This window comes from Tachypleus tridentatus, chromosome 10 (assembly GCF_004210375.1).
Source record: "Tachypleus tridentatus isolate NWPU-2018 chromosome 10, ASM421037v1, whole genome shotgun sequence".
Lineage (NCBI taxonomy): Eukaryota > Metazoa > Arthropoda > Merostomata > Xiphosura > Limulidae > Tachypleus > Tachypleus tridentatus.
This window is the reverse complement of record NC_134834.1, coordinates 69391977-69635420: the sequence shown is the minus strand read 5'-3', so window position 1 is coordinate 69635420 and position 243444 is coordinate 69391977. Positions and strand designations below refer to the sequence as shown.

General features: G+C 33.6%; 2 protein-coding genes across 3 annotated transcripts in view; one reads left to right on the top strand and one right to left on the bottom strand.

Annotated features, from left to right (window-relative positions):
• LOC143229507 (uncharacterized) overlaps window positions 1-9308 on the top strand; it is a 9781-nt gene extending 473 nt beyond the window's left edge. The window contains exon 2 of the mRNA XM_076461945.1: window positions 4317-9308. Coding sequence (XP_076318060.1) covers window positions 5435-8116 — 2682 coding nt within the window. The 5' untranslated portion in view covers window positions 4317-5434 and the 3' untranslated portion in view covers window positions 8117-9308. The remainder of the gene's footprint in view (window positions 1-4316) is intronic.
• Window positions 9309-11596: 2288 nt separating this feature from the next.
• On the bottom strand, window positions 11597-161856 carry LOC143229506 (uncharacterized). Of its 2 annotated transcripts, none has more exons than XM_076461943.1 (10): window positions 161682-161856; window positions 161541-161586; window positions 42499-42729; window positions 40234-40443; window positions 35315-35431; window positions 34616-35000; window positions 33586-34333; window positions 25950-26045; window positions 18916-20737; window positions 11597-15402 (listed from the first exon to the last, which is right to left on the bottom strand). In XM_076461943.1, exons 1-10 carry the CDS (start codon window positions 161736-161738, stop codon window positions 14777-14779), a joined length of 4338 nt encoding a protein of 1445 aa, XP_076318058.1. In that variant the 5' UTR covers window positions 161739-161856; the 3' UTR covers window positions 11597-14776. The 2 variants fall into 2 exon arrangements, with proteins under 2 accessions (XP_076318058.1, XP_076318059.1); XM_076461944.1 differs by having other exon boundaries at window positions 33955-34333.
• Window positions 161857-243444: the final 81588 nt, after the last annotated feature.

Here is a 243444-nt window from a genome sequence, read left to right as displayed (position 1 = left end):
AATTGTGTTAAAATAAAAATCCGGGTTAATTTTCGTTAGAAAATAAATGAGTATTTGTTGACAGACGGATCTTCTCTTCATTAATGATAATGAAAGACAGGAACCTAAAAGAATGATAAAGGTACATAGATTGTCCTGTGTGTGGGTGTACACAAGGACAAAGGTGATGGTCGAAGTTCCCAAAACGTTCGACACAATCGTAACCCAGGGTTTTCACTGTTGTTGCACGTGATGAAAAGCAGAAATAACATTAAATCATAATGCTATGGTTTAGATGTATGTAATACAAACTTAAAAAAAAAAAAAATGGGTCACAGGGTTCTTATTGTTCTAATCGTCATAGCGACGAAATAAAAGCAATGAACAGCTATTTAATATTAATAATATTGTTTCATTAAACGATAAGATAGCTTAGATATATGAAATCAGAAGAGTTTTAAGGACCGCTTGCGGGAATCTCACAGACTTAACGAGTTATTGTGATGAAAACAACGTTATACGATTGAAATGGATACTAAATCAGTGAGTAGAACCAGACTTTATAAAACACTTCTAAGAGTTTAATACGAAATAGTTAAGACTTAAAAATAATGTAAATGCTCGATTTCTTGAAGTTTTCAGTGACCACGAATCTTTGGTTTGAAAAGTACACGATACTTAGTCGTCAAAGTACCGACTTACTTCATACTTCTAACTACCGGCGGTGACTACACGTTTTGATGTTTTTGCTGTTACTAAATTAAGTGTAAAGAACATACCGTAACTAACTGTGTGAAGTCAGTCGTATTTCGTATAAGACCGAAGTGTTCTAATTATGATAGCTGAAGACGTTGTGCAGACATCTAAAGCTGTTAATATTACTACTATAAGAATAACTGGGGGGAAAATTGTTATTACCACTATTTCAATATAGTTTCAAACAGATTTCAGAGAAATGTGAATATAGATATAAATAGTCAGAAAGTACACAGTTATTAACATTTAATTATATGATAGAAAGACCTGCACCGACAGACAGTTGAAATTCATTTTACAAAAAAAAAAATAAAAAAAATGGTTATGACACTTGTCATGTTACACAACTTACATTGATAGTTGATACATCATTTCTGTTGTTTTTTGCTGTTAATTTAAAGGGTTTAGTTTCCAAGCGATAACGTTTACTTGAATATTTGTTTGTTTTTTAATTTCACGCAAAGCTACACGGGGATTATCTGTGCTAGCAGTCCCTAATTTAGCAATGTAAGACTAGAAGAAAGGCAGCTAGTCATCACTACCCATCGCCAACTCTTGGACTACTCTTTTACCAATGAATAGTGGGATTGACCGTCACTTTATAACGCTCCCACGGCTTAAAGGGCGAGCATGTTTGGTGCGACGGGGATTTGAAGCCGCGACCCTCGGATTACTAGTCGAGTGCCTTAATCATCTGGCCATGGCGGGCCCTGAATATTTGTTATATCAAGTTTCGTTATATCTTTTACATAAGCATTTGTGGTAATAAACCATGAGCGACAACTGACAAACTATAACGTTTGTATAAGCATTACTTTGAGTGCATTTTATTACTGAAAGCTGTAATTTATATAAAGTTTTGTTACTTGGAGCTGTAAAAGTAATACGTTTACAGATATATTTGTAACAACAAAATGTTACTGATGGTTATTGAGTTAAGTCGTTACTGTATGATAAGCTATCAAGTCGAGACATTTATATGAGTATTTGATAGCATTAGTGCATATGCTTTGAATATATTAATTAAACCTTTTCTACCCGAATTTAATCTGTTTTTTACATTATTTTGCCTTCGGACTTTTTTCATAGCTTAGTTTCGAAGCAACATAAGTCTTTGTTTTGTTATGTGTGGAATTAAATAGTTTAGTAGTTTCTGAGGTAAAAACGTCTTCCAGATAAGATACAAGAGTGTCATCAACTTCATAATTGTATCTCAAGTTTATTACAGTTAAGTTTGCTACAGTTTCTTCACGTATTAAGCGTTTCGCTATGCATAAATATGATGCATTTTCCTAGGAACATTTTGACTGAATAATTTTTTTGACCATCTAGTACCTTTGTTCTATTAGAGATGTCCATATGACCAGAACTGTCGAAGTTTTTGTCGACGTAGTTCATATAAAAGTGTGATCTCAAGACCGTGTATGTGTTTGTGGTACAAGAAACATTATTGCTGTTTGCATTAAATTCTATAAACACCTATCGGAAAAGAGAGCTCACTTTAACCACTGTATTTAGAATGAATACCATAAAATCTGTGTGTTTATCAAGAGAGATGTGTATTGGTGTTAAAATACTGTTAATCATGTTTAGTTTCTTATAAACGTTTTACACCTCTTTTAAGTTATTATAATATTTTGTTTGTTGCTAAGTGTGAAGCTGCATTATAGGAATCTCGTGAGAATCGAAAGTAATTATAATAGTAGCACTTAAAACTTGTTCATTAAAATTCCGGACGAGCTTTGAGATTAATTCAAGTAATTGTTGCAATGACTTTGTATGATACGACAGGAACATAGCGAACGTGTTTTATAGTTATTTTAACATTCCTTTTAGAGTTATACCCCAGTAAAATATGGGACAGTATCTGTCCTTAGGGAGAGAAGCTCCCAGATTTAGCGTTATAAGCCCTCAGACGTATTATAATGTGACTGTCAATCCCACTATTCGTTGGTAAAAGAGTAGTCCAAGAGTTGGCGGTGGGTGGTGATGACTAGCTGCCTTCCCTCTAGTCTTACACTACTAAATTAGGGACGGCTAGCGCAGATAGCTCACGTGTAGTTTTGCGCGAAATTCAAAAACAAAACAAACAAACATAATAAGGAAACAGACAAACGAAGAGTTTTAATGAAATTTTATGAAACTGTTCTGTGTCAAATAATCAAAACTTACCAAAACATCAGGCAAAAAAATTATTATTTTTAGCCAGGCTTAAAATAAAGAACATTTCACAATTAATAAGATAAGATATTTTTTGTTATTTATTTATTTGGTATCAAGCTTTTTTGTCTTCATGGAAGACATCCCACCCGAAATAAATATATTGTTATAATACGTAAATACATAGTGTTTGTTTGCTTGTTTTGAATTTCGCACAAAGCTACTCGAGGGCTATCTGTGCTAGCCGTCCATAATTTAGCAGTGTAAGACTAGAGGGAAGGCAGCTAGTCATCACTACCCACCGCCAACTCTTGGGCTACTCTTTTACCAACGAATAGTGGGATTGATCGTTACATTATAACGCCCCCACGGCTAAAAAGGGCGAGCATGTTTGGCGCGACCGGGATGCGAACCCCAGATTACGAGTCGCACGCCTTAACACGCTTGGCCATGCCGGGCCGGAATACATAGTAAAACTAAATATATTTTTACTGCTATAAATTTTTCATAATACATTTTTTTTTTCATTTTATGCCACAGATAGTTTTTCGTGTTAAATCTTTTTCTATGTTCACAAAATTTTTAAGCACCTTATTTGTTCATTGGTAAGTTTGAGTACTTACGACTCGAAAAATCGGGTTTAGATATCTAAATCTAATTTCACGATAATACGAAAACATATTTTCTCCGAATGAAAACTAGAAGCATGTCAATGCTGAGCTTAGACAACTCATATTTTGGCTAAAATTTCTTTGTAAGTTAACTTTACAGGTTAAATAAAAGTAGCTATTTGTAGACAATTCAGTTAAAAATGGTCGATATTTAGTGAAAGTTAAGAACAAGCATACAACGGTCCAGTTACTTCATATTAAGGCATGGCCAGGTGGTTAAAGCTCTCGACTCGTAATCTGAGGGTCACGGGTTCGAATCCCTGTCACACTAAAACATGTTTGCTCTTTCAGCCGTGGGGGCATTATAATGTGACAGTCAATCCCACATTTCGTTGGTAAAAGAATAGCCCAAGAGTTGGTGGTGGGTAGTGATGACTAGCTGCCTTCCCTCTAGTCTTACATGCTAAACTAGGGAAGGCTAGCGCATATAGCCCCCGTGTAGCTTTGCGCGAAATTCAAAACAAACCAAAAACAAATCACTACTTCATACTCACATAGTCCTTAGAGAGTACACCTTATAACACTTTTAGGGGATGTATTTTCGAGTAAATAAATAATGGTCTTGAAATCTGTAGGAAAGTTTCTTTCCTTCCGATATTCAATGAGATATATAATTTTAATTATTGTATAAAAGAACATAGCGAGGAGGTAGAATCTGTCAAAGTGATGGTCGTACGTAAAAATTTTATGTTTTTTTAGTTTTATGAGAATTTATTCGGGAAAATGTTGTATCTCCATTTTTCATTTCAGGTGTATGTTCCTGGCTGTTGGTTGGTTGTGGTAGCGTTCTTGTGCCCATTAGCTAGTTCCGCCATTATATATCCGATTAAGGTCAAGTGTAACAACGGAGAACGTTGCCATGGTGATATTTCTTATTTCAAAATAGCCCTTGTGCCAAAATATTACATCGGTAATGCAGCGCAAGAGACATCAGAGTTGAACTTAGCTGATGAAACAGAAAGGAAAATTCCAATGGAAAAACGTTTGACATCATTTTTACGGATGTTGAATTTTAAAAAACCAGAAAAAAGAATTAGAAACGACAAGAAAAATAAATTATTCCTAGATGACTTTTTTCTCACGTCTAAACCACCCCTCACATTTGACAATTTAAATATTAAAAACACGAGAGAAATACTGGACACGTCTGAAAGTAAGGGACGGGAAGCATCAGTAAACACTGCAGGAAACGACTACCACCTACCGGGCCGTGGCTATGAACGTGGAAATATTAGAGAAAACTATAGTTGGTATTACCGTTCTCACTACCATCCTCACCATGAGAACAAAAAACATGACGAGGAAAACAAAACTGAAGCTCAGGAGTCATTTCAGACGACAACTCTGGAAGAAGCCGCCCCCACACTCTCGTACAAAGAGAAAGTAATGAGTCGCTATAGTGCCAACAATAAACCGTATGAGGTGATATACGGAAAAGGTTTTACTACATTTGTTTTTAAAGAAAACACGAACGGATCTGAACTTATAAGACCGAGCCTAGAAACAGAAAATAGCTCTGAAAATAATTCACAAAATAACAACAGCTTACTGAGCAAACAAATTACTAATGAACATAACATTGACTATTTTGATGGATTTCTAAACGAAACAAACGTTCCGAAATCATCCACAAGGGAACTGAAGAATAAGGCTTTAGGGGTAAATACCAACAACATACAGAATATAGAATTAAAACAACATAAAATAAAAAAGAACAATCTTCCAGTGCAAGAGGGGAACTGGAACTTAAAAACCACGATTTTTATGCTGTCAATGGTTCTACTGAGAAGTTTCTACCGAAGTTTCCTGATCTAGTTAATTCTCATTCTTTGAAATTCAATGACCATCGACATAACTTTCCAAAATCCATGAATTATAACGGCCGTCTTATGACCGCAAATGAAAATTTACAATTTGGTAGTCAAAAAGAACATCTCAATGAACAAGGCTCAGGTAACAGACAAAACAGCAAGCTACACATTTTTACGAATCAAAACCAGAAACATAGAGAATTTAGTCCACCACTTCCCAGTTCTTGTGTTTCTTGTCTTTCACGAGAATTTGGTATTTTAAGGCCGATATTTCTCAATGAAAGGTCCAAAGAATTTAATAGAACTCATGTTACTAGACCAGGTAGTTTTCTTAACAATAGGAAAAGCACGACGTCAAATCTAAACAAAGAAAATAAAAGAACAGGCAATTCTTTTTTTATAGATAAACCTTTCCAACATGGCTCTGTAAGTTTTCCAGAAGACCATCAAGTTTCTCAGATATTCCATTCCAATTCTGCTTCGAAAGAGTTTCCCAGCTCATATTTTCAAAATAACTCATCAGATGAGATATTGAAAAGCCCTCAGAAATTTCGCTCTAACTCTTCTCACCGTAATATAGTAGAACAGGAAAGGGTATCTCAGGCTTACCAAGGACAGTTCCAAAGTTTTCACACAGTTTTGTTCACCCCATCTTCTCATAGTATACCACCAGAAGATAGAATATCACAAGGTCGTTCCGTACAGTATACAGGTACTCAAACAATTCCTTCTAACCAACCTTTTAAAAACGCATTGTCAGGGGAGAAAATAACTCAAGATCTTTCAAGAAAGCATCAAAGTCCTCAAACATTTCGGGATAATCCATTTCATCGTACTATACCAACGAGGAAAAGTTTACCCCAAGATAACTCAGAACAGTATGAAGATTCTATGGTAGTTCAGCCCAATCTATCAGAGAACGTAGCTTTACGAGATCCTTCGAAACAGTATCAATATTCGCGGACTGTTCCATCTAACCCATCTTTTCAAAATACACCATCAAAGAAGAGTATATCTCAAGGTTATCCAGGACACAATCAAGGTCCTCAAACAGGCCAGCCCAACCTCTCCTTACAGAATATAGGTTCACAAGGCCGTATAAGACAGCATCAAGGCCCTCAGTCTAGTCAGTTCAATCCATCTTCACAAAACACTCTAACACAAGTTAATCCATTAAAAAATCGCCCAGAATACCATCATGAGAGATTCAGTTCCTTCAACAAAAACAATCAATTTCAACTTTTCAATCAAGGTCTCAAAACAGGCTTGAAAGAGTCTAAAAACTCACTTAAATTCCGTACAAACAAGTTCACCAATATTGCAAAACCTAACCAACAAAATACTATTTTACTAAGGCAACCAGACATTCTATCAACTGATAGTTTTGAAAATTCCAATTTAAATGAGAATAGTCCTCATAATAATGAAGAATTATCAGAGCAACCAAACACACCAACTTTTCCAAGTAGTTTTCAAGAAAAAAAACTAGAAACTGGCTTTGGTGAAGCACAAGGAATGCGAAATCTAGATAGAATTCGTGTTTTTCAAAGCAATGGTCGTTTAAGTAGTGTATTTAATCCTGCAAGTGAACAACAAATTCTTCTTCAAACGGAAGAAAATGTTAGAGGTAGTAGTAAAAACAAACTGGAAATCAATGAAGGAAATAAACAAACGGTTAAGGAAAACTTTGACGAAAATAGTAAATTATTTGATACATCAGTTCATAGCACTCTGAATAATGAAAACGTTCGAGGTTCGAAATCAGATCTCAAACAAGAAATGATTGTTAGACTAAACTCAATTGTTAAACAAAATGATAATAAGAATTTGGCTTCACCAGAGACTTTTGGAATATCAAAAATGGTTTTAAATGGGGAGGAAAGATTAAAAAATAACTCGAATAGCTTTTCGAATACAAATATATTAGATCAGAAAGCTGTAAGCATAAGTGATTTCCAACAAAATTCCAACCATTTTCAAAAGGGGATAAGAAATAACAACAGTATTAATAGTGGGAAAGAAGAAGTATTGCTAACTGATTTTGAAAGGGAAAACGAAAAACATTCTGAGCAGGCTGGTCAATCTCTATTTCCAAACCAAGGTATGAGTGTACCGATAAACAATCATGAATTTCGCCAGAATTTTGCAAGAATACCTGATGATAATTCTCATCAGGACAAAGGTGATGAGGAACTAGAGGAGTTTGTAAATGGTCGTCATTCTGTTCCTAGTCGACACTGGGAGGACCCTGGACCGACAGATGAAACCTGGGAACGAAGCCGTCCAATGGATAACCGTGACCCATGGTGGGAAGAAGATCCATGGAACAACGAGCCTGAGCCTTGGCGGTATGAAAACCCACGAGATAACAATCTTGAATCAAGGTGGCACGATGAAATGTGGGATAACGATCCTAACCCATGGGGCGACACTCGTGATCCATGGTGGCAAGAAAATCCACGGCACATCAATCGTAACCCTTGGTGGCAAGATGATCCATGGAAAAATGAACCTTATCAACCATGGAAAATTAATGACAATTCACAAGGTAAAAGAGGAATGTGTTGGAAGAATCATAATAAGAAAAATTATCATAAAGGATTTATGCAAAATAGGAGACATTTTTCTGGTAAAAATAAATGGTATCAGCAATACAATCAAAAGATGAATGGATGGAATAGAATTATGTGGCAACGAAAACCGTTCTCTATTTGGCAAATGTTTAAGTTAATGGGATAAAATGGTCACGTGAGCAACCATGAACTTTTGTTTAAACTTGTTTAATGATAAAGTTGTTATTATATGATTAATTGATATAAATATTTATACAAGAAGGAATTATAGAGTATAATGCGTGCATGCTCATACTAGATCTATGTTGTAATGATGTGCAGTTAGGTTTGGTTAAAATCGAGGAACATTAATATTAACGAGTGTGAAAACTAAAAAAAAGAAAAAAGAAATCTTATTTCATAAACAGTAAACGCTTTTGGAATTGTTAGTGAACTTGCAAGTAAACTAAAAACGTAATAAGTTAAATTTCAAATGAATTAAAAGTCATTAATGTTAAATATGTCAATCTGAGATATATATTTGTTAATATCACATTTTACGTTTCCGTAATGATTATCATGCCCAGATATAAATATGAAAATTTAAAATCACGACTTTCTAAATGTTCCAAAAGTCTAACAAAACGACATTAGTGGTTTAAACAAATTTTAGATGTAGTATTATTTACCTCTATATTAATGGATTCGAAATATGTCTAACACAGTGATTGTTTATCTAAACCTAGGAAGAAATAGCTTATGATAGATAGTGCTCCTTTGTGATAACATTAGTAGAAAATCTTATTTTATGTGTCTTTTTAAAGTATTAATAAGAAATTTCAGTCCTCATAAAATCGTTCGTACTTGATGTTGCTTTTTATACGAATTTTTTATGAATGCTTTAAATTATTTGTTTATTTCCAGTCACAACTTAGTATATTTCAAATGTATAAGGCCAAATCTCTTTCGTTTACTGACTTATAGCAAACGTGTGATTTCTCTCTATATTGTACTAAGACGTAAGTAAAAGCTTAGCAATTGAGTAGAGGCTGTAAATATCACGTAGAAAAGGTTGCTACTGAATTACCTTGTAAATTAATTTTATTGAATCCTGATGTTAGTAGCTTTGTAATTAATATTTATGTACAGAAAATGATAATATACTTAAACTAAAAGAGGTTGTTTCAATATTTAAGTAATTGATTGTTTAATAACGTTCTTAACAGACATGAACAAAAGTTACAAGTTAAATAATTATTTGCACACTTGCTCATAAGAATCATTTAGCTGTTTTCCTTGCTTTCTACTTTCTCTTTGATTCTTAGCTAGAGGTCAGATGTTAGGTTAAAATAATTTGTTTTCGCTATTGTGTACTTAATGTTTTGCATTTTAAATCGTGTGTGAAAACGGAACAGGTTATTTTTATCACATCGTACTTTGTTTGGTATTATTTTTTTCGTGTTCAACTCGTTTATCGCGTTTCTTACACTGAACTTGTTTTTATAGTATCGTTTCTTTTTAGCATTTAGAAACGTATTTGATTATTCAGATTCTCCGAAAACAACCAATTTACTAAGATAAAACTTCAGGCATTTAAAGTAACATTACTAAATTTCTACAATTTGGCAAGTTCTCGATCCAAATACCATCTATTTCAAAAACAAACAAAAACATCAGAAACTGTCTGTTCAAGCGGACTTCTTCATAACACATGGATAACAGTTAAACACTTTATGGTCATAAAATGTAAGTATTATGTAGAAAATATTTTACAAACGTTAAAAAGAAATTATAATAAAAAATCACAATTTGAATGCTTTTTATCTATAGCCCAGACAGATTCGATACTATGTAAATTCAGGGAACTTTTTGTAAAAGTAACAGAACCGTTAAAGCTGAAAGAATAACCTTCATCAAAAGGAAACAAAGGTTTGATAATTTTACTTTACATTAAAAGACATCACGAAATACTTAGATATAATTTAAAGAAGATTGAACGAAGAAATTGAAGTATGTTTTAGAAGTTAAACACGAGTTTACACTTTTAATTTTTATCTTCATTCCATGTGTTATCTGTCTTCTATTGCACGTGTTATCTACTGCACTTGCGACTTTTCTTTTACTGGAAGGAAAAATTCGTGCTTCACGTGCCAAATATTTTTGGGGGTAATATTTTGTATTCAAATTTTACAAAGTTTAGAAACTGTAAAGGCAGTATTTAAAGTAATTAAAACAGTTAAGTATATCGACTATTTACGTATGAGGTTAGGTGCATCGGCTTTTACGGGCATCTCAATGGCTGAGAGGTTAAATGTAAGTGGGTTAAGCTTATTACACCTCCATTAAAAAAGACAGTTTGACATGAAAGGTCTGAAACAAAAAATACAAACCGATCGACTTATCTAGTAAACCACACTAGATCTAGCAACGCTTTCAAAACTTGGATATCGGAGATAAGTATTAAAACTCAACAAGGTGACGGTACTGGTACTCTAAATGTAAGAAATTCACACATAAAACCTTAATGCATAAAGACGACTGTATGATATGAGGTTCTAAGGTATGAAGAACACATTCCTTAAATATATTTCACTTGCAATACATATTAGTATTTACACTTTAAAACGTCGTACACAAGGATCCGCAAACGTTACTCTTTTAATTCTGTTATATCTTATATATATTTTTTTTTTTATCTATTATTTATTTTATATTCCTCTTGTTATATATTTCAATTCCATGTATCTTTCTTATATTTCACGTGTTATATTTAGTGTTTAATAGACCCTTTAATAAATACGGGCATAAAGCAATACAACAACAGCAACAAAAAATATAATAAAGGCAGTGCTTAGGGTTAGCTTAGAACATTATAGATATGGAGCACACGTTCGTCAAAGCTAAGGAAGAAACAAAATGAAAAAGTGAAATTTTCAGTGAAAAGAAAAGAGAACGAAATTCACAAGATTAAATAAACACGTTTGTTTATTTAGGACATTATAGATATGTAGCACATATTCTTCAAAGCTAAGGAAGAAACGTGTCAGTGAAAAGAAAAAAGAGAAAAAAGAACGAATTCGCAAGATTAAATAAATACGTTTGTAGGGTAGGTATTTAGCAATGTGTATAAGTAAATAGTCGTGTACGTAAGGAATAGCAACCAGATATTTTACGTCACGTTAATTAAATTTCCTTATACGTAAGAAGTATTTTATGTTTAGTAACTTGAGTACATGCTATTTATGGTCTGGAAATATAAGAATAACAGCTGTAAAGATATAACCCCACGTAATTTAGATAAAATATTAAAATCTGTCAGTCCATATAATCGCTGTGTTAAGATTGTGTATGTGATCGTTACGAGATATTTCTTATGGTCTTAAATACCTTATCTTTATTTTGGTACACTATGTCTTGAACTAGTGGATATATACGTATTTAGTAGACAGAAATAGAACCTGTTAAGGAAAGAAGTTATTATAGCTTTTATAGAATTTAATAATCGAATCTCCAAACACATGGAAACAATAAAAAACGTGATTGGATAACTGCTACTAAATACACTTTAGAACAATATATTCAATACTGCTTAAAGCATTCTTATGTATATTTTCAATTCTAATTACATAACAAGGAAAAATCAAACTGAATACCAAGTTTTATTTATCGCAGTCTTTACTTCTGACGTAACAACAATACATCGACAACGACTTTCATTTATTATTTTTTACACAGTTTAACTTAATTATCTAGTGGGTTTGGAAAACAGTCCAATCCCATACCTGATTACATAACTATACAGTAATAATGATAAATAAGTTAGATTTTATTAACACACACTGACGGTATTTTCGTATCTGACCAGTTCAACTGAATAAGTTAAAAAGATTTGTACATAAAAATATATTCCCAAGACACCACGTAAGAAAACCTACAATAGTTTTACTGGTAAAAAAATACGGTGATAATACGTTAATTTAGCCACAAATTAGTACGAAATTGGGAACGTTACGCAAGCAGTATCTATTGTAGAAAATTATATATGTGAAAACGGCTGGTATGGGTTGAGATTTTTTTTTTATGAAGAAGAGTGAATAACGTTTCGACCTTCTTCTGACGATGACCGATGAAGGTCGAAACGTTGTTCGCTCAAAATTTTTTTTCTTAACCCATACCATCCGTTTTTACATATGTATTTTTCTCTACAAGTGGGTTTTATCGTCATCACGGATTATTGCAGAAAATATTTTAAACAATACTGATTCTACTCCGTTAGGTTAGCAAGCACTGCAATGAAATAAAAGTAAATATAATATTACTGACAAACATTTTAATTCAAACATGTTATTTCTGATGCACTAAACCTATTCCAGTTTGAAGGGTTGAAGAGGAATTGGCACTCAGTTTACGGCTTGAAATTTAACATAAAGTGTGAAAAGATTAAAGTTATTTTTTTAAGATAGTGGTTCACTGTTTATGTTTAAAATTCTACAATTCAGAGAACAAATAGTTCCTAAAAACACATTTCGATAAAGATGTGCATACCTTTTGATATCTTAAGATGTCTTAGCCCTTTATATTTTACTATTTACATCATTCGTTTTTCTTTGCATATCGTTTTTGTTTCCACTTCAGTAAAATCCTTCAAGGAAAAATAAACTATTCATCCAATCTGTGATATGAGCTCCGAACAGCAAGAATTGCCACATTTTTCAGGGCAATCTAGATAGGCACGTCATCAACAGTCATGTTTTCGCAAGAGAAGTCACAATTTACACTGTTTGTTTTATAACTTTTTACATCATTTATCGAGCATCACTTTTTTTTTACTTACACAAGAAAATACACTGCAAATATCGCAATGCATATGACGAAGCACTTACTAGTTATTCCACTTTCTAAATCAAAGAAAATGTTACATAATTTTGAAGATAAGTATTTTTGTTGTAAGGATTTCCATTGTTGAAGATCATACCTAAGCTATTCGTTTTAGGTATTCTACGATTCGTACTTTTTATAATGCAGTTTTGGATTATATATGTATAATAATTCTCTGAATCGAAACAGAAAAAAATATTAGCTATTTATTATGCGGCAGATATCAATATCTGTTGAGATAAACATTACATTTTTATTAATTTTCGTCGGAACAACTAAACTTTACCTGCTGATATAAACTTTTTTTTTTCTTTTCTAAGTGATAAATATACTTTATCGGCTAATACCAACATTATTTTCATTATTTATTTTAAAGAAGTCGTCTCCACTTTATCCTTATCCTATAATATAAACATTATTTTTTATTACTTTTGTGTGCGACACCTACATTTTATCTGTATCACCTGATATAATCACAATTTTTCATGAACTTTTTTGAGTGGCACCTACACTTTATTCAGTGATATAAATATTATTTTTGTAGGTTTTTTTTCTTGAAAGACACATTTTTGTCCGAAATTTAAACATTAGTTTAATTATTTTTCTGATTGATTTTTGCCACTTAATTGGCTAATAACTACATTATTTTCACCATTTCTTTCTCGGTAATCCAAACACTCTATAGGCTGTCACCGAACTTATTTAGCGTTTTCCTGAGCAACTCTTTCTTAAATCCTGTTCACAGCAGTCAGTTTATGAACTTACAACACTTAATTACAGGGTTTGATTCTTTGCGGTGGAAATATTACAAATAGCCTATTGCGTGGCTTTTCTTATAAATAAAGAGAAATAAGCAACCGTTTTACCTGCTCATATTATCTTTGCTATTTTTATTACTTTCTTACCCGTTACTACCAATACTATCATTCTCTTCCTCTGTTTCATCGGCTGATATTAACAATTCTTATTATTTTACTGAGCGAATTAGTCTATACTCTCATATCACCATTATTATTTTAAAAATAATTTTTGAGAATGGCGCCTCCTTTATCTGCTTCAAACTAGTGTATGACGTCAATTATCAATAATGTTTAACGTGTCATGTTGAAACGTTCTAAGTCAGCCGTTTAATAGGACTACGATATTAGCTGGGCTTAAGACACTTCACTTTGTTATTCATTAACGTTTTGAACTGATATGTAATAAATGCTGTTGCAACGCTTTTGTTGAAAAAGAGAAAGCTTCCAAGTAAAATAGGAAGCTACCAGCAGGTACTTGGACGTTAACAGTTGACTTCAATAGACAGCAACATGTTGCTTTTCAGACTTAGTTTTGTCATATTTCCTCAATATATCAATAGACAGTTACCCGACTTAACGCTGCTTCAGTCAGGTAGATTGATTTCATTGTTTAAAGCCGTTGTATAGATCTTAAAATGTATGATTATTGGTCATACAAATTAAAAACAAACCTTGCTACAAGGCGCATAATCCGAAATGTTTAAAGTAATAGTTCGAATTTTGACATTTCTCGTGAAAGAACATTAAAAAAAATCAAAACTTTCATGGATTAAAAATATTACGAATGCGTTATTTCAAGAATTAAAACGACATTACAATCGTTTTTAATGATATTCAAGTTGTTGCTCTTTACGCAACAACATAGCCCAAATAACAAAAATAATGAAAGATACATGTCAGTCAAAAGAATAAGAGAAGTAGCTGCAACTTCTTCTACACGTTACTAACCTTGCAGAACTTTAAACGTTGTGCATATTTGTTTCAACAGATAAACTTCTAAACACTTTGAAAACACAACAATAAGACATGTAGTTAATAATCTGCCGAAAGAGGGCGTCTTTGTTCTCGATTAGATATGATACAGACGATGAAAATTATGGTACTTTTAACTGACAAGAACACTTGAGCATATTTACCACGTACAGTTCTTAATAAACGTGTCAACATAACTAAGACTGTGAGTTGTCTCCACCGGAAAGAGAGTTTTTCCGTTCTTGAGCGCGTTCTATACCGAGTTTTTTGGCTGCCGAAGTAGCTAAAAGATCAATCTCTGCATATTGTACAACTTCTGACTTCAAAGCAGGACTTGCCGGTTCAGAGTTTCCCATTTCAACTTCAAGGTAATTTAGCTCTTTTTCATCCTTTGGGAATACAAAATGGAAATTCTGTCGAGTTGACATCGGAGAACTGTAGGAGCCTTCAAAATACCACGAGGGGGAGCCTGGTGAAGAAGTAGTGGTTGTTTTTGGAACTTGAAATTGTCGGGAAGGAGGCTTCTGGCGGTGCTGAGAGCATTCTTTAGTGTTACGAGTTGGGAATGTGTTTACTATGTGTTCTAAGGCAGCACTAGGTTGTTGGATGTTCACTCCCATCGAGGCTGCCCGATGAGCAAGGGCGTATACGTCTTCAGTCCTTAGGTATTCGCAGCTGCTAGTACTACTACTGCTGCTCCTAGAGCACAACGACAACGTCTCTATGTAATCACTCATATCCGAAGAGGAACTGCTGGATGCAGCTGATAGGTCCAGCACATCTAACTGGTCTGGAGGTAACGTGCGACTATAGAAGCTGCAATCTGTGAACAAGTAATGGAATGTTGATAAACATCATATATATATTTTTTTAATAGTTTATACGTATACCTGTTTGATTGAGAGCTTTCACTAAAATAAATGAAAGAAACACTTCATTCTGATTTTTACAATTAAGGAGAGTTTATCACGAAATTAGTTCCATTAAGATGTAAATGGTTCAAATAAGTGTGTCTCCATGATAATTTAAACTAGCAGAAAAATTAACAAGCAGAACCACATGACCACATGAACTGGCGGACTAACATTTTTCCTCAGACACGTTATACGTTCTGATGATTCTTAGACCACGAATTTTCAGTGAGTTATAGTTCTGTAAAAGGTCCACATTTGCAAAAATAAAAATGACTAGATGTCTTTCTCTTCAGACAAAGTGTCAATTCGATACATGGACATCACAAATTACGTTACAGATGTTTGTTTGTTTGTTTTGAATTTCGCGCAAATCTACTCGAGGGCTATTTGGTTATGACACTTGTCATGTTACACAATTTACATTGATAGTTGATACATCATTTATGTCGTTTTTTGCTGTTAATTTAAAGGGTTTAGTTTCCAAGCGATATGTTTACTTGAATATTTGTTTTGTTTTGTTTTTAATTTCGCGCAAAGCTACACGGGGGTTATCTGCGCTAGCCGTCCCTAAGTTAGCGGTGTAAGACTAGAGGGAAGGCAGCTAGTCATCACCACCCACCGCCAACTCTTGGGCTACTCTTTTACCAACGAATAGTGGGATTGACCGTCACATTATAACGCCCCCACGGCCAAAAGGGCGAGCATGTTTAGTGCGACCGGGATTCGAACCCGCGACCCTCGGATTAGGAGTCGAGCGCATTAACACACTTGGCCATGCCGGGCCCGTTACAGATGTTTGTTCTTGCATGACACGCGACAGTAACTACTGAGTTAATTGTATGTAAATATAAAGTTTAGCTTTAAGCTTAACTTTTTATTCCACTTCAGAAAACATGATCTTAAAGATTTCCTTGGAGTAAAATGTAATAATTTAATTAGGAAAAGTACGACACCAGAACAACTACTTTAACTAGTCATATTTAACTACAATTACACATAAAACTTGAAACTAAAACGTAATACAGTAAAATAATAGCTCTGAAACAACTCAATGTTGTAGTTTTTTCCGTACCTTTACTTTTCTTTGGGTGAGTAAAATTGTTTGATTGACTAATATCTCAGTTTAGGTCTGTCTAATTGCCTCCAGTAAAACCGCCCCAAACGCACATTAGGAGAATATCACAAACGATAAATTTCGATAAATACAATATTTATGTCATTTAATAATCCATGTTAGTGTTTTCCAAATTTTCAGCATCCGTGTATCACTTTTGAGACTACAGTCTTATCGGTGTATCACCAGGGATAGGGAGGAGTATCAGTGATGTTCGATTGCTGTTTGAGGGCGGAGGATAGTCGTGTAATAATACACATAATGTACAAGAAGAAATGGATGCACAGAAGCTTTTGAAATTTATTAATATAGTCCATTAATTATGGTTGTAAAGTAATAAGCATTACATTCAAATTTGCATACCTACCTGGAAATAAACAAGTTGATGAGTGTTCAGTGTGAGGGGTGGAATTGTTTGTGACCAGACAGTATGTCGGAGATATCTGGCTTGATGTTGGTGAGTTTAAGACGAAGATATTTGTTTATTTTTGAATTTCGCGCAAAGCTACACGAGGACTATATGCGCTAGCCGTTTCTAATTTAGTAGTGTAAGAGTAGAGGGAAGGCAACTAGTCATCACCACCCACCGCCAACTCTTGGACAACTCTTTTACCAACGAATAGTGGGATTGATCGTTACATTGTAACGCCCCCATGGCTGAAATGGCGAGCACGTTTGGTGTGACGGGCTTTGGACCCGCGACCCTCAGATTACGAGTCGAGCGCTCTAACCACCTGGCCATTTTGGCCTAATACGAAGATGAGACTGCATGATAATGAGATGAATTTCGGACTCAAGGGTAAAACTTTTGAAGCGAGGATCTGCGTTTATATTGTTATATTCTATATGTTAAAGGGAAGGAAATAGCTTCAAAGATGTTCATATAAAATACCTTAAAAATTTGGCAAAACTAAAAGATAAAAGCAAAACGTTTATAATTTCTAACGAAATATAAAATAAACATTAACACAATTGTCTTAGTACTAGAAAATGAAAACAAAAACAAATGGTGTGTACCAAAATTATTGTCCGTAAGAAACTAATAAAACTGGTAGAAATTAAAAAGGAAAATCGTAAAAGGTACTTGAAACTGTTAAACAAAGTTTTATAGAAATTACACAGGATAATAGGTTTTTAGTATAATTTTACCCCATTTCATCACCCTCTTGTTATTAAAAACAGTATTATTTTCGCTTTTTTCTTTTAAAACAATTCTTGTAAAGCTACATGAGGATTATCTGCGCCAGCCATGTCTAATTTAGCAGAGTAAGATTAGAGGGAAGCCAGCTAGTCATCACCACCCACGACCTACTCTTTTACCATGGATAGTAGGATTAACCGTCATATAATTATGTTTCCCACGACTGAAAGGGCGAACATGTTTGGTGTGACAGGGATTCGAACACGAGTCCCTCATATCACGAGTCAACGCTCTAACCACCTGGCCATGGATGGTCTATTGTCGCTTTAATAACATTTGTAACACGACACAAAAGGAAAGGAAAACTGTTAGAGAAGTTATTATACATATTCTTGTGAAACTATATTTCAAAATTGTTTAATTATTACGATTCATCTTGTTATAAGGTAAACCACGTTTTCATATAAAACATTTCAGACAGTGTACCACTTTCATTCTACCCTATTTAGACAACAATGTATCTGCTTGAATCCGTAGGAACATCATAAACAGAATGAAATAAGTGTTCGCCCGGGCCCGAGATGGCCAGATGGGTAAGGGACCGCATAAAGAATTTCATGTTTTAAAACACAATAGTCCCAATATTACTGTCTTGTGATAAACATATATTAGTAGAGAGTTAGACTTAAAGAAACGCAGAAGCCTAAATGTATGTATTTCTTCCTCATTTTTTGGACGTAATTTTTTAAATTTCAAATTTCCAGTCAGTATTTAAAAATCTAGAGTTTAAAAACCAATAGTTCCATTTTGAGCCAAATCCGTTCATTAGTTTTTTTTTCTGTTAGTTACTTTTTCTTACAGAAAACAAAAATTAAAGTTCTAGGAATTACGCTTTTACTAAAAATGGCTTGTTGGTTGTTGCGTCATTCACTCTAAATGTTCTTAAAGTATATATTTTGCCGAATGCTAGTTTGTGTGTGCTTGAGTATGTTTGCAGGTTTGACAAGTTCAACAATGTTACGTGAATATAACATTTCAATTTATACACCATTTTATTATTACGAAACAGTTCTAGTGGTTATCTAGCCCCATTGGTCATCGCTCTGTGCTATAGATATAAAAATTATAGTATACCATAAACAACTATTACTACGTCTTAGCTCTTACCTTCTGTATTTTTACATCGACAGCTTTTCGACAGTTTACGTGAACCAGAAGTTCTATGTTTTCTAGAATGTTCTACACTGTTTTGAGTGGAAAAGGTCTTCGTGTAGTTTTCCGGATTTTGTTTTCTAGGAAGTGACCCATGTATACACGTAGTACCTGTATCGTTAGTGGGTGGCGATCTTTCTTCCAGAAATCGATTTGGCAATCCATTAAGCCCTGGTATTTTCGTTCCAATTTCATTTCTTCTGGACTTGCAAGGTACACTACACGATCTTTTAATCATGCTTAGTTGGTACTGACCACTGTCGATACACTTTGCTTGATTAGGAAGAGGATCATTGCTTTGGTCCTCATCTTCAGACAACTTTGAATCTTCGTCCGTCTTCAGACAGTCTGCTGATCTACACTGCGAAAGCCTGTGAAGATTTTCAAAAGAATGCTTACTAGGAGAATTAGGAACTGAAGATGAAGGAGACATTTCATCAGTGCTGTAGGACTTCTCCTTTGTTCTTAACGTCAGTTTAGCCAAGATTGAACACTTTCTTCCCGGGAGAGTTTTAGATACTTCTACTTGGTGATAAGAAGAGCTTTGTCTACTTTCAGAAGCGTTCTCTCGACTCTCAACAGAATTAGAACGTTCCCTCTTTAATACTTTCTTTTTTAAACTACCTAAGGAGATTGATCGAGTTGCTCCAGAAAGGATTTCTTCAGGAATTAAACCCTTTTTCTTTATGAGTAGATTTCTTGGAGTAGAAAATTCACTCTCATCTTTAGATTTTCCAATATTTTCCTGTTCTAAGTCTGGAATCTTATTTGGTAAAAAATAGGGCATAAAAGGTCTAAGGGGTAAACTTTCTTGCGTGCTCTGTGATTTGCTGGGAGTTTCAGTAGGATTTAATCCAGTGCTAACAAGGTCTAAAGCTGATATCGAAGTAACCGAAATTAGAGATTTACAAGGATCAACAGGTTCCATTGGTAAGTAATTATCAACACGTGACTCAGGTGGATGAGACGTTATGTGTTGGCATGACATCATTTCATAAATATTTTCACTATCGTGTATTAAAGACAGGACATCCTGAGTTGACTTGTTACCTGAAAACACCTGACAATTTCCATCGCATTCTGTACTGAAGTATGTTTTATCATTTTTATTCAAGAAGGCTACAGAAGCCTTGTTTACAAGAGACTCATCGTCAGAAGGCTGGCCGACTAAAACGGACGCCGAATTTTCGTATAACTGTAAAGACTGTATAAAATCCAAGTTAGCATAGTCTCGATTTTCATTAATGAGTTTACATTTCTCACCACTTTTCGAGGTTCGCGGTTTCTGAAAATTTACATAATTAATGGAAGCATCTGGGATATGTGATATCTTCTCAGTTGAGGTCACAGTATTTTTTGTCTCTGCTAAGCTCTCACTAGATTTCACTGTATTAGTTTCAGGGGGCAGTGATGAGTCGAGTTGATATGTTTGTAACTCTGAGTTCAAGATGATATGCTGTGGTTCTTTTCCATCCACAAGAACTACTTCAACAGGTCTCTTTGTAGGTTCAGTACACACAGGGATTTCTACGACATTTCTGAGTTCGTGCTTCTGTTGACCAGAACTTGAAGGTTGATTTTTGTCATCTAGAACATCATTTCCCCAGCAAGGCATGATATTTCCCGCCCATGACATCATCTTGTGACAAACACAGCTTTTAACAAAGCTCTGCTGAAATGGTCTGGTCTGATTATATGTTCTTGGATGACTACAGGTGCAACAGGTTGGAACTTGCATGTCAAATGACGACTTGTTTTTCTCTGTAATTAAGTTTTCCTGTAATGATATGAAGTAGTATCAAGCAAACAGCAAGAGGAATACTGAAATAAAACATACTTACACACACACACATATAGAAATAAATAAATGACTGCTATCTTGTAAAGTGTGATAACTTACGATTCATAAGGTACAAATGTAAACTGAACCATGATGTTCGTATGGTACTTTGTTAGGAACTATTTATAAGAAAACTGTTGGTTCTTTCCTTCAACTTTAGCTCTCCTACGGCTGAATCATCCGTTTTGAATATAAAAATGTTCCTTTTAAAACTTTAAAACATACATCTTTAAGTGAGATCATAAAGAAATGTCCAATAAAATATATATGTTCTGTTGTGCATGAGAAGGGCTACCAGTTAATATTATCTCATTATGTTTTATTATAAAGGGAATGTGCTATAAAACACTAAACCATGACTGCCTCACATTCTGCTATATAATAATTAATTAGCAAATAACATAGCTTAACTACAAAAATATTCATAAAACTGTTTATAAACTTGTACATAATTCAACCACAAATTAGTCACATTTCACATACTGTGTGTTCTTAGTGCTCACATTTTTCCGACTCATTGAAAGTGTTATTAATGACTGTTGCAGCTTTTGGAACATTTACAGGTAGGGTAGTTTGCCTTGTGAGACAATGTTCACTGTGGCATTTGAGACCCAGGAAATACATGATGAACCAATTTTCAATGTGCCCTTTGAAGAGCAGGTATACTTAATAACCGTTTGATTGGCTTCCACATGCCATATGGTGTATCAGGGTGAAATATAAGAACGAGATATGTATTGTATTCTCTGGCGCACTACAAGCAGTACTAGGCTAGTAGAGGTGTGCCACTCTAACTATCATGGCGAGTCCAAAGAGAGCATACCCTACATCAAGTATGACGGTACTAGTTCTTAGCACGAAGACCATATTTTTCGTTAATGATCCACACGCCATACAGTCCACCCTCAGGTTGATGGGGTGTGATACTACCTTCTTCAGGTAGTTTAAACCCAGTACCAATTACTTCAGACATTTTTCAGACAACCATGGAAACTCCAAACCTGAACATTTATTTTATTCTGGCGAGAGGTGAGGATTATCAGGTGCAACGTGTTTTCATTTGATAATATTTAATACAAATGAAATTGCAACGACAGATGTTCCTCTCTTTGTGTGTGTGTGTGTGTGTGTGTTTTTTTCTTATAGCAAAGCCACATCGGGCTATCTGCTGAGCCCACCGAGAGGAATCGAACCCCTGAATTTAGCGTTGTAAGTCCGTCGACTTACCGCTGAACTAGCGGGACGCACCTCCCTTTGAATGTATATTCTTAGTTCACGTTATATGGTCATAATGCGAGTCTTCTCCCATTAAGTCCACACTTCACGTGACTTGTAATATATCTGAATTTCTTCGGCAAGACTGAATGATGTCTCGTTGTCATTACGTCAGTGTGAACGTTATAAAGCGCCCACCGAATAAATGATGTAGCAAACATTAGTATTATATCAATATAATATAACTTTAACTACACAACGGACTTAAACACAAGATGTTCATAATGTTAATGCATATTTATTCAGCGGTTATCTTTCCATATGGCTTATTTGCATCACAAAATGAAGCAAGTTTAGTCACTTATAAAAGTGAAAAAGGGCCGATTTTGCTACTGCTGCACAGGCAGTAGTTTCTATAACAAAACAGCCCAATTTTTAAACAATGTTATATTTTAAAAACTTATTATGCCTTATAATGACGAAGAATATAGAAAAGACTAAAGGTATTAAAAATGGTGCTATTGTTAAAAACAGGCTGAAAATGACCTTAAACCGATTAAAGTTACATAAGTGGGAGTGCATTGGTTTCGATTTTTTATTATTTTCGAAGTTGTTTATGGCTGTTGGGACACATTATATGCTGATGCATCATTAGTGATATTTAATTGGTAGCCCTAATCTTCTTTACAGTTATCCGTCCAGAATTTAGCAATGAAATATTAAAAGGGAGGGTGCTAGTCATGAAAACTCACTTGAACTACTTTTTTCACCAAAGATTAGTGGGATTAATCGTAACGTAATAACGACCCCACGGTTGAAATGGCGATCATGTTCGGCAAAGGGGCATTGAACCCACGCCCTAACGGACAGGCCATGCTGGGCCTTATAGGTTTTGCTAAATAGAGATGTGGCAACAAGAAAGTTTATTTCTGCAACTATGTCACATAGTAGTTTAAACTAAGAGTCACATTGCTTCTTCATATGTACTTATATTTTCGGGTCTTAATCCATGTACGATTCCTCAATTATAAACTCTGATGTTTACATGCCCTTCAATAATGGATAAGTGATAGTGTATTCTTATACACCAAATCTATAAATTTTGCTTTGTTTAGGTTGAGAACAGCACATTGAATTAAAAATATTTAATTTATCATCTACTTATGGCAGGTGAGATACGAAAATGAAATATCTACAGTACACCCAGCTGCGCTATACTTTCGTTACGGTTTAAATTTTGCTACGCCTACATAGGTTGAGTACATTATATTAAAACGAACTAGAGCTTTACTACGTCAATACAGTCCATTGTGTTACGTGCAATCACGTCCTGTTTGACGATCATGCACCTTGATAACAAACAGTCCTACCGAGTAGTTTACATAGCAAAAGGCTCCTTATGAGGTTTTCATGTTCAAAGCACACCCTTCTTCCTTAATTGCATTCAATAGGCCAAATAATGCACCAGAATGATGGTTTACAAGTGTTTAACAATTTGATCGCATTGAAATCCACAGTCGATATATCCAGCAACTTGTCTGATGTGTTGTTTGTGAAATAGCGTGGATATTTAAGATTCGTTTCATTCTACAGTTTCTTGAGGTACTCGACAGTTAAGAGAGTCTGTGTAGTAGTAACATTTGTATTAATGGATTCTCACCAACTACAAGACGCTGCACTGTGCTTACTATGTTTGGGTGCGACTTGATGCGGGTCTCTTGCTGAACGGTTCTTGCGCACTAAATTTATCCAGATTCACATATTTTCAAATGCCATGAAGAATAAAGGATGTAACAATATTTTTCGTCGGAAAGGACTGTTGCATAATATTCCATAAATCGAATAAGCTTCGGTAGTATTACACTACCTACGAAACGCCAAACAATGTTAAAATGTAGTTCTGGTACATGCCGTTCCATTCAAAATATCGAAGTATCAGCACTTTATTAAAACTTGCTAGAGTCGGTAATGCTTTAGTTTAATATGTGACCATTCTTGTAAGGAGTGATACAAATTCTAATTTTATAAAACAGAAGCTATTAATTTGCCATTATTAATGTGCATTAAATTGCAATCATACGAGGTCTGTTCAAAAAATACGCGGACTGTTTGAATTGCGCGGCTCCAGTTGGTTCCAGGGGAATCCGCTTGGTGTCGCTAGGTTCGTACAGATCAGCTGATTACGACGCCGTTTCCCGATTGCAGATATCTTCATTTGTATATTAGCTACGCGGTTTTAAGTGAAGTGCGATTTTTTCGTTTGGCGGATTTCAGAATGAATGACCTGAAGGAGCAACGACTTGCTGTGAAATTTTGTGTTAAACTTGGAAAATCTGCGACTGAAACTTTTGCTATGCTTAACACGGCTTACGGTGATGTTGCTATGAAGCGTACGGCATATTTCAAGTGGCATGAACGTTTTAAGGATGGTCGACAGTCCGTTGAAGATGATCAGCGTCCTGGACGTCCTTCCACGTCAACTGACGACCCACACGTCGACAAAATCAACACCCTGGTGCGGGCAAATCGACGTCTGACTGTCAGGGAGCTTGCTGAAGAGTGTGGGATATCAGTTGGATCTTGTTACTAGATTTTGACCGAAAAATTGAAGATGCACCGCGTTGCTGCGAAATTTGTGCCTCAGAACTCGTGAGTTTTTGGCCAAACACTCGATCACTGTTCTTCCCCCCCCCTACTCACCTGACCTTGCTCCTTGCGATTTTTTCTTGTTCCCCAAACTCAAAAGACTCTTGAAAGGAAGAAGATTTGAGGCGATTCCCGAGATTAAGACAAATGCGACGAAGGAGCTGGAGGACATTACAAAAGAAGCGTACCAGGACTGTTTCAACAAGTGGAAACACCGTTGGGGAGGAGAGTACTTTGAAGGGGTCCCAGACCTGTAACTTCTAAATAAAGTACATTTTGTTTTATGACGTCAGTCCGCGAATTTTTTGAACAGCCCTCGTATATATGGTAAACAGGAAATCTACAATAATTTATATTAGCATTTTCAGACGGAGTTTTTCTTTGCTAATAGCGCAACAGTTATTTAGTATTGTTATGAAGTTAATAAGTATTAAATCTAATAAAATATACATTTAACATAAGGCAATATAACGTAATATAATTAATCAATAATAATTTTCATATTAGATCTTTTAATGTGCGTGTTGCTTAAACAAACATTAAGTTATTTTTTTGGGAAATGTGGTTGAAATAAGTGAAAATATAATTGGAAAAAAAGTAAATTTAGTTAATTTTGCATTTTAATTCATTCATCAAATAAAAAAACAGTTGCATAAATTAACTTATGAGAATAAGTTGAAGTCACTACAATGATTTAATTTATCATTAAATTATTCTATAGCCTATTTCGTTCTGGAACAAATCTACACCGTAAGCTAATTGCGCTCTGTCTACCACGGAGAATTGTACTCCGAGATTTAACGTTGTAAGTCCGTCAACGTGCCGCTGCCTCAGCAGGGGATTTGTAGACTTTAAATACAACGTTAAATAGCTTTTCTCTTTCCGATATTTTTCACACCTTTTACAATTGTAGGATAATCAATTGATTAAGTTAATTAATGACAGCTTACGTTCTGCAAGAAATAAGATAATAAAGAACCAATATGACTTTCAGCTTCAACGTTTAACCAACGTAATCCGTTTCCATGACAAAGTTGGCGTGACGTTCCATTAGCATAGTGCGGACAAAGAGGTAAACTAGCCTTGTAAACTACACCATTTCATTTTTAGTGAAGTATATTAACATAGTGTACCTTGACAGTCAAGTAATTCTGCAGAACGCATATATAAGCTGGCCTGATAGAAAGTAATTTGTCTTCTGCGTTTATTACACATATAAACTTACATGGGCTCATGATCGGAATGTTTATACCTTACCGATTTCTGTTTCAAATAACGTTGGACTTACTTTGAGTTTGCGCGGAATATCATAATTTTCCGTGGTCAGTAGAGGCACCTGTGGATTCCACGTCTCGTCTTTTGAGCACTCAAAGGAATATTTCTCCTGAAAAATTACACGAATAACTCACGTAACACAGCAGATTTATTACTGTACGTTATGAATTACATCATATCTAAGTCTTTAAGCTCTTGTAGACAAAAAGATAATCTTCGAATTCATTTGGATTCAGCTATAATGTATTAACGCTATATTGTAACTCTTTAATTAATACAAATTACAAGACAGCGAAGATGACGATAACAGATTTAATCAAGTGAATAACGATCCATTGGAAGAGATTAAAGCAGTTGAGATCAGTTTAACTTTACAAAGATAATTGTTTCGCTTGTTTATTGTTAACCATAAGCACACGATAGGCTATTTGATGTGCCCACCACGGGTATCGAAACATAATTTTTAGAGTTATAAGCTTTCATATTTACTGGTGAGCTACTATGTGAGGGAAAGGGTTGTAGATATATAGTAGTTTACTAAGATAATTAAAATAAGGAAACCCAACGAACATAGATATATAGTAGTTTACTAAGATAATTAAAATAAGAAAACCCAACGAACAAAGATATATAGTAGTTTACTAAGATAATTAAAATAATGAAACCCAACGAAGATATATAGTAGTTTACTAAGATAATTAAAATAAGGAAACCCAACGAACATAGATATATAGTAGTTTACTAAGATAATTAAAATAAGGAAACCCAACGAACATAGATATATAGTAGTTTACTAAGATAATTAAAATAAGGAAACCCAACGAACATAGTTTCTTATTACAAGAACGTTTTTACTTATAAAATTTAAGGTTGGCTAAAATGTAAATTGGGTAAAAAGGATATAGAACAGTGTAGAGTTTCTGTGGTGTGAGTATTATTAAGGAGTTTTGTTTATTAATATCAGAAGAAGTATTAACCTCTCTATCTTTAAACATATTCAGAGTTGGGTATATATATATGTGTTGTTTTTCTTTATAAAATTTACTACTTTTTTCAAGAACGTATATTATGGAGATACATTTTATGTAATAATGTTATTAGAGTACAGTCTGTTAATACACTGTGCTTCTACGTCATTCGCGGTACTGAAGCACGTGGCTTACAGTATTCTTACATATTTTACATTGTAGTTACAAGTTATCTTTAGCATATAGATACTCGAATGCTAAATAAACAGAGAAATCAGATGTTCTCATGAAGGTATAAACAGCTGAAAAACATTAATGTTTGTTTATTCACGTAAACTTCACCTTTTGTTTTCAACAGACTAAACAGGCAGGCCAGAGAACACTTTGGCTCAGCCATTTCCATCCCTAATTTGGAACTGTGGCCCAGCGGGAAGCATCGAGTTGGTAGCACCCGTCGTTTAAAGTGGTTATTCTTAGCCAATAAGCAAGATTTTCATTACCACTTTTATAAAGCACCCACAACTGAAAGCGTGAAGCGTCCTTCGGTTAACAGTATTCTAAATAGTAGGTCACGCCTAGGCTATGAACGTGAAGAATCAGTACAAGTTTAGGGCTGTAACTTAGCCAGCGGAGTCGGTTATCTACGAACAGCTGATGATACTATCACTGCTCAATGGACACAACTCGATGGACAAGGATTCATTATCCAGCAAGATGATGAGTCCAAGCATGCAACAAATGTGATGAAACTACGACTTGATGGTAAAGAAACCAATAAAACAGTCGCAACGATGGCTTAGCCTGCACAAAATCCAGGCATCAATATTATTAAGGTTGTATGGATGTATATGGAAAGTGAGATGGTGAAATGGCAATCATACAACTATATTGAATTGTAGGGAGGAAACTGGATACTTGAAACAATATTTCACATTCTGACATTGATGAACTTATGATATATCAAAACAAGCCATCCCCAATTTCGAACACAACCCATACACAACCATTAAATAATTCTTACCATGCCATTCTTATAGAAACGTGCTCACAGCCATAAAGTGCGGGACGAGAACCATGAATCACTTAATTCATAGTCCAGTCATTGTAACTACTAGAAAACACCAGGAATAAATACAAGTTATGTTTTTTTTTTAAAGATTTATAAGGGTTTTGAATTCAAAGACAATATGAAAACCATTAGTAATTTAATATGTAAATAAAAGGTTTGACTCGTTGCCTGAATTTGAGCCATAATTAGGATAATTTGAATGAAACAGGAAGAATTAACGAAAGCTGTAAATCAATGTTGGATTTTACTTTCCAAAATATTATGTGTTATTATTTCGAAAAGAATCCAAAGAAACACATTGCTGTTTATTCATAAAGCATTGTGAAAAGTAATTTCGGAGTGGACGGTGATATATATTTTGAAACTTATTTCAGTGAAGTTTAGCATAAGAATGAATTTGAAAGAATCTAGTATAAAACTGTCAAAACGAGTACAGACAACTATACGTTTCTTTTGATAGAGTAATGTTGTAAAGTGGTTGTTCAGACGGTTAAGATAAACATGTGGAGAAAATCATTTATCTTCACGTTCATTTTCGTATGTAAATTTAACACACAGCTGTTTAGAGTTTAAATAATCTTGAAGACGTATTATATCGTTGTTACTACGAGAAAGTAAAGTAATGTTATTACCGTCTGTAAAGATATGGTTTATTTTGAATTTCGCGCAAGGCTTCCCTAATTTAGCAGTGTAAAACTAGAGGGAAGGAAGCTAGTCATCACCACCCATCGCCAACCCTTGGGCTACTCTTTTACCAACGAATAATGGGATTGACCGTCACATTATAACGCCCCCACAGCTAAAAGGACGAGCATGTCTGGTGTGACGGAGATTCGAACTCCGCGGCCCTCGGATTACGAGTCGAGTGCCTTAATCACCTGACCATGCTGCGCTCCGTCTGTAAAGAATTTCTCCTCTGTTTAGCCACATATTTTAATAGCGAAAAAATAGCTAGTTTGAAAGAGTCCTTTTAACGGTGACTCTATTTATTTACTGATAAAGTTAGAAACCTCTAGCGTGTGGTTTGAGTAATTGTCCATGTAGTTGTTGATTGAACGTAATGCATATTGTCATTACGAAACAAGTATTTCAGGTGAATTTGAACTGCTATTTCTAGTGGAAAGTGTCGTAAAATTACTTCGTTTTCTAAACTGGTTAGTCAATCGTGATTAGCATAAATAAACTATGAAGTTTATTAAGTGTTGTATTTTCTTAGTGCAAAGTTACACGACAATAGCCTGTACGCACTCTGTCCATCGTAGGGAATTGAATACCCTAGTTTAGCGCTTAAGTTCGTAAGTATACCACTAAATTTTTGGAGAACGCTTACCGAGAGAAAAAAAAGTTTCTCATTATTTTCACGTTTAGTTCACATATTTTTTGCATTCGTTATACTGTAAAGTCTATTAGATTCAATATAATTTTATGTAATGTTTATTACATTTAATATGATTTTCTGTAATGTTTTCTTACATTCAATATTTTTTTGTAATTATAGTAAACTACTTAAACAAACGAGTTAAAGCACGTTACATTAGGTGACATAGCTTCGGTTAAAAATTAACCAGAAAAAGTTGGATATATAACAAAAAAAAATTTAAATATTTTCAAAATGTTCCTTGTAACTCAGTTAAAACCTGAGAGCTTATAATACTAAACTTTTTATTTCGATACCCACACTTGGCAGAAAGTACTGAGAGCCCATTGTGTATTTTTTGATGTTTGAAAATTAATAAATTAAATATTCCGAAAATGTTCAACTCATGTAAAAAGTATCAAATAAACATTTTCAAATATACGTGTTTAGATCAGGAAGTATGTTTGGTGCCAGTAATGAGTTTTGTTACGGTCATAAGTTTAGTTTTGGTTACAAGTTTAATTAATGAACACCATGATTGTGGTTCAGCTAATTAGTTTCTTTCTAAGAATCCAGTGACAGGACATACGTATGATTCTCCACATTGGCGAGTAATGTGCTTTTGTTTACGTCATTCAATATGTTTTTTAATAAAATCTATTTGTTTCTTCTAATGGACGTGACTACCTCTAATACACGAATGTTTATGAGCATATATTTATCTTTCAAGTAATGATAACTTGTTTTACAAACAAGAATACTGTTGTCATGAATCTCTTAGTTTTCTTCATAGATTCATTAATATTGCTGTCTATAATGCTAAACTAATCTTCACTATATTTTAATACTTAATATCATTATTTTACATTGCTAGCTTACTATATGGATCTAAGACTATCCAGAATCTCCCAAACTGGTACGGAAATATTATAGGAATTACGATTGAAAACATTGTTAAAGCGACATCACCAAATGGATGAATCAATGTATTCTAATCATTATAGGTTGTAACTCTGTTGTGTATTGATTTACGATATTATGTGCCTTCAGTTAGTTTGTTATAAAGATTGGCTTCATTAATCCATATGCGTTTTAGTTCTGACCTAAATAGTTTACTTTCGGTCACAAGGTCTTAATAATTTATTCATTTATATATATTTTTTCTACGGCTGTTACAGGTTGACAGTTATTATTAAAATTAAACAAAAACAAAAACTATATATTCCAAAGACGGGCTAAGTTTTAGTTTTTGCTTATATGAAGCTAACATCTAAATACCTTGCATATATAGGTTGAATGATGGCATGAGAACAAGTTATAATTTTATATTTTTTTAGATAAATTTAGTGAAAAACAGAAGTTCAAAACTTGACACGTAGTAAATATGAAAACTATAAAACCACACAAATTTTGTAATAAATACAGGTTAGAAAAACAACTAAAGTAAGACATAAAAGATACAGATATTAGAAGAGCGATGGCTAACTATGAAGTATGATAAACTACATCAGTTGATGACTTCTTACCACTGTTCTTAATCCACAGACTTTTGTGCCCAGAAAAGTAATATCTTCTTTAAATAATGCCAATAAATTGGTGTGAATTGTAAATATTTTAGTTTTTAAACTCAAATTATATGTGTTCATAATAATCACACAAAAAACTGAATAATGTTAACTATGTATGTACACACAAAAACTGAATAATGTTAACTATGTACGTACACAAAAGTTGAATAATGCTAACTATGTATGTATACACAAAAACTGAATAATGTTAACTATGTACGTACACAAAAGTTGAATAATGCTAACTATGTATGTATACACAAAAACTGAATAATGTTAACTATGTACGTACACAAAGTTGAATAATGCTAACTATGTATGTATACACAAAAACTGAATAATGTTAACTATGTACGTACACAAAAGTTGAATAATGCTAACTATGTATGTATACATAAAAACTGAATAATGTTAACTATGCATGTACTTTAACCATTCTGTAGATAAAAAGCACCAAATCACTGATTTAAAAAATAAGTCAATACACTGGTAATAAATACAGTTAGGAGTATTTCCCATATATGATTATAAACATAAGTTTCCAGAACAGGCGTACAAGGCAATCAAACTGTGTGTTTTGCGAAGGTTAAACAACTTGTGGGACACATTCAGAAACTATTCTAATAAAACTTTAGACTAAGAAAAGGTTGATGCTCACGTTACACGGAAGGCTTTCCCGTGATTATGGTAACACACGAGTTATTTTCTTGATAAGTTGTACAAGATACACCTAAACTCAAGCAGCCATAAACAGAGTTTTAAATAAAGTCTGGATATTAAAATAATTTCTAATCAGATGTTTTTCAAATCAACCAATAAATGACCTGACTGAACCTACTTAAGCAGTTAGTTTAGATATTACACTAGTAGAACCACGTTGTTGCTTTCCTTACTACAAAGCTACACAATTGTGGATTTTTACTCTATTTGCCATGGGGAATTGAGTTTTGGACTTTAAGCTTGCAAGTCGGTAAACTTACCTTTGCCCAACGGTGGCGGCGAGGGTGGAGTGTTTATAAAATGAGAACAATAAAATTTACAACTAAATCCGTTATTTGGTGTTCATCAAAAATGTTGAACATTTTAATCTCGCATCTTGCACGAATCTTTTTGCAGTTTACAAGAACAATGATGCAAGTCCTCTCGGAATTACTTTCAACCGTCGTTGATCGTACATTTATTGATAACCATAACTATGTAGTACTATCCGAAATCATTATGACAAACTTTCACAAATCCTAGATCAGACATCTTGACAAACATTCTACGAATTCTTCACTATATAGAATGTTGGTTTGGAAGACTATGTTTAAGCAAATCAACGGTACCAAAGTCCATTAGAGCTGCATCCGGGTATCTAAGAGGTATGTTGTTGAATGACACTTTCGTGATTTCAGTTTATTTGTATCTTTCTCATGAAACATCTATTGACTTTGAGGTATTTCTGGAATCTTGTGAGCTTTTTTCAAACTTAAATCCTTTTTTGTTAACTTTTTCCTTTTTTTGGGTCGAAGGGTTAATCTTTGTTGCAATTTTTTTCAGGTGAGAACATTCGTAGTTTTGGAGTTTAATGTACGATTTTTTATATCTTAGGAAAACACTTAAACTCCTCTTCTTCAAAATGTCAGGTCATTAGAATTTACATGGTCTGCAGTGTTGTAATGATATATTTACCCATTCACAAGTTTATTTATGGTGAATTTGTACGACGGAGTGGTTGAGAATCGTGTTAAACTTGTCGACTATAGCGTCTCTGCGACAACATGCCACTGAATTAACATATACAAATCATCCGTATCAAATGCACTTAACTTTATATATATATTTCTTCAGTAGCGTAATATAAAATATAGATTTTAAAAACAACTGTAGGTAATTGAAAACCTGGCGAAGCATAATTTACATTTTACCTTTTAAGTGTTCAGATTCTGTTCTGGTACACCTGAAGAAGTCTATTTCACATATGTACTTAAGCATGACCGAAAACGTTCTAAAAATCATGTAAGCCAAACGGCTAGAGCGTATACTAGTCTGGGTATGCATTTTACCTTAATAATCATAATTCTGTCGTGAATTGTGTTACGCTCCTTTTGAGTTTAGATTTTTGGAACATCAAAGTAGTCTGGAAACCTGGTTCATAAACGCAAGTTAGAAAATTGTTAAAATTCCTATTGTAATAAGAATATGACGAGAAAGGCAAAATATCCATCAGATAATTTAGTCTTGTTCAATCTTTATTATCTGAAAAATAAATAAAAGTCAAGCTAAGTGCATTGGAAGGGGTGGCAACTGCCTGTTGTAGAAAAAAAATACAAGTGTATAGGACGACATTTTGAAACGCCATCCTTTACACTTATATTTTTCTATACCAGGCAGTTGCTGTCCCTTCCAGTGCACTCGTCATGAAATATTCTGCCTAAACAATCTATCCAATGAAAGTAAAGCTATACTAATTTTATGAGCCGTGTACTCACTGTCCACCGATGTTTCTATGATCCTGATGTGTTAATGTTTATTAGCACTCCTTGTGTTGATGAGATTTGGGCATGTTTTTGATATTCATGTCTAACAAATCAGAATACCAAGAGTCTTGTTTTTATTATTAGTGCTCGCATCTTTGCATCTGTGGAAGGTTGGGTTACTAACATGCTTACACTTTTACAATTCACAAACCCAGTACGGCTTACCTTTAGACTTTCAACAAGAAGAATATTTCTTGGGACAGCATAGTGTGCATACGGATACACTGTATTTTTTTTAGGGTCAAATAGCCCCATTCCATGACCCTGTTGTTTTCGAGCCCTGTCTGTAGGTTCACGTGATATGGTTAATTTTTGGGATGAACTAAATACATCAAGCGCAGTTACATTTCCAGTGTCATGTTTAGGCGAGCCTTTAGCTTTGCCTGAATCGTCTAACTGACGAGCGGTGCACATGCAAAAGGCACTTCTTTTGTGCACGTGAGGATTAACTTGACTGGACCAAACCTTTTCTGAGTTTCCATTGAAAGAACCTGTAGGAAAATCAACTGGCCACTCATCTTCTTCTTGACCTACCGAATTAGACAAACCAGGTGATTCCTCCTGAATAGGAGCACTCCTAGGAATGAGGAATTTCGGGAGACCCGTAGTAACGTGGGCACTTCGAGGTCTGTCGTAGAGGTTGTCGAGACAGTTTCTGGGAATCGAGTATTCCGAGCCACTGCTACTGGCACTGCTACTGTGACTACTTTGAGAAGATAACGATGTCCTGTCGGAAGGCCGTCTCTTCACACCGCTCACGGTTTTTTCATCTGTAGTCGGAGACGCTGGTTTAATGTTTGGGAGCCATTGTGGGGTGGAAGTACCACTCTCTCGACGTGTCTCTGGAGATGAGGATACTTGTTTAACCGACGTACAGAACTGTCGACCGCACTTGTCACACTGATTGGCATTCCTGTGTAATAAAACGCTTTTGTTACAAAGGAATGTAAAAAATTTAATCTAGAGCTTACGATTTCAGCAAATAATGAATTTCTCCTTTCCTGCCCTTCTGTGAATCAATTATTCTTGTACGAATGTATGATTTAAAAAAAATACTCCCTGCGATTAGAAGAATGTCTCTATGCTTGCTTTAAGTATATTAATTAAAGGCAGATTTCAAGTTATTCATACTATGTTTGTCTCTGGATAAAAACTAAATGAAATACCATACTTTTAATATTTTCATGAAACTTACCAGTCTTTTTCTTCATCTAAGATATTAACATTCATGTTTGTCTCCAGTCGTCGATTTAATTGTGGTGTTGACTCGCGAGAATCGCTCAAAGTTACTGAAATCGTTTCCACACTTTCCACGTCACTAGAAGTGGTTATCAAGGGTGTTGTAAACTGTGACGTACCCGATGGCCATCGATGGTGGACCTTACATGTTGGTCCAGCTGGGTAGTTTTCATTACGCACTCGAATTTCTGGACCATAACGCAGATTTTCGGAGCAGGCATCAGAGGTACTGCCATCTGAACCTGAGCTGAGAAGGGGTCGACTGGATTCGTTACTGTATTTTTCAGAATAGCGGTTTGTCGATTTGGGTTGAAGAGATCTTCGACACGATGCATCCAAAGCTGAAATATTCAACTAATAATTAAGATGTTATGAACATTTCCGATTATTATATTTTTAATCACATTCTACAGGATTCTACCAAGGCTTTGGTGGAATATGCATAAGAGCATAAATAAGAAAGTCTCTTATCATTAACTTTACAGAATTGTAACGTAATAAGCTTGCGTTTTTTTTTCTAATCATAATGTCAAGTTGCACCTATGAAACCGTTTAAATAGAAATTGGAAATATCTGCTACTAAAGTATTAAACGTGAAATCAGAAACTTATTAAAATATGTGAGAATCACCTTGAAACATTTAAAAATGTGATACCTGAATTTGCACGAGCTGCAGATCTCCAACGGCTCAACAGCTTTCCTCTCGACGCTAGATCAAAGGCTTCGGAAAGGTCTGTTGCTTGATTGGTCAGTAAGATATGAAGACCTTCTCCTATCAGAAATATTGCCATAGGGATTAGGTTTTTTATTAAGTCCATGAAGATTGTGAGGATATAATATTTGAAGATATCTTTATTTCTCGTTTTTTTAATTTTCGCCATGCCTAAACTTTTATCCCGTAACAAACATACAAAGTAAGTTATATTTTTATGACAACCAAGTAGCTTAGGAGGTATAATAATATTATGGATTGCAGTTCTGGCAAGATAACAAGACGATATCGGAGCAGAAACTCCAGGTGCAGTTATTCCTTGCCTCCGATGGTTCAGGGTAATCTGAGGGCTTAGAACACCTATAATAGGGTTTTGATACATGTAACTTATTGTGTATCTAACAGTAAGTCATGCCCTGGGTCAGTGTTAAGTTTAAGGATGATTTACAATCCAAAAATCTGGTGTTCGATTTCCTATGGTGAACTAAACATAGATAGTATATTGTGAAAATCTGAGCTGAAAACAAAAATTAACAATGAACCAACAATTATTGATCTTTATAGTGAGGTCCCTCCAGTACCAAAGTGATATATGTGCGGACTTATACAGTTAGAAAGAGAGTTTTAATACCCCTGGTGGGCAGAGCACAGATTGTTCTTTGTGTAGCTTTGTGCTTAATAACGTAAAACAGGAACTTTACAATGAATTACTAATTTTCAATCTGATGAATGCTGAACAAGTAATCATAAAATAAATTTTTAAATTTAGTAACTAGGATATTGAGGAAATATTTAATAGATATATTACAACTGTGTTTCCATTCTATCAGTTCATTATTACATTTAAAGCTTTGTTATTTTGATCAATCAAGACATCAGTATGATTTAGAAATGACAGTATAAAATACAAGAACAGTTTTATATGTTACATTTCCTGTGTGGAGGTAAATACACATGAACAAATGTTACAATATTTATTCCTGTTTACTTTTTCTCAAGTTCGAACATTATTAAAACATTAATGTTTTATTAAACTCTCATGATTAACAGGACCAAATATTAAATTAAATACTTCCATAACTTAAAGTTTTCCAAAGGGCGCGCTGCGGCATCGCAAATAATATAGTAGTATACTGCGAGAAATTTAACTGTTCACTGCAGTTTAAAAAGCAAATAATAACATACTTTAGAATAAAAATGCCGATGTGATTATCAAGTGACCTCACACAGGTGGTTACAGCACTTTACTCGTAATCCGAAGGTTGTAGGTTCGAATCCTCGTCACACCAAAATGCTCGCCATTTCTGAATTCCAGCGTTAGAAATTCTCAAGCATACCGCGAAGCCACCGGAGATACTAAATCAACGAAAATGACTTACTTCAGAGAAATAAATACAGGCGTCACTTTCTGAGAGGCCCGGCATGGGCAAGTGTGTTAAGGCGTGCGACTCGTAATATGAGGGTCGCGGGTTCGCATCCCCGTCGTGCCAAACATGCTCGCCCTCCCAGCCGTGGGGGCGTTATAATGTGACGGTCAATCCCACTATTCGTTAGTAAAAGAGTACCCCAAGAATTGGCGGTGGGTGATGATGACTAGCTGTCTTTCCTTTAGGCTTACATTCCTAAATTAGGGACGGCTAGCGCAGAGAGCCCTAGTGTAGCTTTGCGCGAAATTCAAAACAAGTACAGAGGGAAGCCATTTTATTTCATTTACCCGTGTTTCAGGCGTGCGTATGTGTGAGGTTTTGTTCTAACTCGTAGAAATTAGTGGCGTCTTTCTCTTTTTTTTTTCTTTCAGGCGTTCTTAATGTGCTTTGTGGGTAAAAAAACTTTAGGAATCGCAGCCTTAACGGCATTCTTTCTTCAGATTTTTCAATAATTCAATCACGTTCGTTGTGTTACAACGATTGAAGAAAAAGCGCCAAAAAAACTCCAATTAAATTTTATGATAGATTAAAATTGCTTTCCAGAGTGAAAATACTACTAATTAACATATTTTGTTATTATTGCGAAAACATAAACATTTTACTATGGGAATTCGCAAGTGTTTGCGTATGGATTTTCTGTGCTAATTTAGAACTATTTTTGTTATAACAAATGGATATATTTGTTCAAGTCTATATATGGTTCATAGAGTCAAAGTAAAATAATACCTTTTTTGGTTATGTTAACTAATGAAGACATAAATATCTTATTAAGTACCAGAGGGTGTTAGCATATGAAACTCTACGCCAATTTCCAGGTATTAAAATAATTCTCTTTTTGTTATACGTAATAATACATTGCATGATGGGTGCAACAAAATATTTTACCAGTTTTTTTTGTACTAAACACTGTAATAGATGTTAACACAATTAGATAAAAGTTTCTGGCTAAAATGGATAATTTTCGAGGTTATTTCACCATAAAACATGATAGCCATTAAATTCACCAGTAGCTGTTTATTTATTTTTTTGGGATAGAAAAGGTTTGTTTATGTGATATTTTTATCGATTATTTAGAAGTATTTTATGACAGTTAAAGCCAGAGACAAAGATCTAGGAATACACACAAATACATTCCGTATACTGAAAACATCTTTTTATGGCATGGTATTTATCTCAATGTTGGAATTTTGGCAAATAAACGAGCTGAGACAGGATAAGAACAAGTCTATTGCACCCTTTATACTTACATATATGTTCGTGTGTACTCCCCACCTACTGAAAAAACATGCTATTTGTGATACGAGACCTTTTACAGAGGGAAATATGAGCAATGACGTCACGTTTTAAGGATTTATATTCCTAAATTTAGATTTTTTAACCCTTATGGTCCTGTACGCCATCTCCTCACCAGCTTAAAGGTGAGCTTGAAGGGTTGTACACTGAAATTTGGGGTTCGATACCTATGATGGGCACAGCGTAGATATCTCACTATGCTGCTTTTAGCTTAAACACAAACAAATAATCTCTGTTATACACATGGAATATTGAAGAAATAAACATTTCAGTAGTTTAAAAAAAATATGTTGAAAACCTAAATTAATGTATACATTTTAAAAACTGGAAGCCCATCTTAAAATTAAAACATTTTTACTGTGTTTATCACTGTAAAAATAAAATAAATAAATCCTTTTCATGTTCGTTTAATCTTTGGAAAGTGATCTTTGCACAGTTGAAGTGCTATTTGTTGCAGTGAAGTAGAACGACTTCACTGATCAGTATTTTGTTTTTATTCCTGTAGAGTTTGGTTTGTTTTGAATTTTGCGCAAGGCCACATGAGGACTATCTGCGCTAGCCTACCCTAATTCAGCAGTGTAAGACTAGAGGGAAGGCAGCTAGTCATCACCACTCATTGTCAACTCTTGGGATACTCTTTCCAACGAATAGCGGCATTGACAGTAATATTATAACGCCCCTCCGGCTCAAAGATCGAGCATGTTTGATGTGATAGGGATTCGAACCAGCAACCCCCAGAACCGAGCGCTCTGACCAGGTGGCCATACGAGAATAATTTCAAACGATTTATAAAAATTGCGGTTGAATAAAATTATCGATTATTTAATTTTGACGTTTATCGATATTTTCAATAAAAAAATGTAAAGATCGCGCTCCGTGCTTTGGGCTCGTGAATGTGTTATAAGAGTAATGGGCAAATCTCCTTACTTGATTAGAATAACCCACGAATTGGCTGTGAGCGATATTGATCAGGTGTACTCCATCTGGTCTATCGGTCTAAAAGTAAGGTTTGGTTTGTTTTGAACTTCGCGCAAAGCTACACTAGGGCTATCTGCGCTAGCCGTCCCTACTTTAGCAGTGTAAGACTAGAGGGAAGGCAGCTAGTCATCACCACCCACCACCAACTGTTGGGCTACTACTTTTTACCAATGAATAGTGGGATTGACTGTAACATTATAACGCCCACACGGCTGAAAGGGCGAGCATGTTTGTTATGACGGGGATTCGAACCCGCGACTCTCGGATTACGAGTCGAATACCCTAACCACCTGGCCATGCCGGGCGTTAAAAGTAAGGACGACTAACCTTGGAGTAGCTTTCGAACAAATAAGAACAATCTCATGTTCCATCATTTTCAACTTGCGATAGTCATTTATCATACTTCTTGGACCATATAAATATGACCAGTTTTAATGTATGTAGCGTGTTTCGCTTAAGTAGGCAGTTTTGTAGCAGGCGTGAAAACATAACACGTGTCAATGATAACAAAAAGAAGGTAAGATTTTTTATTATTTTAATTATGAAACGTAAGGTGTGTGTGTTATCATCAAGTCACTGACGTAGATGTCATAGAACAGAAATAGACATCGTTTCAAGTTGTCCAAAAGACGATGCACAAGCAAAAACTATTTTGAGAAAATATCCACAAGTTTTGAGTTTTGTTCCAATTTTAAATCTAAAATTATGTTTGGGATCCATCTTTTTCCTTTTCCTGTTGTTACTTCAAAAAATGTTACGCCTTATGTTTTCTTTTCCTTATATCAAAAGTATTTTAATATACTTACAAGATAAGACTGTAGACAAAACTAACTTTTAAAGGGTTAAAATAAAAAAAACTGTTAATATGATGCGTTTATCATTCAGCTGTATACATTTTCTTCCAATGAAGTTGAAATTAATAGTGACAGATGATGACGAGAAACTCTCTTAAAGTAAAAATGTATACAGCTGATTATGACCTAAGAAAGTCGAAACGCTGTTCTCTACTTTATTTTAATAAAAGTTTTAATACCCATACCAGTCGTCTTAAGAATAGATTAATACAGAGATTGGGTCACAAAACTCGAAACCTTCGTCCCATATTTTAATATTTTTCACAAAGTTTGTTTGAATGACTTGTAACAAGTCCTATCATACTTATACCTTTCCCGCAGCAAGACCCTCCTTCAAAGCAGAATTTCCCTTGCACCACCCCGAATCTTCGAAGTTCCTTCAGAGGCCACGTTCCCAACAGTTTTGGCGGTACTCCCGATGTTAGGCAGAACGTGTAGTCCTGGAGATGTAGCCTTGCTGGACCACAAGGAAGCTTACTGCGTGCTGGAACGTGGGAAACCTGAACCAGGTAGTTGTGTTCTGTAAAGACACACACGAACATTTTGACTAAACTCGTAAAATTATTGAATCTCTCCAAGAATTAGTTCAATCGGCATTTCTAAAAGATTTCTTATTTATTTATCTTCAGGCAATTATCTGTCTTGTAATCTATATTTGTCTTATCCTCCGTTTACTGAAATTTGTTTCAATTTGACTGCTCGCTCATAGTGTTTATCTCTTTCAGTCTTTCCATTTTCTTTCAGTTTGCAAACACATTCAGCCACTTTTGCGTAGTTACCCAGGTATCGATCTAACATCACAGTAGTTGTTTCGTGATACAGTAAAGGTATTCTTGTTTATATTGCCTGTAGGTTATTTTCTAAAGTTACTTATTCTTACTTAGGGACATTTTGTTAGATACGTCAGTCTAATTCGATATCAAAACATCATTTTCTTAACCTGAAGATGACGTAGGAAGGTCGAAACGTTGTTCTCTCCTTATCAATAAAATTGTTAATATCCATACCAGTCGTTCTGAGATACAAAACATCACTGAAGTTAATCTTCAATTTAAAATGAAACTTTAACAATATCAAAATTGAGATTTTCAAAGCTATTGGTAAATCTTCGAAACTACGTACACGTGAACGTTTTTGCTGTTCGCCTGTCGGGGGGCGTTAACTTCGGAGGATTTATGGAATTCCAGTGACGTCATTTCTACTAGCTCCTCTAAAACTCTGAATTACAAAATCGATAGAATTCGGCAGGTAAAATTGAGAATTGTACTTCTTGGATAACGATTCAAGACACGTAAGCGTAGCTTTCAAACGACTGGTTTGTAGCTTTGCCATGGCCTTAAGAGTAATGTGCATATTGAGAATATTAAAGTATAAATCTCAAAAAGAAACATCAAGCGAATTATCGAACTATACCAGAGGATAAAAAGTTTTTCCAGACTTGATTATTCGTGGTAAAAAGAGACGCAACTATTAAAATTATTAGAAATCCTAGGAAATAGTCTTTTGCACACGAGAAACTAAGCCTAACACACGCCATATTGTTTTATGGTATCCTTATCCTTATTGTGCCGCTAACGATTTTAAATGCAATTACAAATGTTAATATTTGAATCATACAAGCGTAAGATAATAACGACATGATATTGAAATTTTAATGTTTACTTCTCCTAGTTTCGTTTAAAACATGTAACGTTTACAGTATCTAGAGAAGACTTACGTTTTGTCAATAAAGTTAGTTAAATCTCATTTTGTTCTAATTATCTATGGTGAGACGTTTCTGATTCCTAGTGTGTGTTATGCAGATAGTTATAAGAAAATCAATCGTATAGGTTTCGTAGATGTAGTATAAGATTAAAGCTTTTTAAAACTACGGTGGGGTTTTTATCTTTTAAAATATAATTGAAACAAAGTTTTTGTGTATTTTTCAGAGCTAAATTTCAATTTTATCAATGTATCTTGGATTCAGAGAGATTCGTTAAGCATCAGCTGAATTATTTTAACATTTATGATTATTATTATTACAAGAATTTATAAGAACTTTAAAGGACTCGTTTATTTTTTACGTAGAACTAATGATCAAAGTTGTAAATAAAGGACTTTTCCCTTTTTTTAATCAATTCTGAATCAAACTGCTGGTTTAATAAAAGTGCATTTTATAAAAAAAAATTTATTTTAGGCTGTGAACTATTAAACATTATCAACCCAGAATAGTAAATCGTGAAGTTTAAATAAAACGATGATTTCAGTGCTTTTCTAATAACATTTCAGAAACTTTATAATTTATGAACAACATAGTAACTTTGCCATTTCTTGAACAACAATTTATTAATATATTACTTTTGTCTCTCATCTTGGAAACAACGTTCTACTGTATAGTAACTTTGTGACTTATATTGTCGATTGTTTAGTAACGTGAAGATATTCATATAGGAAATATATATTAACAGTATAGGAACGTTATAAATCATACTGGTGAGACTGTTTAATACAAAAATAACAGTGTAACAACATTGTACATCTCAATTATAAAAGTGATTATCATTGCAAACAAACATTTCGCTATATCATTACTCACCTTCGATCAAATTTGATCTGATTTTCACCTGCCATTGTATCAAAAGCTCCCTGGAGTCAAAAGCTAGGACCACAACCATATCTGAACATATGACAGCCATGGTGTTGCTTTCTTTGTCCAGAGTAAAACTAGTCTCTAAACCTAAAAACTTCTCCAGGGACAAGGAGGCCTTCGTCGGCGCATTCTTACATCGTTCTTTGCTGTCTCTGTATAGCTGAAGGTGGAGACAGTCTAAACGACACAATATTTTGATAGTTCTTTTAAAATATTCATAAAAATTTATGTATTTACACACTTAAATATTGAACTAACAGGAACAGGTTTTCACAATGGACGAAAACTGGTTAGTTGAACAAAATAACTGTTTTACTTCACAGAATGGTGACATTTATTTGTTTTCAAATTATCGCGTGCTTAGCTACGCGAAGCTTCTTTGCTTAATTACACTAGTCTTATCTGTCCACAGTCGTCCCTGATACACTGAAGGGAAGGCTGCTAGACAACAGCACCCTCAGCTACTGTTTAAATGATGTACATCATAGGTTACAATAAGAATACACTTAAGATGAAAGCTAATTTTCACGATTGAGCTATGAGTTTAATTAAGCTTTTTAATTACACCTATCTGAAGAAGTATCTTTATTTTCAAATTAAACTGAATTATTTGGTTTATCGTAATGAGTAATGGACTCAAACAATTTTAATAGACTTTTCTTTGACAGTGTTTAAGGTTCATTCGTGCATTTGGAAACATTAAGAGGCATATTTAACTTACATAATAATTGTGTAGACAACTAGTTGAAAATAACATACGAAGTATGAGCAATCTAACTGGCAACTGGTTAACCCACAGCGATTATCATGTATCAAACTGTTCGATTGTGACTAATATTTACTAAGAAATCACCACAAAGCTTAGCAAATATTATATTTTTCATCCTTTTGGGATGAACCATACCTTTACTCTTACGTGAGTTTCACTATAAAGTCTAAAGTTCAGGTCACGATGAAACGGAAAACAAACACAACAACGTGTTAACATTCTAGTTCCTCTACAGCTTCAGTTGTACAGAAATGTGCGATTTCTTATTTATAGTTTCTATAAAACTTATGGCAACACACTAAGATTTTAGACTTACATATGAATAAACAGAGAAAGACCGGAAAATTTTGTTTTTGTTACATCTTTCCCTGTAATTGTTTTTCAGCTTTTACAAAAAAACAACAACAACAGTTCCAGCGCGTTAGACTTACGAAACGGTTATTTTGTATATTTGGCCACCATTTCATAAGAAAGACCCGTGTTGTTACATCTTATTTGTCTTAATGAATTCTGTAGGATTACAGAAGAATGTTCTTTAAGTGAATAACAGTAAATATGGTATCTTATATATTCAATAGTTATATTAAAAATTAGGAGCTATAAAATTATTACGCAACGATAATTAATTTCGTTTTCTCTCAAGTCATTCGAACAAGAGTTAATTGAATGCGCAGAAGAAAAGAGTCAGAAAAGCGCCATTCTTTTGTTTAAAAACAATCTAAGTATTTCTTGATTAGAACTCTCGGTGCTTTTCTGTGGTACCCTGGTGGACAATGTCTGTTAACTCTTGCACGAGATTCCTGAAGAAAAATGATCTCTGTTGGTTTGAAAGTACCACGACAAGCCAATACTACAGAACTTTTTTTACTGCTATTACAAATCAAGGGAAAAATCGAGAAAAGGAGTAGAAAATGGAATGAAATCAAGTAAGGACAAGAAATACAGAAAAGGAACGAAAAAGTTGGGATCAGCATAAAGTCTAAGTCTCCTTACCTTTCGTAAAAAAAAAAAGAAAAATGAAATAACGAGATGGTTAAGTCATACAATAATAAAAGAAAAGAAACATAGAAACAGAAACTGAGAGAGAGAAAAAACATATATACAGCACTAAGAAGAAGCCACTAAACTAAATACTGGAAAGTTTTTGCTTATCTATAGCGATGTTAGGGTAGAAGACTGAAATACTGAACATTTCTTTTTTACAAATATAAATAAAAGTAAACATTAGGCTAGAAGAACAAAAGCTGGACATTTTCAATTTTGCAGCCATTATTAGGTCAAATATCAATTTAGAAGTAAAAACAAAAACAACATAAAACGGATCATTGTATATTCCTACAACTACGCAGTTAAGTCAGAGCTTAAGAGTAGAAGAACTAACTACTGAATATTTTGTTCTTCCAATTATTTTGAAATCAAAGATTAGAATAGAAGAAATATATATTAAACATTTTTAAAGATATAGTGAGTGTTAGGCCAGAAGTTTTGATAAAAAACTATATAATGAACGTTTTAATTCTTACAGCTAGTGCTCAACCAAAAGTTAGGATATAAAAACTATAATAAGACACTTTTAATGTTAAAATTAATGTTGAATCAAAAGTTCGGATAGAAGAGCTGCTTGTTTTTGAATTTCGCGCAAAACTACACGATGGCTATATGCGCTAGCCATCTCTAATTTAGCAGTGTAAGACTAGAGGGAAGACAGCTAGTCATCACTCTTGGGCTTCTCTTTTACCAACGAACAGTGGGAGTCACCATCACATAATAACGCCCTCACAGCTGAAAGGGCGAGCGTGTTTGGTGCAACGGGGATCCAAACCCGCCACTCTCGGATTAGGAGTCGAGTGCCTTAACCATCTGGCCATGTTGGGCCTAGAAAAGCTTATACTGAACATTTTTAATTGTACAGCAAGTGGAGAGTCAAATGTTGGGGAGGCAGACCTATTTATTGGACATTTCTATCATATAAAGTTAGGAAAAAAACAACAACATTCTTAATCTTACAGTTCGTATCATTTCAAAATGTAAGTAAAAACATCTAAATATTGGACGTTTCTATAATTACAATTAGTATTATATCAAAAACAACCAAATATTAAACTCTTCTATAATTACTGTTCGTATGTTACCAAATGTTGGGTTAAAAGAACTAAATATTGGACATTTTTATAATTATTCTTAGCATTATATCAAAAGTGTTAAAAGAACCAAATATTGGATATTTCTATAATAGTAGTTCATATTAGGTGTAACGTATTTACTGGTGTACACTTATTTTAGTAGATACGCTTGTTTCTGAGACTTGTCCGAAATAAATTATAATACGTAACATATACCAAAACCTAGGACAAAAGAACCAAACACTGGACATTTCTATGATTACAGTTAGATTTAAATAATTAAATATAAATGTTTCTACTCTTACAGTATAGTGTTGGATTTAGTTTAACTTGTACCTTTATGCGCTCGCTTCTCATTACAAGAACAATATGAAAGAATGTTCTTTCAGGAAAACCTTGGAGATTAATACTAATAATTTTATTTGCATTAAAACTGTTTGGAAGAAATCTTCCTTTCATGAGTCAAAACATTTTAATCTTGATTCACTAATGAAAATAGAACGACAGTAAAGCTACAGTTCGAACCTGTAAACTTTGTGGTGCATGTAAGGGTAAAAGGAAATGTCAAAATATGATTACGTTGAACACGTAGGAACAAACAAAAGAAGTATTAATCCAATAAATAGTGGAAAATCTCCAGTTTCTAGCAATGGAAATTTTTATTTCCTTTGAGATCTGAGGCTTCTGACAAATGTGTCGAATGTCTAAGATCAAGTAAACTTTCCTGCATAAATTGTCCCAGATATAAAAAAAAAAATAAAAAGTGAGAATGAAGTCTGTTTAATCAAATTTTTTCATGGACCCTTGAGTCAAGCAAATTGAGGTTGTCTAACGTTTCTTGCCACGCTTTAATTATTAAGTGTTCTTTAGAAAAAAACACATTAAACTTTAAAGGAAAGTATTATGTAGAAGGTTCAGCTGTACTTTTAGTAGCAGGTATCTAGCAAAGAGAGGGCAAAAATATAATACTAAAATACTGTAAGAACTTTCAAGATGATTGACTTCGATTTTGCTGAATTGATTGGATTGCCTCGTATTTCATTAAAATAAATTCCAGTGGGAGCACATATCTCCATGAATATTATGTTGGTTTGATTGATAGGTTTAGCAATCCGTTTAATATTGTCGCTAGCACCAGTGGTTGGAATGTCATTGCCAGTGTTTGGAACATTTTTGAAATAACTTTATGTGTGTTTACAAAAACTACTAAAATCTGAAGTATGAGGTAACGTGCCCTGAAGTGATGTTTAACGTGTAACCTTCCTATTTTTAAGCACTAAAATATCAAGAAAAATGACCATTACTAGCGTTTTCTGTATTGATATTTCAAGCACGTATTGATGAATCAGTGTCCAGACAATGAAACTAACTTAAACCATGATTTTCACTTTAAAAACAACTACCAGAGTATGTCATGTAGCTTCAAATTTATAACAGGTAATAATGAATGAATTTGTGACGCAGATTGGCCCTCTGGTAGAGCTCTGGATTTCGGACCTAGTAAGCTGGCTTCGAACCCTGCGATGTTAAAAATATTTTACTCACTTAAAGTGAGTGCGTTATAAGGGAGACAGTTATTCTTAGCGTGGATGGTGATGACAGGGTGATTCTGAGTGATCGCCTTCCATCTGGGCAGTACTTCAAAATTATGACCATTTGCAGATACTCTTGGTAGCTTTGAAATGAAATAATGTTTGTTGAATAGTGTTGTAAATATTTCAAACGCTAGAAATGAAAACAAACTGTAATTGTTTATTAAAAGTTATTGACTGATATACTAACTGTTAAGTGAATAAAACCACATAAATTTATTCTCTGCAAATGGTATATTAAGTAGTATTGTTCAGTTTTGGTCGCGGTTACTTCATGCAAACCAAAATCGCTATACTCATCATAAACTGTATCAAAATCCATTCGGAATCTCAAAATGGGAAATTTCGGCTTATAAATTCCTGGCGAATATCCTCCTAATGTTGAAAATTGAAGCTTAGAAGAAAAAAAACCAACGAAAGTAAATCCTAGAAGCAACATATAGGTGGTGCGAAATGCAAATTTATATAGTTAAGGAAAAAATATAAAGCAACGGGGTAAAAAAGTAGTTATGGTGAAAACGCCTGAACTAACAAAGCGTGAAAGCTTTTTATATCAACAAAACATAACAAAATATCATGTTATTTTTTTCATAATAAACTGCAGGTGTTTCTTCTCACAATTCCTTTAGTCACGTTTTAAGGATTTTGAAACGGAATTGTGTAAAAATAGCATTACAAGCCTACCCTTTTTTCTCACTGATGCATTTTATATTAGTGTCAAGATAAACTATATCAATGTTATCCACTATTATTGTTTAAATTGTGGACAATATAATTTAGCATCTCATCTGAACTCTTTATTGTATCTTGCTGTTCATATCCCGCCTACCTGTACAAAGCCAATAAGAACATACACACCTTAAGTGAGCTATGAAATGAGAGGAATGTGTGAAAAAATAAAACGTGAAAGATAAAAGTATGTTTTTAAACTTAGATATTACACAATGGTGTTCAGTTGTGCTAAGGACAGTAAAATACCTTTGAGAGATATTATATATGCACTGAACACCAAAAAAACTGATGATACAGAATAAAGGCACGTCTGGTGAAGCGATAAAGCTCTTTTTTCGACAGTAAATGTGTAAAGTTCGTTTTTGATAGCTACGTAGAAGTACTTCAATCAGTAGCAATGAAATGAAAATAAGACTTCTCCTACGCACATTAACTTTATATTGATGTGACTTAATGTTCATTGGGTTCTTCCAGACACGCTTTTCTACATGCTCTTTTTTATTCTATCAGAGAACATACAAAGTCAAGGAGATCACGCAACCGTAAACAAGTGTGTGTTGTTATTTTATCTCTTCAACCCATACCCACAGATTTCGACTCCTTTTTTTCTAGTCTCTCCTCTGTTTTTTGTACCCATTTCCCTCCTACGACCCGACCTGAGATTTGAAAACGAGAAAAAAAACACCACAGCTCTTAGAAAACCTTAAGTGTGAAGAAGATCACTTCCCTGTCGATAAGTGAAGCGTTGATGTATAATATGGACTTAAGAAAAAACAGAAAATAACGGTTATCGAGTCAAAATAATGCGAGTAACTCCAAGTTGTCGTACTGAAATAAAAAAAATATTTTCTTCCATAACACAGTTAGCATTTGTAGTGACGTTAAGCCTTCATACTTCTGTTCCTTCTAATATTGTTTCTAGTTTTTTAAAAATTTGTAGATTTGAACATCAAAAGTTTTCTTTACATCTATTTGTGGCCACACATTGATTCTTAACGAATATTCAGTACAAGATCTTGCAAAGAAACACATTCTATGAACTCCAGGATAGATCAATATATAAAAAACAAACAAACGAAAACGGATGCACGTGAAATAACATGAAACCTGACATTAAAACATATGCAGAAATGAAATTTACAAAAAGAAAATTTGTTAATTCAAACCATCGACAGCGATGCCTTACGGCACTCTAGACAAATGATATTTTCCTATGTCGACCTAATTGGCTGAGAAACACCTTTGTTAATTAAGAAAAGTTTTTCATTACAGTAAAATGTTTTATTTCAGTTCCTCCTGGCAACCTACTTAAAATGAAACCTGGTAAATATGTAGTTGAAAATGATAATTGACAATGAAAAAATATGTATTTGGAAAGATATTTGCTTCACGAAAATTTCACGTTTAGCTGATTACTACTCATAATCTGAGGGTCGCGAGTTGGAATCCCCGTCACACCAAACAAGCTCGCTCTTTCAGCTGTGGCGGCGTTATAATATAATGGTCAATCCCACTATTCGTTGATAAAAGAGTAGCTCAAGAATTGGCGGTGGGTGGTGATGACTAGCTGCCTTCCTTCTAGTCTTACACTGCTAAATTAGGAATGGCTAGCGCAGATAGCTCTCGTGTAGCTTTGTGCAAAACTTAAAACAAATGTGTTTCTTAGGAAAAGTATGTAACTTAATAATTCTATCAAAAATTAACTACCCTATGAAAGAAAGAAAAAAAGATATAAAAGGAAATCGCATAGGACCTTTTCACCAGGTACATGCACCAAAACTGGTAAGGGTGGATTTAGATCTATTCCACATTCCACCTTCTGAGGAATAGTAAATATAGAACAGCACTTTAGATTTTTTCATTGGATACATGAAAGGAAAGTGTTAGGGTAGGTTAATTTTTAGGTCTTTTTACACATGGTACTTCCACGTAAGTTTCTTTCTCACGAGGTACATCGGAGGGAGAGATCAAGATCGGACGATATTTATATCTGTCTCACCAAGTGCAAGCGGAGAAATTGTAGAGAAAGATAGAACATATCAAATCATTTCAGTAAATGTTATCATATAAACAATATACGACTCATAAACTTCTGTTTTACTTTGTGTGATACCAGTATGTCTGCATTAAAAGAATGAAGAAATTCGCTTTACAGCTTAGAACTCTAAATGTATGAAGAAAGTTAAATTTTTTTGTGTTCTCTCAGAAGGTTCAGAAATGAAAGATGTATGCTAAAGAACAAGTTTCTATCAGTGTAATGCTGAGTGTGATATGGATAATAAATAATTACGCTTGAAAAAGATGTAAAACAGTTGGCATATAAACTTTTAACACAAATAAAAACAAACAAGTGAGGCAACTGACAATGGTAAAAATCTAGTTAGCTAAAAACTAGGTAGATATGCCGATTCACGTCTGGTTTCCTTATTGTGCAAAATAAAGCCAGCAGGTGTTTAGGACTTAATATTTTTTTCTTTGTTGAACAACAGAGTGTTATTTGTAATAAAAATGACGCAAGAACTGATACACAACAAAAAGTGGAACAGGTTCTGATGAGAGCCATCTAGCCAGATATTCAGGAACTAATAATTATCCTATATAACGCGACTCAGGAACTACAGCTTGATACAGTATTCTAGAATTCTTGTTTTCCTGGGTGGAGGGAGAGGGGGGAAATGACAAAATAAAGTCTTCTTAAACGGACACACTTCTTGTAATGTTTATATAGAGATTGTGTCTTTTGAGAGCGAAATAGAGTTGGGAGTTATCTATCTTTGCTTATAAATTTGCCCTTTGGGTTCTGTTCAGTTTGCAAAGGTTGAAACTAAGACTTGAAACATATTTGCTTATATTGGATATCAAATCCCGTACAATGATCCGCTGAGTACTGCAGTTTCGAGATAAATCGATAAGCAGGAACGTTATCTAGATCAGCTGCTTACATCTTTGGCAATAGGTTACAACTTGGCATAAATATTTGTTTACATGCATATCTTTAGACTTCAGATCATTTAAATATGTTTGTTTAAGAACCTGATGAACAGATTTTCCTGTATATATATATATAGACATATTTGAATGATATTAACATATATAACCGAAAAACAATATATTTATATATATAATTGAGCAACAAGTAAAGCTACACAATGGACTCTCCCTGAATTTTTGCGTTGGCATAAGAATTTATATATAACTGAATGAGAGTTACGATACATACAATGAAATAATGATTTTATAATACATATAACTCCTGGAAGCCTATTTGGCGTTATTTTATTGATTAACTTAACAGTTTTGTTTCATGATTTTAAATATTTTTGCGTTGCTAAGTTCTGCTAATAAAACAACTTTTGAACAAAAAATTTTGTTTATTCTAAAGCTTTTGCTCAGGAAACCAAAACTAGGTATACATTTAAGCAATGAAATTTTTACCTAGAATTTTTAAATAGTTCAAACATTATCCTAGTGGTATTTTGTGTTTTTAGGAAAGTACGAGTTACTTCATGAATTAGGAATTAATATTTTTAAGACAGTGAAAGAAATAGGGGAAAAGAATTAATTTAATCAAATGATGTTTAAAGAAAATTTGGAGCTGATAAAATTTGCAAGAAACCTGCAAATTTATTATAGTGCATTTTCATTTACGCTCATAATTAAAGAACATAAAGCATATTTCAGAATCGTCAATACTTACGAAGGAACTATTGGAACTCGCTATTCTTGTTTGTAAAATAAAATCTGAACAAATTCTTAGAAAAGATACGCTCAAATTATTCAATCTCTAAAACATATATCAGCCCAGGGAGAAATTTCTCAGTTACGGAAGAACTGTTAGTTATCTGTAAATACAGACAAAACGACCAGAACATTGGCATCAAATCGTACGGTATTACGAACTAGTTTTGACAAATGAAAAACCTTCCGTAAGCGATACTATATAAGCCGACCGTCACTTATTTTAAGCTAGAATCATTATGGCAGGTTTATGTGTAATGGAGAAGATTATGATTCACCAACTACTGGGAGAACCGTCTCGTTCATGATAAACTGTTGTCGGCACGTCAGACGTGGCTGCTTCGAGCTGCCAGTGAATAAGGATTGAACACCTTGTCACTTGCAATCTTTGTGCTGCTAGATAGGAATTCGCTTCCATGCCACGATGGCCCATCAAGAGATAACAGCGAGGAAGCTTTGAATGCAGGAAATTATATTTACTGGTAATCAATTTATCGATACGCCTGTGATGGAAAAATTATTGTATTCGTGACGATAAAAGTACAAATGCACAAAATGCACTACACTTGTTTAGTTAACTCGTATCCGGAATTATTGTAGGAAGCCTAAACCGTTCAGACAGACACTAGGATTAGGACAGATTCTTCACACAAATCATAATATTTTGAAACCAATATTTATGAAGTAAATATAAGGCATTATTATTTATTATACATGTTTTTAACTTGATAAACTTCGAACAGACACATTATCACAACTAATTAATTGCAAAAAATCGATATAAAGGAAATTTTTCAATGCTTCGTAGATGTGGCTCGTATTATCTTCGAAATATATATGTTTTTTGTTTTGTTTGTTTCAGAATTTTGCGCAAAGCTACGCAATGTTTATCTACGCATACATAACCATAATTTTGAACTGACAGACTAGAGGAAGGTAGCTTATCAACAACATTCAGTGCTATGATAACCACGAGTATCGAAATCCGGTTTATAGCGGTATAAGTATTCAGAATTACTACTGAGCCACCGAGGAACAAGTGGCTGTTTAGTTTTTTGTGAGTTTGACCTATCACTTTGTATAAGTCGTGTAAAATATAATATTTTAAATTTAAAAATAAAACTTTACTTTTCGTTGATATTCTTACAACGGTTTCTATTTTAGGATGGTATTTGGCAAAAATAAAACAAAGTTCGTCTTTTTAACGCTTTACTTCTTTCGAGGACTGAAAAGTAGCCTAACATAGAAACTGTTATAATAATACTAACAAGTTTAGTATTTGTTATAAAATTCACTTAAATAATAAATGTTTTTTTTTTTCAGATTTATCTTAATTTGGCCACCTTGAATTTTAAACTAAAGGTGTATATGATATAACGCGTCAGATTTATACTTTCCTAGCTTGGCTGAACATTATATATATATATATAATGTAAGATTTAAAAATTATGGGAAGTGTATTGAAAATGTATTTTTTACATTCATCCTAATTTTTCAATCTCGAAATCTAATTGTGAAACATGTAAAGATTGCATTTCAGATTTTGTCATGTTATACTTCATATGTAGAGCAAGCGTTTGGGAATTTTTTTTGTCGCTTGTCACCCAATCCTTACTGAAGAGTTCTGGTATCAAACGAAAAGCTTTTGGGCAGTGACTTTGTTGGAAACAAAAAACAGGTTTGAGATGATATTTTTACACACCTGTGGTTTAGAATTCGAAACGTAAAGATTAAGGGGTGTAAAAACAATAACTATAGCTTAAGTGTTTTTAATAGCAAATGTTGGGAGCATTGGATTCTAATGCTTCGCAAGGTTTTTGTGTTTAAATAGTAAAGTGTTAACAGGAATAATTTCTTCTTATATTTTAAAATCATGTAAAATACCATGATTCGATAGTCAGGCGATTAATGAATGCACTTTGATTCTTAGTCTTTCATTTGTAATGTCCACCTGTTTTTGTTGTTGGACATGTATAGTACAAAAAATATTATACAATTATTAATATAAAATTATTTAATGATATTAACTGCGATTATAATATTATTTTCAAATTTTGTTAAAGACGAAATAAGTATACTCCAAAACTTCCTAATCTTTTGTAAAAAATAGAAGGTTTTCGTCTTATCGGCAGTTTTCATCTTTATTATTAGCTAACTGAGCATCGTAAGATATTATTGGGTTGGGTTTGAGGCTGAAAATATCACTGCGAAGGAGAGTTCCCAACAGATGGCACATCAGTCAGAATAGGCATTAGTGTTGAGTTATAATAATCAGTCTTCTATTCAGTTTATTATTTTTTAGAACTGGCTTTGTTGATTTATGTACAAGTTACTTCCACGAGTTTTGTCTATGAAGTTAACTTATTTTTAATCACTAGTTCGTATTAGTAAAAGCTAAAGAAAGAGTAAACGTATAATCAAGTTTGTACGTAAGTAAGCATTTTGTGGTAACGAATGAATATCAAAATCTATAGATACAAGTATGTCTTTTATAACACTAGCAAGTATCAGTTTTGAAAATAGAAAATACGATTTGCTGACTTTATATGTCTATCCAAGAATAACTGAATTACTAAGTAGATGCAAAATACATCAAATTTTTTTTTATGCTTACCCTAGTTACAGCTATACAGCGATGTAAAGTCAGTGTTGCTTTGCGATGAATTATACGTGTGTCCAATTAAAATCACCTTAAAATTCGGTTGTAGAATTACGTTCTGAAAGATAATCGAACACACATAATTGACGTTGCAAAATCGAATAATAGGACTTATAACCTTTAGTTAAGTTAGTCAAGCTGTTAGTACTCGTGAGTTTTTGTCTTCCCATGTACAAACCAATACTTAAAGCGGTGAAGTTATTAAGCCGTGTCTTACGTATGCAGTCTAAATAAACCGATGATTAATAGGCTTCACAAGACGTCTTTCTAAGTCTTCGTCAGCGTCTAGCGACGTGAGGGCCGAATAAATGAGGCTAATGAGACAGTGAATAATTGACCAACCGTAAACCTGTGAAGGGGATTGTTCTTTCAATCTGATACCGCCTTATTGAAGAAATCGCTTCAAGTTCTTCTAGTTGTTTTTTCTTTTTTTTTTCATAACAACGAGGTTATTTTATGGGCATGAAAAGACATATTCTCAGAAATAGATCAAACAGATGATTAGGAACTCTGCAAAAAAGTCTATTAGTTTAGTCTTCTTTCTGAAGAATTTTCTGGAACTCTTTTTCATTATATTTTAAATGCTCACAAATGGTAATGATGGCTAAGACGAGAGAAAATAAATGAATATAGGCAGCTTCGTCGAGAAAGAAAGTTAACAAACCAGTTTTCACATAATTAAAACTGCTCATTAACTCAATTAAAAATGTGCCGTTAATTTAAGACGTCACTCAGTAATTAGCGTTCTAAGTTAGCCGAACATTCTCTCATGATAACTCTAACAATACATGTTTAAAACATTAGAAACTTCTTACAAACGTTTACTAAAATGATTCGAAAAAAATGTTTCACTCTAAAAAGAAACTTACTAATATTTTATTCATTTCTCAAATCTTTATTATGTAATAATATTATAGTATCATTGTAGTAGTAGTTGAAAAATTTGTCGTGTTTTAAGGATAGATATTTTACTTTGATGTTTCGATTTCTACCAGTTACTCTGAAGTGCTGCCACGTTACTCTGACATTAAATTGGCCAGCAACGAGTTACAAACATAATGAAAACCATTTCATGTAAAAAACATGCTGCATATTTCAATAAAATATTGGAATGTCTTCTTCACGTTAGTTATTGGTCATGAAGATAAGACGAAAAGATACTGACATTTGAGATGTTTGGTTGGAAAAGCACAATGATGTTCTTTTATTTCCATGAATAAGTTTTTGTTTTTTTTAGAATAAAGATATACAATGGGTTATATGAGTTCTTTTCGAACATTGGATTTTTAGCGTTGAAAATCTGTAAGCATACCTCTGACATCTTAGAGAAATACTGTTAAACTGAGGAGAGTGGTAAAAAAGCAAAACCAAACAACAACACAGTCCGGCATGGCCAGGTGGTGAGGGCGCTTGAATCGCAATCTGAGGATTTCGGGCTAGAATCCCCGTCACATCGTGGGGGCGCTATAATGTTGCGGTTAATCCCACTATTTGTTGGTAACAGAAAATCATAAGAATTGGCGTAGGAGGTGACAACTAGTTGCCCTTCCTCTACTTTTACACTGCTCAATTAGGGACGGCTAGCGCAGATAGCCCTTGTTTATCTTTGCGCGAAATTAAAAAACACAAATAAAAACCATGTCGAACTCAGTCTTGATGACAAAACCAAAGTCTGTGAATATATCCTCAAACCAACGATATATGCAGGCATTGAATATTTAAATACATATGCCTTTATGTATGACATTATGAACAAAATTTGTTTTTACATTAATTCGTTTAGTAATGAATTTTGGTTCAATGGATAGCTAAGAAAAAACAGCCAAACCATCCGTTAACGTTTACAAAATTTAATATATATATTTTTTATTTTAGTGATAAACACACGTATGAAAGATTAAAGAGCAAAGAGTGCGTGTAAATATGTTAAACTTACACCTTTAACAAAAACTAGGTTTGTGCACTTTTCAGAAGAAACAATGGTATCTTGTTAATCAAACTGACTGTATTCATAAGCAAGAGTTGAACAAACTACTTAGTGGCATCACATTAGACATTACTTCCTTTAATCACACCCACTTTCAAAACATCCTTATCTTCACTATTTCACTTTACATTTCTTTCAAGAATTCTCTTCATAACTAGCATCTTAAAATCACACAAAACAAACTTGACGGCATTAGTTACCGGATTTCTTTGTTTAAGGATAATAAGAGGCTGAAACGCCCACCAAGCTTATTCCTAATCCTCTCATCAATAAATCCATAAGAAAGAAACCATTCATCAGGAGCTTCAATGCCCTCGAATAGAAAGTTATTTCAGCCAGATGCAGTTTTTGTTTTAGCAGCAAATAAGTGCTAAATAAAGTAACACTTAGAAACAATGCTGGTACTAAACTTGCTGAATATCCTGGAAACGTTTGTAGAATAGGATTAATGATTTCGTAATATAACTTTTGTTTCATTTGATTTATCGCTTTAGAATAAAATAAAGTACTAAACAGACATACAAACTCTTAATAATAACTGATGTGTACCTATTGTATGTAGAAATAATTTGTGTCGAAACATACAAATAAGCATGAAAATAAATATATAACCTGATATGTATATGTATTTGTATGTACCAGTAATAAGTGCGTGTGTGTCTATATATACATAAAATGTATTTATTCCAGAAGTTATAAAAGAAAGAAAACACTGTTAGTACTGAACGAGATTGATATCATACCATGAAATACTCAATGACCAAACGACGAGAGCGCTACCAATGATTAACTTTATATTGAAATTAAAAATATGTGTTTTACTAGCGTTAAACTGATTTAAAACCTAAAAAATAAAATCATACCATAAAAATCATAAGAACTTACGAAAATATCTTATTTTTCATTTCTTTGTGTATTAATAGTTATGATTCACACTAAATACATTTATGTGTTTGTGTGTTTCTTTTCTTTATATCAAAGCCACATTAGGCTATCTGCTGAGCCCACGGAGGGAATCGAACCCCTGATTTTAGCGTTATAAACCCGTAGACTAATTCAAATTACTTTAATTGTAAAGTACTTTACTGTACTAACGGGGGACTATATACATTTATATACCATTTCAACTCACATTTTATCTTACTCTTTGTGCGTTGGTAATAGCACGGATAGAAAGAACCTCACTTACAGCTCCCACACTTCTACGTTCACTGCGATAGGTTTGCGATATCAACTTAAAAAATTGGTTGAATCCAATTCGTAGAGTGTATTCTTTGTACCTCCAAATGTAAAAAACAACAACAACATAGGAAATATATGTAATAAATTCGATATTGGCATGTAATTATGTATCATAATATATTTTATATTGAAGGTTATGAGTTTTGTTGAAAAACAAAACATTTTGTAATGTTTTTAGTTCGGTATGCTTGAAATTTTAATATTACCTAAAGTGTTACATCTCAACAGTAACGAGTTTATTCGCATGCAAGTTTGACTTTATATCTGATCAGATGTTTTTGTTCTCTTGTTTGTACATTTCGTATGTAAGTGACGTGGTCTTAGTATTGGATTACTCGTCATGGTAAACAAAATTTGGTTTAACCAAAATCTCAGTTAGAAGAAAACCTATGGTTTTCTGAAATCAAATTTAACTGTAAACGATCATTATTTATCGATTTCAAAATAATTTCATGAGTGGATGAATATATACTTATTTTTGCCCAAGTAAAATAAACTTGACATGAAATTTTGCCAGAAATTTTCTAAAGATACATATTTTGACAAAATAAACGAAATGAAGGGGCTTTGTAAGTTCACTGATGAAGGAATAGTGTAATTTTGTATTAGGTTGATTATAAATTAACGAACACCTTTAATTTTCAAGGCATAAACTGTTGAACTTTAGCTTTCCACTAACTAAACGAGGTGTTTGATTTGCACTTATGAAACATGGTTGAAATAGACGAAGTGAATGCGCAAAAAAAGCATGTTCTGACAACCAACGGGTCGTTAGAGTCAGAGGTAGGGTTGGTTCATGCAGTGGTGAAGACGAACCATTAATAACCTATATTACTTGGACTGATTATATATGTGTGTGCACGTGAGCACTTAAACAGACTGCTCGAGGATAGCACAGCTCTTTGTCAACGTCTCATGACTTATGGATACACGTTTAAGTAGACAACTTAATGTAATGATGATCAGGAAATATGTTATCGATTCTCTTCCTTCTGGCTGTTTATAGATAATGTCCTTGGCCTTTCTAGAAGTTTGATAGAACACATTAATTTATTGTATTCGTATGTATGTAGTAAACCACGAATTCAAATCCAATTATTTCATTCCTGTGACGTCATAAAAACCGTATGTGCTTTATTTGTTTCGTACTTGTCTTTAAATCTTCATACAATATTTAATAACATTTGAGAAATAGTAACGATTAAACAATATATATATATACACAAACTTCTCATGCTAAAACTTCATTTAATATTGTTTATTAAAAATTTATTGGACTTTTGGATGTTTTTTTACGTATACAGTAGTTTTTGTTTAGTAAAACTGATACAAATAAATTACTTTAATAAGGTATATGATGCCAAAAAGAGAACTGTGTGACAAATAGCAATTGCGTAAATTGTTGGAAAAGGTCTTCCATTAGAGAGAATAACGTCAGAAGAAGGATTTGGTAGCCAAAGGAAATTACGTAAAATCTGCGTACTTTCATTATGATATTTTGAAAACCGTCTCCTTGATATCTGTATTAAAGTACTGTTTAGAATAACTGATACTGTAGCATATATATCGTGTTTTTGGCTAAGTCACATTTAAACCTTTTACAACCAGTTGGGTACGTATGAGATTCTACCTTCTAGTCGTCAGATCTATTTGCTTGCTCAAGGATGAGTCTCTGGTGGGGAAATTTGTTTTTAAAATTCTGCATTTTTTCATAAATAATGCGTTAAATTCTACTTAGTATAGATATATATCTCCACCCTTTTCTATATCTCCTTTTTTTTTTCTGCACAACACGTTCCAAAAGTCCATTTAATGTTTAATACAAAACGTTAAATTGATTCATTATTGATTTACACAACGAAAGTACTTTTACTATATTCATGAAGTACAGCGAAGAAGATAATTAATTTGAAGCTTACAATTGAAAGACGTTTTATAAAAAAAATATATACAAATATTTGCATCAAACAGAAGGTTAAAAGACAAGCGTTTGATGTTCATGACTCTAAGAATAGACGTAGAAAAGAAATTATGCTTTGTTACCTCCTTTAAATATCATTGTCTGAAAGTGTTGTGTATTTCATCTTTACTTTTTGTTTTTAATCTCGGATATTCACATCATAAAAATGCTATTACATATGAGTAACGTATTTATGTTGTTATTTACACAGGAATGAATGTATTGAAATTATTTTGAATATATAAATCAGCAAGTCTTGTCCGACACTCATATTTTGATTGTTTTATGTTACGAAAGTAGCATGATGTTTCCAACAATTGATCGTTTCTGGGAAGGGCGTGTAACATTTTTTTTTTTCCAGCGCAAAATACTCTTCCACTAGAATCATAAATAAATTTTGAGATCAGGATCGTAAAATATCCACGATGGTTATATCCCTTGTGCTTAATGGCATTATAAAACGAAGGACTATGAATCAGCTTGACGAACCACGACTATCCATTAAGAGACCTATAACAAGTAGTACCCCAATTGTGGTAGAAAAAATACAGTGTCCTGTAAGGTAAAAATCTACGAATACAAAAGTCAGTGGAAGAGCCCCAGGCAGCACTAAATACTATAATCAAGAAGGAGCTATATCTCGGATTGACGCCAATAGAATGTATATTTACTAAGATAAGACTTCCAATTATACTTCCCGCTTAACCATCACATTCCTCAAGCAGCTGGAGTACAAACAGGTATTCGTGGATTAACATGCGACCAGACTGTTGATAAAGTTTCTGGAAAACCGTCGTGCTGCTACACTAGATAAAAACGGAAAGCTAACAGGGAAGAGTGATGTGCTTTGGCAATGACAACCTTGCGATAGAGAACCATTCACAATAAAAATTATCATGCAGAGCTATTGTTAAGATGTACTGTCGTCAGATAGAGCAAGATTAGAAGCAACGACACGGACTGTAATGAAGTAATAAAGATACAAAATTATTCAGATATAACACATTCAACCCTCTGGAAGTTCAAGCAAGAAAACATTCACCTGTTTAGAAGTTCGTAATTTGATTTTGTTTATGCGCAAAGCTGCACAACAGAAAAATCTGTATGTTGTCCATCGCAAGGATTTCACTCTGAAGTTCAATTTCATAAACCATCATCCTCATTGACAAGCCTCTCGGCGACAGAAACGTGGTGTAATGCATATTTACAATAAGGAGAACTACATTTGGTTTTTACGTGTTGCTTCTTCCATTGGGTCAACGGTAAATTTATGGATTTACAATGCTAAAATCCGAGATGAACAGAGTATACCCATGGTGTAGATTTGCGCTAAAACAAACTTATGTAACATATATATACGTAACTTGGGCTACTCTTTCACTAACGAATAGTGGGATTGACCATGAAGTTATAACGTCCCCACTGCTGAAAGAGCGAGCATGTTTGGTGTGAACCCTCATATTACGAGTCGAGCGCCCTAACCACCTGTCCATGCCGAACCCCAAGAGACGTTTAGTTTTATGTGTTATATTTTTAATTTGTTTTAGTAATAATTTTAGAGAAAAACGAAGGCTGAGATTCATATTTAAGACATTATAATTTCAAAGTAGGATAACAACAGGCTGAGATTAAAATTTACTAGATCAAAAACTTTCACATCAAGTCAAATGAACAGGCGTGAAAAAGGGGGAAAATATCAGTTTTGTAGATCAAAAACTCGATCAGAAACTACATCATTAATAAATTCTCTCTATATATAGCTAAGGGTCTTTTATATCTTGTGAACGAATGTTACTTTTGTTAAAGTAGCTTATCTTGGCGTCGAACGACTTTTAAACCTTTTGTTGTTTTCATTGTTCAACACAATTCTTTCATGTTCGATTTAGTACTAATGTTACTTTGACATAATAAATGGTCTTACATCCTCAATGAAAATATATTAGTGACAGGCAACAAAAGCTACAAATTGAGTTCTGCTTCATTGTCATTCCGTATCTCATCTCTAGTGTTTTACAAACGTCAATATCTTGTATAGACTTGCTGAACAAGCAATATTATTTATAAAAACACACAAGTAGTCCGCCAACAAACCTTACTTTATATTCTTCTCACTGATCATGTCATTATAACTTTGGAGATAGTTTATCTCCAGACCACCGTAAATAGATAGAAGAATAGCCATACTTCAGATTTTTGTCCAATAATAACTTTTTTGTTTGAATTAGAGATTTGTTTTCAATAACTGAGATGGAGCCCTCCCCACGATTTCTACCGATTTTTCTATTTTCACATAAAACAGTTGGATGAATTTGCTTGTTTGAGAGCTTGTTTTAGGCTATCTATTATGACCACCGAGAGAAATCAAACCCCGGATTTTGAAGTTGTGAGTCAATAGACTTACCGTTGTCTCAAATAATAGAAATTTGTAATATGGTCCTCAGCTATTTGTGTAAAGTAGAATTTGTTCACGACACTCAATTATCATTGTACGAAACCATTAAAGAATAATCAGAATTTTTAAGATGGTACTTTGTTACTTGTATGAACGAAAGTTGGACTGTTTTACGGTACTCATGTCGCAATACACTAGACAGTTAAAGAATAATGGAAACTCGTAAGCTTATAGTTATGGTAACTCTACCTAATATGCAAATTTCCTCTTCATTTTATTTTTATACAAGTGTCTGATAATTGGTCATTTGGTCTGAAATTCAAGTGACTGGTCATTCAGCATACGATTATAAATAAAACTTTAGTAGAATTGAAATATTTGCCCATAAAGGGGAATATTATTGCAATGAAGAGAAGATAAACACAATACTGATAATGCATGCTTAAAATCAGAGTTTTTGATAGGTTCCAGTCCTTTGAAATATGTTTGTTAAAGAGATCTTTAGTGTCTGGAGTCGCTTGACAGGAAATGGTGGGTCTCCTAGGAACATTCCTTAAATTACTAACAGGATTGGAGTCCGGAGAGGCGCAGACTACTAAATTAGACTAAGGAATGTATCGATCAATTTAGGGCTGGATTGGGCGTTACTGTCTTTCAGGTTGAAATCGATGCCACTCAAAAGATGAGGTTCATATTATGTGTGACGTTGATGGTATCATTTTGCAGAGGTTGGTACGTACAAGAGTATTTCCTCCTGCCCACACCATTTTGCTACCAACACCACATGCATTCACGTTCTTGGTTCCAGACCCTCTAGATATGAATGAAGTTCATTTGTTACAGAAGAATGTCGCTTCATATGTTATTCGACCACTGTCCTTGTTCTTGGTATCATTTGAAAACTAACATGGCGTCGAATTACAGCTGGCAGTTTGTGATTTAGTTTTGGAGTAGGTAACTTACTATTGTTTGGGGCCAGAACCAATAGACAGTGGTTGTTTGTTTCTGTTGTGGCTGATAGCCGGCCTTATCGATGTATGTGGACAATATATTATAGATTAAAAAGCGGTTTAAGACACTAGTAGCTAATTCACGACAATTTGCTGGGACTAGCCAATTTTCATACATCTAGTGGCTCTACACATGAATAATAGATCTGTGTCTCTAGAGGCTTAGACATTGTTCAAGAAGGGACGTCTAATTCATATAACAACAATGAAAGGACTGATTGACGTTATTTTATAACATTGATTTTACCTTGTCTTAGATATGATATTAAAATTTGATACTTTTTTTTTAAATGTTTCGAATAGTGCACTTCTTTTTCCATGTCTGTTTTCTAGTCATCAACTGAACTGAGAGCTAGCGCAAAATGTTTCAAACTATATAGTTCTTGCTCATTGTCTAGTTACAATCTCATATAAATAACGCTTTGCTCAGATAATCCTATGCTCAGTTTTTACCTGCCTTTAGTTATAAACGCAAGTGACAGATGATACAGTGTATTATGATGTACACTTGAAGAAAACTTAAATACACATCATTTTCACATGACTTCAAGCTATAAAGTTTTAGGCATCGAATGACCAGTAACAAACCGTAGATAAAATATAACTTTCGCCTCATATACCAACTTGTTCTTATGTATTTTTATATAGAAGGTTCGTTCAACCCATTGTCACAGCTTCGGTGTTCGTTGACGAGAATCGGCAAGACATGGTTAGGATTACTAATCTTCTACGAATATTTAGGAGTGGGCCTTAGGGCTGGAACGCTGAGTCCCATGGCTCTCATTAAATTTCGTTTTCGTATCAGAGATAATTTGAATATCTAACCACGTTATTAAGCAGCCATCTGTTCCGGTGAAGCTAAGCTCTCACTGTTTTGTTAGTGCGTCTACTTCATTCATCCTTTCTACTGTAAAACGACAGTGATATGGAGACCTAAAACGTACATTGCACAAAACAATGTTGGATTTTTTTTATTGAAAACATAAAAAAGCGAAGTAAGTGGTATGTTAGATATATAAGGTAAAAAAAATAATTGAAGCATAAATTCTCAAATGGAAGGCGTTCAAAGAAGCGTACGAATTCCTGCGTCCATTTTAGTGACTTGATAAAAAGTAAGTTAGTTTTGTCGGAGTGGAATCATTTAAAAGACATATAAAAATTACGCATTCATGCAGAGGACTTGTTTTGAGAAAAACTCACGGAACTCATTAATTTTATATCTAGCAATTCGGAATAAAAAATAAAAAGTGGAACATAAAAGCTTTCATTAGGCAAAAAATAGAATAAAAAATAATAAAAAATCGCTTACCATGGGCTTTTCTTTGCCCAGATAGGTCAATCATCAATAAGTACTGCTCAAGTAATTGCTCCTCAGAGTTTTCTACGATTTCAGGTGTAGAATAGGGCTTGATGTTGATTTAGACCAAAAGAGGTGAAGGGAAAGTGAGTGGTACATATAACTTGAAAATTGAACAACATTAAACTCTCTTTTGAAATGAAAGAGTATAAAGATATTTGCACACCCAAAAGTTGCAGCAAAAAATCTTTGTTTGAATTGCAACTGATATGTGGTATCATCTCCTGGGTTATCTTTAATAGGTTTAGCACGTGCCATTCCCTCCACATTCTGGACCAAATGGTTAGAGTACTTGACTGGCAATCTGAGGGTCGCGAGTTTGAGTTCTAGTCCCAACAAACATGCTTGCTTTTTCAACGTTGGGTTCGCTACAACGTGACGGTCAATCTTACTGTTGGTTGATAAAAAAGTAGCCCAAGAACTGGTGACAGGTGGTGATGACTAGCTACCTTCCCTTTCATTGTTAAATTAGGGACTGCTAGAGCAGATAGTTTTCTTGAAACGAAATTCAAAACAAACAACACGCCACATAGGGCAGAACACGTTGAATGTTGGCCTGTGGATTGAGGTTCCATTTTATAGTCGTGTATGTGTTATTAAAGTAACAGTCAAATCCTTTAAACCTACTATTGGGTATAATATGAAAAGTGAAGGGCTGGTGGTGAGTCATTTTGACTAGTGCCTTTTAGTTGCCTTTTCTATATGTTATTACTTCAAAGTTAGGTATGACTGGCGAAGATAGCTCTTATGAAGTTTGCACGAATTTCAACAAACAAACCGCTCTTGATGATTCAAAGTATTCTGGAAATGTAGTGAACTGATGAATTAAAATATTAGACTTTTTTTCCCAACAAATAATTGTTTGAACAATTCCTGAACTATATAACGTTGTTAATGAAGACAAGTTAAAAAATGAACTTTACAAAAAAAAACGTGCTTTTTATTGTTCTAAAACAAGCTAAGCCTCTACCATTTCCAAACACAAACATGTTTATAACAGAAAAGGTGAATTGAGTTCAGTACTTGTTTGATACCATTGTTCCGCTTAATGAAAGAGGATAAATGTGAATAGTGGGTGAACTTTCAAATGTATAATCTATACTTTAAACAAAGTGAATAGAAAGCTTAAAGGAAATCCGTGCAGAAAGACACAACAAGAGAAATCTAATTACTAACTAGTATAAGTTCATTAAGAACCTAGAAAGGTTACTGAAAATCGATATTTGTTTTTAACAATACACTCCGGTTCTTAGACTTATCATCAGCCATTTCTGTCACCATATTGTTGTCAAGATTTATCTAACTGTGCATATTTATGTTCGTTGGTAACCTACCCGCTGACTCAGAGGAAAGTCTGAATGTTTATAACGCTAGACACTGAACCTCAACAGTCGAGGATGGTAAGAACTGATAGATACTTGTGTTACTTTGTGCTAACCAACAAATAATCACTCTTTAATAATTTAATTTTTAGCAGTTTAACTATTCTAATTAACAGCATCTTCATTCATGATACTTTATTAGCACATCTGATAAAATCTCACGAATATATCACCAATAAACGAAACCTGAACAGCCAAGCAGATATGGAATATCGTTAGATCCCCCTTGCTCATCTTGTGTTATAGAAATTCACTAATTACGATTATGCATATAATTTGTGTTATACAGTATAGATATATTATTAAGTATTTCTATGGTAAATAAGTTATTAATTAATCAGTTTATTGTCAAAGTTTGGAAAGTAGTTACTTTTCATCTTCTTCTGCTTTTATTTTAACAACAATTTTGGTCTCAAAACTTCCCGTGGGCAAATAAACCCCTATGCACGTGAGTATTGTGTGTAAAAGGTGCAACTCCGATCTTCGATACTAAACTGAATATATGTGTGAAAATTTAAACTGCTCCTTATCAAAAGCATTCTTTGTTTAGGCTTATTAAGTACTTTATGATGGGATTGAAGCATATCAGTATTTACTTTCTCTGACTCATGAGAATTATAGAATGGGCAATTATCAAATATAATTTGATATATAAAAATAAAAAACGAAAAAGAATTACATTAAAAGAGAAAATAATCTAGAATTGCGTGCTATATCGTAGTTTTTAAATAAAAAGTTCAAATAGTGAAACGATCATTTGTGCACATGTCAGACTATAATTTTATACTACTGGAATTGATTTATGGCACTGATTATATCATTTATTCAACAACAGTCAATTATGTATTTTTTTAGAGAGAGAGAATAATTTTTTGTTAATCTTTTATTAACTGATCTCTCGCTGATGGTCTAAAGTCCCATTTGTCTGTTCGAAATTAAAAACTTCTTTGATTGGTCAACGCTCTGTATCTGTAGAATTCCATGATGGTCTGCTTTTCCCCCAGGTGGCACAGCGATATATCCATGGACTATAAACTGGCTTTCGAGACCCGTGGGGGACAAAGCAGATAGGCGATTATGTAGGTTTTTGCTTAATGCCCAACAAATCAACTTTTCCTGAGGTATCATATCCTATCATAAAGAAATCCACTGTAGAGAGACAATATGTGAAAAAATTTTCATTTATGTTTTCTGTTTTCTCTTTTTATTTTATACTCTTAGGCATGTTAATATAATATATATGTTAGAAAAGCTTAGTACAACCAGTGGATGATCCATAGGTGATTTAATAATAATATAAATACAATTTAAGCAACGCAATCACACATGTGAAATCAAGAATAATTATACAACACTGATAGATGGCGGAAAATTATAAGAATGTGGAATGAAAAAGGATAACACGAATAATCGAGAAAGGCAAGAAAAGTCGAATTGACGAGCTTTTCTGAGAGAGAGGAGATAAAGACATGATAAATGATTCAGTTATTTGAACGAAGAATATCACAGAATCAACAAATAAGAGGGAAATGATGACCATTACAGAAAGATGTAATAAAGAGATAACAATTCAGGGATCCTGTTGTAAGAAGGAAGTTGTTTGACCTGAAATGGTAGTCCTGTTTTGTACGAACAAATGATTTGTCAGTAACGAATTTAGTTATCTATGGTAAAACATAAGGTTATATAAGCTTTATTAGGTAATAAAAATTAAGGTTGGCTATTTCTAAGAAGCTGGTTGTTGCAAGACTTTATATACTGCTAAAATGAATGTATGTGAGGAATTGTTCTAAATTTGCTATTGTAAAAGAAGGGAAAAATGTTTGAGCTGCTGCGGTTGTTAACGTAACAGGTCACGTGTTTGCAAAATTCTGGTCTTCAGACAGCTTGTCTCTGTTTGTTTTTGTGCTTTATGAGTTGGTAGAAAAATTATGTTTCCTAATGATTAAACACATATCAAATCCAGGCAAGAAATAGATGGTTTAACTGAAACGTTGATCGATTGCTTTTCTCATTCTAGTATCTGGAATCTACGGTATTTTAAATTTCACTTGCGTAACCACAAGGATTGAAATTTTCCAGAATTTACAGATTGTGTCTTAAGCCATTAACTTAAAAAAACACAACAAGCTTTTGAGCTAGAATTTGTTTGTTTGTGAACTTTGCACAAAGCTACTCGAGGGCTATCTGTGCTAGCCGTCCCTAATTTAGCAGTGTAAGACTAGAGGGAAGACAACTAGTCATCACCACTCACCGCCAACTTGAGCTAGAATTGTTTGCTTGTTTTGAATTTCGCGCAAAGCTACACGTGGGTTCCTTGCGTTAGCCGCCTTATTCAACAGTGTAAGATTAGAATGAAGACAGCTAGTCATTTTACCCGCCGCCAGTTGTTTATGCTGCTCTTTTACCAATGAATAGTGGGATTGACCGTCGCATTATAACGCCCCCACAGCAGAAAGAGCGAGCACGATTGGTGTGACGAAGAGTCGAAACCACAACCCTCAGCTTACGAGTGGAAAGCCCTAACCACCTGGCCAGGCCGGGCCCAGGTGGTAAACAAATTTTTCATAATGCTGTTAATTTTATTATCACCCATTTTTGTATTAGATTATCTATTATTCAACAAAAGACAGTTTATTTTTATTACCGTATGGAAAGGTGTATTACAAAAAAAAAAAAGACGAGGCAAAGTTTGTTTTAAATTATATTTCTAGTTTTATAAGTAAAAGCAAAAAACGTAACATTATTAACAAAAGATAATTTATATGACTAAAGAAAAAACATTTGGCATTTTCAACGTAGACGACGCCTTTTGAGATGCATGGGCTAAACAGCCAATTCAGAGGCATCAGGATAGCCGTAACTGTCCCTAATTCAGAACTGATGACCAGAAAGGACAACCGGTCAGCCATACCCACTTCTACACAGCAGTTATACCTAACGAAATAACTGGACAGACAATGACTTTTTTGATGCGCCAACAATTAGAAGTACTAGACATGTTCCGCAGAACATCGCATGCTTGATATTTGAACTCTCCCATCCATAATTAATTATAATTAGTTAATCATAAGTTCCATCCCCTAAAAAAAGTACTATTACAGGAATCAACTGCTTTTATAAGTAAAAAAATTGATTTGATAATGTTTGTAAAAGAAAATGATTTCATAATGTTCGAAGTAGGCCATTTATTTTTACGATTAAAGGAATTGTTAAAATAGTATAATTTAATCACCATATAAGAAGGAGAGGAGTCGTCCTTAATGTAAGTCATAAACCATGCAGAATTAAAAAAGGGTCATTTTAATTAGCAATTTAGGCACTTTATGGAAATTATTTTATACTTTAAAGAATATACCATCGATAATGGATTAATAATGGTGTCTTATTTCACTCGGATTTTTCCAGAGGTAAAGAGAAAAGGCCATTAAACTTTGGTAAAAAACAACGTTTGAGAAATAAATTGTAAGAAATAAAATGAATTAGTAAAACAACAGTAAAATTATGTCCTCAGTAATAAGATCGATTATTATTTTGTTGTCAGAAGGTGTTTTATGTTCTCAGTAATAAGATCGATTATTATTTTGCTGTCAGAAGGTGTTTTATGTCCTCATTCATAAGACCGATTATTATTTTGTTGTAAGAAGGTGTTTTCTTTTTTTTTTATTACTTACGATTCGTAAAAGATTTAGTAAACTCTTAACTTTATAGAATCATAGCTCGTATTACTTATGACACACTCATTAGCTTCAGAGCTTACGTTTTAGAATTAGTATTGAATCCGTTATTGGGTTTGTTTGAAATTTCGCGCAAAGCTACACGAGGACTATCTGCGCTAACCGTCCCTAATTTATTAGTGTAAGACTAAAGGGAAGGCAGCTAGTCTTCACCACCCACCGTCAACTCTTGGGCTACTCTTTTACCAACGAATAGTGGATCGATCGTTACATTAAAACGTCCCCACGGCTGAAAGGGCGAGGATGTTTGGTGCGACCGGGATTCGAACCCGCGATCCTCGGATTATGAGTCGAACGCTTTAACGGGCTTGGCCGTTATTGGGTTAAAAGGATTTTGAGTTTTGGAAGATAATAATGTAAAATATTTTGAAAATGTTATTGGGCATAAAATTTTGTTTGTGTGAAGGTACGCGCAAAGCTATACAGTAAAATATCTTTGTTCTGCTCACTCTGAGTGTCGGAGTCTGGTTTCTAGTGTTATAAGTCCAGAGACATACAGCTGTGCCACCGGGGAGCGACAGGTGTTGGAGTCGAGTTATTCAATTGAACGCATCAGGGAAATATTAATTCGTGATATAAATGAGACAAAATAAAATTTGTTATAGTATTTCCACCTTAAAACAAAACCAAAACTGGTTCTGAGAGATCAGACAGAAATTAGGCATTCTTCAACGACATCTCAAGAAAATATAATACAATAAAAGATGTACTAATTGAAAAAAGGACAAATCAAAAAGCAACAGGCCCAATGAAAGTCTACGCAAAAATATCTCTGAAAGAAAATAAAAACCATATTTTAGTTAAACTATCAGGGCAGTGCCTAATAGGTGGCTAAATATAGGAAAACCTAAGAAAGTCAGAAGTGGTTTTGTTTACAGAAATGTAAGCAGTTGGCGAGAATCTCATTCCAATTTCTAGTGACGTTACTTTCGCTGGCAAGATAAATTTAAGACTTTATTTTAAGTACGTTTTCATTTTTCTTTTTTTAGCTAATTAAATAATTATATAGGAAGGACTGAAAGGATAAGAAAGTTAAAAGTGTGCTTATAGTTTATATTTTCAAGTTGTGCTTTTTGAGTATGCTATGTTGCATATTTTTTTAGTGCGTGGGATTTTCTTCATGATGTATTATATTTTTGACATTGGCGTTTTAATGTCATTGTTGTGTAATGTATTAGAAGCGCTTGGCGCTTTTTGGTACGTCACAAATGAGTAGTAAATTTTTAGCGTTTTGCCCTTTCGGTATACTTCTGACGTACTGTAACGTGCTCGTGGCGTACAGTGCTTTATGATATACTATTAATGTGTTGTGTAGCTGTAGCGCATGGAGGTTTATTACCTGTTTTAGGTTACTGACGTAGAATGTAAATGTGATATATTCTAACATGTACAACGTATTTATTGCGTAACAAAACAAAATGTTTAGGGACAACAAGGGACCTATTGGTCCTTCTTGGTTGTCCCATCCTCTTACCCAAACTAAAACTATCTAAAAATTAAAGACAGTCCTTATCATTCATATATCTTTAAAGTTTTCGTTTAAATTCACTAAAATTTACTGCCTCCACAATATCAGAAGACATTCCATTCGTAGGTCAACCATCCTACTACCTTGACTAAATTTAAATTTATGTCACATAGTTGTATAATTCTCGCTGTTAAGTATGAAAAATGTTGATTCATCAACATTAGAAATCCTTTTACAATCTTAAAAACGTCAATCAGATCCTCTCTAACTCTTCTTTTTAAAGATAAAACAATTTTAAGAATCGTAAACTCTCCTCATATGACAACCCCTCTTTCCTAGGTATCATTTTATTAACCTTCCTCTGAATTCTTACCAACAATTCAATGTCTGTCCTGAGGTAAAGGCTGAACACAATATTCCAAATGTGGCCTAACTAGTGACCTATACAATGAAATTATAACCTCTTTAGACTCTTATTCAAAATTTCTGTAGATGCAATTTAAAATATTTGCCCTACCACAATCAACAGCACACTACTTGGATAGAGTTGTTTAAGAGATTGATCAACCTTTACACCAAGATCCTTTTTATTTCATCACACTTTTATGACTATTCCAATCAAAATTATACTTACAATTTAAATTATGATAACCCACATGCTATATTTTGCATTTATCATAATTAAAATCCATCTGCCATTTATTTGCCCAACTCACTAAATGATCTAGATCCTTTCGTAAAGCAGCAGGATCCTTTTCACATCTGGCAACACCCATGACCTAAACATAATCTGCAAATTTGAGTAATTTATTGATCATTCCTTCATCTATGTTGTTAATGTAAATAAAAAAGAACAACGGTCTTAAGACTGAGCTGGTACACCACTTACAACATTAATCCAATTTGATTGTACTCCATTTATAACAACTCTGCTTTCTTCCATCAAGCCACCCTTCTATCCAATTGGTTAACTTAATTTCCATACTTAACAAGCCTTTTATGTGGCACTTTGTCTAATGCTTTTGCAAAATCCAGATACACCAAATCTACACTCTTACCATCATCTACATAAACAGTAGCCTTTTCAAAGGATGCCAAAAGATTTCTGAAACAAGATTTTCCCTTAGTTAAACCATGTTGACTATCTGAGAAATTTCTAAACTTTGTTAAATTAACTTGCAACGTATCTTTTATCAGACTTTCCAAAACTTTTCCCAAAAATTATATAAGGTTAATAGGCCTATACTTACTGGGACAGCTTTTATTACCTCCCTTGAAGATAGGAGTAGCCTTAGCTAATTTCCAATCTGTTAATACTTGTCCACAATTCAAGGACCCACAAAAAAAATGTGACAAGTGGCTGACATATCCATTGCTTCACCTCCTTTTAAACACTCGGGGAAATATTATCTAACCCAGGAGACTTATCTTTATTTAAACTTACCAATTTTATTTTCACAAGTTCAGAATAGATGCATAGCGCTTTTTGATAAGCTAGTTATGTGTAGTGTCTTTATAGTGTGCGACTTTTCAGATTTGCTAGTGAAGTGTATCACTTTTTGATATATCATTTTCGTACATCGTGTAATCATACAGCTGTGAGTACCTCCCCCATAACTATGGTCTACGTGGAACTCACAGGGAATACTTTCCTCTTTGTTCCATGATTAACTGCAGGTATTTACGTCGCCGCTCTTTAGCTGCACATCATGAAGTTGTAATATCATTATTAGTCTCTAAAACATGTTCGCATGTCAAAAACTCGGTTCACTTTGTAAAGATGATGAAAACAACCATGATAATATCCCAAGACATAACAATAAACTTTGGTGTATTTAACTTGATGTGCTGATTAGTACGTTAGTAACCAGGATCATTTCGGGAATTCTTGTGTTGATATCTTCGTAATATCGTTATTTACACTAAACACAAGATCCAAGAATTTATGAACCACCTGAAAATACATCATTCCGTGATACAATTCACAATGGAAATAAAGTAAGATAACAATACCCCGTTCCTGGTTACTGAGGCTAACGAATTTACTACAATAGTAAGATACGAGTAAATAGTTCGATTATATAGCAAACTACCACAACAATGTAAAGACGAACTTTCAAGGATGAACAACATTTGTACAACTGACGAGGCTAAGAAGATGGAAGAATAGCAAATCACTACAATCATTGCTAACATTGGAATTACTTTATCACGAAGAAAGTAAATTTGTTTGTTTGTTTTTGAATATCGCGCAAAGCTACACGAAGGCTATCTAAGCTAGCCGCCCCTAAAATAGCAGTGTAAGACTAGAGGGAAGGTAGCTAGTCATCACCAACCACCGCCAACTCTTGAGTTAATCCTTTACTAAAGAATAGTGGAATTGACCGACCGTCACATGATAACGCCCCCACTGCTGAAAGGCCGAACATGTTTGGTGTGACGGGGATTCGAAACCGCGAACCTCAGGTTAACGCCCTAACCACCTGACCTACATCAAAGGTTTCTCTGAAAAGTCATAAGATATGTAAACAACATGAAGTTAGAACAATGTTCAGACATCACAATTTACCTCATGAATGTGATTCCAATACATAAGGTTGTTGTTTATAATTAAGCAAAAAAAAACTACACAATGGGCTAACTGGGCACTGCCCACCACGAGTATCAAAACCCTGATTTTGGAGTTGTAAGTCCGAAGACATACCGCTGTGCCACTGGGGAGAAATACATAAGGGAAATAAAAATACCAAGGATATCAGAGCATTATAATTGTATATGATTCTGTAATAGCGATCTATCTGTAGTAGTATACATGTTTTATGAAGACCATGCAATAAATAAGAATATACAGTGAGATATGTGTCATACGTGAGGGGAAAAGAAGCCTTCTACATCCACCTAGTGATAACACACTCCGCCAACCTAGCACAGCAGTTAACAAAATTTAGATGCCCCAGTTGGCACAATTCTTTAAATTAGTTGATATAAGTTCCTCCATGGTAGAATTGTGGTGAATTGATAGCGCACTAATCAATGAACGAATACTACTCATCATAGAAATAACCCTTCTCAGAACCATTGTCAAAGCGACAACAGATCAGCAACCGAAACGTTCAATAAAAACAAGTTAATAATTAGTACTTGGTGCTCAAAAACATTAAGAATTTGACTTAGGTGATCCCAAGACAACCACAATACACAAACTTTGATGTTTAAACTATTTATAAAACAATAAATATTTTTAGTTGACTTAAAATTTCCTTTAGTTTTCTGCACGTTTAAAACTATAGTAAAGAAAGAAGGCCTAGTATTTGGAATGTAAAAATTATAAAACATGAAAGAGCTTAAAATTCTTGTAATAAAATACAATCTACAGTAGTAGATTAATAATACTAATGTTAGTTTAAAATGTACAAATGAATATTTTTAGTTTATATAATCCTTTTAACTTTCTTTGAAATGCCGCGTTTTCCTGGTAACAACCCACACAATTCTAATCCGGTTGCCTGGATACGGTTCCAAGAGTCGTGGTGCAGTTCTGGGTGTACCATACTTACATTAAAGGGAAATACCTCTCAGAACCACCCATGTGCATTAATGGAAGGCTTGCGTGTGCTGTGATATGTACAGGTATTCCTCTAGCGGCAAGTGTTGATACTGTTTCAAATGTGTACATAATTACAATATAAACCACTATGCAACTTAAGCTTCAACTTCTTTAACGTGTAATTAGTGTCTACTGCGATCAATATATTCTATATTTTATCTATACTGTAATGGTTAATTTACTTAATAGAAAATTCTTGTTTTTGTTAAATGGGTCTCAACTCGTTTATTTCTTAAGCTTCTGGGTGAAATAACGTTTAAGAATCCTGTTTTAACAGTCTAACTCTAAGTTGTAAGAGGTAAAAATTATGGCAATTAAAACTAAAATAGTCAGGGTTTAAATGTTTGTGAAGAGATTTACAAATGCCAATACAATGCTGATAATTTTTCAACTCTTTTTTTTTTCTTAATTCTAAAAATACGTCAGATATTGAATAAATATTGATCTTCAAAATTTTGATTTTCTTCATTTAAATATGGTAAAATGTTTGCTTTGGCCCTTAATATGGATCAAATAGTCACTTGTAGCTAAGCCTTCCAGATTATCACGATGAAGGACCTGTAACTAATAATTTCAACGCATATAATTTATAATATTTTTAAACATACGGACAAGTTAAATAATTATAAATATTTAGACCAATAACGAAATTAGTTAACATGATTGGAAAAATAATTTCAAAATTTACGTTTCATTAGGGCTACGAATTAATGAGCATAACATTCAGGAGTTTAGTAATATGACTGATATAAGCTTTTATTACCATGAGAAAAATAATAAGGTAACTGGTGCGATTCTTATTTCCCTCTTTAACAATTATACATCTGAAACACGCCCTCTAAATCTCTAATGGCCTCTAAATCCAATCTTATATCACACCTAACATGGATTATTTCAATTTAATAGCAACAAGAAACTTATAACAAATTATTTATTCTGGTTTCGAAACGTTTACTAAGATTATAGCAGCGGAATGTATTGGTGGTGTAATGAAAGTAGGGTCTTATAGTTTGCAATGATCTGTCTCTGCAGCACGTAAGTATATATATTTTTTAAAGTCTGATGTTAAAACATTATTTTTAAAATAGACTAAATTGTTTTTGAGACTTTCTTTAATGCTTTCACATTGCAGGAAATCGAAACGGGTGATTGACATGAGTACAAAACTTTCCACGTTTTAAACTTTTTTTAACGGGTAATATTATTTATCAAACCGCTGTTTATGAAACTGATTTTAGAATGAGCCCCCAAGGACCGAGACAGTTAGGTCATCGAATGCATCTAAAATGACATAAATCCAAAATGGCCGTCAGACGCAAAGGGAATATTCGACGTAGTGCATATTTTTAGGCAAATTTAATGTTATTGCCTAATAGAACTAAAAAAGTAAATTATAATTTGAACGACTTTTAATAGAATAGAATAACACACAAAAATTTTTTTTCATGCCCTTTTTAAAATGGTGATTTGGTGTGTTTTGAATTTTGCGCAAAGCTACACGAGGGCTATCTGCGCTAGCCGTCCCTAATTTAACAGTGTAGGACTAGAGAGAAGGCAGCTAGTCATCACCACCCATCGCCAACTCTTGGACTACTTTTTTACCAACGAATAGAGAGATTGCCTGTCACATTACAACGCTCCCACAGCTGAAGGGCGAGCATGTTTGGTGCGACGGGGATTCGAAACCGCGACCCTTGGATCACGAGTCGAGTGTCTTAACCACCTGATCATGCCGGTCCCAAGATAGTGGTTATAAGTCTATTATATCAAGCATACACATATTAAGACACTATTGTTACAAAAGACTCAAGTTTCTCTATTTTGCCAGTATGACTGCAACACTTAAACTTCAAGTAGAACACAAAACACACAATTCTCTGTCTGAATTTTATACCTTGGTGAATTCTGAAGACACGAATTAAATTCGCAAATATTTAACAGCAATATGCACACAGTGACATAATACTTACTATTTGAAGGGAAGTATGTTTTGATGTTATATTGGAAACAAACATTTTGGAAATGTGTACTTATATTTACTTAAAGTTGGAGAAAAATGGTATTAAAGTATGTGTGATATCATATTGAGAATGCAAACATTGAACAGAACTAACATATATCTTACATATATTATCATTTGAAGATAAATAATAATTAAAATTAGATTGTAAATTTATATTGGAACCATAAGAGTTCCAGGATATCATTTACATTATTAGCAGTTAGGGTTAAATGGCGAATGTATGCTATTAGTATGAAATTGAGAAAACACATTTTTATCAAATAAGTCCACATGTACTAACAATGACAGACATCATATAGCGTGTTTACTATGTATAAGAGAATGTAAATTCTATGTATTGCTATGACGTATTATCTAAATTGTCCTCTTGCATAGGTAGCAATTTTGTCCTTACACAAACAAGGCAGTTCACAGCTGTGAAGTCTTTTATGTATTATCAGTTGCGAATGATCAGTTTGTACATTTGCAAAATGCACCCCGAGCTAGATTGACGAGTAACATTTCCACCCTCATACAAACGAGGCAGTTCACAGCTGTGAAGTCTTTTATGTATTATCAGTTGCGAATGATCAGTTTGTACATTTGCAAAATGCACCCCGAGCTATATTGACGAGGAACATTTCCACCCTCACACAAACGAGGCAGTTCATTGCTGTGACACAGTCAATAGCAGATGTACTTTTTTTTTTATTTTACATTTGCAGAATGCATCCTCGAGTTAGATTCACAAAGATATTGCTCTTGAACATGAAAACTAGTTTGTACCACTGAAATCCAATTTTCATGCAATTGAAAGAAATAAAAAAACAACAACATCTGGACATAGTTGTTTGTCTGAACCGAGGTACGGGTTTGGAATATGGCACTATCCATCAGATAGAGTATATATATAGTTATATATTTTTTAATCTGTGGAGATGGTTATTAATAGAGTTCGAGGTATGAAATCACCTTCTTGTGCACTGCCAGACAAATACCACAGTTGTGACACGGACAGTTCTAGTAATGGTGTCTTCGGTCACCTTGAAACCTGTTTCATGACTTGTGCATGACTCTGCTAGTTATTTTTCACCATTCGTATCTTTGACTGCAATTAGAAACACGTTTACCTTCCCTGAAGATGTATCAGTTTGTACCATTCCACTTAAAGCATTTCAAAGTGATAAGACATGTGTTTCTATGGAACTAAACGATGAGCGCATAATACATCAGTTTCTCAGTCAAGAAGACTAAAGATCGAATCCCAGCCATCAGGCTTTCCTAGAATATCTATCGTTGTTGTGTTTGTTATGAGTGAAAGAAAGAAAAGAGATAAAAACAGAGACATACAAAAAACACTATTTAATTTTTATAAGCGTTTTCTTTCCACTGATATATAAATCAACTGTGGCAATGCATAGAATGCGTAGTTTAGCCAGTTTGGCATCCATATTGGATTTCGCTATTTTGAGCACTTTTGTTAGCCTACAAATTTTTATTGAAGTCTTGATTTGTAAGTGAGAAGTACATTCAACTCGAAATACCACCAATAATACGAGAGAGAGTCTTATAGATTATCTTCATGTTTTAAACACTTCAAAATCTAGGGATCAGAGTATTTGGTTTGTTCAAAGTAAAACCAAAACTGAGAAACAAAACATGGTTCTATCTGTCTAAAAGAAGTATCTGTCTATTTAAATTATTATTACATTTACTGGGTCACAGATATTATTCTGCAGCATGTATACGTGTTTATCTTTCTTACAAGGGGCCTGGCATGGCCAAGCGCGTAAGGCGTGCGACTTGTAATCCGAGGGTCACGGGTTCGCGCCCGCGTCGCGCTAAACATGGTCGCCCTCCCAGCCGTGGGGGCGTTATAATGTGACGATCAATCCCACTATTCGTTGGTGAAAGAGTACCCCAAGAGTTGGCGGTGGGTGGTGATGACTAGCTGCCTTCCCTCTAGTCTTACACTGCTAAATTAGAGACGGCTAGCACAGATAGCCCTCGAGTAGCTTTGTGCGAAATTCCAAAAACAAACTTTCTCACAAGAATCAGGTGAAACTGAAACTCGTAATATACATGTTCGGAAAAGGAATATGTAAGCCACTCAGTCAAATGCAGTGAGGGTCTAGATTTCATTTGAAGTATTTTTTTGGGGTTTACATCAGACTGTAACATTTATTAATTAATACAAAAAGCAAAATAAGTTTATTTTGTAAGACGTTTTATATATATAGTATCATTATATAAAAATAATGTAATACAAAGGGTAGCTAGACATGTAATACAAAAGGTAGCTAAATATGTAATTATCTCAGTATTTTAGTTTGTCTTCAAGTATTTGCTGAATACAATCATTTTTCGAAATTCTATACTATGTACAAATATCAGTGAAGGAATATTAACATTTCTCTAACTGTTCTGAAAATTAAACAGAAGTGTCTTATTTTTTTAAAACCTCGAATGACATAAATACACATTTTTGATATCTAAAAAACAAAAACGAGACAATATCTCACATTACAACTAAAACATATCGACCTATGCAAAGACTGCAGGGTAACGTTCTGTGTAATAAGTGATGTATTAAACATTCATACTACACAGATAATTATATATAGTTGTTTTTCTTTTATAAAACTTTCAAATTATCACTAACGTCTCGGTTATACAAACTCCTACTGTATACATGTATATGTATATGACAGGTGTCTTGTTTATGTGATAAACATTGCATATTCATGGCATGTTACCGCCACAGATGAAAGTATCATGTCATTTGATTTACTAACGCTGAAATGCATTCCTAGAGCAACATATATATCTTAGAGGTAAATTACATTCCAGTGTTTGTGATAGAAATGTACTAACATTATTTTGCCTTCATCTAGCCAAGACGTCAAGCACAATGAATATATCTAATGTTTTTCTGACATTCCAACCAACCACTGCCGAGGCTCGTAATAAAATACATGAAATGTCACAAACATTTCTTTGAAATAAAGCCACAAACACAAACACACAATTTTTATTGTGGCTGAACAAGTAACCGAAATATTAAAATTTAGCTCACAGGTTTAATTAAGTCAACTACCATTACATAGTTTGTTTTCCTACATCGATATGTGTATATGGGTAGTTATAGTTACTATGGAAATTATTTAAATATTACAATGCCCTTTTACTATGTCAATGTTAAAACTTTCCTTAGTGATGTATGTTATCCGGCATGAAGTGGATGCCGCAACATTGTGATTAACCTCTACTCTATTTGACAAGATGAATGGTGCGTTTCGAACTGGATTACCAAGTTCGTTCTCCGTCTTCATCAACTTCATACCAGACACCGAGCTATTCACAAGGTGAAAAAAAACAACAACAACACATAAAACCTTCAGCCCAGAAGTCTGTTTTCACGTGAGGTCGAATAATCCAACTGTGTTTATCATGTTTAAACAAAATGTTGTTCTGTTGTATGTGTGAAATGACGAACAATAACAGCACTATGTTGAAAGTGAAATACATTCTTAAAAACCAACAGGAAATAAAATAAACCGCATACATGTAATTGGAAGAAGTCGACTTGATTTGAATAGAGATTAGATGTGATCTCATGGATAATTTAGATTAAGTTGAACGTACAGTGTAAATGTTGTCGGTTTTGTTTTATCGTTAACAATCAGATATAATCTGCTCCGATTGGGCAAATAAGTTCTTTATATCATGTGCAGTAGGAATTATGTATATGACTACTTCGTTAAAAATAATACCAATTAAATTAACTATTCGTGTATGATAAACTTGAGATAAATACCAGTCTTACAGATGTGGAATTTTAATTAATCTATTGTTCGTATAATGCAGCTCCACCTGTGACTTATCGGTAGACTAAAGGGTTTAAAATATTAAAATTAAAAGTTCGATATTTGCGGTTGGCACAGCAGCTGGTCTACTGTGCGGCTTTATACGTAACAACAAACAACATAACCGAAACTTTCAACGCGTTGCAGTTTAAATACATTTTTTTAAAAACAAAAATAGAACATTCCGCTGCTTTATACAATAACCATAACATTAACAATACAATAAATACTTCTAATGAACATTATTTTTCAAGGAGTTTTGTGAGTAAAAAATGAGATAAAAACAGTATTGTTTGTAGAAGTACCATAAAAATAATGAATTGCTTTAACTTTAATTATTTCTTTGTTTATTTATAGGTAAGCGCAGAGCTACATGAGGAACTATGTGTTGTGCTCGTCATAGGTATCAAAATCCGTTTCTTAGCATTATGAGACTTATCGTTGAACCACTGATGAACTCACTAGCTTTCGTGAGATTATTGTTGTATAAGATTTTTACTCGGATCATAATATTACCATAATCTATTGCAAATACCATAATCAATAGGATTTTTGGCATTTTTATTAAATAAGATATTGAAATAATCAGTGCAGTATGAAAAACCACTTTAATTAAAAGATTCGTGAACTTTAGTCTGTCTAATAATTTGTATAGATTTTTTACTTAAAATACAGTTTAATTTGTATTTTTAAGAAATGCTTCTTAGTTGTTTAAGAAACGAAACAGAAACTGAAAAATAATAGCCGAACGTTATGAACGAATGTATGTAAATTATGAGTTGCAGACAACAGGCAGTAGTGGTATTACATAAATCGTGTATGACTGGAAATACATTTCATCATTTGTATTCATGGAAACATTCTAAGAGCCAAAACGCAAATATTCGCCGTGTCTAGAGCGTTTCCGATAAATAACATTTCTCTGAGTGATTAGTGTATTCTGATGTTTCTATTGATCTTTATGTGAAAATTTTCAGAAGTACCTTTACTCGCTACAAGGGACACAACTACTATAGTCTAAAGTTCTGATAAGAACAGTTGAAGTTTTAGTCCAATCCAGCAAAAGTGTCTAGTTTGTCGAATGTGTTGATAGGCAAGTTATATGATTAAATAATTCTTTATTTGAGTGCACTCGGGCGTCATGTCAGTTTGTTTGGTTTTGAATTTCGCGCAAAGCTACACAAGGGCTGTCTGCGCTAGCCGTCCCTAATTTAGCAGTGTAAGACTAGAGGGAAGGCAGCTGGTCATCACCACCAACCACCAACTCTTGGGCTACTATTTTACCAACGAATAGTGCGATTGACCGTCACATTATAACGCCCCCACGGCTGAAAGGGCATGCATGTTTGGTGTGACGGGGATTCGAACCCGAGACCCTCAGATTACGAGTTGAACGCCTTAACACACCTGGCCATGCCGGTCCCGTCGTGTCAGTAGTGCAAACTTGATTTTTCACTTAAACTGCAAATACATGTAACACTTTTATTAATGTGAAATTATTTAATAATGACGTTTGTTTTGAAAATAAGCTAGTGAAGGCATCTACTGATTATTTCTGGAAGATAAGCTCATTTAAAATATCTGATAATCATTTCTGGAGAATAAACGAATAAAAATATTTAATAATGACTTCTGGAAGATAAGTTATCGAAGATATATATACATATATAACAATGATTTTCTCGAAGATAAGCTCGTGAAGATACGTAATAATGATTCTTGGATGACACAAAAGTGAAGATAACTGATAGAGATTCATAACAGTTCAGTGAGTAAAGATATCTATTTAATAATGATTTAAAAGTAGAAGGGAGAGAATATATCTAATAATAGCACTCCTTAGAAGATAAAGGAGTGAAGATAGCTCATAAAGATTCTCTGAAAATCAAAGAGTGAAAATATCTGATAATAGTTTGTGAAAGATAAGTGAGTAAAGATATCTTGTGATGATTACTGGAAGATAGCCATACATTTCGATTTTTCCTTTTTTACCACTTTTAGATTAAAATACCGTTGGAACATCCAGTAAGATAAAGCAATAAGTAAAAAATAATAAAGAAGAAATATTGAAGATTGTTTTACAGCTTCATTTACTATAATGTCTTCAAGAGAGAAACTCGTAAAGAGATTTCTAAAACAATTCAATTAGCTAATACATTATGGAACTATATGCGCTTCCGCAAAGTCCCCGAAAGTGTTCTGTTTCAAGAATAAATAAAATCAAACTTAAGAGTAACAAATATTTTTTTTTGTCTATTGGAAGCTCATTTGCCGTGTTGTGTTGTAATCTACAGAGCGCATCTGTTGACATAACGACAGTACAAATTAGAAAGTTAAACGTCCTTTATGTGACGTCATTTTAGTGTTTACTGACTGAATGACACTGTATAGTGTTTTGAGTGGTTAAAACAAGTGACCCTTCCAGAAGCCCTTTGACCCTCTGTCTGGTGAATGACAAATATTAACGACTCCAAACGAGTAAACCATCAAAAATGTGAACATAAATGTAACTTCTGATTTTATTGTGATATTTCAGATAAAGATGCAACGTTAAAAAGTAAAAAAAAAAGAACTTTCAGTCATGAGCAGAAAATTGCCGTTAACTCAAAGAACAAAATGTGTGTACTTATAAGTTGGAGAGAGTGAGATGCAAAATGAACTATCTATCTATTTTCTTCTTGTGCTAAAAACACGTGGCTTATTGGAGGTTTACATGTTTGTTAGGCGTGACCAGGGTTACCAATGCTAAGCTTTTTTCGTAGCTGAACCTTAAAACGTACTTGTTAGCGTAGAAATTACCTTATTTCACCTCTTCAAGAGGAAACGGATGTGTTTTACATATTTCCTGTCGCATTAGCAGGTAACTAACATGTTTCCTGTCGCATTACCAAATAATGCTTAAAGTTCTATAACACGCTTGTTGCCGGATGCTTACAAGGAAAATATGCTTACAAATATTACTAGTCATTGTATTCTATATTAGCATAACGCATCGCTTTGTTCGAGTGCTTTTTCGTAAACCATTAAAGAAACAACAACAAAAAAGTCAAAGTTTTCAGAAAGTAAATGCAACGGCTAGGATAATGTGTTGTAAATGTTTCAAGTGTAAGATGAACAATCAATCAAATCGAGTCAATTGCTCAGTGAAGCAAACATTGACACTCTTGGATTTCGTTAAGCGGTCAAACACACACCCACACACATATATATATATAATGCACACGTATGTACTATAAGTGGACACTATATCAGACTTGACCCTTGTTAAGGCTGCAGTGACATTTGTACTGATTATAACATATTTTCTTTCTCTCATTCAATATGATATAGATTAATTTCTCAATAATTGTCAGGACCAAATGATTAGATCACTTTTCCAATACATTCGTGTGAAAGGTGAAATCAAAAGATTTTTTATTATCTCCAATTTCAGTATTTATTAATTAAGAAAATAAGACGCAGTTACTAATATTAACCCGTAAAAGTTTCTTGCTATTTATTTGTGAAAACTTTCGTTACTTTATTAAAACTGATGTACTTCTTTACTCCTTCATCAACATTTGCCATATTTTACTTCCGTTTGTGATCCACGCGAAAACAAACCAAAAAGCTACATTGTATTTTACACATTCGTTTGTAAGGTGCCAAATAGAATAGGACTCGTTATCTATCATTCGGTATTCTATTGTATCAGTTACAAAACATTTGGAAAATATTGGTATCTCACAAAACCACAGGTAGCGTGTGCTGCTACTTGAAGAGCACAAGTTTCGTTCTATAAGCGGTTTCACGCTCAATGTATCATCGCTAAACACTGGAAACTGAGGTAAAGATAACAGCGATATTTCAACTGTTTTCAATACAGGACAAAGGTAGTAAAAACACTACTGCTCATTGACATGCAAAGCACAAATATCATAGAAGTAATGGCTGTTCTTCATATGTGTATAGCGAGGTATACTAATGAAATAAACCGTGCTCCAGTCTGGATGGTTTTTCTGCACGACACTCAATATTCTGAATAACAAAGCAGCGTAGCATAAAGAGCCTCTTATACAGTGACTCTTCCTCACGTTCAGTTTTGTAACCCACGTTTACGGATTTGTGGACATTCAATGATAATGTTTGAACGAGTAAAACAATAGAAAGATATGATTCAGACTCCACTGTGGGCGACCTAGGCCAGACTTGGCGGGGCCACTGGTATTGATCCGAGGTAAGCTGCGCATAAACACGTGCTGCGTGTAGAATTTATTTTGGCACCAGAGCTCAAGTTTACATCATCAGCAAGAAATAAGGAAGAGGATGCGTGGGATAAACTCAGATATCTACGAATTACTTGAGAAATTTTATTACGACCAAATATTCAAAAAACACTATGCACACTTCATGTATGTCCCATCTCCCTATGTCACGATCTTGTTTTGATTTCACTATAAATGTTATAAGTGTATCTCAAGACTGCTGGAATGAATATCAAAACTATTATTAAAATAAAGTGAAGAACAACGTTTCGACTTTCTTAGGTCATCTTAAGGTTAACATCTTTGTTGAGAACCTAAAGATGAACTACCAGCTTTTTGAGATACATTTTTACTTTCAAGTGTGTTTCACGTTATCAAGAAATGTGACAAGTGTTACTTACGACCTATGTGTTATTCCCTAGAGGTATATGAACAAACAAATTAACATCATGCTAAAAATCTCTTAGTGCAAAACTTAAATGCTTGTTTCTTACATTTTTTTCAGAATCTTCAAATGTTTGAACTATACTTAAGTATGCAAAGAATATTTTACTCTACCATGGTTAAAAGGTAAGCCCTTAATCTGAGGTATGGTGCAGCAAAATATATATTTAAGCTTCTTATGTGTAATTATACTGTTAACGTAAATGTTATTTTTGGACAGAGGAAGAAAGAAATAGGTCAAACCAAAAAAATAATAAAAGCAATACACATACACGATTTTGCCGATTTTAGCAATGAAAAATATTAAATATTAGATACTGAGGGGGTCCAGCATGACTAGGTGGTTAGGGTGCTCGATTCGTAATCCTAGGATCGCGGGTTCGAACCCGCGTTACACTAAACATGCTTGCCATTTCAGCCGTGGGGCGTTGTAATGTGACGGTCCAATCCCACTATTCGTTGATAAAAGAATAACACAAGAGTTGGCGGTAGGTGGTGATAATTAGCTGCCTTAAATTGGACGGTTAGCGCAGGTAGCCTATGTGTAGCTTTGTGCAAAATTAAATGAAAAAAATCCATTTATACAGATATCACGTGACTCGTGACTGTGTAAAAAGTTCGTGTAGCTAGAACAGTGATTGAAAAGCTTTAAACTATTTAAATAGCATGCGAATTTTAATTACTTTCGAAATGTACATAAATTTTCAATTAAAATTCATAATACATCTGAACGGTTTGTCAAAATGTTAATGTATCTTTTTTCACATATGGCTAATTTTAATTTTGTATTAAATCACGTAAAGGACGAGTCTTTTCTAATCATTTCTGTGTCTAAGCCATCAAGAACACTTTTTGTCATTGTCTAAAGTTGTTTTTTTTTCTGCTATCTTAACGATAAATATTCACCTAATTTCAGCTTATAACTAGGTTTTAAAATCCATTTGTTAAATGCAAGAACATTGTTTTATACTTTTTACATTACTGACAACAAGATTTCTACGAAGCCAGGAAAGCATCTTTGTTATTATGATGTGATAATTCCGTTTCAATACCTTGCTATTTCTTCTGTCGTTAAAACTTGTCTTTACAATCAAATCTGGCTGATTATACAGTACCTTTATTTGGTAAATGGTTAACTCGATGCTCTGATTATCAGCAGTTATCTATTTACTCTGTGGACCTATTTTCAAGCTCTCTTAAATTACAAAACTAAAATTTGCATATTCAAAACCATCTTATTTAAGTTCAAGAGGAAAATCTGTTCAAAACTTAAAAAGTATTAACGTTTACTCCGTATTCTTATGAACCTCCACATTTCTAATCCAGTAAACCGCACACAAAACGTAATCTCTAAATATTATATGTACCAGACCTAAATATTACATATCAAAATACCCCCTTACGAAGAATAAACGCATACATTTTCCATTAATTCCGTAGCAATGAAAAATGTGATGTAATCTCTGAGAAGTGGAAATGGTGTAGAAGAAACAAGAGGAAAGAGGCAATCGGAATTGCATTTCACTTCCATTAGGCAACAGTCCACTAGTAGCAAGGCGATATACATCAAGAGAACGTATAAATGGATCTCGAATTTAGAAAACACAGACTCCCTCTGTCGTTAAACCCCTATACGCTTTAACTCCTTGTAGAACCACGTGTCGCTGTTTCTTCAGGCAGAACTCTTTACCATTATCCATTTGGATGGGTTCATCATATTTCAGAGAGAAATGGCATACAGAAAAAGGTTTAGCCCTCCCAACCTATTCTATCCCTTGCTTTTACTTTCCAGTGTTTCTCAATCCATTCCGTTTTCTGCACACCCCACTTCACCGGCTGACTGGTCGTCATCACTTTCCCAAGGCGATTTCAAATGTTCACAGTGGTATCTTTCACTTCCAGAATCAGACAACAGCAGGAAACTTCTCACATACACCAAGAGAAAGAATATAATTTCGCTAGATAACAGTAAAGTTAACAGCTACTCTGGCCGACATCCAATTTTTTTTAGCAACAACGTTAAAACTGTCATTCAAGCATTCATCTTCTTAATGTTATCACATACCTTTGATCCCATCGCTTGAACTACTGAGTTAAATAAATAAGGGATTGGCACAACATGATTAAGTTTTTTAAGGCTAAACAACCATAAAAAAACGATGGATTCAACCAGAGTAAAACTTTAGGAGCTTTTCAAAAATCCATTTCCTTAGTTGTTGCTCACTAAACAAGATGTAAGCAAAACGTTTTCGTTTTCTATCTTGGAACATATTGAAATTATTGTACTATGAAGTTTTGTTGACACTATGCTCAAAAGAATAAAATAAAATATAGGATAATGAATAGCTGACATATCATGTTGAAGAAACAACGGGTTAAACAGGCACATTTGGAGACATGGATCTTTTAGCATATTTGTTTCATATTTTCGGCTGAACTGACTTAAAATACGGTTCAAGTTGAAGTGAATCCTGTATAGTACAGTCCCCAGAAAAATAATTTGTTCATTTTAAGTACGTTCTACTCATTAACTGTGTTGGGACATAACTTTAATGAAGAAAATATAACTCACAGAGTATAGATGACAGCATAGAAGACGTAAGATTCACCACATCTATATAATTATATGATGCGAGTGTTCCCAAGAAATGTGAACACCTCATTATTTTCCAATCATTTTTCATCCCTTGAATTATAAAGGAGCAATAGCGTTAAAACAACTATTGTATATCCAATATGTAGCATTAGCGTCAAAATCAACTTTCGTATATTCTATACGTGGACTTATAACGCTAGAAAGCGAGTTCTTGATACCCGTGTTGGGCAGAGTACAGATAGACCATTGTGTAGCATTGTGCTTAATAACAAACAGATGAACAATTTCTTAACGTTTTAGGTGTTCAGTTGTAATGCTTAATAGAATAATCCTGATCGAAAAAGAAGTGTGTTAACAAAAACGTTACTTATATATCATGGAAGAGCAAAATGTGAGTAAATAGGATTCGAAAAATCTGTAAAAGTTTGAATTGGATAATTGTTTAACTTTCACAGACAACACTCTAATCCACAGTGTAACATACGACAACCAAATCTATCTTTGTTACTTAATACATGTACAAGTACTTCAGTTCTTTAGTTAGATGCTTTCGCTTTCAGGTAACAGTAAAAATAAACCAGGGAATTATTTCTGTTGGGTCCTCAACTGAACAATGCCACTTCTTGGTAAGCACCCATTTACCACTTACCAAAATATATTTCACATTAACACTTTTTTGTGTGTAAATACAGACCTGTTCAAGTAAGAAATACAAAGCAAATATCTTTTTATTGTATTTTGAACCTGCGACCATAGGATTACGAGTCGAATCTTCGTCACACCAATCTTGCTTGCCCTTTCAGTCGTGGGGTTGTTATAATTTTACGGTCAATCTCACTATTCGTTGGTAAAAGAGTAGCCCATAAGTTGGCGGTGGGTGTTGGTGACTAGCTATCTTCCCCCTAGTCTTACACTGCTAAATTAGGGACGGCTAACGCATATAGACCTCGTGTAGCTTTGAGCGAAATACAAAATTGGAGAACCAAACCATTATATTTTCATAATGTTTGTAATAGAGGGTCTATAAGCAGAAACATTTTTATGGCTTTTAAGTGATACGAGACTGAAATGATGCAATCATCAACAGGAAGCGATGCAAACCTGAAAAAATATATATAAAAGTACACATGCCACAAAGTTGACAAGATCAAAGCAGGAATCATCCTTCGTGTGTTTATCGGAAGGAAACGTATGGTTATAAAGAAATGTGAAAGAATCAGCTGAAAAGAAATTAAAATTTTATTTCTAACAGGAAGCAACATTGTAGCTTTCCGATATTAGAACGTTCTCTGTCAACTCACATAAGTTTGGGTGATTTTCTTACCAAGTGTTTGGCTTTGGTTTTGAGTAATAAAATATAGTCCACAACAATGAAGTAGACTGGATTGGTGAGAAAATATGAAAGGTTTTTGGTAATATGGATGTTTCAATGAAAATGATATCCCTCCTCCCACAATCTATAGGTATGTATCACATTTATTAACTGTATTTTTTCGCTATTTCAAATACTTAGCCTTTGTCAGGTCTACGTTAAAGTTTTGGTTTCGTAACGTTTATCAACCTACGCTTAATATTTTAATAACTATATGTGTATATACATTCAGGAGTAAGAACCAAACAAGAAATACCGTTCTAAATAAGTATGTAGTCATAACTGCTTCCACGTGTTTAGTAGGGAAATTAACTTTAATGGCAACATAACTAGATAGAATCTGTTAGCACTGTAATTCATGTTTAGAAATGTTTGATCTGTTAACACTCTGTAATTGGCAAGTAAACAAATAGCGTCTGTAAAAACACACGTTATAATGACTATATAAATGTCTAGGTGTTGTAATTACTTTAATTAATATACAAATAGCTAAGGCCAGTGTTGCCGTGTAATGAATATTTAAGCAGCTGGAATCTACTAATATATTTTAATGGTTATATGAACAGTGAGAACTATAAAACATGTATTGGATATTTTAACGAGCTACTGTTATTTTTTTTACGAACTACAGATACCGACACTGATAATATTTCTTTTGTACGTAATATTTTCATTTTTACAATAAAGACGGCAAACTAATCAATTTACGTCAGATTTCATGTGCAGTTCATTTTAATTTTTCAGGGGTGTTTATTCTTATACTGCTTGATTTAATATAATATTTTTTTTTATATGTACCCACATTTTTTCAGCCGGCTATTCGCTCGTAGTATTTTTTTTCCGTCAGACTTTACCTTCCACCTAATTATTTTACTTTTTTGAAAGAGAATACCTACTACAAAAGGACTGTAATCTTATTTTTAGACAATATTCTACACTTATTTGATTTCAAATAACAAATTTTCAAACAGCAAGAGTATTGTTTGTTCCCGAATTTCGTACAAAGCTACACGAGGGCTATCTGCGCTAGCCATCCCTAATTTAGCAGTGTAAGACTAGAGGAAGGCAGCTAGTCATCGGTATCAACTGCCAACTCTTCGAATATTCTTTTACTAACGAATAGTGGAATTGACCGAGACATTTTAACGTCCCCACGGCTAAAAGAGCGAGAATGTTTCTTATGACAGGATTCGAACAGATGACCCTCAGATTATGAGTCGAATGCCTTAACCATCTGGTTATTCTGGGCCTGATAGTAAGAGAGTCATGCTCGAAAGCAGGGGTTCTTAGACGTTTTTAGCCCGGATTCTCCCCTCCCTTTTTAACTTTAACTCAAGAACCCGGCTTGTCGGGAACCTAAAAATTAACAAAAGATAAGCAATTTTTTTTTAAAGTATAAAAATATAACTTTAAATATAATTTATTTTCAACTGTATCATAATTTAAAAATCAACTACAAAACCTATAGAACGGTAAAAAGAAAGATTTTGTCGTTGCACAGTTCAGCAAATAGGTTGAGAAGAAGAGGCAATTATTTTTGAATATATTAGTATTAAAAAAAACACCTCAAAGAGATTTGTTGGATGCTCTGATCTACTTCGGACTTTCACTCATCAACTGTGATTAGTCATCTTGGAAACGTTAATGTCTTTCAATTCGTTTACATTTTACAAACAGATTTGAGCACACACGTTAAAACCAAGAGTATGCAAATGTTTACATATAACAACGCTGACTCTTTTTAATCAATCACGATTGAAAAATCATTCTGTATATTGTTCACAGAGCAAAGAAAAATTATTATCTTCTTGCAAACACACTTGTTAGAAACGAGGATGAATACACAGCTCACAGTTAACCAAATATGCTAATAATATATAATGAAGAAAAAAAACGAGTGAAGCGAGGGATGTCTTGACAGTTAGTGCGCTCAGAATATGAATTCTGAGATTTATGGTTCATAATCTATTGCCGTATAAAGTTGCTCCTTACTTCGTCGGTACGTTTCTCAAAAAATGGTCAAACCTCACTATATGACCGAGCAATAACAGCCCAAGATTTGCAGTGAATGTTGTCAATTTTTGCCCGATCTGTATTATATTAGTTCAGTATCTGGAACGGCTATACGACTCTTTTTCAGTACTCTTTGAGTAGTAGTATATAGTAAGTTAAATATATTAATGCGTTAGGTTAAAGATTCTTCGACAGTAGATGTCTGTGACTTGTTGGCGATAAATGAACAGCACGTTTTCAGCTTGTTTTAAAATAATACATTTAAAAAAGTTTAACGTATATTAAAAAATTATTTACGTTGTATATGTATCATAGTTGTACCTTAAATACTATACGATTCTCTTCTTCTTGTCAAAAGTCTACCTGAACCTGTTTAGTTGCTTTATAATTTAGTTGACAGGCCGAACTATTTGTATCTTAAACTCTATCAGTATATAATTCACTTATTCCATTTCTTCTCTTTCTCTTTTCTTTTTTATCACAACAGAATCGATGTTACCGCAGTTGTATCCTGAACTTCCGATACTCGTCTGCTTTTTCGTATTTAGGTCTACTTCCAAATAATCGTCTGTTTTTTTTTATTAGAGACCACACAGTACAGGTTCAGTCGCTATAGAACACCCTTTGATGAGACAAATTATTTTCATAAAATGTAGGAAACTGTTAATTTCACTTTAAAATGTCAGTTGTTAGGCTATTCACTTCTACGACTGCTAACTTTACATTTTCTAACTTTTCTCTGACCGCAACTTTCTTTTACTCGGCTTTACTTTTGGCTCTCTTTCCGTCTGCAACTATTTAGTTGCCAATTCCTAAGTACCCATCAAACAGCTGTATAGGTTGAAACAAATGGGGTAAATTATTTTTCTTGCTCAAGGACTTAACAACACGACATAAAGCAGCTTTGAACACCCAGCCATCCGACTATGAGGTCAAAGTGCAAAACCATTGAACTACTATGCTCCTTTATATGCACGTAGTAGAGTGTAATTTTATATCAACCTCAAGCTATTGTAATTAGTTTTATATGACATTCCGCGTTTCAAAAGAACAGTATGTAGCGCAAATGTGATTTATTTAGTGTTTCCATATTTTTTTTTTCATTGTACGTAATTATGAACTAGAGCGGTAATGTAAAATGAACACACTTTAACCATTTAAGACAAAACAAGAGATTTATCAAACTAATGGATTGTCTAACAGGAAGAAAGTGAAGAAGTACTACTGACTTATTTCTAAATAAGCGGCAACTAAGTCTATTTATTCTCCAGATTGCACTCTACTTCACGTCTTATACTATCATGAAACACCTGTAGTTTCAGAGGTTTTAACATAAACACAAAAGTACCAGTTAACTGGCATTATTAGATTTATCTTTTACCGTTCTCGTGTCCGAGCGCGATAGTTGTTAACAACAAAGAAACACAGTGAGATAATACAGAAAGCATATCTTCTCCGGCGGCTGTAGCGCACGTGATTAGCGTCACGTTCTTTAAAATTCTGATATTATGAAAGACTACCAAGACGTGTGTTTTATCTGCAAGTTTCACATGTAGGAAAGAACAAGATTGAATAATATGAATGACACATAAATTCGTGCTAATATTTTCTAGAAGTATTTAGACAGCTAAAGTTTAGATATAATGTTTTTATATGTAATTTTAATGTTAATGGTGTATTTTCTTAAGAAATTCCCTTACAACACAAATATTTGAGCATATTATTTGAATAGTGTTATAAGGCGCACACTCGAAGCGTTATGTAAGTGATGTTTGGAGAGCATTATATTATACCTGTTTGAAACACGCTATTATGCGGTTATTTTACATGCATTTTACTGCATGTATTTGAAATATGTTATAATGCCGGTAGTTATAATGCCGTGTTATAATGTGAATTATTTGGAGCATATTATCATGCGGCGATCTGAAGCACGTTAGTTGGAACACACTATAATGTGGACATTCGGAATACGTTATAATATAGCCATTTGTAAAACGCAATAATGCGGCTATTTGGAGTAAGTTATAATGTAGTTATTTGTAGCACTTTATAACGTGGTTATTTGGAGCACTCTGTAATAGATATATGTGAAGCACAATATCATATTAGCATATCTATGACATTACAATGTGGGTACATTGTCTTGCAAAAATATCCACCCTGCAAAGTTTTCATATTTTGTTCCCGTCTGAGCTTGCAATCATGAAATTTTCAAAGGGGACTTTATATATTTTGAATCTACACAATATGCTCCCAGTTGAGGAAGCTAAAATAACTAATGTTATGTAAGTAAGTTCGATAAAAAAATAGAATATTTTCATTTGAATAAGTATTCAACCTTTCTGCTACGACTACCCTAAGTCCGTTCAGATGTAAAATGTTGGTTTGAAAGCCACAAAATTATTCTAATGGCTTCTGTTTATGTGTAATAAAAGTGGTTTAAGCGTCATTTATGATTGTGGCAACATCATGTTACGGGGATGCTTCTCATCAGCAGGAAGAAGGGAAGGTGAATGGTGTAAGGTACAGGTTAATCATAGTTTGAGTGAGCCAAGAATCTAAAACTGGGTAGAAGATTTACGTCTCAGCAGGACAATAACCCGAAGCAAAAAGCTAAAATCACACTGAAATAGTTTCAAAAAGTAAATGTCCTGCAATAGCTCAGTCAAAGTAATGACTTAAAACCAATGGAGAAGCTACGGCAAGGCTTAAAGATTGCAACCATCAACGACCCCCAACAAACTTGTCAAAATTGGAGCAATTTTATCAAGAAGAGTGGGCAGTAATTACACCATCCCATTGTACAAAGCTGGTAGAGGCCTTTCCAAAAATATTCACAGCAGTAATTGCTTGCAAAGGTGCTTGCACCAAATACTGACTTAAGGAGTTGAACACTTATGCAATAAGCAAATTCCAGTTTATATATTTTCTTTGTAAGTTTTGTTAATATTTGGAGCATGTCATAATGTACTTATTTGGAATATTTTACAATGCAAATATTCAAACACGCCACGGTGGGTTATTTGTGGCATGTTATTTGAAACATGCTGTAATGAGAAATTCGGAGCAATTATTATATGAAAATCTCGAAAAGGAAGAACCTCATTGCTACTGGAAAAATATTTGACATAACTAAATATCTTTGAAATATCGACAAATAACGCTGTTATAAGTTTGTTTGTTTTGAATTTCGCGCAAAGCTACACGAGGGCTATCTGCGCTAGCCATCTCAAATTTAGCAGTGTAAGACTATAGGGAAGGCAGTTAGTCATCACCACCGACCGCCAACTCTTAGGCTACTTTTTCACCAACGAATAGTGGGACTGACCGTCACTTTATAATGCCCCACGGCTGAAAGGGCGAGCATGTTTGGTGTGACGGGGATTCGAACCCGCGACCCACATATTAAGAGTCGAGTACTTTAATCACCTGGCCATGTAGGGCCAACGCTCTTATAAGACCCCAAGTACTGACATAATAATAATAACAAAGATACAACTGTGTTTATCACAAACATTCTTCACACTTTGTAAACGAGCAAGTCTAACCGCTTTTTTTTTCTGTTTTCTCTTACATATAGCTCTTTTCCAGGGCAATTTAAGAAACGGGAGGTTCCTGTTAATATCGCTTGTTTGTTTTGTCCACGTGTGCAGTGAAGATAGTTACAGCCAGTAATATCAATACAAAAATTTGTTTTTTATTTTATTGATTTACGAGGAAAGTTGACTATGGTGAGGGTGCTTAAACCCTCTGTTCTGTAATAGCTTACCCGGGGGTTGTAAAGCGATGAGAAAACAATTAATAAAAAAGCTCTTTTCCTTTATTTTGAGACAAATTACACCAATAGGATTAGAGCAACGTCTAACAGAACAGGCCTTAATCCTCTCACTTAACACTCTTTCCTTTAGACCACCTACTATCAAGCTGGCGCAAAGGAATAAGTAACCAATCATAATCATTTTTCTGCCACGAATGTGCAGAAGAAGAAGAAAAAAAGGCACGTGACCGAGAGGTAGATTAATGGTGTTAATACAACAGTAAATGTTTGCTTATAACTGAGTACCGGGGTTTAGTTCTTTCACACACACATTCCTTGTGTCGTGAAACCTGGCTTATCTAACAGCTCTTTAGTTGATGACTCATTTTGAAGGAGACTATTTTTTTACAGCTTTTTATCCTATTGAGCTTGATTTTGAAGGATAATCGAATTTGAGACAGAACAACCAGCGTTGAAATGAAAGTTCCTATCATTAGTAAGAGCTGTTACCCAAATTAAATATTTTTCCTCCAAATATTTAACAAGTTGATAACGTGCCATTTACTTGATGAAAGATAGAATCTAAGATCGACATTCATTCAGATAAAGTTAAGTTGATAGAATGTGTTAACTAGGTTATTGAAGAAACAAGTCACATCTGCTTTCAGGTGTACATTACAGAAAGCAACAAACAAATAAGGAACAAAGATACGCAGAATATGAACTTGGGAGCTGTATTCATTCATTGGTGTTAGTATCTTAGCAATGTCCATCAGGGTTATAGTTTTTTGTTGTAAAGCACAAAGGTACACAATGGACTATCTGTGCTGTGCACACCACGTGTATTATAAAGCACGTTCAGTATTGAATTATTCATCAAATAGTAGGGTAATCTAATTTGTTGTTGAAGAGGTGAATTAGGAACTTTCAATCTAGTGCCAGGAACAACATATCATTGCGATGTTTATTTGATTTATTTAAACATGAAAATGTTTTAAAAAATTAAAAAACTGACAAAATGTTAAACAAAAATCTATCCTCTTTACCTTTCTTAAACCATGTTAATCATAATAAAAATATATATTGAATATTATTACAAATCTAGTAAAAATAAGATTTAAATATTCTGTGGAAAATAAAGGTATTTATCTGCTTTCAGAAGAAAGCATATCAATCTCCATTCTGACCGCTTTATCAGAATTTGTCAACATTCCCAGTGGGTAAAAAAATATTAACATATTCAAGTTTAGAACTCAGACAGTGTAAAACTGAAACATCTTCCAGTTCCTAATTTAGGGAATTGTGAAAACTAAAATACAGTAACATATTTTCTTCTGAAGTCGTTCTTAAAACAGGAATTTACGATAAATAAAATCTCCAATAAAGGCACGACACACATAATTATCAAGACGATGTACAAACTGTAAAAAAAAATTATTCGAAACCTTATATCTTAATGTAATTTTAACTTTATACCTCAACCGATGATAAACGAAGAATCTATTCGATTGTCAGACAAATGTAACTTAATCCTGACAGCTACGCTATTCTGAAAATGTCGATATCAGCATACATGTTTGCTTGTATAACTGATGGACTATTAAATGCAATGTCAGTATGTGACATTTTGTTCAGTACCTAATCAATTATCAGTATATAACAAACATACTGCTGCAAATAATACATTTATAACTACAGACATTCTCCAAATCGAGAATAAATAGAATTTTTTGTTCAACATAGTTGATCAGTACTTCAGAAATAAACTAAGTTTTAGTATTCCAGTCTCGCTGGAGTTCTTGATAACGGATATGCAGAAGTTTTCAGTTTTAATAACCAATAACAAGACGTTATATACAGGTTTTTCCATATTGATTAATTCAATGACTTCTCCACAAAATCTACGAGGTTTTCAGTCTTGTAAACGTATTCCAGAAAATACAGGAACTCTGTATTTGAGACTGTAACATCGAACGTGATAACGGTGTTATGTAGACGAGACGTCTGTCTCCTTTTATATATATCTATACAGGATAAAACATGATGTGGCATCACACCACAACACGTGTTTCTGACAGACAGATAATTATAACCTAAGCCAAAATATAGTATTGTGATCAATACATCTATATAATCCAGATTTAATATTTCTGCCGATATTATATGTATTTCAAACAGCTTACCAAAATGAAACATGAACGAAACAAATACAAAAGATGATTTGTATATTCATGTGAATATAAACTATACACCCACTTACAATTATATGCACATTCATATACAAACACATTTACGCTATTCATGAAAGACAGACACTAAAAATTACAGACTTTCACCGTTTGTCTACGTTATATAAACTTGATGAATCTTACGTTTTGTTTTTAAATTTTATTTGAAACAGACAGGAATACCCGATTATTCCCCTTTGCTCTACGAATTGTTTGACAGTTATAACTACCTTACAATTACGAATTTCTGAGTGTAATATATCAGTGACTGAGTTTGTAAGATAATAATAACAGTAATAAAGTATTTGAAGGATCTGGCATGGCCAGGTGGTTAGGGAGTTTGACTCGCAATTTGTTAGTCCTTTAAGCAGTGGGGGGCGTTATCATGTGGCGACCACTCCCACTATTCATTAAGGAAAGAGTAGTCCAAGAGTTGGGGATGGATGATGATGACTAATTGTCTTCCTGTAGTGTTTCACTGTTAAATTATGGATAACTAGCACAGTTAGTCCTAGTATAGCTTTACGGAAATTTCAAAAAACAAATAGCAAAATGCGATAAATCTTTGCGTTAGGAATTGTGTGACAGTTATAGTCACTTTACACTTACAGAATTCGGACCTAGTGGTAAATTAATCAAAGTGTTTGTAGGATAGTAACGACAGCAATAAAATACTTGAAACATTTGGTATGATTATAGTGGTGGCCCGGCATGGCCAGGTGGTTAGGGCGCTCAACTCGTAATCTGAGGGTAGCGGGTTTGAATCCCCGTCACACCAAACATGCTTGTCCGTTCAGCTGTGGGCATTATAATGTGACGGTCAATGACATTATTCATTGGTAAAAGAATAGCCCAAGAGTTGGCGATGGGTGGTGAAGACTAGCTAGTTGCCTCCCTCTAGTCTTACACTGCTGATTAGGGACGTCTAGTGCAGATAACCCTCGTGTAGCTCTGCGCGAAACTTTGAAACAAAGGAAGAAACGATTGCAGTGACGTAATTCAACGGTTAACTGTGAAACGTTATCGATGGTACACTTCTAAATTGGATATTAACCTTGTAGAATGGTCTGATTGATTTTATAAATATTCTCTCGTTAATATGTTCATTATTAATAATTCTATGTATATAGATTTATCATAGTCGGTTTTCTTATCTGAACAACAATTTTCTTTTGTACAATCACATTTAAGTTTTAACGGTCACGATGGCGTGCGCAATATTCTATTTCAGCTTATTTTTAGTTGCGGCATAGCGGCTGACAGAATGGCTCTGAGCTTTTCAAGTACAAACTCTTAGCTCATAGCTTCGTCATCTCTTGACCTATTTGAGACCTAATTACTGATTTGGACTCATAAGCTCAAACCCTTTCGATTAATGTATTCGACCACACCCAAGGTCTCATAGATTAAGTTACTTTAATCCTGTTTAAACGAATTTCAATCTGAGAATAAGTTGGCAGAAATCCTGATAAGTAATAAAATCAAATTGGGTATTGCTGACGCACAAAAATATAGCTAATAAAATTCTGTACTTCTGCCTAAAAGAATTTTGAAAGTCGATACTATTGAAGATTCCCTCTTGTTTATTTTTATTTGTTAAAAATGAGACTTTTCTAATAGCAATAAAGGATAAATTTTTGTAATAATATAATTTTATCCTATTTTTCCATAAAATAGGAAATGTTATAATGTTTTTACTAAATGAAAACATGAATTGGAACTTGCACTCTACCATTGGTTAGCTAAGATTACGATTAAATAAAGAGTAGCAGTGTTTGTGTTATTGTCAAAATGGATATCAAATTGTGGGCCTTTTCTAGATCGTTACTTCACTTATAACTGCGAAGAAAATGTTCTCTTAGAATGACCATACAACTGACAATGTTGGTGGTACTATAGAATGCAACAGTAATTTGTAACCCTATGAATTTTGATTCCACATGAGGATGCATCTGCCTTTGGACTTAAGGAAGATTAAAGGTCATCTCCTTTCGTCAAAGAAATATTACTTAAGGAGATAGCCTAGGATGGTCTTTCCGGCCATTTCACCAATTTATCATGATGAGGTATAGGCAACTTCAGAAGGGAGTTGACAACGGAAACAGAGTTGTACTACATGACTTTAGGAACATTACTTTTGTGTCTCGGGTAGACTTAATGGTGATATAGTTCAAAGTGATCATTCTCTTAGAGAAGTCCATAAAGGGGTTGTCACGTGAACCCAGGTGGTACCAACTGGTTTTAGGGAAATTTTTTCTGTTTTTTGTAGTAATAAAATTGTACCAGATACTGAGCAGAAAAAAAGGCTGTTAGTATTTTCTGATTCATCACTAAAACTATTTCAATGATTTGTGAGGTACCTGACAGCTTCAATGCAACAAGCATTTCAAAGTATAATATATGCAGGTACTGTGGTTTTCTCTGACGTAATAGAATTTCCAGACCCATCTGTCAAAGATGCACTACTTATTAAGAAGTGACAATTAAGAATATTTTAAATGGCATTGATTTGTGATTATGGACATTTCATTATAAAAATTTCCACAGGGATGGTCATTGACATTATAGTAGAAGCAGAAATGATGCAGCTCAACCAAATAACTGATCTACAGATTCTAATGTTTAGATTATATAAACAGTCCGAGAGTAACATAGTTATAGGACTCAATGGCATATTCATGGAGTTTACTGAAGAGCTTCAAATGCAACACGTCCATATTGTTAGCACAACCATAACACATCATAATATAATTTCAGACGATGCTCTTTCAATGAAACAACTCATATGTAAGCTTTATTTTAACCTAAGGGATATTATGGGAATTGAATTTGAGAAGATGTTTAGGTATAAGTTAATAAATTTAAGATTTGCAATTGAAGAACCCAGAGATATCTTGGATGCTATATACCATGATTCAAGATAATTACAGCTACAGAGATAGGCAAACATAGTATTGATGCACATAATATTTGGCATTTGTAAACTCAGATATCAATGTATAATGGTATGTCGTGCTGTTATTTATGAGCCATCAGTAGATGGTACCATAACTATGATGCAGTGAGTGATCCACAGAGGCAGGAAATGGTTCATATTTTCACAATGAAAGTGCGGAAGGCATTAAGGAATGTTCTATACAGTTACTAATGACCTATTTGCACTTTTCCGGCTGCATTCACACAGAGACATTTATAAGTGTCGTACACATTACACAACCTATGCAGCTAACAGAAAAAAAATTGCTATACTAAGAAAAACTCTGGCAGAAAGTTGAAGTTCTCCTTTACAGAAAACTGCTTGACAACACACAGTTGAATATATTATATTAAAATTATTTTGATATGTACTTTATCATGTCACATGTGTAAGACTAGAGGGAAGGCAGCTAGTCACCACCACCCACCACAACTCTCGGACTACTCTTTTACGAATGAATAGTGGAATTGACCGTCACTTTATAACGCTCCCACGGCTGAAAGGGCGAACATGTTTGGTGCGACAGGGATTCGGACCTGCTACCCTCAGATTACGAGTCGAACGCCTTAACCCATCTAGCCATGCCGGGCCTTGTATGAATAGCTCAGAATGTTAATCGAAATATTTATGTAATAATTGAGTTAAAAGTTCAGGGATTTTTGTAAGTATCATAGTCAAAGTTTTTAATTTTGTGTTCTTCTTTCTTCTGATTGGTATTACATAGTGGCTCAAAACCAAAACAGTTGTGTCAGTCAATTTCACTATGTGATGTAGTTTCAAACGAAGAATCTGCTTTTGTAAGTATTATTAATAATTTGTAGTAATTTTAGAAAAATCTTAATCCTAGTGTAAACGATGTTATCATTACGCCTTGTAGTTAGCTTTCTTACAAACAAAGGGTATTCATTTAACAGACTTTAAGACAGGGTGAAACGGGATTTACCAGCCAATAACTGTTGTTGGTTATTAATCATGTTTTCTTTGGTCTTCACACAACAGGTATCGAAACACGGTTTCTAGTAGTAGAAGTCCGCAGAGATGCTATTGTGCCATTGGAAAGCTCAGTCAGTAATAGTTAAACAATTATTTTACATCTGGAATCTTATTGTATTTAGAATTGTGTTACAAACACAACCTTCCAATGCCTATTGGAACACTGTAGTAATAAAAACAAACAAATAAGCAAAGGAAAATCTTTTCATAAAAGGAAGCAAATTTTGGGATGGTTAGTATCAGTCCTTCAAAAACAATGCAAATAAGATGATAGGGATAGTATTTGCATCATCCATACATAATATCATAGAGATCTCGTTTGCATCGTTTTTGAAAGATTGGTATTGTCCATCCCTTCAGTTACTTTCTTTTTAGAAAAGTTTTTCTTCACTTTTAAAACAAGTATTCGTGTTTTGTTTTGTTTTTATAGAAAGCTCTACTATTCAGTTCAGCATATGCAACAACTATGTATTTCATCGAGTCGGGCTATTGAAATGTATGCTGAAAATCCACCATTTTCGCCCACTAAATAAACTGCTGAAAGTATGCAGGAAAAAGTAATGAGCTTCGTACATGTCAGCCTTAAAAGAAACCTTTTGCAATTGAAAACTAAATTTAGGGCTATTGTCAAGTTGAACAGTCATCATGTAAAGCTCAAACGCACGTGGTAACATGGACTGTAAGGATAAGGTGAGGCTCAAAAATCACACACACTCAACACTTTATAGATGGTACTTTGCCCAAAACTGACAAAGGAAACACTATGTTTTGGTGATTGTAAATTATATCACCAAGTGGACTACTTCTTTTCTGTGACTGAACATTGTTGATTGGCTGATTAAGAAGGGATAACATGATTAAAATATCTGTAGAAATACAAATGGACCAAAGAGACCTGTTCAGGAGCCAGACATTTGCTGAGCTGTGTTCAGTTCAAAGAGGTGAGGTGCAAATGTGCATTTCACCATATAATCCTTAGTCTGATGATTTGACTGGTAGGTAATATAGATGCTTGTTACGTTTATGAACCTTAAACAAATTGATTGGGATGACCACCCACTATGACGATGATGTTTCATGCATCTGAGCAACAATCAACTGATTGTTCTCCGAACCTCTCAATTCTTGAGTGGTAATCACGTCTATCAATGTACATGATGAATAACTCTCTGCTTAGTAAACTTGTCTTAGAAAGCTTATAGAAACATATGGAATAGAGTTGGTGGATATGTATTTAAAAATTAGTAGTAAGGCAAAGCGACTGGACCTCAAAAGGACTATGAAAAATCAGTAACGGAACAAGTGTTCAATTATGGCGACTGCATACAGCTATTATATGTCTGGAAAGCTTATGAGCAATTTGGTTCTGAGTAGATTAGTTCACATTTTGTTTGTTAACAACTCAATGAGTTGTATTATGAGCTCCAGCCAATGTTTAATTCTTTAAAAATGCATTAAAAAGTTTGTCAAACTAAAGGTATATAAATCTCTTGGAACCTGAATGTTGGAGACGTAAAAGGCAGATAAGCATTTTGACTCTAAGTGTAAGAACATTTGTGACTTAGCAAAAATAAAGATGCTGGCATAAGATATCTTATAGTCCATTAGAAAGTATGAAAAGAGTAGTAGTCTAACTCATCTGATGACTGGCCTCTGTTGCTATGGCTGGGGATAAATGACTGACCAACAGCTGGAATAATCATTTGAGTTGACCAAATCAGTCAATGAAAAGGCATTGTAACTTTTACCTTTTGAGCCACTGAGTGATGTTGGTTAGTGACATATTGGTATAGAGTTTTGAAATAAATGCTTGATCTGCCTAGTGTGATGTCACAGAAGAGGTGAAGCCATTGCACCTTGGATACTGGTAGCTTATTACAACTGCTAATGATTGCTGGAAGACCTTGAATTTATTGATGACTGAAAGAGCTTTGAAATTCTGGCCTTTCAAGCATTCAAGCCAAGTTTTATGTTAGTGTTAGTGGCTGTTTTCCTTGCTGATGTTCTTGTCCTGTTATGATATCTTAGTTGTGGGTCTTCCAGTCCCATACCAATATCCATAAAGAGAAGTAAGGGAACTGTGCTCTAACACATTAAATTGATTTAAACTTATAAGTCTCTGCAAGATATGTATTATTCTGCCTGATTTGGTCAGAGTTATATTATGTAGTGGGTTTTCTTACACCTAGATGGCAGCGCTATAATCAGTAACAGTGACTCAAGCGTTTTACGGTTGTTTTTATTTTATTTTTTCTGGTTTCTTTAATTTTTATTATATCATTAAGGTTGGAGTATTTCTAGGTTGATAAGTTTCGCTTGAAAGCTAGCTGTACATATGGGATGATTCACTACTGTTGGTGTTGGTTACTATGGATAACACGGATGATGTTGAATGACGATATGGCTTACACGTTAATTGATGTATTTTTTTGACATAGACACGTGCTTATATTAGTATATTAATGTTTTTCGTTACGTAGGAACAACTTGATGTACATTTAAGTATATATACAGACCTTAAATACAGAAAATTCTATTTTTTTCAAACAAATAGAAACTATGCCTCGTGTTAAGAAAATTGTATATTTTTAGTAAATGTTTCACTTATTAGCTGAGAACACTGAGAGTGAAACATGAAGTTGCTGTGTGGTTACTTAATGTTGACGAAGATATATTCAGTGTAGTTCTAATCTGAAATACAAGTCCGTTTTTTTCACTCATACACACATCTATTTAGATAAATGATTGTCAGTCTAATATACATCATACAAAGTAGGATACTGGTCTTTATAAAGTGAAATCAAGATTACAGATTCATTTAAAATGAGAGAAAACAATGCATTTATTATGTTCTTCTAGTTCTGATTTAGAAATAAGTTTAATTTGTATAATTGAAGTAGTTCGTAACTTTGTGCTTGCTACTGAATATTATTTCTCAGTACTAGTTTCAGATAAGTTAAATGTTAACGAAACATTTCGTGCTAACTCCATTTACTTATTCTAGCGTGAGATAATTATGTGTGTTGGTTGCATAAATCTAATTTCGGATTTATTTATGAAAACAGGCATTGTGTTACATATTTATTCGTAATATTTCTAACTTGTCTGAGAAAATTATATGGTGTTGTGAACAAAAAATTCAACGATAGAAGCAGTGGTCACTACTAGTAAAGCAACATATTTATTTCCAGTAATTGTTGTAAAGCGTAATCTTACAGATTTTACAAAATTTAACACTGAAACTGTGGTTCTACCTTAGTTGGTATACAATGGTATAAAAGCGTTACATGTGTAGAAGAAGGTTTTTTCCACTGACTAATAGAACAATTGCCAACAGGGGCCAACATGGAAAGGGGTGCGGCTGACCTAGTTGTATGTAAAGTGTCCCATAGAAGCTTGATTGAATGTTGACAGGTGCTTCGGACAGCGCACCATTCATTTGAGGAACAGTGTATAAACTGTATTTGAATTATTTACTTTTTAACAAAGTTCAAGTACTGGGGTTGGTTCTGATGGTTAATCCTGCTTTGATAATTAACCTACTCACTTATTAGAAGATGAACTGAATTATGTGTTTTCAACCTTAGCGCCCTGCATGGGCAGGTGGGTTAAGGCGTTCGACTCGTAATCTGAAGGTCGCGGGTTCGAATCCCCGTCGCACCAAACATGCTCGTCCTTTCAGCCGTGGGGGCGTTATAATGTCACGATCAATCCCACTATTTGTTGGTAAACGAGTTGGTGTTGAGTGGTGATGACTAGCTGCCTTCTCTATAGTTTTACACAACTAAATTAGAAACCGTTAGAACAGATAGCCCTCGTGTAGCTTTTCGCGAAACTCAAAACCACACAAATAATTATTGAGCGCTGTTCAAAGAGGCATTCAGTGGAAACTGACTACGCTGCTTTGTTACATAATTTAGCCATTCGTTTACGAATGTCTGAGATAAGAAGGATCTATACGCAGGAGTTGAAAACTACTCTATTTTAATCTTTTGTAATTAAGCAATAGTATGTTCTTGTTCAGATATAGTGAAGTACATCGTTCACGATTTTTGTGCAACTGCTTTATAGTTAGTTAACGCTATTTTAAACAAATGCGAATTGCCGTAAACGTAGATGAATTTGTTTAGGCTAGCGTTAGATACGACAGTGATTATTTCCTAGAGCTTATTCTTGCTGGGCCGTAGTTCTCTGTGTGGGTCGTACTAAAGAAGAGGGGTGGAACAAAAATTTGTACAAGCTAATGTGACCTGAGAGTTATGTTTCCAATTCTAATACCTAAAATTGTACATAACAGTTGTGGAATTTTGACTAGGAGTTTGGTTTGACTTAACAGTGTACTGTAAAGACAGTTCATTTGATTTTGGTTCGTTGCAAATATCTAATGCTTTCTCACAATTTAAATGGCCAGACTTTATCAGTGATAAATTGAAGCCAACTAAATTCATGTTCATAAAATGAAAACAATTTTTTTGGTAAAAATAGAATAAATTTGTATTTTTCTGTTGTTTCAGTATTTCCTCTGCTATCCGACTTCATTCAGTCTGAAAACAAGTCTTCGTGATTCCACGTCGTCTATTACAATACTTTCGCGTTGTACTTTGACGAGCTTCAATGCTACAACACTACACTATAAAACAGCACAATGCATCCTTGAAAGTAACTTTGTTTCGTAACAAATTTACAACATGGGTTTATGAGATGACTGATAAATAACTGTCATTATATTTTCTTCTTGGCAAAAATCCCAAGTCAGAATAGAAACAGCTATAATTTACAACCAGGTGTATTTCACTATTGTCTTGCACGCAAAGTTTGTGCACCTGTCTGTTTGTTTGTCACTCTCTAACTAACTGTGAATTCGTTTATAATAATCGATCTATTTCTATGCTTCAATGCCGTTAAACAATTTTGGACTCGAACAAAACGTTTATTTAAACGATGTTCACCTTAGTCTATCTGCTTAAATGTTATGTAACGTATACTGTTTTATAATAAATATTTAGTTGATCATATTAAAATACCAATTTGAAGAAACCGTCATTTTTACCGTCTGCAAAATCCATATAAGAGCAAATAAGTAACTAAATATCGCTGACTTGGAAAAGACAAATAAAAGAAGAGATTGTGTCAGGCGCTTACCTCTTCTATGTATCTCTCGTCAGCCTGGGGAGACTTGGTGTCACTTAGATCACTAGACGATGCTTATTTCTACAGGAAACGTACGTTTCGACACCTACCAAGTAGATGTGAAACTTCTCGGAGAGATCAATGTGTAATGTGACGTCGATCTCTGTAGGCACTTAGTGGTAACGACATATCATGGTGTTCGTTTCAACGCTATCGTCAATTTCATTCAACTGAAGCTAGAAAATTATGGTAAGTAAAAGAAAATCTAATATGTCAAACGTCAGTTTCTTCAAGCACCGAAGCATAAATAAAGCGCTTTTGTTCTTCTTTCTTCAAGAGAAAACAAAGGAACAACAACTGAACAATGAAATAAAGTTATTATTATTCTTTTATTAACTTTTGCGATTTTTATGTTTTTACCATTTTTCTGGATTGATAGAAAATAAAGCCGTTTGTATAAAGTTTACAAATACTTTACTCATGGTGTAGTGTAGTGAATCTTGGTGAATTCACTACCAATTTTATTCCACTTGGGATAAAATAGAGTGAACTAATAAACTTGTCTTATTTTGCTTAAAGAAGACAAATTGAAGACTAGTTCATAAGGTTGTGAACCAGGTGTTTTGTTTATAACATAATTAATTAAACGCAATTAATAATCGGTATTAATTACTTCTTTATTATTAATAATGTCGTGTTGTGAGTACCATCAATGATTTTCATAAAAATATAGAAATAACTTGAAAACTCTTATTATAGTGAAAGTACATGTACGCACCTCCATGTGTATAACGGAGTACTTTACAACTCAAAAGATATGAGGCTTGTGGAATGAAAAGTCGTACAATAACTACAAATAACTATCTCTAGAGAATGAATTTAGATCAAGTTTCAGTAAAAACAAAGAAACTGAGAGACAAGCACAGCAGCATCAATAACAGATGCCAGTACTTAGATTAATGCAGTTGGCCACCCAGCCAATCTAAACGAAAGTTGAGATACTGCAGTAAAGGTCTCAACGTATGGATAAATTGCTTTTAAAAACAAGAAGAAAACCATTTCGTTTCACTTGGTGAGCCAACAGTGCAAGAACTTTATACTTTGTTCAAAACAGACACAATGCTACTTTGCATCTTTGATTTCTTTAGATAACCGATGGATGTAATATTACGTTTTGTTTGTATAATCTACAATCTTAGTTTCTTACTAATATAGTTAACATTTGAGACTCTAAAAACTCTAATTCGTGTTTGGACTAATATTCTAAACTATTGTAACTCAAAATTCATCGTAAAACTGTTCCCAAAAGTATTGTATTTCTATTATTTTTTTAGAGTTATTAGCAGTGGAGAATGCGCGTTCTGTGCTACTCTTCTTTTTGAATTTCGCGTAAAGCTACACGAGGGCTATCTGCGCTCTGTGTTATTCCTTGAATTAGTTACAATAAAATATAAAACTTCACGTTTCTTGAAATATAACACAAATAATTTTAAACTGTTTAGTTTTCAGTTCTTATTATCAGTATGGATGGTATTTTTATTTTAAAAATTATTTCACATATAATTATTTAGTGTTTAACGTTATGTAGCCAAAACATTTTTGGAGTTCGTTGAAACTGTTGCTAATCACATGAAATTGAACTTTGCTCATCCATTGTTGAATTATATCTGTATTTATCATTTTAAAGAAATGAACATCAATACACATGTTTGATTTAAATCATATTCTATATGTTTTACAAACCTGTGTTAGAAAATGAGTACAGAAAATAATAACAAATCAGAACACGTTTAATTCACTCAATACTAAATTCCAAATACGACTTCATTCAAGCTCAATATCTGTTGAATCGAAAATTTCATGCTAAAAGTCCAGTATTGTTTGATATTAACCAGTTATATGTTGGTAAGAGTGAAAATTCCGAACGACAAGGGTTTGCTCAGGTATCATAAAAGGTGAACGTGATGTCCGAAAACAAATGCTGAATCTTGTTCATAACCTTTCCCGTTAAATGTACGATAAGCTACAAAACTCAGACATGCTCTTAGATAACAAGGATGAAGTCTTATTTCTTTGGCTGCTTAGCAACGTGACATTCCATAAAAAAATAATCTCTGGGAGCAATACTGAATATTTGGTAACTAAGGAAATATATTATTACGTAATTATATTCAGAAATTAAAAAGGCCTTCCACGTGTTTGGCTTTTGCCCACAGTAATTTGTGATGTAATACAAAGCTAATGGTATCACTAAAGAAGAGGGAAAGGAAACCAACATCAATAAATATATAGTGGCAAGCTTAACTGCAATCTACATTAAGTTTACCTGAGGCAATTTTATGCTTTCCTAATCTTGTAGTGCAGTGGAAACCATGGCTGATTAAGCTCGTGATCTCTCGATAAATTAAACATTAGGTAGTGGAGAATGTTATTCGATAAGACCATTTCCAATGTGTTTATTATGAAGAATCGATAAACACGTTTCACAACGTAAGACATTAGCCTCTGTTTCTTAGATTCGAGTAAAAGAAATCAATGCCAGGAATTTGAATAATTTATGGATTGTGACTAAATGACGCACAAGCGGAAAGTTAGTTTGATGTGGGACTTAAGTACTGCCCACGAAACATTTCTTCACTCGGTACGTGCTGGCAAGTCACGTGAACAACGGTTCGACTCAGGTATTTTTTTAAGGAATCACAAGATTATAAAAAAGAGTTAAGCCAAAAATATGTTATTTCCGGTTTTTAATTAACGTTTTTAATTCTATGAAGTACAGCTTTATGTGCTATTTATTCTTTAGAGTAAAAAGAAAACGAATATTAAACAAATAATGATTCTAAAAACATGTTACAGACCTTAGGAATTAAGTTTAAGGACGTTTCAGAGGCCCTTAAGGAAATGATAAATAGAGCATTTTATTACCATAATTTGTATATTATATGGCCACATTTTAGTTTGTTTCCTGACATAAATGTACTATTTTATTATTATAAATCCTTTATACTTTTTCATAACAATTATAACCCAATTATCCATTCTTAAAGCTGGGTACAAAAAGTGCTTTGCCACTCGTTTATCATATAGGTTGGATTTTTTATTAGTAAATCATTACCCAAATACTTTTCCCATTAAGTTCATTTCTTTAGTGTAAGATGTTAGGCATATTGACGAATGAAGAGTATGTAGAGATGTCTAGTAACAGCATATATTATGAACTTAGTAACTTAAGGTGTTTTATTACAGTTTCAATTGTACACGAGCGCAGAATTCACTGGCAAGTAAATGTTAGAGTTTTATCCCAGCGGAGGTCGGTAGCAACGTTTGCATCATCTTGTTAATATAGATAAATAAAATTATTCCACATTTGTTGTTAAAATGCATATACAACTGAATTATTTCTTCACTAATTTCACTAATAATAACAGAAGTTGAACCTTGACTTATTTGCTTATGACTATTCTGCATATCCTCTAGTCACATTACTCTCTCTCTCTCTCTCTATATATATATATATATATATATATATCAGGTAATTCCATAAGTAACGTCTGAAAATTTAATACAGAAAATTCATCATCATTTCTGTCTTTGTGGAAGGCTTTAATGACTAAAATATATAGTAGAACGTGTACAAAAATGTTCAGACAAATAAAAGAAATTAACCTAACTTCAATTTTTCAGATCATTAATCAAATAAACTATTATGAAAATGGATGTGTCTGAGGATCACATTAGGCATATAATGCTTTATGAGTTTAAAAAAAAAGCAATAACGCAGCAGAAACTACACGAAACATTCAAGGTGTTTATGGTGCGGAGTCTCTCAATGAAAGAAAATGTCGAAGGTGGTTTCAGAAGTTCAGATCAGGTGACGACAGCTTAGGTGATGCGTCATGTTCAGGCCGTACTGTTGAGTTTAATGACTTGCTGTTGGTTGCACTTGATGAAGATTGTGCTGTAACAGTTGAAGAACTAGCACAGTAGCTTAATACGACATATTTAACAATTCACCATCATCTGCAACAGCTTGGAAAGGTGTCAAAACTTGGAAAATGGGTCCCCCATGATTTAACAGAAGCTAAACTTAGAGCAAGAGTAGATGTTTGCACTTCTTTGCACTCTCGTGAACGTAACTTATCTTTTTTGGACAGATTAGTGACTGGAGATGAAATATGGATATTTTAAAAATGGTAAGCGCCGCAGACAATGGCTCAGTGCAGGTAAATTGACTAAAGCACAGCCCAAAATGGCCCTCCACACTAGGAAGGTCTTATTAAGCGTTTGGTGGGATATTGTTGGTGTGATACACTTTGAGTTGCTGCCACTCAATATAATGATTACATCAGATTTCTATTGTCAACAGTTAGAGCGCTTGAATGTTTTACTGACAGATAAGAGGCCTGCTTTGGTCAATCATAAAGGTGTTGTGTTACACCAGGATAATGCACGGCCATATACAAAATTGAAGAGCTAGACTGGGAAAAACTACCACATCCTCCTTATTCTCCAAATTTTGTCCCATCTGGTTATAATTTATTCCAAAGTTTGCAGAACTATCTTGATGGAAAAGAGCTTGGAACACATGAAGCTGTCAAAACCACCCTCTCTTCATTCTTTTCCTCCAAACCCCAAGAATTCTATAGAAGTGGCATTCAGAAGTTTGTGAGTCGTTGTCAGGAAGTAATTAATAATAATGGAACATACATTATTGATTAAATTACATTAAAAGCGTTTGAAATCCTTTCTCTTTTTCTGAGCTGGGCCCAGCATGGCCAGGTAGGTGAAGGCGTGCAACTCGCAATCTGAGGGTCGCAGGTTCGCATCTCCGTCGCGCCAAACATGCTCGCCCTTTCAGCCGTGGGGGCGTTACAATGTGACGGTCAATTTCACTATTCGTTGGTAAAAGAGTAGCTCAAGAGTTGGCGGTGGGTGGTGATTACTAGCTGCCTTCCCTCTAGTCTTACACTGCTAAATTAGGGACGGCTAGTGCAGATAGCCCTCGAGTAGCTTTGCGCAAAATTCAAAAAACAAACAAACTTTTTTTAATTTAAAATCGAACATTACTAAAGAGATGACCTGATATATTTATATTTTTATTGCTCTGTTTATCTGATAAAGTTTATACATATAATTTAATATGCAGCTATTTATCCGTTTTACGTATCGGTATAGTAGTATTAATATAAAAGTTCAGTTAGCTTTCTTTCTCCTTCCTCAAATCGTAACTCTCTAAAGTTTTTAATTATCTCTCTCTGTATATGTCCTAGAACATGCTTAAACTTATGTTAAACTTTAATTAAACTGGGGTCATCCTTTTTCATGGTGAATTAACGGACAATAAAATAACAGTTGGTTAAAATCCAGAAAATGTATTAACTCAAGATAAAACAGCACATTGCTCAACTCCAAAAAATTCATTAATAGACGACGAGACATTAAGTTATTAAACACTAAAAAAAAGCATTAACACACGATGAAACAGTACATTGTTTAACTGTAGAAAATGCTTTAAAAGACAGTGAAACATTATTCTGTTTATCTAAAAAACAGCATTAATCAACATGCCACAAGATAATAAATTATGTAAATTTAGAAAATGCATTATCAGGCGTTTAGATATTAATTTATTTAATCTAGAAAATGGATAAATATTAAGGAAAAACAAAGGACACGTTATATAAAACTTATTGTGCACAAACCAGGACGTTTACAATACGAAAAGTAAATTCATCGTTTAGAAACAGTATGTCTCGTTTCCTTAGGGATAGCGTTTTATTCTATTCCTGTAGTCAAACTGACAAACAGGAACGCTTAGATCATACAGTGCTCGTTTGGGAAGTGTGAAATAAGAAACAAGTATTTTGAAAAGCCCAAGGAAAAAGTGAAACAACAAAGTATCTATGTCGCAAACTGACTTGAAATTATTTAGAAATGGTGAAACAATTAGCTTTTGGATTCCAAAAACCGGCTTATATTTTGTTTATGGCGTATTAACGTAATTAGCTAAAATTTTGGTACAGTGTTATATTTCCAACACTACCTGAATTAAACCTGATTGATTAAAATAAGCGGCAAGTTCCAATTGATGAAGAATTAATAAAATAGTTGAAGATAGGTCTTCATACACATCAATACGTTATTTGTTTGTTGTTAAGTAGAAAGCTTCATAACTTACTTTCTGTGCTCTGTTACCGTGGTATCAAAAACCTAATTTTTAGCGTTATAAACTGTCAGATTTTCTGCTAATTCACGTAGGGGGTGAAATTTGTGAATTGCTAATTTAGACTTTTAATTAATTCTTTCAGCCATTGGGGCGTTATAATGTTACGATCAATCCCACTATTCGTTGGTAAAAGAGCAACCCAAGAATTGGCGATGGGTGGTGATGACTAGCTGCCTTCTCTCTAGTCTTACACTACTAAATTAGGGACGGCTAGCGCAGATAGTCCTCGTGTAGCTTTGCGTGAAATTAAAAAATAAACAAACAATTAATTCTGTTAAAACCAAACGTCATATTTCAACTAGAAATACTTTACAAAAGGTTGGTGATTGTAATGTCCCTTTAGAGTAACGGACTAAACTTTCACACATTCATCCACTATTCCCTTAGGCTGACGAAATAAGCTTTCACAATTGATTGGTGAACTTAACTTTCATACATTCACCCACTCGAATACACGCATAACAACTCTAAGAGTTTTCGCCTAGTATGGGTAAATGTCAAACGTTTCTAAGTGGTAATAAACGTCTGCTTTTGATAAGATATTTAAGGGCGAAATCAGCTTTTAGAGTAAAATAGAAAAACTAAGCGTGATGACGCTGACAAAGATTTAATAGCATAAAATAAAAATATAACAGTGGTTCTACTGGCCTTTTCGTGCTCGTTAATATGCCAAGACTTTGTGATTGTATAATTTATATTTCGCTTTGAATGCTGTTTTAAAACTAATAGGTCGGCTTTCTCCGAATCCGTCCTTGGAATTGTGTTCCAGTCTTCTATTACAACATCTCACAAATATCATAAACATCTCATTAGCAACTGGTTACTACCCCGACACATGGAAAAAAGCCATTATCACCATGATACCAAAGAAACAAACAAACAGGACAAATCCTGATAACTTCCGACCCACCAGCCTGTTAAGTTGTCTTGGCAAACTGATGGAGAAAATCTTTTCAAATCGACTCCTTCATTTCTGTGAAATAAATAACATCCTTCCCGAATCTCAAAATGCTTCCAGGAAAAACAGACAAACAATAGATCACCTCACTCGACTCACTGAATCAATTTACAAAGCATTTAACAACAACCAGGTAACCATAGGTGTATTTTTAGACGTTAGAGTTATTAAATGGATATCAAGTCTCTTCACTGATAGAACAGCCCAAGTAAAAGTCAATAAAACTTTATCAAAATCTTATAACTGCAAGAGTGCCCGAAGGATCCGTTCTGTCGACACTCCTATACATTACTTTTGTCAGTGATATAACTTTTCCCAGTTTAACGAACACTTACAATTCACAATACGCAGATGACATTGCTATCTGGAGTATCTCTAGAAACCCAACAATGGCCATGTCTCGCGTTCAATAAACACTTAATAATGTCACGAGCTGGAGCAACAAGTGGAGAGTAGTTTTAAACCCAGCTAAAACGTAAGCAATCACTTTTTATAGAAAATTAAAAAGACACAGAAAACCTCTGACAAAAGTAAACATCACACTAGGCAATACGCCTATCATTATGAGCAGGCGCATCACATTTGACTCAAGATTAACATGGAAAAAAACATGTCAACAACATTCACTCATCCATCAAGAAACGCATTTCACATTTAATGACCATATCTAGCAAACATTCAAACTGTACACCAGAGACTATCATTCAGATATACAAGGCTGACATTCGTCCGTTAATAGAATACGGATATCAAGTCGCATATAATATGTCTAACAACACACTCCATCAAATCCAAGTACAACAAAATAAAATACTAAGAGCAGCAAACAGACTACCATCATACACTTCTGTAAATTATGTACACCAAATCAGTAACTTACCAACTCTTAGAAACAGGCTCACAGAAATATCATATAAATATTATTTAAAAGCAGAACACAGAAATCAACTAACTGCATCACTATGTAAACTAGTCAGTGTACCTACAAAATACATTTCACCATATAACATATTTCAACAATCACAAATCACTGAACAAGAAACGTAATCACAGACAAGGGCGATTAATGTTAATATTTACTTCTTTATCAGATTCGGTTACAGGACAGGTACGTAAAACTTTCGGCGTCTGTCCTGTGAAGTGGGTTTTCTCGGGGCACTCCCGTTTCTTCCCACAACCAAATCTCAGGCATTGAATCTTTAGATCCCAGCCAAGGCAACAATATTGCCCAGCACAGAATCGGGCCGTTTTGCGTTGAGACTTTTACATTGACGTCTGTTTGGTGGGCTTTGGCCTGGCAAACGTATTCGGTGCCGCCTTTGTTTCGCTCTTTCTCTCACGATAATTTTATAATGCCCCATCTTCGCTTCATATCTCAAACAAATAAAAATTAAATACAGGCAAGGTCTCAAGTTCAGCTAAACAACATCCCACGTAAGGGGACGAAGAGGAACCACAACGTTCCTGACCACCCCAGTTGGGGAGGGAATTATTCAGACTTCTCTCTCTCTAAACTAAATCCCTGCCGCGTTCGTTTGCGTTTTAAAACTTATTAAACTGAAAACTTATCGAAAGTTGGAAAATAATAATTTCACTTGGCGATAATATTTTTTCACCATACAGCTAAAACAATGTTTATAAGTACTGTAAGAAAAGACTAGATCTAGGCCTATGATAACTAGTATTTGAACATTATTTACGATTAACACCTTTCAAAAAATTGAACGTCTTGTGACAGTGTTCTAATGAATATTTATAGCTGTTTTTATTGTGGGTTGAAAACTAAGAGAGCTTGAGGCTCGTAGTTTGTTTACATCATACACAAAAACCTTTATTCATTTAAATGTTGAACATAAAGAGATGGATTCCCATCCTCAATCATCTACAGAACTTCAGATCACCCAAATATGAACGTTTCATGTAAGATGTGAATCGAATAATAGGTATGACTGAAATTCAGATTGATTTTTAGAAAAATCAAAGAGGAGTAAGCGACCGGATCCATTGTTTTCTAATTCACTAAAAACGCAAAGAAAGTGTTTTACGTTTTTGTTTCAACAGCTGAAATTCACTTTTACAACAAAAAATGTTATGCTTGGTTGTTTGTTTTGGAATTTCGCACAAAGCTCCTCAAGGGCTATCTGTCCCTAATTTAGCAGTGTAAGACCAGAGGGAAGGCAGCTAGTCATCACCACCCACCGCCAACTCTTGAACTACTCTTTTACCAACGAATAGTGGGATTGACCGAACATTATAACGCCCCCACGGCTGAAAGGCCGAGCATGTTTGGCGCGACCGGGGTGCGAACCCGCGATCCTCAGATTAGGAGTTACACGCCTTAACACGCTTGGCCATGTCGGGCCAAATGTTATGCTAACAAATATGCTTATTTAGATAGACACCCTTATAGCAGTAATAGTTTAAACTTATTTCTCTTAGCCTAGTTCTAGAAAAAGATAGCGTTCAAAGAGTGGCATCTAACCTTATGTTTCATATATTCATAGAGTTACATCAGACCTTAGATTTCATATATTCGGAGAGTAACATTTCACATAATGTTTCATATATTCTAATGCATTTCCGTTTGTGATAACTTTTAAGGTAAAGAAAAAATATAATTCAGCAAAAAAGGATTTGGATTTGTGAATTCACGAGAATGAAACTATATTTGTTTTTATGCGAATGCCACTCAAAACGTAATAAAAATTTAACTAATCGCATCTTCGATATTTAGGAGTCTTGTTCACGTATCCACAGTGCAACCTTTTTTTTTCTTTGCAGCTCGAAATTAAATTTTGTGATTGTATTAAAATGAAACTGGAACGTAGATTTTCATGTGCGTTCTGAATATACGTAATTTATTATACTGCGTCTGAATACATTTTATATGACAGTATGAAGACATAAATAGATTAGGCTGTTTGTTTATACTGTTAATTTTGCGGTATTGTAAACTACAACTGATCAGACGTACGTTGCATGTCAAAACCAATTAAAGCAATAATAGAAACAAAGCTTTATATTCGCTTCTAATAACCAATAACGTCGTTTTCTTTATTCAAGATTAAGTCTTCTCTAAAATCACCACTTTCAATTTAATTATTTTTATTGAAAGCGTAGATATTAATATTTTCTAATTTGCTTATTTAACATGCAATGGTGCTGTCAGTATATTTGATGTCTCTTTTCTACGTATACCGTTAGAACCGTTCATCACGTGTCTTTAAGACTAAACATTACAGTAATTATCAAAACATGTTTTAACGATGAATGACAATTGTATTTGATGATGTGCGTTTTGTTTAGGCTGCATATTATTTCGAAATTAATAAACTATTCATAATTTAGAGCTGTCTTCAAATACGTAAATGAAGTTTTACGTTGTATTACATTGTTTATTGTTTAATTTCGCGCAAAGCTAGCCGCCCCTAAGTTAGCAGTGTAAGACTAGAGAGAAGGCAGCTAGTCATCACCATCCACCGCCAATTCTTGGCCTACTCCTTTAGCAACGAATAGTGAGAGTGATGACCACATTAAAACACCCCCAAGGATGAAAAGGCGAGCATGTTTGGTGCGACGGGGATTCGAACCCGCGACCCTCAAATTACGAATCGAGCGTCTTAATCACCTGGCCATGCCGGGGCCTGTATTATGTTCAATCAGTGTTTAACAAATGAACTAACATGTTGCAAATTTATTTCGTAATAAAAGTTGATGTTGTTCGTAATCGAGCACAAAGCTACACAATGGGCTGTCTGTGTTCTTCCCATCACGGATATCGAAACCCGAATTGTAGCGTTTTAAGTCTGCAGACATACCGCTGTGACACTGAGAGACCGTATTGAAAGTATTCAAGAGCTAATATTTAATCACCAAATGTAATTTGTTGTTAATTCCTGACATAAGGTGACTCGAATGGTTCGTAACCAACCTAGTTTGTACAGTAGTGGATAGAAAGATAATGACTGAATTGCGTGATTTTCTTACAAATCTTGCATATTACTCGTGCAGCAATCATTTGTATTTTCCACGCTGCGTTGTCATTACATGCAAATATATACCATAGAAACGACAATAAATGACCGTCTTTGTACACGTAATCAAGCTACAACACTCAAGACATTGATACTCTGGCCATTTCAGCTAGTCTTCAAAACATTGAACCAAACATGGCTGCTATAGACTTTAGCAACGAGGCGATTTTCTAAACCCACTACGAATTATCTTGAAATAGTAGCATGTTAAATCGTTTGCATGTATGCACAACTAAGTAGGTTTTAGTTTCTTTATGACTTTTATAACACTGAAGAAACACGGAATGCTAAGTCATCAAAGTCGTTTCATGATGAATGATAACATCTGATTCTTAACGTAACGATATCTTTGGCCCCATGTCGGATTGAAGTAAAATATTCTTTTTTATAAATTGAACAAAATTTAAACGTTACATGCTCAAAACATTTAAACAATTTTATTTCGTCTATTTAATTAATATTATTTTCCCGACAAGTAATCATAATGATAGAATTTAAATTACGAATGAAGTACATAGATTATTTACATGAACATTTAATTAAACTTAACTATGTGCAGAGCTAATCAAAATACCTTTAGCCTAAAATTATTAACCAATTAGCATTTTAATAAAACAATGCTTTTAGGTTCTGTAAGAAAAGACTAGATCTAGGCCTATGATTACTAGTAGTAAATATTGAGATATAGAAATTTTTGTTTGTATAAGCTACAGAAACTGCCTTTAAAGTTGAGATTATAACAAAACGTTTCGAGCTTTAACGTGAAACTTTCAAGCAATACAACAGTTTTAGTAAACATATTGCATTAATTGTCCAAGAACTCAGTTCTTCTCACCCGATCTACGATTTAAAAAATTAAGCTGCACTTGTAATTCTATATTTGGGTTGCATTGCTCCGTACGAATTAATTTTCCTGCGCGAGCAAACACTACGGAAATGCCGGAAGATTGTAGGGTTACTTCAAGTCTAATAAAACATCAAACAGGTTTACAATGGAAATATCATAAGGCTGTAGGGTGACTTCATGAAACACCAGGCAGGTTTACAATGGAAGTGTTGCAAGTTTGTAGGGTTACTTTATGTCTAGTAAAACACCAAGCAGTGTTACAATGGAAGTGTTGTAAGATTGTAGGGTTACTTCAGGTTTAATTAAATATCAGATACTAACACAGTTTTGTGCTCAAGAATAAGGTAGAAATGACGTCAAATTCCTGCCTCTCTGTGATATTATAGAGACATAAGATTTTATTACTATTTTAAATAGAGATAAGATAACGTAATATGTGGAAGAGACCTGGTTTTATGTTCAGAAAAAGAATAAAAAGGACCAAATCGATATAAGAATGAAAGAAGTCAGTGACATCAGAATTAATATTTGACTATTGGGTTTAGTATTTAAAGATTAAGATATAAACAACGACGAAAAGAGAAATACTTTCGTAATATCGAAAAATAGATATTTTGGTCTCAACTTTGAAAAAACAATTTTAAGCCTTAATATGATAAGCTCTCTAGTTCCAAGAAACGATCCATTTCCTTCTGTAACAGAGGCTTCCGCTGAGTAGAAGAAAATTCATCAATATTGTTAGCGCAAAAAGGAAATAGCTAATTCCATGTCAAAGGAAACCATCGGCTTTAGCAAGACCTCCGGCCATAATCTTGGACTGTTGGTAGCGACTGTCTCTTAAAAAAATGAAAAAAACAACAATTCTAATTTATCCTTCACTCTGCCAGAACACGTTATTTTGTAAAAGGGATAATTATTTAAACACCTTTTAGAGTAAGTTCGTGGAAATTGTAGCTCATTTTTCCATCTATAAACTTTATTTAGTAAGTGAGGACACATGCTCGATATAGTTTCTGAGACATAAATAATGGATATGTGTAGAGTTATTACGCCATGATCGTGGATGAAAGCTTCACCGAAGTTACTCATGGTTTCTAATTATTCTCGTTTTTATCTAAAATATAAACACAATTTCAATGCGATATGTAGAATGCATAAATTACTGGTTGTTCAATTAAATTAGCAAAAGCAATTTCTATACTTTTAGACAATGAATGTGTATCATGGATAACATAAGTGAGATAACCATGTAGGATTATCCAGAGATTTTCTTTATAAATTTGTATATTTAAAATTTGTACAATATTTCACAAACACTAATATTAGGATGTATATTCTATAGCCAGTTTAATTTTGATCACATCTAACCATCCATTTTTAGAGTGTGTATGTTTTCTTATAACAAATCCACATGGAGCTATCTGCTGAGTCCACCGAGGGGAATCGAACCCCTAATTTTAACGTTGTAAATCCATAGGCCTACCACTGTACCAGCGGGGGACTTTTCGTCGTGTGTAAAAATAAAAAAAAGCTTATGAAGCCTGCATAACTATTTTTGACTTCTTTTCTTGCGAAAAAATATAGTTTCCCTAAGCCTTGTGAAACCTATCTATATATATATATATGACTTTTTTATTTACTAACTGTTTATCGAACTACTTTAACAACTTTCACATTTCAACAAAAATCATAATTCATTCATTTCCTGTTGGGTCGATAGAGACCTACTTGAATCAATCGATGAACTTCGTGTACATTTACGAACAACACAAAAATCGATCGCCAGAGTCGTGCCACTTACAGATATGTGTGGCAAGGTCGACCAGGAGTATGAATATGTAAAGTGGTCACAGAAAAAAATGTTTCAATCAGAGGAAAAAAGTTGTAGATGTGGAATAGTACATGATTTCACGTGAAGTAGGATCGAAAGTGACAAATGTTCACATACCGAACAGAAACTACCGCTGTTTTTGTATCAGTTTCTTGAAATAGTGACGAAGAACTAGGATTTGGGATTGACATCTGACAACTATTATAAACACATGAAATTTTCTTCAACTTCCACTGTAATAGTTACTGCAGGATAACAACTCAAGATGTGGTTCGTGCAAAAGCAACATTAAATCCTTAAAATGCAAGTTCTTTTTTTGATGTTTGTTTGTTTTTAAATTTCGCACAAAGCTTCACGAGGGCTATCTACACTAGCCGTTCCTAATTTAGCAGTGTAAGGCTAGAGGGAAAGCAGCTAATCATCACCACCCACCGCCAACTCTTGGGCTACTCTTTTACCAACGAATAGTGGGATTGACCGTCACATTATAACGCCACCACGGCTGAAAGGGAGAGCATGTTTGGTGCAACAGGGATTCGAACCTGTGACAATCAGATTATGAGTCGAACGCCTGAACCCACCTGGCCATACTGGACCTTTTTGATGTTTGTTTGTAAAGTTTAGCTCAAACATTCAGTGGTGAGAAATATCTAAGTACTTTGCCCGAAGTTCGAAATGTTCAACAAACATAACAAGATGATGAGGTTTGAAGTAGGTTTTTAGTGTGCGTTGTACATCTTCCAAACTGAATTATATGTTTAAATACGTTGTAGAGAAATACATTTATAAAATAACATATGTTAGAAAAGTGTAAATATATTTTAAAAAACATATACTTTATAGATTTGTATAAAGTTTTAAGACATAAAAATTATTTTTTTTACATTTTTACATTCCTTTTTCATAACTTTTCTAAATTATAGTCGGCGGATTAAAGTCCTATCTCGAAACCAACTTATCATGTCGTTGTTAAAGCGAACGATGACTAAAATTACTTTGAAAAAACACAGGCTTTATTTTAACTTCATTGCAATGTTTCATTTTTATTTAAATTTATACAGTTTTTAATGAGTTTTTGCTTACAGCGCCCTCAAATTAGTTATATTCGGATGTCGTATACATCTGCATTAAAAACAAAGCTACCAACTGTGAAAATTTCTAATGAAATATATTTGCATAAAACTTTTTTGTAAAATAAGGTTTGAGTTGTGCTGAGATAAATAAAGTGATTTGATATAAGAAAGCAAAAATAAATAAATAAATAAATCGGCTGGTTTTCTCTTTAGTTCCTTGTGGACTTACAAAGATGTTTTATAGAAGTAAAACACGTATAGGTCGGAAAATTCACATTGTACTGTTTGCAAGATAATTACACTAGTATAATGTTTATGTTCGAAACATGCCCAAGAAGAAATGTTTCAAAAAGTAGATTAATATAGTTAAAAATAGTGTACTTTTAGTTTATGAAGTAACAAGAATTTTAAAAGTTAAAGGTCTGTCTCTAGACAGGATAAAGATGTTTCTACTTAGTTCGCCCAAGAGTTGGCGGTGGATGGTGTTACCTATCTACCTCTCTTCTAGTTTATCACCGCTAAACTATAGACACAGATAGCTTTGAGGTAGCTTTGCGCGAAATTAAAAAAAATCGAATTATACATATTTACGTCATTTTGATTTCAGGTTTCCGTAGTTATATCTACATATGTTAGACACTGAATGAAATCATAACTTGATTATTTACGGTAGAAGTAGTTGTGGTATCTCAGTATATAAATCCCAGATTTCTCAGTTTTGATTAAGTGATGTTTCATTTGTTTTTCTACGTATATTATACTTACTCAAAGTTCTTGTTACCAAACACGTGGTTAACAATACACCCCAGTAGAATTCCGTGGATTCTTTTCGAGATTGTGTCCTAGTCAACTGCCAGTTTCAGTATATTCCAATATAAAATGTCCTTACAAAATGTTGTTACCATGTTAATTGCTTAGAAAGATTTAATTTGCGAGGAATTGACCGTCATCAGATACGTGCGTGTTCATCTATTTGTTCAAGATTGCTGCAATATGTTATTTACTAAAAGTTTACAATTTCAATCTGTTAATCTTAAGTATCTTTTGGTATTACAACTGCAGTAACCTTTTTTGATTAAATAAGAATTTAATTAAAATGTTATCACAAACTTCAACTTGTTAATTATTTACACTGCAAATGTTCTTACAGCATGTGATATTACTAACTAATTCTTATATATTTTTTAAAGATTAACCTTATTCATTCTTTAACTAATGAAATAATTTGTGACACTGGATGCTTTACGAGATGACCTAATGTTTTTCGCCTTCGGTAATTACCATCCAAATGTATTTCGCACAGTGATGTCACCAAACCACGTTTTTGGTTAGTTTCTTACTGAACGTAATCTTAAGCTGTGATCTTAATTAATTGTTTATGCAACGCCACCTTCAATTACATTATGGAAGAGGGTTCAAGATATAAATATTAAGAACTTTATTATGAAAACTAATTACTGACTCTGCTAATTATCACCTTGATGCCTTACTCACGGTATAACTCAGTGTTGACTGACTTTCCAATTTAAATCTCTTGACAACTCATAATATAAACTAGCGCTGGCTGATTTTGCTAATTACCATCTAGGTGCATTATTCATGACGTAATTTAATATTGACTGGCTTTGCTGGATTTTTTTTTTGTACCGTTTAAATGCAGCAAATGAGGGGTCAGTTGAGCGAGGAAGTCAGTAGCAAAATCCGTGAAGGCGACGCCAAAAGGAAGTTATGTTTAATGTTTCGCGCAAAACAACGATTACTTTTGAATCGGATAAACGTTTCATGTAATACAGCTCCGAATAATGGAAGGGACGGCCCACGCCTTTATTTACAGAACTTACGTGTAAGTTTAGCATTGTTAGCATATTTTATAATTTCTATACAATTCAGGTGAATTTTTGGTAAATTAAGAAAAAAAAGCCACTCAGGAAGGAACAGACATCTCTCTCGTGTAATTTTAACCAGTTTAGGTAATAGGAAATACACATTTTAAAAAAATACAACTTAAGAATTGATTGTATGTACTTAAGTTTGAACTATGTTAGTCGTAGGCCCGGCATGGTCAGCTGATTAAGGAGCTTGACTGGTAATCAGAGGGTCGCCTTTTCAGCCGAGGGGGTGTTATATAGTGACGGTCCATCCCACTATTCGTTGGTAAAGGAGCAGCCTTAACGTTGGCGGTGGCTGATGATGACTAGCTGCCTTCTCTCTAATCCTACACTGCTATATTAGGAACGACTGCGCAGATAGCCCTCGTGTAGCTTTGAGCAAAATTTCAAGCAACGTCCGTTCAAAGATTTTTGGAAAATGTATTGTTCATACAAATGTGACAACAAAAACATTTCAACAATTATTTTTTCCATTATTTTCTAGGCAGGATCATACTGCTAGCATTTTGAATAAGTGTAACTTCTTTTTAATTACTCTAGACATATCTTGTCTGCCAAGCGTGATATATTAAAAAAATTTTTCATGCTGGAATGAATGTTTATAATTATTTCATTTTCTTTTAATCATAAATAACATCTGATAAAAGTAAGCTAACTTTGTAGGTGAACAGTAAAAAAAGTAACTTATATCTTACTGAAACTAATTCTTCATGATAAACTAACTAGAAGTACTTAATGTCATGAGCCAATAACAAAAACTGAAACCTGTGATGGTTTATTGACTTGTAATGATATTTCCAACATAATATTTTACGAGGCTAAACCAACTTAGAGGATTCAGGCAAGTTCTAAATCCTTACGATAAACTAATAGTGCAAAATAAGTAACGACAACACTTAGAACTGTCTCAAACGTAACATCAATATAATATTAATAAAAGTAACTCGAAAAAAAAATCGAATTACGTCACTACTTACAAACACACATAAGAACAAAAGTTGTTGGCTCCTATGTTGCCCTTTTGATTCTATATATTGAGCAAAGTGTATTAAGTTGTGTTTCTACACTTGTTGAAGCACATTTTTAATAATATCTTGGATATTAAACAGATTCAAAATAATTCTCAAAAAGGTAATTTACAATAATTCGATTCATTTAGAAACATGGCACGAGACACACTGTTTTCCTGTGTATAACAGAAAAATAATACAAATAAACGAAGTAAATACTGTCGCGACCTTTTCAGCTGAATATCCAAGTATAAGGAAATAAGCTGACCACATTCAACATCTGCAAGGAGACACTTACCAAAGATCTTGCGTGCAAGTGGTTACTGATATATAAATAAAATAATATAGAGTAATTCGTTCGTGTCACAACAACAAAATAGGATTTCACCAAGTTCCATGCACGAAATCCCTCTTTTAATAATTATGATGTCCTCACCAAATTTATTACACCTAAACATAAATATACTATTTACATTCTTTTTAACTGTGTGAAAATTACAAGTTTGGTTTCTTTTTAATTTCGCACAAAGCTACTCGAAGGCTATCTGCGCTAGCCGTTTCTAATTTAGCAGTGTAAGACTAGAGGGAAAGCAACTAGTCATCACCACCCACCGCCAACTCTTGGGCTACTCTTTTTACCAACGAATAGTTGGAGTAACAGTCATATTATAACACCTCCATGGCTGAAAGGGCGAGCATGTTTGGTGTGACGGGGATTCAAACCCGCGACCTTCGGATTACGAGTCGAGTGCCTTAACCACCTGACCATGCCGTGGCCTAACTCATTAATAATTTATGTATACAAGTAAACATCGTTCACCTTCATTCGTCTTACTAATCGACTGAAGGTTTTTAAGGCTAATGTGGTATTTTGATATTTTACTATTATAACATAATTTAATTCGTTCCAAACATAAAGCTTAAAGAGACAACAAGTACTGTAAGTATTACTTTATCACGTTGTTAAATTCAGGTTAACGACATGAAAATGGAACTATATTTAAAATTTAACAAATTCTTTCCTCAGATCTCGTCGAGCTACCTTTTTTTTATAATCACCGAAAATTACATCAAAAATATTTACGAATTTAGATCATAACTAAGGGAACCTAAGTAATTCACCACAATAACTATAATCACAAGTAACTCAAGACCATTGATTGTAAATAAGGAAACCTAAGTAAGTGACGAATGTAGAGTATAACTAAGTAAACCTAGTAACTGAAGAATATCGAATGTATTTAACAAAACCTAAGTAAATAACGAATGAATGCTGTAGCTAATAAACTTAAGGAACTACTGTATATAAACTGTAATAAGGAAACCCGGGTAATTAATGAATATAGATTGTAACTAAATGAACTTAAGAGATTGATGATTACAGGCTGTAACTAAGTAAACCTTAGTAACTGATGACTGTAGATCGTAACTAAATTAACCTAAGTGACTGATGAATGTAGATTGTAACTAAGAAACTCTAAACAACTGATGAATATAGAGTGTAATTAAAAAGCATAAATATATGATTAATATAAACTGTACCTAACTACTTTATAAATATAGGCTATAAGTACAGAAGCCTCAACATTGTTATGTTGGTAGGATACTGTAATATATATTCTCTTTTCCTTAATATTATTTTTTATCTCTCAGGAATCTCTGACTGTTCTGTAACAAAAAAATTGAATTAGAAAGTTGAGCTCTAAAGTTTTTTTCTTTTGCCAAATAAGTTATTCTCTCAAATCGAAATACTCTACTCAATAAAAGGGTTTCCTTCACTCTAAAATCTCTTATTTTTTATACCACGAAACTGAAAGTGGAGTACATTTGTGAACCGCACAATTTTTCTTTTAAAATGACGGATCCACAAATTTAGAAATAAAAGCCTTTCACAATAAGAAGCTGTAATGGTAGAGGTGGTAGAAACAACAACAGCAAAAAAGGTAACAAATTCATCGGTATGAAAAAGTTAGAAAAATTTCTTCCAAGAACAAAAAACAAGCTAACCTTACGATGAGATGAAATAACATTCTGGAAGAACGAAAGATGACCACAAGCTAAATAGAAGTCTCTGTGGAATTTTGTAGCTGACCTACTCCTCCAACATATACAGGCTCAAAGGAATTGGATCTAACTGGATTCGGAGTTGTTTTTTGCACATACATACTTACGCATTCACTCTCACACACACAAATACCAGTGCCGCTGTGATAAGTTAATAGACCAGAGGAATCTGAAACACACTAGCATTTTGGCCTTGCTATTATATTCCTAAGGATTTATATAAATAAAATAAATAACTGAATGTACAGATATCATCCGATGATGGCGAAGATGACGAGTTTAAGTACAAAAGAATAGCACAACTTATATCTAATGTTATTATTACCCGTGTACATCCACTATCATCTTCACTCCCTTAACATACTGCACATAATAGTGTCCTTTATTTTACATACAGAAACCAAAAACTTATGGGTTATTTTAGCGAATGTTTAACGTAAAGATACGTTACTTTTATCAGCGAAACATCCAATACGGTCTGAATATTATTCTTCCTAATATACAAGCTAAACAATTACGACACAATATATAACATGTAGAGGGAAGATTTGTAAATTCCAAACTGCAAACCAAAACGTTTTGTCATGCTAGTAATAAAAAAGCGTAAATCTAACTGAAATTATTTAAATAACTGATTTATTCATTTTCATAACCTTACATTTGAATTTCGATAAAAAGCGTATTAGTTGAGTAAACATAGAGTGAAGTAACTTATTACACATATTTCTAATCTTGCATTCCTCTGATGTAAGGTGAAGCTAAGGCTAAGAATTAATAATAAAATACGTTTCGACAGTGGCAAATAAAGACGAAGAATAAAAAAACGTTAAATGTCAGTAAATCTTATACCTTTTGTGGCCCAAAGGAAGCAATATATGTATATATTAGTGATGCCTTACCCCTTGTAGCGTTTGTTTGTCTGTCACCTTTCCATACTTTAGGTAGATAAGAACGGGTTTCTTTAGTTGTTTCCTAACGTCAGCAAACTGCTTTTATTCATACTTGTCCCCCAGTGGCTCAGCAGTATGTCTGTGGACTTACAACGCTAAAAACCAGGTTTCAATACCCGTGGTGGGCAGAGCACAGATAGCCCATTGTGTAGCTTTGTGCTTAATTCAAAACAACAACAACATATTCATACTTAGTTATTAAGACTGTCAACTAGGATAAATCACACTTTTGCCATATTTGTAATAAATAGGTTAATTTGTCGTTACTATTAATATTCTCATAATTTTTAGTTTTATTAAATTATAGCGATTGTTTTAAATGTTTAGTAAATGTAATTTTTTTGTTTCGTGAAAGTAATGTGTGCAGGGGTTTTATGAGTGAAAAGAAGCCCACTTCTTTAATTCTGTGGTGTTCGATTCAACATCTCATGAATTACATGATGATCAATAGTTGGCAGGACGCCTCCAGAAAACATATATGTTCTTTTGTCCTATCTTATCTGATATGAACTAAATTGTGACGTTTCTGAATCCTTGATGATTGCATCATTATCAGTTTACAAATCACGTATTTGTAACTTTATCGAAAACCAAATCATCCATTGTAACAAGCATCAGCCACAGGATGTGCAACTTAAACAATTCAAACTATAGGCGATTAACGTGTGAACAGACACCCAGAGGGTGCATCAAGTGCTTTACTCAGCATTCTTGGTAAAATATTATGTCACATGATAATAGCGTTTTGGTGCACATGCGCAGAAAAACTTCAAAGTTAACCAATGCGGTTGAAAAATCGTGTAATCCGCCACTTACTGCATTCAGTTTAAGAATTACATTCCCAAACTCAACAACTGAGAAAGCTGTTAAATACTACTAAATATTTTGTAATAATACTTAATGAAAAACCTTTGATTTTTTCACACATACAATATTATACCTGATCCTCTTTACTCAAGTATTTTGTCAAATAGAAACAAACCTTTCTACACCGTTGAGTACATTTAAGTGCCACTTTACTAAAATTTAAGGTCACTTATATTTCTTAAGAGAAAACAAAATATAGACGATAACCTGTCACTTCAAACCACCCAAGTTTTAAGGATAGATACAAGAAGGATTATGTTTGTCAGGCTTATCAAATACAGAAACATCAGGGAAATGTAGGGCTCGTGCAATTCGTTAAAACCTACACAAATAGTACTTATTTCTTCATAATACGCTTTGAATTTACATTTTGTCTATTCACGTGAAAAGTCATGTGATCAACACTACAAGTAAAATATAATAAATTTCATATTAAAATCCTCCTGCTACGTTAATTCATTGTATTAACACCAAATCACGACATAAACGTCTACAGAGATTGAGATCAGTGCACCTTCTCATTAGCAAGGACAGACGTTTGAATGGTATATTAATCATAAAATTATTCCCGTAATTATGAGAAAGTTGCGGTAAAAGTAGGGATAACTAACTGCTTGCTTAAAGGATTATTTTCAAGAGATCTCATTTTATTTCAAAACATAAAGAAGACATTTACAGTTCTTGACATTTATGTCACTATTTAGCACATTGGTAAATAAAGATAATCCCTGCTTTCTCCTAGCGAAGACGTAAGATTCTTCTGCTCACCACCGTAGCAGTCGTAACTCTGACTTGCTTAGATTTTATTTATAATAAAGCCAAAAAAGAATGGTTCCTCCTAAACCAGGGAAATAAAAATTAATCCCTTATTTTGTCTAGTAACACGTCTATCTTTAAACATGCGTATACGTATATATATACGCGCGCGCATGGGTATGCATGTCAATGTGTGTTTCAAGGGTCAGATGCATATATATATATACATGAATCGATGTGTAAGTACGGATATATATGTATATGCATGTATGGATTTATATCTTTGAGCGTGTTTAAAAGTGCAACGTATGCATCGGCATCACGGCTCAAACCTCGGACCCTTTGATTCGTACCCTAATACACTAAACACTAGGTCAGGAGCCACAGTAAGTATTAAAATAAATTTTAATAAATCATGAACTTCTCAGCTTGACGTAATGATCAAAGAATGAGACACTAAAGAAAATCATTTTCATTATGAACAAGTAGGAGAGTTTTACTGTCGAGTAATTTGAGAGTTTTGTAGACATTAATAGGAAGAGAGAAATTTTAGGCTAAGCAGTGATTTTTATGGACGGTAATTCAAACAATGTCATTTTCAAGTAATAAGAGATTCTTATGGATTGCAAATTGACAAGTAATGTTTCGTTAATAGTAATTTTTATGTAAAGTAAGCTGAGGAGGAAAAGTGAAAATGGTGATTTATAAACAACAACTTGAAGAGCATTAAGTTTCGGTTAAATAACAGTTGTTGTGGGTAATGAATGAAGATTCGATGTTATACAAGTCATCGATTGGGTCTAGCGTTCTTTACTCTTTGCTTAGAATAATAAAGCAACAAAAGCAGCAGGAGATTTCATCTTCGGGGGTTTTAAGTAGGAAGTTTTTAATATAATCCAGTAGTTCTCATATTGTAAATAAGGGATAGTTACCTAAGTCTCATTACTTGTCTAATATAATCCAGTAGTTTTCATATTGTAAATAAGGGAAAGTTACCTAAGTCTCATTACTTGTTTAATATAATCCAGTAGTTTTCATATTGTAAATAAGGGATAGCTACCTGAGTCTCATTACTTGTTTAATATAATCCAGTAGTTCTCATATTGTAAATAAGGGATAGCTACCTGAGTCTCATTACTTGTTTAATATAATCCAGTAGTTCTCATATTGTAAATAAGGGATAGCTACCTAAGTATCATTACTTGTTTAATATAATCCAGTAGTTCTCATATTGTAAATAAGGGATAGCTACCTGAGTCTCATTACTTGTTTAATATAATCCAGTAGTTCTCATATTGTAAATAAGGGATAGCTACCTGAGTCTCATTACTTGTATCGTTTGCAGTGAATGTAACCTGTTACTAAAGATCCTAGAAACCCTCCTTGTCAAGATTCTTTGAAGCTCTATGAGCTTAGAAGTGTCATCCGGACCAGATCGACTCGCCTGACTACACAGAGCTACTCACTTGCGAATTGAAACACCTTACTATCACGTGTCGAGTTGCTTCAGCGCGGTACATATTGTTTGAACTGATAAACGAGCACAGCTGGTAAAACTAGCGACTCCCAACTTTACTCAGAGTTATAGCCCCAACTAATAGCTACAATGTACGTCAGGCGGGAAAAGGACGTCTCTTTCACCCCTCAGAGTGTAATACGTGCATGGGGACTGCTTTGTTAGATAGGGCCCAGACTATATGAGCTCCGTTTCATACGTGCTTAGAAGTGGTGATTTGCTTGAAGTCGTATAAATGTGTAAATAAACAGGATAAGCTGGGAGAAAACATCTGTGTGATAAACATTCCTGTGAACTATACAAAACTACTTTTTAGCAACTATGTTTTTTGAGTAAGCATTGAATTACTTTTGTGGATAACGTATATTTATTGTTAAAACAACAAACTGAAGAATACAATTTATATTTCACTATGTTTTGAATTTCGCACAAAGCTACTCGAGGGCTATCTGTGCTAGCCGTCCCTAATTTAGCAGTGTAAGATTAGAGGGAAGGCAGCTAATCATCACCACCCACCGCCAACTCTTGGGCTACTCTTTTACCAACGAATAGTTGGATTGACCGTAAAATTATAACGCCCCCACGGCTGAAAGGGCGAGCATGTTTAGCGCGACGGGGATGCGAACCCGCGACCCTCAGATTACGAGTTACACGCTTGGCCATGCCGGGCCTCCTAGGATATGAAAGAAATGAGTATGTATAGTTATACTGGAGTTATTTTTTATTATTCTCCTGATGAGAATAAATTATTTACTTTAATATTAATGATACTAAGAAATTTCTCTCTAAACATTTTATTTCTTTGATCACTTTACGATTGTATAATTTCTATCAAGACAATATCTTAGCTTATTGTTTAATTTCTGTGGTGCATATTGACGTACAGAAGACATAGTGAAACTGAAAATAAACGACCTTATAACACCACGTTTTTAATTAAGCAGACACCCAACGTTTCGCTTTATATCTTCTTCAGGAGCGTTCACTGAAATCAAAGCCTAAACCAATAATACTGAAGCAGCTGTAATGTGAAACTTTGTGTGTCTAATTAAATAAAAATATTTTGTTGTTATAAGATAGGTTATTTCTAGAATTAAAATATCTTAACCTCTTGACTAACTTATCTTGAAATCACTCTTCCTGTTCACACTGAAGTACTAATGTATATTTTTAAAGTACTGAAGTTTATTTTTAATTAAGTTAATAAGAATAATATATATAAACGTACATGCTAAATCAGACTTTTGGGCATTATTAATTAATCTTTCAGTCGTTGTTTAAAAAGTTAATAACTTAAATAATGATAACAACTAAAATGAACATTTTTTATTTAGTTATAATATTACATTTCATGTTTGTTTCTTGTCATTACTGTATTTCCCTGATCAATGTTTTAATTGTTTCTATTATAGACTTCATAATTATCAGGAGCTCGGCATGGTCAAGCGTGTTAAAGCGTTCGACTCGTAATCCGAGGGTCGCGGGTTGTAATCCCGGTCGTACCAAACATGTTCGCCCTCCCAGCCGTGGGGGCGTTATAAAGTGACGGTCAATCCCACTATTCGTTGGTAAAAAGAGTAGCCCAAGAGTTGGCGGTGGGTGATGATGATTAGCTGCCTTCCCTCTAGTCTTACACTGCTAAATTAGGGACGGCTAGCGCAGATTAGCCCTCTTGTAGCTTTGCGCGAAATTCGAAAAACAAAACAAACAAACAAACATAATTATCAAGATATTCTTATATAGCGTGAGGCTGAGTTTTAGTGAAAATTATATGCTATTTTGGCCAAGTACTCATGTGTTGAATGAAATAATGTGAAAGAATTCCATATATTCAATCATATATATGATGCAAATGAATTACTGCAATTATATATGGTTTGTTTGTTTCTAGTTAAGCACAAAGCTGCACAATGGACTATCTGTGCTCTGCTCACCTCTGGTATCGAAATCAGGTTTCTGGTGTTGTACGTCCGCAAAAATACAGTTGTGCCACTAGGGAGCGCCATATACGGTGAAATAAACTCATAAGATGATAATAAATTAACTGACGACATCATATAAAGCGAAATATAATCTTATTTGTAAAAACATTAGGCCTAACATTAGGCCAAAAACCTAACATTAAAAGTATTAGTTTAGCTGAAAACGCTCGTACCTGCATTATCAGATGAAAAAAAAAGCACTTATTTATCTGATAAAATGTAACGGAAAATAAACTTCATGGCTAAAATCTCTACAGTTTTAACAATGGCAGTAGTAATGAATAAGAATATCTAAGAAAAAGAAAGAAAAATTTATAGCAATATTTCAATTACACCATATTTGCTATATCAAGTGCCGATGAGGTCTTTCGGCCGATACTCATACACTTCAGATCGGCTTGGATATAACAGATATGGTTGATACGCTATATACATTAACAAATTATCTTAGAATAGTTGCATTTAGAAATGAAGGAAAATAATTTCGCGATTTTCTTTACCAAGTTTGTTTTTTTCATAGCAAAACCACATTGGGTTATCCGCCATGTCCACTGTGGGAAATTGAAGCTCTGTTTATTTCAGACGTAGTACAATGTGACAAAACTCGTTTAATTTAGGGTTAAAATAATTGTTGAGTTCGAAAAATAATTCAATATTACTGTCGAACAACAAATAATATGAAATATGGTTTACTCTAGTTATAAACGTTTGCTAGAAGAAACTGTTTTAATGGCAAATCCTTTAACTGCAGCATATCATAGCATTTATCTACAAGATCTGGTACCATTACTTCATGCTATGGAAAATATTATGATGAATAATTTAGATACAACACAAACACGTGTCAAATAAAGCGCATTACGCGTTATTAATTATTTATTATCAGTTGATATATATACAGAGTGGGGCATGACTTTGTTGTCAGCGTACTTGGACTATGAATCCGGGATTTCATGGTTTGCAGTCCGTTGACGCGAAAACGTATTACGCACTTTAGGGCTGTTGGTGCACTAAATTAATGACTATAAAATGTTTATATTCAACCAGAAAAAAATGTTTATGTGTATATATATAAACAAAAAACAATGGAACACGATTTTTCAATGCGGGTATGGAAAAAATGTTCACCAGTGACCACAGATCAAATTTACTAATAAAAACCTTTCATCGCAAAAGAAGAAAATTATTCGTTAGTTTCTTAACGGTTTTCTCAGTGGTTTACTGTATCATTTTTATTCAGTATTACTTTTTTCATCTCTTTAAACAAGGGACTTTACTATTAACACAAACACCTTGTATTCCATAATACTTATATCTTACAAATTAAACAAATAGTAAGTTGAGAGATAATTCATGTCAAGTTTGCCAAAGACTACAAAATTCAGTATCTATCCAAATATACACGTTTATAGCAACAAAAACCTAACCAAGTCGTAGAAAAATAATCAGGTTAGTCACGAAACCCTCAACCTAATGTCAGCCAGGCGAAAACAAAAATGTGTACTTGAGGAGGTGCACTGGGGTTTTAACAAGCTGGTCATAAGCTAGGAAAGGTCCCTGATGACACATCTGGTGTCTAGAGTAACTAATGAGCCATGACCCTGCGATCGAGGACTGCTTGCTTCACAACCCACCTGACAGCACTGTATAGTTGCATTATGGTTACAAAGTCTGGGAGCAAGCAGTGTTTGGCTTGGTCAATCTCGTGATATTTAATAGTAAACATTGTGGTTACTTGATGTTTAATAGTGAATGTTGTGGTTACTTGATGTTTAATAGTAAACATTGTGGTTATTTGATGTTTAATAGTGAATGTTGTGGTTACTTGATGTTTAATAGTAAACATTGTGGTTATTTGATGTTTAATAGTGAATATTGTGGTTACGTGATGTTTAATAGTGAATATTGTGTTTACTTGATGTTTAATAGTAAACATTGTTGTTACTTGATGTTTAATAGTAAACATTGTGGTTACGTGATGTTTAATAGTAAACATTGTGGTTACGTGATGTTTAATAGTAAATATTGTTGTTACTTGATGTTTAATAGTAAACATTGTGTTTACTTGATGTTTAATAGTAAACATTGTTTTTACTTGATGTTTAATAGTAAACATTGTGGTTATTTGATGTTTAATAGTAAACATTGTGTTTACTTGATGTTTAATAGTAAACATTGTGGTTACGTGATGTTTAATAGTGAATATTGTGTTTACTTGATGTTTAATGGTAAACATTGTGGTTGCGTGATGTTTTTAAGAGTAAAACTTTTGGTTACTTGATGATTTTAATAATAAAATATCTGATTACTTTATGTTTTAATGAGGTCTTCAAGTAATGAGAAAAGCCGATACACATTCGTTTTTTGTTTTTTTCACATATTGTACAATAGCAATGAAATGTGGATATTTGGTGCATATGCTTACAGAAAAAAGTGTGTTTATTTAATGCATTAAGAATTTGGCAGCTAATAAAAAACTAGTCCGCTTATTTCAAAAAATAATTTCTGATACTGCATTTTAATATTTTCAAAACAGTTACTTATGTTGCTAACTTATTAGCAGAGGATGTTAGCCCCTGTAGCATGACCTGATGGTTTGAGCACTTGGATGTTAATCTGCGGTTTACAGGTTCGACTCCTCTTAAAATATGTTTATCCTTTCAATCGTGGTTGCGTTACAATGTTACGGTTAATTCCATCTTTCACTGGTAAATAGTATCCTAAGAATTGTTGGTGGTGGGTGGTGTTGACTATGTGCTATTCCTCTAGTCTACCATTTCCAAGTTAGAGACATCAGCGTAGCTTGTCAGTCCCCAACAAAACAAACAGCCCCTGTACAAACAGTTTGTCCGTGTTATAGTAATGTTATTCTCTTGCAATCCACCACAAAGAAGTTATCGTTTCTTTGTTTCGAATGTTGACGGCGAGCTCAATACAAGTATTATCTACCCTAGCCATTCATAGTTTTGAACTGACAGACTAGAGAGAAGATAGTTAGTCAATAGCATCCATCATCAGTCTTGTTATATATTAATTGAATAGTGGTAACTGACCATCACTCTTTTCATGCACTCTGCGCAGAACATGCGATCAATGGAGCTCCAAATTCTCTAAGTGGCATGCTAACTATAAGGCCACGCTTGGCTTAAAAAATCTATGGAAAACTAATTTTTTATCAATAAATACACTGCTACAATTTACATTTTCTTTCTAAACTTTTATTTTCTAAAACGAAAACGCAACATTTGAAAAAAAAAATGAAACTGAAAATATCATTGATTACCTAACACAAATTCTAAAGTACTTCCATATAAGCACACAGACACAGGTAGGTAGCTAAACAAAGTGAACAATTTACAACGGAATCACTTAGCTCGGTATAAAAAAATAATTGGTTATAACTAAAAGTTACAACGCTAAAATCAGGAGTTCGATTTCCCTTGGTGGACTCAGCAGATAGTCCAATGTGGCTTTGCCATAAGAAAACACAATGTAACTAAAAGAAAAACTTATGTACGCTATTATTAGTGAACTATACATATTATACCAAATCCATGCGGTTACTATAAAACAATGATCGGCTTGGCCAGTTTGTTAAGGTACTCGACTCGTAATCCGAGGGTCGCGGGTTCGAATCTCCGTTACACCAAATATGCTCGCCCTTTCAACTTTGAGGGCGTTATAAAGTTACGGTCAATCCCACTATTTGTTAGTAAAAGAGCAGCTCAAGTGTTGGCGGTGGGTGGTGTTAACTAGCTGCCTTCTCTCTAGTCTTACACTGCTAACTTAGGGACAGCTAGCGCAGGTAGCCCTCGAATGGCTTTGCGCGAAATTCAAAATATACAAACCAAAACCTACTGAAAAGTTTTGCTACCCAAAAAAGTTCTTTATATAAAGAAAATTATTTTATTTTCTCATTTTGCGTCCGGGAAAAGTTTTAAAACCGATTCAAACTGAAACCTATTTACGCGGCTTTATTTTTTAATTGTTTAACTTTTATAAAACTTCACACAGCTGTTAGGATCACATTAACATTGATATTATATTCACACAGTTTATAATTTTTCAATACCATTATTTGTTTGTGATCATTTTGTAAATCAGTATTAATTCCATTAAAGCACTGAAATCATCAGCAACAGAGCTGCAACCCTATTTTTAGTGACGTGTAATATACAAAATATATTACTGATATTATGTGATGTTATTATAACGCTACAGAGCAGGGTCTCCACTAGTAATTATAACTGTTACACTCACTTCTTGAGTAGGACATTAATCAACGATTTTATGTCAGGTTGCTTTCCATTAGATATTGTGTGTTCTACCCCGTGATTACCAATCTCGTACTTTCAACTGCATCTACACCGTAAGCTTGACTACTTCATGTCTTACACAGCTCAATAAATTCGAAAGAAAAAAAATAACAACATATTTATCCCACCTAGCTCGTATAGAAAAAAAGGCATTCTTTTTACGAGTCTCTTGGGAAAATAATATGGATAACGGGCGTTATCTGGTAAAAGTGGAGAGAATAACAGTTTACGTTGTTGGATCGTGGCATAGTTATGCTTAATAATACTTGGTGTTTTTCCCTACGATGTTAAGAGTGATTGTTTTATTGGGGCGTTGTCGAACCATCTAATAAACAGAGACACGTTGTACCTGGTAATTAAAATCATGCTAGCATTGTGAAAACGAGAGCTGACAACACTGCACTGTAGTTTAGCTTCTAAAACACCGCTAATTATAGTGAAGTAGTGTAAACCATTGGTTAGATGAAACCTTTCAGAAGAGCGCGTGTTCTTCCTTCTTTTCCAATAAACCGCGCGAATACAGGCGCGAATTGTTCAAACACACACACGATTTCTTGCTGCATCCTTACTTGTTATTCACGTATTCAAGAGGTGTTTATTATATATTCTCAATCTTATCCAGTGTTTTTTATCCAGTCACACAAAGATTGTTTTCAAAATTGTCTACAACTTTGAGTTGCAAAAAGCTAAAAGTTAAAACATATCATTACTCGAAGTTTATTATATTTTCCCTTTCTATTAAACTCAACAGTTTTAAAGTTTTGACCAAAACAGTAATTTAGCACTTCAGAGCTTAGACAACTTTAAATAAATCCAGATACTTTTTTTGTGAAAGCGTTGTTTTAGTTTTGGTACGCCTAGACAGAAAATTAGGACTTAACGAGAAGCCTATCGTTTCCCAAACAAACCAAAGTAATTAGGTAAAACAGGAAGAGAATTCCTAACCTATTAACATAAACAAATTAAAATGCAATGTATTCTGATTTTTCATGCTTTCGGTATTAAACGCTTTAATTGTTAAATAAACATTACGGTTTTATTCTGTTCTTTTTACTAGAAGGAAGATTAAATGGTTTTCTTAGATGTTTTAAGAAAATTAAATCAAAACCTAGGTATCAATTTGACTATCATACAAAATGTAACTTGTACGAGTACGCAAACATTTTGAACTTTATCCTGTTTAAAATATACCGATACGTTGATTATAGATGTGATACACATTGATGATAACTACATCAAGGGAAAAAGAATGCACTGCATCCTGATATGTCTATTTTTTACAATTTCAGTATTTAATTATTTTAAAATCGGCAAGCAGTGCGATCGCCAGCATCAAAGAAGTATATTGAAAGACTGTCAGTGAACAGTTCGATTCCCAGAATGCCTCTGCCAGGTCCCAATTACATTCTTTACATGTCTAGTTAGCAGAACCACAAATAAAATAGGGACAAGCGACTCGGTAAATGGAGAATAACAAATAAAAAACGGCCAAACATTGGTTCAACTATCGTCTCTCTGGGATGTGATTTAATTATCTTAGTTCAGATTTAAATGCGTACCAAACTTTTAAAAATATCAATACACACATATGGTAATTTGCTTTTCTCTTTACCAACTCTGAACTGAGCGTCGTTTGAAGTTTCAAAAACCTACATTTCTTGAAAAACTTTCAACAGTGATTAAAAAAAAAACATCACTAAATAGGAATGGATAATACTGGATAAAATTATTATTAAATATAAAATCAAAATGTGTTTAAGTAAGGAAAAATTATTTTTCTGAATTCCATAATTCATTTAAAGTCCCTCCAGATGGCAATGGCGTAAGTCTGAAGGTTAAACGTTAAAAATATGGTTTTTATACCTGCTATGGGCGCTGTGTAGCTTTGCTTTTAACGGAAACAATAACTTTCAACTATTTTTATTTTAAATGATAAATTAAATGTTTAGGAAGCCAGAGCAAACAAACATTTTTCTGTTAAATGTGTGTTGTGTGAATAATAAATTTATATTACCTACTATAAAGTTATTCGTAAAAACTTCCATAAAACTTTACAATATAACTTCGATGATGTCTTTATTTAGTTGTATGAGAACAGTTAAATGAAAGCTGCCAGTCAATGTAAGATGAAGATATCCAGTAATGTGTAGGAATATTATTTAATATAATAATAGATTAATTAGGCTAATTTAAAATAAAAATAATTCTATTAGAAATAAAGAAATGCTGATAAAACTGACAAAATAATATAATTTTCAAAACTACTGAATTCTAAATTAATATCTTTTCCGTTTTCTTTTTTTTTTTAAACCAGAAAAGGAAAAAGGAAGTTCACTCTTCTTCTCCACTGATTTCAAATAAGTAATAAACAAAGAAAGAAAAACCAAATGTAAGAACTTATTTAAATGCTCGCGTTCTTTCAGAGTTGGATATTTTGAAGTATTTTAATGCAGGTTATAATACTGCTCTTTAAAGAAGTCTGATTTATTGCTTGTCAAAATTCATGTCTACGAGCTATAGTGAGCGAAAGAAGGTAGAAATTGTAGGTCTGCTGTGACAGGAAACACAGACTACATCGTGACGAGTACGTTAACCTTATAAATCTTTAACCTTCGTGCATGAGAATACTGATGCACGTATGCCTGTTTTTATAAAGCTGAAAAAGTGTTCTTATGTTAACTGAGGATATAATGACGTAGTAAACACTCGTTTCAAGTACGGAAAAGCTTAATATCTTGAGAATTAGTTTTCTTCGGTGTTCATTTAACACAGATGTTGGTGTTTTGATTTGAAGTATCAATATTAAACTACCTAATCTACACAAATTAAGGCATCTTTAAAAAAAATTAAAATGTTTTCTATAGACACGTGGAACAAACCCGATTCTTTCACATGCTGTAGTTCAGTAGAAGTATTTGGAGGTTTATAATTCCTTCTTGGGGTGAAGAACTTCCTATTTTCGTGTACCGTAAAGCTATCTCTATCTCTGAGTGTATTCCTTTTAGTATCATACACAACAAACAATTTTGCGGCGACTGATATACAACAATTAACTTCAGCTAGAGGGAAAATATCTGTTGACGTTACAATGAAGGCTATTTTCACATCTTTCTCAAAAATATTTTCAGTAGATAAACGACTGACTTTTAGAAAAATATTTATTTGTTTCTTAACGTTTCACTGAGTCTGATGACTACATGTTTCAGTTTGTTTATGTTCCGAGTCATGATCGTGTACATTAGACATGAGCATTTCTCAGGGGCTTGGTTTTTAGGTATTTTGTGTAACACATCTATTTACACAATCAATACCAATCACACGAGTTACTTTTTTGAATAGCAACATTCTCTACTATCAAAATTGAAATAAAATAAAATCGGATTTTATTCGCTCCTAAACTTTACGTACGAACTGTAGTAGAAGATGGCTTCTAGAAACCGTGTATATTTACAAGAGAAAAATACTGGATGAAATTATAAATAGCTTGATATATAGATTTTTTTTCTCACTTTGTATAATATTTTGGAACGTAAACTTTACAAGTTAAAACTTGTTTAGCTGAAAATTTTAAATACAACAAAACTTTTTAAAAAATCGCCTGAGATATATAGTTTCAGGATATTCAAACACCCATCTAGAAACACAAAATCTTGGCTAAAATATTTTCATATGTTTCTGTATTGATGTTATTTTCTACACGGATGGAGTAGGTATTGAGAATGTTATAGATTTATTGTTATACACTCATTTTAATAACTACGTTTGTTTCAATTTGATGCGTGTAATGTATATCGTTCAATGAGTATTGTGCAAGTCCCGCTTGTTTGAGATGACCATGTTTTCATGAGGTTAACTCGACAGGTCGACAAAAATCTTGCAATACCTTATGACAAGAATGACATAACTCATTCCACGATATCCAAAAGAACAGTGAATAGGAGACTGGTTTGGTTTTGAATTTCGCGCAAAGCTATACAAGGGCTATCTGCGCTAGCTATCCCTAATTTAGTAGTGTAAGACTAGAGGGAAGGCAGCTAGTCATCACCACCCACCGCCAATCTTGGGCTACTCTTTTACCAACGAATAGTGGGATTGACCGTCATATTATAACGCCCCCACGGCTGAAAGGGCGAGCATGTTTGGTGTAACGGGAATCGAACTCGCGACCATCGGATTACGAGTCGAGTGCCTTAACCACCTGGCCATGCAGGGCCGAATAGGAGACTGACCAAACAAGTTTCTCTTTTTTGAATAAAGACTATCTTCAAACCAGTATTAACCAGAACTCAGCGCCGTCCAGTGTTATTCGGGCAAGACAACATGTCGACTTACAGTTTGAACACTAGCGACATGTCACCTCTTCGGATGAGTCCTGTTTCCGGCTTGTTAAAACTGGCGGTAGGATCTGTGTTTGTCATTTGCCTTGAGAACAGATGAAGGAAGGACATCTTTCCCACATGGAACACACAGGAGGTGGTGCATTACATGTTTAGCAGCTTCAATGTGGAAAACTGCTCTTCAGATTCTTTAGGGAAACGTCAATTGCGCCTCCTACACGGAGACAGAATTTCTGTCATATGCTAGAGCAAGGTTTGGCAATAACTCTGTTTTCCAGGATGACATTGCCACTGCCTACAGTGCACGTATTGTACAAGATTTTTTTGACCAGATGGACGTTACAAGATTACCATGGCCAGCAAAGTCTCCAGATTGTAATCCCATTAAGAACTGTTGGTGGTAACTTGCTAACCACAATCCTAAACTAGCTGCTGTAGTTGAGTTGGAACGTTTTAGTAACAAGTAGGGAAAAATAACGATGCATTACACCAATAACCTTATCAAAAACATACCACGTCGCTTTGTGGAGTTTATTAGAGGAGGAAAAACCAAGTACTGAATGTTTAATATGAACTGATATGAGGTTACATATGCTTTTTATAATAATTTGATATTAAATCTTTATTATATATGTTTTGCTAAGGTTGTTATAGGTGAAATATCGAATTACATATCCTTCTACAGGTCTCTGATAAAACTGTTTGCAGTACTAATAAATTGTTCATGATGTCCACAGAATCTGTCTCATTATACAAATTACATTTCTAGATGTGTAAATAATACGAATGTCTCAGTTTGACAGCGTTAAGTTTATTTGTATTCTATTTTGGCTAAGACTCTATTAGTACAGTTATATCCCGTCTTTTACTGGCTGTTACAGTCACATACAAAAAACAAGTATGATAGGATTAGAGCACAGTATAGTCAGTTAGAGAAACGAACCTTTCAGACTACAAATTCTAAAGAAAACTTAAAGCTGAATAGAGAGCACAATTACTTGTTTTTTCACGTCATAAATGAACCTACTGACTAGTAGCTCAACGTTACGCTATGTATTTATAAGGTTAAAATTCTGTGTTTGATTTCCTTTGATTGATACAGTGCACGTGGCCCATTGGATAGTTTTGCACTTAGAATAAGGAAACAAACATAAATGAACTATTTATGTACAACCTAACTATAACGATATTCGTTCCACTTACACAAAAGAACACACTTACACTTACACAGCCGCTTTTAGTATAAAGTTAGAATTGCGTATAATGTAAAATTTTAAAACTTCTCAAAACCTATCATGATAGCTCAAAGCAATTTTTGTAAACCACATGAACATGAACATAATATGAATATCGTTTGAAGTTTCTCCTCACTAGACTTTTTTTATTTCTACAAGCCAATACCCGCACTAACGTAACGAGTGTCAACAATTTAAAACACCCGCTAGTTTTTATTGTATTTGAGAGCAGTCAAATGCTTGCTTTGTTCTTCAAAACAGTTCTCTGATGTTTAATCGAATGTGTGTAAAATCAATCCACATTCAACAAGAAGTTAAGCCCAAAGCTACACATTGGGTTATCTACGCTCTGCCCACCACGGGTATCTAAGCTTCGTGTCTAGGGTTGTAAGTCCACAGACATCCCATTGTGCACCTGGGAGCCCAACAAGACTTAACGTTCAGCGTAAGAACTCTTATAGCACGGGGCGATGAGAGATGAAAAAAAAATTATTCTGAGACTTTCAGTAGCCAATAAAATGTATTAGCCAACATATCAGTTTGTTTTACTCAAGAATAAATGATGAAATATCCTTTCATCTAAACTAAGAACGCAGATGATAGAAACCTTATTTTTTCTCGCGTTCTTTCATACGTTGGTTGGATTATCAATATCTTTTATAAGAAGCAGGAAGTACTAAAGAAAATTCTTGGCCTGTAGCCACATTTTTCACACTTTTTATGTTCCCACCTTCCCACGTCGGAAGTTAGAGAAACGAGGGAAGCTTAGAACGAAGGAAAATTATGGGTCATACATGTATAGTTCCTTCTTCGTTTTCTAATAGAATCTTATAATATTTCAACTGAACGAAATAAGTTATTTAGAGAACAATCCAAATTTTTGAGAGAATATCTAAAGAAGGTTCTGTAACCTGAGGCTGGTCAAAATACAACGTTCTCTGAATGTCTCTGTATATAAAAAGTAAGAAAAGCCAAACCAGACTGTGTTTACAACGAAAGAGCAGTCCTTAAATTTGGCAGATCCAAGTGCAAATCATAGTCTCTCCCTCAACACTTTCAGGTGGCAAGCGTTATAAATGTGATAATCAGACTTGTTATTTGGTTAAGAACAGTTGCATAGTTGACGAGTGCTGCTTAGAGTTTGCTACCCTCTCTTTCTGATTATTACAATTTTAAGTTGTGGATTACTAAACTTAAGTCTGAGGAGCCTTTGACAGGATCGTTTCGCTCATGTTAGTCTTAAGCTGCCATTGAAATTGATAACACCAAGTATTCACCAGGCAGTCTTCACTTTGTGACTTCTGTATTCAGCGCCTTTAGTGTGACATGACCTGATGGCTAGGATGTTCGACTCGCAATTTATGGATCGCAGATTAAAATCCCGTCACCATACATGCTCGCCATTTAAGATGTAGGAATGTTATAATGCTTATATAAATTATATTCACTGTTGGTAAAGAACAGTCAAAGAAATGATGCTGGATGAAATTGATTAGTTGACTTCCTTCTAGTCCACCACTTCTAAATTAGTTAGGGAAGGCCTGCTCAATTAGCCACTGAATAGCTTTCCGCAACGTAAAGGAAATAAACAAACTTGAACCTGGTTTAACGTCTCCAAACTATTAAAACTAGAACTGGATACATTAGATTCTTCTAAATAATCTCTAAAATAAATTTCCGAAACCAAATAAATATTACCTTGTTTACTGCATTTCTGTAAATGTGGTGAACAAATACTGCATTGTATGTGTGCTGAAATACACATATACTTTACTTGTCAAATAACAAGCTAATTTTGCGTTCGTGGCTAAAATCTATATCTTTCATACGTGTGATAGGGCATACAATGTCGCTATACGACAAAGGAAAGACGGATGTATAGGGTACCTGCTAAATAGAACAAAGGTGTGTGGGGTAAGAGTATAGTACATGCTAAAGAAAAGCACTAGGCATGGGGTATTAGCATTGATAAACTTTACATATATTCTAACAGAAAATATTAACAGAAATTACTTTACTCACCAGAAACGACTGTTTGCTCCTAACAATACTTTATATATATTTGCTTAAAGTATTGTTGAAAGACATGAAACATGTAACTTTAAATTTTCTATCCACTAAATGAGAAAATATATTTTAAGAAGTTCAACAATAATCCAGTTCACGTCTCATTTCGTAATGACAGTGAAAATATTTTAGCGCATATGAAACGTATATTCACATATATATTACTGAGGAATATACGAACAGATAATTATAGAGCATTTAATGGGATAAACCTAAAGCTTAAGTTTAAATGCATTAAGAGAAGTACAGATAGTTTATCTTACGAGTATTTAATTAAAGTGTCCTGTTTATGTTTTTCTTATAGTAAAGTCACATCGGGCTATCTGCTGAGCACACTAAAGTCAGGGGAATCAAACCTCTGATTTTAACGTTGTAAATCTGTAGACTTATCGCTGTACTAGTGGGGGGTAAATTGTCCTGACCTTAAGACGTTATAAAAATACTGATAAGTCACTTTATGTTATCCAAAATATGGATAATTTATCGGTACTATCATAAGTGCATGCATCGTTTAATAGTATTAACACAGAAACATGAGTGTTTATCATTAATTACTGAAAAAAATATTAAAAGCATATCTCTATTAATGTACATACATACGGAGATTTGGAAAAGAAATCAAATTGTAAAATCCTATTATCATTAAAACATATTTCATTTCTATCAAGACTTCTTGAACCCACGTGTTTTTTTAACATCACGAATCATTAAAACATGGATAATTACACGGTATTAAAGTAAAATTAGATGAAATATTTTGAAGAAAATCACTCATAAATTTCCATACGCAATAAGACGATAACGTACTTAACATGACAAATGAGTATTAATAATGCTAGCGCAGTGCTGTTGACAAACGAATATACACTCAAACCGAGTATAATGAACGCAACCACATCCACGTGCCTACCGCTTGAAAGTGCGATGTTACATAAAGTTGCTGTATTTACCTTGTCTTCAAAAAATGAATTGTTTGACATTGTAATAGATGTATCAAATATCCCAACAGTGTATGCTACAGTCAGATGAAACTGGAATATTTGGTCGCTAGTTTATGTTGGAAATGTGAAACACAAAACTGCATGATTTATTGGCTATGAAATTTACTGTTTTAACGCTTAGAAATATTCAAGTGCATGTGTAAATATTGCGTGGATATATATATATTGCATATCTAATTACTGTGTGCGTATGTGAGCGTATATAAATATCCAAAGCATTGCACTTGTGCGTGTGTGTGAATATATATTTATAGATTGTTACGTATTACAATTTATCCCGGACGCGCTCCCATTATATTATGTAAGGTATTATAATTTCTAATAGCCTGAAACTAAGTTAAATGATAACGTAGGTTTAGAAATTAAATAAATGTTAATATGCATCTAATTTATAATAATTGCCAACAAGATTGATGCACCCAGCTTTTTAATACAAATATATTATAATATACAAACAGCAACACAATTTGCAATAACGGTTACCACAAATAATGGTCTATATACAAAATGTTTATAAACTTATAAACAGTATTAAGTCTTCTGTCTGGTATGGAAATTCCTTGATATCTCATCGAGTGTTTGCGATGAACGAATTAATTCTGAGTTGATGTAGATACAATTCTCTTAACAGGAAGCGAACTAGCTCTGTGTTCTTCGTCGACCAAACGCTTAGTTAACCACCGCTGAAGTTATGTAATGTTTTCTTGAAACTACTAATGCCTGATATGAATCCGTTGTAGTTAAACGGTTTGTAATGTTCGAAATCTGTAAATGTTCCTGGTCAAATATGTGAAGTTCCTGGTTAATAAGTGTTATAATAATCATGGTTATAGCTTTCCGGACTTGTAGAACACTAACTATAGCAAACAAGTAGTATATACTTCTCTTGGCATACTGCGCTGGTTATATGTAGACGCGAGAAGAATTTCTAGAAATTTCAGCCTGCACAACAATACAGACAATACACTTGTGTTTACTTACACATATTCTTGATTCTTACACTCGAGAATTTGTTACAACTTTAGTGAATAGACATTAATTCCACAATATTGGTTTAACAGTGTAAACTATGTACGTTTCTAAATATAAATTTAACTTAAACAAACATCGATACTGAAATATATTTATGATAGTAAATCCATTACAATATATAAATATTTAAAGCATTGCATACGTACGTATTGTATGTGTATGCGTGCGTATATATATATATATTAAAAGCATCACCAGGTTTCATATATCTTTTAATTTATAATTTTGATTTCCGTAGTTTAGCAACGGATATTATTACAATGCTAGAGTTACAGAAAGTCATTGAAATATCTGATATTAACTGCTAACTTTGTGTCTCACGTACTCTGAGTTTTCTGACTTTCTTGGTGTATATGTTTGTTTGCTTGGTCTACAGACATATATAGTTACGGTGTAGATATGTATATGCATATATACCTTCTCGAGCTTGATTTAATCAATGTAAGAGAAGAAATTTGTGGTTTAAGCTGATTAAACAATGGCCAAGTATTGGAAGATAGGTATATTCCCCTTTCGTTATCGCTAGATCTTTATCGATTCTTTCGTGATCGATACTAGTTCCAAGATTCTTCTAATAGCTCTTGAACACAGCCAAAGCGTAGCTGACTAAGTTGTGCTTAACTAATGCCATCAATATCAAACATGCTTTCATTTGTTACAAGCCGTCACATCTTCGCTTTCAGAGTTTATTATGTTCAGTTAAGTTAGAACATTATTCCTGGACGAATCATCAATTTCGTTTTTTTATTTGTAACTAAACACAAATCTCCACAATGGGTTATCTGTGCTTCCCAAATCACGTGTATCGAAACCAGATTTCTAGTATTATAAGTGCGTAGACATGCCGCTGTGCCACTGGAGAGCTAGTGCAGTTAGTCCTTTGCGCTTAAGTGCAAATAAACGAATAATGTGTTCGCATTATGAAAAGACACTTGGCCTACAGTGGGATAGAAATCCATTTGTTGTAACAATGTTTATCTTATTTCCTTCGTTACATATATTGCTTATTGTTATCTAGATGTAGCCAGTCGTTACTAATCAGTTCCAGTTTTCATTAAGTGTCTTTTGACATTTTCGACGTCCACGTACTCCAAGTGCTCCGACTATGTTGGTGCACATGCACTCTGGATTAGCTGATTCCATTTCTTGACAAGCATGCTCTCATTGTTGTTAGACTTTCCTGATGTAGCTGAAGTTTCAGTCTTCTAGCTATCTTAGTAGAATGTTCTCTATTCTTTTCACTTTGTGGTTACTTTCTTTCTATCTTCTCATATTTTCTGTATGTTCAGGTATTTGTGCATTATGTGTGTTTTATGGACTCTTCAAGCTTTCTGTATTATGTTTATTCTCAGGTATCTTTATCTATATGTTCATATACGGTTTAGTCTTCTTAGTGAGTAAGTTTCTGTCACCGTTCTGGTTCTCTAGTACTGGTTATGTATGTTTCCCATGCATATTTGCTAGTTTTGATTTGTATGTTTTCGAAGATTTCATCTTTCTCTTTTGTTGTATGTTTTTATGTTTCTTTGTTTTACTTTTGATATGCTTGCCCTTCTCTACCCTCCTCTTCTGTTTACATTAGGTAGTTAAAGACTTGAAGTTCCATTTTACCATGTGATCAGAGAAACTTATAACTACAAATAATGTTACCATCATAATAAAATATTTAACATTACTATGATCTTACTGATGTAAGTTTGACCACTTCATTCACCCATAACTAGCCAAACTAAGTCGTTGTTGCAGTAAAATGATAGCAAAAAAGAATAAATTATTTAAAATTTGTCACACTTTTATGGTGAAAAAAGTAGCTGCACAAAATTTAAATTACATTTTAATATTTAAGAAAATAATAATACGAAAAAGTAAAACATACAGTTTAGTTTTTACTGACCATACAAGAGTGATCTCTTCGAACAACAGATGTCCTATGGATTTAATGTGAGAATTATTCATTTTTATTGTCAAAGGTTCCAAGTAAAGGAGGCTAAAACATGCTCCCAATTTAAAAAAACGTGACAGAACCTACAGAATTAGGACAATGTGCGTGTAAGGCCTTTAGTACAGTGTGATGTCACTTGTAAACTTGTGCACGTACTTCTTATATAAGCCCATCGTGAAACACCTAAAAAGCACTGTTACGGAGAACATTTTCCTAACGCGTTTATTAAACTAATCATGTCTACAAAATAAAGTATTATGCTGTACTAGACTCTAAAGCATCGTAGAACGCGATTTTGGAACACTTGGAATCATAATAGGAGAATTATTATGACAAATGTTATAAATACGCTTCTTTGTTCCGCCACAAGGTAGGTTAAGAAGAACAACTTATAATAGTCTTTTGTTTCTATCGAATACGTAAACATCTTGTACGCGTTAAGAGAATTAATAATTATTTGAAATATGAGATGGTTTTGTGTACTATAAAATACAATTAATTATTCTAATACTGCAAACAAGTTTATTGGTATTTACTTATGGCTTCATAAATGTTATTTTCATTTCTTAAATTTACTGGCATGCTATTAAATGTCTTTGAAACTATATACTAATCATGTTACAGCATTGTCTTGTTCTTAGCTATAGAAAATATATACCTTAAGCTCTGCATACTGCTTAAATAAGCACAAGTTTCAATGTTCATGTCATAGATTTTTGAGTTTTGAAATTGTAATGATTTATAAAGAAATACAGATGCCTCAAGTTAAAAATATTTAATGAAACATATTTATTGCAAATTGCTATGTATTTATATTTATTTAAATGATTGTTTTTGATAATCCTTTCTTAACAAACTGCCCCCAGTGGCTCAGTGGTATGTCTGCGGACTTACAACGCTAAAAACCGGGTTTCGATACCGGTGGTGGGCAGAGCACAGATAGCCCATTGTGTAGCTTTGTGCTTAATTTAAAACAACAATCTTAAAAGACTATTGGATGTAGTGAAGGTAGTTATGAATTCCACGTTTACACTGCAACACTGACTGTGTATAAGAGAAATAGTTTATAACACTTTCATATCCTCCTAATACAGGAGCAACCTACGGCCCGCCACCCGAATTCATCCGACCCTCAGTCCCTAAACGAAATATCACATCCACCCGGCTCGAGGTGATCCTAAAAAAGAATTCAAGTTTGTAACTACACCTCAGACCTCATTTCGACAAACAGCATGAAGTCTCACACTAATCGCTGTGTCCTTCACGACATGAATGTTAATTAAATAAAATAAACATTATTCATAGCTCATTGTGTTTCATAATTATTACTTTCATTTATTAGATATAGAGATGAATGTGGTCCTCTATCCGTTCACAGACATGGCCCCTGTGCGGAAAGAGGTTACTGAACCCTGCTCTAATATATTTTGGCAATAAATCTTTTACAAAATCAGTTTAACTTTACATCTAAATTATCTACTATTTGTACCCCATTATGACAGCGGCATGTATTTGGATTTACAACGCTAAAATCAGGGGTTCGATTCCCCTCGGTTGACACAGGAGATGGCGCGATGGAGCTTTGCTGTAAGAAAATGCACATCTACTATTGACATTGTTTTCGCTCATCTATAAACAATAAGTATTATTTTAAAAGAACAAATATTTTTTTTAAATATTAAAACATAAATTTTGTTTTTGAAACTCAGCATTAATGTTATATTGTACTTTCCTGAAATAACTAAAAGTCAGCACTGTATCATCAGCAAGCGTATTCAGTTTAGTTTTGAATCACATACACGACGGATATAAATTTTAAATAATATAGGGTTAAGTGCCGGAGTCTGGAACACTTCACACTTGATTAAAGTGTCATCATTGAAATTATTATTTTATGTTTACAACTTATATTAAACCATATTAATATTTCTTATTCCAAATATTTATTTTATCTATTAATATTGGATGTGTCTCTCTATCTAAAGTTTTCTCTAAATCTATAAATATAACTGGTCTTATCATAATCTAAGGAATTACGTAAACTACAGATAAAGTTTAAAAACATTACTCAGTATTTAAATGTTCTTTAAATACAAACTGATTCTTAGAATTCTTTGTCTATTTAAGGAATTTATTAATTTATTTTAATTTTGTGAGATACAGATAACAAATAAATAGATTTATAGTTTATATTTATTCGTATCTCTTAACTTAGATATCGCAGTTTACAACTTGATTAATTGGTTCGGAAAAATACCATAACAAACAAAGCAGTCCTTCCTGTGTTGCTCCTAATGAAACTGAAACCTAATTACCTTGTGAAGAGTGCGCCCTTGAGTCGCTTCCTTTGTTATACAAGCAATTTTATGAAAGCACTTAGGAGGAAAAAGTTCCACACAACTACAACAAAACTTAACTTTATCCAAGTCAAGAGCGTTCATTATCAGTTATGTATTACACTACAGTCCTCCCCATTAAAACTGCTTTCATCGTCATACCAGATTGTATAGCAAATAAATCAGCTTTTGAAGAGGCACGATGCATATAAACTAGTCCATCATCGCACAAACTAAAATCAGTTGGACTGATATAATCCCACTTAATTCGATTAGAAATTTAGACATAGAAACAAATAAGACGTCAGGGTCATCTTTAAGAAGAGGGGAGTAATTACAAAAAGCCCAACAAGTTGATCTGTTATTCGTGAATTTTATCTTCGCTTTATGAAATAATTTAGGTGCTTGTAGGAAATCCGTGGAAAAGATGAACTTAAATAGTGGGTTGTGGAATGTAACAATACTTTTACAAGAGGGTAGTTGACCACGAGTAGTAATTACGTACAAACGTAGGACGAATTTAATTTAAGTATCACGTCTTTATTTTATAGGGAAATATTAGGTAAAGTCTTACTACGTAAACATAGAAAACAGCAAATAGAACATACATAACCAATCTTTACAACATTTCTGGTATATAAAAATTATAACACAGACTCAAATGTCAGAGATTATGTGAAATAAAATGTAAAACTTATAACCATTAAAATTGTAAATAATTTTATGTTTCAAAATCCGTCTTTATGTTTTACCACAAAAGTATGGTGTGTGAACAGTGACTACGATATTGTCGGAGACTAAATAAATATAGTTTTTTAGTTATTGATGAAAACGTTAGTTTATTATCCCATTGTTTCTTTAGTTGAGATAGTTTGGTGTGAATATTACTTATACATAATAAGAAGATATATTTGTTATCATAATCCTATAACGTTTTTTCGCTCGAATATTCCTTACAAGTTTGTCTTACAAAACACCTAAATAAAGAAGTGTAACTTGTCAATAAAAAAAATGGAAGCGCGCCAAGTCACCTAGTTAATAACTCATAGTTTAACTTTCAGAAGTTGGAATTTATCTATTTAACTAACAAGCTAGTTATTCTGTCATCGTCTATTTCATTTCTATATCCATTTAAGTAGATAAGCAAAGAAGCAAGATGATAAATGTATGTGTATAGGTGTTTTTAATATTTGTTTTTATCGGTTTATTATATAATCACAAGTTGAAAATATTACATTATACTAGAGCAACCTTGGGATTATGTAAAAAATAAAAATATGTGTAGAATACCTCATGCAAGTTATTATTATTTGTTTGTTTCAGAAATTTCACGGAAAGCTACACAAGGGCTATCTGGGCATAGTCGTTCCTTATTTTAAACTGTTAGTCTAGAGGAAAGTCAGTGCAATTCATCAACATAATTTGACCTTCTCTTGTATATCTCACCTATGGAACTATTTCAATGAAAGAGGAACGCACACCAAGAAACTTCTGATTGACAGTACGGGCATGCTAGCTATGGAATAATGTGTGTTTGCGTGTGCTTTTCTTATAAGGAATCAAACTCCTGATTTTAGCGTTGTGAATCCATAGACTTACCGTTGATCAACCACATGATTTAAAACATGTTCATTTTTACTGCCATGTTAAATAGTTAACATATACAGCAGCTGTTAATTGGATTAAATTCAAGGACCAAAGGATACGCTGATAAAAACCAGTTCACGAATAAAAAACAACAGTTTATGTTATCCGTAGTCCAATGATCAACATTTAAGATGCACGAATAACGTCTATATATCTACGCAAGTATTAAGTAATATTGATGAAATCAAGTAGCTGTAATCTAATCAAGTTTATTAAATCATGCTAAGCATTCAAATAATAAACATCGTGACCAATAGGTGATTTAGGTCTTGTGCATCAAACTTCAATATGTGCAAGGCGTGAAAGCTCATGATTCCATTTTACTTAACATGAAAATGTTGGGATATTTGTAACATCAGTTTCTTTATCAAAATCATTTATTCTCTAGAAGCCAGGGTAAATATGAAAGGCTTCTTATATTTTTCTATAGATACGCAAACACTCGTATTCTAAACTTTTTGCCCATTCCCATAAGTTTGTTTTCATGGCAATTTCTGATGCAGACCTTTTCAGCTGGAAGTATGGGATCTTTTAAGAGGTTTTGCTTTAAGCAGGATATTCCTAAAATAATTTTGTTTGCTCAAAAATTCTGATAATAACTGTGTTTACACAAAGACTGTGCTAATAACTGTGTTTACACGAATACTGTGATAATAACTGTGTTTACACGAATACTGTGATATAACTGTGTTTACACGAATACTGTGATATAACTGTGTTTACACGAATACTGTGATATAACTGTGTTTACACGAATACTGTGATATAACTGTGTTTACACGAATACTGTGCTAATAACTGTGTTTACACGAATACTGTGCTAATAACTGTGTTTACACAAATACTGTGCTAATAACTGTGTTTACATGAATACTGTGATAATAACTGTGTTTACACAAATACTGTGATAATAACTGTGTTTACACGAATACTGTGATAATAACTGTGTTTACACAAATACTGTGATATAACTGTGTTTACACGAATACTGTGATATAACTGTGTTTACACAAATACTGTGATAATAACTAAATCCAATCACGCCAAATTCCTGGTAATACTACTGTGTATTTATATAACAATATTGATGATAGTTTCACTTACTTTACAACTGAATTCTTTCTTACAACTACTCTGGATAATTAGCTTTACACTCACAGAATTTATCATGAGACTAGTGAGATATTGTTGGAATTATGGCCGAAAATATCGTTAATAGCGAAGGCATCACGAATGATCCAATGCATTCTAATATTTTTTAAATTTTATTGTGCATAGAATTTTGATATTATAGGGCAGATTTCATTAATTTATAAGATGTTGTCATTTCTTACTTATATAATTAATTACATCTTGTATAAAAACGACACAAAGGCCATTTCTTAAAAGTGTTAAATTATTTATACGACAGAAGTCTCAAATGAATTTCATTCCTGTATGAAATGAAAACCAACAGTCAAATAGCAAATATTTTGTTAAAACAAACCAAAAACGCACAAATATTTACTTCCTGTTAGTTTTAATATAACATTGATTTTTTAAAAAAAAGTCTAAATAAGATGTATATCTTTGTCAATAAAGAAAAGTTACACTATCAGAAAGAGAACAATCACAGAGATTGCATAACCTTGTCCCTTCAATCCTTTTAGAGATTGCAGGCGTTTCTAACGTGAAATTTCACATTCGAAAACTCAGAAGACTCTTCTCAGATCTAAAATGGTCAACTGAGTTATTAATCCAAAACTCTTAAAATGCCTTATCTTCCCACTATAAAAAATGTTTCAAAGTGATTAAGAATCCGGAACCAGAGTAAAATCTGGGAAGACTGTTTCACGATGACTTTCCATCTTATGTAATATGTTCGTATATACTCTTTTATTATTTTTTTAAAGAAACGCACACGGAAACACAGACAGACACACACATGAACCCGATTGCAATACCACCGTCTTCTCCCTCCGGGTACGAGAGTAATAAAGGTGTGACACCTGCGGCACTTTACATTTCTAAAATTTAGAGTTTTAAAATATAATGATTAGTAAAGAAATACACAGTTAATAATCTGCATAGTATAATATGTATAACGAGTATGTGAAGAGGATTTGAACATGTTAAATATTACGTATAGTGTGTATATGTCTGTGCGTGACTAAAATTTCAATACACATTTATATATATATATATGTCTATACATTATATTAAGTTTAGATAAAACATGCACATAGTTTCAATACACATGTATATTAAGTATATAAAACACATTTACGATGTTTGAATATATATATATATATATATCAACCTTATGAAAGTATGGAAAGGCTAAAATAAGGCTGTTTGTAATTAAGCACAAAGCTACACAACGAACTATCTGTGCTTTGCCCACCACGGGATATAGAAACAGACATACCGCTGCGCCACTAGGGGATGCTAAAATAACACGTTGGTATCAAGAAGTAATTGAAATTGGTCAAAGGTTTCTTTTGTAAAAATGTTGGACTAACCATGTTAAACCATTTATCATAGTTGCAACTTCCGTAGCAAAGCAACGACGTTTAAAACTCATAAACATACGTCTTTGGAGTTATTCTTTTGCATATATTTACGATATTAATTTTGTAGAAAAGCGAAGTTATGATAGACGGAAGAAAGCTGACATTATTGTACTTTTCTATGATATTGAATGTTCTTAAGAATCGAAGCTATTTCCCTCTATAAAAGCTATCAGAATTTCAAGAAAATAATGCACAGATTTTTGAACTATAATTATAGCTTTAAAGATTATGAATTTTACGTTTTCAGTATCTCTAACCCTGTGATATTTTTGCTATACTGTGCGTTAAAACTCTACTATTTGACTTATTTTTTATAATGAGGCTCATATTTAGTTCGTAGGGTTTTTTGTTTTAATTGGAACCCAGATTTTATGAATAAAGTGGAAGTCCGATAAAATAATTTTCGAACGACAAGTCTCTACTTTCCATAAGAAGTACTGAAAGTAACACTGTTGAATGCTCGTAAAATTTCATTCTAACAATCTCGCAGACTAAATTACTTGTTAGAATTCCACTGAATGAAAAAAAATTCCAGAATTTTTTGAAAAGCAAATACCTTCAAAATTACATTCTTTTAAAGCTAAGCAGTCTGACATTATAACTTTAATAAATTCGCCTTGAGAGCATTGCTTAAAATAACTGAAATTAACCATACTTCATATCAGTATTGAAAATAAAAGCAAAAACACACGTGTCGCTAGCTTAAGTCTAAATCAGTACGAAGTCTGGAGTGTATATTTACACATTATCTTTACTTTGAAAGTTCTAAAAAATCCCAATGTGTTTGATAAACACCAGTTGTTTTGTCTTGTTTTATCTACATATGGTATAAATATGCACAAATCTATCTGTTAAAACATTTCTTCCGAAACGATGACAAACCAATTAGCAACAATGTATCAGCACATGGCAATAAACCAGCTTCTCCTTTGATATTTTTGCAGCTTCTTAACATTGCTAGTTCTGTTTTTAGGCTTAGCAGTTCAGAATCTTAGATATCATGTAACTATAGAGCTATAACTCTACTTCGTCTAACTTCCTACGTGCAAATTTCTCTGCACTACAATTGATACGTTTATTTTCATTGCAAAATTAAGAGTTATAAGTTTCGCATGTTATTTAAGGACAACAAACACTGAATCTTCGTAGCAACGGAAAATTTCGAGTTTCCAGCTAAATATACGCTGCGTAAAATGACAACTGTAATGTTGGTGATTTAACACATTTGTTAGGTGATACAGTAGTCAGATAAGCTAAACTGACGTACAGAAGCCATAAGAAAGGTGTAATATTTTGTTTATGTTTGTGCATTACTATAAAGTACGAGTCAGGTAAAGAAACTTATGTTCTAGGATTTTATATATATATATACCTTTCGTATGGATGAAAAATAAATCAGGTATGTGCTTCTACAATTAGTACGTGACATTCACATTACAAGACTGTTTATAACGAATAAACTTATAACCGAATCTAGTTTAGATATAGATAGATACATAAGGTTTCAAAGTGAGTTTAAAAACATTCGGGCGGAAAAACATATTCGACAAGGAAATGAACTCAAATGGCTGATTATACTATTTCACTGAATTTGTTTTTGTTTCTTTCTAACTTCACGCAAAGCTATATTGATAATATAATTCGTTAACCAGTCTTATAACGTACTGATTACCCTCAAAAGCAGACGGAAAGCGTTTTTGTAGTAACGAGTGGAGAACTATTAATCCTCTGATTCAGAATTCTGACACGCTAATCACTAATTCCGCCCATCTCTCCGAAATTGTTCAAATATTCGAAATGTTGTAGATCGACTCTAAGGTAACAGAACACTTACAGGTACAGGTATTGGAAGACATCTGATAAAAATTGGATATGTGAGTGTTGTTTCAACTACCAGTTTCTTCTTATTTGGAAATACTCTCAAAAACTTCAGCGTACACTAAAATGTGCGCAAACGTACCAATCAGGTTAATTCGGTGGCAATGAGTTGAATGAAAGAAAGAAAAGAAAACACGTATTATCTTGGAAGTTCCTGTCAAAATGGCAGCATTTACAAAATTTCATCAGTCCATCAGCCACTTGCCTACCTGTTTATATGTATATCCGGATATTAATGGGCTTCATAATGCTGAGCAGCTAATGTTTTGATTGTAATATTAAACATGAGTAACTTGCAAATGAAATTAAACGTGGCTTCTTTGTATGGCCATTTTTCAGTTACGTACTATTGGCCACAACACAGAATCTAGCACGTGTCTCTTATCATTCAGATCTGACGGCACGAATTTGTGTTCATTAAGCAGTGCTCACGAAACGGAGCGTTTGTTCGTATATTAGTCAGACTACGACAGACAACGAACGTATTGTTTACTATCTGTTGTATGGAACGAGCTAAGTCGTGCGGACAAGAACAAGAGTTACTGACAGCCACTAGGTCGGGCTCACAAAAGTATCGTTGTTAGATGATGATGTCACGTGGAACATTATTTCCATTTCAATGGAGAGTAGAGCGAAGTTAAATAGAACATTGCATGCAGTTATTACAGTGTCCGAAGAAACGAGGGAAGAGACGTCACGTTTTTGTTGGTCTTATTTACTAGGTTAACACCAAACTTGTTGTTCAACACTTACAAATTACAATACCGACAATAGCAATAATATTGCTATTAACGGGATTTTTGTCACCATAATTAAAATTAATTGCAACGAACATAAACATTAAGTCAGTGAGCTCGTTGATAAAATGTTGGAGTCAAAATATCAGAAAAATCTAGTGAAATATATTGTTTTCAGCAAAAGCATGAACAATACCAATATCTTTCGTTTTATTTAAACATAGTAAATTATGACAACCTCAGAGGGTAGTAATAAAATACTATAAACGAAGTTTTCAGTGTTCTGCATTTATCACTAAAATCAAAGGCACGTCTTGAAGTATCCCAAATAAAACATGTATGTAAAGACGTCTTTTTACGTATAATTAACGTACTGTTAAATAATCTAATATAAGTTGATACAACAACCAGATGAGTGTAAACATCCAATATTTGTTTTGAAAAATACGCACGTAAAAGTGTCATTTTTACATTAATCTTCTGTATTGCTAAGAAGCCTACTATCAGCTAAGACAACCTCGAAATGAATATACAAACATGTATGTTATTTGTATGTGTGCCTCGAAAATAAAAAAACAACATATAAAACCACCTACAGTCTGATTTTGTCCCTCGAGTGTTTCAAGTTTAAATTTATTTGATTATATAGAAAAGGACTCCGTGAACAGCACTCAAATTAATCTACAGATTGTATATGAAAAGATAATCCAGGTACTTATAAAGACCTTCGAAAAAACTTATGATTCTCTCGGATAGCTCAGAAGAAATCTTATACTAAGACGCTTCCCTTTTTTAGCAAAATGTTTCTTCGTTTGTAAAATAGAATGAGAATAGAAGGTACGTTGGCTTTAAATTGTTTAAACAGAAGTCACGTGCAATAGAGGGTGTTAAATAAAGATAACGGAGACACCTATAAATATTTATGCCAGATTTTTGGTTTTTATTAATAATGCTTCCATAGTTTTTCTTTCATGTTCTTTTAGTTCTTTAACCCACATTATCATGGCTTCTTAATTTTTTGTGGTTAACTTTTTTATGTAATTTAACATGTGGCGTTCTTTTAAATGTCCATTTAACCTTGTTTTAATTTTTTACAACATATACATTCACGTTTTGAACAATCAAATTGATAGATCCATTCATGTAGTACTCGTTATTTTAGTTTCTATGCTTAATGTGTCGTGAGGTTGTGTGATATTTAAATATAGGAAGTTAATGCTACTCCTCTTTCCTACTTAGTTGGTAACTTTGTGTTAGGACTAATAGCGTTAATACACTTAGTATACTTTTGTTCATTTTAGTTATTAAAAATTCATAACATGTAAAAGATGTTTCTCCACACAATGCATAGAAGATATATTTGTTATGTTTTTATATGGATAATGATAAGGCTTCTCATGCTAAGTTTTTTTTTTTTTTTTGATGTAAAATTGTTCTAGGGATTCAAACTGGTTTATTACTGGAATATCAAATAAGATCTTCAGCTATTTTGAACTAAGATCTGTTTGTGGTTTTGATTAATTTATTATCTCTACCTTAATCGCTTCAGAGATCGTTGTTTAAGGAAACATTACCAATGACATAGAAGATGTAGAGCTAGTCTACTTTGGTGTTCCTTTAAGTTTTTGGTGACATCACAGATACTGTTACTCTCGTTTTTAGTGTGTTTATCAAATCTTACAATAACCAAGAGAGATATTGATCTGGGTTATACATAATTAAGGTATATGTAGAGATAGATGTCTGGTGTTCCAACATCTATGTTTTTCTGTGTTATTAAAAATTCTTTAAGGATTTTGATTTATTTTTTCTATTTTTTTAAATAAAACATTTCAGTTATTTCCACGTGTGTTGCTTGGAACGTTTGGTTTTGTTTTGCGTTTTATTTCGCCGCTTAGTATATCAAACAAAACTGTGTTGTATATGGCTCTATTTATTATTTTAATTGCTTTGCTTTTAATCTGTTTTGATTATTAAGATATATTTATGTTTCTTTAGTTCTTATAATTGCAGATATTGTTTTACTTGTCAGGTTGTTTTTAAGATGATACTGTTATATCGATCATAAATGAATTCTATTTAAACAATTAAAAATCCAACATACGTTCTATTGTCTTTCACAATTAGCAACTGAGGAACTTCGCTTAAGAACAGAAACGTTCTGGTATAGGATTTATTTTCATTTTTCTGAGGAAAGCTAAAGGCTTTTCGTATATTTACAAATTAATAGCACTAAATGAATCAATAGAGTGCGGTAAGTTTTAATAATAGTCATTGATATCAAAAACTATTTTCTAAATCGTCGTTTCAAAACTTGAAAAACACATGCTTACTAAAACGAAAGTGAAGGAGAACTGAAAATAAAGAAGGAAAACAAGTTAGGTATAACAGTAACAAAGAAAACAATAAATACAATACGACATTTGTATATATTGTTTAAAAGGTACCCAAAATGGTCTCATGGTACCAACACTACAATCGGGACGTTGTGCGAGCTTCTGAACCACGACCCTCGAGACACTTGGTTGTAACGAAGATGATAAGGTAACCACAACCATTCAATTTTATCATCATATTATCAACCAAGAGTTTTATGCCTGTAATGTTTCTTCAGATATCGATAAGAATGATAGTATTTCAGTCTCTGATGTACAATACAATATAATAGATAATGTAAAGCCTCCTTATCAAGTCCTAAGCCTAACAGTACCTGAGACGCATAACATTTGCAGATATTGCGAACGGGGACAGCACGTAGACATAGCTCATTTTCATCATTCACAAAACAGTGCGAGTTTCCAGCCAAACAGTAAACCTTTCTTTTACTTTTCAATGAATAAATTATTGTTGTTTTAGTAATTTTTTTATCTCTGAGAAAAAAACAACTGGTCATTATTTCGAACATTTATTTTTTAATGAATTTATTTCTTATATATATATCAACATTTTTCTATGGCATTGTTTTAGGTTTTCCTTGTGTGTCTATTGTATATAGAACTAATATTTACGCTAATATCAGTGCTTAAAGGAAAGAGAGCGAACATAACAACATCAGCACAGTCTATGGTCGAACGTACCTAACCTGATTGTAAAATAAGTAAGTCGTGTAACAAAAGTATAAAACACACATGTTTCTACTTCACTTGAAACTTCCACTTTAGGTTTTACAGATAATGACTTTCATGTAAAGGATAGTCTTTATTTCTCAAATATTCATTACAAAGTTAACAGATCACAAATACATGCGTCACCCGGAGAGGTAGCGGTTGGTTCAAGAACTCGCAACCTTCAAATCCGGGGGAATTCGATTCCACGCGGTGGACACAGCACAGACAGCTCATTGTTTAGTTTTGTGTGAAAAAAAGCAACTAAATATACAGAGAATCGTGTTATGATGCTTTTGTTTGTTTGTTTTAGCTCAAAACTACACAAATAGCCTCTTTGCACTATGTCTACTACGAGGAATGAAACCTAAAATTTCAGCATTGTAAGTTCGTAAACACACACTCTGGGGACAACGCGATAATTCTTCAAACGTTATCCATGTGTAGAATTAATAAAGTTTAGTTCTGATATTAATGAGCTAATATTTAGAGTGGGAATCTTTAACCATCTCTAAATACTGTATTACAGAAAGTAGCTGGTTGAATTAAATGTCAGCCAAAAGTAACAAGCGAAACTTTTAAATCGACCATAAAACATCAGCGCGTCATTTCGTGTGTTAACAACGTCTCTAGAACACGTATGAAAGCGTCTTAGTGGGTACTAACCATAAAGAAACAAACGGCTAGATAATGTTGTTGGTTTTTATTAACAAAGGAATAATTGTATTGGTAGGTAGCAATCGTAAAACCCACAGCGTTGCATGTTTTTCGTAACTACTGACCACAAAACATACAAGATATGATTTTGGTATGCACTTACCGTAAATAAGAGAAGCTACTTTGTTATTTCTCACCTATCTAATATAATCGAAACAATAATTTGAAATGTATACACAACTCAATACTTACAGTTTTATTCATATAACAAAAAATCCTAACATGTTTCAATCTATAAACAATGTTGAATATGAAAACACTAAGTAATGAAATTAAATTACCATGATGTCTCCTTTAGTTATGCACGAAACATACTTAATTCATAAAATAATATAAAACAGTGTTTATTCAGGCCTCAAATGCAATGTAACACCACTGAAAACATCACTTTCATATAAATCCTTAACAGCTAACTACAGTGAAATGCAAACAGCAGTTTACTAATTCGTTTAGCTTTATGTTTAAACTTAAAGGTGGCGCACAGAAAACTAATTTATACATTTTTAGGTTGCGTTTGAGATTACCTTACTCACATACATGCTTCTAACCATTAACCCTTTTGGAAATTGTAATATAACCTATAATGCTTAACGGTAGGATTGTGACATATTTCAAGTAACTCCAGGCACACATGCATACTTAAGATATTACATAACTTATAGATCAAACGACACAATACAAAGCCATATAATTATGTCACACACCTGCGACTGGAGACAGCTTGGACAGGACACACCAACGTGGCTTCCACTGGAACAAAAGAAAAATATAAGCAGCTAATACCCAGGGCCAACGAACAAAACTCAACAAATTGAAACGTACCATACAAGAGTACAAATGCTTACCTTTCTGCCGTCCCGGTACTTGACAGAACCTTCGACGATAGTCCGGGGGTCGGCCATGGATGGCTGCTAAAACCAAACTTAAGTTAATCCAGTACACACTGGCGTTCACATAACCGTATTCAGGTTTCAGGAAGTGTACAGTCACATGCTGCAGATCGCACGCGGCTTTACACACGGCGGCACTCTAACGTCTACTGCACTTGGATGATAAGCCACTAGTTACCGTCATAAAGGCCCGACCGTAGTGCCACCTTGTGACGAGGTGTTTCTTAGCTCATCATGCCACTGATAATGCAATTTGAGCTATCTTTTTTTTCATCAATAAACTGTGTTATAAAGGTAAAGGTAATTATATAAAAAATGACATGTAATTAGCTAAACATTAAACATAAGTAAACCAAGTCTCTTTCTCGATACAAGAAACATGATTTACGAGCATCGGCCCTAATCCAACGTGGAGAATAATTCCAACTAATGTTTTTCTATTGCATATAAAAGGTGTAATTATAATTAACACAAAAAAGCAAAGTGTTTGTTTCTCTAAGGAACTAAAATAATCCGCGATTTTCTGATAGAATTTCATCAGAATATTCGAGTTTGGGAATAACAAAGATTCCTGCAGTAACGTCTTAATAAACGCAACAAACTAGTAGTGTCAAAGAGATCTGACTAACCTTCTTTATTTAAATTATGAACAAATAATTAAGTTCTAATAAGCTATTCAATCACTAGGCATATCTTTCAGTTCTGAGAGAGTAATTTGAAACTAAACTAAACATGTGTTGATCGGAAACGGGAAGTAAAGGCCTAATTAAACCAGTATAAATAAATAAGAAAGGTACACTTGAGATATACTATCTCGTAATATGTAGGACAAACAAACGAATAAAAATATGCAAGTTGTAAAATTTTATTTCGTTTTATTTCCAACACTTTAGAAAATGTAGGTTTAGTGTATGTACTTACAGCTAGTCTATACCATCTGGGTTTTCGAACCTCATGAGATATTACAGGGATTATGGCCGATAGAATCATTAGCAGTAAGAGTATGCAACTGTTGATTGGTGGATACGTTATGGTCAGATCCAACTATTCGATTAGAATAGTCCATATGTTGGCGGTGGATACTGTATAATAGTTTCCTTCCCTCCAGTGTATCAGTTTATAATTAAGGGTGGTTGCGCAGATAGCCACTGTTTAGCTTTGTGCAACATTTATAAAAAAAGTAGAAGAAGAAAGAGAGTTTCAGGTGCATTAAGTATTAATATACTCTTTCTCGGGTGCACCAAGTAATAAGATACTTTTCCTCAGGTGCACCAGGTATTAAGACACTTTTTTGCAGGTCACCAGTTATTATGATACTCCTTCTCAGGTGCACCAGGTATTACAATACTCCTTCTCAGGTGCACCAGGTATTACAATACTCCTTCTCAGGTGCACCAGGTATTACAATACTCCTTCTCAGGTGCACCAGGTATTACAATACTTCTCCTCAGGTGCACCAGGTATTACAATACTCCTTCTCAGGTGCACCAGGTATTACAATACTCCTTCTCAGGTGCACCAGGTATTACAATACTTTTTTTTCAGAGCTTAATTGCTTCTTTTACGAACCTTTATTTTCATTAAGCTACTCCATTAGTAACAAATGATTTAATTCTTTTAACTTTACTAATAAGTGTCAGATAGCTTTGTTATTCTTTGTTTCGGGTTTTCAAATTACACTAAAGATGCTAGAAGTAAGAAAGTAAATAAAACCGGTAATGCTTACGACTAGGATTTGTATGAAAGAGAGAGTAATTTATTTCATTAAAATAAACACAGAATAAACAAAACGAAAATAACGATAAGGGTAGCACAAAAAGTTAATTCAGTGTTACAGCAAAAATTAATATGACAAAATGTTTGCTTGCACTGAAAGGTTTTGTTTAACCTATTCATCCCAAAAGAAACCCTTATTAACCACGTACTGGATTTTTTATGATATATATATATATAAATGACCTCTAAGTACGTGAGTGGTTCATGTATGTTGAGCTTTTCCTCGCTATACCTCAAATATTTCTAGAAACATTTTACTTATATATATCTATAGAGTAGAGGCGTTATGAACTTGTGTTTATCATAATCTACAAAATACATATACTCTTGTCTATAAAATGTGCGAAAGTGAATCAGAGTACTAATTCATTAATATAGTTATACCGGTACGGATAGGTAACATACGACAAACTCCAAATTGTTTCAACGTGTGACACTAACAACAAATATAACTGTTTTCAAATGGTTGAGTTCCAATATAGCTGGTGCTGAATATGCTTCATTGCGTAGAATTGACTTATCAACAGCACAATATATCATTCAAACAAATTATGATTAACAAATATGTTTTATGGTGTTATAAGTAATAAATATATTATGCTAAAATTTTGCTCTTTGTAATGAAAGTATGGGAATATTTATGAAAAACTTCGCACATCAATATACACAACTAGTGTAGGAGAAATTATATCACACGACTAAGAAAGAGGCGTTGTCATAATATCGTTAAACTATTTTAATGTTTCAAACATTTTGGCAAATGTAAATTATGAAATGTGGGGGGAAGGAACACTTTTTAAGGTCTTATAATGTTAAAACTTAACTTTATATCTCTCTCTTGTATGAAATGTAAAGGCTTCTACTTTACCAGCAGCTGCCAATCAACTGATTAATATAAAAAACGTACTTGGTGCTTATAAGGAATGGTTAAACAATCTAAACATCAACTCACCAAAATGAATTACTTAGTGAAAGTGTTTATCGATTTCATCAAACCTGGTGTATATATAGAATTTTGTGTGTCGATAAAGTCTACGCATGGGTTGCTTCAGGCAACTGTAAGAAAAACATTAGAGTACTACCAGGAATTAGGTTCTGGTAAAAAAAATCATCTTATTTTGAGGTGGTAATCTCAGGAAGGACGTTAATTGGACGGTATTTCCATACATTCGTGATAGCTCCAACAAAATGTAGGTGGAACGAATAAATTTTAAAAAAGAAAGTTCGCTCTTCAATGAAGTTATAGCGTATGAGACAGGGGTTTCACTGAAACACATGCTACATTCACACTTCAGAGCTTGTAATGCCCATGATGTATGGGGGTGAAATAGAGAAGACCGTTTAGAAATTCCATATTTGGGTATACATGTGAAAAGATAAGTGTTATGTCACGTGAGATTGAAGAAAAGGTCTGACGTTTCCCAATCTTCTCATGAGGCGTCAAAATAAAAATATGTTCTATGCTTTATTATGAAAAAAACAACAACTTTCAAATATGCAACGAAATCTTTCATTCAACGTTTACAACTGAAATGAAGCGACATCAAAGAAATTTTAAATAGAAAACTAATTGAAAATTGTAAAGAAATCAGCTACAAATAAACGTAAATACTAGTGTTTATCTCTTCCTTACACGTTTCCAAATTTCTTGATCAGTTAGCCCCAGATTTGATACTGTGATATAGGGTGATATGAGAAAGGTTATAGGGACTGGAATCCCCCCATATAAATTTGTATCTAATTTTGAAAAACCACCAGTGTTGTATATTCCAATATTGTTGGAATTCTTTAAAACAGTACATCTTTATTTTCAGTATTGGTATATTTATACATTCTTATTACATTTTTAATGCCTATTATATTAAGAAAAAAATAGAAGCACAATTTCTTATCCTTTGATACAAATAAGTTTTTATTTCATCCATCTAATGGATAGGTACTCCAGCTAGCACCGTTATAATTTCAGGATAAACGTAATGAATAATTATGATAAAGAAAATTAGGTTAGAAACCCAATAAAAAAAACACTCAACCAGTTTTATTCTATGCATATTTTATGGCTGTTGTTCAATTTTGTTGTAGATAAAAAAGTTTGAAATCCAAGGTTTCAACACATTTTTGTCTTAAATATTTGTTAAGTTGGGTCAATGTCATATTGCTAATCAAACTCGGTTTATCATTTGCTAAAATAACCGAATCATTTATCAGATTCTTATTGAATGAACATTCGTCTATTAAGATGTCACTGGAAGTAAATAGTTTACTTTCTTAAACGCAGTACTCAAGAAACGTTTTATAACTTACAAAGAAAGCTAGTAAATGAAAGTATCTACATGTCACTGTAATACGTTTCTGAGGTTGACATATTCCTGAGAAGGAAAAGAAAATACCAGTATGAACAAAGTACATTCAGGATATATAAGTTTAACTGTGCGACGAATAAACATACATACATATACTATGAACGTATATTCACGGCTACTAAAGTCCCTCGTAATAATTTAGAGCTCTATACGTAGATGAAATTGCTTAATTTAACTGTCACTATTCACAGCTTTCGACAGGGGACTCTAATCATATTAACTCCGTCTCTATTTCAGAAGGTTTTGCTTGATCTTCCTCATGAGCTTCCAATATGTCATTAGATTATTTTTTTCTTTTCCCAGACATCTCAACAACAAAGAAGAGAGATGGACCAAAATATAAGCCGCCGTATATGTAATACTGTACGGACATTTTGTTGTTCTTCAGGCTTCATATACATGTTCCCTACTTTACTTGGCACTAAGAACTTTAGCTAATGCTTTGTAATTAGACCAAAGCCCCGAAATTGGTCGAGCAAATGGTTTGCATCTCATTTAAATGTGAATTAGATGCGAGGCGGGAAAAGATCTCTCTCCACGTGCAATAAACTTGTGCCGTTCCTAATCTGCTCCTGATCGGTCTGCTTACCTCTCCCATACAAACGTGATTGTTTAGCACGGGTCAACATGTGATATTTTATTTGGTCTGGGTAGATTTAAAACTTATCCACATAAACCAAGAAAAATAGGCTCAAATTTAAAGCTCTCCTAGTAGAGAAATAACCAGAAAACAACAATAAAAACTAATGAATCGACTTTGTTCTGGTAAGTCCTTGGGGAATCAGGAGAAAACGAGGCACTATGATGATCCGGATAATATAAGGTAAATAATAACCGGATAAATATCAGAGGAGCGCTTGTTCGTTTAATTGAAGTTACACAATGGGCTAACTCTGCTCTGCCAACCACGGGCAACGAAACCCGGTTTCTAACGTTATAAGTCGGCAGATATACCATTTTGCCAGTAGTGGGTCTAACCCATCAGTAGTGGATTATTTAAATAATCACAAGGGTAATGAAAAATACACAAATAATATTAAGTTTACATAGGTAAGATCTAAGCAAAAAAAATCAGACTTATGGATAAAAGCTCTAAATAAGATACTTACTTTGATGATACTTGTAGAGTAAATTAAAGTCGGTCATTAAGTCTTTGTGGATAAAGAAATCCTTTGCGATAAAGCTTTTTTTCTTAGATAAAACCTAAACAAACTTAATTTTTTAGATCATAAAGAATAACTAAGACTAAATATTGAGCTATAAAAGCGTGAACGTTATTGATACTCGAATATTAAGCAACAGAAAGTTCCTACAAAATTATCTATATAAACGACAGATTAGAAACGAAGATAACTCACTTTCATTTGACTAAGGCATTGGAGAAAAGTGAATTATTGAAAATGTAGTAAAATGAGTTAATATCTACTTGTATCACTTAACGGAAATAACACCACTTTATTCAGAGGGCTTGAAGACGACCTATTTGACTTTTAACGACGATTATAAAACGTTTGTTATTTCACAAACTTGTAGATTTCTAGGATACATATTTTTATGTCAAGTGGTTAAAATCATGGCTTTGACAACCATTAGTTGCTCCCTTACCACCTATATTCGTCATAACGACAGTAATATCTTCCCAGTTGACCCATGACGTATATCTTTACAGGATAATATTAATAGCTGCGTATCAAGAAATGTAGTCCACCGCCGATACAGCGGTAAGTCTACGGATTTACAACGTAAAAATTAGGGGTCGATTTCCGTCGGTGGACTTAGCAGATAGCCTGGTGTGGTTTTGCTATAAGAAAACACACATACATAAGAAATGTAGTAACTTTTTGTTGCAACTGGCGAAAAGCGGTGTTAGTAATAAGTTCTATGTACCAGAACTATAAGTTTATATAGTAGAGAGTTGTAAAACTTCATTACATACTGCATAGTAAATTGATTGAATAGATTAGGGTACAAATACGTGTGAAGTTAGTTCATCCAGAAGGTTAAAATAAACCAAAAGCTTTATGACTCCACTTTAACTAGCGTCTAACGTTTTTTGTCGTTTATATTTTTAGTCTTAAGATTAACCCATATAAATGATTACAGGACAGTATTATCGAAATTTCCTGTTGTTGAAGAGATAAATACACTTTCAGTGATAGTTTTTAATTTGAACTTTCAGACATGTTAACATAAATCTGATTGTACGTTTATTCTTATTCAACACTTTTTTGCACTAAATCCATTTGACGTTACTATTCCTAATCCCATTAGGCTAAAGAGAGGAATATGTAAAACAATGTTTAACAAGACACATGAAAAGGTTTACATCTCGTTAAAACAACACTTATATTGCACTTTCACATGTTTCAATGAAAACCTTTACAGAAATACTTTGTACGATTTTACAGTTATTGTTTGTCTTTTAAGCATAGAGCTGCATAATGGGCTGTCTGTGCTTTACTTACCATGGGTATCAAAGCCTTATTTTTAGCGTTATCACCCCCAGGCTTACTGCTGAGCCACTGAAAAGCTACAGTTAGTGATTTCATAATTTCTTCCATTAGTGTCATCTATTGACATTATTATGATTGGAATTCCCACCTCTCATCTAGTTTAAATATTGTGGAATATATATTACTATCAAGGGGTAAAACAAACGGATTGAACGACAATATTTAAGATGCAAGTATTATAAAAAATGTTATTTTTGATATCGAAAAAGAAGAAAATAACATTCTTTTCATTCAGTCTTTATTCTAAAAGGAAATTTCAAGCAATAAAAATAACTCGTTGATGAAAATGATCACAGATACGTTAAGGTAACAAGAGCTTTCGTTTATTTGTTGCTGAGCACAAAGCTGCACAATGTGCCAGTTATAAATAAACGTAAATGCGTGTGTTTATCTGTTCCTTATACGTTTCAAAACTTCTTATTTTTTTGTGAACCTGACGATAACCGAAGAAGGTCGAAACGTTGTTCGCTCCTCTACATAAAAAGCTTTCTCAACCTATACCAGCCGTTTTTACATATATAAGTATATCACGGTATATTCCTTAAAGATAGACGGTAGGATACATATCTCTCCAGTAAACTAGCTGGAGGTACAGGTTTAACTGTTACCTCAAGAACACAGAGCTGCTAGAAACAGTTGCTGAGAAGAGTTAATCCAATCAATAGGTTGAAATAGGTATCAAACCATCATAAACAGTGAAATGAACAAACTTACAGATTTGTGATCCTTACAGATAAATCAAAGTTCGAATTTTTCGATAACAATAAACAACAGTTTTTTTCATATCTACGACAGAGAAGACAAAGATATCACGAACAGTATAAAATATCTAAAGTGAATAAGTATGGTGGTAGATCAGTAAAAGTATGGGAAATGTGTCTCGGCCAAGGTAAAGGTGAATCTACCCAAAATTGATGGCATCCTGACTGCTGACAGATACAGACACGTTCTGATTCATCATGCCATTTTAGGAACACAATCAGCGGTCGAAGATTATTTCCAGCAAGAAACTAATATGAAACATACAAAAATTATTGTGAAGACATAACTTGACTGAAGATAAGCTGGTGGAACACCTCAAATCATGGTATGAACTGCCAACTTTTGAATATAAATTTTTTGTGAAAGCATTATATCATGTAGAAACTAAGAAAATTAAAGGTAATTAAACAGCTCGACTGAATTAAAGACAATATAACAGGTTTAAGCTATGTGTGAAGCAAAGCTCTCACATACAAAATACTAGAGACGTATGTAACTTAGTTTCCTCTACACTAGCCTTCTCTAATATGGCAGTGTGAGACTAGAAGGAAGGCAGCTAGTCATCACCACTCACCGCCAACTCTTGAGCTACTCTTTTACCAACGAATAGTGGCATAGACCGCCACATTATAACGTCCCTACGGGTAAGAGGGCGATCATGTTTAGTTTGACGGGGATTGAAACCCGCGAATTACGAGTCGAGTGTCTTAACCACCTCGCCATGTCGGGCCCTCTTTGGTGTTTTCTTTGGTAATATTTTGAACAGGTAATGAATTTACTGTTTAATTACCATTTCTCGTTATTTGTGTCTCTTCCATGTGTGTCGCTTGTGAGTTTTCTTTGTTATTTCTTTTATTGTACCTTTCTACTGGTCATGAAAAACTAAAATTAAAATATCATTAATTTAGAATATTGCCGAGAAAGACAACTGAAAGTTCATTTATATAAAACTCTTCGTTACCATGTGCTACTTAAATAAATGTAATCAACTGAAGGACGAAATACACGAAATTTTCTGTAATGATCAGTGGTTTAGAACAATAACTAGGAAATTAATATTTTTCTCTATTTAGTTGAAGATAATATTTAACTCCCTAAATGTAAAACTTTCTCTGACCTTTCTTTACCATTTTACACATGCAGACCTCGGTAGAGATGTAACTTTATGTCGCGTCAAGGAGTGACGAGATAAAGGATTTTCGGTTTACTAGTGAGAGTTTCATTATTTAGAAACCTCTAATTCGTGGATGAATCCATAAGGTTTCCGAGACTTCGCTTAATAAAAGCGAGAATGTACGAGAGAAGAAATCTGTCAACTCTGAGGTATTTTCATCTCTATTTTGAAATTGACACGAACAATATGTTCGACTTGCTGTTCATATGATAATCGACACGAGATAAAATCGTTTGAGTCATATACTTTTAAAACAGTTATCTGAGATGCTGCTTCTACATTTTTCTGGTTAACAAAATATGTTTTGTAGGCTGTAAAACAATTATTATTTAAATACAATATATCTTCAGAGGTATAAGACTGTTTAGTTAACATTATCAATTACTACAAGCTCTAAACACTCCACAATTACTAGGTAGTATCTTGAGAACGTCCCTCGCTAGTACAGCGGTAAGACTACAAATTTACAACGCTTAAATCAGGGATTCGATTCCCCTCGCTGGGCTCAACGGATGATCCGAGGTGGCTTTTCTATAAAAAAAACACGCACAAACTCTTGAGAATATAAAAACTGTTTAGTTTTATTATCAATTACTATATGCTCTAGGCACTCTACACTTACTAGGTAGTCTCTTGAGAATATAAAAATTTTATAATTAACTGTTTAGTTTGTAGAGTGCTGAAAAGCTTTTGAAGTTAGCACTTCAGTCTCTAGTGAGCTTTAAACCATATTACACTTAATTGTTAGCTACTTCAGACTGTGTTATAGCTATCGTTATAGTGTCTAGGGAGCTATAAGATATTTTATGATTAACAACTTAGTTTCTTAAGAGATATAAAGTTTTGCAGTTAATATCCTCGTCTTTTGAGAGCCATAAATATTTTTGTACTTAAGAGTTTAATTCTTTTGAGACCTTTGAAATATTTTATGCTGTTTAGTCTCTTGATAACTATAAAATGTTTGTGATTAATTTGAAATACGTTTTTGGGTTTTCAAAATCATTTACAGTTGATTGTATAACTCGTGAACTGTAAATTTCTTTATTATTTAGGTAGTGACGATTAAGTACTTTATTTTTTGCCTTAAATGGTTGGAGCTTATTTGAATACAACAGTTTTCCATGGGTAAAATGAATTACTTATTTTACTTTCAGAATTATTGTCCTACACATGAAGGAAAGTGTGATTTTCGAATGTATTTGCGTTTATTTTGTTTATGTAGTGAAGCTATGTAATAAAGTAATAAATTCATGTAAGGCAACGAACTTGGTGTGTATTACAGTTGTAGTTGAATTAACAAACGAAATTGAAAGTGCTTTTACCTCACTTACACTAAATAATAATAATACTGTAAATGTTAGAAAAATGTCATTTGCTTGAAGTTGAGCATGAGATCGATACATTTTTTGAATATATATATATATATATATATATATTGTCGTTAACCGTTCTTGGTGTTTTCAATTCCATGACTCTAATATAATATTAACGAACTTCATTCGAGTTCATTCAGTTGTGTGAGAAGTACCTCACCCAGTTAAAGTGTTAGCAAATAAAGTTCATTCTTTTCTTAAAAAATGTTATATTCAAAAGGAAAGAAAATAAAATAAAAAATCTTTTTTGTTTGGGACTCCAACAAATATTGGAATAACAGTTATTAAAATACAGAGACTTAAACGATAGTTAATATTTTTTTTATAGGATTACGAGATGAAGAACTAGTACACAATTTTAAATTTATAAAACTTATCGAACACTCACGAGCTTTCAGACACGAGGAAGAAGAAAAAAAAAAGATACCTTATCAATGTCGACAGAGATTCCTAACTTTTTTTTTCAGCATAAGGAACAAAACCAAAAAACCTTTGTACAAGATCCGTGGGGAAATATCCCCCGATCAATATAATAGTAGCACGTTATTGAAATGTTTTATAAGCTAACGTCATCCATGCAAAACGATCAAAAACATACAGCTTTACGAATGTAAATTATGTTTAGTACATCCAAACTCGGTAATCTAGTTTCAACTTTCTTCGGCTAGATAGCTCCAATCTAAAAAAAAAGCAAAAAACATAACGAAATAGATTATTGGTAAAACATATAATATAAAGTGAAAACTGGAAGGTCTTAGGGGTTAAAAACTTCTGCCTTATTTAGTTGAGTATAATCACAGAGTGCATAGAGTGAAAGTTAGGACTATCATCAGTCAAAGAAAGGAGGGACGCTTGTACCCCTGAAATCCCCTAGATGTATTGGTAAACAGTTAGATCGATAAAAGTTTTTATTTGTAGTTATTAAACAGGTCAGTCAGCTTTAGAGTCAATGTTTCCAACTGAAAAACTGCAAAAGTAATATGACATTACGAAAGAAATGTAGATTGATAGATAGATAAAAATTATCCCACACTAATAAAGAAAACAGTCATGGAAATAATTTAAGTAGTTTAGTTCTATAATTTAGAAAAAGGAGACTCAGTATACAACATATTTCAAGACGAAAATAAACAACCTTCCACAACTTAGCGGCTGAAGATCCCCCCATTAGTTTTAACCTGACAAGTCTGATTCCAAACCAATCGATCAAACTTCTAAGTGTTGTTCTTCTTTTTAAAGTTATATGACACCTAATCAGCTTGTATTCACTCCAAAGTTTGTCGTCTTAACACTTCATGTATGTAAAAAAAGTTTAGCTTTAAACCAATCACAAATAATGTAACTGTAAGGGGTTCCTATGGGCGTTTATGTGGCTATCAATCATGGGTCTACAAAGTTTTTCCTGTTTTTCTTGTCAAGTTGCAGGATTTGAATTTTACGAGATGCAAACCAATTCTTATAAAATACATAGTGAAAATATTACGTAGAATCGTGTAACAGAGAAATACAATTGGTAAAGGAAAGTATAGTAATTATTAAGTATTTTAGGTATCACTTTTATTTTCGAACTTCTCAACTAATTTTTAACAAAACGTTTTAAACGTTTATAGGCCAGGGTTTAGGGGACTCTCGAATTTGGCTGAACCACTTTACTTTAAAAATGACATTAAAATGGATGTTAAAAAAACAAACTAATAAGCTAAGGTTTTGAAATTTAAAACTTGGTCCTCACAAGTCAAGGACATTTGGGGAGATCTCTGTATCAGCTACATGTTGTTGTTTTTTTCCATAAACACCGATAAGGAAGTAAAAGAGATGGCTGGAAATAAATATATGTCTTAATTTTTGAACATTTTATACTGGGGGAACAAGAAATATCTTTTTAGTGGTTCTTAAAATGGGCTGCACAAATGTACTAAAAATATGTAAATTGTCGTTTAAAAGAAGCTATTCAAGGTGTTTAGACAGTTGTTCCTGTGAATTTTAACTGGTAATTTATTAATAAGCTGTAACATAAGGTTTTATCTGACGAATGTGTGAGTATTTTATCTACCAGACGATGTATTAAGTTAACTGACACAAAACGTTTTAAGCATCGTTTAAGTTTTAACCTATGAACTTAAAAAAAACAAAAACACAAAACCCCTAAAAACAATCAAGCCCCAGTTTAATCCTATTTTTAAAATCAGGTTTCTCTGCATGTGTTTAAATTCTACGCTATAATATTTTCTATCGTAAATGTTAATTAAAAAGTTTATCTTTAGTTATAAAGTTTACAAAGTACTGAACAACATGTTCATAACACCTACGAATGTCTATTTAAACAAATGTCAATGGAAGCATGCGGTAAAGTACAATAATATGTGATCTTATAATAATATGTGGTCTTACAATAATATGTGGTCATGCAGCAATGTATTTTGGAGATTAGGTAATGGTAGCGATCGTTTAGTTTGTAAAGTTCGTGGCTATTTAAAACAAGACACTTTTTAATGCAAAATTTGAGTCGAAGATTTATGAAGATGATGAATTCGGACTCTGAATTCAGTATGGAACGACACTTAGATGTCTGTAGATTGGATGTGATTTTTACGTTTCAAAGATATAAGCTACAGGAAAATGTTTGTTTAAGTTTTAAGAGAGTGAATCATTTCACATCGAATCTTAGTAGTTTTAACATGACTGGAAAGTATGCACTTTACATTATTGTTTCATCGTTCGTTAAGAAGTTATGGGTATTCAGAATACATCAATTGTTCTACTGGCATCAAGTATTTACGATGTTTTACTGTCTGTGATTGGATGAAAAAACGCTCAGATCTAAGTTAGGATTTTTAGTATTACAGCTTGTCAGATTTTCGATGATTAAATCACAACATATAGGCAGTTAAACCAACGGTTGTATCCTGTAATCACCAGTCTGTAGTCCTCGATTCAGAGCGACTTTAAGCTTGTTTCTCACCCTCCCTTACTCTCTATAGCGACACAAAGATTTACTAACAATCACGGGGGGAGTGAATATGCATGCCTGTTTTCCCACAATGCATCGTGACAACCTTAAGCCCCAAACGGCTTTAATTTCACTCGGGCGATAATCTATAGAAAATATTATGGCAGGCTATATTGCTTCTTAAGAATGGTTAGTTTTTAACATCGCCTTATACGAGGTTATTAGTTACTGAGTAGAATTCTCCCGCGTTGTCTGACGCGAATTATCTCGAGGCTTGTAACACTATATGAAAAAAACTGGAACTCTGGCATGTTTCATAATATATTGTAATAATTCTACAGATTTCAGCCCCACCACATCATCTATTATTGCTTCTGTGTCTTTCCACGTAATCTTACGCTTTATCTTCAAATGTATACATTATTTTAATTTACAGGGATTCTAATATGATTGAAATTTTGTCACCTTATTTGTCTATAACGTTGATGTCCTAACTAAACATATATATATATATTGTAAAATATTTAACGCTTTCATTAAATGTAATAATAGTCCAGAATTAAACGAGAGGTCTTCACATCTTTTCAAATTTGATTACCATTATTTGGGATCCCACTAGTGGTTGCCTATTGCATGTTTTCATTGCAAATTACTTGACGTTTTTAACGTAGTTTTAAAAAATTGAATAATGAAAATGAACAATATGAAAATCATTCTAAATTTCTACCCTCTTACTCTCACCCCCTGTTTGCATCTTGATAAAACTAGAGTATTTAGTGTTAGATAGCAAACGTATAGAACTCTGCCCCATAGTTCACGGTAATCGTGAAAAGTTATAGTGTCAAAGTTCGTGGTTTAATCCCTGTGGTGGACACAGCACAGATATCCTCTTGCGCAGCTTAATGTTTAATAACAAACAAATAAACTAGTCTGCAGAATTTGTATAACAAATACGGCCAAAAAACCCCAAAACTCAACATTTCTATTGTCTACCTGACATATATGGTCCAGAAAATCGCCTTCTTTTCCGATATTTTGAAAAAACAACAACAACAGCACATGATGGAAGCTAGATGTCGGAAAGAGCAAATATAGGACGTAATTTACAACCACATGTGGAACGCAAAACTGTAATATAGCTGAGTGGTTCTGTGTGAAATGTATTCAAAAGTAATTAGAAATAATACACATGAGGTCATTCCAAACATTTACATAACTAGCAGTGATGAGTTTTATTTGAATGCTTTTCAAACGTACCACAAACTTAGAAAATACCCTTAGGTTGCTCAGTGTCAGTCAGAGACTTTGGGTTGAGTCTGAGCGCCAAGGTTTCTTTCCATTTATCGGTCTTTACACATAAAATTTTATATCTTAAGTATTGCCTTTTGGTGTTTCTTATCGAAATTTAATTATGGAAACAAAATTAGTAGCACATGGTAACAAAAGAAACAAGAAGAATATACCATTTATACTATTATGTAAAAACCTCTTGCTAGTATTGTGTGTATGATTCATTAATGATATTTTATTAGGATAACGAGCCAGAAGCTGATTTATATCTTTCCTTTTACTCCATTGAACGAAATATTTTTCCAAAACGCTTGTTTGTATTTGATACGTCTTTACGGATTTTTATATTTCTTATTAAATGGAATGAAATCTTTAAGCACTGTACAGTTAATCTATAGTAGCTTTTTATACAAAATATAAGAAATATTATTTCTTCCTAGATGTTTAAGACGTTTCTATAAGAGCTCTATGTGGTCCATAAAATATACTAGAATGTCGACATGAGTTTTCTTGATTATTTAATACGACAGGTTCTTCAGTTAAACGCAAACAATTTAGAAAAAGAAACCGACACTTTAACATTAATACAAAGCTATGTATATATACATAGCCTATTTATGCTCTCACACAGCAGGGTACATAAGACACATAACATATACAGAGGCAGGATAAGACATAAAATACATTATATATACATACAAGATGATACATTAAACATATAATGTATGCAGACACAGGATGGGTTATAAAACACCTAAAATATAAGGACGCAAAATGGGACATAACATACAGAATGTACAGACACAGGATAAGACGCAAAACATAACATATACAGAAGAGAGTGAGAAAGAAAACACATAACGTATATAAGTACAGAATAATACATACGACACGTAACACATGCAGGCACAGAATGAAACATAAAACACATATTGAATGAACACAAAAGATGGAACACTTTAATGCAATTCATTTCTATTCGCATGAATAATACATTTCAAAGAATAAAAATAGATCCTAAGCAACTCTAATTTTGATTTTTAATGTTAAATTGGCCATTTTTATTTTTATCATTCCATTTCATAACAGTTTATCATAAATTTATCAAAATAGCAAAACTTTAAATAAAAAGTGCAAAACGTGTTTTAGTTAAAATTATTATTTTCACACTGGTCTCACACTTATGATATGATTTCTTGCTTCCGCACATACTTATATGACATGACATCGCTGGACTTTCTTTACCATAACGCTGACAATATCAGCAATTGTTAGCCCTAGTCACGACTGACGTTTTGAGTATGTAATCTGCCAGTTCTTTTTAGATCAGATAAGCAGCAGATGATATATAGATGTTTATGTGTATATAAAATAAATAAAACCTTGATGCGCCCAAACTGAGGCGCCCAAGATTGAAAACGCATCTCAGCTGTAGCGGGTATCATATTACCCGGGTGTTATCGACTGCACCAATGATCACTGCCTTTCATTTCCGCGCTTCTCTCGCCAGTTGAAACAACGTAATCTATGTTGACTGTCGCTGCCCTCTGCTAGCCCTTGGTGCTTTCATTTCATTATTACAGGGATTCTTGTTATTTTCCCCTACTATACTGAAGCTAGTACACAACAACAACTTGGGGAAAGGGGGAAGGAATCTGCCATTAATCAAACTGGACACACACAGAATGACAGCATGAGCATATTTCTACTACATCGTTTATCTATCATTTTCTATACCATAAAAGAATTTATTCCAGATTTATTTTACTTTTACTAGTTTTAATATTTTAATATATCATGCGTCATGCTCGGAATAACAACAAATGATTTTGAGGAAAAAACAGCAAGAACAATAATTTGTCTGTCTATGGATTAACTGAGAATTGTAATCGTCAATTAGATGTGCAAGTATTAATTATTATTATAATGTACTAAAATCTAGACATCCACCCAAATCGTTGTTTTCATAATACCAATGGTCCGGCATAGTCAGGTGGTTAGGGCGCTCGACTCGTAATCCGAGGGTTGCGGGCTCGAATCCCCGTCACACCAAACATACTCGCTCTTCCAGCAATGGAGGTGTTATTATGTGACGATCAATCCCACTATTCGTTGGTGAAAAAGTAGCCCAAGAATTGGCGATGGGTGGTGATGACTAGCTGTCTTCCCTCTAGTTTTACACTACTAAATTACGGACGGCTAGCGCAGATAGTCCTCGTGTAGCTGTGTGTGAAATTTAAAAAAAAACACAAAAAAAAAGCAACAATTGCAACGCTTAAAATAATATGTTCCAATTAAAATTATTGTTATCAACGAAACCTTCTCATCACGTTTATGTTGAATGAAGAAAACTGAAAAACCTACATCATCCAAAACTATTCAGTAAATTAAATTATAAATAGAAAGTAAATGACACGAAGGTGAGAGACAACCTTCTACATGCGGTCACGAGCTTCAGCTGAATGTGGCGCGTGACTGTTAGCGGCAGTGTGATGATTCAGTCAGAGTTCAACAAAAGGAATGGTTGGCCAGCAACTCTTCACTTAATGTGCCAGAACAAAGCGTCACGGTTCGTTTTGCAGTCTCCAAGAGTGCCATGGCCTTTTTATGTGCTTTAAGATCTACCCAAGCACGTCATTTTAGTTTTTTTAGTACCCATAATTCACAGCAACTGCCAAACACAGCCGAGATTCCCCTGCGGAACGGCGGTAGTTTTGAGTTCCGGATGTGTGGACCACGATGAGGAGGCAGAAGACCACTCAGACCTTGAACGATTGGCCTTATTACATAATGTCGAGATGGTTTTCCTATCCATCATGCTAGCCTGAGGGATGGTCTAATGATCCGCCTAGTTATTCATAAAAGCAGAATCTGTCATATCCAACTGACAGCTTTAACTCACACTTATAAAAGTGGTTTCAAACGAGCCAGACTTTATGTGGCTCATATATTTATATATCATAAAATCTACAAGAAATACTTAAATAAATATATTAAAAATGGTATAAACTATGATCAGGAATCTATCCTGAAAGTTATTGTGGCAGAAAAACAGGGGACAAGACTAAGAAAAAAACAACTCAAAATGACATTGTGAAGTTTAAAAACCTCAATCTTAGTTTCAATGTTTAATGTGAGATAGTACACAGATAGTTAATCTCTTTAAAGTTAGTTTAGGCAGAAAAACAAATAAATGTTATCACATCTAAAGTAATTATCAGCAATAAAAAAGTTTTATTTATTCGAAAATTTACCAAGTCGCTACAGAGGTTTGGTTTGGTTTGTTTTGAATTTCGCGCAAAGCTACCTGAGGGCTATATACGCTAGTCGTCCCTAATTTGGCAGTGTGAGACTACAGAGAAAGCAGCTAGTCATCACCATCCACCGCCAACTCTTGGGCTACTCTTTTACTAACGAATAGTGGGACTGACCGTCACATTATAACGCCACCACGGATGAGATGGCGAACATGTTTGGTGTGACAGGGATTCAAACCCGAGACCCTCGGATTATTAGTCGAGTGCCTTAACCACCTGGCAATGCCTGGCCCACTAGAGAGAAGCTATGACTTTTAACATTTAGTTTTCAATTTTTGATTCACTGAAGCTAAATTCTGTGACAAAATCGCACACCATACGCTTTATTTAGGCTGTAAAACCAAATTATATGTTGTTAGGGACGAATTTAGGCTTGGTCGCTATTTGATTTTCGCTTGATGTACGATACTGGTGTGAATCGAGCCTCCCTCCCCTTTTAAGCTGAGTAAGCATTTAGGCTTAAATCCGTCCCTGTAGGTTGTACTTGGGTTGTAAAAAAACACACACACACACTGTATGCCACACTTGGATTACAAAAGTTACACACATGATACACTGCCATTAGGTTATAAATTCACACCCACACTGCATTTCATACTTACGTTGTAGAACTGCACACACACTGCACGTAATGTTCAGACTGTAGAACCACGCACATACACACTCTATGTCGAACTTATTATATGCACACACATATTATTCATCATGTTTATGTTGTAGAATGTTACACACACACACACTCTACACCATCAGTACGTTGTAGATCCATAGACATACTTTATGCTATGTTTAGATTGTAAAAACACGCACACACTATATGCAACTGTCAGATTTTTGTAGAACCATATGAGCGTACTCTACGCCATTCTTAAGCTGCAGAACCATCCATAATTCAGTTAGAAGCGTTTGCGCTGACGACCTTTCTCTTTACAACGAATAACAATCCAATTAGTCCATTAAACTTGGAATAATACCCTGCAGTTCCTAAGTATAATTTAACTCGTTAGAATTATACAAAACCTTGAAGTATTGGATATTATTTTTTAAAACAGGTTGGATCAAAACAGAGAATGCACGGAAATCGTTATTCTGAGATCAAAGTTGCTTCACGATGTTCACGTTTCCTTCCTATTTCCTTTTTTGTCGTAAAGATGCTTGATATTTAATTTTTAATAAAGAGACAAGAGTAATACGTTTGCGCATATTGACGATTCTAACTCATATACATACGATATTGTAAAAGTTAAAATGCGAGAGATCTCTTGAGACACAACTGACGCCTTTGTGAGATGAGAGAGAGAGAGATTAAAAGAGGCAAGGAAAAGTCAGAGAAATAGTTTTATAAGTATTGAAAATAAATTCGTTGTTCTATACGACCAATAGATAAGTAGTTACACAGATAAATAGAAAGATAGCCAAACTAATGAATAGATAGATAAATAGATATATAGTTGAACATAATAAAGTTTCAATAAAGGCTCATGCGATACAGGGTTATTTTTGTAGAAGACAGCAATAATAACGATAACACGTAATATAGTAATTTATAAGGTATGTACCACAGTATAAAGGTTTAAAGGTATTTCACTATAATAAAAATAATTTGTGATTATTACCACAATATTCTTTGTGTCAGACTTGCAAAGCCTACTCATATACATGCGTGTTCAGTCCTTGGTTATAAATCTCACTTTAAGGTCAAATTCAATAATCTATGTATTGGACCCTTATCACACTCTGATGCTCTTTGCTCTGGAAATGAATATGTCGTACAAACATGAAAAGAGACTTGGCGTAAATCATATTGAACAGGTCAATCTGTTCCCTTCCAAGATAACTTTCAATATTTTTGTGGTCGGTTATCAGAAAGGGTCGAACAATGGGGATCAAAAACAATACTGACGACAAAGCTGGATTGCTATGGTCCAGTGGGTAATTACCCAACCGCCTGCAACGAGTGATGGGGTCCACAGACGTGGAACTGGCTTACGAAAACTGTGGACCGACGACAAAGGTAATAACAACATGTCTGGTTCTTCGTGCTGAAAATGTAATAATCTCCGTTATCACCACTGGACTAGCCATAGTAAATCTTGTTCAATCTGATATTGCCCTTAGATAATAACATGGTCTTCCTCGGCACGTGGCGCTAATGCACGACGAACAGAATACGACGTTCGATTCGAAACGGTAAGAAAAATACAATCTGCCATTCATGCAGTATTAGTAAACGCTTAATTAAACAAAAATAAAATACCTGTTCTGTAGTAGGATTAAAAACAAACATAGTTAGGTCCAAAAATATGTTAAGACCTGTTGGTGCAATAACGTAAATCAGATGTGTTCTACTATAGCTTCAAAACGTAGTCTCACATTTCACTCGATAACCTAGATTGTGTATCAAACTCTATTAAATTTAGTTGACAGTACGTAATCAGTTTTGTTTTTTTATTTGCTGCGATAGTCTCATAAAAAAGGTGTAGTAACGAAGCTGCAAGTATGTAACTGCAAGAGAAGAGACTAATTAATAATACAAATAAACTTTAAAGTACATAACTTCTATGAAACATGTAAATGATATTGATAAGATTGAAACTAAATAATTTCCGAGAGTTTTATTCGTAAAAGATATACATGAGTGGTAAAGTGAGTGTTATATATTTTACTATTAAATCTACGGTAGACTAAATGCATGTTATTCCTAAAGTATATATCTCATAGTGTGGTCAAGTGAGTTTCATACCACCAAAGTAATCTGAGAATGGGGTAACCAAGCAGTTCTGACTTCACGAGCATACATCTCAGAACAACAACAAAATAGGAGTCCAAGTTAATTAGAAACCATTTGCGTGTAGTCAATGACTTTCATTCCCCTAAGTAACATCTGATGAATACCAAATAAATTTATTTTTATCAGGATATATCTTAAAGTGTCCGAGAGTGAGTGTTATTTCATGATATATTTAAGATTGCGAAAATAAATTGACTTACAATAGGACTAAAAATGGACAGTAGAGTCTGCCGTACCTTTAAAGTACATCTGAAAGCAACTATGTTAATTTCACTTCATCAGGATACGTTATCTGAAAGTGTCCAAGTGAATATTATCACATCGATTTGACATCGATTGAGTAAGTATTATTATATCAAAATACATCTGAGATTGATCAAGTGAGTGACAAAGCTACACGAGGGCTATCTGTGCTAGCCGTCCTTAATTTAGCAGTGTAAGACTAGAGGGAAGACAACTAGTCATCACCACCCACCGCCAACTCTTGGGCTACTCTTTTACCAGCAAAGAGTGTGATTGACTAGTACATTCAAACGAGCATGTTTGGAGTGACGAGGATTCGAACCCGCGACCCTTAGATTATGAGTTGCGTGCCTTAACCACCTGGCCATGCCGGGTCTTAACAGCACGATACATCTAAGATTGATCAAGTGAGTGTTATTACACTAGAATGCATCTAATATTAATCAAGTGAGTGTTATTACATCAGGATACATCTAAAATTGATCAAGTGAGTGTCATTACATCAGGATACATCCAAAGCGACAAAGTGCGTGAATCTCAGATCCATGCGATATATCTGAGAGTCATTTACAGGAAAGTGTTATGTATGTAGAGGTAGTTTACAAGCGCTATCCTCTTTAATAAAGTATTTTTATGTGAAATTAGATAATTTCATAAATATTAAGGGTATATATTGGTGCTCTACTAACAATGCCCTTCATCTGAACTACCATTAATGGAGTCATTCTAAGATGTAGCTATTTCTATAACACAAAGAAAGATGAGATAAAAGTAGAATTAAATCATGTAAATTAAAACAGATCACTGAATGTTGTAAGTAAAAATTATCAACAGAAAGTAATATTCTTAGCTATACAATAAGGAAATACGTGTACTAAAACGCGTAATAAAGCCTAAAAAATATATTTAACATTTTGAATTCCAACAATGTAACATATTACATCTCAACTTCCATCACCATCGAATAACTATTACAAATAAAAGTTTATTTGTAGAAAGACTAACTAACTCGCATCCGGCTCGTCACTAAATATTACTTTAGCACGTGCTAAGATTCTAATTAAAGTAACTTTTAATAAGAAAGATCGTAATTATTTCAACAAAATTTTAATTAAAAACTTATTTATATTGTTATATTTGAATTCCAATTTGATTTTTATTATATTTGACATTTAAAAAGACTATAACAAACTATTTGCAAAAACCATTGTTTAATATACTCTTTGAAAATGGTTAAATACTTAGAGAGAAAATGTTGGTCGCATTTCCTTGTTATTAGTGAATTTTAAGAGTTCACATTTTTAAAGCAAACCTACCTGCTACTGGTGATCGCTTGGTTAGTACCGCCCACCGAAGTTGCCACTACAAACAAAATGACAAAATTCATTTCAAGACAGATTTAAACATTAGAAATTTGTATATCTTATCAGTTGAAGATAAAATGATAAACGCTTTTTAAAAGTCTTATAATATGAGGGTATGTCAAATAACTTTGAAAGACTAATAAGGAAAAGACGTTTAAGTTGGTTGCTGGTAATGAAATAAGTTACTTTCCTTCTGGGAGGAGAGTGCTTCTTTATAAGTATCACAAAACAAATCCTAAGTTAAAAAAAATACGTTTCGAAAAGAAATCTCAAACTTAGAAAATTAAACGATTTTATTCAAGTAAGAGTTGACATTGGAGATGAACTGACTTATGAATTACAACTAAACTACGAAACCTTAATAACAATGAGCATAGAAAGATATACGAATATCTTTAATAATATTTATTCGCTCCAAACATTTGCGTCGCTAATTTTTTCTGTGTGTTCGCAGAAATATTTTGTAAAATATATAATAATTAAAGAATTAAACGGTATCAATAATTTTTTTTGCAGGTGTGAAAAAGAAAACTAAATTTGAAATGCACAACTTATTGAACAAAGGTTCCTAAGATATTGCTTATCCAGTCTAAATTGTATGTATGTTACCTTAAAACACAAGGGCTGGAATACCTGATCTTATAGGAAAAGTGAAAATTAAAAAAAAAACATTTTTCTAATAAATCAATTACCTTTACATGTTCCCACCATTTAATATTTCCTTCAATAACTGTTGTAATGCCGTTCATATTTTTGGAAAGATCTATCGAGTACTTTTACTAAATACCACAGAAAGTCACAAAGCTACATCCACATCATTCTAACACTATACCTCTGAATCTTCAGTCTAGACGAAACTGGTAATCGACTGTACTGACTGTAAACAACACCCAAAGCTTAACGCCCCCTAGCGAATCGTACTTGATACTATAAATAAGATTCATCTTGCTCGATGTCGCTATATTTATTTATGCATAATTACTGATGCATATTACCTTGTTTGTTAACTCTTTTAACTGGAAAATAAATTGTTGCTAATTTTACCAATATTTTAACCTGCAGGATAATTTCTTTTCTTCGTGTGATTAAAGTAGTGTTTTATAGATATTATTTTCATGACACTTGTGGATAATGTTAAAAATAGAACATATGGAACATACAACGTTAAAATATAACATATGAAACATACAACGTTGAAATAATACATATGAAACATACAACGTTGAAATAATACATATGAAACAATGCTAAAACAGATAAAAAATAAAAAAATGCTTAATTCAGGTCAACCAAGGCGTAATAAAAAAGGACCTTACACGTTCCAATGTTTACCATGTCTTCATCAAGAACGAACATGCAAGACGTAAATGTCATATTTATTCCTTCTTAGATAGTTCACGTGACTTATGTGTAACGTCTCGTCACATTCTAACAAAGATAGTTGCGGACTTTCGTCTTTATTTAATAACTCGTGATGTTTTAACTTTATTGTTTCAAACGATTCACGGATATTATTTGCTCTAATACCCTTTGGTTGAGCCATTATTATTGTTGGTTTTTTTTATCCATAATATCTGATGTTATGTTTAGGTACTTGTTATACTGTGGTTTAATTTTAAGTTTATCATTACTTACAGATCCCTTATGTTTTCTGAACCATATTTTAAATTACATTTTGTCTACACAATATAAACACTTTCACATTCACATTCACTTGTCATTAACTTTATATTACTTTTAGTATTACCTAAAATGTCTTTTATTTTATTAATCAGTATTTTTATTAGTTTAATGAAAAAAGGTAAAAGAAAATTCCAGATCTAGATCTAGCTTACAAGTAGTCAAAATAAACTTTACTTGTGTTTTGAAAGTGTTAAATCAACTCTACATCTTACGTATTTCTTTTCCACGTTCATCATTATTCTTTCATTCTTGGCCCGTCATGGCCAGGTGGTTAAGGCATTCGATTCGTATTCCGAGGGTTGTGGTTTCAAATCCCCGTCACGCCAAACATGCTCGCCCATTAAGGCTATTCTTGGTAAAAGAGTAGCCCAAGAGTTGGCGGTGGGTGGTGATGACTAGCTGCCTTCCCTCTAGTCTTACGCTGCAAAATTAGGGTCAGCTAGCGCAGATAGACCTCGTGTAGCTTTGCGCGAAATTAAAAAAACAAATAATAAACACCAATATATTTCAAGAAGAACTACTTTCCTTTTCAATATATATATGTAGTAATACATTGACAAATCACAGTGATGAAATTTACTGAATTCTTTAAGTGAATATTTTAATAGATAGAATATTAAAGTTGTAGTGTTTGTTTGTTTTTGAATTTCGCACAAAGCTACTCGAGGGCTATCTGTGATAGCCGTCCCTAATTTAGCAGTGTAAGACTAGAGGGAAGGCAGCTAGTCATCACCACCCACCGCCAACTCTTGGGCTACTCTTTTACCAACGAATAGTGGGATTAACTGTCACATTATAACGCCCCCACGGCTGAAAGGGCGAGCATATTTGGTGCGACCGGGATTCGAACCCGCGACCCTCGGATTACGAGTCGCACACCTTAACACGCTTGATCATGCCGGGCCAAGTTGTAGTAAACAATTTGTTTATTATTAGCGGTAAAATTGGTATAAATATTTTCTTTTTGATTTCCTTTGTGGTTACGTTCTCTACCTTGCATGTTCACGTTTATTCCATTATCGGAAACTTGAGCTTCAATACAAGCAAATAATCCAAAGCTATTCATGTATTCATAGCTCTTTTCGAAAGTTGATACCAGCTTTCACTGAATAAACAAGCTGGTTACCTGAAAAGTACGTATACAAAGATGGAAGTGTTTTCTTCTCTACCGATTGCCTTATTTGAATAAAATGTAATATAAAATAAACAGACGAGACGTTTCAAATTGAATTGTCTCTAGATTTGTCTTGGTCCTAATAGGTTTCTTGCCATTGGAAAAATTACTCAAGTAAAACAGCTATATTAAATAAATCTACATACCCTTCCATCTATTCATTCGCTGAATTACAACAACAGTAGAATTTTCGAAAGGAAAAGACCAAGAGAATCTGGCCATTCTTTAAAGAAAGCATGTTTGGTAGGATATCTCTATTCAAGGATCGACAACCGAGTGCGTGTAGCCAAGAATATTAAGGGTTATTTGTTATTCAGCCTGTGCTCATGATAGGAGTTTCATCTGAAAAGAATTTAAAAGGTTTTGGAAAATTCAAGAGCTCTGTAATGATATAAACTTGGGATTTTAAAATATAATGCAAAGTTATACATGATATGCGCTCTAATATTTACGGGTGTGTAAAAATAAGAAAATTGTGAAACCTTTTTTTCTGTGTCGCACAGTGCATATCAAGTGTTTGAGATTTTTAAACAGTTACCATGAGAGAACACATTAGCTTTCTAGACCAGAGTTCCCGTTTAACCAGTTGTGCGAAGGAGTACGGAAGTTGCAGATAGCCAACCAGAAGACGTTCTGTTGAGTCAATACTGGCTGTCCTGATACATGCATTGTATGCAAAATGACATCGGTTTATTTACCATTAAAAAACTAAAATTTAATTTTGAATTAAGTATGGGTTTGTGATTATTTAGATAATTAATAAAAACGCACTTACACATTTTTGTTTGTAAATTTAACTTTTCTTTTAACAAGATTTATTATTTTAACAAGTTGCGTTAAAAGGTTAATGCAAATGAAATCCGTCTTTCTTTTGAGCTAATAAAAAACAATTTTGGATCGTACTGATGTCCAGTACGTATATGTCATCTTATTGGAAACCTAAGCAACCAACACCAGAAAAACGTATCTGGAACAACAGTGGCACAGCTTTAGACAAGAAGTGTGTTGAGAATATATTCACATGTAGCGAGCTTGATAATTCCTATCACGGTTTGTCAGAAGAGAGGAGCCATTTATAAATCTTTGTCTAGAAGTTCAAAGAAAACAAATATCAAATATTGTAATTTCAAGCAGTAATCAGCGATAAATTTAGGAAGCGTATGCTTTATCAGTCTTCCTGTGTTAGAGTATCAAACAAACTACTCGTGAGTTTAAGGCAAGAGCATACATTTCGTCAACTGTAGAGAACAATGCAACACCTTCTACAATGTTTGTACACAAAACGACTTTGTTGACACATGATTAAGTTTACACTGGCTAAGCAATAAACTAATTCAAAAATGGATAACAACTGAATTAACTCTATCTGAAACATAACGTTTCCTACAGTCCGGTTATTATAACGGCTACTGGATTATTCTATATTATATTCTAGAAACAAAAGGGAATCCTCAACAGCCACGGCACATGAAATTCTTTCAGGCAGGATGAGAGTAAATTAATCTATGAGACCCTTTTTTTTCATCCCTTTTTATTAGCCACATTTTTGTGCGCCAGCAATTTCAATCGTGAGACGCGCGTGTACTCGATTCAGTGTTATTACTCATTAGGATCTTTACTTTTAATTTGAAATTAATTTAGGCACGATTATAATAAATTAACCTATGAGACTTTGGACGAGATCAAATACATCTATCAATAAGGTTTTACCTCCTGAGTCCAAAACTGTAATTAGACCTCAAATCGGTCACGAGTTGGGGCTATGAGTTAAAAAAACCCAAAACATAGTCGTTCTACGAGTTCCTACGTCGTGGCTCAAAAAACAACAACACAACAAAATCAAGTTTTAAAGTATCTCGTACCCGAAGCTTAGTTAACAGTTGTTAAACGAACTTCTTCCTTCAGAGGAAAAACCATGTGACAAAATCATTAAATTAAGTTGTAATTAACTGGACTCTGAGTGATTAGGATTTGCTGGTCATCAGATAATTTTGTTCACTTATGCTAATCAGAACTTTTGAACTTCAAATATCGTATTAATTCATAACACTTGGAAACTCACACACAGATACGAAAATTTCCAAACTTAAAGAGAAATGGATTTTTATATAAAAATCAATGCAAGTTAATTAGCTTATTTCAGTTAACTGCTCAACTTTTCTGTTAATCTTTACTTAATAATGTGTGGAAAATCTATTCACATAAAATAAAAGTGTGAAGTTTAAACACAGAAGTCCACATAACCTAGATAAATATAAGCCAGTGTATATCATAGATAGTTTAGTAAAGAGGGTTAATAGCATTTTGCAAGAACGATTTATATGTGCGAGACGTGGTGCAACGAGTGATATAATTAGGAACTATGTATATTTGTTTGTCTGTGAATTCTCAACCATTCAGTAGAATAGAGGTTATATATATGTCTGGGGAAGAATGTCACAGCCTTTCAGGGAAGGACATTTATTACTACATTACTAAACGATACAAAGGCAAACAACATTATATTTCTAAGAATAATACTTCCAATATTTCACATAGAAATTTAAGGAAAAAAGCAACAAAAATCTAGCACTGTAGAGCATTTAGAGTAACAACAAGATCTGAAACTATCCCAACGTCAATACAGAGTAATGTTCTATAACTCGTAAAATGAAAACTTTGGATACACAAGAGAGCGTTCCTACTAAAAATGTCATTAGAGTGAAGTTTAATATATACCATGGTATTATTAATAATATAATAAACAAGGAATTGAAGTTGAAGAAAGCTCATAACTCAAACATTCACGAGAAAGATAACAGAAGAAACTAATGCCACAAGAAATCCACTTAACCATGTGTTTGCAAAGCCTTACTAAACATCTCCAATAAACTTTTGTGATTTTATTTTACTTAAAGGACATATTAGAAGTCGAAATATACAGTGAAGAGAATCTAGAGTGGTTAAAAAGCTGTGTGGTACAAGTTTCACCTTGCTGTTCTTTGTCGAACTTATTGCAATGGAAATTACGGTATTGGAAAATAGTGCGTAATTATAGCTATCAGACATAAACTACCAACGATGGAAGAGGTAGTTCTAGGTTAGGAATAATTAACACTTATTAAACACACTTTAGACTGTATTAAATCATTATGTATTTCCACGATGATAAAACATTCTCTTTATTTTGTAGCTACAGTTACAAAATATGTACTCTTTACTAAAAATTGCAAAAATACTTTTGGCTAGAGAAAGCATATTTTGATTCTTTGTAATATATAATTGTTATTTCGGGCAGATACAATTTTTCCCTCAGATGACAGAGCATGCGCAGTATTAATTTATTATATATATTATGAGTTCCCTGTTTAGAAGTTGGATTTTTTTCATTAATCTACAGTAGCTAGACATTCATTCAAATTGTTTGAATCAAAAATGATATGGAGCAATTCTAACCTCGTAATTTACTCCGTATATTTTAGCAAAAGGTTAAAACCTTGTATCAACTTATTCGTTTAAAAAACTGATTTTACCAATAAAACATATAGAAATCTAGAAACGGCGTGAACTTGAAAATCATGACAAAAATATATTTTGAAGACTTTTAAATGAATTAAAAAACAATAAGAGATCCCAGTAAAGTAAAAAAACACACCAAAAAACACATATTTAACCAAACAACACAGGCTCATCTCTTACGAGAAATACGAGATTTAAACACGAAGTTAGGAAGTATCAAACATATTGTTAGCTTAATAAGCAGATGTTTTATGCCATATTAAAAAGGCATACTTATGTTGAAGGTTGTATCGGACAACGCGAGTTTTGTTTAAGATTTGTAATGGGATTTGTTTATACTCGCCGGACATGATAACACTATTCTGATCTATAGGCCCGGCACGGCCAGGTGGGTTAATGCGTTCGACTCGTAATCTGAGGGTCGCGAGTTCGAATCCCCGTCGTACCAAACATGCTCGCCCGCTCAGCCGTGGGGGCGTTATAATGAGACGATTAATCCCACTATTCGTTGGTAAAAGAGTAGCTGCCTTCCCTCTGGTCTTACACTGCTAAATTAGGGACGGCTAGCTCAGATAGCCCTTGTGTAGCTTTGCGCAAAATTCCAAAAAAAACAAACAAACAATTTTGACCTATCCGCGAATTTATAGTCTTTCAGTAAATGCCATTGCTAATAATTGCTCGTGCCACATTGATCAATCGAATATTGTATAAAGCTAAATCTGTACAACTGTATTAAGTTATTGTGTAGTTCGGTTCTTAATGTTGCTGTATCAGAGTACATTGATTCAGCGTTCTGTACGAGCCCAAACTGTTTCAGTGAAAGAAGTACATGCAATAAACAGCACTGCTATAATACGCCTCTCTGCCTATTTTACCATCTCACTCATTCAGCACAACCGAAAGGATATAAAGAGGATTACTTATGTTCTAGTAGGGTAGTGCACGAAGGGGTACATAATTATAACCCTCTCTGTTTGTTGATAACCACCTTTATCGCTCGTTAGCTCTTCATATTGAAAAGCAAGTATCTATTTGGATTCACTATTTACTCATTGATGCTCAAGATGTTGCTACTCAAGGATGATGCTACTGGATCGTTACGGTTGATAAGAACCTAGTAACGATACTCTAATGTTTGAAAGAGAGAGTATATCTGGAAATAACGATTTTAAAATGCACAAATGATATGAAGTGATTGCTCCTCGTTTTGTTGAAATACATTTAGATAATTTAACGGGCTGCGTATCTGAATATACGCTTCACCTCGGAATCTTTTTAAAAGGTGAATTACGTAAGATAAATAATAACCTATGATTTAACAAGCGTTGTAATCTTAAGGAAAACATTTTAACTGTGATAATGGTTATTATAGAAGAAAAACGTTATGATATCTTAAAACCTGTCTAGAAGTATTTCCGATACATACATTATCGTTTATAAAAACAGTGACACATGCTATGAAATAAATGCGTATTGAAAAGAAGGATAATTTTTTTAGCATCACGCATGTTACTCTTTGAAATAATGCTTTTTTATACAATTGAACTCGAGTGATGTTATCAATAAGTATTTACAAAAATAAAATAAAAAATACTGAATTGCTAGATATTACAAGTTTATTTTCTAATTAATGGGATCATTCATAACTTCTTTAATAAGTGGGAAGCAGTGTTTTGTTCATTTAATTGAAGTCTGAGTCTATTGATTAATATATCATCTTTTGTTCTCAAATCCTATTCTGTGTTGGGCCTAACTCGAATTTTAACTTTTCGTCTATTATATATAATATAATATATATATTATATTACACTCATATAGCGTATGCCTCTTGATCCTTGAGAATGACATATATCTCAAATTAGCATGTTCCTGTACACCTGCTGTTAACATTCTAGTGGGCCTGGCATGGCCAGGTAGTTAAGGCACTCGACTCGTACTCTGAGGGTCGCAGATTCGAATCCCCGTCACGCCAAACATGCTTGCCCTTTCGGCCGTGGGGGCGTTATAATGTGACGGTTAATTCCACTATTCGTTGGTAAAAGAGTAGCCCAAGGGCTGACGGTGGGTGGTGATGACTAGCTGCCTTCCTTGTGGTCTTACACTGCTAAATTAGAGACGGCTAGCGCAGATAGTTCTCGAATAGCTTTGCGCGATATTCAAAAAAAAACAAAAAATATTCTAGTGGTGGAACCCATATAACTTAAACGATATTTAGGGCATTTATATTCAGATGCCACATTAGTACTTTTACACACAGATATTCGAACTTTATACTTAAAGACATCTTGTAATCTTCATATAAACTTGAATATATATATCTATGTATATGTAAAAACGGCTCGTTTTTACATATATATTTCTCTACAAGTGGATTTTCTCGACATCACTGAATATACATATCATTTTTGATTGAGGATATGCCATACAACATCTTTTTAATTTGTTTCTGATCAAAACTGCTTGTTTCCTAAGATATTATAAGATATAAGTACGTTTTTCTTCTGATATATCCCAAAGGGACGGTAAAAAGGACCTTCTTATTAATGTGATTAAGGATTATTTGATTTACGATTCGTGTTGGAAGAGTATTTTTAATGGAAATTCATTAACATTTTCCATAATTTTATGGTAAGTTAACTCCTATGCTAAATGAACTAGTATTTTGATTCAATATTGCTAAAAGACAATGGTATATAATTTTCAAAGTTGAAATATAATCTTGCGAAAAACTTTTTATGAAAACTTTTACGTTCAAGTTTTCCATCATTATTATGGATATATAGGTCTAAGAATGGAAATTTTTAATCTTCTGAACGTTCAACAATGAATAATTTAATATTCCCATTTTACTTTTGAGATATAGTTCAGCTTCATCAAATATAAAATGGTATCAGTTACCTATATAATTTGCTGGCTTGATCTGTACTGTACAGTGTTCATAGTGACATAGGAACAAAGTAGAAAGTGATGGAGCTAATATAGGCAGACCCTATAGCAACACCATCAAGGTGGCCACACACTTCGTTGTTTAATTAGTAATGGGATTCTAAGGAGACATAGCTCTTGGGTTCCAGAATCATTTTGTGTGTGTGAAATATTGTATGATATTATCTTTATGATAAAGTGATACTAGACACAAATTTATAGTATTTTCTAGTGGTATATTGGTATACAAGTATTTTATGTCAAAACTATCAAAGTAAAATGTGTTCTTGAAACTGAATTTTTTTGTTTTTATTTCTTATGAAAATTTAAAAACTTACTTAAAGTATATTCATTTTGTAACGGATTTACTAATGCGTATTTATTTTTAATGCCGATGCTTGTTTTGGTTAAATATGTATTTGGAAAAGTATATAACTTATATTATTAAATGTGTATTGCGAAAGTCCCTCCTGTTCTTTAAATTTGTAGAAGATTCTCGAGCGTAAGTATCAACAATGTACGATATGTGTATGTAAAATACTAGTATTGCTGCCTTAGCTGAAATTTCTAGAAAATCTCCTCTCAAACTTATAAAAAAAATAGTCAACTCAACACGCGGAGAGAGACGGCTTAATAATATTGTTTGTTCGCTACAGTCAGTATAGTATAAATCTCGGAAGCTATGATTGTGATAACTGTTTATTTATAGGAAAACTACGGATATCTGACCAGGAACATTTATATATTTGGAACATTTTAAACCGTTCAATTTCAGAGAATTAATTTCGGACGTTAGTATTTCTACGAGGACATTATATATCTTCCTGGTGAAAAGCGAGCTTACAAACTGTGTGAAGCCAACCAAGAATAGAGATAGATAGCTTTTCCGTTAAGAGAAGTGATCCTGTGTATCGACATAATTAATTCGATCTTCGTGAACCGTGTGTGTTTTTTTTACAGCAAAGCCACATCGGGCTACCTGCTGAGCCCACCGAGGGGAATCGAACCCCTGATTTTAGCGTTGTAAATCCGAAGACATACCGCTGTACCAGCGGGGGGCCTCCGTGAACTATCGATAAAATATTCAGTTCCAGACCAGATAGAACACTCAGTACTGTACGAGGGCTGTTAAAAAATACGCGCACTGTTTGAATTGCGCGGCTCCAGTTGGTTCCAGGGGAATCCACTTGGTGTCGCTAGGTTTGAACAGATCAGCTGATTACGACGCCATTTCCCGATTGCAGATATCTTCATTTGTGTATTAGCTACGCGGTTTTAAGTGAAGTGCGATTTTTTCGTTTGGCGGGTTTCAAAATGAATGACCTGAGGGAGCAACGACTTGCTGTGAAATTTTGTGTTAAACTTGGAAAATCTGCGACTGAAACTTTTGCTATGCTTAACACGGCTTACGGTGATGTTGCTATGAAGCGTACGGCATGTTTCAAGTGCCATGAACGTTTTAAGGATGGTCGACAGTCCATTGAAGATGATGAGCGTCCTGGACGTCCTTCCACGTCAACTGACGACCCACACGTCGACAAAATCAACACCCTGGTGCGGGCAAATCGACGTCTGACTGTCAGGGAGCTTGCTGAAGAGTGTGGGATATCAGTTGGATCTTGTTACGAGATTTTGACCGAAAAATTGAAGATGCACCGCGTTGCTGCGAAATTCAGCCCTCAGAACTCGTGAGTTTTTGCCAAACACTCGATCACTGTTCTTCCCTACCCCACCTACTCACCTGACCTTGCTCCTTGCGATTTTTTCTTGTTCCCCAAACTCAAAAGACCCTTGAAAGGAAGAAGATTTGAGACGATTCCCGAGATAAAGGCAAATGCGACGAAGGAGCTGGAGAACATTACAAAAGAAGCGTACCAGGACTGTTTCAACAAGTGGAAACACAGTTGGGATAAGTGTGTGCGTTGGGGAGGAGAGTACTTTGAAGGGGTCCCAGACCTGTAACTTCTAAATAAAGTACATTTTGTTTTATGACGTCAGTCCGCGTATTTTTTGAACAGACCTCGTATGTAAGTTTGTAAAGCTCTTGTATATAAACTATTACTTGTAATAACCGTTATTATAAATTGTATTATTTGTATATTAAAATATATTTGTATTAACAAAGAAACCTGTGTGTATTAATCTTGTCGGCAAATATAACAAATTTAATACATATCGATATTTAAGTAACTTCAAATTCAAATTTCCGGTTATTTGAAATCGTAATATTTAACGTACGTAAAAATTTCTAGCTAAAGATTCTAAGATCCTAGTTATGAATCCATCTATTTATTGGCTGTGTGTGCGTATAATAGACATTATACTTCTAATCGGACAACCTTGTTATTCATTATAGGAGCCTGATATATATAATTCCTCATGAGAACCAGTTGTTATTAATGCATGGTGTTCATAATTTGGGAGAAAATAATCTTTTTTTATTATTTTAACAATTGTCTAGCAGAACGTATACAAAAAACACGCAAATTTCTAAGTCATTCAAATATTAAGAAATGTGTGCTGTATTGGTGTAACGTACTCATATGTTGAGGAAAATTTAAAATTCTAGTAAGAGCCAACAATGAACAAGATTTCAAAATAAAATATTATATTAATCTATAGACTTAAACCTGAGTTAAAAGAACAGAACAGTGCTATCCAACTATCACATGTATCCATTTATCCAATATTGTGTATTGTTTAAATAACTGTAAACATTTTTTTACACGCTGAAAGTACCCTCTGACTGACACCCCCCTGCACTTTCAGATTCAGGCTCATATCATTCACAAGGAACAAGCAAGTAATCTTCGTTGCCATGAGCAACCGTCATTCGCTCCTGATGCACCATGTCTAAAGGGAAACGTAATTGGATAAGAAGGCAGTCAAATGCAAATGGTCTGTGAGCGTCAATAGCCAACAATCAACTAATCCAACGTTCAATACAGAGGTTCGATGTAAAGACTACTAAAGAGATAACCTGACGAAGTAGTTGCTTAACTCATTAGTTATTTTAGTAAGCGTGTTACTCATCTGCAACCTGAGTTATGAGTGTAGCAACGTAAGCCTTATAGTCGCTTTACAAGGGAAGGTAAAACGACTAAAGGCAGAAGTTGACGAAACAGCTGCTGTACTCGTTATTCATTTTAGTGAGTGTTGTACTCGCTCTGTAATCCAGATTATGAGTGTAGCTAAGTTAGCCTTATAGTCGCTTAACGAATTCTTGACCTGAATAATCAAAGGATGAACATTAGATTTTTATCTTAGTTCTAAACTGTAAGAGGTGCATAACGTCCATATATTATTTCTATATTCTAGAGTGTATTATATAAATATCACGGGTTTCTCTCACTCTTGCTACGCAGTGAACATTATTTTTTTATTAGTTATAAACAGTGATCGCTACTTGGTGAATATTAGACGTTTCATTAATTACAGGTTATGGGTGCTACTCAGATTACTTTAGATGTGTTATTGGTTATAGATTATCGGTGCTACGTAGTGAACATTAGCTTTTTTCTTTAGCTACAAATTTTAAGTGCTACGCGGTAAACATTAGATTTTCTCTTAGGTGTATGCTTTAAGTGTTGTGTGATGATTGAGTGTTACAGACTGTTAGTGTTCTAAAGTGATCATTACATTACATCGTACTCTACACTGTGAATGTTACATTAACAAAATTAAAGTATCTTTGGAATGTGAGAGCTACAGATTAATTATTAGATTTAATACTAGTTTGAGTTTGAGTGTTACAGGTTAATTATTAGATTTAATACTAATTTGAGTGTCACAGGTTAATTATTAGATTTAATACTAGTTTGAGTGTTACAGGCTAATTATTAGATTTAATACTAATTTGAGTGTCACAGGTTAATTATTAGATTTAATACAAGTTTGAGTGTCACAGGTTAACTATTAGATTTAATACTAGTTCGAGTTTGAGTGTTACAGGCTAATTAGATATTTAATATTAGTTTGACTTTGAGTGTTACAGGCTAATTAGATATTTAATATTAGTTTGACTTTGAGTGTTACAGGCTAATTAGATATTTAATATTAGTTTGAGTTTGAACGTTACTCGTTAAATATTAGACTCACTTTTGGCTCTAACTATGAATGTTACACGTGAGCAATAATAGCTGCTGTAAAGCTTTGTATGATGAACTGTTGTACCATTCATAGTTCTAGCGTGTAATTAAAAACACACATAAGTTTCGTGCTTTGAGTGATGAACAAAAAATTGAATATTTTCATGTTAATTAACATATGAGAAAAACAAAGTAGAGTACAGCTGTTTTCACCGAGCAACTGAGACTGATAAATTCAAATATAAGAATATTTTCTTTTATTGTACGAGCAGTGTACTTACTACAATACCTAAATAACCTTCACAAAAGATTCCATCAATAAAATTCAAATACAAAAGTTACTATTTCTACTTTGGAAGTAAAGGTGATGTTCTATAAGCGACAATATAATAAAACAAATAGTGGACGGTTGTTTGTTTAGAGTTAAGCAGAAAGCTGTATAACTGGTTATCTGTGCTCTGCTCACTACAGTTATCGAAACCCGATTGCTAGAGTTATAAGTCCACATAAGTTACGCTGTGCCACTAGGAGAAACAGTAGAACAAGTTATTAATTCTTAACCGGAAGATGACATAGGAAGGTCGAAACGTTGTTCCGAATATCCAGAGGGAAAAATGAGTGAAATGAAAAAGTTAAAATCATTTAAGACACATTTGAAGTGAAAACTATACATATTTCAAACATACTTTTGTCACTTTGATTGAAAACATTGGTACATCATTTAGCCATGGTGTTTGCATTAGGGCACATGTTTTACTAACGTGAGTACAGTTTATTCTAATACCTTACAAAGTTTCGGTTTGGGTTTCAGTAATCGTGGTGGGCAAAGCACAGAAAACACATTGTGTGATTTCGTGTTTAACAACAAACAAACGAACAAAACCTGGTAATTATTGACTGTAAAATAATCGCCGTAGTTATTAAACAGTCAAAAGATGCATATATGAGTCGTATTGTTTATATTCGTCAGAATATTATCTTAGTCATAGGAAGACTAAAGAGATATAATCCATGAACACCTTAATCTAAGTGAAATAGGTAAAGAAAGGGATAAAAAAGTATTCAATGAACCTTTGAAGTATTTAAACATTACTACTTTCATAGTACATGTATTATGGATTATGCAGGATAGGGGGAAACTGAAAATATTGTAGTTCCTTCTATTCAACCTGTTGTAGGAAGGTGATGTTGTAGTTCCTTCTATTCAACCTGTTGTAGGAATGTGTATTTTGCATCAACATTTATTAGCCTTACCTTTTACCTCTGTCATTTCTCATCATTAATCTAAATATTTTTAAATCTGTTTCTGATGGAGCGAAGCCAACTTGAATTATCTAATATTTTTCCTCGAATCTTGAATCAGGAAAAATACGTGTCGTTGAAAGAACGTAACATAAACGTTGTTTTCTAAATTCACATGTGAAAACTTTAGAAGGAGAATTATATAGTAAAGGCTGGTAAACTATCCACTAAGATTTCAGTACATTATCTGCTAAAGCATGGTAAACTCTCTCTTAATTTCGTAAGTTAACATGTGTGTGGTAAGCTACCATTTAGAAAACTTTATTACGTTAACGTACGGAAAGAATTTGGTAACAGGGTGTGGAAACATAAAATAGCCATCGCATAAAATAGGAAAATCTAAAGAGCTTGGGAATAGAAAGAAATACATGTTATTGTACTCGTTAGGTACTGAAAATATTTAATTGTTGGTTAAAACTTTCCTTTTCATGTTATTTTCCTCAAGATAATGATAAAGAGGGTTCAGCAGGATAATATAAACCGTTTAACATTGATCGTACAGAATCCCCATAACCTTTAACATAACGATACAAACTCCCTCATACGGCTGTTTTAATTCACACGATAATGAACAAACTATCAACATTACACAGAACAGTGATTATTTGGTAACGTTTAGGAGAGGAGTTTGCTACATAGATCTAACATGATTAGGGCAGAGATTTAGAGTATGAACGCGTGCCCTCCATAACAGAAGCTTACTTCTAAACTACGACAACCCTCGTACTGTTTCTGTCAGTCCTGCAACTTCCCCGCTCAATGAGCACGTATAAAAGGAATATTGAAGGAGCTCGAGGCTCGGCTAACGACTTAAAACGATAATTGAATCAAAATGTGACCGTGGATGATTCATAAATCCTGGGAAGGAAAAACCAGGAATCTGTTCGTCTAAATTTTGCATCGTCAGCGCCAACAGACTGGCGCCCGCAGAGACAACGGTTCCTATAGTTGCGTCTATTATAAAATGATAAGAAATATCTGCCTCAGGTTAAATCAGTTCTAAACATTCCAGTCGTTGATCGATGTGTCAAGAACACGGGTTGTCTCCAGGCCATGGCTGTATAGTGTTTTCGGTAGATTCGTCTCGATAGCACTTAGATATATAGAAACTCTTGTCGAATGCCGAAGAACCAGTTACTACAAGTTTCTTCAATTTTGTGTTCTTCAAATGAGGAAATTTTGATTGCAAAGGAGCATAATCCAGAAATATGATGAGAAAACAAATAAATATTAAAGTGTTTGCCTAACCAAAACCAAATCTATACCACAAGAGTCAGAGTTTTAGAATTTAACAAATATATAAGAACAAATGAGAGACAAGAATGAGATAAAGCTAAAGTTAATTGTCGTTTTTAATTATATAGATAATGCAAAAAACACAGCTAACACAATGTTGAGACTTATACAAACAGAGGTTATTACAATCATACCAACATTAGTCTGAAGATGGTTTAATTGATAAGAATGAAAACGATCTAATACATCTCCAGCTTTTGATATTATCCCACAGCTATTAGTTCAATAAGTTTATATTTTTGATGCAAATCATATGAAATTCAAAACTTTGATGTAGTTTGTCACACTATTTGTTGAGAAGGAAGGAAAACTGAATAGATATTGTACCCTAAAAACACTGATAATTAGAAATACAGTTACAAAAAATTAATATAGTGAACCATGTTCACTACGACGATTTTATTATATGGACGGTTCAAGCTTTTTCACTTTATAAGCTAGACCTTCTCAGTTGAAACTTCAATAACTGATGCTTATTATTTGATATCTATATAAGTTTATCTGTCAGCGTATTTCATTTTTCAGTTTATAGCATTTTAGAAATTCTGTTTAAAATGAGAAATAATTTTTCACTTTATTCTCATACAAGTCAAAAGGCATTAAATACCTATATATATATCAGCTAAGCCTACCTGTATATGCCAATTTTATCAAAAGCTTCTTTTACCTATAACATTCAAATTCACAGAGGGCGTTTCTTGGCTCATACTCTATAATAATTACACCCTTCCCTGCAGTGTTTATTTTATATTACCCATAACCGAAAGTTTAAATGCCGGTTAGTGCGAAAGGCAGACAAACGTTATCTAAATTCAATTTCTGTATTAAATCTTATTTGTAACTTTTTCTCAACGAGCCTGATTTTAGTAGAATAATGACAGTTTGAATTATCACAGAAACAAGATGGTGCATTATTTGCATAGAACGTAATCCAAAATTTAATCAAAAACAGAATATCTAATCAAAGTTTTATTTTTATTTACCTCTGAGAACGAGAGTAGTCACTCAAATGATAAAAGCCTTCGTACTACCGCTGGAAAAAAAATTCAAGAATTCATAAAGATTTTTCATACTTTGATATTAGACTTAGGTAGACTAGCATAGAAACAACTAGTCAGGCACGGCACTAGGAGCTTGAAAATTGATTGGACTTCCATGTGCTCTTGCTAAGAATTTGATTGAATTTCCAAACTTTTCGTGTGGCGTTCGACACTAAGAGGATCAATACAGAAAGCTCTAGTGGCGAATAGTAAGCAACAGTTCAGTGTTAAGTGCAATAAAGATTGACAAATAAAGTGTTAGACGAGGCAAGAGGTGACTGTATAATCAAAGGACTGGATGATATGGTATATCAAGCGCACTATTCGTTTTATTATGTATCAGCATGTCCACGAAACTATCATACAGTTTTCTCGTGTGTTGTTCAGCTTCCTGGATAATATATCGTATATGTGTATATCTGGGTGTGTGTTTCAGCTATGAAGCATTATTACAGGTAAATGTATTTGTGACTCTAGGGTGCTAAACTTAGATTTTCTGGACTGAAACGACTTTCCTAAAAACAAAATTGAAGTTATTTCACATGATATGCTTCCCAGTGTCACAGCGACATGTCTGCAGACATACAAGGCTAAAATCCGGGTTTCGATATCGGTGATGGGCAGAGCACAGATAGCTTATAGTGTAGCTTTGTGTTTAACTTCAAACAAATAAATTCGCAAGATATAACCCTTCATAAGGGTTTTTGATATTGTTCGGTGTTGTTGCTTTTCAAAATAGAAAAGTGCAAATACAGGTAACAGAAATGAAAAGTTCCAGAAAGTAAAATTAATACCTTCTTTTTTAAATTTCACACATCAAACCATTTACAAAGGTGTAGAAATGTTAATGTTTTTGTGTCCTGGTTGGTCAGTTTTCGAGCTTACAAAGCTAAAATCCGGGGTTAGATTATCCGCGGTGAACGGAACGCATAAATCCCATTGTGTAGCTTTGGGCTATAAAACAAACAAAAACAAATACATCTAATGTTATTAACATATATTTCAATAGATGTCTTCCTTTTCTTTCATTCTTAATTTTGATAAATAATTATTGGAAGAACAAATAACATTAATTTGGTTATCTTTGTACTTAATATCATCGCGAAAATAAACTAGATGATTTATGATAAAGGTTATTATTTGTTTTAAAACGAAACACTGCCCAAAAAGATGTATGGGTTTTGAACACCGTGGTTCTCGAACACTGACTCTAAGTTGACTGCAGAACCAACGATAGATTACCGTTATTGTGGTTATTGAGTAGTTAGAGCTGCTAGTTTAATGGAATCATCTGATCAGACTAGAACTTTTGTAATATGAAGACTGACTGATGGAAGTAATTTGTATTTCATTGCTATAGTAAACTTAAAATTATAATAAAATTTAGGTTGAAGCTCTACTTTTGAAGTTTGCTCGCATGACCAGGTAATATCTTGTAGTGGCTTCGAATCTTATCATCCAACATGCACGTTCTTTCAACATAACGGCGTTATAATGTAACTATCTATCGCGTTTTCCGTTAATAAAAAGTTGGCCAAGAGTTAGCAGTGGATGGTGTTAAATGGCTAGCTGTCGTCCCTCGCGAAACATTGCACGAAACCTAAAAACAAATAAAAATATAATGCAGATGGCACTTTTGAATAGGCGTCAGCGTGGAGATTAAAAACGTAACAAAAAGAAGAAAACACAATAAGTTGTTCTTCTCCATGAAAAATCCCTAAAATGCACAAGAGACTATCTGCGAATAACAGTCATTAATTTTGAACTAATAACCAAACGAAAGTAAGTCAGTGAACAGCACCCCAACTCAGTTCCTAGACCATTCTTATCCAACCAAATAATGAGATTTGATCGCCGACCTTAAAGCACATCCATGGTACTAAAATACTGAGCGAATTTTTTGCTGTAGTGGGACGCAAACCGTGAATCGTAATATTTACATTGTGCCACGTCAAGCCCGTCTACTTTTTTTTTTCACCATGTTGAATATTTTTCGGAAATTCAGGCTATTTTCACAATGTTACAACCTTGATGTTTAATTACTACTACTTACTAACATTATTTAGCAGACAAAGGAAGACTATAACATAAATACATGCTAGACTAATATGGAAAATTACCTTTTTTACATGAACATATTTTATCAATCATACAACAATATTTATAAGATGTGGCTAGCAGTGGGATACATTATGGAATGAATGAAAGCGTTGCACAATAATTAATTCAATAACATTAGCACTGATTGAGTTATGAAACATTATAATTCAGAAATATTGTGGATAAAAGTAAGTGTAAGAAAAACAAAATTTTGTTAAATGAAGTTTAGTTTTGAAACTTTTCTCCACAACGACAAAATAATTGAAATATATAACTTTTTTTTTTCACGACTGGACAAAGTTAGAAACAACGACAACAACAACATGTCATTTGAAGTGGAAAAAATGTGACTGAAATCAGTTTTAATACATAACGACGCTATGAGAATACTTATGACTATTGCAGAGTTTCCAAACAGTGAAATTACAAAGTCTATAAGGATGAATAGAGAAACAAGAGACATATAAAAATATTTCAGGTTATTATACACAAAATATCATTTCTAACGTCAGAAACAAAGTACATATCTTAATGTCTGTTATATGAGTATTTCAAGAAGAATGTGGAATCAAGAGTGGGATTTCTTTCTAAATATAAAGATCAATATGTCACGACTCGTACGCCTTCTTGAAATGGACAAAGTTGTTTGAAAATACGTGTTTTGTCAAGGGTGCAGTTTAAACGCTAAGACAACTGGTGACCAACAGTCAGTCATTTAGGTCGAACAGAGATTTTCCATCTTCACCTTAAGTCGAGTTCTTACAGTATAAGGTTCAGAGGTGCTTACCATGACACGACAGTCTAATTGGAATGGCTGGTGTGGTCGATACGCCTTGTTAAATTTAGTACCGAATGTTCGGGGCTCTCGCCACTAAAGAGTGTGTCTGTATTCCAAGCCTTCAGTATATATACATATATGCATGTGTGTGCGTTTTTACAGAAGAAATACAATACTTACGGTTTGTAACTATAATCTTAAGATAGTTTGTAAATAGCCTAGAACAATTTGGATAAATTTTGTCATTGTTACAATTAGCTTTAGTCTGGATAGATAAGTCCGTCCATCTGTATAAGTTTTCTTGTATTAAGTACACTAGACATTATTGTTCATCAGTTCATTGGTTGTTTTGGGATATATAGAAAGATCATTCGTCAAGATGTTTTTCTCTAACCTTACAAAGTCGCCAAATGTCTTTGCTAATTACTTCATTGGTTCCTTTAGAACATATGGAAAAGTCATCCACCTAGAGCGTTTTCCTAGCGTTATAAAATCGTCATGTGTTACTGTTTATCACTTTATTGGTTACATCAAAGTAGAAAAATGTTTGTTGGGGTGGATTGTTTCTCCTGTCCTTGTAACGTTGCCAGATGTTGAAGTTCATTATTTTATTGATTTGACAGGATACATACAAATTTCATTTATATAAATAGTGTTTACTAATCTTAAGAACTCCAGATACGTTTGTTTATCACTTCGTTGGTTTCTTTGTGGTACAAGAAAAGGTAGACAGATCGTTTTTTTATCGTATTATAATATCACTGCATGTTGGTGCCTATCATGTTAGATTGGTGTTGTTATGTGTGCGTTTAATACAATTTAAACTTTTGAGGTGGAAACATTAAAAGAACTCTCACATCAAGGCTCAAGAGGTGTGTGACACACATTGTGATAACGATAATAAAATTAGATATAGTAAAAACACATATATAGAATTTTTCTGTCAAAACAGTTGAACTACCTGTTATGTTTGATTTTTGAAAATGCTATCGTTATATCTTGCAAAATTTCCGCGTCATACTTGCAAAGTAACAATTGCTTGCTGGAGTTTCAAGCTAAGCTAATGAGTATTTATAGCTTAAAGGTGTAGTTTTCGAAATTTCTGCTGTTTGAAAATTAGATAATTAGCTAAATTACATGAAATTAGAACATTTTTAACAAGATGTTCAATTTTAGTGTTGTCAGTATTCGTCGTTTACGTGAAATCTTAACAGTCAGCTGCTTTTCGTAGTTGTTTTAGATACATAATAAAATTATATACAGATTATTAGACATTTATTTAACATTGGCTCAGTTCAAAACAAATATAACGCCACCTACATAGGAATTTAATGGTTCTGGTTGAATCGATAACGTTATGTCGTAATTTCCAACTAATAGTAGTTATCCTGAGACACGTAACTTTAATGTAATTATGTACATTTCTGAACGAAAAGGTAAACTCTGCAATTAGAAAAATAAACAAAACTGATTTAAGTGGAGCCAGTTCACTCTTGGTAGGGAACAATAAAGTTCATATGTATATAAACTAAGCCTGAATTAGTCAGTTTTAAGGTCTCACAACCAGAGACTTAAGGTATTATCATCAAGACGGGTTATAAACAATCTGATGTTTCGTATATAAATGTGCTCGGGTACTTAAAGCTCTTCGTATTTATATGGGATTGATTAGGTTTCTTTCCTGTTAATTTGTGTTTTTCACAGTCCCTTTATTATTCTTCAAAACTACAAGATTCGTACACTTCTCTATTGCTGTTGCAAATGCATACTACTTATAGACGTTTAACAACTGAATATTGGAAAGTCATAATCGGTATGACTTCATTGCTAATACATACACCACACGAACGCGATATAATCAGTATGACTTGAGTGGTAATACATACATCACACGAACACGATATAATCGCTATGACTTGAATGGTAATACATACCACAAATGAAGACGATATAACTGGTATGACTTGAATGGTAATACATACACCACATGAAGGTGATACGGCAGTAGAAGAAACAAAGTTCAACTTGCTGTTGGATTTGTTTGTTTGTTTGTTTGTGGAATTTCGCACAAAGCTACTCGAGGGCTATCTGTGCTAGCCGTCCCTAATTTAGTAGTGTAAAACTACAGGGAAGTCAACTAGTCATCACCACCCACTGCCAACTCTTGGGCTACTCTTTTACCAACGAATAGTGGGATTGACCGTCACATTATAACGCCCCTACGGCTGAAAGGGCGATCATGTTTAGCGCAACGGGGATGCGAACCCGCGACCCTCAGATAACGAGTCGTACGCCTTAACACGCTTGGCCATGCCGGGCCCTCTGTTGAATTTAACTTGATGGTTTCGGTGTTGCGTCAATAAGCAATGATTTGCAAATGTTCATGTGAAGTTTCTTGAACGGATATGTTGCGAAAACGACCTGTGCACACGAAACTTTTTTTTACTTTTCCAGATGAAGAACGTTTTTGATTATATATTCTCCAGTTTCCTTGGGCGTGTGAACTGCTTTTGTCACTGAAATGCATTATAATGCAGTGGAATGTTCTTTCTGGATAGCCCTTGTGTACTAAGTTGGTTTATATTTCTTTGATTTTCATCGTAATCAGTTGCACGGGATAACATCGTCTTTGAAATTCTAATTCTCCTAGTTGAACAAACCTTTGTGATCATAGTATATGAATGTTTTGTGTCGGAAACGATTGTTGCATAGCCTTCCCAGAAGGTATCAGTTTTCGGTATCACCATGTCACCTACGAAACATACAAATAATATTCAAATGTAGTTCTTATACATTCATACATTCAAAAAACAAACAAAAAACAACTCTTTTTTGTCAATTAAAAATTTATATATCGAGTCGTAAATTTGTGAAAGAAAGCAATGTTATCTTAGGATTCTCCTACTTTCTGAGGAGGGGAAAATAAAATTTGCTGTGGCTGTCTCTGACTTGCTGATCTACGTATTCTAAATCGTTTTTGAACTTTTATTTTCCCCTCCTCAGAAAGTAGGAGAATCCTAAGATAACATTGCTTTCTTTCACAAATTTACGACTCGATATATAAATGTTTAATTGACAAAAAAAAGAGTTGTTTTTTGTTTGTTTTTTGAATTTCGCACAAAGCTACTCGAGGGCTATCTGTGCTAACCGTCCCTAATTTAGCAGTGTAAGACTAGAAGGAAGGCAGCTTGTCATCACCACCCACCGCCAACTCTTGGGCTACTCTTTTACCAACGATTAGTGAGATTGACCGTCACATTATAACGCCCCCACTGCTGAAAGGACAAGCATGTTTGGTGCGACCGGGATTTGAACCTGCGACCCTCAGATTACGAGTCGAACACCTTCACTCACCTGGCTATGGCAGGCCACAGAAGAGAGAATTCGCAGATCTGGTTTGTTTAATCATAGAGTTATATGTTTTGTTTTCGGGTTTTTTCTGAGTTATCTTGATAGTACTAATGTAAAAAAATGTTTAAAGATTTGAAAAGCATTTTATAACCCTTTTAATCAGACACAAACGGGATCGAGACATGGTACTACCACGATACTAATAACTACACAATAAATACTGCTATTCGGTTAAGGATAGCCACTTTAGGCAGCGACTGCCGATGACTAATATCCATCTTTATTTTCATTAATTCACACTTCTACCTGAATAATGTTGTTGTTTTTTTAAATATATTTTGTGCATAACATGTCGTTCAGGTGGCTAAACAAACTGGAAACATTTTAACGTATCGTTTTATCATAGAAGAATAACAGTATATGTTTAGAAAATTACGTAATTTACATCCTATAAACTTGTGACGTAAACACAGTTTAGAAATTATTAACAATATGGTAAAAGGCATTTGATGATCTAACAGAGTTTTATTAAGCTTCAGACTATGGACAAGTAAAATAGAGTAGATGGTAAAAGAGAAGACTTTCAATTTACGCACTCTTGCGTGATCTGTACGATTAACCATAGTAGACCCATGTATGGATAACCCAAGTAGTTGTATGTGAAAAGTTCCTTTCTAAACGCGTCTTATCTGCACGCTTGATTTGCTTAGCATTTTATAAATTGATTACCACGTAATCAATAAATCCAGACGTTTCAGTTTCAAGTTTAATTTAGTAGAGTGTTTTGCGAGTGTGAAGAAGAGACTTAACTTAAAACATGTTAAAAGCTTAAAATCTATCATCTTATTTCTCTTAGTTATAATATCAAGGAAATTCATTGAATAATAATTCAGTCTTGATTTTGTTTTTGATGCCTCTGTTTTCGATTGTTCCATCTCAAAACGCTCGGTGTTTAACTGTGCATGTACAATGGTTTATTTTACAATTGAGAAAATTGGATCAATTAGTAGGAAAGGTTTAAAATAAAACTAGATTCTGACGTTGATTGCCAGAATAATAACTGAATTAATGTCATATTATCGAATATATATACCGTTTTTCATTAGTTGCGGGAACTGATTTAAAGCTGTTTGAAAATACAGTTATTTAACTAAACATACTGAGTGGAATGTTACATTATTTCGAACGTACTGTGTTAAGAGTAATATATCTAAACTTCAGGTGGAAGATAACGTTAATACATCATCACATTTAACTAATAAGACGCCTACGCAAGAAGTGATGTTAACATATCATCTCATTGGGTGATAAGTTACCGGTATAAATAACGTTACCTCATCAGAACTTTAAATAAAAGTTTATTACACAAGACGTAAACTATTAATCAAAGGAGGTGTTACGTAATGTATATGTTTAATATATCATCATATTATTCAGTAAAAAAACGTTGTCTATGCTATTTGTGGAGATAAATACATCCAAATATAGTTAAATTTGTTTGTTTGTTGCATTTTGCGCAAGCCAGTTGAAGCTATTTGCGCTATCCATATTTAGTTTTTAATGACAGACTGAAGGGAACATAGCTAGTCAACATCACCCTCCGCCAACTCGTAGGTTATTCTGATTGGATAGTTGGATCTGACCACCGTTGTCATAACATATCCATTAATTGTCGGTTAAATAGTCTGGCTGCTAGTGACATTATCGGACATAATCCCAATGCTATCTTATGAGGTACGACAAACTGAGATGATAGAAAATAGTTGTAAGTTCATGCACTAAACCTGCATTTCCCGAAGTGTTGGACACGCCCTCAGAGGGTGCAAATGATGTCTCGAGAGGGGACGTGTGGCTGATTAAGGTAGAATCAATGGTGCAGTAATGCAAGATTAAGCGTTTTGATATATATTTTATTAATTAAAATAGTAAGTAATTATTACAACACAAATATCATTTTAATGAGTTCCATATATTGGATCTCGTCATTTGAATTATTATTAACTCACTGTTTCCCTTATTTAAAATAAGAGGGAGGGACACAAGAAAGCACATTTATTGAAGGGGATGTGGATTACAAGCGCTTAGATGCACTAAACAACAATGAAAAATAATTTTAAAGGGCAGTAATTATTTCCCACAAAAATACTGAATAATTATTTTGAGCCTTATAATTAATGAGGTATAGTGAAACTATGTGTAAAAAAAAATTAAAATAGCTTATTAAGTATAGATAAGAAAATTATAAGAGTCGTTCGATGTTTAGATTCTTACAGTTTTACTACGGCACGAAACATAAATGCTTTAGAAATTTGTTTGGACTTATATTTTTTATGTAAAACTAGACACGGACTATCTGCGCATAACTGTTTATAATTTTTCAATGAAAACTTGAGAGAAGGCAGCGAGCCAACAGGACTTACCACTAACTCTTCAGAAACATTTTTCTGACCAGAGAGTGGAATTATCTGTTGTTCTTATGGAGTATTCAAGGTCCCCAAGTGCAGAGCGTGTTATTTTGCAACAACGGGACACAATCCATGAATCCTCGAATTCACAGTTCGCTCATGCTATCCATTTGTCACACCTACACTGCACTTTAACGATTAACATACTTACAGCATCACAATCTGCTGACAGTCATAACAAAAAATAACATTCTTAAACAAAATACTCGTACACTAGTCTTCACTAGTTTAGAGCTAAAAGGAATCAATCATTCGTTCAATATTGATCCACAAGCACGTTAATAAATATTCTATATTATACAGCATTACTTCATTTGAATTATGAGGAACTTATCCATGTTTCATGAAAAATAGCCCTAAAGCACATTAATAAATATTCTCTATTCTATAGCGCTACTTCATTTCAGCAATGAGGATCTCACCAATGATGCATGAAAGTTAGTCCCAAAGTATATTAACGTTTCTGTGTGATTACATAACGTTATTACATTTGAAAACATTTAAGGAAATTGTCAGGTTCTTTCTAACATTAAGAAAAAAGCAAAAAGAGTGGAGAGAAATGTTAACGTACAGAGACATCTTTTGAAACTAAACGAAATCTGACAAATTCGATAGAAAATATAACACACGTTGCTTAAAAGAGTTCCTGAGTAAAGATTCAAGTATTAAGTTAGTTTTCTCATGACTGTGTTGTGGACTGTAAATCAATTACCCACTCATCTTGCTGTATCTATTTATTGTCGTATACCAACCAGCTTTGCACATGGTTGCTCATCTTATTTTGGAACTACTTTCGGAGTTACACGTATAATATATTTCCTATTAATAAAGTTAGATTTAAAGCCGTCAAAATATCTGACACAAGAACTAAGAAAACGAAAACATGTTGAAATGCGATGCAATAGATCGTAGAATTCGTAACTCTAAATTGTGATGTCCGACAAACATCATTGTGTTGCATTAGTCCTGAGCCAACTAAACAAAACATCAGAAATCTTCAACATCAAAACATAAAGTGATGTCAATGTCACAATATCTTTCTTTTCTTTTCTGAACATAATGAACATAACATAACATTATATATTATTAAGTATTTTGTTCTTTTGTCGGAAGGAATTCCTAGATGAACAGATATAGCCTGAGACTCCGTTTAGAAGATCACTACATGCATATATTGATCAACGTTGTAGCTCTTGTCTTTTCCTTTCCATAACAAATCTCAAAGTATGTGCGCAACATCTTGTTACTCGTTTTCTGAGAAAAATCATGTGTGTACTGAATATGTGATTACGTTTACTTTTGGCGGAGACTGGAATAAAGTACCAAACCTAATTTGTGCCGAAAGAGGGCAGCAATAGTCTCCTCCCTTGATTTGTTTAGTGGAGTCACATGCCAAGACGGAGAGGGATTAGACTTCTTCCTAATGGATGTGTTCATCACGTGTAAGCTTTTAACTGAGTGTGTTTCTTTGTCGCTCGAAGAATTTGGACTTCTCGCGTCATCAGCTCCTTGTCTTATACCAAACTCTTCTAAGCAACGCTAGTCACGTGAAACGGAACAAGAATCGATATACTGATACACAATCCAGATACTTTGTTAATTAGAAGTACAGCAGAAAACAGAATTTTGGATTAGAGTATAAGGTATTTAGAAGAAGGGCAAGGAAATAGAGGAGATGGAAAATTAATTAAATATATCAATTTTACTGTTGAGCTGAAAATCAGTATCAGCGTACACTCGTGGGACTGTTGTTTGTTTTTGAATTTCGAGCACGAGAGCTATGTGCGCTAGCCGTCCCTAATTTAGCAGTATAAGATTAGAGGGAAGGCAACTAGTCATCACCACCCACCGCCAACTCTTGGGCTACTCTTTTACCAACGAATAGTGGGATTGATCGTTACATTATAACGCCACCAGGGTTGAAAGGGCGAGCATGTTTGGTGCGACGGGGATTCGAACCCGCGACCCTCAGATTACAAGTCGAGTGCCTTAACCTCCTGGTAATGCCTAACCGGGACTGTTGCTTATTTTTTAAGCGCAAAACTGTATAATGGGCTATTTCCGCTTTACCCATCACAGATATTAAGCCCCGAATCTTAACGTCTTAAGCTTTTGACTTAAGATCTGTTTTGTGACAGAGTTAAATATACATAAGGGAGAACGCTGTTCCTGCTAACGTATTCTTAACCATATCTTATATCTTTTGTATAAAAAGTGCTATTTTTTGTATTGTAAATAATTTGCCCACATTGGATATGAAGAAATAATAACTGGATGCCTGCTTATATAAATTGGGGCCCGGCATGGCCAAGCGTGTAAAGGCTGAGGGTCACGGGTTCGCATCTCCGTCGTGCCAAACATACTCGCCCTTTCAGTCGTGGGGGCGTTATAATATAACTGTCAATCCCACTATTCGTTGGTAAAAGAGTAGCCCAAGAGTTGGCGGTTGGTGGTGATGACCAGTTGTCTTCCCGCTGGTCTTACACTGTTAAATTAGGAACGGCTAACACAGATAGATAGCTCTCGAGTAGCTTTGCGCAAAATTCAAAAACAAAACAAACAAACAAACAAATATATATTGGTCAAAGGTCAAGCTTTTCAGGAAAGCAAGAAAAAATTCCAGTTATAAGAGTGTCAGGTTCTCATAGTCATTTTTAACGGAAGAGGTCGATGAAAGGCTTTCTAGTTGTTTGTTTTAATAGTTAATAAATGTTAACTTTTAAATATACGTGAGTAAATATTATTGAGTAACCACTGTCGCAACCTACCACTACGCTTTCAGTTGGCTTAAACTACCCTTTAAAATTCATTTAAAAGAATAACTCTTTGCATGTCTGTGTCAGCGCAGCGTCGGAAATTGTTTAATAGGCGTAAATATACAACAATTGAAATAAAAAACACCTGACTTTCCACAGCGTTTCCAAAATACCCTTTTTATTTTCATATGGTTAGTGCTGACATCTGTTGATTTTTTCTTTAACATTGGATTTAAATCATGAGTTATTTCCAGATATGTTTTCTAGTTCTTGAAGTAAAATAACACAATCTTTAGTTTTAACATGCATGACATTACAAGCTAACTTTAAACCTACTTACAACAAACGTACAGTTAACATCGTTTTTGTTAACGTCGATATAAAGCTGTGTCCTCGTTTTGATTTCAGGTTTTTATTGAAAAAATGAAAACTGAGACCGGACATTGTTCGGAACCACGAATATGTCAACTACACCAGTTATTTCTAAAATATTTTAGTCTGAGACTCTCTTGGTGTCAATTAAAAGTTTGAGGCCCCCAATTTATAACTTTAGCATAATGATTGAAAAACAGTGCCTAAGTAAAAAACAATAACATCTCCTTTCGACACAGTGTATCATTTAATTAATTTATTGTAATATTTATCGGTTTATTTAGATTCAAAATTAATTCAGTATCTTTGTTTTCAGTCTTCCTTTTGGGGGGACGGCACCCCAGGAAAAGCTTCACGGACTCTGGAGGGCCGAGGCTCCCACTTTTGGAAACACTAAACTAAACCATCGATTCTTCAATGCTATTGAATACACTTGCCATAAACAGAAAGAAAGAAAATTAACACCTTCAAACGCGTTATCATAAATGTGTTATCGTGGTCCTTAACATAATGAAATATCTTCACTTCGAAAGTAATTAGGGAGTTATATGAAAGCCCTGGGAAAGCAGGGACAAATATTGAAGTGCATTCATACACACAGACATATAGAAGTTAAAATATTACCTCGTACAAAAAGGTAAAGGCGTGTTTTTATCACGCATTGCACCCAGAGTTTACAGGGCATGTTTCTTATGTAAAGAGCGCAATCCTTTTATTACGTGTATTACGATTAATGTCGCGGTCATTGCTCTATAGATTTTCAAAATTCTGCTTACGTTCAACATTCTGCGATTGTGTAAGTTTAACGCACTTCGTGTTTCACAAATCAGAATAACTAAAAATGTAATAGTTTTGTTTTGTTTTGTTTTTCACATGTTACAGAGGTCAGGAACAGACGCGTTAAACACGTATATTTTGTAACTCTACTTTTCAAGGTAACGTCGCATGTAGTTTCCTTAATATGTGAAAATACACGAGCTACATACATACTTGCTAAGTTGTCTTCACGTTTCTAAGTAAAAATAAATGAATAATTGGTTTGGTTTATTAAATTTCACGCAAAGCTACTCGAGAGCTATCTGCCCTAGCCATCCCTAATTTAGCAGTGTAAGACCAGAGGGAAGGCAGCTAGTCATCACCCTCCCCCACCAATTCTTGAGCTACTCTTTTACCAACGAATAATGGAATTGACCATGAAATTATAATGCCTCCACGGCTGAAAGGGTGAGCATGTTTGGTGTGACAGAGATTCCATCCTGCAACCCTCAGATTACGAGTCAAGTGCCGGGTTAAAAGTTGAATAAAATGTCTCGAAATGAATTATAATCGTTATTATTTCACTTTGGTCATGATTTCTAATGCTCATGATTTTTAACTTTGATGTCATTTTTGTCACATCTACCATAGTAACCGTTGCCCCAAAAATTAAAGCTAATAAAAGATAAAACGGATTTAAATCTTTAGTAGATATCAGTAATGTTTCCGGTATACAATGATGGTATTTTTAACTCCACAGTTATACGCTATAGAAAAACATAAAAATAAAACTCAATTTGGTAATCGATTCTGCTCGTGTTTTTATTTCCTGTGCTGATCGCTTTCATAAGTTGGAAAATTGAAATTGACGAAGTGAATTCTAAATGTCAATCAAAATCGACTTTGTTGCCGCCCATTATATGACGTCAAGAAACTTTGTTCTATTCGCTGTTCGGTAAAATGTCACGCACAGAAAAAGCTACCCATCATGTCTTTACTTGTATTAATCTTATTTGTAAAGAAATGAGACCTGTGTAGAGTGCCGTGTTTTGAAAATTGTGTAAACACATCAGTCAACATTTTCAGTGTTATTTACTAGATATTTCAGTATAGTGTATGTACATATTTACACGTTTGTGTCTAGTAATATAAACAATGTGCAATTTTGTTTGAACCTGCGAGGGTATTCGTATATTAGTAACACATGAAGAGACAATTAATTTTAAAACAAAAAGCAATAATAATAATAAAACTTTAATTCTCGCGGGGACAACGAATCAACACTCGCATGGAATTTCTAGTGAACAATTCATAATCACCTCACTTGATGCTCGGTAATCAGTTCCTTGAAATTACATGTGGTAAATTCCTATGAGCAATTGCTCTTCGGTCAATTACGGTTAATATCGTACTGAATCAGAAAACACATAGCACAGAATTAACTACTTGTTATATCATTGTAACATTATAAATTCATGTTTTATCATTTCTTCCTTGTTTATTATACACAGCATGTAAGGTTTATGTATATTAACATTCACCGAGTATATGAGGGAATTACTAAACTGTAAAACCATATTCATCATAAACTTATAAAGACAAGACGTTGCTGTTGTAATATATTCACTACATTCTTGTCAAAAATATAAAATAAATTGTAACAAAAACAAATAACTGATGAAGATATCTTTTAAAAACATTATAACAACTTAAGTTTTAGGAAAATAAATCATTATGATTAAATTTACACTTAAAAAGTTCTTTAACATGTAATGGAAATGAGTTTTTAAAATTAATACTACCTCACTAGATTAAACATTTTAAAATTTAATGGAATAAAATCTTTAAATGTAATACTATTGTTAATTAACGAACGTTAAAGTTTAATGTTATTGTTAATGAGCCATTGAATACAACAGTTTAATTGACGTGGTCTCGAAAGTTAAATATTATTATAAGCGTTTTAATAAAAAACAAAAGTTAAAGATAGGTTTTTAAAAGCTAAGTGTTATTGTTAGTGAGTCAATAAACACTACAGCTTAATAAGTCCTTTAAAGTAATATATTATTGTCAAAAAGTCAATAAATACTACAGTGTAGTAGAAGTGAGCCCTCAAATTATTGTTAGTGAGTCACTAGATGCTGTATACAATAACAACAATATACAATAATTTCAATAACAACATTTGTTAGCAAATATTTCTACAATGTAGGTTTATATTTGATTTTTTGTTGTTGTGCCATGTCTTAAATTGAAATCTTTTTGTGCGATTATAACTGTCACACTGTAATGAGTTTGTTTTGAATTTTGCGTAAAGCTACACGAGGGCTATCTGCGCTAGCCGTCTCTAATTTACCAGTGTAACGCTAGAGGAAAGGCAGCTAGTTATCACCATCCACCACTAACTCTTGGGCTTCTCTTTTACCAACGAATAGTGGGATTAACCGTCACATTATAACACCCTCATGGCTGAAAGGGCGAGCATGTTTGCACACTGTAGTGAGATTACAGTTAGTAATTTACTATTTGAACTTTTCACTAAAATAGAAAAAAAAACTACTACTTTACGGGGTATACCTTAAAACTAAAGGTAAACTACACCTAAGCGTTAACGACAGTGTGTATTGTTGAGTGTGATACAATAAACAATATAATTAATTCAAGTGATTAAACTCAGTAAAAAAAGACCACGAAAGTATGCAAACAAAGAACTAAATTCAGTGGTGAGTAAGCATATTTTAACAGTTCTATCATTTCTCAAACTTAGCTTATGCATACAAAACGAGGTCTAGTATTGAGCGGATATTTAATTATTTTACAAAATACAGATATAAGCAATGATATATGGTTGAATGGAAACTGAAGCAGCGTAGTTTCTATATTTTACAATAATCCTGGCTTGTGTAATTACGACCCAAGGTTCAAAAACGTAAATCTCGGTCTTTTCCACAAGTTAATTAATTAGTAAGGCTGTACGCGCTCTCCTTCATCTCGCCTTTCTTTCGGTTTGAAATTATTTTAGCAAAAATGTTTAATTATCTTTTCGTAGTTTAGGATTTTCTTTAGAATTAAGAAAACATGCACTGCTTTAATGTTGAAATTCGTATTGTAGTTTGGCAGCATTTAGAAGAGACATATCAACAGATATTGGTTCTGATCTTTTTATTAGCATACCATTTGTTATAAGTTTTACACTCCTGTGGATAGATCTTATGCATCCAATAGTGGCTACTTCTAAAGTGTCAAAGCCCAATTAGAAACAAAAAGTCTTGGATTTAACTGGAAAAGAGATTTCAAAATTTAATATAACTGTTTCGGCGACAAGAAAATAACGTTGATTGAAATCTCCTGCTTGGCAAGACAAAAACCTCCCAAGATTAGTTAATAAGAAGAAGGAAATTAGCTAAGATTGGTTATTTATGAGCGTTCTATTCGAGATCTTTTCAGCTGTGCGCAGCCAACTGTGGGCGTGACAAAGCGCCTAACCAAAGTGAAACATTTCTAGAGAACCTAAGAATGTATTGAAATGTGAATTATATATTTAATACAATATAATGTAATGTTACAAAATATACTTATTTTCATACTTAGCACATTCCACAAACAGTTATATTCCTTTAACCGGTAAACCCAGTTTAAAATTCTTATACACGTGTAGAAAAGTTTGGGAAAAATACACTATAAATGATGCAATAGTTTTATTCTTTGTTTGAGTGTTATATAATGTTTTACGTTTATCTAACGTGAACACGTATATAGATAGATAAAAAAGAGTTTAAGAAAGTGTTGTATAGATAAACTATTGATAGTTTATTGTGTTCAATATGGTTCTCGGTATGTTGGGAGTGTTTTTAGCGAGATGTTTGTGGTTAGCTTACGGAGAATAGTTTCATATCGATATCCGAGATAGTTTATTTGTTGTTGCTATTTTCTCTTCACCAAACCGTATTTCAACGTTTCCCTCTCATTACGAGGACGTGAACTATGAACACTTGGGAAAAGTAGAAATTGAAGTAGGTGGATCTATAGCTCACGTAACATCTTTTGTAAAATGCTGAAAAATATCGAAAATATACATATATATATTTTAGAATTCCGAGCAGATCTATATTTTGTGCAGCGGATATGTTTATTGTACTTTTACTAACATCTTCCATCCTTGTTCCGTTTATCGGCGTCACCAGTTCGCTGAGTTATATAATCCGTTTTGGTACTGTTTTTACCTAACTGTTATTAGTAATGTAAAGACAGCATACGCTACATAGACATGAAGAAACGTTTCAGAAATTTCTTTTTTCTTATTGTTTATCGTCTGTGGTCTGTTTGACGTGTGGCGTTTTAGTTGTGCATCTCTAGCCACAGGCGCTTTTTTGCACTACGAGTCTCTAGTCACGCGAAATACGAACATGATCACGGAAGCTGTACGATCAGGTAAACAAAATAAATTCATCGACAAATATGTGCAACTGTTTATGTTTACATGGTGCAAATACGTTTGTTCAGAAGTATGGCTATAATTATGAAGATATATATACACGTGTTTAGAAGTTCCGATGATAACACAAGAAAGAAACACCAAACTATACTTGTTTTTTTCACTGTTTATATCTCTCACCACTCCGTTATTCGTGTATATTCTTCAGCATCCAGTACAATACAGTTCTACAAAACTAACAAGGATGCGTAGAAAACCCCCACTGGCTACGTCAATGATGAAGTTGAACAGCGACAAGACATAACAGAACCTAGTGTACGGGGAAAACACATACAATGTGTTTATTGTAACATACCAATAATTAAAGATAAGCTATACTTGTACTAACGAGAATTTATCGTTACGGGTTTATATTGTAATAACAATATGTTACGGATATGGTATATACTTGTACTAACGAGAATTTATCGTTACGGGTTTATATTGTAATAACAATATGTTACGGATATGGTATATACTTGTACTAACGAGAATTTATCGTTACGGGTTTATATTGTAATAACAATATGTTACGGATATGGTATATACTTGTACTAACGAGAATTTATCGTTACGGGTTTATATTGTAATAACAATATGTTACGGATATGGTATATACTTGTACTAACGAGAATTTATCGTTACGGGTTTATATTGTAATAACAATATGTTACGGATATGGTATATACTTGTACTAACGAGAATTTATCGTTACGGGTTTATATTGTAATAACAATATGTTACGGTTATGGTTCTATAGTTGTACTAACGAAAATCTATTGTAACGGGTTTATATTGTAATAACAATATGTTACGGATATGGTATATACTTGTACTAATTTATCGTTACGGGTTTATATTGTAATAACAATATGTTACGGATATGGTATATACTTGTACTAACGAGAATTTATCGTTACGGGTTTATATTGTAATAACAATATGTTACGGATATGGTATATACTTGTACTAACGAGAATTTATCGTTACGGGTTTATATTGTAATAACAATATGTTACGGTTATGGTTCTATAGTTGTACTAACGAAAATCTATTGTAACGGGATATTATATTTGTAAACGAGAATTTATCGTTACGGGTTTATATTGTAATAACAATATGTTACGGTTATGGTTCTATAGTTGTACTAACGAAAATCTATTGTAACGGGTTTATATTGTATTAACAATATGTTACGGCTATGGTTCTATACTTGTACCAACGAGAATCTATCGTTACGGGTTTATATTGTAATAACAATATTTTACGGTTATAGTTCTATACTTGCACTAAGAAGAACCTATTGTTACGGGTATATATTGTAACAACAATATTTTATCATAATGATTCCATATTATAATAATCATATTCTATTGTTAGTCTATATTATAATTGTAAAGCTTTGTCGTTTCGATTTTCTATTGTTTTAACAATATTTTATCACTGTGATTCTAAACTCTACTTACAAGATTGTGTTACTGATTTTTTTACGTACTATGAAAACTAGGTTCTGTCATTATATATATAGCACTATAGTCTAAGTAATTATTGCTCAATTGACATTGTCTTCAACATCGGAAAAATATTTGTTGCAAAACTATTGACAAATAATAAAGTTGTGACAAATAATATTGAAAACAACAGTTGTGCAACAAATACAAAATGAAGCTTATGTGTATAATTCACTAAATGATTTTATGACATTTTGTATGAGATAAAACAGAATTAAACTGTGACCGTCTTTATTTTTTTCTGAATCATGTCAACCTTTATAATTAGTTATCCTCCAACACATTTACAGAATATAATTAAACATGTTTTAAAATACTGGAATATGAATCAACCTGTTTTTCAAAATTAATTTTTGATTCGTTGTGAATTTTCGCGCAAAGCTACACGAGGACTATCTGCGCTAACCGTCCCTAATTTAGCAGTGTAAGACTACAGGGAAGGCAGCTAGTCATCACCACCAACCGCCACTTCTTGGGCTGCAATTTTAACCAACGAATAGTGGGATTGATAGCGACATTATAACGCCCCAACGGCTGAAAGGGCGAGCGAGTTTGGTGTGACGGGGATTAGAACCCGCGATCCTCAGATTACAATTCGAGCACCTTAACCGGTTGGGATTAATTTTTAAATATTAATTGTATTCGGAAAACAGAACATCTAAGGCGACTAACATTGTTATGCTTTAATTGTGCGTTGAAATAAAAAAGAAAAGGGCTTATGTTATTCAGTACACTTCAGAAAACGAAATATTATCAGGTTTTAATCATGATAATTATGTAATGATCCAATTATTTCAAAATTATTGAAGATTTTTTACTTTTGTTGAAAACGAGATATATATTTGATATATATTAACTGATAATATCTTAACACTTTAATAACAAAAGAAACAAACATACTGTAAAATTATTGCGACAATAACTAAACTGATTGTAGATATAAACCTTTAATTAAGTATACATGTTAATGGACTACCTTAAGTTGTATATCAAACTTGTGTTTATGCTTGATAAAAACGAGTTACTTATCATTATTTACCATCTATAATGTTTATTTGCTTTACATTTTATTCAGGATTCCCAGTAACTCATTACTAACCATAGTTGCTCTTGTTTTTTCCTTTTTCTTTCTCTAAAGAATATTTCATTATGCCGCAAACAACATGCGATTGTATGGCTTATGCGACGACAAGGACCTTGTCGATGTTAATCCTTGTCGAAGCTCGAGAGAAACTTCAATTTAAACCGGCTTCAAACTTTACCGAGATCTCATTTATCAACCAGAGGAAGTTAGGAGAAAAAAGTTCTTTAGGAGAAATCTGTTCTCTGGCGGACAGAGAGCTAAGGATAATAAGTTTGAAAACCTTTTGTCACCTACGTGATCGAAACTGTCCGAAAATAGGCAATCACAGCTCAGGAACAACTTGAAGAGCTGTTCATAAATATTAATTTGGTTTGGTTTGTATTGAATTTCGCGCAAAGCTACTCGAGGAATATCTGCGTTATCCGTCCGTAATTTAGCAGTGTAAAATTAAAGGGAAGGCAGTAAGTCATCACCACCAATTGCCAACTCTTGAGCTACTCTTTTACCAACGAATAGTGGGATTGATCGTTACATTATAACGCCCCCACGGCTGAAAGGGCGAGCATGTTTGGTGTGATCGGGATTCGAACCCGCGACACTCAGATTACGAGTCGCACGCCTTAACACGCTTGGCCATGCCGGGCCGAAATATTAATTTAATATTTTTATTTCATGACTTTTTAATTTAGTGTAGCCTATAATATACAACCATTTTCTTCTTCTTAAAGGTTTTATCTTTACATCATGTGAGTGACAAGCTTACCATCCTATGCTACTTGAAATCTTTTTAATATAAGCTTCTATGGAAAAGTAAAATTTTCTTTAAATTCAATATTTTTACTTCTCTAGAAATATAAATGTTCATGTTGGTTCGTGTCTTAAAATATAATACTTTATTACCTTTGGGGCTTTAAATTTGCGAAAGACAGGTTGGCAGGAAAATTGAACTAGTCTAGTTTTTGTGGTGTATGTAGGTTAACTCTTTTTTTTTTTACATCAAGAATCTTCTTATTGGCATCAGATGTAAGTGTACTTACCAAAATCACAGTAGTGAGACAGAATGGTATATAAAAGTGAGATAGTACTATGGTCAGATAATGTAGGTCTTAGATTATATTAAGGTAAGATGATATGAGTATGAGAGTGAAATAAAGTAAGATCATATTATAATAAGGTAAAAGAAATAATCAGTGATGACGAGAAAACCCACTTGTAGAGAAAAATATATATGCAAAAACGGCTGGTTTTTTCAACCCAAACAAACCGTTTTTATATATAAGGTAAAAGAAAGTTATGTGCTCACTAAATTATTTTGGTTTCCCCTTTAAATCGGTATTTTGAGCACATCTAGCCAACATTGCAGTCAAACAGCCATCTGTGTAACTGTTGTTATTCTATCAAAACAAAAAGATAATATTTTATGACGTAGTACAGGTTTTAAACTACTACTAATACATTCTGAAAATGGTTTAATATTTCAAAAAAGAACGTGAATAACAGTTAATATTAATTTCATAGTTTCATTAAGAATCGTATGTCTAAAAATACAACAAAAACTTACTGCAGTAAAATCATGGGAATATTGTCCTTGCGTCTTCTAAGGCTCATGTTAGAGTAACGTAATCTTGCAACAGTTTGTTGGCAATGGACATGATGAATATGGTGTAATTGATATACTACTAATTTATTATTCTTTATTATTATTATTTTTACTATTATTCTGATTTTTGAAAATATCTAAAGAACTAAATTGAAAATATAGTAGACCTAACATAATGACATATTGCAAGAATAATTAATTATAATCAGACTTCCAGATCTTGTAAAAGGTGTTGACACCATAACAATACCTAACTCATTTCAGCACGTTGACACGGAAGCTGCTTGTAAACCAAATATTAATGTAAGAATTTATCCTTGATTGTTGACAATTTTATTGTTCAATGTCAGTTTTATAATGAGCACATTAACAATATAAATACATACATTTATATTTAACCATCGTAACTGTAAACATGATCATTTTCTAATTCTTACCATTGTTACATAAATATGACAAATATATATATACACACACACACATATGTACTTACATGCTAAGAAGCACGTAAAAGTGAAACTGCTGTTGAGCTAAGGAAGATGAGGCACGGAGTGCTGTTTTTGTATTATTATAACCAAGACTATTTTAAGGGAAAATGAACAATTACATAGCTCTCATCAATATGAACAATAAAACAAAAAATTTAAACTGTGCATGGCTTTAATGAGTTGGAAACTTCCACGTGTCTGAAGGTACTTTTAAAAAAATTGATGTTTTCCACCGATAAAGTTTGTAAAATCGTTTTACCATGAAAAATATCGTGATCTAGAGAGAAAGTCTTGAGAAGTTGCACAAAGTTTCTGCTATAATTCAAGTCGGTGGTTGCTTCAATTAGGCGAACCCAGACAATTCCGAAGCTCACAGGGAATGGTTAATTTACTTGATACGATCTTAAAGACGGTCGATTTTCAGGTTGCTTACCCTTCATAATTTCTGCTTTTCGCAAAGTTCCGAAGTATCTGAGCTCGGTATCTGGCTACTAGCCAGAAAGGAATACTTTTGGAAGATTCGATAGCTTTTTCACTACACGGAGGACTAATCAGTCCTAGGAGAGTCAGTAGGATTGGTCGGAGATGTTAACCTCCCAGAAAAAGAGTGATTTTATTTAACGATTTGCATGTGTATGAAATCTGAGAATGGGATAAATATAATTGAAATATTCCATCGGCGTTTGAAAATAACGCTTTCAATTTAGATGGAAATAGGGGTTATAAGACAAAACAGCTTCCAATGTTGTACATAAGAAAACACAAGTGATTTATCTCCTCTTGTTATATGACAAAAAACATTAATAAAAAGATGTGTCTTAAGCTTAACCTTGTATTTTTTCTGTATTATTTATGTTATCAGTCTCAGGATTAAGGCGTAAGACAAGTCAAGTAGATTAACCTTTTAAAGGATCACTAAAGCAACTGATAATAAGGCTTAATGTGCGTACGTGTAAGTGCACATAGCTGCTTGTGTCGAATTGTAAGGTAGCTATAAAAGGCTTGAGGTTTATTGATGTAGCGAAACATAAAGATTCTGATCAAACTTACTATCTGCCAGTCTAGCAGTTATATCACTTGGCAAGAAATACAACACGTTATTTCATCGAAGTTCTATAATCTAGGATAATTTCCATAAGTGAAATTAATACAGTATTTTTCTACAATGCTTTCGTGTGTTTCTTGAGCATCCAACTGTTGGACAAAAGCTAAGAGTAAAATATACACTCCGGAAGTGTATGATTTTCAATCAATATGAAGTAATTTATATTACGAACAATAAAGCTTTTTCGAAATCCTTTTACTATATACGATTATTATTGTTATCAATATTAAAACGTTTATTTACTTATCCCATTGCAGTTAACTTATTTTTTTTAAATTTCGGGAACAGATACACGAGGGCTATCTGCGCAAGCCGTCTCTAATATAGCAGTGTAAGACTAGAAGGAAGGCAGCTAGTCATCACCACCCACCGCTAACTCTTGGGCTAATCTTTTACTAACGGATGGTGGGATTGACCGTAACATTATAACGCCCCCACTGCTGAAAGGGGGAGCATGTTTGGTGTGATGGGGATTTGAACCTGCGACCTTCGGATTACGAGTCGAGTGCCTTAACTACCTGGCCATGCTGGGCCGTGCATTTAATGACATCCAGTATTATTTGTCAGTATTTACTGACAAGAAGTTATCGAACGAGGTAAGATACTGAAACAAAGGTACAATAAATACCAAAATAAAAATCGCATTCGATGAGTCAAGAATTAGGAATAGCAATATTCATATACTTAAGAAAAGCCTTGTTAGTCCACACGTAAGCAATTGTGGTAAAAATAATATGAAAGTGAATTAGTTTCAAGAAATATTAAACTGAAATACAGCAAACCAAGTTCAATTTTCTGTAAGTATAACTTAAAGACGTATGTAAAATATTGAATATATGTCATAACATTAAATGTTATTGTGTCCCCCTTTTCTGCTTTTACAAATATGGTGGTGGCTGGAAGGAAAATGTTTATTTGAGATATCGTTATTATAAGGAGCTTGTTTGTTTTGAATTTCGCGCAAAGCTACTCGAGGGCTATCTGCGTTATCTGTCCCTAATTTAGAAGTATAAGACTAGAGGGAAGGCAGCTACTCTTTTACCAACGAATAGTGGGATTGACAGCGACATTATAACTCTCTCATGGCTGAAAGGGCGAGCATGTTTGGTACGACCGGGATTCGAACTCGCGGATTAGGAGTTGCACGCCTTAACGCGCTTGGTCATGCCGGGCCATACAGCGAGTTCTAGAACACGTTATTACATATCCTCTAGATGTAATCCGCTGTGATTCCAAGCTTATTTCAAAATTAAAATTATTTCATAATTAGAGTCACGTAGCTAAAAAGTCCATTTTGTCCATTGCTTATGGTAACTGAATGCTATCGATGTTTTCTGTCGCACTTAAAATTTTGTTTCCCAGCTAATAAAGTTGTGTTCATATTTTATAATAAAAAGATTTTCGTGACGTTAAATCAGTCACTGTTGTCTTATCCTTTAAAAGACTCGTGATTCAACTAAATTAGTAAATCAGTCACTTTGGTTTATCGTTTAGAATAAATTGTACTTTTTTTTCTAGTTTCAACCTATGTTTTATTCAGTTTTATACTGCTGCTTATAGGGATAAACAACACATCATGAGGTCCTGTTGTTTCATCATTCAAAAAATGACTTTTGAAGTTTTACAGTAGTTATACCATTGTTCCATTTGCAGTCACTTGTAACTATCAGTAAAACAATATATAGGGGTTTGCAACGACATTTATTTTGATGTATACAGTTTTATCATAACATTTCGTTTATTCTTATCCTGAATATATCAATAAAGGATGAATTAACACACGTGTTCAAGAATGTTGTGTTCGATACTGTAATATAATCTAGAGCTAATTGTGTCACATAAACTGGATGTAAATTCAGTAAATATAGATGCTTCTTTTCCACTACCTGGTACGTTTTTCGTTTGCGAGTCCTAGGAATAAAGATGTAATATTTGTAATATCACGATAAATATCTTATCTTCATTGACAACCTTTCTTTTTCTATACAAATGACTATCTTAAACTTATACATCTGCATTACGACAATAAATTCAACATTTCTGTTCGAAGTCAGCATCACTGAAAACCTACGATTGTTGGTTGTATATTGAGTAATTTAAAAAACATATTTCATAAAGATTAGTAAAAAGAATATCAATCATATTATATCATCAGAGAGTAACATATAACATGACTACGCCCGCTAGAAACGGAGCACAGTAATGATTAGGACCTATAGTCTGTTTCAGAAAAACACGTAAGTTATGTTCTGTAATTTTTATTCTGCTCAATGTTTCACCATTCAATGTGCAAAGCCTACATCATGCTGTACAAACTCAAATATATGCAGTGTGAAAAACGCACTGACAAAATATCTTTATTGTCTGGTGTGCAGGATGTCTATAATTTGTTAAAGAAAAATATATATCTTAGTTTAGGTAAGTTTAATCTAAATTTTTCATCACCTACGCAAAACCTACAGCTCGTATTAGGAACATATAGTATTTAGTTTGTTAATTTGCAATGATCGCGCATACATAAACTGGAAATCATCACAGTATGTTTCTAATGACACCAAGTATTCCAGTCTCTGTTTGTTTCTTTTGATTTTCAACCAAAGTTACACGATGACTGTCTGCGCTAGCTGTCCCTAACTTAGAAGCGTAAGACTAGTGGGAAGGCAGCTAGTCATCACCACCAACCGCCAACTCTTGGGTTACTCTTTTACCAAATAATAGTGAAATTGACCTTTACATTATAAAACCCCCCACGGCTGAAAGGGTGAGCATGTTTGGTGTGACAGGGATTTGAACCCGCGACCCTCAGATTGTAAGTTGAACACCCTAACCACTTGGCCATGTCAAGCCTTCGAGTCACAAACACATTTTTATGCCACCAAACATTTTAATGGCTCACGAAAACAATTTTGGTGTTCGTTATTTTTAATCGTATCAAATAAAAACCAATGCAACGTCGTATGTTAAATATGCAATATAATACTAAATAAAGTATAACAGTTTTAAGAACAGAAGTCTAATACAGCAGAACTTGATTGATGTCACAAGCCGTTAGCAGGACCGAATATTGTATTTTTTTCGAACTTCTTAATTTAAAACTAGAAAAGTTTGACCCTGGGTGAAAATAAATTAGAAGATTGTTCTTTATAATTAAACATTGATAGAAACAGACTGGTCATTTCTTTAGAACCTCCACTTAGTGTCGAATGGGTGTGACGTAAACTTCACAAGACATCTTGTTCGATAGTAGCTCATTCACCAAGGATCATGAACTGGTTTAGTGATACCGGCAGAAGGTTAAGATGTTAATGAATTTTCTGATTTCTCACAAATACGCTTGATTAATCGGTTTGAAATCAATTTAGTGGTCAAATAAAATAATGAAATTGCTTACTATTCACGGGGTAAATGAAGTTTCCAAAAACTTGAGAAAACCCTATAATTTCCAGAAGGAGTACCTGGCTTCTTCACAGACCAAGTTACTTTCATGTGCTTTGATAGATATTCAACAGTATGAGTGTAGCTCACTACACTAATGTTCCAGAGGAACCCTTATCGTTGGGATAAAACCACAACATTGAAGGACGGACGCGACTGGCAAACACAGTCATGTATGATCTGAATATTACTTGTCTTTTTATAGGAATTAAAGGCTAATACAGCATTTTGAATCAAAGGCTAATACAGCATTTACTACGTCGTTTTATTTCCCCAACACCTTGGACTCTCTAAAAAAACAACAACACTCACTGAAAAAAAGAGGTAAGATCAGTTAATCAGGTCACACCAACATGTCTAGTCATTTAGTTTTCGACAGTTATTGCTCTAGACATTCCTGTCTGCACCTGATATAAGCGATTTTAAGTGTGGCTGCTTAGAGCCATGTGACAGATTTTAAAAGACACTATTGATAAATGAGCGTTGATCTTTGTTGAAAGAACTATCAATTGTGAGAGAACTTTTCCACTCATTTCTCTCTTCTTTCGATCAAGAATTTCTTGTGGAAGACGTAGATCTTTTCAGCCACAACTATTAACAACAAATACCCTTGAATACCTCCTTACCAAGTATGGTGTGTTTACAATGCCACTCCTTGCGTAACATCTTCAGTTATTACCATTGAAAGTCAGACAGAAACATGCTCTTACCTCAACTGTCTTTCACACTAACCAAGAATGACTACATTTTTGCATTTATGAGATCGAGTAGCCACCTAATATCTCACGTGTTTAGCCAAATTTGCATTGTAAATAAATGGAGTGTTTTGCAATTTTTTTTGGCGGTGGTGCTGGGATTGTAAACCTAGTGTTAACGTATGAATAATCCTTATTTGAAAATAACCCATTACTAACACAGTGGTTGATATGAAGATTTTATTAGAAATAAGAGCTTCCAGTATAAAATTTATATTTGAAATGTACGATATAATAAAAATTCAGTTTTAACAGTAAATAAAAATGAGTATGGATATGAATATCTTTATCAGATATACATATATCATTGCTTCGAATCTTTTTTATCTTTTCAAAATACCATAATTGTTGATCAGTTTAAAAGGATTGAGAGTACAAAGATTTTTATCTTATTACTACATTCAGCTTTTAGGTGGATTTCATCCAGAAATACTTAGTATATCCTCGCTGTAAATGACTAAAACACGTAAGTGGCACGTGTATGCAGTTAGAATAGGGGAAGGTATTAGAATTCCCACTTATATTAGGTTAATAAAAAAGAATCCCGTGATGTGAAATCTTTTGACGCTACAGTAATAGAAACTCCAATTTAATTGTGGGTAGCACAGCCATCAGTTTTCTTAGTTGTCATAGTAACCAATTTAGTCGCATACCTAACGAAACAGAAATGTTGATACAAGTAGCAGTATTCTAATACTTTACGTCACACAGTTATATAGCTATAAAGCTTTCGAAACTCGCGACACATCTGCGCGTGTCTGTTAAAACTGTACAGGTTATTAGGAAAATTCTGTTAAACATTGCAAAAATTTAAGCGTTCATCTTTTCTTTGTGTCTACCTGTCTAATTATTTATTAATTCAGGTTTATGTAGACTAAATATTTATACCTCTAACTTTATCTATTCATTCAGATTTATATCTGACTAAATGTTTACACGTCATAATATTTATCTACATTCAGGATTATGTTTGGCTCAATATTTATACCACTAACTATATATCCATTTAATCAACTTCATTTAATCAACTCACTCAATATTTATACCACTAACTCTTTATCCATTTAATCAACTTTATTTCTCACTCAATATTTATACCACTAACTCTATTTATTTATTGGATTTATGTCTGACTAAGTATTCAGACCCCTACCTGTTTGTCTACTTAACACATTTCTATCTTATTACATATACATGTATCTCCAATTGTCTCTATTTGTATCCAGTTATTTATCAAATGAAATATTTATATTTCTTAATTTTCAATTTGTTTGTTCAGTTAGTGTATACCAGATAAATATATTTATATCTTCAACTGTTTATAGGTTTATTCAGGTTTATGTTTAGCTAAACATTTATCTTTTCATTTTAAATTTCTCTTTGGCTACTTTTGACTCTTTATTAAATTTTTGAAGACAGATTTATTGATTGTTTCTTCGTAGTTAAGCACAAAGCTACACAATGGGCCATCTGTACTCCACCCACCACAAGTTTCGAAACCGGTGTCTAACGTTGAAAGTCTGTAGACACACCACTGTGCTATTGGGGTGCCAGATTTATTGAGCTTGCGTTCATTGATTTTTAAAATATCTTAAATTTTTTTGTCGTACTAATCTTAAGGTTTACGTTTTGGTCGTGTTCTGTTTTGAATACAAATGTCAATAAATAATCTAGCTGCGTGTTTCTCCCTAATTTATTATGAACCATCAGGTTGCTCAGAGGTAAGTCTGAGAGTATACCTCTAAAAATATGGTTTCGATATTCGTGGTTGGTACAGCACAGATTGCTCATTGGTTAGCTTTGTGCTTAACAACGAAGCTTGTTATGAAAATGCTTTATATAGAAAGCTTCATAAAATTTTATTTATTGGATTTTAAGCCAGGTTACTCAACGACTATCTGAGCTAGCCCGTATCGACTTTAGAAGTCATAGACTAGGGGTGAATTAGCTAGTCAACACCACACATCGTCAAATTTTGGGTTACTCTCTTATCAACAGTTGTGGGATTTACGTCGAATTATACCGTCCCCACGGTTGAAAGAGCTGGCATTTTCGACGGCAGGATTCGAAGCTAGAAACCGCAGGTTGCGATGCAAGAGCCATTACCGCTATGATTGCAACTTCATACAATAAGACAAAAGTATCACTTGACAAATTAATCTTTTTAGGAAAGAAAAACATGAAAGGCGAAAGGAATGCTTGAAACAAATAGTTAATTACCTGTAAAATGAACTTTCAAAACAGCATTTAAAAAGCATTAGGAATAATATATGTATATGAAACAGTGCTGCAGAAATAAATATTTCCTCCAAAAAACAAAAATTAATAAATGTGTATAATACTGAAGGTAAGAAATTATTCAACGAAATCAAATTTTTGGAACATGTCTTCTGTGATTTGTTTTCCTTCGTCAGGCTCTCTTAAAGTTAATTCTGCAGTCTTGATGATTAATTGTAGAAATAAAAATTCATGGCTACAATTTATCTTCACAAAATATTATATTTCACAGCGTAGAGTGAAGTTTCTGGTAGAATGTAATTTATTTGGTAAAATTAATCAGATGGATTGCTTAACACAAATCATCAGACTGGTGAATATTGCTAGTTCGATTCCTGACAAACTTGTTTTTGTTATCACGTAGATTTTGTGTTTGGGGTGACCTCTAGGAAAGTAATCCCGAAATATTCAATCATGCAAGAATAACTGACAGATTAGTCATGTTCATAACTACCAGAACTCTAAATTTAATGGTATTTTTTTCAGAAATAAACCACGTATTGAAAATTTAGGCTTTCTGACAAAATTTTGACATTTATCAAAAATTGACCAATATTCCAATAAATCGCTTAGTTTTCAATATTTTCTTACTAAAAATTTCACAATTTCTATACTGGACTGATATTTGAAAAATAAAATTGTAACTAAAAAATGTGGATAATCTAGCCAATGTAAAGAAATATAAGGTGTTTTTTTTATGTAGAACTATTGTAAGAACAACACGAGTATAGTTGTAGAAACATTATTCTTTTCAATGTTCAAAACTGAAAATCTCACAACATTATTACAGAGTTAGATTTTGGTTTCCAAATATTGTCATGATACCAGCTGTAAAATGTTTACTTGGAATATAACAAAACTTATGTATTTTTAATTTTCAAACTGCTTCAAAAATCTAGTTTGTTTTTTATCTCTTCCCGCCATTTGTCCTATTTCAAGGAAGTTTGTAGCTGAAGGTTATTGACAGAGAGAACGTATTTCAAAGCAGTTGCGGGTGGCAGAATGTACTAACTAAGGGGTTATATCCTCCAAATTACAGCTACTAGTGTTTATGTGACTGTACCGCGCAATCATGAACGGAAACCACTTTAAGTTCAGTGAACTTCACGTCTTTCCTTGTTGATCAATAGAAAACCTCGAGTGGAACCTGTATTGTGATAGAATATTCTTTAACTGGCTAGGAATAACCTTTTGTTATAACCTAACATTTACATTAATATAATCCCTGATACAATACTTTTTAATAAAAGATAAATTAAAAAGTGTCAAGTTACAAATTTTTAGCAATGAAGATATTAAGTCAATATGCTCTGACTTTTTAATACTATAACACTTTTCATAAACTTCGCGGCCTGGCATGGCTAAGTGTGTTAAGGCGTTCGACTCGTAATCCGAGTGTCGCGGGCTCGAATTCCGCTCGCACCAAACATGCTCGCCCTATCAGCCGTGGGGGCGTTATAATGTGACGGTCAATCCCACGATTCGTTGATAAAAGAGTAGCCCAGGAGTTCGCGGTGGGTGATGATGACTAGCTGCCTCCCCTCTAGTCTTACACTCCTAAATTAGGGACGACTAGCGCAGATAGCCCTCGTGTAGCTTTGCGCGAAAATCAAACCAAAATGTTTTTGTTTACAACACAAACAACATTTATTATCTCGTGTAGTTTAGTTTTTTTTTTACTCTAACATTATGTTGATCTGCTTTTGTAATACAGAGAAAATGAATTTTCAGACTTACTTCAACATTTTATTTTTATGGTTTTTTCTTGGAGGTTAAGCACAAACCATCACGAGTATCGAAACCCGGATTCTAGCGTTTTAAGTCCGCAGAAATACCACTGTGCTACTAAAGAGCTATTCTTATGTAGACCATTTACTTAATTTAAATACACATGGATAATCAATAAGCTAGCAGTTTATTTTATGTCTGTTTATAACCATTATTTTGCTAGCATTGAGAAAATGGAACAAAACATAAACAATACATTGCAAACTACGCCGAAGTTTTATAGTTTATTATGAGCCACAAGATGTCATATTATCAACAGTTGTCTTACCTCTCACACAGCTTGATTCAATCGGAGAGAGAAAAATTTATCTCTCTGAATATCTGTAAAAATTGAGTTTCTTTAGATATGCTTATTACATATGTGAGTGTGTAAAAATTGTTAAAAATAAAATTTCAGCAGAAATATATCTATTTGATACGTGTAAATTTGTTTGTTTGTTTTTGAAATTCGCACAAAGCTACTCAAGGGCTATTTGTGCTAGCCGTCCCTAATTTAGCAGTGTAAGACTAGAGGGAAGGCAGCTAGTCATCACCACCCACCGCCAACTCTTGGGCTACTCTTTTACCTACGAATAGTGGGATTGACTGTAACATTATAATGTTCCCTACGGCTTGGAGGGCGAGCATGTTTGGCGCGACAGGGATGCGAACTCGCGACCCTCAGATTACGAGTCGCACGCCTTAACACACTCGGCCATGCCGGACCCCTAATACGTGTAGAATGATCTTACAACGTTTCCACTGATACAACCCTTACATATATAAGGTATGTTGTACAAACAAAGTTTGAGCAGATATACAAAATTGAAGATAATAATTTAGATTTTGAGGAAGAAGATATAAGAAGTAACTACAGCGGGAATATTACCAATTTATCATTTAAAAAATAACTGCACCAGAGTGCAGCTAATTCTTAATAGTTTACACTTTTTACTTGCCATTTAATCAATCAGGAGGCGATAGCACAAGTACAAAATCTGTAAATTATAAATAATCATATTGTGCTCAGTAGTAGTGTGAAACTAGTGATGACTTTCAGGACTGAAAAACCGCATGATGAGCATGTATAAGTCAAGGTTTTGCTCAAAGATATTTCAGTAAGAGCTGTGTGCAAGATAATGTAAGGTACATAAAAGTACATCTGTTAACAACAGAAGTAGTCCAGATATAAAACCACGAATTTCCCTGAATGATATGTATATTTTAGGATATGTTCTTTACGAGATAACTGAAGACCGAATACAAAGCTTCCAAATGATCATTCCGTAAATAGAGTGTGTGTGTGTGTTTTCTTTTAGCAAAGCCACATCGAGCTATCTGCTGAGTTCACCGAGGGGAATCGGATCCCTGATTTTAGCGTTGTAAATCCGTGGACTTACCTCTGTACTAGCGGGGAGCCCGTAAATAGAGACGTGAATGGTACTTTGAGAACAATAAGATATATATTAACGCTTGGTAAACTCGATGAACGTGCAACTGTTTCAAAGCTAAAATATCAAGATTGATATCAGACTGCGAACAGCTGAAAGAGCAAAGCTAGAGACGTATGTTTTTATTGAAGAACAATTTCTTTGACGTAAGAGAGGACAGCGTATCAAACACCTTCCAGTGAAGCCTGATGGGAGATCAGTACATCTAGCCCTACATCCCAGCCAACGGTGACGGTAATTTACACATAATTGATGGAAGCTTGAGTGCTGACAAGTACAATCAAAGTTTGATTCATCATGCAATTCCCTCAGGAATACGACTTACCGGGCGTAAATACATCTACCATCAACACCATTATTCTAAGCATACAGCAAATGTGGTGTAATATATCTTTACTGTAAAGAGACAAATGGAATACTCACAGCCATGGTTTGGTCTGACCAAAGTCCCGCTGTAAACGTTCTAGATAATGCATAGAATTATTTAAAAACTGAGAAGTTTAAAAGGCATTCAAACAATTTGGATGAATTGTGTGGAGTGATGTGTAATAGATTTGTTGTTATATATATATTTATTTTAATATCAATGTTTTTTAGTTAAATATATATTTAGAAATGCGTGTAACATATACTGTTAAATGTGTATTGCGAAATTCCCGCCTATTCCCTACATTTGTAGAAGATTTTCAATTGTAAGGAATAACAATACATATATGGGTTTCTCGTCATCACAACTATATGCATATTTTACGAAAGCGCTAACATATTGTTGGGCTAACTGAAATTTCTAAAACCTCTCCTAAACGTTTATAAGCCGACACATCAAGAGACAGTATATTATTGTTGGTTTGCTACAGCTGATATACTATAAACCTCGGAAACCACAATGATGATTGACGCTTATAAATCAGGAATTTACAGATATTTGACCAGGAACATTTGTAGATTTCGAACAATCTAAACCGTTTAAATTCAGCGTATTAACTTCGGACCGTTAGTAATTCTAAGAATACGTTATACAATTCGGCTGTGAAAAACGTTTGTATATAAATCATTACTTGTAATAACCGTTATTATAAATTGTATCACAGTTTGTATATTAGCATATGTTTGTATTAAGAAAGAAGCTGTGTGTATCAATCTTATTGGCAAATTTGATACTTCTTTATATTTAATTAACTTCTAAATTTAAGTTACAATTTAACTCAGTTTTATAATATTTTAAATTATTATAGGCAACATAATAAATTGAAGGCTCGTTAGAGATGAATTTCTTACGTATTATAACTTAAGTCTCTTGGAACAATATTCCAACAATCGTATATTGATAAACTTTATGTTAACTTAAAGCAAGATGTGATGTTCTATGTTAAGTAAATGACTCACATATAGAATATCAGTGAACTCAGCAGATAACCCGATGTGGTTTTGCTATAAGAAAACACACACATACAGAATATTTTAACACTTACAACTTACTCTATCTCATCTGCGGATACATTTTCAACCATTAACAAACTCGCCATCTGGTTACCATTACTCCTTGTTTGTGACACCTGTGTGCACGTATCGGTTTTCTATGTATATAATATTTCCCTATTTCTGTATAACCTGAAATTAAAAACAAACAAACGAAAAAACAATATATTTAAATTACATTCACAAAATATTTTTCCTTACACATGCACATATATTTATGTAAAAAAAAAGGTTCTCACAGACATATTCTTTTCTCTCTCTCTCTCTATATATATATATATATATATATGTATATGACTTTCCCAAAACTTATCTGCATATATATCAAGTCATATATATGCATGAAGTTCCTAACAAACGGTTTATGCAGATATGCACCCTTCATATAATTAAATCTACCTAGAAATTGCACTTTTACAAATACAACTTCTAAATAAACAAAATACCTAAAATAATTATTTGCATGTATATTCTTTATATATTTATATATGTATATAATTACCGAAATATTTAAGTTCTAGCAGATACATACATATCTATATGTATCTAGAAAACAGTTTTCCCAAACATACCTTTTATATGCAGTTTTAACAGTTATATATCAGTTACACATCTATTTGAATATACCTTAAATATAATGTTTCGGTATATGTGTCCTTAAACATGTAACAATGCACAAAAATATAATTTACTTACACTTGTATATCACTTATGTATGCATGATACATATATACATATATATTATCCCTTGTATAGGACATGCTCCTTAAAAATACTCTTCTTTGAATATGTATATGTTAAAATAACAAGTTTATGTGCAACAGAGATATATCCATCTAACATTATTAACGTTGTACGTTCAAGGTGATGCTTCTATTGCTAAGTGCTGTTATGAACAGCTGTTTCAAGATGGAATGTCACTTTCCAAAGTTCTCTTAAGATGACAGCTCGTCCCACTCGAGGGAAAACACGAAAAGACCGTGGTTAACCAACAATACGATAAGACGGATATGAGTAACTAATTGGCAACGACTAGCGCGGAACACCCGTTGGCTTGACAGTACCAACAATGAACCCATTTCATTAAGTAGAATATTTAGCCATTTATTCTACCAGTCCATATCTATTCTCTCAGTAGAACAGAAGCTGGTCTAATGGCGACAAATTTAAAGCTGATGATGCCTTTGTAGAAAGCCACCCTCCCAGTCCCCCTACTGCACTCCATTCTTCTGTCTCTGACTCCACAGGAAACCCAGGCGAAAATTAAGTGCTATCTCTAACGTGCCTGCGGTTTGATAGGGAGCTGTCTCTTCACATTGTCTCTCAGTTAAAGCTACCTTTTTTTTGGAACATAACTTTCACATTTAATCAACGGTCCTATTATAAAGCTTCTAGTGTAATGTACTGATTCCTATCTATAAAAATGAAACAAAGATAAAAGAGTAAATTGAGGCATAAACAAAGGCGTTGAACCAGTTTATGGTGTGAACTATGTTAGTGGTGAAACTCGCAGTTTAGAGGGAATATGAATAGTTTAAGACCTTTAAAAACTATTATATTTCATCTATTTTGAAACTTTCTTAAAAAGTTACAAATTGTATATAAACCTAAGAAATGAACAGTGGAGTTATTCCAACTCAAACTCTCTATAGGTGTGTTTTTGTGGTACCAATTTTTAAATTCCTTAATGTTCCAAACGTATACAGCAGAGGTTCAGGTAAATAGTGTTCTGAGCGTAGTTTTGGGACACCAGGTAGTATTAAGTATACTTTCAACAAATAATATTTAGATCAAGATCACGAGTCAATAATATATCTTTTATATCTTACTTTTGCTTCGGTTGGTTCAAGATCATAAATCATTTTTATATAACTAAATTCATGATTTCTTTTGTAAATACTTTTGTGTAAATATGAGACAAAACGTTGAAATCAAACAAGTGTTATTTTTCTAGTCAAAAAATCACATAAAAATATATTTTCTTGTTATTACTTTCGCTTCTACTTATAAATCCCTCCCCCCCAGTTGCACACCGGTATGTCTGTGAAGGCCTGGCATGGCCAGGTGGGTTAAGGCGTTCGACTCGTAATCTGAGAATTACAAATTCGAATCTCCGTCACACCAAACATGCTCGTTCTTTCAGCCGTGGGGGCGTTATAATGTGACGGTCAATCCCATTATTCGCTGGTAAAAGAGTAGCCCAAGAGTTGGCGGTGGGTGGTGATGACTTCTCTAGCATTACAATGCTAAATTAGGGACGGCTAGCGCAGATAGCCCTCGTGTAGCTTTGCGCGAAATTCAAAAAACAAAACAAAAAATGTCTGTGAAATTACAAAGCTAGAAACCGGGTTTCGGTACGCGCGATGTAAGAGCACAGATAGCTTATTGTGTAGTTTGTGCTTAATTACAAACAACATTTGCTTCTACTTATAATAATTGCCATTGTTCCGACAAATTAGCGATTTTAAATGAGAAAACAGCTTCCGAAACATCTACCACAAAAAATATAAACTCTTTCTTCCATAGAATAAAACTAACTCTTAATATTAGATATTGTTGTATAAAATAAACACTTAAACTAAATGATATCAGTGTAAAACTACACTTCTTAATTTCAAACTGTCCTCTCGAGCGAAAGCTTTTGTTATCATTCTCTTGTTTTTTTAGTCTTAGCCCACTTTTATAAATTATATCTGAAGTGAAAATTTCATGCATGTAATACCATTATGATAATTATCCGCTGTTTTCATTAACACACAAGAAAATAATTAATTTCGTGCATTGGCTATTTCAGAAATAATTTTGGATGTTTAATTAGAATGCTAAAGCAAAGCAAACGCAAGCAGCAGGAACATCGTAAACGTAATACGTCTCTTATTAGAACACTTTCTTTAGTGTATATTAATCTTCGAAACGCTGGAAGCCACATAATTCATTGTTTAAACATTACACTTGGTCTACAGAGAAATTCGAACACAAAATATTACAATAGCTCAGCAATTACAAGGAATATTTTGTAAATAGTATTAGTCACCTTAATTCACCTTATCCTTATGTGTTTGTTATAGGAAATAGTTAAAATAACACCCATGATAAAAGTTTGTATACATATTACTTATTATGTTTTTTTCTTATTAAATTTAATATTTCTGTATCATCATGATCAATTCTCGTATTATTTTATTTCTTATTTTGTATCTTCATAATCGTTAGTGTTTGGTTGTACTATGAGAAGATTACTCTTACTAGTTCGACACAATTTTAACTACAAATATATCTTCAATTGTTACAGACGCGACTCACCTCTGATTTCTCCAGTAGGAGTGGCTTAATAGATATTTGGTGAAAAGATGTTGGAGAGAAGTATAGGAGAAAATTATAGTTTCCAAAGCGATAACGTCAAACGTTCAAGGTAACAGATAGTGTATCTGTGTTCCCTGAGCAAGATTTTCTTTACTATTATTTAATTATTACTTTCATTAACCTTATTGGTTAAAATAGTAAATAAATTGAATGTAAATACTTTTTACTTTGATCTTTATTAGTTATTGTGCTCTTCTTATAAAGCTTGCTTTGTATTTTTATCTTAAAATATATATCCAGGACTGCCCCAAATTTTATAAACCTGGTTGAACCTGATAAGATATTATTGGGACTTTGGCCAAAAGTACCATCAGTAGTAAGGGTACCCAACTTATAAAATGATATATTCTTTTTCTTCAAGTAAAAGTGTAAATAAAGTGTATTTAAGTAGCTATACTGCTGTCCAGGTTGAATTTTGCTTTAAGTACATAACTTACTCTGACCAGAAGCTATTATTATTTGTTTTTTAGTAATCTCTGATAATTTTATTTAGCGGTTTGTCAGGGATTTTCGATGGTCTTACCTAGTGGATTTTTAGTTATTTCAAACGACCTTATTTGTATTTTTCTATTACCTCTTCTGACCTTAACTACAGGTGTGTTTTTTTCTGTAATCCATGTTTATTTATGATTTCAAACTAATTAGTTTTACAAAAGTGGTTAAAGTCCAGGTTAGTACTGAGCGTTTTTCAAAGTTAAGTATTTTTGCTTTTACTACACTACACTATGTTATCGACATCAATTTATAAACACAGCTATTGATCTAATAGAATTAATGAATTCTAAAGCTCATATCGGTTAAGTAAATAAAAGTTTTGTCACGACGCGTCTCTAGCGGCGTGCGTAGATTCTTTTTATAAAACGCTTATGTTAAAGAAATCCCAGGATCATAGCGATTTATTTCTAATCCAATTAAATAAAAAAGTTCTTTGCTGAGCATCTGTGGTACTTATAGTCTCAAAAAATATCAAATAATAAAAAAACATGATTAAAATAATTTATTCAGTTGTCTACAAAAATTGGGTTTCTGTACTTATAATTTGTGGTAAAGCATTTTTTTCTCCTCCTAAGAAAAACAGGTTCTGTTTCACACAATTTATTGTTAACGACAATTCCACTGAACATTTTGTTCAAATGATTATTGTATTTACATTGCACCATCCTGATTTTAAGATCACTGAAATAATCAACCGGAAAACAATGTTTGTCAGAATTATGTTCTTTTGTAGATCTAAATCAATTAAAATTATCATAACTTATCAAACGATAGTTTTTTAATAATGAAAGTTTTATAATTTATCTAAGATGGATAAACATAGCTATAAAGTACGATCGTTTGAAGGTAGATGTTTTTAACTATACATTTAAACAGAAATTTAAAAAAAATCCTTTTTGACAAATTATTGAATATTAAATTTCTTTAATGCAATTTTCTTTGTGAACGTAAAGCATTTCTTTATGCGATATATGATCTTACAAGCAGGAAATAAATAATGCTGGCATGGGTAAAAAAACTAATAAGATATTTTATACTGTTTGTTAGTTTCAAAATATCGTGCAAAGTCGCACCAATAGTTATCTGCACACAGATGTTCTTAGTTTTGAACTGGTAAACCAGGGTAAAGCAGCTAATCACCCCAAAATGTGGAGGGCGTTGTTATAGCAACGAAACATGACTTGTGAACCTTTGGATTCATACTCCAGGTACGCAAGATCGGTGCCACACCCTGTCAAATATTTTATACATGAACATAGATGTTTGTAACGCTTACGTTTTTCAATATACAACTATTATCAGGAGGCCGTGACATAATCCTTAACAGTCTTTTGGTTGTTCTATCACTCAAAACTTAGTTAAAACTTTGATTTTTCTTTTGAATATTCTAAAATGAAATATTTCAGAATACAGTAAAGTCTGCCTTCCTAAGCTTTACTAGAATAATTACTAAGGTTATACGTTCGATTTGGAAGAAATGATGCATTTATATCTGGAATTATAAACAAGTCTTCAGTTAATTTTGGAGCACAATCGACTGAGACGTTTCAAGGAAGTTGTAGAATTGTAATATCCTCTTATTCAGAGATAATTCAACAAGGGAAAACTGTGTTTTCTTAATGGACAGTTGTCTAAGTAGCTGATATTAGTTTTGTCTTTGTAAAGTTCACTTTAATCAGCGGTGGAAAATAGGAAAGCTTGTTATGTAAGAATATTTCGTGAATGTAGTGAAAGCCTGTTGCCATGACGACAACACAACAGCCTGTTGCGAGCGTTAATTAATTTCACATTAATTAGTTAAGAGAATGTCTACTATTAACCGATAATGATGGGTGGCTACTTAAAATTCAGGAAGCACCTTAATCCCCTTTCAAAAGCCTAACTTTACCAGTGTACTCTTAGAAAGACTCCATTGTTGAAATTAAAACAATACAGCTCTATTGGTTTAGTTCCCCTGTGGCTTAGTGGTAAGTATTACAGTTTATTTGCTAAAATACGTGTTTCGATACCCCATTATATAGTTCTATTCTCAAAAATAATACTATCGGGCCAATTATTATATAGTAATTTATTCTAAGGTTTAAAGGCGTTTATATAAACAAATGATGAAGATAGGCAGATAAAACAAATTAAAAATGTTTCGGATTATTGAAGTCCTACTTTATTGTCCGAATATATAAAAACAACGTTAAGGTATTCAAATCATATTTATAGTTTTATGGTAATCAATAATTATGGTTAGCTAACAGGAAATAAATACGCCTTTACTGATACATACAAAATAATTAAACGGATATAATTTAAAACACGCTTTTGATACCTCAAGCTTATTATATATTATATACATTGCGCGTTCTGTGCTCACGAGTAAAGCTAAAACATGCAAAAAAATTTAGTTTTCTAAGAAACACTCGAAATCAAAATCTTCAAACCAGAATTCATTCAGTAAGTGCTCATCTCATACTATTTTTAACAACGGTATATTTCTTTTGATGCTTATACAAATTTCTTAACGACGGCTGTTTAGTGTTTTATAGTCGCGTTACTACAAGGTATAATGCGCCCTCTATTGATAATTTAAATAACAAATACAGCTTATATTTTTAAATATATTTATGGGTAAGAAAGTTTAATTTTTTTGTGGAGGTAATGCTTTTTAAACCTCTGGGAAGGTTGATATTTTCCGTTTGAAATATTCTTTTCTTTACCGCCATGATTAAAAATTGAATAAAATCTTAACTAATTTAAAAATTCATTACAATAGCAACCATGTGATAAATTCTTTATGCGTATATGAACTTAATTTCAGGAGACCACAAGTGATGTGAATCATAAAACGAGCAACACGATTTTCACTAAAAGCCCATTAAATCTAGCTTTCAACCGATACGGAAGTCCCACAGGAAGAAACTGACCTAGAAAACCCCTAATGGAAAAATAAATTACTCGCATGAACTAATTATAAGATACGGTTTCTAGCCTGTATCATTTAAACATCGGTGATACTCGCTGCCTGTGCGTATATATCCCAGCTGAAGCAAATTCTGAATGTTCTAATGATTTAATATTTTACTAACGACCTTAACTTGACAGCAAGCTTGTCTTATCCTAAATCAAGTTAATGTGGCATGATTTCCAGGCTTATGGAGTAATCACTAACTATGCTAAACTAATATACAATACAGTGTGCAAACAGACCGTGAAATTTAATATATTAGAATAGACTCTAACGCGCTATCACAGTGAAAGATACACGTCAGCTAAACTTGTCTATCTAACTTCCTCATTTTGTCTTATTATAATTTATTCTATTTTACTCTTATTGCCCTTTTTACGTACACCACAACAACAATTAAATCGAGGACTCTTTGACACGAATAACGAAATTAAACACTAGGTAGCGTTGAACACCTTTTAATACAGATTTATGCCAACATTATGAAACAAAGACACTTTTCTGAAGTGACTACATATTCCCTAATAGTCAACATATTTTACTTTGTACACAAGTTAGTAAAATAGGAAAACAACAAATAAACAGACAGGCAGTTTTATTATATATATATATATATTTTATAAAACAAACAATTAGATGATTACGATTGTAATATTCTAGACTATGGAGTCAAAAATTATTTTAATGAAAAAATATGGCAGCTTGACATTATAACTAAAATACTAAACGAGTAACAGTTTCAATAAAATGTACGACTTTTTCCTTTCTTAGAAAATACGGTCGTCATTGTGATGTTAATGCGTAATTCATCTAAAGTGTTATGACTTATTCCTAACGATACTGGTCTGGCATGGCTCTTGTTACACCAAACATGCTCGCCCTTTCAGCCGTGGAGACACTATAATGTGACGGTCAATCCCACTATTCGTTAGTAAAAGAGTAGCCCAAGAGTTGGCAGTGGGTGGTGATGACTAGCTGCCTTCCCTCTAGTCTACTCTGCTAAATCACGAACGGCTAGCGCAGATAATCCTCGTGTAGCTTTGCGCAAAATTAAAAAAATAAACAAAGAGATCCTGATTATATTATGTACTTATTTTTGAATTCAACCTAAGATGAAACATAATTAACTGGGCCGGGCATGACCATATGGTTATTCCTATCGGTGGGCTTAGCAGATAGCCCAATGTGGCTTTGCTATAAGAAATCACACGTGTGTGCGCCATGTGGTTAAGACGCTAGACTCGTAATCTGAGTGTCGCGGGTACGAATTGCCGTCGCACCAAGCATGCTCGTTCTTTCAGTCATTGGGGCGTTATAATTTCACGGTCAATCCTACTATTCGTTGGTAAAAGAGTAGCCCAAGAATTGGCAGTGGGTAGTAATGACAAGCTGCCTTCCCTCTAGTCTTACACTGCTATATTAGGGACGGCTAGCGCAGATAGCCCTTGTGTAGCTTTGCGCGAAATCCAAAAATAAAACATAATTAACGTTTATACATTCCCAATGCTCATACAAATATCAAGGACTTATTGTTTACGCAACTGTTTATAAACTGCAGTAAAAAAATGAAAGTTTTAAAACTTTTGTTAACGTAGTTTTGCTCGATAAAAATACAGCAGATGCATACATTTAAGGTTTAACTTCATTAAAAAAAGTGAAAAACCCAAATTATAAATGAAAACGAGAAAAATCGGAAACAGACCCACACATTACTTTTCTACAATTTGAAAAGAAGAGCTTTACATAGTAGTCTCATATAAATATTTTGTATTACTTATTTAAATCTTTGATAAAGTAGTCCAGTATTAAATTAATCTTAATTTTATTTCTTTTCAAAAGAGCTAAAAATTGATCTCAGGTCATGTTTTATAACTCCTTTTCTTGGGGGGGTGGGGTGGAACAGAAACAAAATTTAAGTAGAATTGAAGTATAAAATAACTGCTTTCATTATTATTTACTGCGTGTATTAATCAAACAC

What these genes read in the sequence shown, in the direction of transcription:
- LOC143229506 (XM_076461943.1), bottom strand. Translation starts at nt 161,738, where the DNA reads ATGGCCGACCCCCGGACTATCGTCGAAGGTTCTGTCAAGTACCGGGAC. An exon ending in CAAGCTGTCTCCAGTCGCAG is followed by an intron (nt 42,730 to 161,540) that starts GTGTGTGACATA and finishes TGTGTCGTTTAG; the next exon opens with ACTGTCTCCACCTTCAGCTA. An exon ending in TGCAGCTCGTGCAAATTCAG is followed by an intron (nt 35,001 to 35,314) that starts GTATCACATTTT and finishes TGAATATTTCAG; the next exon opens with CTTTGGATGCATCGTGTCGA.